General features: G+C 33.2%; 28 protein-coding genes, 1 non-coding gene and 1 pseudogene across 45 annotated transcripts; 14 read left to right on the top strand and 16 right to left on the bottom strand.

Annotated features, from left to right (window-relative positions):
- Positions 1–2,650: 2,650 nt before the first annotated feature.
- Positions 2,651–6,469, bottom strand: LOC25489706 (PLASTID TRANSCRIPTIONALLY ACTIVE protein 6, chloroplastic). 2 transcript variants are annotated; one of them, XM_024778220.2, is made up of 7 exons: positions 5,927–6,469; positions 5,768–5,836; positions 5,090–5,194; positions 4,409–4,528; positions 3,173–3,262; positions 2,978–3,101; positions 2,651–2,897 (listed from the first exon to the last, which is right to left on the bottom strand). In XM_024778220.2, exons 1-6 carry the CDS (start codon positions 6,386–6,388, stop codon positions 2,985–2,987), a joined length of 963 nt encoding a protein of 320 aa, XP_024633988.1. In that variant the 5' UTR covers positions 6,389–6,469; the 3' UTR covers positions 2,651–2,897; positions 2,978–2,984. The 2 variants fall into 2 exon arrangements, with proteins under 2 accessions (XP_024633988.1, XP_013461313.1); XM_013605859.3 differs by having other exon boundaries at positions 2,651–3,101.
- A 6,042-nt stretch (positions 6,470–12,511) lies between these two features.
- On the top strand, positions 12,512–19,801 carry LOC25489705 (ubinuclein-1). 2 transcript variants are annotated; one of them, XM_024779788.2, is made up of 13 exons: positions 12,512–12,936; positions 13,432–13,518; positions 13,672–13,764; positions 13,883–13,959; positions 14,727–15,312; positions 15,493–15,592; positions 15,703–15,812; positions 15,950–16,033; positions 16,675–16,800; positions 17,426–17,560; positions 17,645–17,692; positions 18,227–18,328; positions 19,002–19,801. In XM_024779788.2, exons 1-13 carry the CDS (start codon positions 12,757–12,759, stop codon positions 19,443–19,445), a joined length of 2,172 nt encoding a protein of 723 aa, XP_024635556.1. In that variant the 5' UTR covers positions 12,512–12,756; the 3' UTR covers positions 19,446–19,801. The 2 variants fall into 2 exon arrangements, with proteins under 2 accessions (XP_024635556.1, XP_013461311.1); XM_013605857.3 differs by having other exon boundaries at positions 12,514–12,936; positions 18,996–19,801.
- A 996-nt stretch (positions 19,802–20,797) lies between these two features.
- Positions 20,798–27,786, top strand: LOC25489704 (NAD kinase 2, chloroplastic). Of its 2 annotated transcripts, XM_013605855.3 has the most exons (8): positions 20,804–21,154; positions 21,372–23,288; positions 25,026–25,147; positions 25,253–25,394; positions 25,491–25,715; positions 25,870–25,944; positions 26,815–26,916; positions 27,225–27,786. In XM_013605855.3, exons 1-8 carry the CDS (start codon positions 20,999–21,001, stop codon positions 27,426–27,428), a joined length of 2,943 nt encoding a protein of 980 aa, XP_013461309.2. In that variant the 5' UTR covers positions 20,804–20,998; the 3' UTR covers positions 27,429–27,786. The 2 variants fall into 2 exon arrangements, with proteins under 2 accessions (XP_039687581.1, XP_013461309.2); XM_039831647.1 differs by lacking the exon at positions 26,815–26,916 and having other exon boundaries at positions 20,798–21,154.
- Positions 27,787–29,457: 1,671 nt separating this feature from the next.
- LOC25489703 (1-aminocyclopropane-1-carboxylate oxidase 5) lies at positions 29,458–31,379 on the bottom strand. Its single transcript, XM_013605854.3, has 3 exons — positions 31,148–31,379; positions 30,767–30,993; positions 29,458–30,347 (listed from the first exon to the last, which is right to left on the bottom strand). Exons 1-3 carry the CDS (start codon positions 31,247–31,249, stop codon positions 29,750–29,752), a joined length of 927 nt encoding a protein of 308 aa, XP_013461308.1. The 5' UTR covers positions 31,250–31,379; the 3' UTR covers positions 29,458–29,749.
- A 20,530-nt stretch (positions 31,380–51,909) lies between these two features.
- Positions 51,910–80,431, bottom strand: LOC25489702 (protein translocase subunit SECA2, chloroplastic). 4 transcript variants are annotated; one of them, XM_024779528.2, is made up of 37 exons: positions 80,409–80,431; positions 77,429–79,170; positions 75,262–75,317; positions 74,109–74,378; positions 73,772–74,008; positions 73,509–73,628; positions 72,402–72,530; positions 68,689–68,893; positions 68,543–68,607; positions 68,130–68,250; positions 67,923–68,014; positions 67,654–67,719; positions 67,484–67,548; positions 67,298–67,385; positions 67,045–67,110; positions 66,800–66,915; positions 66,166–66,256; positions 64,179–64,262; positions 63,989–64,081; positions 63,800–63,895; positions 63,599–63,684; positions 62,416–62,494; positions 62,179–62,292; positions 61,899–61,994; positions 61,745–61,808; positions 61,340–61,629; positions 60,249–60,304; positions 58,305–58,422; positions 57,637–57,717; positions 55,767–55,846; positions 54,829–54,883; positions 54,679–54,748; positions 54,360–54,549; positions 54,151–54,274; positions 53,034–53,108; positions 52,470–52,954; positions 51,957–52,387 (listed from the first exon to the last, which is right to left on the bottom strand). In XM_024779528.2, the coding sequence occupies exons 2-36, from the start codon at positions 79,059–79,061 to the stop codon at positions 52,793–52,795; spliced, it is 5,433 nt and encodes a 1,810-aa protein (XP_024635296.1). In that variant the 5' UTR covers positions 79,062–79,170; positions 80,409–80,431; the 3' UTR covers positions 51,957–52,387; positions 52,470–52,792. The 4 variants fall into 4 exon arrangements, with proteins under 4 accessions (XP_039687580.1, XP_013461307.2, XP_024635296.1 ...); XM_039831646.1 differs by lacking the exons at positions 72,402–72,530; positions 73,509–73,628; positions 73,772–74,008; ... (2 more) ...; positions 77,429–79,170; positions 80,409–80,431 and adding an exon at positions 68,978–69,249 and having other exon boundaries at positions 51,910–52,387; positions 52,470–52,531; positions 52,764–52,954; XM_013605853.3 differs by lacking the exons at positions 72,402–72,530; positions 73,509–73,628; positions 73,772–74,008; ... (2 more) ...; positions 77,429–79,170; positions 80,409–80,431 and adding an exon at positions 68,978–69,248 and having other exon boundaries at positions 51,910–52,387.
- Positions 80,432–85,180: 4,749 nt separating this feature from the next.
- On the top strand, positions 85,181–88,416 carry LOC25489699 (protein KRTCAP2 homolog). 2 transcript variants are annotated; one of them, XM_013605848.3, is made up of 5 exons: positions 85,181–85,332; positions 86,392–86,550; positions 87,210–87,261; positions 87,520–87,586; positions 88,113–88,416. In XM_013605848.3, the coding sequence occupies exons 2-5, from the start codon at positions 86,395–86,397 to the stop codon at positions 88,213–88,215; spliced, it is 378 nt and encodes a 125-aa protein (XP_013461302.1). In that variant the 5' UTR covers positions 85,181–85,332; positions 86,392–86,394; the 3' UTR covers positions 88,216–88,416. The 2 variants fall into 2 exon arrangements, with proteins under 2 accessions (XP_013461302.1, XP_039687579.1); XM_039831645.1 differs by lacking the exon at positions 85,181–85,332 and adding an exon at positions 85,335–85,467.
- Positions 88,417–89,003: 587 nt separating this feature from the next.
- LOC25489698 (uncharacterized) lies at positions 89,004–92,776 on the top strand. Of its 3 annotated transcripts, none has more exons than XR_005645255.1 (6): positions 89,004–90,190; positions 90,479–90,561; positions 90,728–91,256; positions 91,369–91,487; positions 91,733–91,810; positions 91,945–92,460. It is a non-coding gene; the product is annotated as an uncharacterized protein (transcript). The 3 variants fall into 3 exon arrangements; XR_005645254.1 differs by adding an exon at positions 92,689–92,776 and having other exon boundaries at positions 89,005–90,190; positions 91,369–91,810; positions 91,945–92,198; XR_005645253.1 differs by having other exon boundaries at positions 91,369–91,810.
- Positions 89,854–97,998, bottom strand: LOC25489697 (pentatricopeptide repeat-containing protein At1g77360, mitochondrial). 6 transcript variants are annotated; one of them, XM_013605846.3, is made up of 3 exons: positions 96,254–97,998; positions 95,556–95,815; positions 94,421–95,408 (listed from the first exon to the last, which is right to left on the bottom strand). In XM_013605846.3, exon 1 carries the CDS (start codon positions 97,793–97,795, stop codon positions 96,353–96,355), a length of 1,443 nt encoding a protein of 480 aa, XP_013461300.1. In that variant the 5' UTR covers positions 97,796–97,998; the 3' UTR covers positions 94,421–95,408; positions 95,556–95,815; positions 96,254–96,352. The 6 variants fall into 6 exon arrangements, 5 of the variants coding, with proteins under 5 accessions (XP_039687578.1, XP_024635039.1, XP_013461300.1 ...); XM_039831644.1 differs by lacking the exons at positions 94,421–95,408; positions 95,556–95,815 and adding an exon at positions 89,854–89,872; XM_024779271.2 differs by lacking the exons at positions 94,421–95,408; positions 95,556–95,815 and adding an exon at positions 92,939–93,072.
- A 2,444-nt stretch (positions 97,999–100,442) lies between these two features.
- Positions 100,443–105,675, top strand: LOC25489696 (auxilin-related protein 1). Its single transcript, XM_013605843.3, has 9 exons — positions 100,443–101,224; positions 102,282–102,502; positions 102,595–102,848; positions 103,122–103,257; positions 103,344–103,438; positions 103,764–103,829; positions 103,962–104,051; positions 104,789–104,965; positions 105,218–105,675. The coding sequence occupies exons 1-9, from the start codon at positions 100,737–100,739 to the stop codon at positions 105,254–105,256; spliced, it is 1,566 nt and encodes a 521-aa protein (XP_013461297.1). The 5' UTR covers positions 100,443–100,736; the 3' UTR covers positions 105,257–105,675.
- Positions 105,676–105,690: 15 nt separating this feature from the next.
- LOC25489695 (WUSCHEL-related homeobox 1) lies at positions 105,691–106,468 on the bottom strand. The gene is made up of 2 exons (XM_013605842.3): positions 106,223–106,468; positions 105,691–106,140 (listed from the first exon to the last, which is right to left on the bottom strand). The coding sequence occupies exons 1-2, from the start codon at positions 106,428–106,430 to the stop codon at positions 105,857–105,859; spliced, it is 492 nt and encodes a 163-aa protein (XP_013461296.1). The 5' UTR covers positions 106,431–106,468; the 3' UTR covers positions 105,691–105,856.
- Positions 106,469–107,336: 868 nt separating this feature from the next.
- On the bottom strand, positions 107,337–108,929 carry LOC11439529 (F-box/FBD/LRR-repeat protein At1g13570-like; annotated as a pseudogene).
- Positions 108,930–117,062: 8,133 nt separating this feature from the next.
- On the bottom strand, positions 117,063–119,458 carry LOC25489694 (amino acid permease 3). Its single transcript, XM_013605841.3, has 5 exons — positions 118,918–119,458; positions 118,612–118,845; positions 118,421–118,514; positions 117,973–118,321; positions 117,063–117,750 (listed from the first exon to the last, which is right to left on the bottom strand). The coding sequence occupies exons 1-5, from the start codon at positions 119,024–119,026 to the stop codon at positions 117,094–117,096; spliced, it is 1,443 nt and encodes a 480-aa protein (XP_013461295.2). The 5' UTR covers positions 119,027–119,458; the 3' UTR covers positions 117,063–117,093.
- Positions 119,459–120,918: 1,460 nt separating this feature from the next.
- Positions 120,919–123,619, bottom strand: LOC25489693 (amino acid permease 3). The gene is made up of 6 exons (XM_024780257.2): positions 123,100–123,619; positions 122,768–123,001; positions 122,555–122,648; positions 122,240–122,454; positions 122,019–122,152; positions 120,919–121,796 (listed from the first exon to the last, which is right to left on the bottom strand). The coding sequence occupies exons 1-6, from the start codon at positions 123,206–123,208 to the stop codon at positions 121,140–121,142; spliced, it is 1,443 nt and encodes a 480-aa protein (XP_024636025.2). The 5' UTR covers positions 123,209–123,619; the 3' UTR covers positions 120,919–121,139.
- An 856-nt stretch (positions 123,620–124,475) lies between these two features.
- LOC25489692 (amino acid permease 3) lies at positions 124,476–129,205 on the bottom strand. 2 transcript variants are annotated; one of them, XM_039831642.1, is made up of 6 exons: positions 129,115–129,205; positions 127,251–127,377; positions 126,931–127,164; positions 126,055–126,148; positions 125,607–125,955; positions 124,476–125,385 (listed from the first exon to the last, which is right to left on the bottom strand). In XM_039831642.1, the coding sequence occupies exons 2-6, from the start codon at positions 127,357–127,359 to the stop codon at positions 124,732–124,734; spliced, it is 1,440 nt and encodes a 479-aa protein (XP_039687576.1). In that variant the 5' UTR covers positions 127,360–127,377; positions 129,115–129,205; the 3' UTR covers positions 124,476–124,731. The 2 variants fall into 2 exon arrangements, with proteins under 2 accessions (XP_039687576.1, XP_013461293.1); XM_013605839.3 differs by lacking the exon at positions 129,115–129,205 and having other exon boundaries at positions 124,477–125,385; positions 127,251–127,500.
- Positions 129,206–135,866: 6,661 nt separating this feature from the next.
- On the bottom strand, positions 135,867–140,822 carry LOC25489691 (chloroplast processing peptidase). The gene is made up of 6 exons (XM_013605838.3): positions 140,291–140,822; positions 137,198–137,260; positions 137,048–137,116; positions 136,782–136,868; positions 136,616–136,683; positions 135,867–136,374 (listed from the first exon to the last, which is right to left on the bottom strand). Exons 1-6 carry the CDS (start codon positions 140,516–140,518, stop codon positions 136,308–136,310), a joined length of 582 nt encoding a protein of 193 aa, XP_013461292.1. The 5' UTR covers positions 140,519–140,822; the 3' UTR covers positions 135,867–136,307.
- Positions 140,823–141,076: 254 nt separating this feature from the next.
- Positions 141,077–143,505, top strand: LOC25489690 (uncharacterized). Its single transcript, XM_013605837.3, has one exon. It carries the CDS (start codon positions 141,269–141,271, stop codon positions 143,321–143,323), a length of 2,055 nt encoding a protein of 684 aa, XP_013461291.1. The 5' UTR covers positions 141,077–141,268; the 3' UTR covers positions 143,324–143,505.
- An 11-nt stretch (positions 143,506–143,516) lies between these two features.
- Positions 143,517–147,237, bottom strand: LOC25489689 (cyclin-A1-1). The gene is made up of 10 exons (XM_013605834.3): positions 146,856–147,237; positions 146,299–146,722; positions 146,047–146,183; positions 145,485–145,577; positions 145,178–145,311; positions 145,011–145,086; positions 144,816–144,926; positions 144,331–144,480; positions 144,095–144,229; positions 143,517–143,993 (listed from the first exon to the last, which is right to left on the bottom strand). Exons 1-10 carry the CDS (start codon positions 147,048–147,050, stop codon positions 143,931–143,933), a joined length of 1,518 nt encoding a protein of 505 aa, XP_013461288.1. The 5' UTR covers positions 147,051–147,237; the 3' UTR covers positions 143,517–143,930.
- Positions 147,238–150,819: 3,582 nt separating this feature from the next.
- On the bottom strand, positions 150,820–156,661 carry LOC25489688 (cyclin-A1-4). Its single transcript, XM_013605833.3, has 12 exons — positions 156,573–156,661; positions 156,212–156,445; positions 155,130–155,559; positions 154,871–155,004; positions 153,661–153,753; positions 153,135–153,268; positions 152,904–152,979; positions 152,719–152,795; positions 152,606–152,639; positions 152,369–152,518; positions 152,139–152,279; positions 150,820–151,281 (listed from the first exon to the last, which is right to left on the bottom strand). Exons 2-12 carry the CDS (start codon positions 156,410–156,412, stop codon positions 151,219–151,221), a joined length of 1,533 nt encoding a protein of 510 aa, XP_013461287.1. The 5' UTR covers positions 156,413–156,445; positions 156,573–156,661; the 3' UTR covers positions 150,820–151,218.
- A 3,737-nt stretch (positions 156,662–160,398) lies between these two features.
- On the top strand, positions 160,399–161,832 carry LOC112420403 (uncharacterized). The gene is made up of 2 exons (XM_024779503.2): positions 160,399–161,263; positions 161,356–161,832. The coding sequence occupies exons 1-2, from the start codon at positions 161,015–161,017 to the stop codon at positions 161,608–161,610; spliced, it is 504 nt and encodes a 167-aa protein (XP_024635271.1). The 5' UTR covers positions 160,399–161,014; the 3' UTR covers positions 161,611–161,832.
- A 2,723-nt stretch (positions 161,833–164,555) lies between these two features.
- Positions 164,556–169,284, top strand: LOC11414806 (replication factor C subunit 2). The gene is made up of 11 exons (XM_024777911.2): positions 164,556–164,715; positions 164,818–164,896; positions 164,976–165,178; positions 165,279–165,348; positions 165,436–165,509; positions 166,074–166,194; positions 166,311–166,373; positions 167,605–167,664; positions 168,139–168,264; positions 168,362–168,445; positions 168,989–169,284. Exons 1-11 carry the CDS (start codon positions 164,672–164,674, stop codon positions 169,082–169,084), a joined length of 1,020 nt encoding a protein of 339 aa, XP_024633679.1. The 5' UTR covers positions 164,556–164,671; the 3' UTR covers positions 169,085–169,284.
- A 2,888-nt stretch (positions 169,285–172,172) lies between these two features.
- On the top strand, positions 172,173–173,048 carry LOC11413311 (uncharacterized). Its single transcript, XM_003602001.4, has one exon. The coding sequence runs from the start codon at positions 172,320–172,322 to the stop codon at positions 172,827–172,829; it is 510 nt and encodes a 169-aa protein (XP_003602049.1). The 5' UTR covers positions 172,173–172,319; the 3' UTR covers positions 172,830–173,048.
- A 2,255-nt stretch (positions 173,049–175,303) lies between these two features.
- Positions 175,304–178,269, top strand: LOC11414031 (ankyrin repeat-containing protein P16F5.05c). 2 transcript variants are annotated; one of them, XM_003602002.3, is made up of 2 exons: positions 175,304–175,506; positions 177,516–178,269. In XM_003602002.3, the coding sequence occupies exon 2, from the start codon at positions 177,573–177,575 to the stop codon at positions 178,035–178,037; it is 465 nt and encodes a 154-aa protein (XP_003602050.1). In that variant the 5' UTR covers positions 175,304–175,506; positions 177,516–177,572; the 3' UTR covers positions 178,038–178,269. The 2 variants fall into 2 exon arrangements, with proteins under 2 accessions (XP_003602050.1, XP_024634974.1); XM_024779206.2 differs by having other exon boundaries at positions 177,510–178,269.
- Positions 178,270–178,729: 460 nt separating this feature from the next.
- Positions 178,730–180,343, bottom strand: LOC11419132 (protein ENHANCED PSEUDOMONAS SUSCEPTIBILITY 1). Its single transcript, XM_003602003.4, has one exon. The coding sequence runs from the start codon at positions 180,241–180,243 to the stop codon at positions 178,939–178,941; it is 1,305 nt and encodes a 434-aa protein (XP_003602051.1). The 5' UTR covers positions 180,244–180,343; the 3' UTR covers positions 178,730–178,938.
- A 4,647-nt stretch (positions 180,344–184,990) lies between these two features.
- On the top strand, positions 184,991–189,974 carry LOC11418113 (metal transporter Nramp5). The gene is made up of 13 exons (XM_003602005.4): positions 184,991–185,207; positions 185,367–185,451; positions 185,813–185,853; positions 185,996–186,074; positions 186,374–186,478; positions 186,878–186,987; positions 187,904–188,085; positions 188,241–188,310; positions 188,486–188,659; positions 188,801–188,905; positions 188,992–189,123; positions 189,220–189,315; positions 189,415–189,974. The coding sequence occupies exons 1-13, from the start codon at positions 185,124–185,126 to the stop codon at positions 189,745–189,747; spliced, it is 1,596 nt and encodes a 531-aa protein (XP_003602053.1). The 5' UTR covers positions 184,991–185,123; the 3' UTR covers positions 189,748–189,974.
- Positions 189,975–196,162: 6,188 nt separating this feature from the next.
- On the top strand, positions 196,163–202,271 carry LOC11427810 (metal transporter Nramp5). The gene is made up of 13 exons (XM_003602007.4): positions 196,163–196,354; positions 196,543–196,621; positions 196,816–196,856; positions 196,955–197,033; positions 197,402–197,506; positions 198,022–198,131; positions 200,035–200,216; positions 200,344–200,413; positions 200,545–200,718; positions 200,830–200,934; positions 201,072–201,203; positions 201,300–201,395; positions 201,516–202,271. The coding sequence occupies exons 1-13, from the start codon at positions 196,244–196,246 to the stop codon at positions 201,858–201,860; spliced, it is 1,629 nt and encodes a 542-aa protein (XP_003602055.1). The 5' UTR covers positions 196,163–196,243; the 3' UTR covers positions 201,861–202,271.
- A 141-nt stretch (positions 202,272–202,412) lies between these two features.
- On the bottom strand, positions 202,413–204,631 carry LOC11416126 (uncharacterized). The gene is made up of 7 exons (XM_003602008.4): positions 204,413–204,631; positions 204,249–204,296; positions 204,127–204,173; positions 203,256–203,322; positions 203,123–203,166; positions 202,851–202,908; positions 202,413–202,762 (listed from the first exon to the last, which is right to left on the bottom strand). The coding sequence occupies exons 1-7, from the start codon at positions 204,488–204,490 to the stop codon at positions 202,712–202,714; spliced, it is 393 nt and encodes a 130-aa protein (XP_003602056.1). The 5' UTR covers positions 204,491–204,631; the 3' UTR covers positions 202,413–202,711.
- A 1,341-nt stretch (positions 204,632–205,972) lies between these two features.
- LOC11422202 (SWI/SNF complex subunit SWI3C) lies at positions 205,973–212,893 on the bottom strand. Its single transcript, XM_003602009.4, has 9 exons — positions 212,594–212,893; positions 211,957–212,469; positions 211,149–211,684; positions 208,896–209,259; positions 208,566–208,639; positions 208,099–208,220; positions 207,317–207,390; positions 207,022–207,206; positions 205,973–206,795 (listed from the first exon to the last, which is right to left on the bottom strand). The coding sequence occupies exons 1-9, from the start codon at positions 212,610–212,612 to the stop codon at positions 206,334–206,336; spliced, it is 2,349 nt and encodes a 782-aa protein (XP_003602057.2). The 5' UTR covers positions 212,613–212,893; the 3' UTR covers positions 205,973–206,333.
- A 3,999-nt stretch (positions 212,894–216,892) lies between these two features.
- On the top strand, positions 216,893–217,957 carry LOC120579695 (putative protein FAR1-RELATED SEQUENCE 10). The gene is made up of 2 exons (XM_039832376.1): positions 216,893–216,966; positions 217,053–217,957. Exon 2 carries the CDS (start codon positions 217,101–217,103, stop codon positions 217,665–217,667), a length of 567 nt encoding a protein of 188 aa, XP_039688310.1. The 5' UTR covers positions 216,893–216,966; positions 217,053–217,100; the 3' UTR covers positions 217,668–217,957.
- A 745-nt stretch (positions 217,958–218,702) lies between these two features.
- Positions 218,703–221,398, top strand: LOC11411506 (N-glycosylase/DNA lyase OGG1). The gene is made up of 4 exons (XM_003602012.4): positions 218,703–219,399; positions 219,478–219,688; positions 220,164–220,392; positions 220,491–221,398. The coding sequence occupies exons 1-4, from the start codon at positions 218,717–218,719 to the stop codon at positions 220,493–220,495; spliced, it is 1,128 nt and encodes a 375-aa protein (XP_003602060.3). The 5' UTR covers positions 218,703–218,716; the 3' UTR covers positions 220,496–221,398.
- A 530-nt stretch (positions 221,399–221,928) lies between these two features.
- LOC11408949 (beta-galactosidase 16) lies at positions 221,929–229,244 on the bottom strand. The gene is made up of 18 exons (XM_003602013.4): positions 228,969–229,244; positions 227,100–227,195; positions 226,703–226,815; positions 226,502–226,568; positions 226,318–226,410; positions 226,083–226,226; positions 225,822–225,916; positions 225,589–225,694; positions 225,408–225,492; positions 225,206–225,324; positions 224,893–225,051; positions 224,536–224,717; positions 224,323–224,414; positions 224,007–224,116; positions 223,609–223,701; positions 223,238–223,342; positions 222,791–222,936; positions 221,929–222,408 (listed from the first exon to the last, which is right to left on the bottom strand). The coding sequence occupies exons 1-18, from the start codon at positions 229,131–229,133 to the stop codon at positions 222,294–222,296; spliced, it is 2,085 nt and encodes a 694-aa protein (XP_003602061.1). The 5' UTR covers positions 229,134–229,244; the 3' UTR covers positions 221,929–222,293.
- Positions 229,245–231,258: the final 2,014 nt, after the last annotated feature.

The following is a 231,258-nucleotide window of genomic DNA, read 5'->3' as shown; positions in this document are numbered from 1 at the left end:
TATCCTTTATCATTTTTTAATTGATGGTTATGTTTTTTAAGATGTTATCTTAGATAACTTCTTTAAGTTGCAGTTGCAACGATTTACTCCCTCCGTATCAAAATATAAGCAAAATTGACTTTTTAGGTTCATTCAATTAATGATGTATGTGGTTTATAATATGAACCACATACATCATTAATTGAATGAATCAAAAAAGTCAATTTTATTTATATTTAAAAATGGAGGGAGTAGTTTTTAAGTTTGCTTAAATCAAAATGGAGTAAATGAATGAATATGGCTTGTTGGTCATATGGAAAAAGATAAAATCTGAAGCAAATGATTTTATTTTTCTAGATGAATATTGACTCATCTAGTGATGACTTGTTCCTCCATACATAATTAGTTGTTGGGTTTTAGAGTCATTGTCGGACTTAGTGTAGGCTTGAGTGACCCTAACATTTATTTTAAGAAAAAAAAAATAGTTTTATGGTCTAGTTTTCTTAAAATGTGAAAAAATTTAGATTTTTGGATATTTTTAGTTTTTGAAATTGTTGATATTTTTTTTCTCCCAGTAAAAATATGAGGGGGCAAAAGTGTGGTTTAAGATAAATCTAGGGTATAGGAGTAGGGACTAAGTGAAGGGGTAACAAGCATATACTTTTATGTGTTTAATATTGTTTGGAAATTGATAGGAGACTCTTTGGGTTTAAAATGTTTTTCATCTCAAATAAATTAACAACTTTCTTTTTTGTTCACATACATAAAAGTGACACTTTGTCGTTCTTACAAACATTTCTTGAACATAAGTTTAGCCCCTATTTAAACAAAATTTGTTTAATTATCCTTAAACTTTTAAATTTTGATTGATCTTTTGTATTTTTTTTTAAACATTAAAAGTTCAAGATAAAAGTAGTAAAAATATGAAGAAAAAAAAACAAATGTTGAGATTTTTTTTATTTTTTTTTGCAGAATAACTTTTTTTATAATGTTGTAAGCATGTTTGGAATAAAATGTTAGGGACATTAAAGTGCCACTTTATATGTGTGAGAGATTTTCCATTTAAAGTGCCACTTGAATTTATTTTTTTTAATAGACGAAATGCACATGAGGTATTCCTAAGTATACTAACTATGATTTTTAGTACATTATTAGGCCCTTGTGAACATCATCCAGCTAGTCCTGGACTTGATTATTAAGTTCAATTTGTTTTTACAAAATCAGATAGGAAGTCTGACACATGTACACCAAACAATTGTTGCCTTTTTTTCCACGAAAAATAAAGTATTAAAACATGATAATTAAATTTTTATATCCGATTGGTAAACCTATACTTAAAGTTTTTTATATTCTTCTAAAAGTTTCATATAAACAAGTTGTGTTGTGTACAGGAGCCTTGCATGGTTTGAAGCAGTGACTAGTCAAACACAAAAAGAGATTTTCAATGAGATTGATATGTTAGGATAAAATTTGTATAAATGTCAATCTATTTTGACATAATATGTTTACATAGAACATAATTTCCATTTTTATTATAGTCTTTTTTGACTTCTTGAAGCTATAAGTAAACCTTTCAAAGGTCAAGTTTCAGAAATATGAGAAGCCCCCCTGGTTGTGTGTGTGTGTTTATGTACGGGAAGATTTTTTTTAATTTAATAGAGTCCAATCCTAAGATTTTCAATAGCCAAAAACCATATATGTATCTAATGCAGGCTAGCTAGGAGGTCAGACATTGTATGTACTCAAAGATAGTTGACTACTACCACGTATGTATATGTGAATAATGTTGGTGTAGCCTCACAGTATGACCTCAGGATAAAGGAAATGGTCCTTGCTTCTTTTTGCATGCCACAGTTTCAATGCATTTCATATGCATCTTATAGTTATATAGGTTACTGTTAGATTAGATTATTGGCCTCTCTCCATTTATGATTCTGTATGGTGTATGGGTAGGCCTAGATTGGTAAGAGCAGGAAACGTAGGCAGATCTTAAATTGGAATTGAACTGGGGAAATTCTAGTCATACCCTTGTAGTAAATTTATCTTATGACCAATTTTCCAGCCGGTACTGTTGATGTGATTTTTAATTATTCTCAAATAAACTTCTTTTTAAAAGTGATTTTTTTAAGAATAAAAATTGGCCAGAAATTTTTCAATTCAAAGTAAACTTTATTAGTACTGTAGTGAGAAATTTGATACCTTGTTTTTATTTCAACATATTTTTAATCTGATACCCTGTTCAATAAACAAACACTCGGAGTGAGATTTCCTTTCGAAGATGTGTTTGATGTTTTGAGAAATTGCTGAAAATGTAAAGCTGGGGATATGGATGGATATCATGTGAATCCACTACTGACACTGTATGCATATCATGTGAATCTACTTCTGAGATCGATCACTGGATCACTGTTATTAATATTAATTATATAAGAAAATGATTGGTTAGCAACTAAATACACTTAAGTCATCAAAGTCACTAAAACTCAGTCAACCAAGTGAACCCCCTCTTATTTTTCACTTTCTTCTCAAATCTCAATCAATGGTCTGAAGTTTGAACAGGTGAACTTTGATTACATGCCTTCATTAGCAGATATATATATATATATATATATATACACTTAACCAGTTTACGGTTTGGTTCATAAAACTATTTTCTTTCAAATTTATTCAGTGAAAATGAACCGGGTTATATTTGTTCTCATTGTAATTTTGCATTTCACTGATTACAGTTGAAAATGAAAAATTATTCAATTCTTTGCTCAAATAGATTTGATCATGCCTTGACTTAAAATACATTCAACTGTAGGTCACTGTCACTGGATTTCAATAAGCCGCATCTCTAACAAATTACAACAGAATATACAAAGATCCAGCAACTTGCACACAAATGTCAAAAATGGGAGGTTGAGTTTAATTGCCTGTATACACACATGTGACGTGTTAGATGGAACTACCTATCATGCTTGGCACAATCATGAGGCAATGTTTGAATGCATACTTATCAATCAAAACCAATTTGAAGTGCTGAAATCTCTTAGCTTTCTTAGATGTCTCTCCATTTCTTCTCTGGATTGGGCCCACTCTCGTCTTTCTATGACAGTTGTTGGATCATCTTTTTCACTCTGCATATAAAATGGCATATCAGAGGTGTGATAAAGGTTAATAACAAGTGATTCAGGAAAGAAATAATCACCATATGTATTATTTTGAATGAGTTCCCCTTATCAGCTATCACAAGCAAGTCGCTCTTTCTATCTCTAGTTCTCCCTCCTGGAGCTGTTACCTACAGAAGGTGTATTGATGATTAGTATAAATCATGTACCAATCAAAGACCCAACAAACAAAGTTGCACCTAAAAGAACAATATCAACTCCCATGCAGAGGTGTTGTGAAAGAGTTAAAGTCTTGTACTGGTGTAACCAGATCCCTCCCACAGATGGGAAGAGGGACGTCATGCATCTAAACATAAATATTTGTAGATGTTGTTAAACTCTACGCATGATTCCAAGAAAGTCAGCTAGAGTGATGTTGTTAAACTCGAGAGTCTATGTGAACTCGTGGAATATTTGCAGACTCGGCAAGTAAGCTTTTACTTGATACAAAAATAATGTTTAAAAATATATCATGGTATCTAAACATAGTTTGCATAGTAAATATTCAACATTCTAACAAATATTCTATAAGAAACTGATAAATTAAAACCCAAACCATCATGATTCGAAATAGATGGACGAATTCACAAATCACAAGATAGGGTTCCAACTAAGCACACAAAACTCACAACTCATTTGACATAGTTCAACATTGAGAGCTATGTGATTGAGACTCATTACAACATCATTTACCTCATTGATAGATGGATGGGTCATGTTGGGATATCAGATGCATCTATGGAGTGGAGTGCTAAAATTTTGAGGTTCGTGTCTTGTGCACTGCCTTTTCATTCAACTGTTGTATTTTGGGTTTAAAATAAGCATTCAACCGTTGTTATTTTAGACATGTACGTGGAAAATAACAATTATGTTAGACTTGTTCAATTGTCCTCGAACTTGCAAGTCTACCCTAGTTTAAACAAACTCTTTCCTAAGTGAGTTAACTCAAATTTGACACCAGAGTCGTACACTTGTAAAATTCTACAAGTTAACTTGAGAGTTTGACAACCATGCAGAGTGTTTTATTTCTTTAAAACACTATCAGTAGGTAATGGTATTTTCCAGGATTTCAACCAACATTCTAGAGCAATACAAGATTGTTAAACTTAAGCAACGGTGCATCTTCCATGAATTCATTGTCTAGCACTTACAAAGATATTGTATAAACATTAAAACAGAAGGCAAATTCAAGGCTGAAAGTATGACTATGAAAGGAAACAAAAAGCAGATAATTTTCTAAACGCAACCAGACTGAGAATTAACTAACAATTCCTTACCAGAACTTTGGCTCTGGTAATAGACTTAGTTTTGGAATCAATAACATAAATCTCCTCAAAATCCAGGACAAACTCAGGGTCTCCCAGCCTCCGATTTTTGTAGTGTTTTGTCAAGAATGCCTGTAATGTGACAGGAAACCAATAAAAGTTGGTTTTATTGTTTCACGTAAAACTTTCAAAACAGAAGCAAAGTGAAAACAATGGGGTATTGTATTTTTAATTAATGAAAGCATGAAATATTTATGAAACCAAAAAGACTCTAACTTTCTGGCAAATCAATGATACCCGGTAACTTTTTCTATGAAAAATTGAACTGAATATGGGCATGTTATATTATAAGCTCACTTTCCTTAGAGTATTTCTAAATCCTAAAACATCACATTCCTTATCCTAGAAGTGTGAAAAGTAAAACTCAAGAAAGCTCATTGCCTGGTAAGATTCCATAAGAAGATAGTTCAGTAACTGATATTTCACAATTCTTGAGAGTTGAGACAAACTCTAAATCGTGTGATCTGCAAAGCAGTTACATTACAATTACATGTATACTCATCCTTTGATAACTATCCATTTTATATCACAGATTTTCATTAAGACATTAATGTCTTTGACTGTATGCAGTTATGCGACAAAGCGGTAGAGAAACACAGGAATTCAAACTTAAAATGCAAAGGCAACCCATACCTTCTCGATTTCCCTCTCAGATTTGTACAGAGGATCTCGGCGTGCATCAACGGGTGGCTCTGTAACATTGTCGCATCCAAAATCACTTTGCGCGCATCTAATGTACTATAGATTCGGAGAAAAAAGAAAGCAGCCATTAAATTTGAAACTGGTATATGTATATAATGTCACAACATCTACCGCCCAACACAATCAATATATGCATGTCTGTGTGGATTCCCCCACCTCTTGAGCTACAGTACAAACATATTCAAAGCGACGAGATTTAATGAGGGAAAATGCTGTACAAGCATATAAGCAAAATCATCCGGCAACATACATGATAAGATACCGATGTTGTACGATTAAGACCTTGTTTGGATGAACAACATAACCAAGTGTTTATAGTATAAATGTTAATCATATAAGTGCTTGTGTCTAAGCTATTTCAATAACAAAAATATAATAAAGTCACACTATTTTCATGAGCTATTATGAAAATAAGCTGAAAACAACTTATGCACATGTAAGGTCCGCTTGGCAAGCACAATAAGCTAACTTATAGCTAATAAGCTCATATGACTAAAAGACTCATTTGATAATCATCATTTTGTCATAAATTTATAATTTTTACTAGCTTATAGTAACATATTATGGATTAAAAGGGAACGTGGTAAAAGAGGCATTATTAGAATTTACCTTTTGAGGCATTGGTGCAAGAACCTTGGGGATTGAGTAAACATCTGTATCAGGAGGAGTAACATACATCTACAACAAAAAAATTCAACAATTAAAATTGTAACAACAACAACAACAACAAATGGAAATTGAGTGTTTAATTCAAAGGGTAGCACAAACCTCTCTGAAATCATAAACATCGTTATCAGGATCAGGAGGTTTCCGAATAAAGAAATCACAATCTAACAAACTAATCTTATGAAACTCATCTTCATTAATTCTATAATCAACGAGAGTATCAGGGTCCCACCCCTGCGTAGAAACGAAATTCATACTCTGCGCTGTCGCAATGTCAACATCGCCGTTGGCTTCGTACTCGATGTCGAAGTCTTTTTCGTTATCAACCTCCTCCATTTCATCTTCGTCCATTTCATAATCGTCGGGACCAGCGGATTCGACGTCGCCGTCGTCGGCGCGGGTTAAGAATGGGTTGCGCCGAGTGGTAGGGGAGGTTTGGAGGATGAGAGGTTTGAGTTTGAAAGAAGAGGAGAATGAGGGTTGTGGAGTTCTGGAAAGAGGTGGTAGTGACGGTGGTGAGAGGAAGAGGAAGGAGGTGGTGGAAATGGACATAGCTGCTTTCATTCAGTGAAGAAAAGCAGTGAAGTTGAAGTTGAAGTGGGAGGGAGGGAACTCGAGAAGAGAAGATAACACAGTAATTGAAGTTGGATTAGAATATTTTTATTTTTAAAAATACAGTGTATTTACCGGGGCGTTCTCCGCTTTAAATATATTCAAGAAGATAAAAACATTATATGTATAATATCCGCAAATAAAATTTATCATGGATTGGAATATGATGAATATCTTAATAAATACACACAAATATAATAAAATATATCATATTATAAATGCTCATAAATTTATAGATGCACATACAAATAAAATTAATTGCATTTAGTAAAAATATTGACACATATATAATAAAATTAACATTTAGAAATTTGTGTTATTTCTGTTGAGCTATTTCTATTACATAAAATATTATGAATTCAATGAAAAATTTAACTAAAATATTTAATAGATAAGATCAAAAGTTTGTTGAAAGATTTAAGCCAAATCAAATATTGGTTTAAAAAAATATAAAAATAATAAAAATATTGCGAATATATGTGGAAGTGACATGTGGCATAAAAAACTTTACTTTATATATACACTATTGATCGATCGATCGATTGATTGATTGATAGATTGATGAGTTATAGTTGAAGGGTATCGTATGTAATTTGTTGAGATATTTCTGTTACATAAAATATTATGAATTCAATAAAAAAGTTAAGTAAAATATTTAATAGATAAGATCAAAAGTTTCTTGAGATATTTATGTCAAATCAAATATTGATTTTTAAAAAATAGAAAAATAATAAAAATATTGCAAATAAACGTGAAAGTGACACGTGACATAAAAAACCTTACTTTATAGATAAACTATTGATTGATTAATAATTTATAGTTGAAAGGTATCGTATGTAATTTGTTGAGATATTTCTGTTACATAAAATATTAGGAATTCAATAAAAAAAGTTAAGTAAAATATTTAATAAGATAAGATCAAAAGTTTGTTGAGATATTTATTCTAAATCAAATATGGGTTTTAAAAAATAGAAAAATAATAAAAATATTGCGAATAAACGTGGAAGTGACACTTGGCATAAAAAACTTTACTATATACTCCATCCGTTCCTTTTTAAGTGTCTCTTTTGGAGAATTTTTTTGTTCCTATTTAAGTGTCACTTTACATAGTTCAATGCAACATTAAATGTTACTTTACTAATATTACCCTTATTTATTATTGTGGAGAGAGAAATATATCTAATGAGATATTAAATAAATAAGGTTATTAAAGTAAAAATAGAAATTATTGTATCAAAAGTAGCAACATTTATTGATTATCTTGGTTTGTGTAAAATGTTAAAATGTGACAATTAAAAATGAACGGAGGTAGTATATTACTATTGATATCAGTTTTGAAAATCAACTTTTTTATCCAGTTTTTTTTATTGACAAATTATCCTAGTTTTTATTCTCGAGTAAATAGTCATTTTATTCTCTGATTCTGCAACTCGTGCCACAAAGGTGACTCAGAATTAAATACAAAGTAGTTTTTAAATGTGCATTTCCGTTATCAATTTAGTCCCTGATGTAAAAAACTTATGTTAATTGATGATGTGGCATGCATAGGTGTCACGAGGACTAAAATGACAGTAAAAAATAGTCACTTTAGTCCCTGAGTCGAAAATCAATATTATGAAATTAAATCTCAAATCCATAAATCCTAAATTTAATCCCCAAATCCTTAAATCCCTAAATCTCATCTAATTCCCTCTTTATTCAAAATCTTTTTTTTTTGTCGTTGTTATTTGTGTAAAAAGGAACATAGTACAATGTTCGAGGGATTAGTCTCCGCAGTTGCGCGCGGAGGATACCCGTTTTACACCGAAGAAAGGAACATAGTAAACTCCAAATCTTTTGTGATGTTAATCAAATGAGTTTGGTTTATATGGTGTGAACTATTATAATTAATAGTATGTCTCGTGTCAAATACCTTCAAACTTTTATTTGACTAAACATAATTGAAAATAGCTTCAATCGTAACTTACTTTCTACTAAAACGTATTTATCAAATATGCATGTAGAAACACACTAATCCGCTCCATTCCACTTACACTTTAGAATGAGGGAAATATTATATTTTTTTGAAATTGAGGCGTAGAATGTGGTGATTTTTTATTATAATTTAGTACAATCCAGAGAATTAACAAAAACAATAAAAAAAATGACTTTGAATAAAAGAGGAAATTATATGAGATTTAAGGATTTAGAGGTTTAGGGATTAAATTCAGGCTTTATGGATTTGAGATTTAATTTTGGAATATTGATTTTTGATTCAGGGACCAAAGTGACTATTTTCTACTTTCGTTTTAGTCTTTGTAACAACTCATGCATGTCATCTCATCAGTTAACAGAAGTTTATAATGTTAATGATTATACTGATAACAGAAGTGCACATTCAAGGACTACTTTGTGACAATTTACTCTTTTATTCTATCTTCTTCGTTGAGGGACTGTTTTGAATCAATTGTTTATTCGAAATCACTGTGCGTCGTCATTTTTAGTTTATTTTAATTTAAATAAGTGATTTTTGGATAGATTTGGATTTGTTTTTCTTTGTAATTTCGTAGTCCAGGTGCGATGTTGTGTTGTTCGTCATCTTGTACAATGTTATTTGATTTTCCGTCTTGTTGTAGTGTTAATTTGATTCTTGTTTAAAGATCAATCATTTAATCAATAAAATTTGGTTCATGATTAAAGATTGATCATTTAATCAATAATTTGGACGTCAATGTTGCAGATTTGGAGTCATGAATATTTAAATCACTTTAATTTTATCATATTATTTGTAGACAATTTGTTTGTATATGCTATTAATTTGTATGTTGTGGGTTTGCTCAAAAGTTCATCATTTATGTTTTTAGCGATGTTGATGATGTAATCTATCAATTTACTCATGCATATTTTGAGAACCCTGAGGTAAGTTATAGACTTCGTATTATCACATCAAAGAGATTGTTGATGAGAATTATTTAAAATCTCTTGTTGACTCCAATACAATACAATGACCCAAAAATAGAGATAAAAAAAAAATAAAAAAATACATCAACGACGGTAATTACCTCTTATGGTCCGTTTGGTTCGAGAGTTTTGGAGAGGAGGGGAGCAAAATTCCTTCAAGATCCGTTTTTTTTCTCCCCAAATCGGAATTTTTTTTTTTAGGGGAGGAAATCTCTTTAAAATTTTATTGCATTGCCAAAATTATCCTTAAATTATTTTAAAATTTCAATATTAACACTGTAATAACTTTTATTATTATTATTATAATTACTATTATTATTCTGAAGGATTAGTATTATTATTATTATTATTATTATTATTATTATTATTATTATTATTATTGTTGTTGTTGTTGTTGTTGTTGTTGTGTTATATTATCCTTGTAACAACTTTTATTATTATTAGATATATTATCCTTGTAACAAATTTTTTTCCTTTTGAAAGATTGTAACAACTATTATTTTTATGCTATCTATCACTCTTATTTGTTACATATAAAAACCAATCTTCCAACCCTACTACTACTTTGTTCCCGCCAACGCTGTTTCGTACCTCCTCCAACGTGAACTGTGAGTAATTCATTGTCTCGTCGTCTACATCACATTGTTGTTGATCACATTGTTATTGTTTTGTCGGTCTATGAATTCGTAAAAACAAGCATTTTTGTATATTTAATTAAGTTCAAGGATAAAACAGTGAGATAATTAAAAAAAAAAAATCTCTCTCTTCCCGTTATGAACCAAACACATTTTTAATTTTTTTTTTGACATTAACAAAGTTATATTATTTCATTGCTCAAAATATGAGAGATACAAGATGGAATATAATCAAAGATACGGTGACTAGCATATGATTTTGATGCTCGTGCTAAATGATGAGCAACATAATTAGCTTGTCTCATAACTAAACTTATGTTAAAGTTTGGATAGTTGGAAAGGAGCATTCTACAATCGCTTACAATTTGGCCGAACTCCAATTGGTTTGTGGATCTATCTAAAATGTCTTCAGTCACTAGTTTGCAATCTAGTTCAATTGACACATTTGGCGTCCCCATTTCACCAAGCCAAAGAATAGCCTCCTTGAGTCCCTATGCTTCCGCTTCCATTGGAGTAGGTACACCATCAAACCAAGCTATCAAAGCTTTTATAAAGTGGCCTCTATAATCACGAATACACATACCAACACCAAAACAATGATTTTCTTTAAAAAGAGCTGCATCAACATTACATTTTACCTCTCCGACACTTGGTGGCAGCCATGAATCATTTCTGTCATCTCCCATCTTTTGAACCAAACATATATTTATTAAAAATATTCCCTTCCCCTGCCCTCCCCTTCCTCCCCTCTATTAAATTCCTCCCCTCCTCTCCCTTCCATTGAACCAAACAGACCTTGAACGAAATTTTTCAAATTCATGCATGATTGTAAATTTAGGTTCAATTAGCTAAAGTAGATGTAAAATTAAAATACTAAAACGAATTTTTCACCACAAAAGTTGTTTAAGAGACTTATCAACTTTTATACCTAAGATAATATAATATAATACATTTAGGTTCAAGGAGTTAAAATAGATTAAAAAATTATAATATTGACGTTATTTTTTGGTCCAAAATTTGTTTAAGGAACTTAACAACTCTTATATATAAGGTAAGATATACAAAGATAGTAGACAAATAATAGAGAATTTACGTTCAATAAGATAAATTGAAAGTATAGGTTTATTTAGTTGAAATAGATATATAATTGCAATATTAATCCTATTTATGGGTCCATAAAATTGGTTAAGAGACCTAGGAACTTTCATACATAAGATAAGAGATCATTTACAAAATAGCAAAAAATTAAGAATGAAATTTGAAACGACTTTTTTGGCTCCAAAAAGTTATCAAAGAGACTTAAGATATATATATATATATATTTTATATAAGATGCTAAAGAGAACCATTGCACCAAATATATTGTGCAGTGTAAGAGCATTCCCAATTTATGAGAAGAACGTAAATAAAAGATAAACCAAATAAATCAACTATATTTGAAAACATATAATAAGTACAAAGCTTATGGTCATCAAGCCAATTTTTGTGTCCTAACATCCAACAAATCAATTGCTTCCTCTGTCGGTCTTGGATATAAGAGAGATGATACATCATAATTTTAACACTTAACTAGTTAAGACAAATTGTATTCACTGTAGACACAATTTGACTTTTAATGGTCGCACAAAAGTCCACCTTTAACCATTGATTGTAGTAGAGTAAACAAAAAAAAAGAAGAAGGATTCGGCTACAAGATTCTCTACACACACAATGGTTTATTGGCGTGTTGGTTTTGTGGGCATTTCCACGAACATCTCAAGAGCGTCTTTCACCAAACAAGAAAAACACCAACAAATACAATAGATCTCAAAACGAGGAAAGATGAAGTAATCAAAACACAACGTTTTCATTATTCTTTTCGATGAGGCGCTCGTATGTCATGTCGGTAATTGAGATGACAACAACCCTATCAACAAGATATAGAGGCGGTGGAGGACGACCAGTTAGAGAAATTTTTGAAACATTACAACTATGTGGGGTCGAAAGCTTGTTGGAGAAGAATCCAATTTTGGGGTGGAAGTCATTTGAGGTTAAAAGCAATTCATGGGAGAATCCGATCTTAGACCGAAAGTGATTTGAAGTTGAAGATTGGCATAGTAAAAATGTTTAAGAAATAGGATGAGCCGATTGTAACACGATGAAAAATGATATGAGAGGCGCTATACACCGTTTTCACCCAGAAGAAAAGGTAGAGTGGCACAAAGATCAATTTATCATATATTAGTAATAATAAATAAACATTATTTTATTTATCAATAGTTCATTTTGGCAAAAAAAAAACATATTTCTACCAAGTATGTTGATTTTTTTGGCCATACTGTCTCTTACATATATTCTTTATTAATTTATTTTTTGACCAAATTGATTCATTATTATTTCTCTTTTTGAATATTTTAAACCAAGCTAAAAAACCCGTTGAATTTGGTTTCAATCCAGGGCGGGTACTACCCGGTCCATAGACACAACCCGATCTGTTTCCTTTCTCCTCTGGTATTTTCTCGGGAAAGAAAAAGCAGGAAAATTTTACAAGCTAGCTCGAATTTCAGTTAAAACCACCATAGAACACACAGTGTCAATTTTTTTCAATTTAATTTCATTTTCGTTAATCAATTTTTAAATCCCGCGCAATTCTCTTCTCGTTCTTCATGTAGGTCTTATACTCAATTTTCTCCCAATTTTCATTTTCGCGTTTCTATGTAACACCCTAATTCTCTAGAATTATCGGTTTCAATAAATTCGGTGCCGATGAAGGAAGAGAAGAAGGCTTTTTCGTCATTCGTGAAGAAAGGGGGCCGGCAAATGTTCACGGTGGAGCTCCGGCCGGGTGAAACCACCATAGTATCATGGAAGAAGCTGCTGAAAGACGCTACCAAGCCTAACGGATCGGCTTCCACCTCTCAACAATCCCGGCCGGAGCCTTTTCCGGTAAGAAATTTTAATTTGTTTTCAGTCAATTTCACTCTACTTCGTTCTTGATTGAATTTCCGTGTGCATTGTAGTGGAGTGTGATTTTTAGATCGAATTTTGGGTTTTTAAGGGTTTTTGTCTTTGTTTTGGGGTAAAAAGTTTTTTTTTTTTGTTCTTTGAATTTTCTTATCTAACATCAATTTTATTGTTTTGAGTTTTAGTTTATCTGTTTAATTTAATGTCTGTTCTTTAATCTGGTGTTATTTCCATTGAATCAAAGTAAAATGATCTAATAAGAGTACTAATTATATTCCTCTTCAGTGCACATTTGCATATGTGAGCATTGTTGAAAATTGCTCAGTTTTATACTTAGATTAGTCGATACAACCTGATCATGATTTAGTATTATGATGTAAGGTTTAGTAGTTAGTGGATACTTGTAAATACGCACGTGATCTTTATGTGTGGTGTAACATTTCACTATTTTGACAAATCTATGCCGACGTTTCTTAGGGACAACCTGTCGAGGTTGAGGAAAATGATCCAGCTCAGCCACACCGTTTCAGTGCCGTAATAGAGAAGATCGAACGCCTTTACATGGTATGTTTATATTACTTGCTGAGATTGTTATTGTATGCACTGAGTAAGCCTGAGTTTGTTCTTTGAACCATTGGTTTGAATTGCAGACGCTCGAATAAGTATTAATTTGTAGCTTCGCAAATGTTAACTAATTGAGTGCTGAATCTTTTTCAGGGTAATGGTAGCAGTGATGATGAAGATCTGCCCGATGTTCCTGATGATGATCAGTATGACACTGAAGATTCTTTTATAGACGACGCTGAGCTGGTTGGTATTTTTGTTTGTATTCCTTCACTTTGATATATAGGAATATCACTCTTCCTTGTGACGTTTTTTTTTGGCTTATACAATACTTTTATAAATTATTTAACTGTTCATTCTGCAGGATGAATATTTCCAGGTTGATAATTCCAAAGTCAAACATGATGGGTTCTTTGTAAATAGGGGGAAATTGGAACGCACGTAAGTTTATAATTTTGAAAAAATCTTTTTTGAGCATTCCCTTTTTAATTCCTTGCTAACCTCTAACGGTTAAAGCAAATCTTAGAAAGGTTTCTTTCCAAATTACTTAATTGTTGATATTGTTTAATTGCTGAGGTTGGCTATTGTTATCATTTTATAACATTTTGTATTTTTGAGATTCCTATCGAAGTGACCGTCTTTGTTAGATAATTGAATAACGAGTTAGTTATACTCTTGGTCCTTATAAAGTTAACGAAATATGATTTCGGTCCCTATAATTTTTTTATATGTTTTCAATCCTAAAAATACATTATTTTTTTGCTTTTAGTCACCGATAAGAGGACAGGGGCTTAAAACACACTATTTTTGCTAAATGTTGGGACTGAAAATGAATAAAATTTTCATAGATACCAAAGTCAATTAGTTTTTTTTCTTCCAAATTTTTTAGAAATCAAATATATTTAACCCTTAAACAATATTGTATTGCAAGTGATTTCTTGACAACATTTGGACATTATCATCTTGGTTCACAGCTAAATGCTCTTCTTTCCTTGACACTTTTCTACAAATTTTGTACATATTTAATGAATTATTTTGTTGAAGATTGTAGTAAATAAGTTGAGTCCTAAATTTTTTGAATTATTATTGATTTTCTGTTGTTTTTTTTCAATATTACAAGTAATGAACCTGAAGATTGTAGTAAATAAGTTGAGTCCTAAAATTTTGAATTATTATTGATTTTCTGTTGTTTTTTTCAATTTTACAAGTGATGAACCTCCTGTATTACCCAACCAGCAACCAAAGAAAAGGCGCAAAAAAGATACAGTGAAGAATCCAGATGAAAATAATAATGTCCTTGGATCAAATAAACATGTAAAAGTGGGCAAGGTAGAATCTGGGAAAACAACTTCCATACAGGCGAAGAATGTGTGTAATTCCTCACAGAATTTGGCTGTACCTGGTGAACATTATGAAAACTTGAAACCTCAGAATCAATTGGATATCTATGGAAGTAGTTCCAAAAAGAAAACTGCTGATACTAAGCCAATATCGGTCTCTTCTGTCTCTTTGAAAACATCAAGTGATGATTTCCCTGCTGCCACGTCAGAAGCAAAAGATGCTGATAAGAAGATAGGAGCTTTTCAATCTAAGAACACAAGTGGATCATTTGATGCAACTCACCAGAAGTACCACGAAAAAGGTGCTCATGCACAATCCAAATCCCAACCTGTAAAACCCTCAAAGAGTATTGATGGTTTAGAAAATATCAGTCGGTCGAAAGAAAAAAATGGTAGGCGTCATCAACTGCCGGATCTTAACCTGTCTGTGGGAAAGCGTACTACCAAAGCAACGGTAAGTTTTTATTTCTTTGGCTCTTTTGCGCCTTTATTTTTTTAAAATTTGATTTGATGAATACTTGAAAAAAAAATACCGATAAAGGAGGTCCTCTGCACTGTGGTTATTTCATATTCCTTTTGGTATTAAACAAAAGGGTTCCTGTCTGAGTCATGGGTTTATTTGAATGCTATGCAGAAATCTGAATACATGCACAAGAAAGACGGGTCTAGCGTTAGGCCAAAATCTTCAATGCTTGAGAAGGCTCTTGGCGAGTTAGAGAAAATGGTCGCTGAGTGTAAGTCTCAAACTTGATATTTCACACATAGATAAGTTTGGGAAGTTTGTTGCTAACACTATTTTTTTGCCTTTCTTTTCTTCTGTTGTTCATTTTGAATAATATTACAGCAAGGCCCCCTGCAGCGGAAAACCCAGAGGCTGATAATACATCCCAGGCAGTCAAAAGGAGATTGCCCAGAGAAATAAAGCTAAAGCTTGCTAAAGTTGCTAGACTAGCGGTATTGACAAATTTTGCTTTCTAAATTTCATGCTTCTAAGAATACACACACACACACACACACACAAGATTTATATATATTTTTTGATCAAGGGATTTGAACTTTATAATATTAACTGTATGTTTTTGTTGCAACAGGCAAGCCATGGGAAAGTATCAAAAGAGTTAATTAACCGTCTTATGAGTATTCTTGGGCACTTGATGCAACTCAGAACATTAAAGGTATTGCATCTTAAATATACACAAATAACTCTTCAGTCTTGGTTGTGCCCGATTCCAACTTTAGTTTCATCCTGCCCCTCTTCCTGCCGACATATACTATTTCAGTCCAAAAGTTATTGGTGTTGAGCCGACATATACTATTTCACTCCAAAAGTTATTGCCGTTTGAGATTTGAGTATGCTTGTTTTTCTCTGAAATCTCCTGCTCAGTGTTGCTGCAATATGTATAATTTTTTTTAGTTTAATTATTATAATATGATTTTAGAATAATGGAGATATGATTTGAGTAGAACATTCTTGAGCTAGCCACTTGCATTCTTAGTTTATATTGTGTATTGAGTGACTTGCACTCAGTAATACATTCTTGACATAATCAAATGCATGCTTAAATTTTTCTTCTGTTTGAGCACTTCAATATGATGTGGCTATGAGGCTATGAGTATGACATTATTATAAAATGGTATTTTTTGAGGAATTAAAACCCTACCTGTAATTTACCATGGTTATCTTGGATGTTATAGTTATCTTGAGTAGTTTCTCTAACCGTTATTCATTGTTTCTATTGATTGTATGTTTGGTATATTTAGGTTCTCTTAATTCCTAAAACTACTTATCTTCTCATACAATGTTTTCCTATGGCAGAGAAACTTAAAAACAATGATCAGTATGGGTCTGTCAGCAAAGCAGGATGATGATGATAGGTTTCAACGGATAAAAAAGGAAGTTGTTGATATGATTAAGATACAGGCCCCAACTTTGGAGTCCAAGGTTTATTTTAGCTGCTCTTGTTATATCATTTCCTATTAAAGATTGGTAGACAGACTTCAACGTACTTTCTTTTAGTTCATGTTCAATTCTGATGAGCTCATAATGCCTCCAAAGTTACTGCATGAGATAGCACATATGAATTGGTAGTTGTATCATAGCAGTCAGCATCGTATGATACACTCACGTTTTCCATCTTTGTTCAGTTTTGTTGGTTCTTCATTATTGATTTTGTTCGTCCCGTCATAATGATAATTCATACCATGTCTGGCTAAGTGCTTTTTAGGGGAAATAGTAAACCTCGTTTAGGAAGCAGGGAAAAGAAAGTGATTATTTCCTCAAGATAAGCTAGTACAATCACGCTCTATGTTTTCTGTCATTCTTTCTATTGGGTGCTTTTTTTATGGGTCCAATGCAATTTTGTGTTTACAGTGCAAACACTAAATATGGAAAGCTTACTGATTAATCACTTTCATTGCTTCTTGTAATTATGATACTCGATCACATTTCCTTCCTACATTTTTTTATGTTTCTACTGTTTAATAACAGTTTTTCAGAAATATTTTTGCTTACGGGATGTGTTGGTTATTTAACCTGGGATGTATGGTGTTTTTTTTTGGAACACCAGCAACAGCAGAAAGCTGGAGCATCAGGTGATGTTCAAGAATTTGGTCCTGACGGAAAACCAATAACTAAAAGGAATTTTAGTATGGACGCTGCATTGGAAGACAAGATTTGTGATCTCTATGACATTTTTGTTGATGTACGTTTAGAGCTACAGATACTTATTGTGAAATTTCTGTTGTGTGCGATAAAAATTATTGAACCATGTTTGCAATGGCTGTAGGGCTTGGATGAAAATGCAGGTCCACAAATCAGAAAGTTGTATGCCGAGGTAATTAAAATTTTCTAAATCCTATTGATCTAGAAGTTCTATTTGGTTGCTCATCTTGTGTCTTCTGACTGAGGACAAAAAGTTAATCAACTTGGTTGTTTGAATTCTTCACTTGCTTTCAGTAAGTTTTTTTTTTTCTTTCTACTTTGGCAAAAAAAAGTTTATTTGTTTTCTTAATGCCTTCTCATATAAGCTAAACTTACGTATTGTTTCCATATAAAAGAATTTATTTGACTGTTATTACTTATAAAACCCCTCCTACCCCTACTGAAAGCAAAATGGTTCACAATTTGTTTTGAGAATTTATTGGTGTAAGAAGTACTCACCACTAGAATTTCCCCAGAGTGTCAATTCTATTCCTTCCAATGGACAATTCTCTTGTTCAATGAACATTCATGCTACTTATCACTTGATAGTATGCATGCGCATATCTGTACTGAATGTGTAGTTTGTGTTATGTATAAGTTAACCTGTTTGCATTGTATAAACATAAATTTATATTTTTTAGCCTTTCCAATTCCCTGTCTTTACCAGCTTGCAGAATTATGGCCAACTGGTTACATGGACAACCATGGGATCAAACGGGGAATTTGCAGGGCAAAAGAGAGGCGCAGAGCATCACACTCAAAAAATAAGGTACGCCTTTTGCAGTGAATAAGGATTTTTAATAGTATTAATGAACAATTGTGTGAAGCTTACCTTCTTTCTTCTGATGGAAAAAACCTTCCCCTGCTCTTAAATTTTTAAAAGAGTTTTACATGAAAATTGTCCTGGCTCTTGAGTACGCTTATCTATATGGCACTGGCTCGTTGGTAACTACACATGCTTGGAATGATATTCAAGGTAGTAGGTCTTACCCAAAATCAAATGACAGTCCAAGTATAGTTAGTCGATTGTAGGATTGATACTTGGATCATAAGATCATACCTATTGGGGAATGTTTGGATGGGAAAAGGATTTAGTTAGACCTTCCCCTCTGTTTGGGAAGTTATATAGACGCTTCCTCCATGGCGCCACATTGTTGATTTCATTTTTAGTCTTGCTTCACAAACTCTACTTTGTGCAGAGCAACATGTATTATTACAAAGGAGTTAAATTATCTTGATTTTAACGTAGAAATTTTATTTTAGTAATATGTTTTGTCGATAAGATAGTGAGAAAACATTGAAAAACCTAAATAACCTAATTAGTAATGGAAAAATACCATTTGATTCTCTTTATGCCCGGGTGATAACCAGAATCTGTTATTTGTCTGGACAAAATTGTTTTTTAGTTGATCTCATTGGTTTACTTGTGTTGCTAGGATCAGGAAAAAATTAAGAGGAAGAAGTTGTTGGCATCGAGGCAAGAGGATAGCGTTCAACTTGATTCTGGCTCAATTTCATCACAGCAGAACCAACAAGAGAAATTAGCTCCAGAATCTACCAGCCATGCTTCTACTTCAACGAACAAGTCCGTATCTACTACAAGCACAGCTGTCCGGGTCCCCAGTCCCACAAATGGTGTAAAACAAGAAAAAGCAAAGGGAAGTTCAAGCAGTTCCATGGACGATGTCCGTGTTGCTGACGGTGTCTTAACAAAGAAGGCGAAGAGAAAACCAGAACTTGAGTTGGAAGGAGCAAATTGTGGTCCCGAGAAGCTTGTTCCTTTGCAGGAAGAAGAAAGGCCCAGGTCCCAAAAACAGTCTTCTGGTCTTCCCACCAAATCAAATCTTCAGCCAACATCTCCTCCAGGTCTTGAACAGTCAAGCTAATTAACAAGAGTGGGATGTCTGTCATAGTTTTTTTAATAGTAATTTACCCATCCCCTCTATTTTGTCTGTCAAATTGTTTCCTGTTTATTGTTACTATTTTGTAATTAGATATCCTTTGAATGTTAGTCAAGATTTAGGTATAGATAAAGTAGATTTGTTAGTTGTTATTAGTGATAGTGGCATTGGCAGACGTTTAACAGTCTTAACGCTGCTTCTCTATGGACGGCGGCACCATCTATCACAACCATTAGATATAGTGTTACTTAATTGTACGAGTATGATTTTTCTTTTTACTGGAACATTCACCTGTAACATGGATTATAAGGTTCAAATTTGCCAAATTTCCCTTTTTTTTAGCCCAGCTGCCAAATTTCATGATAACCAATAAAAATTATGCCTTCGATCTCAAGGCCTCATTCAACCTATTGTCATTTAACACCAACAAACTCGTTGCTTCCTTTATGCGTATCCCGTCATCCTTTGTTTGTGCTTATGAGTTGAGACATTGGGTGACAGTGAAGTTTTTGTCATGATTTCTTAGCAGATAATCCAACTGACTCCCTAACCACCTATCGGCTATTGTTAGGTTGCAGTGTTGGTGGTTAGAGATTGATTCATGTCAATGTAGCACTTTGTCTTAATACTTTCTGTTAATGTAATAATTTTAAAAACGTCAACAAAGTCGCATGGGAAGTTGGTTGTGATCTATTCTTATTATAAAATGCTCTATTTGGTTATTTATAAAGAAAAATAGTCATTTGCTTAGGCTTTCACGCACCATCACACTGCCCTAGCCACATTGCAAACCATTATAGCAGCCATGACTCATTGCAAAACTCCATTGGTCATGTCATGGTCTACAAAAGTAGAACATATACATGATCAGAGCTTGAAGCCTAACACGAATGGACTGACATTGCTATTTATATTTGTGCGGTTTTACGACACGAAGCTGAAAAACATCCTGGTTGGTGTGGCCACACCATGTTGTCATGTATTGAGCATGTGAGATTTTAGGATAAGTTTACCAATATGATGTACATTCGACGTTAAAATTTGGTAAATGCTTGGATCCTAAGATGCATATTAAGAACATGAGTTGTTAGTGTTTACGTACATACTTTTTTTTTATTTCTTTCTTTTTTTAATTCTTAAATAGTCTAACCAGATTGATATCTTGTAGCACGGGTAACTGCTGTCAATATTCAAAGATTTTGTAAATAGTTGAATGCTAAGATAAGATGCATTTTGAAAGACAAGTGTTGACAAAAACATTTATTAACCATTTCAAAAAATCTAGCAACAAAACTCAAACATTTAGCAGAAAGAATAGCAAGATGTGTGTATTAGCATGCCCCAACATATATCAACTGTCTCGTGATCGATCTATATTCTATACTAATCATACTTAACCATTAGTTTTTTTTTGGTTTGAAAAAGTAAAAAATAAAATGTGACGTTACCAACAACAAATAATAGCATCAAACAAAATCTAAAATCAAAGAAACGAACAAGTAGAAGAAGATTTGATTTGGTTCAAGTCCCACCCACCGATGTTGGCATGTAATAGTCTCTGCGCCTGCCACGTGGCATTCTCCTACAATTCTACAGTTCTCCGGTTGAAGAAGAACCCTCAGCTCATTCTCCAAAGAACATCACACCTCGTTACCGCCGCTTCTTCTTCCTTACATTTCGCTTTGGATTCTCAGGTAATTAAGCTTTCCCCCTCAATTCAATCATTATTACTGTTTGATTAGATGTACCCAATTCATGTCAAAATCACCAAAATTATACATTTCACTCTGTTTGTTACAGTTTTTTCTTTATATTATTGAGTATCAAAATCACTCACTTTTTTTTTTTTTTTTTTTTTTATCAAATCCGCATCAAACAATCGAATACTTATTTTAATGCTTTTGTTTATAGAGCTTCAAGTCCATTGAATCCCATGATGCATCACGGTTACCTTGGATTGGTCCAGTTCCAGGTGATATTGCTGAAGTGGAAGCATATTGTAGGATTTTTAGAAATTCTGAGACCCTTCATTATGCATTAATGGATGCTTTATGTAACCCTTTTACTGGTGAATGTAGTGTTTCAGATGATGTTCCGTCGCATGAGAAACCTGTCCTTGAAGATAAAATTGTTTCTGTACTTGGATGTATGGTTGCTCTTGTTAAGAGTGGGAGGGAGGATGTTCTTTCTGGAAGATTTTCCTTTATGTCTCCCTCCTGTGCTTCCGGGGTTGGCATGATGGAGGAAAGCCTCCCTCCACTCGCTATTTTCAGAGGCGAGATGAAAAGGTGTTGTGAGAGCTTGCATGTTGCTCTTGAGAACTATTTAATTCCTGGTGATGATCGAAGTTTGGATGTGTGGAGGAAACTTCAGAGATTTAAGAATGTATGCTATGATTCCGGTTTTCTTCATAGAGAAGAGGATCCGTGTCCTACACTATTTGCAAACTGGAGTCCTGTATATTTGTCCAGTTCCAAAGAGGACTCAGAGTCCAATGAATCAGAAGTTGATTTTTGGACAGGTGGGCAGGTAACAGAAGAAGGCCTCAAGTGGCTTCTGGATAGAGGATATAAAACTATTGTGGATCTTAGAGAAGAGACTGTAATAGATAATTTTTACCAAGCTGCTCTGAGTGATGCTATTTCATCTGGAAGTATTGAATTGGTCAAAATTCCAGTTGAAGTTGGGTCTGCGCCTAAAATGGAACAGGTTGAGAGGTTTGCATCTCTTGTTTCAGATAACAGCAGAAGGCCAATCTATCTGCACAGCAAAGAAGGAGTTTGGAGAACGTCTGCCATGGTTTCCAGATGGAGGGAATACATGGCTCACTCTGCATCGCCTGCATTGCAGTATGTTTCTAATCAAGCAGTTATTTCCAATGACATATTATCAGATTATACAAATGGGTCTGGGAATCTGCAGGACTCAAAGCCTGCTGAGAGATCCTCCCTTGAAAAAGATACTGCATTGTTGAAAGAGGGTTTAGGTGCAATACATAGTTCTGTTGACTCATTTGACCAATGTACCTCTCCAAATAAGAACAATGAAAAAACACAACGTAATGGGGCCTTAAGTGGAATTGTTTCTAATGATAAGACTTCATCACAAGATACTGCTGATGACGGGGAAAGATATTTTCCCACTTTCTCCAGCAAAACTAACCCTTTAGATGCTCAAGTTCCACCTCAGGATGCCTTTTCCAAAAAAGAGATGTCCAGATTTTTGGGAAGTAAAAAGATTGCGAGACCCTCTTGTTCCAGTAATCAGGTCAAAAGGTTGGAATGCTTGCAAGATTCAAGGAGCATGCTTAATAGAAGACTGCAGGGGCAAGTGATTATCGACAGTGGTCATAATCCTGAACCTAAAATTGTGGGCCCAGCAGAAAGTTCCTATGGGTCTGCTCAGATTGCCGTTGGTAACAAATGGAAGTTAGCGAATATGAATACTTCCAGTTCTGTTAGGACAACAGTTAATGCTTTTAGTGAAAGAGAAATGTATCACATGACTGATGTCAATGATATTGATAATACAACTAACTCTCAAAGGATTTTAACCGATGATGATAAGGTGAGGGAAGACTTGGGATTCACTGCAGGAGACATGTGTGCATCTTCAACTGGAGTTGTAAGGCTGCAGTCAAGAAAAAAAGCAGAGATGTTCCTAGTACGAACCGATGGATTTTCTTGTGTGAGAGAGAAGGTGACCGAATCTTCTTTGGCCTTCACGCATCCTAGCACTCAGCAACAAATGCTAATGTGGAAATCTACCCCAAAGACTGTGTTATTGTTGAAAAAGCCCGGGGAGCACCTCATGGAAGAAGCTAAAGAGGTAATGTTTTTTAGACTCCTATCAGTACCCAAGTTATTAAAAGTTTTTAACATTAAGGTTTAGTAAAACAATTATATTTTGTTATACATGGATGGATATGTTCTGGTATGGTGGCGAAGGGGAGAGGCTCAAGGTGGGTGCTAGTTGCTCTATAAAGACGCTAAATAGAAAATTTCAAAAAGGATTAAACAACAAATTTTGAGCTTTGGCACTACTTTCCATGCAACTTATTTCTGCTTTGTTATTATATCTTTGATCAACATTATATATATATATATATATATATATATATATATATATATATATATATATATGGAGGGATATATTGACTCCAAATCGTAACCCTTAATTAATCTAACGGTTCTACTAATTCTTCATTAATTCAAATCATGAACACGGTGCGTATGCTTTCTGTCAACGACAAACAAAAACTATCACATTTCGATTCTATGAGTATTTTCCTTCAAAAAATTCGATGATTATTTCATCCTTTTTTTTAGAGGATTATTTCATCTTTTTTATTTTCCAGATCTTTCTCTAATATTATTCGCATGAATGACATAATATTTCAAATTATCGATTCCATTCCCTACAACTCCTATCCCAAGCACTAAACCCACTCGTATCTAGTCCATGTAGATCTTTGCTCTGGCTTTAAATGCTCCCCCCGCAATTGGACGGTGGGATTGGACCCCTCAAATTAGTCGGTCCTTGGGCTGGATACCGATTTTTCAAAAAAGAAAAATTGACCTGTTAAGTGAGGACTGGTCAAGCCTGGTAAGCCCTACAGAGACAGTTATATTACAGTGTTCTCCATTCCCTTTATCTAAAGTCATTCTTTGAGATATTTATGATTCAAGAAATTATTATTCTTTTATTTTAATCCCCAACATCAAATATTTTGATCTTCACGAAAGAACGTTAGAAAGCAATTTTAATTTATGATCTGTAGCATCTTGTTTGCCTATTTCATAACCTCTACGGATTTTTCCTAAAAAAGAAGATCTGAGAGCTTAATATCAATCAGTAAAGATTAGATTTTTATATTAGACCTAACTCATCCTTATAAAGCCGGCCTGTAAGGTGAGAGGTGCCACTCATTTCAAGCCTTATCTTCATCCTATGCGTGGACTTGGGTTTTTTCCAGTACACTCCCTCATGCCCAACACTATTGGGATTAATGTGTGGATATAAATGGTGGGGGCTGGGTGGCCTGAATCGGTGGATTCTGATACCATATAGGTTTTTATACTGGGCTTAACTCATCCTTACAAAACCGGCTTGTAAGGTGGGGGATTCCACTCTTTATAAGCTCATTTCAGATCTTATCATGATTCTATGTGGGGCTTGGGTTTTTTGCACAGTAAAAGAATCAAGTTCATGACATTTATAGGATTGTAGATAGAAACTATAAAAGATGGATTGAATGGGTTTTATGCAGAGCATTGTGTTGGAAATACTTGGATAAATATTGTTCATTACTGTCATTACTAAGAATGCTTTAGAGACAAAGACAATATAGTCTCTTCCTTCAGTAATAAATGAAATAAAATTGGAATCAAATATGTTAGGCAATGTAGGAACTGGCAAATTTAACTCTGAACTTTGACTGGTATTCTAACACCACTTTGTACTTTTGTGATTCTTATAGAAACTATATATGAGTATTTTATTCAGAATTTTGTAATTATTTTGACTAAATTCATTATCAGCCGAGTTTCTTTATCTAATCCTCAGGTTGCTTCTTTTCTATATAACCAAGAGAAAATGAACGTATTCGTGGAACCTGATGTGCATGATATATTTGCTAGAATTCCCGGATTTGGATTCATTCAGACCTTCTATACTCAAGATGCCTGGTACTGGAGTTTATGAATCATGTCAACTACTTCACTTTTCCCTATTTATTTAAAACCTTTGCTTCATTAAATGAATTTGTGACACATGTAATGCTTTTGATTCAGTGATCTACACGAGAAAGTAGATTTTGTGGCATGTTTGGGGGGAGATGGCGTTATATTGCATGCTTCAAATCTATTTATAGGCGCTGTTCCCCCTGTTGTGTCATTTAACCTTGGTTCCCTTGGTTTTCTGACTTCTCATAGTGTAAGTTTTTCAACCCCATCATTAATTTCACTGTAAAGAAATGCAAGTATCTTTTTGTCCATTTGTTTGACTTCCATTCTGATTTTCCATTTTCAGTTTGAAGACTACAAGCAGGACCTTCAACATGTCATCCATGGAAATAACAAACAAGATGGTGTATACATCACTCTCAGAATGCGTCTCAGATGTGAAATTTTCCGTAAGGGTAAAGCTATGCCAGGGAAAGTATTTGATATTCTCAATGAAGTTGTTGTTGATCGGGGTTCAAATCCGTACCTTTCCAAGATTGAATGCTATGAACATGATAGACTTATAACAAAGGTGAGTTTGACTATGTATTTGTTGTCTGCACTCCTAATTTATAAACATATATTATATTCTATAACCAGAGCGGCCGATATTCTAATTTAACACCTATTAACAGCTTTTTGAGGCAGTGTTGTACCTTATATATGATGATTGCTATATCTTTCAGGTACAAGGGGATGGAGTGATCATAGCCACTCCTACTGGAAGCACTGCCTATTCTACGGCTGCTGGAGGTTCTATGGTAAGCTTGTCCAATAGTTGTATTTGTCCAGGACCTATACCTATTACTGAATAAGAATAAGTTGGATGGAATGGCTAGTTCTTTTTGCCTTGGAATACTTTGATATGCAATGATTATAAATTTGAGCTATTATGGTTTATTCAAGCCTTCCTCACCTGCACTTTCTGCAGAGTTGTTGAACATTTTGTTGGTGTCTTCCTACTCTTACTGCATTGAACTACATGTGGTAGCTCAAGATAACTTGATGAGATTCTTTATTATGTTCTGAGGAGGCTTATACTAGTGATGTTGTAGTCACTAGTTAGCAATCATTTCTCTACTACTTCGCAAATGTCAGTGGTCAATAATGCTGACTGAGTTCCAGATAACTGCTCCTGAACATAGTTCTCCATCTTTGTCACCTTCTTTTATGTTTGCCCCATTTTGTGAAATAAAGAACTTGTTTAAATAGAGTAATCTATTACTTCTTTTCTTCCCCTAAAAGATATTTCATATAATCCATACTCACATTATGTTATCCCTTAAAGAAATATAAGTTTTTATGCTTCTTATTCTAACATCCCTTCTATCATGAGAAACGTGAAATAACAAACATCTGTAGAAATAGTTAAGTCACTCAGAATATGTCATACAATAAACTCCTATTCCACTCATGGATTACCAAACAAGCCAGCTTTTGAGGAATTGCCGTGCCAACGACAAAGTTGTAGAAACATTGCACAAGTCACCTTGTATAATTTCTTTATTATAACTTAAGTTCTATTATTATCTCCCAGTGTCATGATATCAGCACAGTAAGTGTGAAGTTGTCCCGAATTAATAACTGCTTTTTTTGACGTTTTCTTTCTTAATGACAAATGGAATTTGCAGGTCCATCCAAATGTTCCATGCATGCTGTTTACCCCAATCTGTCCACATTCACTCTCATTTAGACCAGTTATACTTCCAGATTCTGCTCAACTTGAATTAAAGGTGAAGTTATCATTCTCTATGCAGTAAACATATCACATTGGCTATTCTTGTTTCCACAATTACACGTTTGTTTATTATGCATCTTCTATGCCTGCAAATGTTTCCATTCCTTAGCTATACTTTGTTGTCTCTCAAACATGTATTGGAAAAAGCTACATGGTTAATACCACACAGTTACAAAAACAACTAAATTTAGGGAGTCATTTCTTTCATATGATTTGGAATTTAGAGGCTAAGTAATGGTTTAATGATTGCGGGTTTTATAATTAGGATATGGTACTGAGTAACATACAATTTATTGTTAGCAGATTCCACAGGATGCTAGAAGCAATGCCTGGGTTTCATTTGATGGGAAGAAAAGGCAGCAACTTTCAAGAGGAGATTCAGTACGAATATCTATGAGTCAGCATCCTCTTCCAACAGTTAACAAGTTTGACCAAACAGGTGATTGGTTTCATAGCTTGATTCGATGCTTAAATTGGAATGAAAGACTTGACCAAAAGGCCCTATAAAGCATATGAAAATGAAGATCAGATCTGCATTATTCTCTTGTATAGGTTTGATTGTGTAGTTTTGGTACATATTATAGATATACGGCTTCCCATAAAAATATAGGGTTCACTAATGGTTTCTCCACTTTATTGTGGCAAGATTCTGTTGTACACTGACATCGAAATCTATAATTACTTGATCTTAGAAGCAGCTCATTGGCTCATCTCAAAGTTTATTAGTCTGCCAGACTGCAGACTTCCTTATCTCATTAGAGGTAGCAGTTATAGTTTTTATAGTTTCTAAGATATTTGTACTACTATTACTATTTGGAATATGAATCTTCTCTCTCTCTCTATTTCATCGCATTCTTTGGTCAAAGGTATGTTCTGCTATCTACTGTATGAGTCTAGTAAATAATCACTGTTAACTGATTTTATTTTTTACATGTGCGTCCAATCATATTTGACCGTTGTGTTGTATCATATTGTTATTTTCTAAAATATGTTCACAAATATCTAAATGGTGAAATATGACTGGGATGTATGTAAAACTATTTTATGTTATTTCCTAAAATACGTGCATAAGTATTTAGTGAGATATGATCGGATGTCACGCTTTTATGCTGGCATTAGTAATTAAATCCACAGTATATTTAAATATCTCAACTATTAATGAGAAAATCAATGCTTAGATTTTAATAAATCTATCTTCTAATTTTTATATACTTGTAACATCAACATTTTTTTTTTTTTTTTTTTGTCAATAGTTGAAATCTCTTATCTTTCTCTCTTTATTTGGGTGAGTTCACTTTCAAGGAGTCAAATTTGAATTTTTACACAGCATTGCCCAGGGTAGAAGGAATTCCACCTTACAGGTTGTGTCAACTGACTTGAATCTTAAAATCCCTACCTAAGCATTTATTATCTTCTTGGAAGGATTTTATGATTTATTAGTGTTTGGCTGTTTGAAGACATCTGTATTCCTAGAACACACAAGAGGGTGCATCAAAATTCTTTAAATTGACTAAATCTACCATAATGGGCAGCCTAGTGCACGAGGCTCTCACTAAGTGGGGTCTAGGGTGTACATGTATGCAACTTGTGCCCATGCAAGGGGAGATGCAGTTTCAGGATTGAAACCCATGACCTTGGTCACATGGGAGCAGCATTACAATTGTGTCAACTGTCAAGGTTCGTCCTCTAGTAAATCTAATATAATATTCCTAGAAAAAAAATACTGGCATTAGTGTGCAGCATTACCAATGTGATATTAAAGACTATTTCCTCTGGTTTCTAATATAAGTAAAAAAAATCATGTTATGTGGTACAATATATGGGCAAATATATTAACTAAATCTATTATATTTAATGATAACATTCCTTAAATACCCCTCATTTAATTTGAATTTTTTAATAATCCTTTTATTCTCATGGAACAAGTTTCAATGAAGAGCAATTTGGTGAATGCATTACTTTAACAAAAAGAATTGATATTACTTATTTTTTTAATGGGAATAAGGTAGTTTTTTTTTATTTGTTTATATTCGAGGCCGGAGTTGGAAAATTTTAAAAAATAACTACTAGGGACTTGACAGACCCTGCATTCTCTGTTACCTCTACTTATTTTTCTGCTGCTGTTCCTCCTCATTGCCTTTCTAATACTGGTTAATTTTTCCTCCTCATTCAACTCTCCTTGATTATCTCTGTGTTCTTTACTAATACAAACCTTAGTACAGGGGGTTTCCTAATAGAGTGTAACCTTCAACTAAATATAATAGAAACTATGATGCCTCTCTAAAGAAAAAGAGAATGTTGCACTTTGATATTTCCCTGACATTTGCTGATAGTCAGTGGTAGTTTCTTGTCCTAAAACTTCTACAACTTGATCATGTTGAAAAGGAAGGTATTTGCTCCTGGGTAATGGACTTAAAGCGGGTACTTCTCTCAGAAAATATTCCATGATTAAGATCAAGAAGATAGATGTATTTATTCCACTTCATGTGAAATATAACTGCAGTTGAACAGGGAAACAAGATACGAGAGGAAGAGAGAAACTCATAAAGGATAACTTCAGAGTAGAATTTATGCAATATTACTATTATACAAAGCAAGCCCAGATGTATGCATACAATCTCCCATCATTACAGTTGAAGATAAAGCAGAGTATTCTAAAATAAAACGAAAATACTAATACCCATTATGGTTCCCATTATGAACAGAATGGCAACCATGTGGTATTCTTTGCTACTGTCAACCATGTCTTACAGAACAAAGACCTGCAAACAAAATAAAAAGACGATTTTTTGTTTTTCCAGATTTGTATATGAAAGTAAGTGCTTTTCTCAAATGGCTTTAACAGCTCTAAACCTTGGTTCCTTGGGGAGGAACTTCTGCTCAGCATAGACAGACATGTAGTCACCGAAAACAAACTTAGGATAAGTGTCATCAACTTGTTGGTTATCTTTTTCCGCCAATTGTGGTGCAGGACTTATAGTGGCCTTCAGGGGTGGGTTATAGAAGGATGCAATTGATCTCCTGGTACCCTCTGTAAAGGTCAGAACCCTGTGCCAACAACTCTTGTATCTGCCATTGCTCAGGACTTCAATCTGATCACCAGTGTTGATGACAATGGCATTTGGCAAAGGTTGGACATCAAGCCATTCCCCATCTTTGAGCATTTGAAGGCCACCTACCTTGTCATCTTGGAACAGTAGGATGACACCTCCTGCATCAGTGTGAGCTCGGAGACCATTCACAAGTTCCGGATGAGGGCAGGGTGGGTAGTGGCTGACCTTGGTGCCAAAGAAAGCATTGTCTCCTTCTCCATCATTCAGTGCCTTCTTGATGTATCCTTTTGGTAAGCCCAGATTCTCATCCATCACTTCTGTGAGACTCACTGCCAGTTTCTTTAACTCAGACCGATATTCTGACATGGTTTCCCTGTCATTCACATGAGAAGTCAGTTATACATTCATGTTGAAACTCTACCTATTATGCCATGTCATGTCATGTTCTCACTTAGCATGTTTTGAAGTGCTGTCCTTGAATCCTAAAAAAAGTATATTGGTTTCAACTCTTCAAAACTTTCCAATTTTAGATGTTATTTTGAAATCACCTATTTTAGTAAACAAGAGTAAGAGAACTTGATTATTATTATTTTTTGGGTTAAGAAAATGGTAGTATATTAGTTATGTTATTATATTTTTATACAAGAAATAAATTCTTCCTGGTGAGTAAGACCAGAGTAAGTATAATGTATAACAGAAGAGAGTATGCATGAGATGACAGGTGGTGTTCTTTCTGATATCAATATGCTTGACTAACTTTTACTTGGAAAGAACATTTGATTTGCTTTGTACCTGAAACTTGGTGTATTTTCTGGCCATTCGTTATCATCCAAGAGAGTGATAACATCCTCCCAGTCCACATTCTCCAATTTCTCACTGCTCTTCTTTTCAGCTATATCATTCAGAAGCTTCACTGTTTTGGAGTTTTTGAAATTCTCCTCTCTTTCCAGCTTATAGAACTCAGATGAAACCTTCTTCACCCTTTCAAGAAGTTCCTCCGAAATGCCGTGATTGATCAACTGTAAAGCAAAGTATGAGCATTCACATGCACATGCATATTAGTATATGTAATACCAAACCAAAAATAAATAAATAAGTGAAATGCATTCACGCTTTTAAATGATATTATACACATTAATTGCCATTATGTGTAAACATAAATGATTTAAGTACCTGAAAGAATCCCCATTCTTCACAGCCATTAGCAATCTGTGCCAAAGTTTTGGCCCTTTCTTCACCATTGAGCTTTGAGAAATCAATGACTGGGACTGCCATTGGATCAGAAAAGTTAAGATAAGAAAAGGAGTATGTAAATGTGAGTGAGAGAGAGAAAGATATGAAGAAGGTTGTTTGAGATTTGTTTTGGGATGGTTTGTAAGAGGTGTAGCTATGGCCTATTTATAAGAAAAACATATCCCACCATATTGGATGTCAACCAATTAATAGTACAAAGTTCCCTTTTAAAGAAAGCAGCCGTTAGAATTAGGTAACGGACGGTAACACATTTGATTAATTAAATTTTTCCAATGTCAATGCTTGCTTTTGAGATTAACTGCTTGTTTGTAGCATACATGTCCACAACACAAAACCTCACTTTTCAGGAGATTACATCTCATTAATTTTCCTATCATTAATTAAATCATTTGATTAATCACACAAGCTACTTTGCTTCTCTCGTACATTCTTTTTATTATTAGTAATTTACTAATTAGGAATGAATAGATCTTGAATCAGTCACTGTCAACCATTCCCTTGACTTCATCTTCTTTTCTAGTTTCAAAGCCAACCCTAGTCATATTTTAACCAACTAAACCACTATACTATATTTAGCATTATATATTGTGCCTATATAATGACATGTTTAGATTGATTTATTTGAGTTTATTTATTGACATAATTATTTTTGAGATTTTTTGGTGTAAATCGGGTATCCTTTGTGCGCAACTGCGGAGACTAATCCTTCGAGTATTGTGGGATTCAAATGAGCGGCAAGCTTTCCCTAAGAGTTTTAACATTGTTGCATATCCAAGGCTGGATTCGAACTCAGGACCTTGATTAAGGTAGAGGAGACTCGTGTCATCTCATCTAAACACTCTTGAGTATAATTATTTTTGAGATTGCTTGAGAGAGTTTATGAAAATAATTTATGGCATGTCTATAATATGTTTTAACTTGCTTCCATTAGATATTGATAATAACGTAAGAAAACACCTTATAATTCAATCTTTTGTTATAGAAATAACTTTTATGATAAGCGTACATGCTATAAATGTTTAATTAAGTTGTTTATCCTTACATATGATTTCCTAGCTATCACTAATTGTGTGTCGGATAATTTTACTCATTCTTTTGGTATTAATTCACATAATGTATCATTAGCTATCACTAATGACACTATTATTAGTTAATCCTTTTTGTAGACTTTGAAAATGACTATTTAGCGTATAGTTAAAATTTCTGCCGACTGTTTATCTAAATCATAGGTTGACTGCCCCACATTGCTTTGTAACCACTATAAAAAACTTTCACACATGATATATACTCCTTCTTTTTACACTCACAATTTCCAATAACATATACCGTTAATACACAGATTTCTACCCATAGTTTTCGGATTAAGGAAGACATGGTCAAGCCTTCAATATATAATAACACAATAATTTACCTCTAATTTAATAATAAAATTGTCAACTTCTCCTTTTGACATTCTAATATTTATAATATTTTTTATTTCTATGCCTAACATGGCAACATCACATTCATAACATTTTAATTTAGTTTCCCATTTGCGGTGGTAACTCATCTATTTGCTATTCTAAATCAAGTAGCATTATTTCTTAATGAGTAATACTAATTAAATGAATTATTGGTCTTTGATTTGATTCCAAATGTCTGAATGTTAGGATACATAACTGAGAAAACAGATGACATTAGCGTCTGATTAAGGACTTGAGTTTTACAATCTTAACTCATAAATTGCTGTACTTTTAGTACTTCAATTCAAAGCCATTTCTAAATGGTTGAGATTGAGATTGCATTACTGGCATGGCTTTTGTACACAAAACATATGGGGCCACTATTCAGGCCGTATGGCATGTATTATACCATAATCCAAACATAGCATTATTGTATCAAGACAAATAACTTTTTAGTGCCAGCACTCAAATTATGATCTCAAACTTCAATCATTCAACTTATTTTATGGGTGAAAGTCAGTAGGATTCTTTATTTCCACTTTATTTTAAAATATATGGAGATGATTTTAGTTGATCGAATTTTTTGAAAAAATTGCATAAAAAATAACCAAAAAGCACAACAAATATATCTTTTTAATATAATGAAAATCAAAACCTAATTTTTCTATTCATGTATCATCCATTTGTAGGAATGCTAATAGAAACAATAGTCAACACAAGATCGTCATGAGATTTTTAGTGCCTTGTAGAAAATAAAAAAATATGCTTTGTCAATCATTTGAATATCTTATTTCTTACAATTTTTTGGTTGTAAAATAATTACTAATTTGTTTATAAACAGGGAAAAAACCAATACAATATTATCTAGTATATATATATTTTTTGATAAAATTATTTGGTATATTTTATGACGTAGTTAGGGGTGGGCATGGTTCGGTTAACCATCAAAACCGAATCGAACTGAACCAAATTGATAAAATGGTTCGGGAAAACTGAACCGAACCGTTTAAAGTTTGGAAGTAACCAAACTGAACCTAAGTTATGGTTCGGTTAACCATTTGCTTACCTATTAACCGAACCAAACCGAACCAAAATAAATATTTATTATCCAATGAATAAAACCACTTTTATTAAAAAAAATAACAAATTAAAATTAAAATCTAGAATAGTTTATTTCTTCAAAACAACTTATCTTATGCAAAACAACTTATTAATATCTCTTTTAAAAAAAAACGGCTTATTTTATGCAAAAAAAAAACTTATTTTTAAAAACAGCTTATTTTTGCAAAACAACTTATTATAAAAAACATCTTATTCAAAAAAGTTTATTTTATGAAAAACAGCTTATTACGATCTCTTTTTAAAAAACAGCTTATTCAAAACAGCTTATTTTATGCAAAACAACTTATTTTGTGAAAACAGCTTATTTTAAAAAACAACTTATTTTAAAAACTACTTAGTTTGGAACAATATTTAGTTGAATCTAGCACAGTGGTGCAATTTAAACTCATAACAAATATTTTGACGGTTTTAACTAGCGATGTTTGCAGCGGCTTCTTATCTAAAAAGTGGAAACTACAGATGCAGATCATGACAAAGCTAATTAGCTTATACTCAAAGTTTAGCCTGTGAAGCAGCAAAATAAATTTAACGGGCGTGAGCAATGCTTTAATGCACGGAAAGAATTTTATAATTCGATGATCATTACAAAAAATTTGTATTTGTAACTTTACTAAGAATAATTTTTTTAGTTCAACGATATATTTTTACGGTTAAATGACCTATTTGCAACACTTATGGTACATAATCTTTAAATTCTACAATTACTGCAACTGCACATTATAATGCTAATCAAATTGACATACAAAATGACACATTTCATAATAATCATTAAGTTTTGAAACATTATATAATAAGCTGTTTTAAATATAAGCTGTTTTTTATAATAAGTTGTTTTGCTTAAAATAAGCTGTTTTTATAATAAGTTGTTTTGAATAAGTTTTTTTTAAAATAATCTGTTTTTTAAAATAAGTTGTTTTGCATAAAATAAGCTGTTTTAAAATAAGTTGTTTTGAATAAGTTGTTTTTAAAATAGATAAGGCTAATGGTTCGGTTTGGTTCGGTTCGGATAATTGTGGTTACTAACGGTTCAGTTCGGTTAATGAATTGTTATCAAAATAATGGTTCGGTTCAAGAATTGGTTAAATGGTTCAGTTAATTCTGATACGGTTCGGTTAACCGGTTCGAATTGGTTTTTGGTTATTTTTGCCCACCCCTAGATGTAGTAGATCATAACATGTTCGAATTATAACTTTTAACTTTATAAACTATTTACATGACTTTCTAAACGTGTATGTGACAAACCAAACAATTGAGCTTAGATGGTTAATGAGTTTTCACCAATGACGAATCTTTGAAAGAATCAAAGTTCAATTTTTAGGTGGAACAATTCTTAACAAGAGTATCCTTACCTCACGACCGCACTCCGGATTACTAGAGCCCCATTCCTCTGAGAACCGGAGGGTTAACGCCAGAAAAATAAATGTGTATGTGACAATGATTTAATAGCTAATATTCTCCCATATATTGTCTTAATTTTTTTTGAAAACTTTGTAAAAGAAGAAAATATACAATGTAAATATGTTGTACATTTTAGGAAAAAAAACTTTAGCTTTGTTACAAGAATATTTCGCAACATCACAAAGTATCAAATCAACTTAGCTGCCTTCACACATAATATTAGAATAGACACATGAAAATTTAGATTGCAAAGGTGACATAAGGTTTAATGTTTTTGAAGAATCGAGTTAGAGGGTCGGAGAAAAGTGAGAGAAGTTGATTAGAAAGAAAATTTAATTGTGTTGAATACTCTCAGTCCTAGGGTGAGAGATCAAAAGGAGTCCCACTTTTTTATATGTTGAGGTTTAAGGGCAATTGGGACCTATAATTTTTTGAACTTAATTCGGTCTAAAATTTTAAATATTTGTCCTCGTTGAACTTGAACATAGACATTTTTTAACCATATAAAATATCTTTAAATATCGTTCGATTTATTCCAAAAGAGTAGTTCAATCGATTAAACTAGTACACTATAACGAGGTTTGTGATTTAAGTTATGTCTTCTAACATAAGATACTAGCAACTAACACTTACATTTCCTCTAAAAAAACTAACATTTACATTTGGTTAGTTTTGTCAATTTTATATCGACGAACTGTTCTCAACACTATACATCTACACCTCCAAGAGGACGTACCCACCATTGATTTAAATCATAACAAAAACATTTGCCATTACTTTTTAGCCAAAATCAGGAGAGTAATTTTATGGATTCCAGCAACAAAGGTATTATATTGTGAAAAGAAAGAGAGAGTATATGAATTGAAGCCTGGTCTAAAGGTGTTCAAGAAGAGTTTGTCATTTGATGTATATAATCAACAAATTAAATATGTTTCTTAACTAGTGTGTGGAAAGGAGTATACCATTAATGGTTAAAGTGTATTATGTTGTGAAAAGAAAGAGAGAGTATGTGAATTGAAGCCTAGTCTAAAGGTGTTTAAGAAGAGTCTGTCATTTGATATATTCTTTTTTTAAATATAAAGTTTATGTGAGTTGGGTTTTTTGCTCAAAAAAAAAAAAGTGAGTTGGGTTTTGAGGATTCATCAGGATAGTCGTCAAGGTTTAGAGATGTTCTTACATCAGGATAGTATTTAAGGTTTAGAGATGTTCTTACATCAGTAACGAAAATTGAACTCACGTTTTTGTGGATTTGATTTCAACTTTTTATCAACTGAACCAATCTTCATTAACCATCATCGATGTTTTCAAGTGATCATTCATATTTGCTTTATATGATCCATCTTTTCAGTTGATTATTACTAGTATCATAGAAAAAATAACTCTTAATTGTCCAAAAAGAATAACTACTTAATTAGCCACTTGCAATAATTTATTTGTAGCTAAAAATATTGGAAATCCGGCGAAGTTAATTAATGAGAAAATCCAGGAGCTTTGTTATAACTAGTTATGTGAGTCGACACTTGAGAGACAAAGATTGGAAATCTTCAACCGTTAAGAGCCATAACTGAATTCTACTATATTTTTACTACATCACAAATTAAAGTAACAACACTCTTCCCTCCAAATGTCCCAAATGCATGCATGTGATCGTAACATATGGGTTTCATTATCGAAGGTCAACTCAACTCAAGGCAAAAACTGACGTGTAAGGAAAAGTTCAAGTATAATCAATAAAATAGTTCAATTCTTAAATATATTTCATTTTTTAAAAACAAAATCATGGTCATCAACTTGTCTTTCTATGAAAGTTATTTGTTATATTAAACACAATTGGGACCCAAAATTCAGTGACTGATTAGGGTTCATATTTTTTAGGGCCAAGTTTTCTTTTTAAGGAAAGTATCAATTTCATTTCATTCTCAATAAACATCAAAATACAAGTAGAAATATGATTGCAAACGCATGAGCATGACTATGATCAAGCTGCCCTAACATGGTTATGAGCTACTCAATTGGCTTGCCTATTATAAACCCAATATTACTATGTTGAAAAAGGAAGAAAGGTTATTTTTGCATTCCAAAATAAAAGCTCATATTCATTTCTTCCATTTGAGTATGGTTATTGCCAGCCACCAACATTTGTAAATTGTAAATCCTACTCAAAGATGACATTAAGTAGGTTTTTTTTTTTTAATCTTTTTAACAACAAAATCAAACTTTATTATAAGAGAATGAGATAAATACAACGAGTATCAAACCCACTAAATACAATAAAAGTATAAGGGGTACTCGACCCACACAAAACAAGATAAATGAGCTTATCTAATTAAACAATAAGAGAATTTGAAAACCACTCAGAAAATTCAAGATCATAGATCATCCTTTCTTCCTAGCAAGATACCATTTTCAAGATGTTGATTTAATAGTTCAAGTGTATCTTCAACCACCGCATCCTTTGAAGAAAAGATAACTCTTTTCTTAACCTCTCAAATTTCACTATTAAAAAAACAAAAAATAGCGAGGAAAAATCTGAGAGGGAAAACGTAAAATCACTTTCTACTTTCATCACTAAATTTTGGGATGAGGAAATTGTTGGAACAAAATGTGTTTCACAATGAACCTTATTAAGTTTTTGATGATAACAAGGTATTAAAAATTGTCAATTGGTTATTACTAATAATTGTTCAAGTGTACAGGACCAAAGGCTACTCAAGTTATTTCAATAGGTCTTGGAAGAACAATGGAAAGAAAAAGAAATTCTGAGCATCTGAAGAAAACTGCTCCTGAAGCTGAAGTGCTTCTGAAGTAATGACGTCATCAGAAGCAGAAGGTCATCAGAAGCAAAAGTTTTCATCGGAAGCAATATCTTCACCAGAAGCTACGTTTGATCCTTTAATCAAACTGAAGATTCAAAGTAGCTGATTCTCAATTCAGTCTTATCCAAGAAGAACGAAGAATTGAAAGGGAGGTATCAACGGATATATGGATAGCACTGAGCACTTGTCTCTCGTTAATAGAGTTGACAAAGTACAAGTGTACAACCACTACCTCCACTACTCTGTTTTCTGTCTACGCTACAAGACAAAACAACAGCCATGCCTGCAGAATTTGTACGTTCAAGATGGGAATGAATTTGAAGCTTATTCTTCAAAGGACTACACCCAAATCAGGCAAAGGATCACTGGTGGATGATCAAAGGATTTCAAACGACTCTTTAGACGTGCTGATTATCTCAACGTCTCTTTCACGCCTCTATATAAAGGAGTGAAGACTTGAAGATTGTAGATAGAGATACATAAGTTCAAAAGCGCCAAAACTCTGTCAATTTGATTCTACAAAGCACACTGAATTTCTGCACTGATTTGATATATCTTAGAAATTCAAAGTCTAGAGTCTTTATTGTATTGTATTGTGAACACCACTGATTGTATATCAAGTGTTCAAGTCAAACTCAATTCTCTGTATTTTTGTTTGATCAGAAGTCTCTTGCCTGCGTGCTTGAGCATTAGAAGTCTCTTGCTTAGTGCTTGAGCATTGGAAGACTCTTGCGTGTGTGCTTGAGCATTTTTGTGAAGTCTCATACTTAGAAAGTATTGAGCAGTTGTAATCTTTGTGATTATAGTGAAATCTCCTTGGAAGTGCAAGGGGAACTGGACTACTTCCGTGTTGTGGAAGGAACCAGGATAACTGCTTGTGTCTTTGTCTTTCTTTTCTCTGCTCTGTTCTTTTCCGCTGCAATCTGACTCTGATCATTTCATCAGAAGCAATCAAACTGCTTCTGAAGTTTTATCAGAAGAAGTATTTTTTAAGAGAAAAAGAAAACACAATTCAACCCCCCCTTCTTGTGTTTTTCACCTTCAGAAATTTGTGAGAGATTTCAATTTTCCGTCTATAATTTCCCTTGCTAATTTTGCTTTTTCTAGCTGTGTTTCTCAAACGGTTGTGTGCCAAAAAAGCATAAGACCCTCTTGATACTTCTTGCGCCAAGGAGAAGTCGTAAAATATTGAAGAAAGTTGCTTGGCCAAATAGTCATCGTTCCAATCCATTCAAAGATGTGGTACCATACTTCTCTTGCAAAATTTCATTTACAAAAAAGATGATCTTCCACCACTAAAGGTGCAAAACACAATATGAAGCCGACCCTTCACTTCTAGATATATATCCAACAAAGTAATTGCCAAGAGAAACTTATTACTTTTGACGGAGCAAAGCTAGTCCAAATATCTCTCAAGCCCCCTCGAGTAACTGCATTCAACTCACAAGGAGAGTGAAAATTTCCACATAACGTTAAATAAACAGATTTTATAGTAAACATGTCTGTTGGTTCGAGTTCCCATTTCCGTCTAACTCCACCAAGTCATAACTCAACCGGCAAGAATGCCAAAATCGCTAAATTGGATATAGTGATAGGGTTCGAACTTTGACCCATCCACTTATGTGTGAGTGAGCTTTATTGATTGGAGCAAATTGAAGTAACCCACTTGGGTTGGTCTGGTGGTGTTCGCTTGAGATCTTGGAGTGTGGTCCTCCTCAAGATCTTATGTTTCATTCTCTCCAATGTTAATTTGGATGGACTAATTTAGCTTCTTAAAAAAATGGTTGGAGCAAATTGAGACTTTGCTATGATGGGTAAATAGTATCATGAAACATTTGTGTCACTTTTTATAATTTGTGAAAATTTAAAATATTTCATGCCACAATGCGCGTTGCAACCACCGTATTGACCACAATTGCAACAACCGCATCCACGACCGCAGTTGAAATTTAAAACCATGACCTAAACTATATTAAAACAATAAATATTGGCTAAATTATACCAGGGGTCCTTTAAATTTGAGGTTTGTAACCGTTTGATCCTTTAAGTTATTTTTATCGCACATAAGTCCTTTAAGTTTGAGGTTTGTAACAGATTGGTCTTTTGAGTTATTTTAGTCACATAAGTTCTTTAAGTTTGTAAACATTTTCAATTTAGTTCTTCTATTAACCAAACATTACAAAAACGATGATGTGACAGAAGTACTAAATCGAAAATATTTACAAACTTAAAGGACTTCTGTGTGACCAAAATAACTTAAAGGAACAATATGTTATAAACCTCAAACTTAAAGGACTTATGTGTGATCAAAATAACTTGAAGGACTAATTTGTTACAAACATCAAACTTTAAAGACTTCCGGTGTAAATTAGCCATAAATATTCCATAAAACCAGCGACGAAGCTAGCAATATTTTCATGAGGTGGGCACATATAAAGATTTTTTTTTAAAACTAATCTAACCCAAGCAAAAAAAACATACAATAATTATTACTTATATAAAATGTTCTTCACAAAATATACACTTGATTCAACAAGAACGGATTATACTAAAAATGCAGCAATAACATATTGTATCAAAAAAGCCACGGTAGAATAGCGGATTGTACAAAAAAAAGCTACAACAAAAGAAATAAAAACTAATAGTAGCTATTTATGAAAATTGAACTCGATGGACTTTCAAAAACTCAAATTCATCGATGATTACATTTGTGTGGTGGGTTGTGGGTGTGAGCCTACTATTGTCTTATTTTATTTGTTAAATTAACCAAAGATTATTATTATTTATTATTTATCTTTTTTGGGTGTTAATCTTCCGGTTCCTATATGACATGATTAAATAATTTGAAGTTCGACCGAAAGCTAAATAATGATTGAAAAAAAATATTTCACTTAAAATCAAACTTGAGATAGCTAAATATATATTATTAGGGATAGCTAAATATAAAATATATCTACTCGTTCAATTTTTTTTTATCGGGTAGCAATGACTATCCCTCCCTTATACTAGCATCCACCCCAGCATATGCAATCTTTCAATTTAGTCTCTAAAAAATACAAAATTGTGTTAATTCAGTGGTACACAAGAGACATATGACTTGCACCATGCACAAAGTTGTTTATACAATTTGATCAATAAGTCTCACTATTAAATTGAATAAAATATAACGAGATTTAATGATCTAATTTTGGAAAATAAACTTGTATATGGTGCAGTACTATTTTGCTTGTGTACATATATGAAGTGAGTTGACAAATTTTATATACTTTAATTACTACTTGTTAGATTTATATATTTTAGGGACTAGGTGAAAAGTTATACTTTAGAGATTAGGGCCCGTTTGTTACGGTTTAAAATAAAAGTGATTTTGATATAAAATAATTTAGAGATTATATTCTAGAGATTTTGTGAAAAATCAGAATCTGTTTTACGTTTGTTTACCGTAATAAAAATCATTTTTTTTTATAAATAATCTAGTTTATTTGGATACAACTATATAAAAGGAATTTTTTGTTACAAAATTAATTCAATATTTTAAATCATATTTTCTCTCTCCTTTAAAAAAAATCTATTTTTTTTAGATTTTTTTTTAAATTCTGATATTTTAAAAAATCTTTAACAAACGAATGCAAAACTTTTTCTTAAAAAAAGTGATTTTGTTTCTTAAAAAAGCGATGGTTTTTTCTAGCATAAAATTGTTTCCGAGAGTGCCTAAAAAGGACTTAGTTTCACACCTAAGTACCAGAACACTTGTATGATAGAAGTTAAACAAAGCATGGGTAAAAGAACGATACTCCTTTATTCAAAAAATAAATAAGAAAGTAGAAAATTTCAAAACAAATATAAAACAGAAATGTAGAAATCTCAATACATCATTCTTTTTGTTTCTACAAATGTTCATGTTGTCTCAGTCCCACTCCCAAATCAAAGCTCACCCTTGTGCAGCCCTTAGTCTTAAACTCTCCATTGATTTTAACATACATATGTTACTTCTGACTATGACTACTTTAGGATAAAGGAACTATATCTCTCATTTTTCAAAGTTTAGTTAAGATATGGATAGAATGGGGTCAAAAATTCAGCTTCTTTTTAACCTGAAGAAAAGTATGAGTTTAATATGGTAAAGGGTTTAAATTTTAACTATGATCTTTTTTGCAAGGGTGAGGAAAAATCTGGGTAATTATAAGAGGGGTTTCGTTTGATTTTGGCGAAGTATTATTTACAAGTTATTTCTCCTTTATAAGCAAATTAGTTCTTATACACTTTACTATTTTCGGGAGTTTCTACGGTACACCCTTAAATTAAGGTGTACCGATACACTTATTTCATAAATAAATAAGTTAACGATTATTTTTATGTAATAAAGAAATATTTGTCGACTTTTATATTTTAGAAAACATTATTTTGTAAGAAAAACATCATATCTTTCTTTATAAGAATCATATTAATTTTTTAACATTTGATCGAAAAAATAATCAATATTCACTATTATGATTGTAAAAATTAAAAAAAGTTGAATTTTGATTTGCCGACACTTTTGAGAAATAAAATATAATTATTATAATTATAATCGATAGAAAATATATTTTTTCTAAAAAAATAACTCATTAAACTATTTATTTAATATATGGGTGTACCGGTGCACTCAATTTTTTTGAATGTACCGTATAAATTGTCAATTTAAATACCTACTTTGAATTTCATTATTTGAAAATGGGTCCTACATGGTGGAATTATATGATTTTACTGTAATAAGAAAGTGAACATTGAGTTTCAGGAAGTTTAATCCGGTTAGTTGGTATAATGCATAATATATATAGTGTGTGTTTGGTACAAAGTTTACAACCTCAAAAGCACGGCTTGCGTGATTATCAAAGCAAAACTATCGTGACTTTATGAAGCTAGCCTTTGGAGCTTTTGTGCCACCGTGATTTCCTACCATGGTTTTGAAAAAATTAAGCTATTCCAAACACACACATAGTGGTTGAAGTTAGAATCTCAAACACTCTACTTATTCACTTTAAAAGTGAATTTCTAATTATTAGACTATTCAAAATAAAAATGAATGAACATTTAATTAAAAAGGTGTGACCGGCTGTTCTTAACTGTTACTCTGTACATTTGTAAATTCTAATAATAATTAAATAAAACAACAGGGATGGGAAACTAATTAATATATAGTTAGCAAAAATATATTATATATAAATTCCAAAAGAAAATATACAAAAAAAAAAAATATAGTGTCAGGTACTATTCATGGAATGAAGTTGTCCAATACATTCCCCCGGGACAGTATGATAAGAGATTATTATTAGCAAGACGTGGGGGTGATGGTGTCTAGGGACATGTAATTATTTCAATTTTTCTTTTTCTTTTTCTTTTTCTTTTTTTGATAATTGATGATTATTTCAGTTTATATTCATGCATGATGCATCCATTTCATGTTAACTACTTTAAAAATACTGTTCTATTTGTGATAGCAGAGGAAGTGAATATAACACATGGTGCTGAGTAATGGTGTCTCTCACAAGGCACCAACGATGATTAGGAATGACAAACAATTGGTCTAGGGTGCCTGAATATACACATAGATTTGCTTTATGACTATCTTAATAATTAATTAATTTACTTTATAGTTTACTGTTCAGTTCTTCCATCAAATATATAGAAAATATTATCTTATCTTCATAATATGCATGTCTTTCAATTTGTTTATATAAACAATTCAACGTTAAGGTAGCAAAGTGGTTGCTTGGTCGGTGTCACCTACCTTTATTGCAGGGAGATGATGATTATATATACTAATGATTTGTTACTACTTGTCATTTGATTAGTTGATAAACTAGTAACTTCTTAACTGAACATATGTTTAGGTATATGCTCATTGGAAATCTAAGTTGAATTCATCTTCATATCTTCAAATTAATTAAATATTGTTCGAGGGTACTCAAGTCAATGGCTTTATTTATAGTGTTCGAAGAATAATATATATAGGTTGGAATTCATATATTTAATAGGTTATATTTGGGTTGATAAGATATTGATACGTCGATAATGATTTAAGAAGATGTCATTAATTCAATTTTGGGAGAACAATTTTATAAGTTTAAAGAGCAATTTTTTAGGACTTTTTGGATGGATGGCCCCAATCGTGTGAGTTTAGACTAAATCTTATGGACTTGCATAAATTGACAGTTATATTAATGTATATAGTTTTTTTATCCGAAAGCTATATTAATTGACCGAATTAAAATTTAGGATTAGGAACAAGTTACGGTCAAGTGTAAGAAGTTCCAATTCCTATCATCATACTCACATAAATGTTATTTGTTTGTTACGAGACTTTTACAAATAAAACATTCAAGATGAAAGTCATGTTTGTTTAGTTAGTGATCTTGTTATTATAACTAGAGTCATGTTTGAGCTTGGATGCATAATAAACTACTAAAAATAGAGTACGGATCCTCTCTCAATTTCTTTATTACTATAGTTGTGGTTTACACGCACAAAGTTTTAGTAATTAAATTTTTATTTTCTTTTGAAAAATTGAGAGATCATAACTCATAAAAGTATCCCGATTTCTAATTTTGACTTTTGGTCATAATAATTTTATTTTTGAGAGAACTTTTAGTCATAATTTAATAAAAAATATGACTCAAAGATGAAAATATGGAAAATGCCAATTGTTCAAAAATATGGAAAATGCCAAGTTTTCTAATCTTTCGTATTTCCACCGGTCAAAGATTAAAATAGTCGACATTAACACATAATAACGCATGTCGTGATGTTTACGGGAACAAACACTTCACTATATATAGCAGTGTTGTTATAATATTATTAAATTTGATACTGTATATGTAAGTCAATTTAATTATATAATTGTTTGATATAATATCAAATTTAAATGTCAAATTTGTTAAGGTCTAAAGAATTCATCTTACCGTTCTGGTAAGTTTAACTCAGTTGAATGATATATTATATTATATATTTTTTTTTAACAATAAAAAATGGTATATAATAACAATTATAGGAGGTCTCTAAAGCACAAGGTGTACCAAGGAAATCTCTAATAATTACAACCTATCAATGATACAAATAGCAATTAGCCAATGCCTAAACACAACAAGGGGCTTAACCACCACATGCTAAAGTCAAAAACAAAATTAGTGTTACTAGCCTTAAACCACCATTAAAAATAGTGTTTTACATTACATTATATATTGGGGACTGAAGTTTAAAATTTAAGCACTTCACTTGTTGATATTAAAAAAAAACAATTCTCACCGCTAGACTATTTAAAATGCTTGCTAACTTGCTAAGTACCATAGCAGATATTAACTATGTAGCAGGTTCAAAGAAACAACCTCATGTAGATAGTTCGTGGTCTGCCAAAGATTTTGATTAAATTAGATTTATATATATATATATATATTATATATGAGAAGGAAAAAAAAATCCCTCTATTGTACCCAAAAAAAAAAAAAATAGTAGGTGACTATATATACAGTTAATTTCATGTAAATCAGTTGGTTAAATAACATCGCATTTTCAGTTTGATCCGAACACCACTTATGTACCATTGGGATACCAATGTTATATAATGAAGGTATGCCACATTGCACTTCACATATATATTTTTTCTATTTTCTCTTTAAATCTTCCTATGTGGCACACCTTCATTGAACAATATTATATAACATTGATATCACAATGATACAGAAGTGTGGTGTCCGTTTGATCCATGCAAAATATATTTTTGAAAAGGGACGAAGAGTCTTAAACTACAACTTTAACATTCAAACAAGGGCAATTTTTTAATGAGTTCAAATAATCTTAGTTTACGAAGACACTACGTAGATCCATTAACATGCCAAATGCCCTAATTCTAAAATGATTAGAGGCTTACGGAAGAAATTTAAAATGAAGCTCTTTAAAAACTAACAGCAAAATTAGAGGCATTTTTAAGCTTAACTAATTTTATTTTATTTTTATTGAATTTTTTATGAAAATTATTTTAACCCTAACTAATTTTTAAAATATTAAAAAACACATAAATAAATATTAAATACATTCAAAAAATTGATTAACTATTGGTAAATTAATTAATAGCAAAATTAGTGAATAAAATTTATACTCAGTTATTTATAAAACTAATACTACTTATTAGATTAGAATAATAAATTAAAATTTGAGTACCGTTATTAACAAAAAAAAAAAAACTTTGAGTACCATTTTTGGATTAACATAAAAAATTCTTATTCAAATTTTATTTATCTCCCGATCGAACTCCGAATTACCAAGGGCTGTCTCCCTTGAAAATTGGAGGATCAACGTAAAAAAATTAAAAACTCTTTGGATCAACCCTGTATTAAATTTAGGACTAAAATACCGGAGAAATAAATTTGATGACTAAAATAATATGGGGCCCAAGACGGTTGTCCCATTTATCACCCCTTAGATCAACCCTACATTTAAGAGATAGAAAATTATTTAAAAATTTAATTTTTAGTCATAAAATAATTTATATCATAATACTATTAATTTTTAGCTAAAAAATTTAAGTAAAATAATCAAAGATATTTTAGAAAAAAAATATTGATACATGTAGAAATCTTGTAAGAGTTGACATAATATTTTATAGAATACGTCCTATTTAGTGACGGAAGCAGTAGTAGATGCTTAACGGCATATACCGGATAACAACAGTATTTGGCATCCGTGACTTATTTATTCGACCAATTTAATACCTTCTTTCATTTTTATTTTTTTTTAACAATCAAAAAGGAACTTATATTAACAAACCAAGGGCTCTTCCTAATACAAGGTGTATCAAAGGGACTCCAAAAAATTACAGATATACAAAGTCAATCAAGAGTTAGCCAAAATCCAAACAATCCAAGGGTCTTGACCACCACAAATCAGAACCAAAAACAAAAACGGCATGGCTAGCTTTTAGCCTCCACAGAGAATGCCACTTGACTTTATCCAACAACTGATCAATGGAACTACCTACATTATTAAACAGCCTTTGATTACGGTCATTCCATATAATCCACGCACAAAGCAACTAGACAAGCTGCATAAAAGAGCGTCTTGCTCGCAAACCACCTGCTGAATGAGTAAACTGAAGAAAATGATCGGAAACAAAAAAGGGATCGGGTCCAGAAACACCAAGCCATAGAAAAAATACCTTCTTTAATTTTGCATTTATGAATATCGATAAATACATAAATACACAGAAAAAATACTTTAGTAAAGGCTAAAATATGGTTTTGGTCTTTGCAAATATGTCTTGTTTTGTTTTTAGTTTATGTAATTTTTTTTGAGTAAATAGTCAATTTCCCCCTTGAAATTGTAAGTTTCGTCAATTACCCCCCCGAAATTAACAAAACTTCAATTACCCCCTGAAATTGCATAATGTTAATCAATTTACCCCTCGGTCAAATTTTTCTGTTAACTGTTTACGGTTATGATCAAATACCCCCTCCTGAAATTTTGCACTTATGTGCAAAATGCCCCCTAAACTTAAAAATTTAGATTTTTTTTCTTACCAAAAATCATACATTTAGTTCTTCAAGTAGTATATCGTACCTATTGTCATAAAAATTCTATTCACAAGAAAATGAATGAATATATGCCAAAGAAATCATGGTTTTGTCATGTGCAGCCTTTTCATTCATATTTCATATTTATCAACAAGGAGCAAGATAAATTTTTTACAAAGAAGGTAAAACTAAAAACCAAACATTAAAAAGATATCAAGCTGTTGAAATAAACCAAGACAACAATGCCATAACAGCAGAAAATTGATATCTATCACATAACTTTGTAGTACAATGTGATCTACCGGCTTCATGCAGAAGGTCTATGACATAATCTATTTAACATGTTGCAGCTAATAGATATGGCATACTCTAACATAATCTACCGGCTTCATAGAAAATTATATCATTAATTAAGTTGCAAATTCACAAACCTAAGCCTTGTTTCTTCTTCCTTCTGAAGATATTAACCTATGAATTTTCTTTATGGACACACAATTATCAAAGACTTCTGTACTTTATGACTGTATACTCTAACATAATTACCAACTTGTGTAAAAAAAGTCTTCTATATATGTATATATTTAAAACACATGAGAGTAACATACCTTCCATAAAGATTTATATTACCAATAGCTGCATAAACATACATTCCATACAGATTTATATGATCAATAATTGTTAATTTGTTTGCCTTTAATATCTTTTGAGTCAAGGATAAAAAAAAATATATATATAAATTTTCAAGTTTAGGGGGCATTTTGCACATAAGTGCAAAATTTTAGGGGGGTATTTGATCATAACCGTAAACAGTTAACAGAAAAATTTGACGGAGGGGGTAAATTGATTAATGTTATGCAATTTCAGAGGGGTAATTGAAGTTTTGTTAATTTCAGGGGGGTAATTGACGAAACCTACAATTTCAGGGGGGAAATTGACCATTTACTCAATTTATTTTTGTTGTTTTTGGTCCTTTCTGGAGGGACTATTTTCAAAAGTAAAATATTTTGCAGGGACCTTTTTAAAAATCAAAAGATTTTGTAGGGACTATTTATCTAATAAATGGGTTCAGTCATCATGTGCCACGTGTGCAAATCATCACAAAAGTGGGGTCAGGGACCAAAATCAAAACGAGACATATTTTCAGGGACCAAAAACAAAAACAAAAAATTACAGGGAGTAAAACCAAAACGAAGCATATTTGCAGGGACCAAAACCACATTTTAGCCTTTAGTAAATATATCACATCATTTCATATCTTTTTTTTTCCTCAATATATATGAAATCATCAAGTGTGTCGGTTAATTTAAGACGGAAGGAGTATCTTTTGTATTGGGATAACCGAACCTTGTGTCTTTTAAGGTTAATTAGGTTCTTAATTGCTATAAAATTACATGTTTTTAAGTTTAGTCTATCTAAATTTTTTAATTCTTTTTAATCTCTATTTCCATTTAATAGTGACTATTTTGAGAATTAAAAATATCTATTTTTTATATAATTTTATTTTATCATCTAACTAAATAAGTGATTTTATAAAACCCTATAAACTCAATTAGTTAGTTTATCTTACGACAACTATCAACTAAGTGATCATCCATCATCAACCGATCAATTCATTATCAACTATAAATTTTATCAAATAGCGTATGATGAAACCAAAACAGAAAATCATATAGACTTTCTTGCCATATAGTTAAAGATCTCAAGTTACCCCCTACTATACTAAAGACGCTCAAACCAAAATACAGGAACCAAACGCACACATATATATATATGAATTTTACTCCTCAGTGGTAGATAATGTAAGCTCAATGAGAAAAACAATACAACGTTACCAAGCCTAATATGGAGTAGAATTTGTGAAATGCTAAAGTGATTTTTAAAATCTAAATATATTGCTCCAAATTAATTAGATATAAGCATTCAAATAATGTTTCCATTATCTCTTGTATCAATTGAGAAATATTATGTAGCAAGCAACACTCAAACTAAAAGATGCAATAAAAATCTACACAATTAATATGATCTGACCACAACTATAAGGACATATTTCATTTTTTTGCTAATTGCCCTTGACCAAAATCAACTTCAAACCATATGATTTTCACTATTTCTTCTGAAGTTAGATGGGCGTAATTAAAAGAAACACGTTTCTCATTGTAGCCAAACCCCATATTTAAAACAGTGAGCAACAAAAGCTTCCAAATTTGCTTTGTGGCATACCTAACCTAAGTTTGACTAAAAGTGTGTTTTGCTGATAATACAAGGCACTTGAAGGCAGAACTTAACTTTCGCTTGTTCTATCTAAACTCCCAATTAAAGCAGTGTTTGTTCCACCACTTGAAGAAGTGTAGTTTGCATTCATTCGATTTTCATCCACATACTTTTTCTAAGTCTTTTTTTCATGCATGAACCAAGTATTTCAATCATTCTGATTAATCAATAGTATCGCAATACAGTGAAACAACAATAGCGTATCAACCAACAACATTAACACTAATAGAAACTATAATTCAAGTTGAGAATATTATTGTAGAGAACTAGAGATAGCTATCTATAGTTTAACGAAATCATGAATATATTAAATTTTATTTTACTAAATCAATTAAGCATGACGTGACATCCTTCAAAAAAAAAAAAAGCATGACGTGACATGTTAAGGACAAAAGAGGTTACGGCTTATGATTGCTTCTTCAACTAGTTAATAAGGACATTAACATTTTTAACTCATTCTCACCACAAAAGCCAAAACTTGAAAGTTTCTTTAAATATATATATCACTTCAATTCAGTTTCTTATGGCATGAATTTAATTCCAAAGTTGTTATATTTGGTGGGTTAGTACATCAGAGATTGAGTCTCAGTCCCACCCACACCATTCATTTTTTTAACAAAGGAAGCAACTAGAAAGTCAAGTAGCCAAGAGTGGACGTATCATGTTCCTCTACAAAAGACTTTGCAACCATAACCAAGCAAGCAAAAAGATACTAATATAACAAAACATGTATTGATGAGAAATGGATGTTTAAGAACATTTGCCGTTCCAATGGCTGTAGAAGGTATCATATAATATGACAGTCATGAGAGATAAAGCAACGAAGATTACAACAGAGACATTCGGTTTATCAAGAACTTTTTATTTTGTCTAAACGAAGTGATAAAGACTACTGAAACTTACACACACTGCAAGGTCTCGGATTCAAATACAGATGAATGCGTCTAACCTAACAATTTTGACATTGTCAGTTGAGCTAGGCTTTACGGATGGCTTATTAGGAATTTAGCTATATAGATGGATACCCTGCTAAACCCTATAAGTAGAAGCATGTGTATCATTTGATCATCCTTTCCTTAAATCCGTATGTTGACTTATACATATGACCAAGTATTAATTATACTAAAATTTAATTTGGCTTAATTACACTTTTGGTCCTCACATTTTGACCAACTCACGAAATGGTCCTACCTCTTTTAAATCGAACAAAATCGTCTCTAAACTATATGTTTTTTGCAGTTTTAGTCATATCCCCCTATTTCCAACTCCAGAAACGCACAAAAATGACAGTTTTAGTCCAACCACCTATGCTCAACCATGAAATAAACAAGGAATAAAGCATGTGGATACAAGGAATCTACTTTGTTCAGCACACAACTAAAAAAAATTCTAATTTCTAAGACATGTTTCAGGTATGTAACATGTCTCAGAAATTAGATTAGTGTGCTGAATAAAGTAGATTTCTTATACCCACATGCTTTATTCCTTGTTTATTTCATGGTTGAGCATATGTGGTTGGACTAAAACTGTCATTTCTGTGCGTTTCTGGAGTTAGAAATATGGAGATAGGACTAAAACTGCAAAAAAAACATAGAGTTTAGGGACAATTTTGTTCGATTTAAAAGAGGTAGGACCATTTTCGTGAGTTGGTCAAAATGTGAGGACCAAAAGTGTAATTAAGCCATTTAATTTTAATTATTGCACATTACCATGTATTTTTGAATCTATTATGATTTCAAAATCTGAAAATTTAGCTTGACCAATATTTAGGATAGACGAAATACTACATTTCTTTGAAATTATTTTTTATTTTTTTGAAAATTTGATATCCGATCCAAGAAGATGATAGTATAAAAGTATACATATCAATGTTATGTTGTGGATGAAGATAATACTTTCAACTTTCTTATCACTTCAAAACTTAATTCTCCACCCAAACCACCAAGTCAATCTTACATGCCGTGAAAGACTACATTACTTGATAATCGTCCACTTAAATTGAAAAACCAAATTAGCAAAATAAAACTTTAGATTGGATTAAAAAAAATGAAAATCTAAGCACTCTTTTGCAAATTGAAGCCAAATCATTTGAACGAAAATCATTCTTTGGATAGTTTGATCAAAGGCATAGGGATACAAATTACAATTATATATACAAAGGAGTTCAAAGGTACTCTATTCCGCTTAGAAGAGCAATAAAGTAAGATAGCATAGCAATCACATCTCATATTATTTAAACATATTTTCATATTTTACATGTGTTTGTTACAACAGACAAAGGGATAAAAACTACATCCAAGCATGACAAACGTGATGAATGTGACTTTCATTATAGCCCTTAGCTCTCTTGACAGACCCATGCACGTCTAAATTGGCTACTTATTCTTCCAATCGAACAAAGAGGACAGAAATGATATTTGCTTGGATGAGTTTGGCGTAGGTCTTACTAAAACTCTTCGAGGCACTAGGCTCCATCAATATGTGAACCCAAAAAAAAATTAATCAGCAAAAACATGTAATCTGAGCAAAACCCTGGAATAAATAGGGTCTGCTCCTTTGATTGCCCTGTTATAAGAAAAAACCACTAGTTAGAACCATTCTCCAGGCCTCAATCAAAAGAGACAGTGTAAATTTTGACATGCATTACCTGTAACAGGATACAAATATACAAATCATTTTTGCAAGCATCTTTTTGTATCTTCTATGTATCTTTGACAAACCAAGAAAAAGGATAAACATTACTGAGAGATGGAGTAACTCTGAGTCTTGAAACCATTCTAGTACACCCCCCCTTTTATGTTATCTAGACAAAGCAAACTGACTTGGAGAAACATCAATAATGCTGTACAAAAATTTGGCCTTGCCAAATTTACCTTCATATAAATCCTTGGGGGAAAATAGATTGCTGTCTAAGTTGAAAACTCTTGTGTAAATTATCTACCTTTAATGCACAAAGCACTCAAATGTTCATTATAAAAATAATTCTTGGGATTCCATTGGAGACGTCCAATGCCGTAAGAGTGCTTCTACAGTAAACCTTCGAGTTGCACTGAGCATTGAGATGAAAAACCGACAACCATCAATTTTGTATTCTTCCAGAGGATTTCTGTGGCCGAAGCTCCTAACATTCACCTGCCACAACTCAGATAAGCCTTTAGTGGTTAACAAAGCCAAAAAAAAAAAAGTTCATTAGAGCAAAAGGGAAAATTACCGCAGAGCTGAGTCGATTCATGTTTACAAGATGATCTCTCCAGAAACAATCAAGAGTTTTCAAAAGAACAGCTCTCTGTTGTTAGCAAAATATTAAAATAAGAAATGCTCAATTTCATGAAAGAAAGAAACCGAAAATCTGAAGAAATGAGTAAACAAGAAGCAATTAGAATACATTAAGCAAAAACAAATCATAAAAAACCAATGCACATGCTTGGTATCAATGCATATTGCATAATTTACCATTTGAACAATATACATCAAATGTTCTCCACAGTATGGTTTTTGATAGAACACTATGGCGTCATTTGATCCATGTAGCCGACCCCACTTAGTGGGAAAAGGTTTGGTTGTTGTTGTTGTTGTTGTTCTCCACAGTAAAACGGAGCACCGTGTTCATATCATAATCCCCTTAAATCAATAGAGAGGGAGAGGGAAATTATGCACAGCAACATGCTGTTTCTATCAGTAGTTATTGGGATAGCTATATTCAATGTGTAGGACGGTAGAAATACATCAATGCATCATTTTTCCACAGTAATTTTTTTGGATCATGACTTTATAGATTACTGAGGGGTAACCTTGGCGCAACTGGTAAAGTTGTTGTCATGTGACTGGAAGGTCATGGGTTCAAGTCCTGGAAACAACCTCTTGTGTAAAAAACAGGGTAAGGCTGCGTACAATACACCAAATGGTGGGACCCCTTCCCGGACCCTGCGTATGCGGGAGCTTTAGTGCACCGGGTTGCCCTTTTTTATGACTTTATAGATTACTAGTGATTGGCAACTAGCAAGATTTCACTGTACTGAGTGTGAATATTCTGTGGAACCAGAAAATCTCTACATCATATTGAAGCCACAAATGGTGCAACACCTTAAGCACGCTCACTTCATTTCCTCTTATATTCAGATAAAATATGGTCCTCTTAACTCCAGACATGGAAACACATTTTTACGTTTGTACATGATTTGAATTTCTTGGATGCAGTTATAATGTGAAATGAAATTATTCGCATCTGATGCTAGCACTATTTCTGTAGGTTCGAAGCTATTCTCGACCTCTGTAAATCTAAAAAATGGCAGCCATTAAGATAAAAGCAGTTGAATAGAATGTCTGACCTCAATCTCTTTTACATGTCTCTCGTCATAACCAGACTCTTCAACAACATCTAAATACGAAGCGATCAGAAAATCTCCAAGATACTTACGAAGGAGATTAGAAGTTGTCCGATACTTTCCATTCCTACATTAGACATACAGTCGATGAGTTTTAGAACACTATAAAGTTTCTAATATATATAACAAAACAATGAACTCAATCAACTAACTCAATTAAATCATCGGTGCAAATAGCAAGCCATCGTCTTAATGAAGAGCTCTTCCTGCGAATTCCCCTGAAAGCATTTGGAGGTGCTGGCAAATTTGGAAGGCAAAAGTTGACAACATCGACTGATTTCACTTCATTCAGTTGCCCAAGTGAATTTAGTAAAGTGTCATCATTAATCCCTCCAAATGATTCTGTTAGAATTCATTTCAGCAAATTATTAATGATAATATAACCTACGCGGCCAAAAAGAGAAAATGAAGAGAACAAAATATTTGTGCAGATGGAATCGAAGGAAATACAGTTGTTGCAAATGAACCTACCATGCAACAGCTTTCCACCAATTGTCTTGAACTCTTTCAAGAGATTACTCAAACCCCAACTTCGAGGATGCTACAAAACCCATTCAAAGCAATACATAAGAGGAATTGGTGGATAGAAATAAAAAAACATTGCTGGAGGAAATGAACCACCTTAACAGGATCAATGTTGCTGAAGACAATCTCATCCACCACTGCTTGCATGTACCTATGAGCAGTACAAGTAAATACAAGAGATAAATAAATAAAAAACAGTAAAAGAGGATATATAACTAAAATATACAGGAGCAAATATAACTATAACCAATTGGACAAAAACCAATTGCTCTAACCAAAATTGCATATAGATATGGGCAAATATTATGTTCGAAATCTGTATTACCATGTAAACATCTAGCTATAGGGTATCATGTAATATATGCTATAGGCAGCCTTGTCTTGCACACATTTTCAACAGTGGTTCCATAGTTTGAACCTATGAGCTCCTAATCTCATGACAAAAATTTCAAATGATGTCCTAAGGCTCCCCTTATAATTTTATTATGTAAGTATAATAATAGGAACATGTTTCTTTGTATTTATTATATTCATTATATAAATGTCAAGTCTCTGATGTGATTGAGACATAGGGTTTTCAGCATATACTATATACAGTTCTATAATAAAAAATTATATACTGGGTGTGCATTCTTTCATGTTAAATATCAACCACTAAAGGCTGCCCCGTGTAAAGAAAAATGACTGAGCATGAAAAGAAGCATTGACGTATTTACATGTTAGACACGTCAAATTTTATTGATTAAATTACACTCCTCCCCTGAGAGATGCTTGAATTACAGTGTCCTCCCCTTTTATGTTAAAACACTGTCTAATCAATCCGCACAATAAAATTATGAGGAAACGTCTCTTAAATTAGGGGAAATTGGTACTAATCACCTGTGAATCAGTAACTAACAGGTTTACTTTTTATTTTTTTTAAATGGCCAATGTTAGTAGTTATTTTTGTTAGAGGGGGTAGTTGAACCCATGAGCACCTTATTGCTCCAAATTTAACAATTAATTCTAACATGAAGGAGTTCAAAGGCACTCACTGTAATATGTGTTGGGAACAGCTTTCATCATCTCCTATTAAGATTAACTGCCTTAGATCATAAACATGTTTTCGTTGCACCTGATAAAATAAAAAAACACAAGCAATTAGTTGACAGAGATTATTTGCAGAATTGAAGATAAAGTCCAAAAGTTCAATTATTAAAAGCATCTCTATGATGTACAAAGGCAACTAGATTGATAAATAATGCCATTGTAACTTGTAAGTCATGGAAGAATTAAAACAAACAGAAAATTCTTTAGCATACTAGGCAAAATATGGTGAATTGTTTCACCGAATTGATATTTGATTTCTGAACAGAAATTCTAGAAGATATTGGACAACTTCAACCGAATTTCTGTTAAAAAATATCCAAGTACAGGTTGAGGAATCCTCAAAAAGGTGTTATAATACGTATACCCTAAGACAAGGAACAAGACTAGGTCTCCAAACATCAAAATGAACCAGTACAGTAGTAAATAGCTCAATTATTAATACCACTACAAAAAAAGATTCAAACATGCTTTCCAAGCCAACACGACTCACATTCTAAAGTTTCCAACTGTGAGATTCAAGGCACCGTTTTCTTCAACTTACGGAGACTCAGATTTTACAGAAAAACAATGAATAAGGCTGGAAAACTCAATAGCAACACATACTACCTCAAGTCTTGAATATAAGCAACAAAAATGTCATAGTTTATGGTCTCACATATAAGCAAAACTCAACTAACTTTAAATATTTAATGCTATCGTGACTAAATAACCCTTTAATTAATTTGAAGTTTATTTTTCAATAACTCTTTTAATGCAACTACTTTTTCAATAACCCTTTTAGAGAATACAACTACTTTTTCTATTACTTTGAGAAAATTAAATGAAGTTGACTACTTTTCTTAAAGGGTGTGAGGTACTTTTCTTTTTTGCTTATATATATGAGAGCAGAGGGAGTATAATGGAAGTAGATGGCCAAAGGTAGAAGAGAGTAGAGAGTAGAGACAATATGATAACGATCTGGCTGCAATCGTTTATCGTTCACTCCTATAATGTATCAAGGCATAGTCAGAAATCAAGGTTATGGCACGGTCCCTTGCATGAGTTCATTAGGGAGGCGTCTCAATTGCAGAGGCATGTAATTCCTGTTGTAGCTTGGGGATGCAAGGCAGATGGCACCGATGCTCCTCTATTTCTATTATGGGATAGAGTTGTTTACATGGTTCCTCTTTGAAGTTTAGCACAAGGCCTGTTTGAGGAAATCAGTATTTCAGACATGGAAAGCAACTAGATAGCTCTCTTAAACTGACTAATCTTTAGGATTTCTCTATCTTTAGCTGTTTTTCTCCTTTTGGTTTATCTTTGTTGAGGTTTTTGTATTCTGCAACCTTTTGTATTTATGTCTCTTTATTTATTTAATAACTAATAAAGAGGGATGAGAAGGGCTTTTATAAATTGTTGAAGGCATTGCATGAGTTGTTATAGATTCAAGTTCGATAAAAGAATCATACAAAGAACATCATGTGTCTAAGCTCACACTTCAGATTATGAAGGACCAAAACATAAGCAAAAACATCAAACAGATTTCTAGCTTAAAAGAAATTTTGACTAAATAGAGGAGAATTTCGGTTTAAATTCAATAATTAAATGTGAGACTTCTTATTAATAATAATCAATAATATTCATAAAAAATGGGTGACTGGCTTTGCATTGTTTTTGGTTATAGAGATTTGGATGTATGTTGTTGCAACTTGCAAGTTGAATCAATCTATAATATTATTATGAAATGGTGTGGTTTTCGTTTACAACATCTAACCAATTACATAATCACGATGGAGTTTATTTTGGAAATATTATCATCTCATTAAGGAAACATACCTCCAATACTTCATCAAACTCAACGAGGTTTTTTCTTATGCCGAAGAAGAACTTTTCTGCATTGATTTGCAATGCCAAGAGCTATAAATATGAGATAATCCCAGTTAGTAGTGGGAAGGTGACATTCCTCAAGCAATCATCCGAAATATTTATAAATGAATAAAAATAAGAAAAGTCATGGATCACATGGAAAAGATAAATATAAATAGAATAGAAGATACAAACCAAATAGTTTACTGTATTTGGTATAAAAGAAGAAATTTGTTACAGAAGAGAACGAGAATAGAAGAAAAGTAGATGAAAACACCAAACCAATTATTATATTCAGTAATTTCTGTGTCTTTTTGTTTTTGTTTTGAAGAAGCTAAACTAACCCACCGAAATTGGCATCGGGGAGAATCGAACCTGAGACCTTAAGAGGAGCCCACTCCAAGGTCCCAAGCCAACACCACCAGGCAAACCCAAGTGGGTTTTTGTGTCTATCTAAGATCACACAACTTGTATTTATAATAGCGTTACAATAAATAGATTGAATGGTTAATGAATAAGCACTAACCTATGAAGTTATATACTCTAGGAATATTAACAATCAATCTAGGAATTTAAAGAAATTACTACAGATTTACTTAATTCTAACACCAATCATATGTAAATAAGTAGAATATAACCTGTTTCACAATGGCACCACCTTCAATTGGCAGATCCTCGTCGTTTGTAATTTTTGATATAAGTCTGACAGCCCATTCAGTATCAAAATTGAACTTTTGAAACATCTCATCCTGCAAGCTATAATTCCGTGGGATAGTGTGAGAACCGATTGACAACCCTTATTAATATAAGACACACCCAGTCATCTTGCTAACCTCAGAAAACACAGAACTAAACAGAATAACAGTGAAGCAAATAGTATTAAAAACGTTCAACCGTTAAACTCATTCTTCGGTTTCTAAGGAAAAATACAGGAGAGCAATCCAAATTTAAACTTCAACGAAAAAGTAGATTAATCACAAATGTAACGACCAAAACCAAGCCTTTTTCCATTGGGTAGGTCGGCTACATGGATCAGTCAACGCTACAACATTCTCTCATGCATTAAATCCCAAGATATACCATTAAATGATCATCATTTACCTTTATATCTCTTAGTGACCTGGTTATAGTTTTCCTTAATCTACCTCTACTTCTAACTATAGGGCTATCATTACCAGTGTTTAGACAAGTCTTCTTCACACACACCCAAACCACTTAAACGAGATTCTATCACTTTGTATACTGCAGGCCTGTACAAACTCTCTAATGACGGTATTCTAATCTCAGTATTATTTAACCATTAATCCATCGTAATATATTCATCTCCGCGAAATTAAGTTCTATAGATTAGAAATTTTATAGTTGTGCGATAAAATGTTCAAGTATACTTAAGAGGTGTTTCTCTCATATATTACACTCTAAGCAATTCTCCATTTCATCCACTCTACTTGGATCCTATGGTTGACATCTCCATCTATATTCTCATCTCGTCCTTTTGTATGGTGGACCCCAAAGACTTAAAACAAGACCTATGCCATTGTATATCTTCCAACTTTCACTTGTATGTTACAAATTGTTTGTCATTTGCTAGACTTGTATTCCATATACTTTGTTTTACTTCTCCTTACTCCTTAGACAGATACCATGTGCTCCCAAGACTCGTCGCCTCGTCTCCATCTTTTCATTCATATCTTCTCTCAACTAAACAACCAAGACAATGTATGTTTGAACAAGTGCTTCCATGGTTGGGCTCGCGTCCCAAAGCCACACTGTGTGAGAAGCAAGTATCCGTTGTTTTTGTTTAGACACATGTTTACTTGCTTTTCGACATGCAAACAAACGTAGGCTATATCCTCTGCAAAAAAGCATAATCCGTGGGACCATTTCTAGGATATGTCTGGCAAGCTCGTCTAAAACCAAAATTAAAAGATATGGACTCAAAGTTGACTATTGATGTAGATCTATAGGCTACAGTTATTGGAACACTACTCACAGTACAATTACCGAATAGAAAAAATGCAGTGAAAGAGAATACAATCAAAGCTGATGCAAAAACTCGGTCTTCCATGGCCTAAACGATCAGATCATTCTTCAAAGGTATGCTATCCTCTCCACTATTTCCCACCCCTTACTCACATTCTCTTTCCTTGTTCATCACTCCACAAATCACTTCTGTAATACCTTGCTGCTACTTACATTCCTCCCAAAACCATTACATCTTTACTCCCATTCCTTTCCCCCCCCCCCCCCCCCCCCCCCCGTAACACATTATTTCCCTTGGTCTAGCACTATCCAGCCCACTATTTTTCTTCTCTTATACATGAGTTGAAGGTCTGTTAGCATGCAAGTGTAAAAGCATAAAAACTAAAACCTAGCATGGATTCACAAATACCAAGAAAATTATTGAATTGTGTCTTCTATTTTTAATATTAAGTAAACATCAGCCTAATACAAAGATGAAAGATAGCACCCGATAATAAATCAGTAGTCTGTCGATGAGTAAGACTGAGCATCACCCTTTCTGGTTTATGTATATAAAAAACATGCAAGTAGTAACAGCAGCAGCAATATACTATTTCTACCTGACCATAAATCGTGTTGACCCCGGATCCCCCTGCCTTCCTGCTCTGCCACGAAGCTAGATGAAAAGAATATCAAAAATGAATTAATGAAATACGAGCAAAACATTATTCTCAGATATTGATAATAATTGTTTAGATATAAAACCATTCATGTGCTTTAGCCTCACAATTTAAGCTTTTAGGATTAGTTGATTCATAACACCGTAGAGTCTATGAATAAGTGATCAAGAGTATGATCCTGGTTTCTACTATTCTTCTAAATAAAAATTAAATTTCAGCACATGTTTGGGAAGATTGGTGCATGGTCCGCTTCAAATCTAAAAGGATCTTGCATGAAGGGGATGTTAGATTAGATGCATAACATTTATATGCTTTTACCTGACAACTACATGGAGAAGAGTGTAAGCTTTATATGATTGTTGTAAAATTATAACAGGAAAGTAGAACTTCAGTATATTAATTTATTATTCCTCGAAGTCCAAATAAGCCAAAAGAAAACCTTATAAGAAACATGAAAAAGATTTAATAAATGTTGGAATTGATATGTGACTGCCCCATATGCTTGTATAAAAAAGTAAACAACATTTTGATATCAAATTCATATAATTTCTACTTTGAGCAGAACTGGACACAAAAATGAAAATATAACTTGCATATAGATGGCAAAACCAGTCAGAGTCACATCTTAAAGGTGGATACCAAATTAACATGTATACAAAATCTGTATATATGTAACTAAATCCAAAACCAGCTGCAACCCCATTGACATGTATGAAGTTAAATATTTTTGACTTCATGACTTGGAAGACTGAAACCGCTCCCCCACATTTAAGTGGAGGAGATCAAGGGAAAACAGCTTTTCCCTTATCTTTTAACAAATTTAAATTTTGTTCCCTAAATAATTGGAATGTTTGTAAACATCTTTCCATCCTTATTTTCATAAAAACGCAATATTTTTCTCCCTAACTAAATGAATGTTAGTTAACATCTTTCCCTAGCTATTGATCATCCAAGGGGGAATGGTACAACAAGAGATAATGGCTAGATCTGACATACTATCACTTCAACTGTAGCAATGCTTGATCACCCACCTGGTTGTCTATTCTCCTGGACTCATGTAAAGATGTACCAATCACATGAAGGCCCCCAACCCTTTTGACCTCAGATCCTTCAAGCAAACAGTGTTCTTCACAATCCTTTAAAACTGACAGATATGCAAGTGCTAATGTTGAACCAAGTGGGTACATCTCAGATTCTTCATTGGCAAGCTTCTCTAGCTCTTCCGAACCATATGAAAGACTCATCTCAATAGACTCCAAGATAAAAGATATAGCCTTCTGATATGTCCAACTTTTACTCTCACTTTTCGATACATATTTTGCTGAAAATTTTCATGTTGCAAAGAATATAATACCTTCAGGTTAGAGGCATGTAATTGTAACCAAGTAAGCGACTTTGATCTGGAATGAAAAAAATTCTCAACTAAAATCACATACCCATTAAGGCTGTCCTAGCCAATAAGGCTAATGATGATGATCCCACCTTTATCTTTGGAAGCATCTGTATCAAAAGATTCATCCAGAAATTTTTTCAAACAAATAAAATTAAAACAAAGAAGTTTCAAAATATTTACCAGTTCTAAAAAATTACCTTTTCTGAAATGGCCTCACTGGCATGTACACTATTTGGGTCCTCCCGTGTCAAAAAAGAAACTACACTGTCCTCTATAATTCCTCTGGCAAGCATCTATACCCAGAAAAAATGTATAAATTTGTATCTAAGATCCAACTCAAGCCGAAGGAGCGTGTCCAATAAAAAAGACACGGTATAATTATAGAAGAGGTTCAAAATATTACTTTTCCAGACATTCAATATATCATAAAAAAATAAAAAAAATAAAAAACACTAGGATCCATATTGGAAGACCTACTTTTGGATTTCCTCCAAGGATTATATCTGTGCCCCTGCCTGCCATATTTGTAGATATTGTAATGGCATGTTTCCGTCCTGCTTGTGCAACAATTTCAGCTTCTCTCGCAGCATACTGAGTTAAATGAGGGGCAGTAATGAGAATTGGTAAGGAAGGCAAAATATTGAGGTAAAAATGAGGGGCTATCTAAGTTATATGTAAGAAAAACAGAGTACACAGCGTTAAATTTTCACAAACCTTGGGTCGAGCATTCAGAACATTATGCGGAATATTCCATTCCCTAAGCAGACCAGCCAAAAGTTCAGAATTTTCTACACTGCATAGGAAAAGAGTGAAATCAATTATTCACCGAAGTCTAAACTATCGCCCAATCAAAAACTTATTATGACAATGATGACAAAAAGGAGTCTTTATGTAAACAAAGATGGTTAACAAATTGCATATCTACCCTAAACACAGTGATTTCAACACTGCAAAGCATTAATGCCAAGAAAGATAATCGTCAAAGACTAGAAAATTAAATTACATTCTTTCAATAAAAATGTAAGAAAATACATGATAATTGTCACAAACCAACCATCCCAGAAGTTTATCTATAGGGACACTAAAAATGCAAGAAAGCCTTTCAGGCTTGCTTCCTCAAAGTAAAAGTCCTTTTGTGTTGAAACATGAACAAAGTTCAACTTTTTACTAAAACTGTGTACCGTTTCAACAACTAAAATCCCTCAAACGTTTAACGCGTCTGCAGTAGACTGTGGACCTATAATGGTTTATAGTTCCTATAATGGTCTGCAGTAGACAATTCCCTCATTAATAATTTCAAAATTCAACTTTCTTTCAATTGATTATCGGTAACTTGAAACTCATAGACCATATATATATAAATTTTAACCAACTAAATATTATTAACAGATAATGAGATACAGCCACACGGCAACAACAACCAAGCTTTCTTCCAATTGATGGGATATCGGCCTCAATTAAAAAACAAATTTCCAGAAAAGACTTAAGAGAAGTTTTTTTTTTTTCTTTTTCTTACGGTTACAGTTTCTCCTATAAAATATGGAAACAAAAAACGTGAAGATAATGTATAACCTGAAATAGCTAACACTGACAGATTGTAGTGCTTAATTACTTGCTTTTAATAAACAGTTCTGTTGGAAAAAGATTAATTTAGAAGTACAACCCACAATGCATCCATTTTAAAAAGGCATAAAATAAAGTACATAAGAAGCAAGTTCAAAACACAATAAAACACTTCAATCCCTATGCACTTCTGTCCTCAAAAGAAATGGTGAGCAATATGTATAGGTTCTTCAGGCACAGAAATAAGCATCTGTGACCATTACTTGTTCCGAGAAAGGAATGCAAAACATAATGAAGTACTAGAAAACATTCATTACAACAGCCACGATGTTACCTAGTTGTCCCAACCAAGACAGGACGCCCTTGTCTAAACATATCTTCAACTTCTCGGCGAACTTGCTCCCATTTCCCTCGAGCAGTCTTGAATAATATATTAATGAAAAATCATATACATGGAAAAAATATCAATGTACTATCAAGGTTGAAAAACTTATGATACTTAAGAAGAATCAATAATAAATATTAGATGTCCTACAGCAAATGCTTGAATAGGCAAGTCTTTACGAATATTAGGAAGATTTGTCGGCACTTCAATGACTGGTGTCTGGAACATTTTTAAGAACTCTTTCTCCTACAATGATATAAATGATTATCAAGAACTCATAAATACACAACTTGTACTAATAATGACAACATAAATTTGTTAGATCTATTAAATCTTCACTTCTGTTTTTGCAGTTCCAGTCATTCCTGACAATTTTGGATACAGCTTGAATAATGATTGGTATGTGATTTGTGCCACAACAACAGAATCTGCCTGTGCATGTTTAAAACATTGAAACTTAGAATCAAATAATAAAGATCAAACTAGTATCCTCAACAAAATAAAAGCTTTTAAGAACCTCCATATATACCTGAATCTTCAAACATTCCTTTGCCTCCACAGCTTGGTGAATCCCCTCAGACCATCTCCTTTTCTCTTCAACTCTTCCTGTCAGCTGAGAAATTTTATTTATCATGAAATCATATTCTTAAAAAGGTATCAGCAAAAGGTATTTGTGTATTTATTAAATGAAAATGAAAGCCATGGAATGCTGCAGGAATTACTGGAAAACAGTAATTTGAGATATAACCTCATGCATTTCAACCTGATAGCTTCCTGGATAGTTAGTCCTTGACAATGTACCAAAGTCTCTTAAATTAATTTGTCAATAGTTCAATCCTTGCCATGCTCATTCTTCATAGTTAAATTAAATTAAATATAGTACAAGGTAGACTGGATTGTCCAGAATTCCAGATTTCAAGCCTAATTTTCTCTTGCATGAGAGTGTATTAGTGATAGAAAAACAACTCGGTGAATCAGCTACCAGCCAAGCTGTTGGGAATTTGGGATACACAGTGGTCATTAAAAAAAATCATAGTCAAGCATACTTAACTTTAAATGCATTGTGGACGTTTTTTTTAACAGGCAAAAATGAATTATATTAACACTGACAGAGTAATCTCCATTGTGGACGTTAAGTGTACTTGACGGTATATTTGTACTTGCAATCACATTGGGTACAGCTTTCCAACACCATTCATTCTTACATATACACAACAACTGGTTTGAGAAAACATACATGTTAAACACTAGGTATAGAGGCCCCACAAGATGGCTGGTTATTTTATCACTTACTAGTTACTAATTATATTAAACTTGAACCTTGACTCCTAGACAATTAGTTCCTATACTTTGATTAACCCAATCCAACGTAGATTCTGTATTGAGCTGTTAAAGTATAATGACTTATAAGCTCTACAGTACCAGCAAGAATATGTCACAAAGATTGCTTTTTCCTTCAAAGTATGATGCAATCAAACTTTGGGAGTGATATCAAGGTCAATAGATTACTCATCAAAATAAAATTTATTCCCCAACTCTTTCCTCTAATAGTTAATCTGCCTAGATCCAAAAACGGCAGATGGCGTGAGAAAAAATGGTGGAGAAAAAATTATCAATAATAAACCAGAGTACTTTAGTCACATATCAATTTCATTTACCCCAACTTTGTCATTTCATTTTTACCTTACCTAAACCAAAGTAGGAGTGTCCTCTTCATCGATGAAGGCGGTACAAAGATGGTGGAGAGAAAATTGTCAATAATAATTAGATACTTAATCCAGTTATCCTTTTTGGTTGTACATGCACTTGTACATGGTTAGTTCTACTAGGTAGGATATGTTTGTTAACATTTCTCTCTGGTTTTGGGAGGAACTTGCGGAGCCGATGGTTTATCAAAGGTGACCGACTTCTTTTATCGAAAATCTTCTTGACAATGTCGTGGTCAAGACTCAAGCAGCATGTCTTGTTGATGCTGTGCCAACTGTGGTGCAAGTGTATGTGGACGAAAAAGCTTCTGCTTGCAGGGGAGTATACCCAGATGAATAGATGGACTCACACTTGAGGGGAGATTGTTGGTGTGTCTCAAGTGTGAGTTTGAAGTCCCACATTAGATGGAAAAGTGAATGTTGAGCAACATATAAGTGAGAAGACTCATATCACAAATGCATTAAGGTATTGGGTGAATATGTGGTATCCAGGTCAATTACGTGGTTGGTCAAAGTCCAATTTGATGATCTCCACGGCTCACAGGCTCCCCTCATGACCCAACAGAGTAATCCCTGAAACTTATATAATATGATGCTATCAATTATGAATTATTTCATAGATCCACAGTGGATCTAACCCTTCTGTATACCCTTTTTATAATTTTATATATTTATGTCTGTGTGTGTGCACCCGAGGGCGCTGTATCCTGCAGTTTTTTTTTTTTTTTGGAGTGTCAGTGTCATATTGCATGTTCACGTCAATGATATGCTCAGATAAATAAGAACTGCAAGAAACCTTGATAATGTTACCTCATTTATAATTAAAGCCTTTCCATCTCTGACAATGTATTGCACATCTCGGCGATAGAATTCTTTAGCTTTTAAAGCATTCATCACAAATCTGCAGTAACTCAACTCTTACTACTCATGTTTAACTGGTTTAACATGAATATTCTAATATGTTGGCCCGAATTCCCCATAAAGTAGCTAGTATTCGGTAAGTATAAGCATAATGATTATGATTATGATAACTAATGCAAGTCTCCATCAAAGTGTGCACCAAAAAGAAAATAATAATCATGATTACAAATGAGGTGTCAAATAGAGAAAAATGAATCCCGCGTGGCCTTTTAAAGGAGAGCCCTTTACACGTGTCGAGTTGTATTATTTCCATTTTCTTTGCTCTTTGTAATGTTCTAATTGTATGTATCATATTTCATATTTTAATTGAATAACAAAAGAAAAATGTAATCCTGCATTGTGGTATTATTGTTATACCATTTGTCCAAAAAACATAGTGGAAAAAATCTATAAACATATGTTTATGTTAATTCCTAGCTACTTTTTCTCGAGCAACCATTGGATTTCAAAACATGTAAACAGCAACCAAAGTGAAAGGAAAGCTTTTTCATTCAATAAATATTTAAAGCAGAAGAAAATTCACCTAGCCCAGGGATCATTTTCATCCCAAAGGTCATTGGTTTCAAGAGCCATTTCAGCAAGAGTAATTCCTTCCTCGGTCAACTCCACCGAATTATTTTTGAGTTCCACTTTGTAATGCTGTTAACAAAATAAAATATGTATGTAGAACTAATTTCGTAAATTATCCAATAAAATAAAGTTCACAGAATGGCTGAAAAGAGAGAAAAGAAGCAAATGATATGATGAAGTGAAAGAAAATGTACTCACAATGTCATGTATAAGCAATTCAGCTACTTTTGCAGCAACAGGGTACCGTGCAGCATCTTGACTAGCCTGTGATTTATAAGAAGAAGCAAGAAACAGTATATCATCAAGTTCAATCAGTTAAAAAAGCACAGGCTAGGTAGACTTTAGACTTCAAAATGATGACAGACTGGACCACGAAAAGAAAAAAGATAATAATAAGATGATGACTAACTGGACCACAAGAAAAAGCAATAAAAATGACTCTTGAGCTTACCTCACCACTGATTAACAACGGATTTCTTCCCTCGTCTATCAGGACTGAATCTACCTCATCAACAATAGCAAAATGAAATGGCTTTGGCCTGTATTCATGCAGAAGAGTCACCAGTAACCCAATCATATTCCATACCAAAAAGAAAAAAACACAACATCTAAGTTTTCGTTAAGTAATACACACTACCATCTCATCACAAGCTGTTCACTATTTCCAGCAAGATTGTCTCTCAAGTAATCAAAGCCAAGCTCCTAATGTAAGAATGGAAAGAAAAGGAACACAAGGAAATATGCACCGTCAATAATAAATAAATGACAACTAAGAAGATAACCATAGTAACTGAAAATTGTATTTACCGAATTATTGGTATATGTTATATCACATCTATAGTTGAATCTCCGCTCTTCAGAATTCATCCCTTTCTGCGCATGCAAATGTTAAATAATAAGTTCAACAAAAATCTTAAATTGTATTATGCATTTACTGTTACAAAAATTATTGAAAACCAGACCCAGTCCATTAACTCCATTTGTACATGATGTCATGAAAACACATGTTCGTATCTATTCCACCACCAAACAATCATAGATAAAAACAAATTTTATCACTGGCAGAGAGAATTTACCTGAATAAGACCAACAGAAAGACCTAAGAAACGATGAACGCGCCCCATCCATTCAGCATCACGTTGAGCTAAATAATCGTTGACAGTTACAACTGCAAAGAAAACAAGGTCAGAGCAAGTCATTTTTGTAAAGCCAGATGCCTGCAGCACCTGAAGAAATTACTCAACAACCCATCAAACTTTTGAAGTGTTGGTAATAACACAAACCATGAACACCCTCAGAGGTCAGGGCATTAAGATATGCTGCTAGCGTGGAAACTAAGGTTTTTCCCTCTCCCGTTTTCATCTCAGCAATGGACCCATCATGCAGCACAGCTCCACCGATAATCTAACAACATTAAATTTTCATCAACAACTCGATTACCTACTTCTAGTCTTCTATAAACTAAATACGCATGGAATATAATGGATTTGGCTCTTCTATAACAAGGAGTGCACTCTAACAACCGAAATTGTAATAAAAACTAAGTAAAACTATAACAAACTATAAGATAGTCATAATCTCGATTACTGATGCTAACCAATTCCTCCTCCCTTAACAAATCAACTGCTAACATTTTAGCTATTAAAAAAACAAAACAAAACAGATACACATAGGCAAGAGAGCGATAGAGTGAGACCTGAACATCAAAATGGCGCATTCCAAGTTTTCTTCTGGCAGCCTCACGAACAACAGCAAATGCTTCTGAAACATTAATTCTAATTCATCAAAAGCCATGTCACGGTTCAAATAGTAATTGAATCAAGCAATGAAAGAATATCGAACCAGCTTGGATATCTGCGAGTGTCTCCCCTCGCTTGAGTCTTAGGCGAAACTCCTCGGTTTTGGCAGCCAACTGCTCATCGGATAACGCCTGAATCCGAGGCTCGAATGCATTAACTGAGTCCACCAGACGGAAGTAGTCACTAACGACCCAGTGGTTCAAGCTGGTGAAGTCAGTGAAAGTCTTATGAATGCGACCAAGATTTTCCTGCAAGGAATAGAATAAACAAGTCAAACAGAGTTAGTTATGGCATTTGATCGAACAGTTGGTGGGCAATGAGTAAGAATTAACCTTGATGGATGAGACGGAAGCGAATACGGGTGTGAAACGACGTCGTGGGAGGCGTATGAAGGAAGGATAAGGTCGAATGAAGAAGGCATTGGTGTGGGTTGAAGTGGTTCTCTGAACGGTGAAGAATGGATATGAGAGGGTGGCCATGAAAAAGAAGCGTGGTTATGTTGTGGTTCGAAGTTGAAATGAAGAGAAGTTTGCGGGACGAAGGAAAAAGAGAAATGATAACACCACTAACATCAAATTTTGACAATATTTTGGATTACTTGTTAATCCAAAAAAAAAATGAGGGAAATTCCAAAATTGTTTAGCTTCTAAACTTCTCAAAGTCAAAAATACTTTCTCAAAGAAAAGGATTTTATTAAAAAAAGGCTTAAATATGTTTTTCGTCCCTATAAATATAAGTTATTTGAATTTTCGTCCCTGAAATTACTAATCATTTCAATCTGCCCCTGCAAATATTAATCATTTGACTTTTGATCCTAATTAGGTATTTTTGTTGAGGTGGGCTGTCATTGCGACGTGGTGCCCATGTGGCAAGTGATGATTGGGCGAGGTGGTTTGTTTAAATAGGTCTTTCATCCCTGCAAATATAGGTCATTTGAATTTTCGTTCCTGAAGTTGCTAATCAGATGTAATTAGGACCAAAAGTCAAATGATTAATATTTGCAAGGGCATATTGGAAGGATTAGTAACTTCAGGGACGAAAATTCAAATAACCTATATTTGCATGGACGAAAGACCTATTTGAGTCTTAAAAAAATCGAGTTTTATGTCGATTAAAGCTAGAGTCTAATTAGAGTTTATAAAAAGTGACATACCTCACCTGACTAAATGATTTTGTACAGATGAATTAAACTCAATATAAAAAATATAATATATTTTTCGAAAGCATGGGTAATAATAATTCAAGTTTTTAAACCTTAAAAAAAATCAAGTTTTATATTTGGAGGAGTATTTGTACTTCAAGATGGATGGTAGGTTGACTAATGTGTGGCATGATGTATGGACTAACACACCTTACTCACGTAAGTTGAATCTATGTATGCTTGTGCTTAATATTCGTAGGTTGTGTGAGATTTATGGCAGCAACATAGTAAATATTGTGATGTTGATCTTGTTTGTGGTTGGTTTATTTAGGAGAATGTTGAAGAGGTTTTGAATACTCATCTTCTTTCGTTTATTACGGAGGATACACTAACACAATGACAAGATTCACAAGGAAAGTTTACAGTTAAATCTATTTATAAGCTAGTTGTAAATAATCTCATTGATACATCTTGTGGATAGTAGTGATTAGTTACTAATGTGAAGATTGAAAGTTCTTCCTATTGTTTGCCGTTAAAAAAATAAAAAGTTCTTCCTATTGTTATGAATTTTGTGTGGAGATTGTTGCATGACTGCATCCCTACATAGTCTAGGATTCAAACTAAAGGAATTATTTGTGATCAGACTTGTGTCCGGTGTAATGACAGTGTCAAAACTCAAAAGTTCTCATCATTTGCTGAAATTGAAATTGTTAATTTAAGCAAAATGCATCCCAAGTTGGTGGAGCTTGAGATGAAAAAATTGAAGACTTTTATTTATTTTTTTAATTTTTAAATTTAAACTATTGATCAATTTGGTTTCTAGGATTATTTTTTTGACATTATTGGCATAAATTTTAAATGAGTTATCTACAACTAAATACTTAAAATTAAATTGGTCCAAAATATTAATGTCAAACTGGTCCCCTTAGTTATGGCACATAGCTTTTGGAGCTACTCCACAAGCAGCAATACTCATCTCCATACTTAACAATTTGCCTCAATCTATTAAAAGTACACAAATGTCATTTATACAGTGATTATGAACCTTCTGTCAAACACTCACAGGTCACACATATTTCTCATATTTCCAAAGTCAAAATTGGGGTAGGGTTTAGGCAAAAAATTCTCGTATAGCTCAATCACTAGTAGTGAGATTCCATGAATCTTTGTACTTTCCAGGGTAAGGTTCGGAAGGCAAAAGCTCATCAAAGGGTTGTACTTTCCAGGGTAAGGTCATGAGTAACAATTTGGTGAGCCCAACCCCGTCGTCGATCTTGAATTCAGTGGAGGAGCCAATGTGTTGCAAAAATACACGTTTATTTTATCAGTACCTATTAAATACAAATATTCAACTCATTGCGAGTTTTATTAATGGATATCCGAGCGGTTTGAGTAACATTTACATTCTGACTGCCCATTGTTCAACCCGGAAAAAACAGGTTAACAAACCAAAAGTATCTGTTATGATGGATGATAACCTGGCAAGACAAGGCGAATATAAATTTGATTATATTAACTAAATACATTACAATATAATTATTTCCTGTGAAGTTATATACAAACCCCAAGAACCAATGCCCCAAAAAGAAAATATCAGTTGTTGAACATGTACAGAACACCCTGTAGAGGCATAATTAGGATTGGATTATCTACATCTGTGGGGAAATTGTGAATCAACCAGAACTCTGGAAGCCGAGCATCATATATATACAGCAAAATTTCGGAAATATTTAAAACATTCGACTGAAAGTTGAGCAATCAAACTGTTGATGAAAGTTGTAGCTGGTAAAACTCGTACTATTTAGCACGATAAACCTGCAGGAATCAAATTAATAATAGCTGTTGAGTCTTGAAGATTTCATAAGCATAAACAAAAGAAACAAAAAAAGGAGTGATAACATCATAATAAACTTTAAATCATTATAAATAATTATGCATTCTATCAACTATCCGTCGAGGTGTATAGATTTAAATTTGCTGGTGCATGTAAAGAATATAGCAACATGTTTCAGCAGAAGTATTTACTTTACACCGTTGGTAGAATATTTCTGTGGTATCCTCAAAAAGTTGAACATACACATTTCTTCTCAAAGTTTCAAATATTTCTTTTTTCAGTAAACATTTAGGGAGTGAGCAGAAACTTATCATTTGATACATTTTCATCAATTTTTCATTCAACAATACTGTAGGATTAATTACCAAATCATAATTCAACCATGCATCAGTAGCTAGCATCATGCACTCAATTGAAGTTTGTCACATGTTGGCTTTCTTTATAAAACACGAGAATAAGGCAGGTTGTCAAATAGGTCAGATGTTAATATTTCCTGGTCGATCATCCACATAGGAATTAGGATGCCTCCAATCTGTCTTGTTTTAAAAATGTATTTTCTTCTATTGAATGGGAAGAAAGAAAATAACATCTACACGGCTCTAGGTTGAGTTATCTTTCCATTGACCAAAACATGGGAAAGTTTGTGTAACCAAAGCATGCGATTTCAATCATGTTAATATTTCATTTGTGCAACACAAGCATGCTCTCTAATGTTGAGATACGAAAATACTTGTTGAGGCCACAGTTTAACAACCTAGTATAATTGAAAGAAGTAGGATACCTTGATAGACTTGTCACCATATCCAACATAAAGTTTTCCTTGGCTGCATAATATAGCTGTCACAACAGAACCGGAAGGAATGGATCCAAATGTGTTGACGGTCAGTTCTAACTCATCTCCTGATAACTCCTACAATTCAATACTCTTTTTAATGAATTTCTATGCTAACTGAACAAATAATATTAAAAATTCAAAGAAAACATTGCAGTTCAAAGATACAACAATATCTAATTATATCTATTATCTTGAGGTATCTAATCTTAGATTATCTCATAAGATTAGTTTCTCATTCAAGATTATATTATCTTATACAATCTCTTACGAATGGTTTCAATATTTCTTGGTTATTATCATGATCGGTTTCCCTATTTAATTATGGATTAGTGTAAGTTAGGGTTAGTATTTTTGTCTTATTGTATCAAATCAAATCAAATCATCAATCATATCAAACCACATTCATAATTTAAAAGTCTTCAATCTTTTTCTTTCCTATTTATGCAAATCCTGATAACTCCAACATGGAGTGGTACCATCTTCCTTGATAGATTGTGCCACTATTCTCCTACAAAATTCCCCAAAATCTGAAACTCTACTAAAATTTGAAACTTTATTCTTCTTGTCAGCTGTAAACATATTCATGTCTTATCTCTTCTCTCTCAAGTTTTCTCTATGTTTGTGTTTGAAGTTCTCATCTGTTGTGTCATTTTCCAATATGTCCAGAATCTTATCTCCATCGTCTCAATTTAGTATTGTCTCATACTCCATATGTGATTTGACCTTATCGATCTTAAGATCAAAATATATTATTTAGTTGTTTTTCAGTTTCAAAGTGGACATTTATTAGTTTACTTTAGCTTTAGGCGTAGTCTTCGAAAACATGAGTATCTCACAATATTTTGAAATCATCTTAGAGTACCTTAGTTTATCTCCTAGGATTAGTTTATCAACATGGTTGTGAACATGGTTAATGTAAAACCCTGTAACTTCAACAATCATAATCGAGTTTTAACAAATTTAAATGATTAACATAGCAAGAAGCAAGCTGACTTCACTAAGTTCATGTCAATGTAATTCCCAAAAACATAGCACAAGATTTTGCATTTCTACCTGTATATTAACATTTTTGTCCCAACCTCCAGTATAAAGCCATTTTCCCTGCAGACTCATAGCAAAAATGGCACCATTATGCAATGTTTTGGAACTCAGGAACACGTCATTTCTCCAGACCTAAATAGGCAAAAAAATAGAAGAGATGTTACCTAACAATGCCAGAAGATGATTATATCGAGTCAAGTGTATTTCATTTCAAATGGGCTACAACTTATTAATTTTTTAAAGGGAAGGAACACAGTTCTAAAAAAGAAAGAAACCTTTATGCAACCATTCTCATATGCTGCAACCAGCAAATCCCTACCGGCAGTAATAGCCAGGATAGACTTTATCTCTCCAGGAAGATCTTCCCCTAGCACCGCCAACGGGATATGATCATTAAGACTCCACAATCGGACGGTTCCATCCCAACTACCACTGTAAAGAACCTCATCACATACCGAAAGTGTGGAAACTACAGATTTGTGGCCATCCATTGTGCACATCAAAGTTCCATCCTGGAAAAATGTAGTAAGTATAGCATCCCAAAGAATGCACTTTGAAATGAAGCTTTTGTCTAAAGCAGCGCCATGTGCGTACAAAGAAAATGACACTCACCTTCAATGACCAAGCTTTGATTGTTCTATCTCCACTTCCAGTGTAGAGAAGATTTCCAAAAGCAGTCAAGGAATGGATACCACTAAAGCGCCAATCCTTCTGCTCATACCATTTCCTCAAGGGATCTTGACTAAGAGGTGCATCAATCCCCCAGACAAATATGCCCCCACCACTGTCACCGCTTATACACAATTGTTCTTCGTCGTCAACATAAACTAGAGCCATGACTTTATTCTCATGACCTCTAAACGTGTGTAAATGAGAAAAGTCCTACATAAAATTTCCATGGATGAAACTCGTCAATAGAATAGCTGAGGAAGAGCTCGTATCATAACAACCATATTACTCTGTAACAAAAGACTATAGCTCCAAAAAAAAAAATGTTAAGAATCATGTTTTGAGGTTGCATAACAATCTAGCATTCAAGATGCTAATTTCCAGTTTTATGTAAAGAAAAGAGTGTGCTAATCCTGCATAGCTGAAGGTGGGAAAAGTAAATGTGCATTTGAGGGAAATATACTGATCACAATTTGTCATTGAATTCAAATTTTGGGAATCATCTACAGTACAACCCACTCAAGAGCAAACACACTTGTTAACATTTATTTTTGAAGGAAATCTTAATTTTTAAAAGAAAAAAGGAAGCAAGTGTATTGTGTATCACAAATGGATATGTGAAATTATCCCATTCATCTATTTTCCTCTCACTTCTTATTTATTGTTTTAAAAAAATATTTATATTTGTATGTGAGAAGTGCTAGCAATACACTCTCCTATTTATTCAAATAAAATGGATCCCACTATTTTGGGGATGGGTCCCACCAAATTATGTGGAACTCAATTAAACTTTGTCGAATTCGTGTGAATATCAACCAATGTGAAAGCGTCCTGAAAGGAGAGTATCAGCGAGTGTGTTATTAGCATTTCTGTTTGTGTATCGGTGCTAAGCACTAATCAAAAGGTATCTGCTCATGTTGGGAAAAACAAACCTGAATAACTATTTACTGGAAAGTATCAAAAGAAATTTCTAACTTAATTACATTTACTGAAAAATTAATGATGACATCCTCGTGCAAAGATTATTAATGAGATTATGCTATTTGAAAAGCACCCAATAGAATGTTAGCAAGTAATTGTAATTTAGAAGTGTTACCTGCAAGGACCATACACGGACAGTTTTATCAAAAGAGGAGCTAAACAGATATCCCCCTGTGAAACTAAACAAATGATTGTTAGAATTAAATATACTAACAAATTGTCACATATACTAACAAATCACATGCAAATGGACCCAACAGCTCTCTCTGAATAACACTCAGGCTGAGTAATGACTATTCTATCAAATAGTTAGTTCCCCACCAGCACAAAGTTCCTTCACAAGGTGCACTCGTGATCCTCGTAAGCACCTTTGAATTCCAAATATTTGGTTGGCCTGATGTAAGTTGCAGAATCGGAATCTCTCTCTTAAAATCTTCTCTATCATCTTCAGACTTAAGTATAAGCATAATTTAGACCAGTGGAATTCTCGGTGCAAAAATAAGTTATCCCAAGTTTCCCTTTACCTAATATTTGACCTAAACTGTAAAACTTGCTTATATCTTGAAAGGATTTGCCTAATATTTGTCTAGCAGTGGATTTTGGATTTGATGGGGTCACTGTTGAAGCGTGTGTGTGTGACTGAGGTTTTGGTGGTGTTCTTGAACTCTGAAACTGATTAAAAGATGATGTAAAAGTAATGTGTCTGTAACTACTACCGCCATCTCCGCCATCACCACTATATGTGGCAGTTGATCCATGGCGGGCACTAACCTCTACAACCGGTGTATTTCCCTTGCTACATAGACATCTCATTTTATGAAGATTTAACAAGAATGTGATTACTAGAAAGTGTGTCCGGTATATATAGAAAAGAAAGCAGCTGAAAAACAATTGAGCAAAAATAATTTATTTCTTTTGCTGGTTGATTGTTTCATAAAGACCATTATGAAAAAATTATCGCAATTTATTATCACGGATTCAATCATGGCGCAAAGGAGGATTCAATTGCTTGGTTAGAACGTAAAGAAAAATATATTTTTTTGTTATATTACATGTCACTTTACAATATCAATGTACCATTAATGTCTCTTTTTTTCATAAAAACATAAAACTAATGTTTCTTTTTGTAAAATCACTCATAGTTTCTTTTTCAATACAAAATTAACTACATTTCTTAGTATGTGTAAAAATGTCATAATGACTAATAATAAAATGGCAGTGAAGGAGGTGGTAGTTGCCAATACATTACTTTTACACCATCTTCCAATCAGTTTTAGATTTCAATAACACCACCAGAACCACAGTCACACACACACACGCTTCAACAATGACTCCATCAAATCAAAAATCCACTGCCAGACACATGTTACTATATTAGGCAAACCCTTTCAAGATATAAGCAAGTTCGACAAATTAGGTCTAATGTTAGGTAAAGGGAAACTTGGGATAACTTATTTTTGCACCGAGAATTCCACTGGTCTAAATATGCTTGTGCGTCTATATTAAAGAGGAATCTTAAGTCTGAAGATGATAGAGAAGATTTTAGGAGAGAGATTCGGATTCTGTAGCTTTTCTTGGGACAACCAAATATTGTGGAATTCAAAGGTGCTTACGAGGATCACTTAAGTGTGCACCTTGTGATGGAACTTTGTGTTGGTGGAGATCTATTTGATAGAACATTCATTGCTCAGCCTGAGTGTTATTCAGAGAGAGTTGTTGCTTCCATTGCATGATCGTCACATATACTAACAAATCACAACACCACAAGTGATACACTGCCAATGAAATAGGTGTAGCAACCTCAACGCATATGCTAACTAAGAGCCTAGTATATAGGTTGCATTTAAATGCGCCACACTAAATTGCACATTAGTAACACCAAATTTTGATGTATTATGAGGCCTGTCCATCTCAACTGAGTCATTTGATGTTAGCTGGTAATATTGGGGATTACTACCCCTCGTGTGATTTCCGTGTAGTTCTTTTTTCGAGCTTAGGCCCTCTTTGTAGTTAAAAAAAAAATGTGACCAACCAACTCAAGAGCTGTATGGTGATCTGCCGTCCAAATCCATGGCAAATGTCAATTATCAGATAACCTATTTATCGCTCAATTGAAGACCTTAAGCCTATGTCGCTGCTTTGATAACAAATGGAAATATAATTTATTTTATACCTTGAAAACATCGTGTTAAGTATCTTGTTATCAAAACATGCGACAAGTTATATCATGAAATATGATTGATAGAGATAGCAGTGTTTGAATATGAACTCAGAATTCATACCTCCTACAGCTAATCCAGTGATACAACCAAGATGGCCTTGCAGATCTTTAAGCTCAATCATTCCTTGAGATAAGCTAGCAGTGAATTCTTCATCAGATATATTTTCCGCACCTTGAAGAATATTAGGTTGACCACCATCTTCTTTTGCCTGCAACTCGTGTTCTCTCGGGTCCTTAGAACTTTCCTCGAGCAACTGACACAGCTTGGCAAGAGTTACAGGGTGACCTGTGTTGTTCCTCTTTACTGTAAGCTCCGAATTACCCAAAAAAACAAATTGGTGTTTGACTAACAAATCCTGAATGGATTTCCTTAGATCCACAACATCTGGACGATTTTCCGGATTGATGTCCAAACACTTGCAAAGAGTCTGCTTAAGTGATAGGTATTCAAAGCCAATTTTTTCTTCCAAAACAGAACTAACTTTCTCCACCCAAGAAATATAACTAGCCGAAATATCAAAACCATTCCCTTCACTCATTTCAAAGGTAATCTGAGGGAGTTCGTTTCCAATAAGAAGCCGCAGCAACACACAAGCCAACGACCATACATCCGAGCCATACCCAATTGGATATCTCGAATCCCCACTCTCTGGATTAACAACCCTCTTGTTCAAAAACTTAGACAAAACCTCGGGGCTAACAAAAAGCTCATTCTCTAAATCCAAACATTCAGTACACATTGATTCGTGTGACGGTTCATCATCCGTGCCACCAGAAACCTGATCCATAATCTTTCTTCCCATCAGCAACACTTCATTCAAATCAATACAAACCCCACCAAGCTCATCAAAACAGAAACACGAAATTCCCAAACATCCAGCAACCAAACCTTCCAAATTCAAACCAATCACAGCTTCAATAACTCCCTTAGCAATCATTGCAAAACTATAAAAAACATCTTTATCCGAATCCAAACCACCCTCATTCATCAATCCACCAAATTTCTCCAAAACCCTACCACATTGCCTCTCACACACCAAATACAAACTACCACCAACAACCTCACTCCACAACCCATAAACCCTACACAACCTACTCTGCCTCACAGAAGCTTCTAGAATCAAACCTAACCCCTCTCCCACAACCTCATTCATCCCCTCCAAACACTTGATAACCCAAGCAACATAACTAAACTTAAACTTGGAATCAGTAACCGAAGACAAAGTAACAATCGGAGCTAAACTCACCGTACGGTTAACTCCAAAGCAAACCCTACCTTTAGAACTCGAATTAAACCTACCAACACCATCCTCGGTAACCGAAACAGCATCGTGAGGAAGAATCCAATCCTTCCAAGCAGCGTAAAACTCATCAGACCAGAATTTAGAGGAATAAGCATATTCATCGTTGATTGAGGACCGTTGATTCGATTTTTGTGATGATGAAGAGTGTTGTGGTTGTTGGAGGGAGATTCTGAGAAGATCGATGTTTTTGGGAAGAGAAGAAGGGCCTTGATTGGGAGAATATTTAACGAGTTGAGTACAAGCGGGGCAACGAATTGTGTTTGGAAAACGCGGTGGAAGATGTACAAGACAAGCTTCACAAATTGTATGGCCGCATGAGAGTACTCGAGGAATCGCGTTTTCGTCGTCGTAGTTTTGAAGACACACTGGGCACTCCGGTAACTCCTCCATCCAAACGCAGCTGGTAGATACCAAAGACGGTATGCAGTTTTTACACGCCGTCGTTTTTTATAAAAGCAATCCAACATTGGACTAAACGACAATTTTGAGTTCTCATATTCTAAGGGAGAGTGTATTGGATTTGGATTTTAAAGGATAATTTTTGTTTAAAAAAGTGTTGAGGATTTTAAAAGACTTTGGAGGATTTTGATGATTTTAAAAGACTATTAAGGATTTCAATGGATTTAATTCATAAGATTTTAAAGGATTTGAAATGATTTTAAAGGATTTGAAATGATTTTATGGATTTCAACAGATTTCAACAGATTTTATGAATTTTAAGAAACAATTGAAAAAAATACCATAACATACTCTCTTTCACAAAAACTCAATAAAGATTTCTTTATTTATTTTACTTTATTTTTTACGGAAGAGCTAGAGAGAGAGAGAGAGAGAGATAAGGGAGGAGAGAGAGGTAGAGATAGTAAAATCTTAAAAGAAAAAACAATCATAAGGAATCTCATGTTTTCATGAAAGACTTTTTCATGCCAAAATTTCACTAGAAAATCCCACAAAATCCATCAAAATCTGATTTATTAAACAATCCTTCCAAATTTGAATGATTTTGAATACCACTAGACTTTTTTTAACTGATTAATAGTCTTGATTGAATACCACAAAACTTTTTTTAAATGACAAAGAATCTTGATTGAATAACACAAGATTTTTTTTAAACCAGAAAGAGTCTTGATTGAATACCACAAGACTTTTTCACGATAAAAAAGTTTTTTAAAATCTCTTAGAATCATGATCCAATACACCCCCCTAAGGCTCTGTTTGATTCTAAGGAATGAAAGGTGAGTGGATGGGAAAGAGAGTGAAATGATGTTCTTTCCATAGTTTGGCACACCTTCATAAAAGCTAGGGAAATAAAGTTTTTGGTGAACCCCACATGAAAATACCCTCCTCTTTTGTGTATTTTTACACACATATTCCAACTTTTTTTTTTCTTTCTTTTAAACCATACTCTCATAAAATATTGTATTATTTTTAATACTTACAGACATTTCTTAGCATGCTTAAAATAGAACTCATGATAGTCTTTTTTTTTTTTGACCAATTTTAATAGTGCTTATATGAAAATTATTTAAATGTATATTTATTGAAAATTATTTAAATAACACAATAACATAGGGTTATTTATATCATTTAATAGATTCATTTCTTTCTTTCCTCCCTTACTTTCACTATAACCAAACAACCAACAAATCATCTCATTTTCTACTCACTTTCTTCTTACTTTCTTTCCTTTAACTTTCTTTCTTCTAACTTTCTTTCCTTCCACTATCCAAACATACCCTAAATGTTGGCAATCTCGAACTCCATTGATAGATAGATATATGTAAGGGCAGAAGTTCGGATTCCGACACTCCAGTTATTAAATGATGTGAGCTTTAGTCACTCTGTTGCTACTATTTGACAAAAAAAAATAAAAAATTGACCTGGCAAAAAAGGTTCCATTTAAAATTGATATTTTAACCGTTTATTTGGTTATGCGGTGTACGGAAATGATTTTGAAAAATTATTATGATTTATGTTTAGAAGCATTAATGCATTTTTTTTTTTTTTTTATGATTGAGGTTTGAATCTCGTATTATGTATATATGTATATATTATTGGCTTATTTGATTCATCGGTCTCGTATTATAATTTAAACCGTTTGATTTTTTTTAAAAAAAAGAGAATGATTCGATTAGACAGGTCTATTTTATCTTACTATATACTATCAACACCTAATTATTTTACCTTTCCTCATCTCCTATATTTTCATCTTCATCAAATATTCATACAAACAAACCCATAAAAAATTCAACTTCTTCATCATCTTCACCAATATCTATAAAAAAATTCCAGAAACATCATGCTTAAAAAAAATTCCAATAATGTGTGATCTATCATGAAAACAACATATAGTCAGGATAGGACCAATCATGCTTCGATAATACAAAAGTTCCAACCTTGCAAATCAAAATCCTAACCGTAGAAACTCATCACTTGAAAGACAACAACCATTTTTTCAATATACAATTCAAGGAAAAGTTCAAAAGTAAAACTAAACTAAATTCAAAATATGTTTTTTTTTGTTCTTCTCTTGAAATACGCCAATTACATGACAAAATTTCAAGATTTAACAGTGTTCATCAATGGAGGAAACAAAAAAAAAAATCAGTAAAATCAAACCAAGAATCCAAATGTAAACCCAATCTGGATTTACTTTTCCACTTTTTGTCACTTCTTCGTTTGAATGAATCAGGATCCCGAGCTTCAACAACGTTCTTCGGAAATCAATTATCTTCAACAAACACAAACCCATCAAACCCTTTTTGCTCAATTTTCACGTCAATTTCGTTTTCTTTTTCTCCCTCTCTGGATCTGAAATTGATTTTGAGGTGGAAAGAGTAAAATGGATCTGAAAATGGGTGAACGAAAATGAATGAAGATTGTTGTTAATTTTACTCTTCCATTCCTGAAATGAATGAAGGAACGAAAAAATGAAGATTGTTGCAGATCTAAGATTGTTGTTGCAGTGATTGTTCTAAAATGAAAGAGTAAAATGAAGGCTTATTCAATCACCCCGTCCCTTAACTTAATTGATTGTCTCAATTTGGTCCCCTAACTATAGTTTTAGTCCTTTCTGTTAGTTTCTCTAAAAAAAAACGTTAACTTATGCACCAATTTGATCCCTTGTGTTTTGATCCGTTGCTAGTTTTAGTCCTTTTTGTTAACGTTTTTTTTTTAGAGAAACTAACAGAAATGACTAAAACTAGTAACAAAGCAAAACATAGGGGAACCAAATTGGTACAAATTATAGTTAAGGGACCAAATTGAGACAATCAATTAAGTTAAGGGATCGGATGATTGAATAAGCCTGAAATGAACTAGTAAAATGAGTGATTTTTGGTTACATTTTTTGGAGAAGGCAAGGTTCTGGGGTTGAAAATCATTTGCTGCATCTCTTTTTGAAAATGGAAGATGAAGAAGACAAACCTCACGTGTCCCTTCCATAAGAGTAATGGAATCAATTATTATTTTTTGGATTTTTTTTGAGATCATGAACAAGAAGAAGATGAAGATCTAACGGTCCATTTTATGATAAATAGATCAAAGAGTTAAAATTAACAAAATTAATAAGGTCTACGATGGACCACTTTTAAGTTTGGTCCACCATAGACACTTGAAGTTAAAGTTAACTGTCAAAATTATTTGGCAAACGGAGGAAAATTTGAGGGACCAAAATGTACGTTTTATTAATTGTGAGACCAAAATGAAAACTTGAAATTATTTAAGGGACCAATGGATCAAATAAGCCTATATTGCTTCTATTAACTGAGTTAGGCTCGCGAGTAATAATTTATAATTGATTAAATATAATAAATATTGTTTGGATAGTTTTAATCAAAATTGTTTTTAAATGTATAATTACCAAAATGGACATGGTTAAATACATATAAATATAAATTAAAAGTGTGTTTTATCGAGTGAGTCTCTCTATTAATTTGTTTTTAAGAGAGAAAAAAAAAAGGGAATGTTGAATCGAAAAACACAAAAGAATATAATTTTGATGACGTGTCAAAAAATTAATAAGGGGTAAGATTTTATTTTTGGTAGAAATTAAGTTTCATAATTAGAGAATATATAAGTTAGTGTATTTTATCGAACGAGGTTAATTTAATTTGTTTTTAAGGGAGAAAAATAGGAGAAGTTGAAACAAAATACACAAAAGGATATAATTTTGATGATATGTTGAAAAAATTAGAGGTAAGATTTCATTTTTTTGTAGAGATTAAATTTCATAATTAGAGAAAGATTAGTTTGTTTGTTTTTAAAATAAGATTAAGTTAGTGTGTTTTATCGAATGAGTTTTTTTTTAATGACAAAATATATTATATATATAGGGGATACATTTGTTTTAGCTTTAAAAAAAATTAGATTAAATTTTATGTTAGAAAAATCTAAAGATTTAGAAAGAAAAAAAAAACAGAATCTATTTGTGTTTGTTTACTATAAAAAAATCACTTTTTTAAAAAAAAGATTTTTAACTAATTTATGTTTTACCTCCCTATGTTTGAAATAAAAAAAAAATTAAGAAAGGATAATCCTTACATTTTAGAGTCAAAATAACTTTTTTGATAAAATAATCTTTCTACAAATCTTAAACAAACGCTTAAAAATGACAAAAGAGATCATTTTACTAAAAAAATCTAAAACAAACGGGACCATAGGTTGAAACTAATTCAAAGTTCACTCTTAGAGCATCCACAATGGTAATCTACTAATAGAGACTCCTTAAATGGATCCCACGTGCACACATCATTTGTTTATGATTTTTTTAATGAAAGTATATTTTAATGATTCAATGACTCTAATGACAATACACTAATAAGGGCATCCCAACGCTAAGATGAAATTGGGTTGCTTGACCCAATTTTGGTAGGGCCATTTGTGCCAAATCATTTTTAAGAAATCTATTGAGATTTTACTCCAACGCTGGTCTCTTAATTTCAACCCAAAAAACAAACAATTTTTCTTTGACACTTTCTCTCTCTCCAATTCTTCTTCAAGCATAGACATGTTCATTTGTGTGCTCCTACCGAGGCATATAAGTATTTTTTTATTAACAAGCAATCCAGTCCTACCGTTGCTTATTTAGGCAACGTTGCTTAGTTTTAAGCAATGAGCAAGGCCATGCTGGCGTACTCCGGTGGAAACATGAAATAAGTTGCATCCCTTAGCTTTAAGCAATCAAATAAGCAACTTGCGTTAAAGATCCCTAAGAACTCTAATAAAAAGTACTTAAATATGTTTTATTAACTTTACATTATTATACAAAAAATAATTAATTACTTCTTTTGTAAGTGGGATTAATTAATACATATTTTATTACTTCATCCTTAATGAAGAGTTGTTCTTGTTAAGTAAGAAATCCTCATTAGAAATGCTCTTAATGATAACAAGAGTGACAAAACAATAACACTAACATGTTTTCCGAATAAAACCAACTGTATTTTCGATGACATGAATGCACAATAAAACAAGTGTTGATTAAATAAATAAATAAATCACGCTTGTTTAAATTGGTGCTAATTAGGAAATGGAAATTTTAAAGGAGATGGAGCTAGAGCATCCACAAGTCTCAAACATTTAAACAAGCATTCAATTTTTAAGCGGGACTCACAATATTTTTCATTAAATTAATCACTCTTGCACACACTTTTTAATACCAAGTGGAACTTATATTTTCCATTTATTAAATTTGAGTAAGATGTTGGTTTAGAAGAATTGAGTGCTTATTAGGTATTACTATTAAAAAATTATAAATAAGTGATATATACACGTGAGACACATTTGAGTACCCTAAAATGGATGTGTCCATTGCCGGTGAGTGTCCTAAGACTTTTGTTTAATACATCCACGAAAAGAAATTTCATCTTAAAAATACAAGTTAAGCACATGTAAAAGGCATAACTACACAATTTTCCATGTAAAAATTACTACTTTTGAATGTTTAAACAATGCTCTAAGGACATTTGTTAACATTTCTCTTAAAACAAAACCACAGGTTAAAAGGGACTACAAATAAAAGACTATATTATTTATCTTATTTTTAGGGGTCAAAATCGCAACATTAAAAAAGAAATGAGTAAAAAGTATGTTTTAACATTTTTTTAGGCTTAATTGATTTTTTATCCTCTGACTTATTTGTTGTTTTCATTTTGGTCCCATAACTCTTAAAAAATTATGTTCGGTCATTTAGATATGTTTCTGTCAGTCAGTTTGATCAATGTCAGTTGACTTTAACTCCAAATGTATTAGGTCGACCAAAGTTAATAAGACCTACAGTGAACCACTTACAATGTTGGTCTACCTAATATATTTAAGTTTGAGGTTAAAGTTAACTAACATAAATGAAACTAACTGACGGAATATTTAAAGGACTAAAATATTTTTTTTAGAGTTATGATACCAAAATTAAAACAACAAATAAGCTAGGGCACCAAACGATTAATTAAGTTTTTTTTTTACTATTCCTAAATTTTAGAGTGTCGCCTACAATTTCATGGGTAAATTGGTGATTTATTCTGTTGACAATTAAATACCGAGATTGCCCTTGGGTATTCACCGTAGAACATAGGTAAGAGCGTGTTTATTAAAACACAAGGATTGCGTGTGGCAGAGAGATCAGAACTGAAACTCGAACTGCATCTTGTGAATCTTGAGTTAGGTACGTAATCTTTTTGTTTTCTTCGTTTTTCTGAGAAAATGCGAGATTCCAAGCGAATCACAAAACCAATGAATCTTCATTTTATTTCTGCTTTTTCGATTTGATGAAAACTCTGATCTCGTAATCTGTGATTAGGTTTTTTCTTTCTTTCTGTTATTTTGCATTTGTGAACTTCAGATCGATGTATCCTTATAACATTATTAGATCCATTGGGTTTTATTTTGTAAGCGAAATTCGCTGGCTTCGCTATATTTTTTAAATTCATTGACCTTGACTTACGTGTCGTTCCTTTTTCTTGTTGCTGAAATGCTTGCCATATAGTCCCTGTTTGGATACACAGCTTAATAAGCGCTTATGTATAAGTCATTTCCACAACCAAAGATAAAATCAAGTTAAAAAACAATTTGTATAAGCTATAAGTTGTTTTCAGTAGCTAACTTGGACAGCTTAGGAAAATATGCTGAAAGGAGCTTATGAACATGTCCCAAGTGTTTATGCTAGTATATAAGCTCAAATAAGTTAATCCAAACAGGTCTATAGCAATGTGAAGAGTTTAGCTTCAAATGGATTTTTGAATACCATGGGCCCATCTGGATTGGCTGGTTTTTTAGCTTATGCAAATAAAGAAGCTTTTATGTATTATTCATAAGCGTGTCTAGGTAGTTTATGAAAAAACAACTTATGAAGATACAATTTTCGTTAGTGAGAGCTTATGAATTAAGATAAAAGCTTATTTATTTGCATAAGCTATTTTTCATAAGCTCAAAATAAGTCAATCCAAACGGGCCCCATGTCGTTAACTAGCTAGTTTTCAACTTGACTACACAATTTTACTAGATTCTTTCATAAAAAATTGTTTTTGTAGATTATAGTATATACATTTGACACTAGAGATTCCAGGCCGCTGGGTTCTATAGAAATTTACTTTGTAATAACTAACAAGGGGCTTTATATGCTTATGCTCTATTTCTGTTTACATAACTCATTCTTGAGTGATACTTTTGGTTTTCGGCTATTCTAACAATTGTTTCTTGTCATTGCTATTCTTGCTATGAGAAGGCCATGGCAGGGTCTGGGAGTTCCATGATGTATTCCTTTCTTCTATTCATTGTCATCCTCTCACTTCAAGAAATGTACCGTGGGAAACTTGCGTCGTCGGAATTATTCACAATACTTGGAGGGTTCACTAGCTCTCTCCTATTTCTTGTTCTCCTAACTGTGAGTTCTGAATCCTTCTCTTTTGCATGAATCACAATCACATCTTGCATGACCATTTTCTTATCTTTGAAGTTTAGCTTGTTGTTTGCCAATGATTCTTTTTGTTTCTCGGGTAATAAGATCATATACTAGAAGGAAAGAAAATATATATTTGTAACATCAGAAATGAAAAATATATATCAATTACTCCATTTCTATAACATCTATTTAATACTATCGTTAGTGTTTGGGTTTTTTCCGCTATATATTATAATTTATTTGTACTTTTATGAAGGTTTGCCTCTAATAAAATGCATCAAAATGTGCACTGCAAATTCTTTCCAGATCCATTTTGTAAATTGAAGTCAGAAGATTTTTAGAAGACCAATAAAGTTACTACTTTTATCACTTCATAGTTCATAGGTTGGTGTTCGTGTATGCAGGGGTTCCCTGGTCACTAATCGATACAGTCCTACTTTAACAAATACAGAGGATCTTTTATTCATATTAGTACAAAGTAGACTGTTGTACAATGTACTTGTATGTTAACAAGATATATGTGAATGCTACTTTTACCCAAATAGTCTGCTTTAAATTATCTTCTGTCTCATATATTTCTTCAAGTAATATACTTCAAAGCAATTTAAGTTACTCACATTTACATTACATTTTGGTTGCAGTTCATTGGAAATTTTCAGGAGACTGCCGGTGCAAAATCTGGCTGGGGTGCTGGTAAGCACATGTTGCTGATGCATGTTGATGACAAACTGTATAATTTTTTATTAATTGAATTCAAAATTCAAGTAAAACAGAATGAATATTAATTGGAACTTTTAAGAACATTGACATTTTTATACTTGAGAATCGCATGAAACATAGGACGCATTCGCTTCTTTTATTCTTTCTGGTCTCTCTAATTCTCGATAGCCTGAGCTTCTAGTATTGTGTTTTATATTTTTAAAAATTGAAAACCGTTTCTTCATTTTGCAGTCATAATAGCAGAAGTAGTTGCATTGATTGCTGCAAGCACTGTCCACCGAGTATGCATCACTACATGGTATGCTCCCTGCAATTCTCCTCTCTTTCCCTTATTATTGAACAATAGCAAGTAAATCACTAGGAAGTTTAGTCTCTGAACTATTTCTTAAGAAAAAGGAGAAAGTGTGACGTACAAGCAATACATATCAAATGCAACATATAAAGTAAATTATTGTAGATTTCATCTCTTTACCTTCATAAGCTCTTGTATTGTAACATTGACTTCTGGATATTCTGTTGGGTGATATAACCAATAACACATTACATTGTAAAAGAAAAACTGGCAACATCATATTTCATCGTTCACGATATAATGTGCTTTTACTTTAGGTAAATAAAGTAATAGACAACCTAAAGCTTTTGTAAAATAGACAAGTATAGAAACTAGCAGAGCATATTACCATTGTCATAGTCTGTTATTAAAAGCACAGCAACAGGAGGATGGCTAACTGCGGATATTTTATTGTTTAAACAACATAAAAATGTACGATTTTTTTTATGAAACCATTGTTGATGTTATTCTAATGATTGTTGCATGAATGCAGTTTCCTGTTCTCGGCTGTGTTGCTCTATGAGGTTAACAAGCTTTCTGGATCAGCTGTTTCAACAAGTGACTCCAGAACCAAAAAGCAAAGTGGGAGAGCTTAGTCATTTTGTATGCTTACTGTTAAAGCATCTATAGAGAATTTTCCCTAGTCGCAATAGTTTTACAACCCTGGTATCATAACTTATAAGATGAGCGTTTTATGATTTATGATTTATCTGACACTTAATTTTACACTTATATTGGTATGGTATGATTTGAAAGATGTGCATTAAACTAAAATCCAATCAGTCATTTTTTTATTACAGGCGAACTTGTTTCATCAAATATTGAATGCTAAAATGGGTTACAAGGGATCCGAACTAATGATTCAACTTACATATAAAATGGTTTTTCAAGGTTCTGGTCTCACTAAGTAAACCTTTGACATTTAGGTCTCAAGCCCCTATATCATGACTTCCACAGAAAATACTATCGATAAAAGTTATAACAAGCCGTTCAGCTTTGGATAAAATTGATTCTGACATCTGATAAAATTGATTTCATCATAATTGATTTTGAGAGAATTGATTTATGTTTGAATACAATAACGTAGAATTGATTAATTAGGATGAATGTTGTTTGAATAGTTTTTATCAAAATTGCTTTTGAATGTATAATTATTAAAATGGACATAGCTAAATAAAAATAAATGGACATAATAGTCGAATGTATGTGCAGATCAATACTAAAGGTAAATATATTATTTAATGTAAATAAATAAATTTTCCTATATATTAATTTAAAAAATAATAAATACGATTGTTAAACCAAATTATTTTGACAAAATATTTGTTCTATATATTTTATATTTTTTGATAAAATAATAATAGAGATGGTTGGGCAAAAATGAAAAAAAAGTAGCGTAAAAGAAAAAAAATACAGCAAATCTGAACGGAAATACCGTAAAAAAAACTCAAAATTTGGTAACTCATATTCATAAATATTTTATGGGGCTAATTTGGTTCGTTGGTCCTCAAATTAAATATAAAAAAAAAAAAAAAAAATTGATAAAGGAAAATAATGGATTGTAATAATCAAAATATAAAATTTGATGGAGAATTGATTCTAGTTAATTTAAAAGTTAGGAATTGTAACTTCATCCAAAATTGCTTTTGGAAGGTAGAAGCAATTCTGAAAATTCAATTTTCACTTTTGAGGTGTTGTAGAAGTGCTTCTTGTTGGAAAGAAGCCAAACCAAACACACACTTAGAAGAGGCCACTCTCTGTGGACGTGGGAACCGTATCTGCGGCATGGTTCTGCAAAAAGGGGTGGTGGTAAGACTATGTTACGTTATCAATTCTCATTCTCATATTGGGAGAATGGATCAATTCTAGAAATAGAGTATTTTCATTGGTGGGGGTGTTGGTGTTGTTGCAGAGTGAGAAAATAGAGGGGGAGGTCTCAAGGGACGTTAGAGTAATTTTTGCTAAGTTGTATTTAAAACAGAGGATGATTCCCTTTCTTAAAATATGTGAAGTATACATACAAGTAAAAGAAGAAGAAAAAAACATGGCAATGTTTATGTATGGAGCTTGGCTACTTGCAAGATGATTGATAATTGACGATAGACTGATAGATAGAGAACAGCCTTCAATCACATGAAAATTCTCCACACCCTTGTAGTTGCTTCTCCCCTAATTAATCATTAGTTGAGAGACACAGCTTATATACATTTAAATTTTTCTACACTCCAAGATAATCAGGCCTTTCCTTTCCAACTGAACCAAAGATGAGAAATTTTTCTTACCCACCCACTTCCAATAGAACTTAATTACTCATGGTCGCTAATTTCTTGCTTCTTTATTGGTACATAGCATGTAGTATTACTATTACCACTCATTGTAGCTTTACGTTCAAAATACTGACGTGGCATATTCTAAAATCTAAATGTGTAGGAGTGAGTTTGTGATCTCACTATGAAATGTGATATGTTGTTGACTATCAATGCTCATCAATATTTCTACTCTAACAGACCCCTTAGCATCAAAACTCCATTGTTTTCTTTGTTTCTCAAATGCCATCCATCCATTCCAAAGGTAAAACAACTCTCATCCTTCCTTTCTTTTTTTAAATGACCAATGTTAATATTTAATTGTTATAATAGTGTTTTTTCTCTCAAGTTTGAATCAGTTGAGTTATCTAACCCCAAGTTTTTATTGCCTTAATGGTTGTATATGATATATATGAGTTTATTTTTTTAATATTTGTTTTCTATGATTTCAATTCCTTGAGCAATTTATTTGGACACTTGTTGCCTGTGAATTATCAAGAAAAGATTTGAATTTTTAGGTTGTTCTATAATTTGAATGTTGGCATTTTTTCAGATAACCAAATTACGACTAACACTGCCAAGTTGTTCCCCGACTTCTTCAAAGTCTTCCTCATAGAGAAGCATTATGAGAGAATGGTATTTTCTTGTTGTTTATCATGCTTCCTCCGATTATTATTATTAAGTTTTATGCATAATATGTGATGTAAGTAGTCATTAACTACATGATATATATTTCATACCAAAAAAAAAACTGATATTAAGTAACATTGATCTTCATCTTTTTTTCTAAAATTTATTGCAGCTTATCCCAATTGCTTTTGTGAAGCTCATGCTTTCGAAACAAAGGGTATTGAAATATTTTATCCTAAGGGATCATAGAGGAACAGATTGGCATGTCAAAGCACGTTCTATTGGTCGCAAGCTTTATTTTGATGATGGTTGGAAACTATTCAGAGAAGAAAATTCTTTAGAGGACAATGACTTCCTTGTTTTCAGACATATTGAAAACAATGTATTCAAGTTCAAAATTTATGAACTATCATCAATGTGTAAAAAGATGAAGGTAATGGATGGGGAGGAAAATAATAATATGTTGGAGGATGAGGAAGATGATGATGATGGTGAAGATGATGATGATGACGAACGACGATTATACAATGGTAGAGGAAGAAGAAGAGGAAAAAGATGAAGGTGATGGTGATGGTGATGATGAAGACGATGGGGATGCTGATGATGATGTGCATATAATAATGAAAGAAAAAAGAATAAAGGAGTTGACAAGGGAATCAGTAGAAGCTGTGAACATCAACATTGTAGAACCTGCAAAGCATGTATGTTTTTGACATCATACTGAAGAATAATAAGAAGAAAATACTATTTTGTTTTTTCAGTTGTATATTTATTCGAGAGTCAACATTTACCTAATGATTGACTGTGGTTTAGGGAGCATTGGAAGCAGCTCTGCAGCTCCAAAACATGAAGATGATGAAATTGATGTTGAAATGTATATTCAGCCAGGAAATCCTTACTTCTATGCAAAACACTACAGACCCAACGAATTGGTTTAGTTCTTTATATACTCTACTTCGATTTTGTGCTTTGTCATTTCTTTGATGTGTATATGCATTGTTTTTTTGTAACATCGGAGCATTGTTAGATGAGTAATTAGCTCATTTTTCTTAAGCTTAGGGTGAGGAACTAGTCTTATTTCTTTTAACCTCTATTTTGTGACCCTAAACAAACTTTTACAACTATTACATGTTTTCCTTCCTTCATGTGCTTATGGTATCACTCTTGGCTTTTGTAGTATATTTTAAAGAATGTCGTTAAGGATTTCTGCCTTTGCTTTACAAAGCATATCAGCCTTGTATGTTGCCACTGCAAGGTATAATAGTTATTTACCTTGCGTTTTTTTTTTTTTTTTTTTTTTTTTTTTACAATTATGAAGTGAAGTCAACTTTTATTGATTGTGTTGAGAATTTGATATTCCAGTTGCATTCATATTTTTTGTTATGACAGGATGTTCGAGGTAATGAAATAGCAGCCTGTCATCACATATTGGCACAAATCAACACAACACATATCGAAAAGAGAGGAGAAATACGTAAATGGAAAGATGGTCGAGTCTTTGAGCTAGGGTGGGCAGATTTTTGTAGAAAGAGCAAGATTACAGAAAATGATAGATGCTTGTGTGAAGTTGTGTTGCATGGAGGCAAATCAATTGAAATGCTTAGGGTGCACGTTATTAGGAACGAATGAGTCAAGCAGCAAAAGTACTTCTATTAACTTGAAACTTGTTTATTTGTAAAATATTTTTATGAAGGGTGTTTTTATAACTTTCTTATGGAACAGTTTCTGCCATGACTATGATGACCACTTTTATCTATGCCTCATTGGATAATATTATTTAGTTTCAACTATTGCAGAATCATTTCTCTGATTTTACATTGGAAGATTGCAATGCACAATGGTTGAAATGTTATTGCTAATTGTTGATCAGAATTGAATTTGAAAACCTTCATTAGGTTAAAGTCACTTGTTTTCTTTGTAATAACTGTTTTATCTATAAAGTTTAGGTATTGAAAAAGTTTGGAAGTTTTATTTTCACCTTTTGAAAATGGAAAAAATCACTAATCCACTTATGCAAAAAAATATTCCACTGGGAAGTCTTCCCTCCAACCTTCTATGTATGTTTATTCTAGTGTATTCCATTTCCATTTCTTTTGAAAAAATTGCTGTATAATAATTGACTCAACTATACAGATCACACCCTCCACTATGCTGAGAAGGTAGAAAACAAAAAGCAAATCCGTGAACTTTGTTGACCGGTTTCTCATGATTCTGGGTTGAAATGTGCTGGTTCTTTACCTCCACTGTTGTGCTCATGCACTGAAGCCGATTGATTGTTCAGATCCGTCGTATGCCACGGCGCATGTGCTGATGGTGAAGGATCAATGCAGGGGACGGTGCTGCATCCAGCTCCCCTGCATCCGACTGCCATGGTCTTGTAGCGTCATCATCTAATGGCGACTCCACAGCTGACGCATGAACACGCTTAGCCGTTTGTTTCAACTTATTCGGAAAAATCATCCGCTTTTTCTTCGGTGGAATCTTGACATTCTTACTTGTTTGTTTAGGAGGCATGATCTGTCCAAAAAACACGAGAATTTAGTTGATACTAAGCAAGAAAAATCATCCGCTTTTTCCTAAGCTCAGGAGGAGCTTTTAGTGATGGTATGGTGCAAGGGTCAAGACACACTCGTTCGACCAGCTAAAACAAGAAAAAGATATGTCAATTTCTTTTGCAATTCAGTTTTTAACCCTGGTATTCTGAACAATCACTATTCACTACCACCGCAAGTTTTCCAGCATAGACCAACTATGCTTTCCATTCTTATCTACATACTTGCACTGTTTACAAGCAGTTGAGCTTTCAGTTAAAAAAAATACTGGGATTTATTGACAAAACATGAGGCTGCATAAATGATATGCTAGTCTTTCAGACAAGTTTACTTGACCAATATAAACTGTACATGTGTGTTACCACAATACCGTCATCTGCATATGTATTGTTCTCATACGTTGCGCTAGAATCGGGTTGTTTTGCAAAAAGAGTTTCAATATTTTTACTAACCATGTTTTGAGCAGTCAAAAGCTCTAATCTTTGTGTCTGGACATCTAGCTTCCTGGGACAACTCCTTGTTTATCTCATCTAGCTTTCCACATAAAGTACTATTTATAAAAGTCATAACAAGCCAATTTAGAAGAGTGGAGTCTATAACTGAATCACCAAATGGGCAATCCAAGACATGAGTATGTGATTTTTGAGATTTTTATATCCTTGTGGAGACCATCCGGTAACGGTCCACCGGAGTATCAGAGTGGTTATTTAATTTCTAGTATTTTAGCTAGCTTGTCTTTAAATCCCAACTTTCAGGTGACGATTGTTGAACTACAAGCGAATATGGTTGATCATACTCTTGTAAGAGCGGTCGTTTCTTGTGATAATCACCATGTTTGAGTTTGTTCCTCTTGGTATCGAACTCCTTTTGATTAATGATTTGAATTAAGTTTGTTTTGATAAAAAAAAATAAAAATGAATTACCTAATTAATAAATAGCATTGTCAAGGGTCCTACGACATCCACACAATAACAATAAAGAAATAAAAACAAGACTAGGGACCCCAAACAGAAGAGGTTTATGCAATAAAAAAGTTGATTTAGGAAGGTGAATGGAATTGAGATAAACAGGAGGCAAAGGGGGTGGCTCAATATTATGGCGGAGTCACAAGGGATCTAATAATGTGACACTGCAGCGGCAGGCAGAAGCACGCACGTGAAGCAAAGGAGGCCACTTTTTGTGGACATGAGCATTGCATCTGCAGTGTGGTTTTGCACAAAGGGGTGGGTGGTAAGACTGTTACGTTCTCAGTTCTCATATTTGATGGGAGCCTGGAAGAATGGATCAATTCTACAAATAGAGAACTGTAAATCTAAAAAGAGAAAGAAGCATTATTTTTATTGAATTGAATTTATTAAAACAGGATGATTCCCTTTCTTACCATATATAATGTATGCTTCTCCTTCTTACAATATGTAAAGTATAAAAGTAAAAGAAGAAGGAAAAATATGACAATGTTATGGATGGAGCTTGGCTACTTGCAAGAACCGTGAAAAGATGAAAATTGACTACAAACTGATAGAGAACAGCATCCCGATTCAGCCCTTAACCTTCAACCACATGGAAATTCTCCACACCCTGGTAATTGCTTCTCCCCTAATTAATCATCATCCCTTCCTTCCTACTTGTTTCTTGAATCTCCTCATCTAATCCCTTTGGACCATGTGTCCAATCTGGTGTGTGTGCTCTTCTTTCTTTTCTATGATTCGGGGGCCACTTGTCCCTCTTCTTCCTCTACTGTCGGCTTACGTATGCGAGCCTCAAGCACAATAGTTTCCTTCCTTATTCCCTTGTTCTCTTATGCCCATAGACCTATCAATGGCCATGTTACCCTCTACAAGTGCACAATTGCCTTCTATCTGGTTACAACTCACTAAATCCGCCCCATAGGAAAACAAACAGATGCTAGTTGATAAATAACAAAGGAATCTGAGCATGCATATTATGGAGTGCTATCCTGGCTTCCTTGTGGCTGTGCATCACAAAAAATTGACCGAAAATCAGGAACATGATCCTCTTATTATGCAACGAGGCTTTTTTTCTTTTGTTGCCTGGAAAAAGTTACACACACATCTTGCTGCAACTCCGACAGCCTCTATTGCACCTAGGGGTGTGCAATAAAACTGACCAGCTCCCATAAATTTGCACCAGCCCTCTGTGTGCATAGCCTCTGTATGTCTTTGACAGCGTCCGCTGTAAAAATCCAATATCCTTCCAAAGATGCAGTTCTTGGTTGAGAGACACAGCTAATGCTTGTAGATTTTTCTACACTCCAAGATAAATCAGGCTTTTCCTTTCCAACTGCACCAAAGATGAGAAATTTTTCTAACCCACTCACTTCCAAAATAACTTAATTACTCATGATGTAAATATAGAAAATACACCAAGTCATGGGAAATAAATCATTCAAAAGATCAAGGGCATGGGAAACAGAGCAAGGTTACTTACACTAGTGGTTGCCAATTTATTGCTTTTCCGTTAGTATATAGCACGTAGTATTACTATTAAACCACTATGAGCTTTTAGAATACTCATCGAAGCTTTACATTCTAAACACCAACGTAGCATATTGTAAAATCTAAATGTGTATGGGTTCGTGATCTCATTTGGAATCAGCAGTAATGTGAAATATGATATGTTGATTATCAATGCAGGTACCAGTGATGTGTGAGTAGCAGCATATGGCACACCAGAGGATTCCGATAAAACTGAATAAGTTTAAAGAAAAAGGAAAATATTAAACATTATTGAGAAAAACCCAAGTTCCACATCGGATAGATGAGACTCTTGATGAGAGTTTATAAAGAGGAGGCAATCCTCACCTTACAAGCCGGTTTTGTAAGGTTGAGTTAAGCCCCAAATTTCAACATGGTATCAAAGCTTGTCGAATTCAGGGGCCACCTACCTATTCACGCACCAAGCCCAAAGAGTGATGGGCGTTAGGGGGGTGTATTGGGAAAAACCCAAGTTCCACATCGGATAGATGAGACTCTTGATGAGAGTTTATAAAGAGGAGCAATCCTCACCTTACGAGCCGGTTTTGTAAGGTTGAGTTAGGCCCCAAATTTCAACAAACATTAACAAAGTAAGCAATACAAAAATAATAGGAGCAGCAGACATGGGTGTGAGATAAAAGAAAATCGTACCGGTTGAAACTGCAACTGTATTGACTGCAAAAATCAGTAGTCTAAGCTACATTGTATCATTCTTTAGATGTTTCTAATTGCTAGTTTCCTTCCATGCTTTTAATCATACAAAGGTTCCTTAACAAGCATATTTATTTTCTCATGCAGAAATTTGAGTACATCATCTCTCCCTTCCTTTATAAGTAACTGTCTTAACTTCCCAAAAGTAATACGTGATGGTCGAATTCCCTTCTCTATCATCTCTTCCAGTAAAATACAAGCTTTCATAGCATTGCCCTTTGCACACAGCCCATTGATAAGGACCGAAAAGGTGTGCAAGCTTGGGACAAACTGTTTTGACTTCATATACTTCCATATTTTCAGAGCCATATCCACTTCATTTCTCTCGCAAAACATCTTTATCAGCATTGTATAGGTGTCAGCATCAGGTTCACACAGCTTGATCATCCGACGAAAGACACTAAAAGCTTTATCAGTCTCTCCCTGGCTAATCAAACTACTCATGATAACGTTACATGTCCTTGAATTCGGAGCAATCCCATTGCTTTCCATCTCTTTTAACACCCGATGCACATTTTTCAATTTGTTTGCCTTACAAAAAGCACCAATCAAGGCATTATACACCACAACATCTGCCGCAATTCCATTCTTTTCCATCTCCATGAACATATCAATAGCATCCTCAATCCGACTCTCCACTCCATAAGTATGAACAAGAACACTGTAAATAAAAGACGTCGGCCTGCAATCATTATCATCCATCTCCTTAACAACCTCAACAGCTTCATCAACCCTACCAGCCTTACAAAGAATATCAACCATTATACCGTAAGTAACAATATCAGGATTACACCCCGCAGAAACCATCTCACCGAAAACCTCTCTCGCTTTAGGAAGATTCGGTTCCTTCCCCCACCCTTCAAGCAATATACTATAAGTCTTCGAATCCGGCTCAAACCGACCCTTCATACTATCAAAAATCTCTTGAGCCTTCCTAACATTCCTAGACTTACACAAAGCACTCAACAAACCATTGAAAGCAGCAAGATTCTGCGGCGTATCATATTTATCCATAACATTAAAAGTATAAACAGCTTCATCAACTTTATGAGCCCTAGCATATTTTCTCATAATAATACAAAAAGTTTCAACATTTACCATACCCTTTTTCCTCATTGAATTAACAAGCTCCCACATAATCTGATACTGTCTAATCTTTGCCAAAGACTCAATCATCAAGTGATAAGCTCTGATGGAATGTGAGTAATTTCTCTGCTTTTCAGCCCATTCGAAGAACCGAAACGCGGACATACCGGCATTTTCGAACCGTTTGAGAACGGTTTCGACTAATTCAGGAGAAACCCTAACGCCCGATTGATTAAGAGCAGTGTCGAGTGTGATTGCAGGAGAAGACATCATAACCTTGGATACTGTTTCGGTTAATTCTTCAATGTCTTGAATTGGTTCGTTTGTGGTTAACAATTTGGCGAATGAAACGCGTTTGAGGAGTGAAAAATTTCTATGGTTGGAAATGTTAATCATTTTGGTGGAAGGTTTTGATGTATGGATTGGAAATGGTGAGATTGGGATTGAAAGTTGCAAAACTTGGAGTTTGAGGAAATTGCAACTATGCAAATCCTAACGCCACTGATCGGGTCTGAAGAAATTGCTACCACGGCAATACACTACAGCCGATTCACGAAATTCGACAAGATGAGTTTTTTTCTCCTTTTTTTTTTTTTGAAATATTCTTAATTTCTTTTCTTGTTTTTTAATCATATTTCTCGTTCACCTGATACTTTCTCCATTTTTTTTCCATTTTTTTTTTTTTGTTAGTAAATGAGGTTTGAAATCCAGACCTCCATATATTAGTATGCATTGTCTTTATTAACTAAGGTAAACTTAATATTCTATATAAATTTTATTATTTTTGATGAAATTTTATGGATTCGAACCCCGATCCGTGTATAAATTATGCAATGTCCCTACCATTTATTATTTCGTTATATTATTTCTCTCTACAATAAATAAGTAAGAGTTTTATTAACAAGCCAATAATTAATGTTGCATTAAAAGTGACAAGTGATGTGAAATAAAATTGTTCTTCAAAAATGACAAATATTGTGAAACGGAAAAAATAACATTTGGACGAGAGGTCAAAGAGGACAAAAAAAGAATCATATTTCTCATTCTCACATATATATATATATATATTGGTAAATTTGTTAATGATTAGTTTTTATGCACTACAAAAAGAGTGTCATTTTTATAAACTAATTCTAAAAGTATTTCCACCGACTAACAAAATTTTATGAAAGTTCACTTTCAACTCAAAAATCCGTTAAAAAGGCTAAAGAATGATCTCAATTGTATGAATATTACACCAATTATTTCAATCAATAATCAAAGTATCATTTGTTAAAAGGTAATGGGTAACTCTTTAAGAATGATGGGTAGGCTAGTCTGATTTCTTTAAGAAAAAAGTACTCTTAAGAATGCATCATCATCAATTCTTTAAAAAAATGCATCATGATGAACATCCACTTAAAAACCACAATTTTTTTAATCATCTGGCATGGTACTGTCGTTGCAAATAAAAACAAAAATGGTGACAAGACATCTCTACCTTAACCCATGACCCATAATAAATTCATCAATGAGGCTACCATTAACAAGAATATAGATTGATGTCGTCCTTGGACATTATGGCATCTAAGACCTCCATTTTAAGGCAAAATTTGTTCTTTTCAAAATACAGTGAAGATAGGACCAATCCATCAAGTCATAACTATTCTCAAAGTCAACCTTGAACATGATTAAATCCCTTTGTTCTTTTTAGCTTCATCCACAATCTTGTTGGCAATCAAGACACCATCAACAATTTGTATATCCTTCAAAAAAGACGACCGAGACTCATAAACTACCTTTTCAATAACGCATTTTAGACGATACCTAGTCAGAGAAATTAGTTTATAATCTACCATAGTTTGATAATTCATCTTCTTAGAAATTACAATGGTAAAAATACTATTCAAGCCACACACCAACCTCCCATGGATTTGAAAATCAGTAAATAACTTCATAAGATCTTATTTAATGTCTTCCCAAAATTCTTTTAAAAACCCAAAATTAATCCTATTGAGACCAAAAATTTTGAAGCTTTCATAATTCCACAATGCTTCTTACATTTCCTCCAAAGAAAAATGTTGAGTTGAAGAAACTCCGTCTAACTCTAACATACCCTTGATAGACATTGTACACACAATTGACCTACATATATGTCTCTTTTCAAAATGATTTTTAAAGTGGTTGAAGACTTCACCTTTAATTTCATTCACCCCTTCCACACTTTATCTGTTAACACTAATGCTTAAAATTGCATCATCACTCCTTCTCTTAATCATATTATGGAAGAACTTAGTATTAACATCACATTCTTTTAACCATAACCACAAGATATTTACCATTGAAGACTACCATTCACCCTTGACAAAGAGGAAAAATTGCTAACCAATTCCTCATTGGGAACGATTATCTCATACATTACATCAACTGCCATATACAAAAAGTTTGTTAAGTCTGCTCGTTACCTGATCCTCGAAACGAAACTCAATAAACCATATACCGTTTAACGAAAAGTCTATCAAACCAGAATTTTCAATGAGCTCGTTGGAAATTCTCATATAACTATCTCTAGAATAATCAAAAGTTCCCTTACGTTGATACGACTTCTTTAAAACCTTCATAGATACAAAAAATCAGACAAGAATCGCCTACTACATTTTGATATAATTGTTGTCATAAAACTCATTTTTAAAAACAATACACATTACATTTTATCTGTAGCACACACATTAGAAATAGTCAAATACTCTGTATAATTAAATCACATACTCGATATAAACAACATGTTATTCAGATTACATGAATATTCTGCAGCAAAACACACTTAGTATCATGATGAATATATCAGAATCGTGATGAACCCTGTGATTATAACAAATGCATCATTATGATTCTGACGTATATATTAGAAATTAAAATAAAAAATGTTTTAAACACAAAACTTATATTTTAATTTATTTACAATCCTTTAACACGTGCCTTAATGTAGAAGTTTTTTTTTTTTGACAAAAAAGTGGAAATTATTGGGAAGCAATAATAATATAACCGCGTAGGATTGTGCGTGATTGGTCACTACCAGAAAGGCATCGGCAGCCCAGCCAGCGAAGTGAAGAAAGAGAGAAATAGAGAATAGGAAAAGAAGAAACCCTCATCTCTTCTCTTTCTCTTCCATTCTGAGACACAAATAGAAAATAGGATCCTTAATATTAACCTTACACCTATCTCTATCTATCTATCTATTTCCCTAACTAACTTTCTATTCCCGCCACAACACTTTTCATCTCACAATTTTCCCAATTCATTTTTCCTTTTCCTACCTTATACCCCAATTTTCCGTTCTATCCATTTTGTTTCAACCATGGACGAGTTTGGTGTTTTGACCGAACGATATGGATTGAAACCCCAAGGTAAATCAGCTCCAATGGCTTCCATAAAGCGATCCACACCCACACCTCCCACCAATTCTCACTTCCAATCCCAAAACGGATCCAGATCTCCTCAACATTCAACTTTCGATTTTGATTTCGGCGTTAAACCACAGCACTCAGGGGGTTTTGGCGATGCCATTGACGATATCTTCGGTGGAAACACCAAATCAAAGGTCGGCTATGGAGTTTCGTTTGACGATGATCCGATATTCGGATCGGTTTCAACATCTTCTTCGTCGTCTCAAGTTTATGTAGATGATATATTCGGTGGAGTCAATCAAAAAACTGTCGGTGTTGATGATTTATTAAATAACATTGGTGGATTGCATGCAACAAACTCTAAAAGTTCGATTAAAAAATCGCATGATTTTGGTGACTTCATGTCTGGCTTTGGTGGAAGCAGCGTTTCCAATAATGGGTATGGTTTTTTTGTCTTCAGTTCCTTTTTTTTTTATTTTTTTTTATTTTTATATATGAAGAATTGAATTGATGTTAAGGAGAATTTATTCTAAAGTTTATGGTAATTCACATGATATTAGTCTGTCTGGAATGTATCGTTTGTTTTACTGATAAAAGGACTATGACAGAAAAGCAACTGATTATGATGATAAATTTTTAGCTGTTAATTTATCGGCATATCCATATAGATGAAGACAAAGTACCATGTACATGCTCCATTGCTCCCAGTAACCTTTGGATGTTGTTTAGAGAGAAATAAAACCATTGTGTAAGTAGGATATTAGCATTACACTTATAGTAAAGCTTATCGATATAAGTATTGAAGATGCATCATGGATTGCCGTAAATATTTTGGCCTTGACTATATTCTCATATTTTGGAAGGAAATATTTGAGATTGATGACATGCAAGGTTGTCAAACCTGAGAGTTAAAGTAAACTCGTTTTGTCTAGGTGGAGTCAACTTGCAAACTTGATCTGTTACGAGTTTACATCATATTTAAGTAATAAGTTTATCTCGTGTTTTTAACAACTTTGATGAGGGGCACGATACTGTTCGTTTGCATGATCTTGTGTGGATAAATTTAGATTCATTTTGCGTGGTTCATATTTTTGGGACAGCTATACTTTGTTAGGTTAATTATGAATTTGGTTTTAGTGTTCTTTTTCTTCATGTTTCCAGCCATGCTTTGTTTGAACACACAACCTGTGTCCTCGTTCTGTGTATGTGTAGAAATTTTGATGCATGAACTACACTTTTTGGCATATGCATTGGTTGAAGCTACTTCAAATACATGCTTCTTGATGTCAATATTATTTGGGAGTATCTTTGACTATTCTTTCTGCTTAATTTTTAAGTGGACGTAAGACATTTTTTTTCTATTTACAAGTGTTTTGTTGTTTATCGCTTGAATTAAAAATAACAGCCTATGTTTTCTTTGACCTTTTTATTGATCGTCGTCATACTTTGGTATTGTCTCACTGTATCTTGATATGTTTTTTTTCTCTCTCTCTCAGGAAAGCTAGCATTGAGAAGAATAATCCTCGGAAACCAACTGCCACACCCCATGATGATCCATTTTTAGTATTTGAAACTTCTTCAAGCACAGCATCTTCAGAATCATTCCTGGACTCATTAGAGCAAATCACTAAGAATAGTTCGAAACATACAAGTGGCAGCTCAAGCACCTCCCCATTATTGAGGCCTCCTCCCAAGCCAGTGAATGCTTCAAACTCAAGTAAAGATTCATTCAAATACTTGAGCTAGAAGACGTGAATAGCCATTTTTTTTATCATTGGCTCTGGTTTCTGATATCATTTTTTGATGCAGTTAACAACTCAAGTTTATCATCATCAATAGACGAGCTTGAGAACTTTGCCAAGGGCCGAGTGCAGAGTAATCCTAGTAGAAAGGCAAATACCAACACCGGTGAGATTAAGCAAAACTCAGCAGCTAAGCCAGTCAAAGATAGAGGAGCTCCAGCTGCAAGAGTGAATCAATTAAATGGTGCAGATGATCTTGAATCCTTTTTCAGCATGGGCTCTCGATCAAGCAGTGCACCGAAGTCAAGGACTACACCTGTGGTAGAAATTATTAATATAATAAGGTCTTGCTAACGTGTGCCTTAAGAACATTGGTTAAGAAGTCAATAAAAGGAAGGTTTTAACTTGAAAATACAAATTGAACATTTATCAATGTAATAAAAAATACACCATTTTCCCATATAAACTGACCTCTTTTGATTCTTTAAACAATTTCATAAGGGCACTTGTTAGCATTCTCCATATGATGATATCAAACGCTATTGCTACACCGAAAGACTATATTCAGTATTTTTTTTCTGATGCATTTCATAGGATCCCATGTTTGATCGCCAAGTAAACAGTAAAGTAAAACATGAAGGGTCACAAAGAGGACCATCAGGATCCCCAGCCAATCCGAAGAAACCTTCTTTCACGTCATCTTTTGACGACTTGTCATTGATTTTTGGCGGTAAGTTGTTTAAATTTATTTATTTCTATCACGGTGAAGTTATTTTATTGTCAACCTATCATTTTGTTTTCTTTTTGTTGCAAAAGCTTCCCAGTCATCTGAATTCGAGGAAGTGGAAGGTGAAACTGAAGAAAGAAGAAAAGCGAGATTGGGACGTCATCAGAGAACACAAGAGAGAGCGGTGTGTATTATTTTTTCTTGCTCGTTTTTCTGAATGTTTATTAATGAGGGATGGGCTCATCATTGCAAATTGAATGTCATATTTTTATTACTCAACATTTTTTGTGATATTTAATTTTCTAAAAGATTTGATTGACAAATTTTAAGCTTAATTAATGATCTATACAAAGACTTGGCTTAAGATATTTTTGGAAATTCATCTTTAATCTTGAACCCAAAAGCACATATTATATTTAAATAGTTTATTCTCGACACTGGCATTACAGATTTATATTGACATGATTTCTCATGGGACAATTTTGTTCTTTTGACTGTCACGTTTTCAGTTGAAAGCAGTGGCTGATATGAACCAGCGGGACCTTCAATCTAAGCTGGAGCAAGAAGAGAGACGAGTAAGTTTTTGTTTGGATTGTGATTTATTTCTAAGGATAATCCTGCTATAATTCTCCCCAGTTTTTTTTTTCTTTCTCTCTCTTTATATTTGTCAAATTTTCTTAGTGTGGTGTTTGATTTTAATTTGGCAGCGAATAGCCGATACTGTGGATGTTCAGATAAAGAGGTGGGCTGCAGGGAAAGAGGGAAATATGCGGGCCTTGCTGTCATCATTGCAAAATGTAAGGTTTCTTGCCATTATTGTTGTTAATTGTTAATGCTTAATTTCAATTTAGGCTCTTGAATTGACCGATTTGAAACTGTCGTTTGATTAGGATTCTTACTATCATATTGTTATAAGGTTTCATTGAAAAGGAAATGGAAACATCAGGTTGTTTGGCTATCTATGTGCCAGATAGGCATTTGAAACCTAGGTTCGGAATAGCTCTAACTTTTAATGCTTGGGCACAAGGATTAAATTAAATTCAGTATAAAACATTAAAGAAATGGAAAAATGAAGGAATAATATACCATATATAAATGGAATTATTTAGAAGAAACTTTATTTTCAATAATGTGCTGGGTTAGTTGTTACTCGTATTTGTGTTTAATTTGTATGCAATTGTGTGAAAGAACTTGGTAGAATATAATGTTGATTGATTTGTTGACTGAAATCTACATAAAGTTTTATCCATGCCCGTCAATTCCAACCATACATTTCTTTTGTTGGGGGGGGGGGGGGGCTAGATTTATAAATAACTATTTGAAAACAAACGTAGCATTGATTGTGCGTCTGTGCAATTTATTTATGGTTAACTGGATGCTTTTTCCTTGATAAAACTTTCAGTCATTACTAATATCTCATTTAAGAGGAAGATGGTGTACCTTTTTACTGGTCCTTTATTTCCTTTGATAAATAATAATTTATCCTGAAACATTTGTTTTATACAATGCTTCTTATCTTTGAATTAATATGCAGGTTCTTTCGCCAGATTATGGGTGGCAACCAGTGTCTCTGACGGATATGATCACTTCAGCTTCGGTAAAAAAAGTGTATAGGAAAGCGACATTATGTATTCACCCAGATAAAGTCCAACAGAAAGGTGCTAGTCTTGAACAGAAATATACCGCAGAGAAGGTTTTTGACATCCTTAAGGTACCATGTCAAATAATTTTGTAGAGTTGCTTTGCTTATAACTAAAATCCATACCCTTTTTTATATCCGTTCTATTAAATGTCACAATTCTGCCACACGGCACCTATGTATTGTAATATACATAATTCTATTGTACTGCTTGCTAGATTACACTAATCACCACTGTTAACCTTAACATATAATCCTCTGGTATTGAAATATAATAACTGGGTGCTTCTCTTACATATGTTTATTCTTCTGATCTTGAAACAGGAAGCTTGGACCAAGTTCAATGCGGAAGAGCTTCGGTAGATCCATCTCTTGAGGTTTTCACGAGTCAATGGATCAACGACTTGCATGGTTACGGTTTGGGGCTTTTTACTTGCCTAGCTGATGTTTGATATATCGTTTTTGTGCAGTCGAAGGTTATCACTCTACATATATGTTACATGGTGTCATTTGGCTGCAGATTCTTTGTCCTACTGATATTGAATGCTCTAGTGTAAGTTATTATATATCATAAGTCCGTGCCTAAAATCCAGTCGGCTTGCTCAAATTGTGAAGGCAAAGACTTGTATATTTAGTTTTTTTTTTTTTTTACGGGGTATATTTACATTATTAGATCAGATATATGCAAAGTTGCATACGTAATTTGTTTGATTGTTGATATTTAATTTGAGAGATTATGTTATTTTGTAAATATAATTTGTGTCTTGGACTCTAATTTCTTAGACGAACACAATTTTCTTATAGAAATGTTCATTTCGAATTTATATCATATATAGAGTACCTAAATAAGGGAGTGGTTATGGTGCATAAGGATTTTCTTATGCACCGTGCATAATGCTTCCTACACCCCAATCCATTTTTTCATACACCCCCCCTCCCATCAAACCTAACGAAAGCCCATTTTCATTTCTCTCCAAAACCAACCGAAAACAACACTCTCCAAAAGCCCATTTTCACTAAGAACATTTGACGGCGTCGTTTTTGCCTTTCTCTGGCTTTGTGATTCTGAAACCAATAGAAAACATTTTTGCCTTCAATTTTTCCAAATTTTCTAAGCTGGGCAGTGATCTGTTGGATTTGCTCAGCATAAGGTGTTCTTGTTCCTCTTCTATACAATTCTTCCACTGTTGCAGATGAATTATTATTATTATTCAACTCTGATCTCTTGCTATGATCTCCTACTGATGCTATAAAACATCATCATGACACTTTTAGTTTACACATACATACATATAGTAAGTGTAAATAAGAAGAGAAAAGAGTATATACCTTGCTGCCGCAGATTGTGATGATATTGTGAAAATAAATCATTGCCACCATGAATGCGGTTTAAGGAAGGAGTTATAGTTGAAGTGTTGTTAGGAGAAGTAGTAGGGACTAGGACTGGTCTTGGCATGAGAGGCCTTAGTTTCCTTCCACAGAATGGATAATCAGCCATGTTGAACTCACCACCTTCATTGTAACCCACCATCCACATGTTGTCAACTAGGCCTTTTCTCACTAAAAGGCTAATTATAAATAGTAGAACGAATGAAGTTACTTAGCTATAAACACTGTGTTATAAGTTTGTAATAATGATTTTATCGGGAATATTTTGATATGATCTAGTGGAAATCATTCATTTCACATTCTTTATTGTTACAAAACCATTAGACCATTAGTTTGGTTTCACATAGAACACTATCAAAACCATTAGACCATACTTATGGTTTCAGTAATATTTTTTACTTAAAACCATTTAAAAATAATGATTTTCATGTTATAAGTTTGTAATAATGATTTTATCGGGAATATTTTGATATGATGTAATGGAAATCATTCATTTCACATTCTTTATTGTTACAAAACCATTAGACCATTAGTTTGGTTTCACATAGAACACTATCAAAACCATTAGACCATACTTATGGTTTCAGTAATATTTTTTACTTAAAACCATTTAAAAATAATGATTTTTATGTTATAAGTTTGTAATAATGATTTTATCGGGAATATATTGATATGATCTAGTGGAAATCATTCATTTCACATTCTTTATTGTTACAAAACCATTAGACCATTAGTTTGGTTTCACATAGAACACTCTCAAAACCATTAGACCATACTTATGGTTTCACATAGAACACTATCAAAACCATTACACCCTTATCTTGGTTTTACATACAAAACTATCAAAACCATCAAACCATACTTATGGTTTCACATAGAACACTATCAAAACCATTAGACCATACTTATGGTTTCACATAGAACACTATCAAAACCATTACACCCTTATCTTGGTTTTACATACAAAACTATCAAAACCATTCAACCATACTTATGGTTTCACATAGAACACTATCAAAACCATTACATCATACTTATGGTTTCACATAGAACACTATCAAAACCATTACACCCTTATCTTGGTTTTACATACAAAACTATCAAAACCATTAAACCATACTTATGGTTTCACATAGAACACTGTCAAAATCATTAGACCATACTTATTTATTACTATTAGAATTCAGAGCCATAAAAATCAAGCACAAGGCCACATTCCTTGGTAACATGTTTTGGATTATTTGATGAACTAATATGTTTCTTGTCATGCCAACAAACACTGATCCATTTCACATGAACATGATAAAGACCAGAGATGGTATGGGCAAGTGGGCAATGGTTGATGGGCTAATAAGAAAAATGTGAACCAAGACAAAAAGAGAGTGTGTGGCCAAACTGGATGGAGTAATGGCGGTTCTATAAGCAACCAGGTGCATTGCTTCAGGCCACCAAGCACCATTACACTCTATTGTTAATCTTCTCTTACATGGTGTCTCAATGAGTAATCTTTTCTTTTTTATTTCTAAATAAAAAAGAAAAGCAGAGAAGCATAGGGTATTCATGGTCACCTTTGAGTACACTAACAATATGCAAAAGTTCTTCTCTTCGATCCAAATTCACGGTATTTAATTTCAGATACTTTAAGCTTATCAGCTGTGATGGATGAATGATATCTGCATATAACATCTATGCATACAAACAACAAAGTTATGAGATATATTCATACAACACTTCAAATGGAAATAACACAACTTTCAATGTAAATATTGGATTGGATCATGAATCAAATTAACTGACCTTGGAGTCTAATCCCATAGTAAGTCTCTGAATTTTTGGCAAAATATTATTCAAACCAGATATCCCATCCCGATAAACTATCAGTGTAAGATCAATTAGATTCTTCGCTTTCTCCAAACAAATTGACTTGATGGCCTGATTACATTTACATTGTATGCGGAAGACCGTGAGAGTAGGAGCAGATAAATCAACACATTCATAACCAGAACATTGTACAGTGTAGAGCTCTTGAAGTAATGAGCAGCCAAAAATAAGACTCAAGTGGACCAAACTCAAATCTAATGCATTCTAAATGAAGGTACAACAAACATTTAAAGCCACAGAAATTAGGCGGAACTAAGAACTTAAATTTGCAAATTCAAACGTGAGTCAATTCTTGACAAGAGAAGAGATGAGATGGCATGCGATAGATATAATATCTATCGTTCACAAGCTGAATATTTTTAACACCTTTCCTTGACAAAAACAGAATCCACCTAATGAGATATCCAGATTTGAAACCCAAAAAGCTAGAAGTGGTGAAAAGTATAAACTTATATATCGGCCCATTGTGGAGGAAAAGAACTTCCGTGATAATTCTTGAAACATCAAGGGCTTCGAGATCCTTGTACTTGCAAAAAAAAATCTTGACAAAACTCAAGTCGTGGGACTGTAATCCACATATACCTCCACTTTCTAGACAGAACACTAGTCCTCACTAGGTCTCGGGCATTCAAGTGTTATAGGATGCCATCGATGACATTACTTGGTAAGTCACTGATTCGATCAATGTGATCACCGCAATTGGCCTTCTTCGTGAACAGAGTCATCAGTGAACTACAAATTCAAGCAAAAGAGTAAATTGATCCTTTACATATCAAATCGGAAATTGATCCTTATCCATAAGAGAAGCTAAATTGATCCTAATATCAACAATTGAATCAAAAATTTGAATCACTAAGAACAAAAACCATTAACAAAAATTCTTAATTTAAATAAAAAATTTAGCTTCTCATGGCACATTAACAAATCACTAAGAACAAAAACCATCATAAGAGAACAGAAGAGAAGCTAAATTAATCCTAATATCAACAATTGAATCAAAAATTTGAATCACTAAGAACAGAAACTATTAACAAAAATTCTTAATTTAAATCAAAAATTTAGCTTCTCATGGCACATTAACAAATCACTAAGAACAAAAACCATCATAAGAGAACAAAAGAGAAGCTAAATTGATCCTAATATCAACAATTGAATCAAAAATTTGAATCACTAAGAACATAAATCATTAACAAATCAGAAATTTGAATCAAAACCTAAATCATATACATAATTACCTCTTCAAAATGCAGTACGAAATCACGTCAGAGTGCGAGCAAGGAGTGAAATCCGTGCAAATTGCACAAGAAGATTGAGCACGTCGTCGTAAAATGGAAGAGGTGATCTCGTCGTCGCCGTGAATGGAAGAGATTGAGCACGTAATGGAAGAGGTAAAATGGAGTCAAATCACGTCGACGTGATCTCGCCGGTGAAACCACGTCGGAGCGGCGAGAAAGGGTGAGCACGTCGGAGCGGTGAGCACGTTGGAGCGGTGAGACCGTCGGAGCAGTGAAAGTGTGAGCTGAAAGTGTGTGCAATCAGATTGTGAAAGTGTGAGCTGAGAACCCTAAAATTATTACAAGATCCGATAGTTGTGCACCATAACTTTTACCCCTCACATGTGCTAAACAATCACCATGACCCTAACTAGAATTCTCACTATTGTTTTTCCAATTATGAATAGGATTATCCATATCACTATTGTTTACACTATTATTTTTCTTCCCAAAACAAAAATAATCCACCCAAACCCACTTCATAATTGCATGAATCTTTGGTTTTATTTCCTTTCATTTTCATCTAAACTCTAATTTATTTACTTCCATTTTCATCTAAACTCTAAATTCAAAAACACAATTAGAGCACAACAAAACACATACAAAACATAATCATGAATCTTTCGATTTTGTTTTTCGATATTCTTCATCTTTCAAAAAAACACACACAAAACACAACCAAAATAACACACACACTAACAACTTGCACACCTCAAGCTCCTACTCTTTGCTTTCAACAAAGTCCCTTTATCCTCTGATTAATCAATCTCTCTTTCAATATTTTGTAGCTCTTGTGTGTATTCCCATCAATATCCATCAAAACCCACCTAAAAATCAATTCCTTAAAATCTCAACCAACCCAATTATCAAAATGGTAAAACCCCACTTCTAGTTCTAACAAATTCAACAAAAAATTCTGATTTTGAAACCAAACCCGTTTAAGAATGCTAATTAAAAATACCTCATTTCTTTAATATGCCATAATGTATCTTATTTTAGGTGTTTTAGTAAAAAATTTATGATTACATGACCATATTCACCTATAATTCATGTTCGATATGTACCGATTCCACACCTACTTTCAACCAAAATATTTCTATAGTTTATGGAGAGTATGAGATGACGAAAAATTTGTACTTTTTTAGTAGACATTTTTTATTTATTTAAGAAAGAACATGATAAAAATGATGGCTGTTAAAAAATGACAATTTGATAATAGACACGTATATCTATGATAACTTTATTACTCCAAAAATTCTTCTTAATATCCGTTTAACATATTGAGCGGCGCACATATGCGTGGTTATGGCTGATTACGTGCACCAGCGGTTGTTCCAATGGTGAGGATTGAGGACCATTCTTGAAATGAATAAACATTGAATTCCATCAAGATCAAAATAAATATTTAAAAGCACCTACTCGATCCCCCAAAATTAACAACAAAAACAGCAATAATGTTATAACTTCTCTTTTCATTGTATAAGTACAACCACATGCTCTTATGCCAACCTTCAACTTAATTCCTTAGCCGACGAAAATTTATTTTAGTTGTGTTCAATAATTGTTTGCACGTAGGGACATTACTTCAAAGATACGGATTTTACGAGCCATGGGCCATTCATGAGATTTTGTATGTAACGTTTCAAATGAGAAAATAACTAGTAGTACTTAGTTAACATTATTTTATTTTAGCTACGAGTCACTTAGTTTAAATTAAAGTTTTAAATTTAACTTGACCAAAAAAAATGTTTTTAATTAAACATGTCATTTATCCTTTTTTTTCATGTCAAAATAGTCATTTAGCATATCGAGAGTATAAAATAATGAATCTTGCTAACAAGTGCTTTTATGACACTTGTTAAAGATTGAAGAAAAGAAATACTACCTCCGTTCCTAACTAATTATAAAACCCTTTTGAAAAAATAATTTGTCCCATTTTATAAGATTCTTTTGGTATTTTCAAGTACATTAATTGTTTCTTTACCAACATACCCTGATTTATTTTGCATATTTTTCTTCAATCAACAATAAATATTATATTGAAAACATAAGTTAATTCTCTCTCTTAAGGATAAAATTGTAAAAACAATAGTAATTATATACTCCCTCCGGTCCTATTTATAAGAGACAAGTTACTTTTTAGATACATTAAATAATTTATGTATTTGATTTAGATTCTTGACTAGATACATACATTATCCAATGTATCTAAAAAGTCAACTTTCTCTTGTAAATAGGACCGGAGGGAGTACAAATTTAATACTACAACCAACTTTCCTAATCTCCGTAATTTTGACAAAAGGCTCCTATATTTAAGGATGGAGGTAGTAATTGATAAGTTTTATTTAAAAAAAGTTACTTTTTAAAAGTTTCAATGCATTGAATTTAATATTTCCAATTCTCTAGACTTCTTAACAAGTGTCTTGAGAGCACTTGTTAACATTTCTTTAAAATAATTTTACATTGTAAATCAATGGTAACCGTGTATTGTAACACCTCGTTTTCCCAACTTAAAAATTTCATAAATATTTATCAGAGTAAACAACACATAACGGAATGCTACACTTCTAAAATCATAAAAACAGATAATTAACAAATTATCTTTCAACATAATTATTTCAAAACTTCGCAGCGGATTAAATTCATCTTTGTAAATAAGTCTTGGCACGCAGGCCTCATAAAAACCATCTCATAAGTTCAGTTAAACAACATAATCATAGCATATACGCAAAGGAAAGAGAAATAGCCACTAAAGATCCCCTCCCGTTACATATGAGAGCAACCTAAGACTCAGTGAGGAATAAATCACTCACGACAACAACACCAGCAACCTACTCTTGATCACCTCCAAGTTACTCATACGAAGAGCAACATTTCCAAGCAGAAGGGGTGAGATTTCACAAAACAATAATATTAAACATATAATTCAACAATTATATTTAACAACTTGAAAACATCATAATAACATCATGGATAATAATATATCACATATCACTTCATAAATAGTTCATAAATGAAACACAGCTCAACATCTTGGCAACTTATCATCTTCGACTCGACAATGTGACTATGCAACTTAGACCTCTTATATGCATGTGGTACCAATCCAGGGCATCAAGCCCACATCGCTATTTGAGTATTAATATACTTCCAGGGCATCAAGCCCCCATCGCTATTTGAGCTAAAGCTCCATCGTGTTGAGTACAAAGCTCCAGGACATCAAGCCATCCACAATGAAATGCTAATGCATGGACTCGACCTCTTAAACATCTTAAATCGACAACCTCTTATATAATCCAATAATTTGGAACTTCATCATCTTCATTAACTTAGACCGACTCATGCAGCTTAGTTAAATAACAACATCAACATAGGCAGTATACAAACAACATGACATAATAATATCAAATGCAAGTCAACAACATCTCAATTATACATTCATAATCCAAGTAATGCGTATAACATTATATCACATCATAATCAACATCAACACATCTTAAACAGCTTTACAGATTATAATTAACATCATCATTAAGTCTCAATACTACCCCAAGGTTAAACTCTCAACAACTCGTGCAACAAAGGTCGCAAAATCCTAACAAGGCACTCTGTTTCTGGGTCACTCGCGAGGCGAGAGCCTCTGCTCGCCGTGGCGAGTTCAGGTTAGATTCCCAAAAGTTCATTCTACAATCTTTCCAGGTTCAATCTCATCCTACATTCTTTCCTAATCATTATTAGACATGTTCAGGCACTCAAAAGCATCTAAAGATCAACTCAAAAGTCAAAATCACGAAATCTTGCAAGCTCTCTGGTCAAGCTCACTAGGCGAGTTCATCTGCTCGCTATGGCGAGCTACAAGGTGTAACTCGCGAGGCAGGTATGGTTTGCTCGCGAGGCGAGCGATGAAGTTCATCACTCGCCGTGGCGAGGATCATGGCTCGGGAGGCGAGCGATGAATATCGCTACGGGCAAAAGTGTAGTTTTTCATAAAAATCACTAATTCTCATGGTTTTAAGCCTAACTTTGATTCCAGAATTCATCCTACACATCATCTAAGGTCTAGGAACAGTTTCTACATCAATCTAACAACTTTTCATCGTTTAATCATCAAATTCTATCATTAACCCTAATTCTCCAACTTCTCTAATTCAATCCTACACTTGCTAAATATGATCATCAGAATTATATAGATTAATAGAATTGTAAGTTAGTCCCACCCTTACCTTATAGGTCAAAATCGCAGCCTCTAGGTCTCTCTTGCTCTTCTCTTGACTTTTTCTCCTTTTTCTCCAAAACTGATCGTACGTTATGTTTTTCTCAAAACTAGGTTTCACTATTTATATCACCTCCATCTATCTTATCTTATTTCTCTTTCTCCCCCAAAACTCTCTAAAATCTCAAAACAACCCCTAAACTCAATATTTATTTTATTTTCAAATCTTATTTTATTGAACAATAAAATAAGTCACAGCTCCTCATAAATCACATAAAATCACCTCAATCATATAAACCTCCTAAATCACACATATATCATATAAATATAATATAAACTCCTCTTAATAAATTCTAGACTCAATTAAATAATTAAATAATTCAAGGAGGGCGTTACATGTATCGCATCAAATAATCTCATTACACTTCTACTTTCTTTTTTTGGTCAAGTAGCTTAGTGACTAGAGATCACACAATTAAATATGGAGAAGTGAGATATACGGGGTTCGAACCCCAACCCCTGCATATAACATCAATATCCCTACCAACTCACATGAATCTCTACACTCCTACTTTAATAGTTCAACATGGAGAAATAGTTGATTCCTATTAGATATTTGTGTAAAATCAATTGAAACTGACATAACATATTGATTATATTCTATGTTTAAATTTGTTTATACATACAACCTCTCTTTTTTAGTCCACTTCTATTATAAACGTGTGTACAATCATTGAATGATATACAATACCAAAGTCAAATTTTAAGATTACGTTAAAGTTTATCTTATATCAATTGCTCCAACTAATATCATGCTACTCAAGTCATATTTCAAATATCTAACTGGGATTGTAAATCGTGTGTTGAGAGTCTAACAACAAATATAATATTAATTTTGTAAATACAGAGACTTGCTCCATAAACAAGTTAATTTTGTAAGGTTATTCAATATTTGTTGGTAACATGCTAGTCATGGGGCCACTAGCGTGCCGAATGCTAAATTATTAAGTACTCCCTCCGTCTCATAATAGTTGTATTATTTATTGTGGGACGGAGGGAGTATTATTAATTAATCACATGCACTCCAATTACACATTGAATTGGAAACTTGTATTGACATATATGGACTATGAGAAACAATTGATTGGTCACAACACCATCAAAAGGGAAAGGTCGTTAACACTTGATTGTGTATTCTTTATTGCTAAAGCTCAAATATTATCCATACATATTTCCCCCAAATATTACCAATCGTATCTACTAGTATAGTGACAATAGTTTGTACTGCAAATTTCAGCCATAACACATATGTATCTCCTAAATTATTAGGGATGGTAATTTCATTTGACCACCTGCATTGACCTTTTAACTACAAAGTATAGCAATTTTGTAGTAAAAGAAACAAATTTTTGACCTTAAAAGAATTGAATGTGACTTTTAAGATGAAATTTGTACTCATGCTATGAGATCTTTAAATGTGTCATACATTTGCCTTAAATATCAGGGGTTTCTCCAACCCACACTTTGTCTTTTTGTTTTAAATTTTGGTTCAGTGTGTTAAATTTGGTATTGAATTTGGCTCTGTAGCAGTTTGGTATGTTGAGATTATTTCACAACCCACAGTTTGGAACACCACCCTTTCCTCCATTGCTTTCATTGACACGACACCAAGGTACCGTCAACCCAACAACATTGTTTTTGACGCCATGCATTTGTTTTATTTTTTATTTTTTTTGAATTAAAGCTGAAACAGAATTACAACTGAACAGCTAGGACCACTCAAACAAGTTTTTAACCCTACAGACTTTGAAAGTATAGCTAGTTTTTGTTTTCTGTAGGGGCTGCTACAGACCCTTAACTGGTTCATCTCTATGGATTGTAAAAGGGTAGTAGATGACCTTGATAATTTAAAGTTGGATCGAACCATGGTTTAATTATCTCACAATGTAGCGGCTCTTTTATCCTTGAAAAACAAAGACAAAGTTGTGTTTACTAGACGACATATGAATGGTAGTGTTCAAACTCTAACACAAACATCTATTAATACGCTATTCGCAGTACTTTTACAAACATTCCTCATTGTATTTGGAACATTATCATGAATGAAATGCGTTGAATTTGTCTACTTAAAAAAAAGGGTAGATTCTCTTGAGTCAATCTTATTCAAAGCATTGTTGGATCTTAAATGTGTGCAATTTCTCAATCGAGCACGTTGTAGGAGATTAGCTCATTTCTTTTGAGCTAACTCTCATTGACTAGTATACATTTTTTTTTTGGTACAAGACTGGTATACATTTTAATAGATGTAGTAGGTTATACAAAATGTTTTTTTTGTTTGTCAAGTAAATTAGTAATTAGAATTTTATCTTTTTAAGATGAATAAATGGGGTGTTCAGGATCTAGCGATGGACTGTGTAATACAATGTCCCTGTCAACTGTGTAAAGCTTACAGGAATATGTTGTTTCTATTATTGGATCAATAAGTCTCGTTATTAAATTAAATGAAATATGATGAGATTTAATGATTAATAAGTAAGTAAAAAAAAAAAAACTTGCATGATACAATACTAATTTGTCCGTGTACATTAGACAATTGTCGTAACCAACATTTTTTTTTAATGAACTGCTCTGTTTTATTTTTACCAAAGGGGAGGAAATAAATAAAAGGGACAGATAATTTTAACCATTTCTATATTCCCAGTTTCTTTTCATGTTATTCATTTGCAAAATAATAACAAGCCTGTCTTTACCTTATGTTATCCATGTTGTATTTTTTCAGCGAAGATTAATTTTCAAAATTCTAATTACAATAGCCAACTCAAGAAGATAATAAGAGTCTATAAGCTGTTTTATTTCTTTCATATTTCTTTCAAGGTTGACTTACAATAAACTTTAAAAAGTATAATTATGATTAAATTACACCAAAGATCCTTTAAGTTTGAGATTTCTAACATATTGATCTTTAATTTATTTTGGTCACACATAATTCTTTAAGTTTGAGGTCTCGAACAGATTGGTTTTAAGATATTTTGGTCACACATAAGTCGTTTAAGTTTGCAAAAGTTTTCAATTTAGTCATTCTGCCACATAATCGTTTTGGTTAACAGAATAACTAAATTGAAAACGTTTACAAACTTAAAGACTTATGTGTGAACAAAACAACTTAAAAGATCAATCTATTAGAAACCTCAAATTTAAATACTTATGTGTGATCAAAATAACTTAAAAACCTCTGATGTAATTTAACCTATAATTATTCAAGTTGTGACCCATTTAACATAAATATTTTTCCTTCTAATAAAATAGTTTCACACAGTTGTGTACAATATTTCCCCCTTCCAATATTAATCCCTTCACACAAGCTGTAATATAAAGCATGTATCTCATGAAGTCTCAAATTATATACTGATCATACACAAATTTAATGTAGTCATAATATTGAATCAATAGACAGTCTTGAATGGCTTAAAAACTTTAAGATCAAGAACAATCCCAGCAATAGAACCAACAGCAGCAGCTATAGAGATTATAAGACACGCAACACTAAGCAATTGAAGACAGATCCATTTCGAGCTCCACTTCGGTATTCTCTTTTGAATTATATACATCTCCACAGGAAAATAAACCGTAAGTGGCCAAAATCCAAGTGCACCAAGAAGTCCAGCTATGTCATTGAAAAATGGAAGGAGCATTGATACCAAAGTTGTTAATATTACAAAAATTGTCCTCCAAACCAATCTAAATAGGTTGAGCTTGCACATTTGTCTGCCAGGGATTGGAATTTTTATGTTCTTATTCACAAGATCACTCTGAGGGAATCTTTTCGCTGTGTAATTTTCAACGAATGCATAAAGGGGTTGGCAGTAGACTTGGTATGCACCAATGAGGTGGATAACTATGGCAACATTGGCTATGTCAAGGAGCCAAAATGGGTTATAGAAACCAAAACCGGTTAAAAGGTTTCCAGGACTTGAATTTCCAAATGCCGCGTATCCAAAACAGCCACAAAGCATGTAGAAAAATGCTGTCGCTGCAACGCCGATGATTGTAGCCTTCTTCATTGTTTTTGCCTCAGACGGAGGTGGTGCTTTTACCGTGTCCTGATTCATAACAACATAATTTTTTAAATTTTGATTGAGCTTAACTCAACCCTATAAAACTAACTTATAAGAAGATAAATATCATTCATTATACTTATTTTTCAAGCCTTTTCTTTTTTACAATACAGGACTTGGATTTTATGCTTGTTGGAAATATTTTTATAATGTTGTGGAACAAAACAAGTCTTATAACAAAGAAAATATAGGAAAATGAACTAATACCTGAATTTCTATAAGGATCATGGAGTATGAGTATGCAAAGGCTATGTCACCAAGAGCTTGCAAACTCCCCCAAACATTCTGAGCTTTTGTCACATCAGTTACCCCAGCCATGGTTCCATCAATCTTTTTATTTCCTATAACTTTTCCAATACCAAGGCCAAGACCAATTGTGGAGTATGTAAAGGACATAACAGCAGCTAAACTGGAGAGCCACCACAATTGATCAAAATCTGGAATTTGAGAGAATATAATTTGCACTGCACCAAATGAAATCATGTAAATATTGCTATTCATGTGACATGGATCTTTTCCACCACTTCTATGGAAACAATTTGACCTTTCAATTGCCCTGTTTCATACAGAATTAACCAAAGTTAATTATACCATATTCTTTGGATATTTTCTTCAATGAAATTAACTAAATGATTAAGATCTCAATTAAACTTACATCATGCTTATGGCAGAAGCTATAGTGTATCCAATGGCAACTCCTACAAGGTTTAGATACTGAACTATCCCACATAACGTGACTTGAAAACCACCTAAACAAACATAAACACAAAAACAAAAGTAAACATTTCATACTGAATTTTTTTTGAATTTGCTTTTCTTTATATATATTCACAGAGAAGAATTTACCAAGATTGGAATGAACAACATCCATGTAAGTGTAGTTTCTCTTGCCATTGATAGGATCATCATTACGATAACATTCACAAAGAAGAATGGCAGTGTAGTAAGTAACCCAAGCAAAGAGAATCATGACAATAGGACCAGCAATCCATCCGAGTTGAGCAATAGCCCAAGCTAGAGACAGAACTCCAGACCCTACCACAGCTGTTATTACATGTGCACTTGCAGTCCAAACAGTTCCTGTGTTTTTCAAGAAACATATTAGAATTTGGGTCGAGTATGCAAACAAAATAAAAGTCAATACTTAATTACCGGTTCTTTTGACGCGACCATCATCGTCGAAGTACTTAGAATCTCTTTGTTGATCAATGGAGACATCAAATGTTTGGTGATGATTCGTGCTACCATTCTTGTCAACCATCTTTGTTATGATAAAAGACTAATCAACCAGAGTTAGGTTTATAAAAATTTCCAACTAATATTGTGATGAAAAAACAATCTTGATTCTTGAATTTGGTGAACAATGGGGAGTATGTACTAGAAGAAAGGTTCTAATATAAATATTTGGAAAAGTGGCAAAGAAGGGTACAGCTCAGAGATGTACTAGTTTAGAGTGGTTAATTAATAATGATTTACTACGAGGCAGAAACATGTAAGAACGTTTAATTCATGCAAAAGCTCAAAAAAAGTCAACAAAAACTAATTTAACTATAAGAGTTAGGAAGTACAGGCAAAAACAGTGATGTTGGAAGTCAAAGAGAGGAAAGGATGAGACACAAAGAAGGTGTTTGTTGTGTGTATGTGCTGCCCTTTTGGGCACTCTTGCTTATAACAATATTAGATGATTTGAATAAACGTGTGTCTAGTTTATGTAATGAAGGAAGATGGTGTCGAACGTGGGCTATATATAAGGGAGAATAAACACATACCATTTTAGTATCTGACTCTGCACATCGTTATCACAAAGTTCCTTGACTCATGATTAAGTATAAATTAGTCCTTGAATGTGCATTTCCGTTATCAGTTTAGTCCCTTAACGTTAAAAAATTATGTTAACTGATGAGGTGTCACATTGGACTAAAGTGAGAGTAGAAAATTATTACAGGGACTAAAATGACAATAAACACGTACATGCACAAAGTGGCAGCATCATAAACACGTATAAAAATAATCACTACTATATAAAAAGTACGTAGAGTTTGTATCATTGAATTGCATTCTTGATCATTGCATATAGCTCTATACTATTGTTTGTTATTTTTCAACCACTTTATATTTCTTCCATGGTATATTGTGTAGTTCCTCACAACTTCATTGAATATATCCAAAGTATCAAATTTCATTCCTATCTCTAAGTGAACTTGCAAACTTTGCATTTGAATTAAACAGAGGGAAAACCTGTTCTTCATTTCCATCACATTCATCATTGGTAATAGGGATCCTTAGTTCTTCAGAATGGTAAATGTCATTGTTGTTAGGAAAATCATTCTCAACAACATTCTCTTCAACATTAATACCTATGGTTTGTCAGGGACCTTAGTAACAGTAAGTGTTTACTGTTAGGGACCTAACTGATAGTAAGTATGCACACTCAGCGACCTTAATGACCATTTTAATGTTTTCTATTTGTTTCTTCTATATGCTCAGGACAACTTCATTGAGGAAGATGACTCAATTCTTGATGAATGAGCAACACTTTGTTAAGACAAGTTTGCACCAACATCCATCATGTGATTCAATTTTGGTGTTTAATGGAAGATTTAATTTTGAACTAAAGAGGAAATTAGATGAGATTTAGAGATTTGAGATTTAGGGATTTGGGGATTAAATTCGGAATTTAAGGATTTGAGATTTAATTTGGAGGATTTTCGGTTCAAGGACCAAAGTGACCATTTTATACTTTCACTTTAGCCCTTGTGACAACTCACGCACCTTGTCAGCACAAAACATTTGCCACCTCATTAGTTAACATAATTTTTTAACGCCAATGACTAAACTGATAACGGAAGTGCACATTCAGAGACTACTTTGTTTTTAATCGTGAGTCAAGAGACCTTTATGACAGCGAGCTACAGAGTCCGGGACTAAAATGACCATTTACTCTTAATTTTACTTTCATTCTCTCTCTACACACAAACCAAATAAATTGAAATTGGATATCAAATTCTTCTACTTTTTTCTTATGTTATCCATGTAATAATTTTTTAGTGAAGATTAGTTTTCAAAATTCTAATTACAATAGCCAACTCAAGAAGATAACAAGAGTCTATAAACTGTTTTATTTCTTTCATATTGCATTGGATCCGAAGGAAGGAAAAACAAAAAGAAAACATTTCAGTCCATGTTCATGTTCAAGGTTCAACTTACAATAAAATATTTTTCCATGTAATAAAATAGTCTCACACAGTTGTGTACAACATTTCCCCCTTCCAATATTAATCCCTTCACACAAGCTGCAATATAAAGTATGTATCTCATGAAATCTCAAATTATATACTGATCATACACAAATTTAATGTAGTCACAATATTTAATCAATACATAGTTTTGAATGGCTTAAAAACTTTAAGATCAAGTATAATCCCAGCAACAGAACCAACAGTAGCAGCTATAGAGATTATAAGACACGCAACACTAAGCAATTGAAGACAGATCCATTTCGAGCTCCACTTCCGTATTCTCTTTTGAATTATATACATCTCCACCGGAAAATAAACTGTAAGAGGCCAAAATCCGAGTGCACCAAGAAGTCCAACTATGTCATTGAAAAATGGAAGGAGCATAGATACCAAAGTTGTTAATATTACAAAAATTGTCCTCCAAACCAACCTAAATAGGTTGAGCTTGTACATTTGTATGCCAGGGATTGGAATTTTTATGTTCTTATTCACAAAATCACTGCGAGGGAATCTTTTTGCCGTGTAATTTTCGACGAATGCATAAAGGGGTTGGCAGTAGACTTGGTACGCACCAATGAGGTGGATAACTATGGCAGCATTGGCTATGTCAAGGAGCCAAAATGGGTTATAGAAACCAAAACCGGTTAAAAGGTTTCCAGGACTTGAATTTCCAAACGCAGCATATCCAAAACAGCCGCAAAGCATGTAGAAAAATGTTGTCGATGCAACGCTGATGATTGTAGCCTTCTTCATTGTCTTTGCCTCAGTCGGAGGTGGTGCTTTAACCGTGTCCTGATTCATAATAATAATATAATTTTTAAACTTTGATTGAGCTTAACTCAGCCCTAGAAAACTAACTTATAAGGTGATAAAGTCATTCGTTATATTTCTTTTTTCAAACCTTGTCTATTTTCAATATGGGACTTGAATTTTATGACTGTTGGAAATATTTTTATAAAGTTATGGAACAAAACAAGTCTTATAAAAAAGAAATACAAGAAAATGAATTAATACCTGAATTTCTATAAGGATCATGGAGTATGAATATGCAAAGGCTATGTCACCAAGAGCTTGAAAACTCCCCCAAACTTTCTGAGCTTTTGTTACATCAGTTACCCCGGTTACGGTTCCATCAATCTTTTTATTTTCTATTACATGACCAATTTGAATCAAACATTTTTTTTATTATAGACAATAAAAGAATATAAATTATATATGTGTAGAATTACATATACCTATAACTTTCCCAATACCAAGGCCAAGGCCAATTGTGGAGTATATAAAGGACATAACAGCAGCTAAACTGGAGAGCCACCATAGTTGATCAAAATCTGGAATTTGAGAGAATATAATTTGCACTGCACCAAATGAAATCATGTAAATATTGCTATTCATGTGACATGGATCTTTTCCACCACTTCTATGGAAACAATTTGACCTTTCAATTGCCCTGTTTCATACAAAATTAACCAAAGTCAATTCTACCATATTCCTTGGATATTTTCTTGAATAAAATTAACTTTAAAATATGAATAAGATCTCAAACTTACATCATGCTTATGGCTGAGGCTATAGTGTATCCAATGGCAACTCCAACAAGGTTGAGATACTGAACTATCCCACATAACGTGACTTGAAAACCACCTGAACAAACATAAAAAACAAGAAAAAAAGTAAATATTTCATACTGAAAAAAAAATTTGAAATTTGTTTTCTTATATATATAAATGTATGGTTAGCTAGGTGTGTGAATTTGAATTTACCAAGATTGGAATGAACAACATCCATGTAAGTATAGTTTCTCTTGCCACTGATAGGATCACCAGTACGATAACATTCACAGAGAAGAATGGAGGTATAATAAGTAACCCAAGCAAAGAGAATCATAACAATAGGACCAGCAATCCATCCAAGTTGAGCAATAGCCCAAGCTAGAGACAGCACTCCAGACCCTATCACAGCTGTTATTACATGTGCACTTGCAGTCCAAGCAGTTCCTGTGTTTTTCAAGAAACATATTAGAATTTGAGTTGAGTCTAAAATCAGTGCGAACAAAATAAAAAACAATGAAAGAGAAAAAAAGAGACTTAATTACCGGTTCGTTTGACACGACCATCGTCGTCGAAAAACTTAGAATCTCTTTGTTGATCAATGGAGACATCAAATGTTTGGTGATGATTCGTGCTACCATTCTTTTCAACCATCTTTGTTATGATAAAAGACTAATTAACCCAAGTTAGGTTTATAATCTTGACTAAATTTTTAGTGAACAATGGGGAGTATGTATTTGAAAGAAAGGTTCTAATTTAAATATTTGGACAAGTGACAAAGAAGGGTACAGCTCAGAGATGTAGGTAATAATGTATTTAGAAGGGTGGTTGATTAATAATTATTTATTAATTATGAGACAGAAACTTGCAAGAACGTTTAATTCTTGCAAAAAGTCAACAAAAACTGATTTAACTATAAGAGTTAGAAAGTACAGGCAAAAACAGTGATGTTGGATGTCAAAGAGAGGAAAGGAAGAGACACAAAGAGGGTGTTGTGTGTGTGTGTCTGTTGCCCTTTTGAGCACTCTTGCTTATAATATTAAATGAGTTGAATAAACGTGTTGTGTAACTAGTTTATGCAATGAAGGAAGATGGTGTTGAACGTGGGGTATATATAAGGGAGAATGAGATTCCATACACTCAATTTGGTAGGTGGATCCTCTTGTAGCATATTCTACAGCCATGTAATTTGTGGGTGCAATTAATGACAGAAGCAAGCAGTAAAGTGATGGTTAGAGGACATAGAGAGAATGGTGTAAGAAATAAGATTTGTGACTTTTGATAAAGAAAACAACTTAAGATAAATTCCCTTAAAAAAAAACTTAAGATAAATTCCTTATTCTATTAAAAAAAGTTGACAATGCAGTGAGGCAATCTCTATTAGCATAACAAATAAGAGCTTCATTATTTTAGGGAGGTGTATTCAAGGAGGGTATCTCACTACATTGCAAGGATAATTTAGTAAAAATATCACACTCTCTTATTTTGCAAGTTAAAAAATACATACACCCTGCTGTTACTAATATAAACAAAAATTAACATTTTAGATTCTTTCATTAAATGACATATATTAATTGAATGAATGCAAAATGTAAATTTTTGCTTATAATAGTTACCAGAGGGTGTATATTTTGACATTCAATATATTCTATTAAAAAAAATTATGGTAACAAGTGCCCTTATTACACTCTTTAAGAAGACAGAAATAGAAATAATTTATGAGTTTAATAAAACAAAAATCAATTTTTAAAGTCTCAATGAAATTAATGCACAATTTACAAGATAAAGTTTTTCTTATGTTATCCATGTAATAATTTTTCAATGAAGGTTAGTTTTCAAAATTCTAATTACAATAGCCAACTCAAGAAGATAACAAGAGTCTATAAACTGTTTTATTTCTTTCATATTATTGCATTGGATGGAAGGAAGGAAAAACAAAAAGAAAACATTTCAGTTCATGTTCATGTTCAAGGTTCAACTTGCAATAAACTTTAACAACTATAATTATTCAAGTAGTGAACCATTCAACATAAATATTTTTCCTTTTAATAAAATAGTCTCACACAGTTGTGTACAATATTTCCCCCTTCACACAAGCTGCAATGTAAAGTATGTATCCCATGAAGTCTCAAACTATACACTGATCATACACAAATTAATGTAGTCACAATATTGAATCAATAGACAGACTTGAATGGCTTAAAAACTTTAAGATCAAGAACAATCCCAGCAATAGAACCAACAGCAGCAGCTATAGAGATTATAAGACAAACAACACTAAGCAATTGAAGACAGATCCATTTTGAGCTCCACTTTGGTATTCTCTTTTGAACTATATACATCTCCACCGGAAAATAAACGGTAAGTGGCCAAAATCCGATTGCACCAAGAAGTCCAACAATATCATTGAAGAATGGAAGGAGCATTGCTACCAAAGTTGATAATATTACAAAAATTGTCCTCCAAACCAATCTAAATAGGTTGAGCTTGTACATTTGTATGCCAGGGATTGGAATTTTTATGTTCTTATTCACAAAATCACTCTGAGGGAATCTTTTCGCCGTGTAACTTTCAACGAATGCATAAAGGGGTTGGCAGTAAACTTGGTATGAACCTATAAGGTGGATAACTATGGCAGCATTGGCTATGTCAAGGAGCCAAAATGGGTTATAGAAACCAAAACCGGTTAAAAGGTTTCCAGGACTTGAATTTCCAAACGCGGCATATCCAAAACAGCCGCAAAGCATGTAGAAAATTGTTGTCGCTGCAACGCTGATAATTGTAGCCTTCTTCATTGTTTTTGCCTCAGATGGTGGTGCTTTTACCGTGTCCTAATTCATAATATAATGTAATTTTTAAATTTTGATTGAGCTTAGCTCAACGCGTATAAAACTAATTTATGAGGTGATAAATGTCATTCATTATAAATTTGTTCAAACCTTCTCTATTTTCAATACGGGACTTGGATTTTATGTTTGTTGGAAATATTTTTATTAAGTTATGGAACAAAACATGTCCTATAAAAAAGATAAACAAGAAAATGAATTAATACCTGAATTTCTATAAGGATCATGGAGTATGCGTATGCAAAAGCTATGTCACCAAGAGCTTGCAAACTCCCCCAAACTTTCTGAGCTTTTGTCACATCAGTTACCCCAGCCATGGTTCCATCAATCTTTTTATTTCCTATAACTTTTCCAATACCAAGGCCAAGACCAATTGTGGAGTATGTAAAGGACATAACAGCAGCTAAACTGGAGAGCCACCATAATTGATCAAAATCTGGAATTTGAGAGAATATAATTTGTACTGCACCAAATGAAATCATGTAAATATTGCTGTTCATGTGACATGGATCTTTTCCCCCACTTCTATGGAAACAATTTGACCTTTCAATTGCCCTGTTTCATACAAAATTAACCAAAGTCAATTCTACAATATTCCTTGGATATTTTCTTGGATGAAATTAACTATATGATTAAGATCTCAATTAAACTTACATCATGCTTATGGCAGAAGCTATAGTGTATCCAATGGCAGCCCCCGCAAGATTGAGATACTGAACTATCCCACATAACGTGACTTGAAAACCACCTGAACAAACATAAACACAAGAACAAAAGTAAATATTTTGTTGTTCTCGTGTACTACAAGTTATTGTGTGCTTCTAGAAGATTGTTTGTTGTCGGTTAATGTATATCGTGGGCTTCAAGTTATTTTTAGAAAGATTTGGTTCAAATATATTTTGTGGACAGCTAATGACTATGGAAGGAGGCTCAACCCTAATAACAAGATATGAAATCAATATCGAAGATCAGAGTTTTTAGGGTTTCGTCTTTTATTTGTATACCACTCTAGCACCGCCATTGATCTTCCAAAGGCTTAGAGTTGGTTTGTTTTAGTTGAGTTGTAATTCATCTTTTCATACTGTGATTGTATCGATCACTATGGTGAGTGATTGAGAGAAAGTGAGAGTGATTCACAAATTTAGGGGGAGACCTAAATAGAACGACACGGGTAGTATTAGGTGAGAAAGCTTTGAACAAGGTTTGTTCATATAAGACTAGACGAACTAATACTATTGAGAGTGAATTTCATTTCATGGGTGAAAGCCCCCAGAGTAGGTTACGTTGCACCGAACTAGGTTACCAATTATATGTGTCCTCCTTTACTGCTTTACATTTATTTATTGTTATATGTTGATTTTTTTACTTGTACATTATACACGTTGTCTTGGACATTGTATCTAACATCTATCCTGCGTGAACACGAGTATTTCATGTTACATTCTGAACAAAATTTAAAATTTGTTTTTCTTCTTATGTATGTATGCATGTATAGTTAGCATTTAGCAAGGTGTGTGAATTTGAATTTACCAAGATTGGAATGAACAGCATCCATGTAAGTGTAGTTTCTCTTGCCATTGATAGGATCATCATTACGATAACATTCGCATAGAAGAATGGAAGTGTAGTAAGTAACCCAAGCAAAGAGAATCATGACAATAGGACCAGCAATCCATCCAAGTTGAGCAATAGCCCAAGATAGAGACAGCACTCCAGACCCTACCACAGCTGTTATTACATGTGCACTTGCAGTCCAAGCAGTTCCTGTGTTTTTCATAAAACCTATTAAAATTTGGGTCGAGTCTAACTCGGGAGCAAGCAATTTAAAATAAAAGACAATACTTAATTACCTGTTCTTTTGATGCGACCATCATCGTCGAAGTACTTGGAATCTCTTTGTTGGTCAATGGAGACATCAAATGTTTGGTGATGATTCTTGCTTCCGTTCTTTTCAACCATCTTTGTTATGACAAAGGACTAATTAACCCAGGTTAGGCAACTTAAAATTAATGTGAAGAAAAATTAATTGATTTCTTGAATTTAGTGAACAATGGGGAGTGTGTTTAACTATAATAAGAGTTAGAAGTAGAGGCAAAAACAGTGATGTTGGTGAATAATGGGAAGCTTTTATATTTTAAATGTGGTAATTACAATTCAAATGATAGAACATTCCATGAATATTTGATATATTAGGGTTGGGTTCAAATAGCAAACTCTACACTATTCTAATGTGTAATTTTTAACATTAAATATTTTTTAGTGAAGAAAGTTATTGACAAGAAGCTACAGAAAACTTGATAAAAAAATTATAAAAATGTTTTCAGGGAAAATGTTATGAAAAGTTATTCACATGCTATTGCAACTCGAGTGTTAAAACGTAAATCCGTCTGAGTCTATCTTTTTAGATGCCAAAATCGTGTAGACTCGGAGATAAACTTGTTTTTTGGTAAAATCGAAAAGTTGAACGAGTTAACACGACTTAAAATCGGTAAAATTGGGCAAACTCGTCCAAGTTTGCGAGTTTACCTTTTAAAGAAAGTTTTTTTCGACCGGTTTTCAAAGTCTTTACTGGAGCTTGAACTCGAAGTTTCATATTTAAAACATGACTTTTCACTTTATTACTTTCTTTGTTCGATATTTAATGGTTCCTCCGGTCTTATTTATAGTAAACAATTGACTTTTTAGATTTATTGAACAATTGATGTATCTGGTCGATATTCTAGACCGAATACATAAATTATTCAATGAATAAAAAAATTCAATTGTTTCTTATAAATAAGACTGGATAGAGTATTAACTTATACTATTTGACTCATTCTAAGAAAAATATGATTCCATCCAAATTTAAATTTAGACTCTTTCAAATGATTTGACCTTAATTAAAGTTTATCGAGCATTTGAATTAAACCACTTATAAGTTTATGATACCCTTTTAGTTGACTTAATACTAATGCCATTTAATAAATTCAGATTATTGTATAAAAAAAATTCTTCAAAAAAAATATGGTATAAAATTTTGGTCAAAAAGAAAGTATGGTATGGAATTAACCATATCAGCTGTTAAATCATGTAATACATAAAGTACTAAATAATTTGTGATTTGTAAATATCACTTAATTATAAAATAAACATATAAGTTTATGTACTCCCAATTTTTTCTTTTTCTTTTTTCTTAACTAAATTCGTAGTTAAAAAAAAAAAAGTTATGTTATACCACTAATTTTAAAATAGCCTTACAAATGTGGATGATGAGTGAAGAAAAATCATCAAATCAGACATACAAAAACAAAATTTTAAAAACATAAAATGGGTGTTGTGAAATAACATCAAAAAGAGTCGAAATAAAATATATTAATGAAAGGAATTAAAAACAATAAAGCAAAAAAGAGATCATTATGATAATACATACATGTTCTGTCAATGTTCACACATAAAGAGTAAAAGTCATATGTTCTGTCATTTAAATACAATTCAGATGATAAAAGACACGAATATGAGTTTAAACTCGCAATTTTGTTGCTAAGCTTTTTAGACAGAAACAAAAACCACAATTTTATGTGCTTTAACTTTGATTGATTTATTCTCTAAAAACAAAAAAAAAACTTTGATTGATTTATGTGGTCAAGAAAAGTTTCTTCAAGATGCAAGCTTAAAATGACATTTGAAAGCCAAGATCTAACTCAAAATAAATAGATTAAAGCTTTCATCTGTTACCTTGGTCGATCTTCAAGGCTTTTCTTTCTCCCACTAATAGTGCAGCAGCTCTATACATTAATAAGTTAACCGAGAAAGATATGGATTTTTATATGACTCAAATTATACGTTGTATGATCATGATGTAACTCACTTGCACTATAATCTGGTCCAAATTCACTCAGATCTTATTTTATTTTTTATTAATAGAAAATTTTACAATTTTGGATTTTATTATTTGCTTTAACCTTTTCTCGTTAATTATATTTTGTTTCTCTTTTTATATATTAAATATAGAATAAAATTAAAATTAAAAAAAAAATGTTCTTTGCTCTCAAAAGTCCTATATGTGTAACATTGTTTTGTTAAGCAAATGGCAGATCTTATCCAAAAACTAGTTGGTTGTATTTACTAGAAAGGGAAGAGTCTTAAATTAAAAATGAAATTCTCTTTATATTTATTGGGTTGAAAGGTAAACAAAATCTCATTAAAGATCCTTTTATTTTAGACTTTTATCCTCTTTTGTACCAAAAAAAAAAAATCCTTTTATTTTGTTTAATAACATTTTAGTGTTTTACACAATATAATCTCTCTCTCCCTCCCTTTTATTTACGTGAAGAAGCAAAACATAAAAACATATCATAAAACATTCAAAAAGAAGAAAAAAAAAATCATTCAAATTTGTTTTCAAGAAAAAATACAAAACAAGATCAACAAAGTGAAACACATTGTTATATGCTTTCACTTTGATAGATTGCTCTTGTTGTAAGAAAGAAATGGTAAAATCCTCTATGTAAGAATAACATATTGTATCAGCATCAAAAACTCTATTTCACCATCATTGTATCTCCCCAAAAGGGGAAGTTGTAACCGGACTTTAGGAAGACAAGGAAATTCAATTGATCAGTCGGATTCTTGTATATTGAAAGAAATCGAAAGGTATTATCGGATAGACAAAGATATATCCTAGTACTTTAAATCGGTTTGGATTATAATGGATTAAGTCCTCAAAAGTTTGAGGCAAACTCTCTCTGTATGAGGAGGATTAGAGGTAGTTGTCATGGTTGGAGTGAATCAGTATAAAATCATGTTCCTTTGTTCTTATTCTCTGCCTTATATTAATGTTAATTGAATCTTTATGCACCGCATCTCCACCCAAAATCTTAAGGCATTAGGTATATGGATACCCTTTGTTATATATTCAATGTATACTCCATTTCTAGTCGATATGGGACATAATCACTCACTTTATTTTCCAACAATTAGGAAACTTTGGATATGTAAGAGAGGGGACCCATATACCTGACGCCTTAAGGTTTTGGGTGGAGATATGGAGTCTAAGTCTCTTATGGTCTTAGATGTTTGGCCCATTGCCGCTCTTGGGGCTCCCCGGTCTCCCCAACAACTGGTATCAGAGCTCTGGTTAGGCTTGGTGGGGTAGCGGGAGCGGGATCCTAGTGTGGATCAGGCTAGTGATGTGGGTGACTCACACTTGAGGGGGAGATTGTTGGGAAATCAAGTGTGAGTGATTATGTTTCACATCGACTAGGAATGGAGGAAACGTTGGATATATAAGAGAGGAGACCCATATACATGATGCCTAGAGGTTTTGGGTGGAGATGTGGTGTTTAATTTTCTTATGGTCTTGATACCATTGTTAGGATATAACAAGGTTGAAAAAGAAAAAATAACAATCACAATACAAGAATATAACGTGGAAATTCCAAAACCAGAGAAAAAACCACGATCGTTGTCTAAACCGACAACCAGAGAATTATTACTATGTAAAATTTTTTACAACGCATAGATTTCTCTCACTCTCACCCTAGTACAACAACACTCTCACAAAGCACTTTAAGGCTATGTTTGGTTTGGAGAAGAAAGTTAAAGGAAAGAAAGTGTAAGAATAGATAGTAGAAGGAAAGAAAGGTAGAAGAAAGTGAGATGATTTGTTTAGTTGTTTGGTATGAAAGACATTGAATAGATTGTGAGAGGAAAGAAAGATATGTATATTTGCAAAATTACATTTATAACCTTAAAAGGTTTTAGCTGAATGTGTTAATTTCAAATTAATTATGCTATCTACACATTTAAATATATTTTATTAATATTTTTTAATTTACATAACATTTGTTAAAAATTTTGTTAATGACCTTTTTGTTCAAAACATCATGCCAAGAGAAAAAAAATTGGAGCATGATCCTAAAGCATCGCTTATCAGACCATTGCCTTGGTTCAACATAGTAGTAATATTTATAATACAGCAAGGGTATTTTTGACATTTTTCCAAAAAGTGAATGCTTCTTCTATGTTTCCGTCCAAAATAGGGAGGAAAGATTTTGAGTGTGGGTCCCACCTCAAACTTTCTTTCCTCTACTTTTTGAAGTGCTTCCAAACTATAGAAAGTCAATCTTTTCACAAACTTTCTTTCCTTCTTCAATATTTCCTTTATATTTCTCTGGATCCAAACGCAGCCTAAAGGAACACCCCATAATCCAAGTTAAAATCTAACATTCAAGTGTTTCTCATCCATCCACGCTTAAAGGGAATGAGGTTCCTTACTCAGATTAATTACTTATATCAAAAGTGAACAATAATCAAAATGCCACATTCAAATCTACAAACAAGCAATTTATTTATCAATTATTATTCTAGTCATGGTTTGAGACGATTAGTTGTTCCTATTGGAAAATGAAGGTACTCTTAAAATTGTTGGACAAGATTGGATCTTAATATCATTCTTTGTATTCAGTTCAATATTTAAAGTTGACCAAAAAAAATCAATATTTAAAGAAAGAAAGTTCGGTTATTAGGCACAGTCTAGCTCTTGAAGAGCTCCAAAGGAAAATTACTTCCTCGGTCTCTAAATAATACTAGTCCTTTAAAGTTTGTATATGATTTATAAAAAAATGATTAATTGTATTAATTATTAAAATACTCTTATTAATTGTAGTTAGTGGCGTAGTTGAGTTGGAAGAAATTTAATAAATAAAGATATAATAGTGGAAAAAAAATAATGAATACTACATTGATATTCTAAATTGACAATTATTTTAAGACAGAGAAAAAATGATAAAGAAACAATTATTTTAAGACGAAGATCACATGATTTTTAAAGTCTTTTTGGTCTAAATCATCACATTTCAAGTCTTTTCAACCGCCAAACATAATGTAAGGTCGATGTTGTTTTTCATTAATTTGATTTTTTTCCTGGGTGTTTAACTTGTTCAAATTATATAATTGGAACCAAATTGTTTATCGTTTTAGATTATATAATATTCTCTGAACATGTTCAAGATGTGCTGAAAACAAACTTTTGTTGATTTTTATATTTTTATTGTTTCAAATATGGACCAACACATGTTAGAAGCGACTTACCTACAATAACAACATCTGCAAGGCGAGAGCGGTTGGAACAAGCCCAAGTGGATGACCGGGTGAGAAGGGGCGGCATGAGTGATGTCTTCGGACCATCTCAAGTGCATGAGCTTGAGCCCCATGTTGAGGAGGAGGGACCACATTATGAAGAGTATCATGAGCATGACGAAATTGAGGATGTTCATGATGATGTCCAGCCAGATGTTGAGGAGGAGGAAGAACCTGAGCTGGATTCATATTCTAGTGGGCCATCAGACGTCTGTGTCCTCACTCAGTATGCACATCATCTAGTCAGACGTATGTGGGAGATCGAAGATACTTCCACTTATATATTGTTGTTATTTTTGTGCTAATATTTGTATATGTATTATTTTTGTACCATGTTTTATTATTTATGTAAACCAATATTTTTAATTTGTTGCAATTTCGTTCCAATTTAAAGTGTGAACAACGAAAAAAAACAGAAGAATTTGCATAAGGATAATGAGGGGAGGTTGGAGGAGTCATGGTTCATACAAGACATCAGACACAATGATCTTTACTGGATGACGTGTGTCATATATGACACTATAACTTGTTGTATACATTTTTAAAAAAATGGAACGAGGAGACTTCGAGTTTTCATCTTTTGATTAGTGAGATAAAAATGATGTGTCATATGTGCTACATTTGTCATCGAAAATCGTCTTTTGAACTACAATGGTCCTCTCCATAGATCTATTAAGATATCATCTTATATCGGATTTTATCTGAACTTTTTTTTTTTTAAGGAGATTTTATCTGAACTTATCCGCTGGGACAAAATTTTTTGTCATTCCTAAATGAACGGCTATCAAGAAGTGAGCATATATATATTCTCAGTAGAAGTAGTATTGCTGGCTCCAATGAAAGAAAATACTTATCAGTTATCTCATAGGATTAGTTTATAATCTAATTGACAATCGATTTATCAAAAATTTGTCAAAAAAAAATCGATTTATCAAAAAAGTGCTAATATTCATTTAGCTTTTAGTAAGACTAAGGACGTGATATCCAGAAGTCCTAGCTTAACTGGTAAAATGTCGAAATTGTTAGGCCGGATGCCATGATCGGAGTTCGAACCCTTATACCTCCATTTGTGTGTGTGAGTTTATAATGGTTGTGCTATTCCGTCTATCTACCAAAAAAAAAAAAGACTAAGGACGTGATATTCTTCTCCAAGCAGGAACCGAATCCTCTACGCTCAAAATAAAATGCAGTAGAGTTATCGGTACATTTTTGTTTCTTTCTTCATCTCATGTTTATTATTACTGTATTATTAAGAATATGAATTATGAACAGAGCATAAGAAAAATATATTATGCTATTAGCATTTCCCATGCACTAGATGGCAAGTTGCATAGAATGGAGGGGTGGGCGAATTGTTACCCTCCTTTGTTAATGCCATATTTCTGTCATAAACCATTCCTCAAAATTAAGATACCTATGTTTTGATGACAGATACAATGTTTTATGTTGCTGATAAATGGCCAAGTATTGCTTTTGTTGTCCGTTTCCCTACTATGGAAAAGGAAAGGAAAGTGTTATTGATGATGATACACAAGAGATTTTTTATCCGAATTTGTTCCTTAATTCGGATTCCAAAACCATTATCAAGTGTTAGCTAAATACACTTTATAATATGCTATTTTTTATTTTTTTTAGGTCTACTATAATATGCTATTTTAAACACATTATTTAACTGTTGAAATTTATTTAAATGAGGGGGGGTCTCACTATTTAGGCCCTACACAAATTTGAGTAGGAATTTTAGTTATTGAAATTGTAAAGGTCACCAATTTAGTCCTTTTTTTTTTTTGTCAATTAGCATGGTGCCTAGAACTCACACAATTAAATGTGGAGAAGTGGAGTGTCCGGGATTCGAACACCGACCTCTGCATATAATATGCAATATCCCTACCAACTGAGCTAAGCTCACGGGGATACCAGTTTAATCCTTTAAATGTGTGAAATGCTAGTAATTCATTCAGTCCTTAAATTGAAAAATATCAATCAATTTAATCATTTTCTCAAACTTCGCACCATAAATTTTAAAGGTTCTATGTTGGTTTTGATGCATCAATGGACTATTTAAGTTATGAAACTACTAATAAGTGCCCATACTATATCTGCTAAGAAACTAAATATAGGAAAAATATCTTGAAAATTTAGTAGTTAACCTCTTTAACAAATGTTTGGGAGGACTAGTTAGCATCACTTTTAAGTAATATGTAAAATCTTTTATTGATTTTGACAAGTGTTTATTATAGAATTTTTTTAATGATGTGCTGATTATTATATTTTATTTTTCAATTTAAGGGACTAAATTGATAGGCTCTTACAAATGATTTTTTTTTTTTGCTAATATAAATTTAGGGTGCACTTAGAAATGTATTTATATTTATTTCACGTTAAAGACATTAACGAAGCTCGAACCCAAACTCTCTTAGATTGAAAATATGTCTTTTTACCACTAGATCAAGCTCTTAGAGTTTAGTATGACACATTTGAATTCAACCAAATGTATTAGAGAAGTCTTGCTGAAATAATTCATATTAAGCATATCATTCCATGAGAACACCAGTCCCCTAACTCCCATTTGCGTAAAAGAGAGGAGAGTTAACGATCTAGAGTTTTGATTTTGACCAAATTTTGGACCAGAAATTGTTGTCGTAGTTCTTGGTGAAGTTATTTTAATTATAGGGCAACATGCATCACTTGGAGACAACATCTTTATTCATTATTGTCTGCGTATACACTAATACAACAACTATTTACTATTTACAAAAAACACTTGCACAATACCAAGAAATAAGATTTTAGAACTCCACATTTTATTTATTCAGCACCAGCAGTGGCTATCAAGTAAAAATAGACTCAGATTCCATAAGAACATTATATACATACAATGTAAGAATATATCTTGTCAAAGTTAACCAAAAAAAAAACCTACATATTTTATTATAAAATTAAGTTTACTTCTCAATTAGAGAAGTTTAAAAACAATGGACGGTGGAGAACCAGTATATATTTCAAAATTTCCCTCCATCCTGTTAAGTAGGCACCACCCAAATAGCATATTTAATCTTCCAAAGATTTTGTAAAGAGCCAGTAGATGAAAACGACACCCCTTCTAGAAAAGTCATAAAATTAGATGCCCATATATACAAATCTGCTATTTGATAAAGTTTTGGTCAATTGAACCATCAACCATCCATCCAAATTCCCAGCTTGCCTGCCTCCCTATTTTAATTAATATATGAAAAAAAAACAACACCTTCCACCCCTACTTTTTTCAGTTAAAAGTTATCCTCTGGTTTTCTATAGTAAAGTCATACAAGCAAAATGGAGGGACATGCCAAAAGAATTAAAGCTTCTTGAACTTAAAATAAGGTAATGGCATATACTTATCTTATGTTTAAAGATTAGAAAGAATAGTTATTCTGCAAAGTAAATCTCACACGAATAGTTAAGAAATGTGAGGAACAAGACTTGGAATATCCACAAATTCAAAACAAGAACAACACATTTGTCTCTCTGACATTCCTATGATGATAATAATACTTATCATCTAGCATTTTTTTCATAAAAAATATCACTTGGAAAATCTTGTGCTTCATTTATCAAATTACAAGATGCCCTTTGGAAATGACATGTCATTTTTTCTTTCGGTTCGTTGCATACTCCGGGAGAAGGAGGCTTCTGTGATCACTATGAGCAAGCATATGAGAATCTAATTCCCATGAAGAGTTAACGGATGATAGAAAAAAAGAACTCTGGTTGGTTCCTCCACCACATCTCAACCATATATAATAGTCTCAATTTGTTGGTCTGTGACAGCACATTGCATATCTTCCAACTATGTTTTTCATAGGAAGTGGTCCCCTGTTCATCATTGGAGATATATAAGACAAATAAGATCAATAGGTATAAAAGATAATAATAGAGAAATTGTTTCAACATTGACCAAGAGAAAGAAAGATGAATAGATATATCCAAATAGAAGAGAAAACAGCCTAATTGCGTTATAAGTACATCAACACATTCAGAATCACATCTCAAAAAGTTTAAAATTAATGAAGAAGGAAAAATGAAAGTAGAGTAACTTGTAGAAATAGTTGATTACCATATATGGGAATCATAGCTATTGTTGCGATTATCCCCCAACACATAAACATGGCCTTTCGGCACATACTGCAAGGATCATAGAAGTAATGAGGAAAGGAAAAATCCAAAATATTGAATAAACAGATAAGGATAGAATTTATCAGAATTAATAACATTGGTCTCACAGTTAATTTCGTTGTGTATGTTGGTTTCTCTACCACGAAATCCTCCTCTTGAGCAACACCATTGACATAGAGCCCTCCATGATGAACCTGCAAAATGTTAAAAATAGAATAGAGAAAAAAGTGAATGGTCTAATTAGGAACTATATCTCCAAACCCATTGATAGACCATATTCACATATGTTCTTAGCAGTAATGGCTTATCAAATTACCAAGTAGATACTTAAGTTTTAGTATAATGCAAAATTCAATTGAGATTTATTCACTACCTCAACAGTGTCTCCTTCTTTAGCAACAACTCTCTTAATAAAAATTACATCTGTGTTATCTCCAGAGTGCTACATAAAAAAACCAATCATGTAACTGTAAGTATGCTTGCTACATATTCCATACCAGTACAGTATACAAGCGCAATATACCTGCGTTGGATCCCGAAATGTTATAATATCATGTATAGAAGGACTCCTGATATAATATGAAGCCTGAGGATGTAAACAAGTAAAGCATAAAAAGAGATGAAACAAGTAGAAAAAAATACATACAAGGCCCGAAAATATCCATTAACCTTATTTCTGAAAGTGTTTCTTACCAGAATGCAATTGGATATATGGTAAATTGAATAAGCATGTAAAATAATGTAACAAATATATGATTGTGTCACATCAGGTTTCAAAATTGTTTCATTGCAAAAAGTTGTTTCACCATAGCTACTTAGATAAATGAGCAAGAACAACAACAATAAGCCTTAACCAAACAATTTCTGTTAATTATGCAAATCCCTGACAAAGCAAGTTACAATATTCCATTTGGACCTCTTTTTAAACCTGTGGATGTTAGCGCACTGGTGACTGTCTTATTTTGTAACCTAAAGGAACAAAATTCAAATCCTCACTAGCGAATGCATGGCCTATGCCTCCCCATAAATAAATAATAATACTCCCCATCTCCTATTTTCTTTCTTTCTATTTTTTGATAAAAATCATCTGTTTCTTTACAGAAATATGTAAGTAACATTCAAAGAAATCGTTTTTTTATGTCATCAATCTACAACATTTTTAAGCTTTTGTCCCAATAGTCCTGGTTTCTATCTCTTAGAACTTGAGCTAGGTCTAACTCAATCCCAAAAGTTGACTCAAATTGTTCAACCTTTGAAAGGGGTAAGGACTACTTCGGCCATATCACCCGTCAATGCAACGTCTCAACATTTTTCTTAAGAATTGACACTTCAATGCCATAGGTATAAGTACAACTAATTTATTATAACACAATATCCTGTAGAATTTTAGTTAATTTTTATGGGATCACATTCTTGAGCAGATAATTGCAATGAATTGGATAGCTAAACATATTTTTCATTAGTTACCGTAATACTCTCAATCTTGTAACTCAGACAAGTTGGACTAACCAATGTAACAGAAAGTACAAATGTTATCATAACTAAAGTAAACCAAGTAGCTCATTCTCATAATTCATAAAGCTAGTTAGTTATAAGGCGTAGTATATTTTTGGGGTATATAATATAACCCCGTATAATGATTGCTGATATTATATATCAACATATACAGAAAACCTGATTCCCGGTAAAAATAATTAAAGGAAAAACTAAACTATCATACATCTAATTAGGATTATTAGTTAAACAATAAATGAAAGATATATTTAGCATGATTATCCTGCAATGAACTTAAGTCCATTCAAAAAATTGGTCAAGGGTTATACACAATGTCATAATTAAGACAATGCAAAATGCCAATTCTGCATATCATTCAAGAAAGAAAACTTTTTACCTGGTTTTCCTAGGAAAATGTACGAAGACCTGATCACTATTTTCTTATTTTAGGCAGTACAATCAAGCTAACAGAAGCAAATACATTAATTGTTTAACCCATCATTCAAATTTTCAAAACTTCTTCAGGAGTATGCAGCAGCAGCGACACAGAACAACAGTCAATGTTTTTTATTACGTGCAACCAACTACATGAATCAAATGATGTCATAAGACCCTATAATGAAATTTTTAAAATCCATTATGTTTGGAATTGGTAAACTAGGCAGAAAAGTGAAAATATATTTGAATATAAAAAGTCTAGACACAACCTATCAATATCATTATGCCAAGAAGGGAAATTGGAAACTATAAAATTGCATGTCATTGACCTGTAATTTATGATTATGGAATATTCTTTAAATGTAAGATCATGCATAAAGGTAGCTATAATAAAAATGGAAAGCAGAATGTTATGTGTAAACCATGTAACTTTTTGGCGATAATTCAATAGCCAACACGAAGGGTAGGGTACATAAAAGAAGGTATGTAACAGAATTGGGAGAAGGTAGACCAAAGAAGGAAAACCACAAGAAGTCTTGAGAATTCGTGAAGACCTGGCCATCGAAGGAACCCCCAACTCTGACATGGCATCCATCGTGACTAAGGATATGTAAATACAAAGTTGTACGTTGCAGACGGCCTCACAAAGCTCATTACTCAAAACTCAAACTTAACTCAATTCATTAAGGGAGAAAGAATAATTATATATCATGAGTCTATCTATATATCCATCACACACACTTGGTAGTTCTTAGATACCAGCAATTCAAAAGACTTGCAGATTGTGAAATGAGTTTTCCCTTTCTTACTTAAACAGAACCGTGGAATTAGTTGGCTAGACTTGGTGATTAAGAGAATGTATAACCCCGTTTCAGCATAGTGCCATAATTAAGAGAATGCATAGTGCCATTTCAGCATGCCACTCAAGAATCAAAATTTTAGCATAGTTTTTCTAGTAGATGTGTGAAGACCTGATCATTATTAAGCAGTACAATCAAGCTAACAGAAGCGAATACATTAATTGTTGAACCGAGCAACTAGAGCAGCAGACAATATTTTTCACTACATGAATCAAATGATGTCATAAAATCCTATAATGGGTCATGTTTATTAATAAACCAACTAAATACATCTATCTTAATGGTTTGATCTATAGTTTTTATTGATCTCCCTCTCACCATTGTATTTGTACTGACCTTCATCTTATCTACCCTGTTTTACATTGCTTCTATAAGTCATCTCCAAAGTCCAAACGATTATAAAGCAAAATTTCACCATTTTAAACAATGGAACCTACACTGAATTTCTCTCTAACGATTTCCTTCATAATCCTGTATGTCTTATATGATCATTTATCCATTGTAAATTATCATCTTCACAATGCTAATTTTTTAAAAAGTTGGTAATAAAATACTTAAAAAACCATATGTTTTGGAATTGGTAAAGTAGGTTGAAAAGTGAAAATGTATTTTAATATATAAAAAGTCTAGATACAACCTATCAATTAGAATCTGAGGAGATACACCTAAAAAGGGAATGAAATAACATTCCAACCAGCCCCTAATGGAATATATGATGGATGGCAGATATGAGTACAATTTTAGGCCAAAATGGGACATAAAAAACGATAAAATTGCAGAAGTAGAAATGGAATGTTAATTTAAGTGGAGACATCGCCATGTACCTTTTCGATAATGATTCGATCGCCAACATGAAGGGTAGGGTACATAGAAGAAGAAGGTATATAGCAGAGATGGGAGAAGGTAGACCAAAGAAGAAAAACGACGAGAAGTCTTAAGAAACCTTCAAGACCTGGCCATCGAAGGAACCCCCAACTCTGACATGGCATCCATCGTGATGAAGGATAAGTAATCAAAAAATTGTACATCGCAGATGGCCTCAAGAAGCTCATTACTCAAAACTCAAACTTAACTAATTATGGATGGGATAAAGAAGAAAGAAGAATTATATGTGATGAATCTGTAATTCAAAGTGTTGCAGAGTGTGAAATGAATTTCTACTTTGTGACTAGTTAAACAGAACTGTGTAGTTAGTTGGGTAGACTTGGTGGTTAAGTTTCCACAAAAACAAAAAGAAAAAGGAGATGTACCTTTTGTCTATGCCTACGCGGTTTGACTCTTGTACTTACATACAGTACAAACTTTTTTGTCTTTCGTTTAGGTCCCAACTCAAGCCAAGTAACGAATTAACCAACCAACAGGATAAATATGATTTCTTTTCCATAACACAAAAGGTAAATTAATGACAACATTACATTCATTTATTGTTGGAGGGAGGTGTTAGTATTATTGGGCTACTAAAAATTGTTAACATAACAGCCCAAGTTAGCCCAAACCAAGAGCAAGAAAAATGACAAAAATGTGGGTAAATGATACTAGAAAGAAATATCTGCAGCAAACGTCAGGGCACACGAAAACACAACATTATTTTGATAAGAAATCTACAAGAACTGTAGCTACCTGAATTAGTTAGGGAGTGCGATTTCTCAAGACAAAAATCTCAAAAAAAAAAAAGGACAAGGACAAGGACAATCAATGGCTTGGCTCCACGTCTCACTTTATCTTATCAATATTATTCTTAAAGCTACTCCATAAACTGTAATCTGCAGCTCTCCATCCACACACACTCAAAATTAGTAACAATGATTGCACGTCAATTATGCATAGTGTTGCTGCTGCTACACCTGCTGGTGTTTCCCTTGCTAAAGGCAGTTGAAGAGGATGCTTCCAGCAGCGATAGCATCATCTTCACCACACTTGGCAGACCTGACTACGCTTTTGATATCTATTCCCTCCCAATTCATCATCACTACCACCACCAAGAATTACAACTCACTGACGGACACTCCGTCAATTTTAACGGCCAATTCCTTCCCAATCTCACATCCATTAAACTCCTCACTCACCAAGATCCACCTCCTCTTCAACTCGTTTACGTTACTGAGAGAACCGGTTTTCCAACCATATACTACGACGCCGTTTACACAACCACCACCAAAATCAATGATAGGATTCAACTTCCACTGTTACCTAATCACCTCACTCAAACACAGTCTCAACTTTCAATCAAAGATAAACCAAGTTTATCCAGCGACGGTCAATATTTAATCTACGTGTCAACCCACGAGGATCCCGGTGTGCAACGTGTCAGCTGGACCGCCGTTTATTCCACCCATCTTAAATCGGGTAACACCCGAAGACTCACTCCATACGGCGTCGCTGATTTCAGCCCAGCCGTATCTCCTACCGGGAAATGGACAGCAGTTGCTTCTTACGGCGGTAATGGTTGGTCCGGTGAAGTAGAGGATCTCACTACAGACATCTACGTTTTCCTCACTCACGACGGAACTCACAGATACAAAGTAGTTGATCACGGTGGCTGGCCAAGTTGGGTTGATGATCGGACTATTTACTTTCACCGGAGAGGAAACGACGGTTGGTTGAGTATTTACAGAGCAATTCTCACCACTGATTCTTCTTACTCTGTTCTCATCGAACGAGTTACCCCACCGGGTTTACACGTATTCACACCGGCAACTTCACCGGGAAACAACAAATTCATCGCCGTCGCAACGAGAAGACCTGGCTCTAACTTCCGTCACATTGAATTATTCGACCTGGTTAACAACGAGTTCAAGGAGTTAACTCGTTTCGTCTCACCTAATACTCACCATCTCAACCCGTTTATCTCACCCGATTCAGCGCGGGTCGGGTATCACAAGTGCAGGGGAAAAGAAAGTAACACCAGTCCTCAGTTTATGCTAGAGAATGTTCGGAGCCCCGTTCCAAATCTAACTCTCTTCCGGTTCACTGGTTCGTTTCCGGTTTTCTCACCCTCTGGAGATAGAATTGCTTACGTTGAGATGCCTGGTGTTTATGTCGTGAACCGAGACGGTTCGAACCGAAAAAAGGTTTCTGATGCAATGGCTTTCTCAACCGCATGGGACCGGGTTCGACCCGGTGTAATCTACACAGCAGTTGGAGAAACCTTTGCTTCAGAAAGCACTGAGGTTGATATCATATCCATCGATGTTGACCGAAATTTCGTCAAGAAGTTGACTCTGGATGGAAAGAACAATGCCTTTCCGTCACCATCACCGGATGGAAAATGGATTGTTTTCCGTTCAGGTCGATCAGGTCATAAGAATCTTTACATAATGGATGCCGTTCACGGAGAGAAAAACGGGCTTAAGAGACTAACTGAGGGTCCATGGTCTGATACAATGTGCAACTGGTCCCCTGATGGAGAATGGATTGCTTTTGCATCGGATCGTCATGACCCAGGAAGTGGAAGCTTTGAAATTTATTTGATCCACCCGGATGGAACCGGGTTGAGGAAACTGATTCACAGTGGTTCAGGTGGGAGGACGAATCATCCTTATTTTAGCCCTGATGGAAAGAGTATGGTGTTTACATCAGATTATGCAGGAATATCAGCGGAGCCAATCTCTAACCCTCATCATTATCAACCTTACGGTGAAATATTTACCGTGAGGTTGGATGGTTCGGGTTTAACAAGATTGACTCATAATTCTTATGAAGATGGAACCCCTGCTTGGTCACCCAAATATATCAAGCCTGTGAATGTTGAGATGCCTAAGGGTGGACCTTATTGTTCATTTGAGGATTGCCATTGGCTCAACAACATGCCAAACTACATTGTTAGTACAGGGCTACATGCACAATGTGGTCTGTAAATGGTGATGGCATATTAAACATAAGAGTAATGTATAGTAAATAATTAAGGTGGGATGTAAAAATTGTAGGTTGAGCGTTTATTGTTAATGTGGATTTGGCCTTGTATTCTACCTCTGTATTGTGTAAACTTTTTCGGTGGATATGTTAATAAACAGAAGCAGCAATATAGAATATCAATCAAGTACATTATTATTATTATTAAACACATGATATTTAATTTGATTTAAATGTTGAGCTGTTTTTCAAACCTTGAGAAGGTTAGGAAGATTACATGAACTAGCACAATGGTGATTGGTGATACGCTAAATCTAGAACCCTGAGTCTGTCATGCTTACTCACTACTACTAAATTTGTCATCTTTTCCATTACATCTATCTACCTAGCAATTATTTGGGAAAAGATGTTTAGAAATTGGTTACATCTATCTGTCTAGCCATCCATTAATGGTTGCAGAAGAAGCAGTAGCTAATGATACAAGTTGCTTCTTGAAGCGTCGATTTTGTGGGCGTCATCAATCAAAGCAGATACAAGAAGAAGCCCTTTGTGTCAATCTAACGCTTTCCAACTGGGAATTGGACACATTCAATCAACACATCAACTCTCTGCTCAGTTCTGGAAAAATTCTTGAGGTATTGAAGGAGGGCAGTACTTATTGGCAACGTATTTATACTGAAAAAACAAATAAATTTATGAGAAGATTATTAACAAAACAGATTATATACCATCTTAGAAAGTGTGTGTGTGCTTAAAAGTTAAGATGAATATGTTACCTTGTGCTGATTGTATTTCTCCTTAATTGCAGGCAAATTAGAATTAGGGCTGTTGCAACAAAGACGGTGGAGATCCTTTACACAAGCACACAAATCAGAAGGCTGGTATTGAGTGTAATGCTGCAATGTCGGATTCTGTTGCAAAATACACAAACAAGCATGTTAAGCAAAGGAAAATTTATGATTCATTCTCTAATTATAGTGGGACACATGAATCTTCGTCATTAGCAGCATACCCATGGTTTCATGGCAGGGAAAAGCATATATTTGGCCAGGAAAATTGAAGAAGCTGCTATAAGTGATGGAGCATAACAAAGCATACTGTACTCCAACAGAGATAATTCGGCGATAAAATTTGTCAAGCACTCTAGTTGTAGTGAAGGGACCTGAGCAATGCATATGAAACCAAGAAAAAAGGGGTCAATAATTTAGAAATGGAATCCTAATAATTAGAGTCATGTGCCATAACATACAAATCAATGCTATCTCATCAAATGTGAGAAATGGAAATAGTCATAAGTTTGAGTTTCTCTGTAATTTATCATCAGAAGTGAGTGTGTAATGTGTTCTTACTTGCTTCTCCAATTACTTCTTATAGCTTATATCATGTGTTCTTACAGGTTGGTGCAAATAAAGTGTGAAAAATTAGGTGCTCGTGTTTGAACATCCTATGACACAAGTGCATGAGCCTTATAAATCACCAATGAAAAGTAGAAGATACCTCATCAATTCCTTGAGCTGCACGTACAAATCTTCTCAAGAAGCATTTAATTGTTGGGGCAGTCATTTCGAATTTTAGAAAATTCAAGACAGTAGATTCCATCTGCAAAACCTGCATGAAATGATTTGCTTTAGATTTGCAAGCTTCAAATGGTATAATCAAAACAAATTTTTAACCTAAGAATTCAACACAAACCTCATCCTTGAAGTATGTGTTATCAGTTATATAACAAAATTCCTCCACCTGAGGTGCACAAATCTCCTCATATTTACTGCCAACAATAATAAAAAAATGAATTCTTATTACTTCATGCCTAGAGATAAAACATTATAAAAAAAACACAAAGTTGTATGCTTCCTTACGAGGCAATCATCATAGAAGCAACTCCAAGTAATTGTAATTGTTGCCTGTTCATCGGATTCCCAGAAAGATATCGATCAATATAGTTTACTGTCAAATACAATGTATCGGGTACAAGTCTATACTCTTCAGCCACCTGCAGTTGGAAATAGATACAGATAATTAGCACACAGAGTTTTCACAATGAACTCTATATTCTAATTGGCAAATGGCAATGTAATACAAATCCAAATTGACCACATGACTAAATTAATCAAAATGTAGGAATTGGCAAAATCCACATGAGTAATTGACCACTAGAAACATTACCTCCACTAGCCAATCAATCAATATAGCACGCATGCTGGGATTTATGTCCTTTTGAATTTTCTCCATGAAGTCTGTTGAAGGCCTTTTCTTTGTCTGAGATTCCAGAAAATTTGGAAAAGATAAGAATATACTTAGGAATAAATAATTAATAATATGATAGACAAATGTGTTACATTACTGTCCTGGGCTCCTGGCAGTAAGAACAATAATAAATCAATCTTATCATGCTAACTAAATGGTGTAATCAACCATGCGTTCTTAAGTAATTAATGACCTTCAACGAAGGTCAAATCGATCCGGAGTACCAAGTTTGAGTCCTAGCTAGAACAATCAGACTTAACTTACCCAATTTGAGGGTTAAACTCTTTTTTTTTTTCACTGACTAGTGCAAAATTAGTGTAAGCTGCTTACACTTTGACAAAACGTGGTCCTATGTACATTTATCTTATGTATATACCATATATCAGAACACTTATTAAACTCAAAATCGATGCCTTTTGGCATAGGATAAAATGTACAAACACAATATAAATCTTTGTCAACAGTGAAAATGAAGCTATACCTCAGATGCACGTAGATGCTTGTAGATATCACAGGCAAAGGTAGCACAGAGCTGAGGATCCATGTAATCATTATCAATATTAACAATTTTCTCTCCCTTTTCCAACTCAACAAGAATGTCTCTACTGCAAATGTTACCTGAAAACAAATCAATCATTAGTATCATCTCAAAATGCACCAGTAAAATCAAAAGGGTAACCAAATAATCATAATTTACGAGACTATGAATATCTACACAGCATCAAAATGTAACCTGATGGGTAATTAGAATCAGAAATGTTGAGACTACAAAAAGTCTTCCTCTCAATAGAATCTACAGCTGGAACATCACTGTTATCGACATATTCAATATCAGGACTCTTGAAAGAATCACACGACGACATTGTCTCGTCCATAGAAACCGACATTCCATCGGATTTACCAGGAGACGATAAATCCATACTACTCGAAACCGGAACATTGAAGGTAGTAGGAGCAACCGATGAAGGAGGAGGAACAACTTCATTCTTTCCAGAAAATGAAGAAGTAGTACTAGTAGTAGTAGTAATGGCTTTAGGAAAAACAACAGTAGCGGATTTAACATTCGACAAAGTAGGTTTTTTGTTAACAGAAATCACTGAGCTTGAAGAAGAATTGCATGGTGAAGGTTCTTTCTTTGTCTTTGCAACTTTAGTTACCTACAAAATTAACAACAACCCAATTCCAAAATCGTTATAATCACGCATAAAATTCAAATGGGTCTTCATTTTTCGCGATGGAATTGAAAAAGAACGAATCTTTAAAGAAGATGGAAGGGTGAAAAAAAAATACCAAAGTAGATGAGTTGTTGCGGGAAGAATTTTGATTGGTGAGATTAGTGAGAGGAGGACGTTTCTTGGCAGAGGCTGCTAAAACTTTTCCGGCGTTGTTCTCTGATGTTAAAGCGGTAACAGGTGGGTGTCGTTTCGCCATTGACGAAGTTGTTGAAGAAGAAAACGATGAACGACGATTATTATGATTAGACATTTTCAAATTATGATTCAATGAAAGAAAGAAAGAAAGAAGCAAGAAGAGAGATTTTGAACTTCTTTAACTTTTGCTATGGTTTGAAACAGAGCGTTTTCTTTTGCTTTGGTTTGAAACTTTTTCAGTGAAAAGAAAGAAAGAAAGAAAAGAGAGTGTGTTTGTGTTTGTACGTGAGTGTAATAAATTTTGGTTATTTATGAAGGAATTGTGCTTTTGATGAGGGGGGAAAGTGATGGTTTAAAATGGGGGAAAGATCTGGACCGTTGATTAGGTTTCGGTATTCGTTAGCTTAGGAGCGGGGTGGGGCCCATTAAGGAGTAGTACCCTGAAGTTGAGGGATCTGAAGGGAGCTATGTGTATGTATTTTGAATTTGAATTCAAATATCAAACGGTCACTGAATTCTGTCTTTTATTGTGAGGAAGAGAGGGTATCCCAATTCCCAACCATATTTCTGCCTACTTGTCCATTTTCTATTTCTAATGTCACTTTTGAAAAAATTCTAATTTAAATTGTGTAGAATTCAAATTTATGCATGGAGATGCGAGAGAGTGACTTAAATTATAACCTAAGGTATTTCATGGAAGAAAATATTGAATGTAAATGTTTTATTTTGTCATTACGTAAACAGCTGGGGTGCAGTGGCCGTGGCCATGGCCAATTCAATAACTTAGATTTAAGTTACGGTCATATTCCAAAAATGGTGTTTTTTTTTTTGTCATTGCATAACAAGTCTTCGTGATTTAGGGGATTTTGTTTGAAATTTTGTTGTTCTTCTACATAATATATATTAAGAACATTTGACCCAATGAGCTTAGCTCAGTTGGTAGGAACAAATGCATTTTATATACCTCACTTCTTCACATTTAAAAATGTGTGAGCTCCAGCCATAGATTACCTGACAAAAAAAAAGAAAAAAATATTTATCTAAATTCTACAGCTGACTTGACTCACTCCTTCAGTAGTCAGTACTCAGTCTTCTTACCCTTCTTCATTGATATTTTAGTATTATCTGCCTGTACACTATATCAACATAATTAATAATAGGAAAATATTAATTGATATTTTTTGTGGTTGGATGAAGAAATGTTTTAAGGTAATGTAATTTTTGTGTAAAAATTTAAATCTTTCTTTGTAAATTTCAGTATTTGAATGATTAATTTAGAGAACTTTTAAAACGATGAATATTTATAAAGTATATATAATATTTTTTATTTTTGTTTTAACCCTCCGATTTTTAAGTAAAAAACTTCATGGTAAATAAAGTTGACTATGAAATAAATATAGTCAGGCAAAGAATTGTTCCAGATAAAATATTAATTTATAAAGTATTTAATTAGTCAAAGTTATAATTAAATGGGTTAGAAATTTGAAATTCTTTCCTAACTTTACACAATTTGAATGTCAAATTGATTCTTGATCCATACAAGATAAGAAGAGAAAGTTAGAGCGGGTGCTACAATGCAGCTACGAGTTTTTTTTTTACTATCCTTCACCAACTCGGGGTGGTGTGGAGAAATTTAGGAGTGTGAACATCAGCAATCACATCACCATCTTTGTTTTATGAAAGCGGGGAATCCTAACTCAAATAAACTTATTCTAAATCTGATATCAAATCCAACATATAATCGTTTATTTGATCAACAATTGAATTCTTTGGTGCTAATATAACCCTATCTTGGAAATAAGTTATATCAACGATGCTATCTAATATATTTGGTTCAAAAAACAAAAATAAGGGTCTTTGTGTCTAGGTGAAAAGGTGTTGGTTGTTTAAATCTTCGTAAAAATGAGTGGGTCTATTGTAACAAACTCCTATATATATATTTCAATAATTTTTTAACTAGAATTATTTCAATATATTCTTTTAGATTCAGAAATGTTAAAACATAAAAAGATAACTCTTATTAAACTAGACAACGTTATAATTGGAGCATTGAAGATTCGTATAAATATTAATGTCTCGATGAGGTATTTGGTACATGATTTTGCTGGACCTGAGATCCCCTGGATGATGATCCTAAATGGACCTTTGTCAACAACTTTTTAAAAGAAAAACAAATAGTTGCAAATTAAAAGAAGAGAAATGGATGGCTTTAATAGTTGCATACATGATTATTATACTTATAAATGTAAATGTTTTATTTTGTCATTACGTAAACAGCTGGGGTGCAGTGGCCGTTGCCATGGCCAATTCAATAACTTAGATTTAAGTTACGGTCATATTCCAAAAATGGTGTTTTTTTTTTTTGTCATTGCATAACAAGTCTTCGTGATTTAGGGGATTTTGTTTGAAATTTTGTTGTTCTTCTACATAATATATTAAGAACATTTGACCCAATGAGCTTAGCTCAGTTGGTAGAAACAAATGCATTTTATATACCTCACTTCTTCACATTTAAAAATGTGTGAGCTCCAGCCATAGATTACCTGATAAAAAAAAAAAAAAACATTTATCTATTTACTTAACATTCTCCAATCAAACTTTTTTACCTGCCAAACTTGTCATTATCTTTCTATTTACTCTATCTAAACTTAAACATAAACAAAAGTCAAATGTATTTATTCTAAATTTATATTTTGATTTTAACTTGTATATTTAAGATTTAGATAGTAGAGAAAATATTGTATAAAGATAGGATTAAAAATGGATTCAATACTTTCTTCGATTTAGTAAATTTTGTAGTAAGCAAAGTAGATTTAATTGAGGATAGTCAAATTTTTTTGGTATTTAAATGGTCTCACGTGTATACATAATTCATTTATAATTTTTTTATTTGATTTACATAATAAACATTCAATTTCTCCAACTCAAAATCTCAAACAAATTTCTTAAACGGCATTTATTAATCATTTATCAATAACTCCACATACATTTCAACATTCTAATAATAAAACCACGCCGATCCCGCAGAAAAAGAGAGTGTTTAATGTAGCATCTCTCCCAAGTAGGTATCCATTTTTTTGACTTCACAATGAAAGAACTTATTAGGTACTGACTTCAAAGGAAGACCCTTCCATTGTGGAGGGTCTAGAGCTATAAGAAAAACTATTAAAATAATCTAGATATTAATGAGTTTGATAGAAATATAATATAGGATAAAATATTATGTCGTGATTTAGTTTATGTAACCGATTTTACTCAATAGAATAAGATTTAATTATTGTTATAATTGTTGTATGTGGCGACCATTGTTATTAGATGATTATGTGAGACTGTATTAAGCTCTCTCTTTTCCCCTATAATTTAAGTATTTGATTGTAATCTTTTCATTATAAATTATAAATACACAAGCTGGGGATTTACCCTATAAATTATATAAATACACAAGCTGGGGATTTAGCTTCTAAAGAAATTCAAAGTAATTCCTTCTTTGATTGTCAAGTTGGAGTAGGGCAAATATGTCAACAGAATATAATGGATGGGTTGTTTAAATCAAAGAAAGAAACATAAAACACAAACATGGAGACCAACATTGGTCTTAATGAAAGAAACTAAGCTCGAGTCTCATAAACAAAGTCTCGCATTAAAGTCTTGTGGAAGAAAAATACATACTCCCTAGAGATAAGTAAGACTTCACTAATGATGGCCATGAATAGATACATTGTATAACATGACATAAAAAAGCATAAAACAATAAAGGGAGCTCTCTACACATGCCATAAGACAACGAATCGCATGAACATAAAGAGAAAATGAAGGATAAAGAGCAAGTTTAAAATAAAGAAAGAAAAAAATAAGAATGATTATGATTTTGTTTGGACGGAGAATTTTAACTTGTAAATTTATTTAATTCAACAAGGTCTGCAGGGAGGAACTGTACATGACAATGAAGAACGAATGTGTCTAAATGGACTTGGTACAGTAGCTTGAAAATCAAAATGGCTGGCACAAAATTAGCGGCATGTAAAATTCCACTAGGCAAGACAAGCAACATTACATCCCTTTGCTCACAATGATCCAAAATCTTCCAGAGCGGACACCGCAGGTATTTGAATAGTAGAAACACTTTTTGATACATTTTTAAAAACTTATGATATTTTCTCAAAAAGTCAATTTAGTCGTCTGGCGAATAGATCACTCTTTGAAAAATATGTCAATCCCAAATATTGTATTCAATAATGTCCAATTCAGTATTTTGCTAGCATTTCTTGTAATAGTATGTGAGTTCAGTTGTGAAATACTTCTACTGGTATTGATGGAGGACAACACTTCTTTGCAGCAAACTTGAACTGAATCCATATATTAACATGAAACGATATGAAATCAATTAGTAATTTGTAAGTGGTGATAAAGATGAACATCGGGACATAACAGGATAAAAGAACTTCATAATAAACAAGAACATTAACCCCAAATGCAGCAGTCCAGTTTGTCAAAAACTAAAAACAGAAAAATTAATCCATCCTTTTCAGAGCTGCAGAAATATGCAATAAGAGCCAGATATTCAAGCCATATGTAGCCATAAATAGATTGCGTGTGCAAATTAATAGCCTAATAGATGACTGCAATTCTAAATGGACAACCCCTTTACACCCTTCAATCTAGTCCCTGATACCCCACTAATTTGCATGCATTGCAACCTTAATTACATGAAGTTAGTTACCGGCATTACGAATCCTACAAAATCCAAATTAATAATGCAACAGTCAAAACCTTTTTTTTTTGTTAACTGAACAGTTTCCCACCCTCAACTCTCACATGTTTGAACTGTGATTTTTTTTATCATGAATCATATCTATACTCTATACATAGATATTCTTAGATAGGTTAAGTCCACTTTCTCTAATTACTAGACTATCCTCCATTTGATTTACCCTTTTAACCGGTGAGAAAATATTTTTAATATTAATCCAAATAATTAAGGCAATATAATACATTTCCGTCAATTCTCAATATGATTATCACTTAATCAACTATTTGTTTAAAACAAATTATTGGAATCCATATTGAGGGAACTCCAAAACTGATGAACGAGATGCACAAAAATGCTTAGAACTAAGGATTGTGATTGTAGAGTGTAGACTGCTTTTAGTCACCCAATTTTACTACACTCGTAAACAAGAGAGAAAGAGCCGGGTATTCTCACCTTATGCTGACTGTATTTCTCTCTGATAGCAGTAATGGAAGGTGAACTATGATAGCCATTTCGGTACAACAAATGCAATCCCTCAACACATTCCCGCAATTCTGATGCTTGGTAACCTGTGTAATGCCTTAGCATAGAGTTCTATACCAAAGCATATGCATAGTTGCACAACATCAGTATATATGCCTATCAAAAGATATTCAGCAAAATAGGTTTCCTGCAATACATACCCAGGGATTCTTTGTCGAAAGTAGTATATATTTAGCCAAGAAAGTGGCTGATGCAGCTATTAATGATGGGGTGTACTTAAGCATATCATACTCTAGAAGCGATAAATCCGCTACATAGTCGGCCAAATACTCCAACTGCATCAATGGAATCTGAAAACAGTGCAATGTAAACATCATAAATTGTCATGATTATCCTAACTTAGATAGACTAAAAAGAGTCTCAACTGAGATTCATACCTCACATGTTTGTTGGGCAACAGTAATGAAGCGTCTGCATTGGCATGTTCACAAGTTAATACAAAAGCAACTTACTTCCACTTGTCAATAATATGAAGAAAACCAGTCATTACCTCAAAAAACATCTAATTGTAGGAGCTGTCATTTCAAACTTCAAGAAATTCAGAACAGAGGACTCCATCTCCAGCACCTGCAATAATATCATATATCTATAGTTTTAGGATACTAAAACCAAATAAAAAGATATCCAAAGCTGCAGTTATGAATCAAATTAATAGATAAATAACAAAACCCAAACCTGCTCCTTAGAATATGTATTATCAGTTACATAACAGAACTCTTCCACCTTAGGTGCACAGATCTCCTCGTATTTACTGCCAAATTCAAACCAATTTATAGCCTTATGGAATACAAATACAAATAAAAATGCAGTACAAACACAAGAAAACAATTTAATCAAGCACTGTATAGTGAAAAAAATTAAGTAGATATTACTTAACAAACAATAACTAAGAGAGAAGAACCCTACGCAGCAATCATCATGCAGGTAACACCAAGTAGTTGTAACTGCTGCGTGTTCATTGCTTTGCCTGAAAGATAGCGATCAAGGTAGTTAACTGCCAAAAATAGTGTATCAGGTAGGAGTCTGTACTCGTCAGCAACCTACAATGGAGAGAGAAATTAAGTGAAAACCATTTGAAAAGAAACTTAATGAAGGATACAATTCTTCTGGTGTTCCCTCATGAGGAAAAAAGAGAAAAAAGCAAGTTCACTGAATCCTATACAAATAACAATGAATCCTACTTCCATTGCTATGGCATCTTTACCTCTCCTAACATGAGTATTTAAATCTCTCAATAACCGACACAACAAAATATTTAAAATAACATTGTCAAAACGAGTTTTTGAATGAAACATAAAGTCCCGCCAATCAGGATATAACAATACATTGATAAATTATATAAATAATTCTAAAAAAAAGTAGCACATTGAGAAGAACAAATCCCCTGGAATAAATCTATCACCCCGGCAGTCCGTCACCCACCATAATTTACCTCCACAAGCCAATCAATAAGCATTGCCCGCATGCTAGCATTGATCTTTTTCTGTATCTTCTCCATGTAGTCCATAGATGGCCTTTTAAATTTCTGAAACCATAAATTAGAAGAAAACAAAAGATGAAAAAGTAGAAAGAAGATAAAAAAATAAATGAGACAAATGATATATACATGTTTAATTTCTAAACCACAGGATTTTAGCTTCTTCAAAAAAAAAAAAAAAAACTAAACCACAGGCATAACTGCATAAATGATATGATAGAAAAACCTGAGTTTGGAAGTTTGAAAAGCTATATCTCATACCAATTTAGTAATTTATCTTTTCATATTGTGTAAAAATAGAAGACATTAGCCCTTTTAAGAGGGACCAAATCACATTAATAACAAGTTGCTTAAGAGAAATCAATTCTTAATTTCATCAACTATTTCGCACTCATCATGTGAAAGTCAAATTTCTAGAAATAAATTGAGAGGAAAATGCAAATGATGAATTCAACATCAACATCATCCTAATCTTTATTATATAATTAATATTCTTCTTGACGTTAATATGAATTTTAATTTTCTCAAAAAAAGAACATGACTTTTACATTTAGTCCAAATCTTTCTTGCAAACATTAAGACGAAGGTTGCCAATTAAATAATCCATAAAGTTGATATGTGAAATAGTCATAAATAAACTTAGTTGGAGAAGCAATTCAATCTGATATTCAAATATAGATTGAAATGATACATCGCATATTTTGTAAAATAAAAACATTCTATTTCTTAAATATAGATTGAACTGATACATCATGTCTTCAAGTCACCTACATTGACTCTATTCAATTACATTAAATGGGATATAACTTCTATTCAACATTTCAATATATCACAGGTCTCATTGCTTACGGTGTGTTGGGAATTGAAATTGGTGGTATAAAGTCTAATAGAGCGGAATGGGCTAAGATTCCTGAGTTTAGATTTTAAAAAACAAATGATATCTCATTCCATTCCATTTTATTCCACTCCGTTCCACCCTATACCACTTACCCAAACATACTCTTAGAGATGAATATTGCATTGGTTAATTTATGGTACCAAACACAAACAAGAAATTTGTAAACCTATAAAAGCATCAAAATAGATCAAAATGCTACTCTGCTAGCAATCACTTTGACAATTACAACAAGTGACTAAAACATTAAAATAAATGAAGACGACAAACCTCTGATACACGCAAATTTTCATAGATTTCATGGGCAAAGGATGCACAAAACTGTGGGTCTTTGGTATTGCGGTCAATGTCTACAAATTCATTTGCTCTTGACTTCAGTATGGTATCAATATCATGTATTCTCCCTAAAATCATGGGATGATGCATGAGTATTCCAGATTACAAATTGTAATTATTGAAAAAAGTATTGTCCAAATTAGCCAAAGCATAAGAAAGGGCGAGTATAAGATTAAGCCTTTAATAAACGAACCTCCCATTTTGGAAGAGTCTGAAATATTGAGAATGTTGCATGTTTTATTCTCAATTGATTTGATTGATACAACATCGTCATTCCGAATATATTCAAATTCTGGAGTCATCAGAGAATCGCTGGTTGACATGCTCTCATCCAGTGAAGCAGAACCGCTGAAGGAATTACTTGGGTAAATGTCCATCCATCTCGGACTACAGACCACACTCTTAAAATCTGGACAAACAGCACCATCATTGCTTGGAGCAATGAATGCTTTAACTCCAGTCTTAATTTGACTAGCTTTGGTCGAACATGCCTCTTTGGAGACCAGAAATCCACTCGATCTTATTCTCGATGAGGGTTGCAAAATGTTCTCGGACATAACATTTTTCTGCGAACTTGCAATGGAATCCTTCTTTGTCTTTGCAGTTTTGGACGCACATGGAACCTTCAAGTAACAAAAACAGTCCTATTAAAGTACATAAAATTTGCACATACATGCACGAATTAGGATTTAAGTTGTATATCCCAATGGTGTAAATAAAATTTACAAATGCATCTAATTATATTCAATCATTCTACTACTTTATTATGTGCATATTCCTAAAATATCTCCTCAAATATCTGAGCGCGATAAAATGTGACTGAATGCATGTGTAAAACTTTTATAGGCCGATAATGCATATCAATTAAAACTCATTATATACTTTCCCACTTAAAACCAAACACTTGTTCATTGTTTTGTATTGTTCAACTTTATTTGCAAAAGTTCCACATGCATAGAATATATGGTGGGTCCTAATGATTTTGATAAAATAATCCTCAAAAGGTGAACACACATATATGTTAAATTAAACCATGCATGTTATTATATCATTCTCGTGCTTCATCAACACAATTCCAAGATACACTTCCATTATTACGCAACACTATCCAATCATAATTCAAACAATCTTTAATTAGTCATAAGCAAATTCACTAAGATTGCTCAGTGTTAATAAAAAGAACCAAACTAATCAAATTCAGCGTTGCCATAACACTAATCACAACACAAACTCAAATTGAGTAATAGTAGTAAATGATTATAACAGTATCATTACCATGGGCTTATATGGAGCAGCAAGGGAGGTTTTGACGAGAGAGGCATTTCTGTTATTGGTAACGTCGGCGAGAGCGGGACGTTTCTTCGTCAAGCGAGTCTTCACGGCGGCAACATTCTTGTTTGAAGTTGAATTCTCTGAAACGGAAGGCTTCTTCTCCGATGATGAAGAAGAAGCAAAGCGTCGGCTTCGGGTAAACATTTTTCGTTGTGTGGAAAGGGAAATTAAGAAACCCTAATTGATGTGAAAACGGAAAATGGAATCAGTTATAGTTTTGTTCGTAATAAAAACGTAAATGAGTGCATAAAGAGAGTACGAAAATGAGTAATGTGGTTGAATTTGAGGGGAAAGATGAGCTTACTTGAGAGTGTGATTGATGATTGAAGAAAATGAAGCAAATGATTGGAAATGGATTTCAGAAGCAGATGATCATAGTTGTTAGTATTCCGCAGATACAATAAGACGCGTAGGAGAGAGAGAGAGAGAGGAACTAGAGCGCGAAAGGGCTAGTTTACCTGGGTAATTATCACCGTCGGATTGGAGTCAATCAGATATCTCACCGTCCATCCTTTGCTTGTGTAATTTGTAAATAAATTCAACAAATTTCTATAAATAAAAATAATACTCCATAAATTTTATGCAATAACAGTTTAAACAAATTTCCTCCTTTCAAAAAAATTTTAAACAGATTTCCATAAATAATACTAGTATAATTTTTTTTTGGCTAAAATATGGTTTTAGTCCCTGCAAATATGTCTCGTTTTGATTTTAGTCCCTGGTAAAAAAAAATTTTGTTTTTGGTCCCTACAAAATTTTTTGTTTTTGAAAATAGTCCCTGACCCCACTTTTGTGATGATTCGCATACGTGGCACATTATAACTGAATCAATTTTGTAGTTTTTGGTCCCTGCAAAATATTTTGTTTTTAAACAAGGTCCCTGCAAAATTGCAGGGACCAAAAACAAATTTTTTTTTTACCAGGGACTAAAATCAAAACGAGACATATTTGCAGGGATTAAAACCATATTTTAGCCTTTTTTTTTTTATATTGTAGGTCAATCTTAGTTGTTCAGTCATTAAATAGTGCTTGACTTTCCCTTTTTAAAAATAAGATAATGTTTGACTTTTGTCATATTTAATATAAAATTAAAAAAAAAAAAAAAAAAGTGGTAAAGATAACGACTAAGTATAATTTAAGACTTATATCTCTCAAAAAAAAAATCAAGACTTATATACACTCTCATCTTTATTATAAGCAAAAATTAATTTTTTAAGTTCATTCAATTAATAATGTATTTAGTCTGTATTATTAACTAAATACATTGTTTATTAAATTAACCTAAAAAATTCATTTTTGCTTGTAATAATAATCAGAGAGAGTATAATTTAAGGGTTTTGTTAATGCTAACTGTGTCTCAAGGGCAATGGTTAAAGAATTCACAAATATAAATTTTGTCTTGAAACTATGAGTTTTTATTTTTAACCAAACAATAATTACACCACTTTTTATAAAACTCCATTTCAAATTTTTTATTAAGGGACAATTTTTTTTGTCATTACTTGATATGGAGTCACCTTCTTCATCTTCTACCCTTCTTTTAATCCAAATAAGTTATTTTCAAATAAATTTTAATTTTGATTTCCCTGAAGAAGAATGAAGATGAGTTTGTGAATGCAAAAGTCGATTTTTGAAACTCATCTTCTTTTTATAAGGGTCGCATCAAAGCTCAAATCCAACGTTTTACTATTCAACCAGCACGTAAGTGAAAATTTTCTCTTCAAAAATTTTGGATTGCTCACAAGCATCTCAAACTTCCAAAAATAACCCATCAAAAGTTACGAATTGTTCACTTGTGAACGGAAGCTACAAACCATTTGCTACTGAATGGAAATTACGAACTCAACCCCGTTAAAATTCTTCAAACTCAAGCAACGTTTATATGCTAGGGTTTTGTAAATTGGTTATTCTATGTTTGGGTATTTGAAAATTGTTTATTACGATTGTGAATTAGAAGGTTTTTTGGATAATTGTTGACCAATTAGAATGTGTGCTTTTAATATGAATGTAGTTTAAGTTAAGTATGAGTACAATATGATAGTTTAAGAATTGAAACAATGCAGTAGAAATTGTATGTTTATTCTGTGCTCTAAATGTGCGATGAAATGCTTCGAAGAATGTTAGCTTGATATTTTCTTGCTTGTTGTTGTGTAGATATGGTTGACGACGTTGGTAGTCTCTGACTTAGACCGGTTCAATTTGTGCACAAAGAGCGTGTTACAACCAATCCTCCTCTCAAACAGGGTCGTACGTAAGTTTGGATTAGTAAAAGACACGCACCTTTAATATGTATTTTTTATTTAATAGGAGTTTGTGTTTGTAATATGTATTTATGTTTATGTTTATGTTTGTTTTTAAGATGTGGGCAGCAGAGCATTTCACATAGATACATCTATATGATATTAATCTTAATTATATCGACGACATGTCTTGTGCAGAGCAGTTCATTCCTGGCATGGGCCATAAGTTACCAGACAACTGCATGACCTTCTTTGATTGGCTTGAGGTCGACGACAGGATCTTCAGTCTCCATAACGAATATCGTTAGACGTATCAGTTAGACGACGTTTGTTGGTACCCTGGTTGGATAAAGCGTGGTTGTAGGATGGTTTCTCGCCACCTGTCAGAGCGGGTGATGAGACGATATGAATGTATTAAGATCATTCTGATGCATCCTTCATCCATGCCAGATATTAATGTATTCCAGACAGACAACACATTTCAAGATTTTTTTGTTGCATGTTATACACGAGGATGTGCGGGGTTTATTTTTGGAGATATGTTGGCATCACATACAAGTTTATGTTCCTTGGTCAAAGGGTATCTCATCCTAAACTAGTAGCTTTAGTCGAGGTAGAATCGTCTAGCCCCAACAAATGTGGAGGTTCTGATAGAGGAGGAGCATGTGATGGGCATCATGGATTTTAGAACAATTTGCCTGACGGAATGAAAAACGGCACCACATATGACAATCTATATGGTACTCTACAACGTATTGCCAATGAAACAAAGTTTGTCACTTGGTAATTTTGATGAATTTACGCGTGTATTTTTTTTTTGTTTCACGTGAATGGTGTGTGTTGGTATTTTAGTACCTAAACAAGTATGTCCTCTCTATGACATTTAAATATTTATTCAATATTCTCACCTTCGAATGGGTAATACTATTTTGAATTTTGATTGAATTTTTTTATGTTGAATGAATTAATATTATGACATTTTGAATGTTAAGTGTGTTTGAAAGTGTGTCTATAAATTTAGTGTGTTAAGTTTTATAACTAAGCATCCTTAATTCTAACATTTTAGTTTTTACTAGTGTATTTCTTCTTGCTACCGCATCTTAATTATAGGGGTGTTCAGATCCAAACCGATCTAAAATAAAACCGCAAATCGATCCAAAAAAATCGAAAACCGCAAAAAAACCGAATATATTTAGATGTGTTTGAATGTTGTTTTGTAAAAACCGCTAAGATTCGATCGGATATCGGATCATTTTTTGGTAGTGAAAAAGAAAAATCAAATTCTAGTGAAAAAGTAATATATGGGCCACCGTTCCAAACTGCAGCGCGTGCAAATATAATGTTTTCACGCGTCCGTGAAAATTCTTACGCAATAAGTTCGTATTACATATCATCCCTTACTCCTTAATGTTATTAAGTCTGCAAATAATCAACCCTAGAAATTTGGCTCCAAATCTGCTGCATTAATTGTTGTAATTGTAGCCCTAAAAATTTCCCTCTAAATACCAAGATTTGAATTTCAAAAAAGAATTTCAATAATTTCAATAATTGAATTTCAAAAAATGATGGTAGGAATCAGAGAAATTTTCTCCTATTTTTCCTCCATTTTTCAACGTGCTATACTGATACAATAGACTGCATTAATTTTCATCCTTTGCGATGCGGCCTTGAAAACTAAAAACTCTCCACTCACCATATATGTTGGCTTTCCCATACGTGTACACCGGATTTCCCATCCATTTTGTTTCCTATATATACATGTATATCATCCTGCTGCTCATATCATCCTGGTTGTTGGTTTCATCGTAAGAAACGTTTCTTCTCTATTTGCTCCTCTAACTTGATTGCTGTCATAGCCAATTTCCCCTATTACGACTTGCAAGAGGTCGATATGATTGTTTTAGCTTTATTGTGTTTCATATTAAGCAGTTATTTGTGTAACTAACGGTTTACGTTGTTAATTTGTTAGGTCCACTGGTTCCAAACCTTGTTTCCGATCTCGACAGAGTTGTTAACAAGCTTAGAATGAAGTAAAGGTCGTATGGTGTGGAGTAAGACGTGGAAAATGTGTGTATTCTTTTTTTGACAGTAAAAACGGTTTTCAGTATTATATAGTTTTTTTTTCTGATCTTATTTCCATTTTGGTTTTGCCAAACATGTTTGGTGCTGATTTTGGAGATCAGATAACCCGGTTTGCAACCTTGATAGATCCAAGAAACAATCACTTTGAACTTTTGGTCTAGAGGATTAATGGATGGTGACAACCAGGGTACCCATGGAAAAATGGTGGATAATTTACCCCAACCAATAAACATTCACCTTTTTAGGTGGTATCCATAAACTATCTTGACTCCACCAATAAATTACTCATTATGATTGCTTGGTGGGTAAATTACCATTATTTTTCAAAGATAATTTAGAAAAAAACCTTAATAGATACCTTTTTTTTCTTTCAAAAGGATGGAAGGAACTACATGATTTTTATGGGATTCAGTTGGGTGCATGGATGACGCTCGTGTTTGTGGGATTAGGACAATTTGATATTATTGTGAAATACAGGTTTGGAAAGGAGATAAAGGTTCCACCTTTTGATCCTCCAATGAAGTTCGTGATTGACAAGGCTTTTGTGCAACCTACTTTTGATAACACTCTACCTCCCTTTACTGCTAACTTATCCTATCGACATGACAACAACAATTTTCGTTTTGATTTTCCTAATGCTCTGACAGAGTGCGACGTGACCAAAGGCTACCTGGTAATGTTGATTTACCCATTCATACGTGTTTTTGCCAAGATTGTTTTAATCCATGTCATGTAGTATTTGCTAAAATTTGAATTTTGTTGTAGATGCTGTTGTATGAAGGATTTGTTGAGCACACTTTGGACAAGGCCTCTACATCACTTAAGCTGGTTGATGACTGTGGAAACATGTGGGAGTGCATATTAATCCTTGGTTCAGCTCCGTATGAGCACAATAGGATCGATGGTGAATGGAAACGCTTTGTGGACGCGCGTAATCTCTGTGATGGTGTGAAGATCAGACTTGGTGCACCTACAACTGGGAAGAACGATACCCTTTACATCGCTGTCAGTTGGAGTTAGGGTTTGGTTGCAATAATGAAGGTATAATTTGGTTCGTTAGTGGATATTTTTTTGTTATCGGGGAGTAAGCTTTTTTTGGGTTTGGTCTTAAGTTTTCATTTGATGGAGTTCTGTAGTTTTTTAAATTTTTGTGTTTTTTTCTTTTCCTTGCAATTTCTATTTTGTAATTTTGAATTCTGACGACTATTCAGTTTGAGGTCATGTTGCTTAATTAATATAATTGCAATTTATTTCTATGCCAATTTTTTTTTTATGCCAATCTATTGTAAAATTGGAGGTTAAGCCAAAATATAATTGCCCCTTACCAACGTCACCGGTGATACTGCACCTTAATTAATTTTTTCCTCATTCAAATAATATGCAAGTGCATAAACAATCAAAGGGGTTAGTTGCACGAAATTTTAGTGTGTTGTTGATTTAACTTGAAGATGTATATGCTTAAATATATAAAGAATAAAAAACTACACTTTATCTGGATACAATTTATCATGTGATGTTTTCAAAGTTTTTGATGTTAGATCATTGCTCTTTGCATTGGAAACAAACTGCATCAGAAACCTTGATTCTATTGTTTGTGATTATGACCAGAAGCAATGAATTCAACATTAAGTGTGTTCTATGTTTAATAAAAAAAATTAATATTAACAGGAGTATATAAATCTCATAATAATTACTCCCTCTGTTCCAAATTGTATGTCACTTTAGAAAAAATATTTGTCTCAAATTGTATGTCACTTTAGAATACCAATGAAACATTAATGTTACTTTTCCTATTACTTTTTCTTTATTCAATTCTTTCATTTATCTTTTCCATATCATTTATTAAGGATAATTTTGTAAAACAACTCATAATATCTCTTTTTCACACAATATTAATTACATTTCTTAATATGTGTGAAATGGCAAAAACATCATACAATTTGGACGAAGGGAGTAATATAGTAGGGATGGAAAGGTTAGTCACCATGTTTCAAATTCACGAAGCCATTATACTTTCAAAGTGCTAATTCATAACATAATTTAAAATTTAGGAAATGTTGGAAATATTGTGTTTAAAATTGTTAAAATTTATTGTCTATAATATAGTGTATATCTGCCGACACTGGTGCCTTTTTATGGACAACTCTACGCTGTTTCAAAAGTTACTTCTAGACCGAAGATTTCGATCACGGACGAAGATGGTGAACAAACTAACATGACATCTAACGTTGTTTATGAAAAAGAATAGTCAATTTCCCCCCTGAAATTGTAAGTTTCATCAATTACCCCCTGAAAAATTTATATTATTTTTTTCTTAAAAACAAACAATTAATAGTTAAATATTAAAACTAACTATTAATTTTGAAATTTGGGAAAACTACATGCATATATACATCAAAATAGACTCCAAAATGGGGAAAAATATGTATTTTTTAAAGTGACAATAATGGAATGATTTGTGGATTAATATTGGGGGTTGTGTAGTTTAAATGGTTTGAGCAAATTGTTGAAGGAGTTAAAAGACTAAGATGGTGAAGGAGAAAATATAAATTTAAATCTGATTATTAATTTGTTTATAAACCTCTAAAAATAATAATTTGTCTATTAGAAATAACCATTATTGTCACTTTAAAAATACACATTTTTCCCTATTTTGATGTATATATGTATGTAGTTTTTCCAAACTCCAAAATTAATAGTTAGCTTTAATATTTAACTATTAATTGTTTGTTTTTAAGAAAAAAATAATATAAATTTTTAAGTTTGGGGGGCATTTTGCACATAAGTGCAAAACTTCAGGGGGGTATTTACAAAACGTCATGTTCACTAACAGAAAAATTTGACGGAGGGGGTAAATTAACTAAAATTGTGAAATTTCAGGGGGTAATTGAAGTTTTGTTAATTTCAAGGAGTAATTGATGAAACTTACAATTTCAGGGGGGAAATTGACTATTTACTCGAAAAAGTTTTTTGTAATTTGTAATTTAAAAAGGTTTACTATATGTCGTTACCAAACTTTAGCTATATTTGTTGTTCTATTTTTATTTATCTTATATTGCTTAATTGACCATTAGTTATTTATGAAATTCAGACTTTTTTTTTTTTTTTGGTAGATGAAATTCAGACTTTTATTATTATGTTGTAGTGCTCATTTTGTGAACACATTTGATCTTTAAAATTTGAAATATTATTTTATTATTTGAAGATATGTTTAAGCTAAACAGACATGTGCGGTGCACGGGTTATCTATCTAGTTTTCCTTATTATTAACATAAAAAAAAATAAACAAACTCGTCTCCAGTGGTATGAAACGCTGCGTTGCAGGGCAAAGAGAGCGGGAAAATGGTGGTGCCCTATACAAATACGGATTAGGATTTACTGCAGTTGACTCTTTCACGCAGTCGCAGCTGCAGTCAGAAAATAATAAACCGTTAGATTAATCAACCGTATATCATTTCGCCACGTGTATTACCAAGACAACAAAACATCTTCTCTCGGAAGAAACGAACCGTCCACCACATCCCTTCCGCCGGCGCTGCTTCACCAAGACCACCCCACCGCTTTCAACTCTGAATATTCTTTGTGAAATTAAATTGTGCGTTGTGTTTCGATTGAAAGAAAATTGTACTCAATGGGATTTGGGGTTCCAAATTCAAGACCAAGGTTTCAGTGGGATAAGTTTGCCATTTAAAGCTTATCAATCCAATTTCCGACGAGTTAAAGTAACTGTCGTAGTCTATAAGAATGTTTGTGCCTTAAATTGTATCAGATCTATTTCAAACTTGTTTCCATAAAATTGTATCTTTGTTCTTGTTCAAGAGGAACATGATGCGCTTTTCGTTTGTTTAAGAGAGATAAGGTATAAAATGTTTTGTGAATTTATCAAAGAGAGGAATATTGTAACATGTTGTATTTGAACCATTAGATGAATCACACGGCTCACATTTGCCTGACTGTGTAAATTCAGGATTTCTTTGACCGCAGAGAATCTGTATCACACAACACAAATACCCCCCACCACCGGCTGCAACTAGTACTAGTATAGTAGCAGAGAATCGTGTGTGAAGAGAAAATTACTAATATGGCGCCAATCATTCAGAGCACTCAACCATGGGTCGAGAAATAGTAACCACTTTACATCTTCATTTCAATTTCAATTCCAATTTTCTGTTTCTCTAATTTATGTTCTTCGCATATCTAATCTAATTTCTCCCCAATATGTTTCAGCCGTCCAAAGCAAGTGAAAGACGTAGCTCACCAAGAAGAAGTGGTTCGAGTACTCACCAACACTCTCGAAACTGGAAGCGTAAGTAATTTAATTCACCATTTCTAAACCCTAAACCCTCTTTTCTTCTTAACCTATTCGCTTCAATTTTCTCTCACAGTGCCCACACATGCTCTTCTATGGTCCTCCCGGCACTGGAAAAACCACTACTGCCCTCGCTATCGCTCATCAGCTTTTCGGACCTGAACTCTATAAATCTAGGGTTTTGGAACTTAATGCTAGTGATGATCGTGGTATTAATGTTGTTCGGACTAAGATCAAAGATTTCGCTGCTGTCGCTGTGGGTACCAATAAGCCTAAGAAGTATGTGAAAGTGGAATACAATATATTTTTGAGCTTTTGTTTTTTCTCCATTTTATTATAGGATTTTTGTAACTTATGTTTTGGGTTTCTGATATTTCAGTGGTTATCCGTGTCCACCGTATAAGATCATTGTTCTCGACGAGGCTGATTCAATGACAGAAGATGCTCAGGTATGTTTTCACTGTTTTTCATTCCAACCTTTGCTTGTTCAATTAATAAAGTGAAATGATTTCATACCACCTGCAATTTGGTTACAGAATGCACTGAGGCGAACGATGGAAACTTATTCTAAAGTTACTAGGTTCTTTTTTATATGCAACTACATTAGCAGGTACATAGTTTTCTATGAAACCATTTACTGATTTTTTATTTCCTTTGGCATTTTCAATTTCACATCTTTAAGGACTCAATGGCATTTTCTATGAAACCATAATCACCTTGATGTACATGGTTTTGGCCCAATGCTTTGATATGTTTAAGATCAAATTTTAATTGATATACATCTTTATCATTGTTTAAATAAATTAAGTTTTTATTCTAGTTTTTTTTCTTTCTTCAAGTAGCCTAGTGGCTAGAATTCACCTTTTTAAAGGTGAATAAGTGGGGTGTCCGGGGTTCAAACCCCAGCCCCGGCATATAACAATGCATGTCCCTGCCAATTGAGCTATGCTCACGAGGACAGTTTTTATTCTAGTTTGATTATTACATACTTTGTTTTTCTCATATCAGCAAGAAAATTAAAATGTATGCACAAATATGAAATATCATGATCAATACAAAGGAAAATTATAAAGCTAAAGCAATACATTGTATAGTTTTTTTTCCTACTGTTCTTGTCTGTGCTTTTGACGATAGGGGACACACGTGTTTTATACAAGATTGTTGTTTTTTGTAGGATTATAGAACCACTTGCTTCAAGGTGTGCAAAATTCAGGTTCAAGCCACTGACAGAAGAAATCATGAGCAGCCGAATAGTATACATCTGCAAAGAAGAAGGAATCTACCTTGATGCTGAGGTAGGAGCCTTAGAGCTTATATGGCCACTGTGCAATTTTTTAATGGTTTTGATCCTGTCTGTAGAGGTATTGTTGACATCATAGCGGCTTATGTTATAGTATCTTTGCATCTGCAGGGTCTTTCAACTTTAAGTAATATTTCTCAAGGAGATCTCCGTCGGGCTATAACATACTTGCAGGTGAGCACATTTCCTTATCAACAAAGTATATCTTCAGACATGTAACTTATGTTACTTCCTATTAAAAAAGTGTGTTACTTCTATTTTAATGATATTATTACACGGTGTTTATTTTCCTTCTATTCTATTTTTTTTTTTGTTTGTATAAATGAGCCATTTCACTTTGAATAATGTACGTCTGCATGTCTTAAATGGCTATGCTTATTCTGCTCGACTCTGCCAAACTAACTACCAACTAGGCAACTAGGAATTTTGTTGATAATGCTACATATTAGGAAATAGAAAAACTATTATTTATTGCAAAGAGAAATGATATTTGTACAACTATTTTCTAACAACTTTTTGACAACTTTCTCTCTCAGACTCACATTATCTTCTTATTCCCTCTCTTCCTTTTTCTCTCTCTCTCTCTCTCTCTATTATTTTTGACCAATCAAAAGAGAGAAAACCAAAGTTGTCATGAAAGTTGTACCAAAGAGTTGTACATATATCACTACTCTATTGCAAAACTACTAAAAAATATTTTTCCGGTGTTGACAATTGTTTAATTGTAGCCAGTATGCTCTCATTCTTTTTTTGTTTTCGTATCCTGGTTCAATAATTAAAGCCAATGGAAAGTTGATGCAGTGGAGAGTTCACATATGTTATAAATGGGAGAGTTCAATTGCAGGAATGCAAGCTTTCAAATTTTGAGCTTTCTGCTTTCTTGAAAATAAGTTCAATTGAAAGATGGTGAATTGGAGAGTTCATATTGGGTTAATAAGAGGGTTGCCTATGCTTAAAATGGGACTTGGTTCACACGCAGCCGATATGGGACTCTTACTGTTTCTGCCTTAATAATCATCTTTTTCTGTTACACTTGGTAGAATAGATTTGTAATACGGGCACTTATTTGCAACCTGCTCCTTCCTTTCGAAAATATTATAAAAGAAATATCCAATTGATTCCATGTAGATTTGGCTTTTACCTTGCATTAATAACTAATTTGTTTGCATAAGTGAACTCTCTTATGCACTATAGTTGAAAAAATATTGCCACTATAGAATCAAATCAAGGCAGTCTTAGTGATAATAAAGGGATTGTTTATATATTTTTTATTTGACTTACCTTCACGAAGTTTGTACTGATTAATTTATTCTTGAACAATAATAATGACCAAGCTTTTGAGCATTGCATCTATGTATCGAATTTGTATTTATTATTCTCACTAACTCAGTATTAACAATTTCAGTCTGCTGCTCGCTTATTTGGATCTTCCATTTCTTCCAAGGATCTGATTTCTGTGTCTGGGGTAGGTTGTCAGACTAGTTCCTGTAGCTTGTTCTGTTTTTATATCAAAGAAAACAATGATATGCATTTTGAAGTTGTTTATTTTATGTCCATTTTCCTGTATGGTGTTTGCATGTCCGATGATGCACATTGCACTCAGACTTACTGATTGTCATAATTATTATTAGTGTTTGGCTTATCGTTATTGTAAATGATTTCTTTCCTGATTATTTTAGATACTAAATACATGGATTAAAAGTTATTTTGCCTTTCATTATAGCGTTCTGCTTTGATATACAAGTTCACAAAATTGCAGCCTGCCATTTCATGAAACGTTGGATGTTGTCTATTACCCTATGCTTCCTATGTGTTTTCTATTCTTGCTCAGTACCATATTCTTGCACATTTAGCTGATTTTTAGTGCATTTGGTTGTGTTTCAAAACCACACTTTTCTCCCTTCCTGCTTGTCCTGACTTTCTAAAATCTTGAAACCAGATTGTTCCAGCGGAGGTTGTTGAGGCACTTCTTAAAGCATGCAGAAGTGGTAATTTTGATTTAGCAAACAAGGAAGTCAACAATTTCATTGCAGAGGGGTATCCTGTCTCTCAGATGCTAACTCAGGTCTTGTTTTGCCAGTTTCATCTGGAACTTCTTTTGTTGATAATCGTGCTTACCAAATTAAGGCTTTTGCAATGTAACTGATGTCTTTTTATTTCAGTTGTTTGAGGCTATTGTTGAAGAAAACGACATATCAGATGAGCAGAAGGCAAGGATATCCAAGAAGTTGGGTGAAGCAGATAAGGTTACTTATGATTCTTTAGGAATTAATATACTCACTAACCTCGACACCTTTTCCTTCACTTGTCTGTGCATATGGTTTTGCATAACTAGCAAGATTCTCGAGCATTGTTCAATTATTCTAAGTTGCACATAAAATCTAAAATATATAAAAGGAAATTGTTACAGATAGTTATATAGATGTATTCATAATTAATTCATGTTAAATATTAAATTATTGATTGGAAAAAAAAGTTATAATTTGAATTTGAAACCTATTTAGAGAAATTACAAATGACAGAGATAATGTACTTCAGTTTAATATATAGGTGTGAATAGTTCAGATTTGAGATTATAAGAGACTAATGTTTGGAAAGAAAATAAATTTCAACATAAATAGCCCTATATATGGTTGAAATCACTTGTCACTTTCAAGAATTAGGATTAGTTTTTATTATATTGGGTTTCCTTCTTTTGTTTATCTCTGAAGGAGCGTCGAAAGTTTGTCTGCAAGCATATGCTTAATTAAGTTGGTTACAATTCTTACTTGTTGCTTGTGGAATTGCAGTGCCTAGTTGATGGTGCTGATGAATACTTGCAGCTTCTTGATGTGGTCAGCAATACAATACAAGCTTTATGTAACATGCCAGAAGGATTTGCTTAAGAGGGTTAACTAATAGATAGTCAGCACGTTGGAGCCCGTTTTTTTTTTGGAAAGATGTTGGAGTCCGTTGTTAATTCACTATTTGTGTAGAATTCACTTTTGAAGAATTTACCCATGGAAGTTTTTAACACTCCGTTATTGCTCCTGTACCAAGCAAGTATTCTACTACTAGCATAGAGTCCATAGTTCAGGAGTAAAAATGAGCGGGTTAATTGAATATACAATGAAACAAGTTTTTTGCACCCAAGCATGTGTAGCAGTTAGTCCATGTTTGGTGTCACATCGGGGAAAATTGTTTTGTAGGGTCAGTACTGAGGAACTAATAAGCACGCTGAATATTATTATGCCCAGGAAACTACAATTAGTCAAAATGATAAGTACCAGCACTTTTACTACATGAACATAACAATTTGTTTGATTAACGCTGTTCTTGCTTGACTGTTGTGAGTCATTGACCCTCAAATAGTAAACTAGCACTAGCATTACTCATAACAAGCAATTAAGATCTTCTTTTTTCCCTTTCAAAAGAGTAGCGCCTTCCTTCTATCCTAAACACCATTAGGTTCCCATTTTAATGATTACACGTGCTTCATCTTGTTGTTGATGTGAGAATGCACTATTACATACATAGCTATTTTTCCCCCTTCAAAAGGTTCACCACCAAAGATAATCATAGTCCGACTGTGCGTCAGACATTAAATATAGGCACCTCTATCAATCAAAATTCAAATATTGATTCTCCATGTTGTGGAGTTTAACCCCTCCCGTTAGATTCAATCCCTATTAGTGGATGGATAGATAGTCTCTTCTTACAATTTACAAACCTATTTGTATGGTATTTTATCCATTTTAAAAATAAAAAGAAATATGAGATAATTAATATTAACAATTAACTATCAACCGTTGATCTGAGGGTGCTAGAGCGAAAATTATGCATAACTTGAACGTTGAATTGTTGTTGTATTGAATGGGGACTTTTGGGATCATTTGAGACAAAAAAAAAAAAATGAAATAATCGAAATTACGTCCACTGATGTAGGAGAGGTCTTGACTCTTGTGTTAATTATTTCATTCAAAGCTTCACAAGAAAAATGTTAGCTCAAAGAGTAGGTCCGTCCATGTACTGAATTCTCAAAAGAAGTTTGAATATTATAATTTGAAGGCAAACAAACAAGTGTCCATTGATGTATTTAATTTTTTAAGTATACCTTAGAGTATCTCCATTCTCTAATGAGGTATCCCGCAGAATTTTGTAGTAAAATGAGTTTGTTCTTTATTTTTCAATCCATTGGAAAAAACCCGTGATGACAAATTGAGCGAGATATAAATTTTGATGAAGTAATTTTTTTTTTTTTTTTGAGAATGAAGTAACTTTGTTGAGATACCATAGAATTGAAATAAAAAAATCTTTCATGAAATTACAAAAATATTTAAACGTGGCTGGCGGCTGCATTAGAGTTTGCATAATTTTTATCATTGAAACAAGAAAAATGTTGGATTTTTTTTCTCACACTCGTTCTTTTATTCGTTAAAATGTTATTTAATAAAAGAATGAATGTCAGAATGAATATTGAAAAGATAGTGTTTTTAACACTCTTCTTATCTTGAAGGATGATACTAATGACGTGTGGCCGAAGAATTTGCATTCTTCGAAGAATTGCACTATCAATGCTTATAGTTTTCTTCACCAATTAGCACATCATTGCAGATGACAACTGTGTATTTTGATATAAAGATGTTCTTCTAAAAGTCCATTTTTTTATGGTGTGTTCTTCTCAACCGCTTTCCAACGAAAGACAATTTACTTAAGAGAGGGGTAATTTCGGCTATTTATCAGTCTTGTGTGGGAGAGTGTGGTAATCTATATGACGCGACTCATCTCTTTCTTCACTGCAACTTTTTTCGTCAAATCTGGATCAATGTTTCTGATTGGTTAAGCTTCGTCATGGTTACTCTACTTCGTATTTCAGATCGCTTAGCTCAGTTCGGTTCCTTTGGAGGCTTCTCTAATTGCAAATGGGACACTATTCAGTTAATTTATTTTTCTACAGTTTGGGTGCTATGGAAAGAAAGATATGCAAGAATCTTCAAGAATAAAAATGATAATATCCACCACTTGCTCGACAACATAAAAGCGCAATCTTTTGATTGGTTGAAAGTGAAATACAATAATCTTGCGTCTGACAATCACATATGGTGGCTAAATCATTTTAATTTCTCGTAATGGTTTACGTTCTCATGTAACACTACTTTTCTTTTTGTTCTTCCCTAGCAGCCCTTGTAAGAGGTAAGTATAGAAGGTTTATCAATATAATTTCATTTTAGTTTCTTAAAAAAAAAAAAAAAACCTCTTAAATTGAAATATGTATGCATTTCACAAATATAATGCGATGTGCAAGGGTGGATCTACCGTATGGTTGAGTGTGGTTATAACCACACTAGATTATTACTTTTTTTCTCTCTCTCCATATACTAGACTTAAATAATGAATTATATACAATATATGTTATAGGTTTTTCATTTATTTTTACCCGACGCAACGGTAAAAAATACTTTAACTATCAGCTCATCTTGCGTTCAACTCCCCGTGCTCCTGGTTGCAGGGAATTGATCCTGTGACAGGTTGGTAAAAAAGACACACCTTAGCCACATACCGTTGTGCTTAATGTGTCTCAAGTTCGTTTTGTTAATATATATAGTTTCTTTGATATTTTAGCCACACTAATATCAAAAGTCTAGGTCCGCCCCTAACAGTTTGAGAACAACTTAATAGTAATAATATTGTTTGAAACTCAAAGCTAACTCCTTAAAAAACGACCATTAGAGCATTTAAACGAAAAAAAAATTACTTGTTAGTTAAATCCAATTTTTTTTATCAAATAGTCTAATTTTATTTTTTTTTAAAAGATGAATATTTGGAGAATTTGACAGTGGAATATACTTAACAAGTGTGTTATACTTGAGACCTAAATTAGATTGATATAAAATAGAAAGTTTAGTCACATGGTGTGTGGCTTGCGTGGCCGAGTAAGCAAGCATATAGCATTGGTGAAGACAAGAAAACAAAAAGAGAAACAAAGTCATCCACTCAACTCATATCAAGTTCCACGAGTGTGGGCCAATAAAACTGAAGAGTCCCCACTAATCCATGCCTTTGATTTCGCAAGCACTGTAACTCATATACAACGTTAATAAATGCATCCACTCACATATTGCAACAATCAAATTCAAAACAATGGTAGTGGCGGAAGATTATTCTTTCAAAAAACCAGGATCAGTTCCATTCAAATGGGAAATCAAACCAGGACTCCCCATTCCTCACCATCATCATCAAAACCCGGAATCTCCCTCATTCAAGCTCAAACCTCCGCCACAACTCGGATCCTACAAGTTATCTCCGGTGGAGCCCCGTACACGCTCCTTCCGGTCAAGTCCTAAGGTCGGGTCTGAACGATGGCGGTTTGAACGGCCTCTTCTTGCACAACCAGAGTGCGTGACTTCGTCAGGTTGTTTCTTCTCGCCTTTTCTGAAGCGTTTACGGAGCAGGAAGAAGGTTGTGAAGAAAGTGGTCGAACCTGATTATACATTGGAACTGGAGACAATTGGCAGGTGGTCGTTTTCTTCGTCTACTACTAAGTCCTTATCACCGTTCCGGCGGCCTTCAACGGTGTCGTCTTCTGTTGCGTCGTCGCCACAACCGCAGCCCGTTGGTGATGCTGAATGGGCTGGGTTCGGTCTTTTCTGAACCAATAGTTTGGTTTTCAAGTTATCTTGTTTTTGGGTTAGAGTTTGTGGGGAAAGGATGAAGAAAACATATATAGTTTTAAAATAGGGTTTTTGTAGGTTTCCCTTCGAAGGGAATTGTCGGTAATTTATCGATCATCTTTATGCAAATTATCCACGTAATTCAATTTGTAAGTGAATTATTAATTACCTTGCGAGTAATAGTAAATATTTTAGTCCACAAGTCCTAACACAATTGACAAATACGTTAGTTAGATAGACGTAGTAATCATAATTTGAATTTCAGCTTCTTCATTTATGTGAGTTTCCAAAAGCTTTACAAGTTCATTTATCTAAAAAAATGAATAACAAATATCTTATATGCTCTCAAAAACAAATATCTTACAAGTGTTTGTGAACTACGTAGGTAGTTTTCTTGCGCACTCTCCGAACTTCTTATTTCGCTCATATATTCAAATTATATAATTCAAATCCTTTTTAGTAGAATTTTATATTATAAATCTGAACGAGAAAAACTCAGAAAACAAATGTCTATGTTGTTCATCATACTATCATCACAAAAACTGCACAACAATTTTAAAGATTGTCAGAATGTTTAGTAGTGACCATGACATCATATTTACTCTCAAATGAAAACAATAAAAAAAAAAAGTGAATAAAGAATGAAGAAGGGATTTTTAATGAAAATAGAGAAGAATACAAAACTATTTAATGCAAAACTATTTATAGCCAAAACTACTCTTAAAAGGAACGTTTAAAATAACACAAACATGTCAAAAATACATTAAACACACCACAAACCATTCAAATATTGTTATTAACGTCACATTTTAAATTTTGGATTATTTCTGATTATATAATCTGAAATATGGACGTGTCAAAAAATTGTGATTTGACGTGTTAAATTAATAGAAATGGATTATTAAATTGATTGGTAGAAGCATATTCAAAAAATCAAAACCAACAATCTTTTTCGATGGTGTCTAGGATTCGAAATCTAAAAACTATATGACGAATCCTTTTAAAAAAAAATTTATAGGGACCGTTTGGTTTGGCCAAAAAACGAGTTTATAGTGAATAGATTATAAGCTCGTTTGATAAATGTCATTCCATCATAAACTTATAACTGATTTCATGTAGTGTTTGAGCTTATAACTTCTCACTTTTAATTTCATTTTTACCCTTAATAATAATTTATTTACGTATATAATTTTAAACAAAATGAGGGTACTGCCAACAATACCAAGTGGGGTAAGGCACTTCAAAATTAATTTACGAAATATTTTATAGCAATTTTTTCCCTTAAATTATAGCATTTTCTTTTTCTAAAAAATTGTTCTCGGTGTATATACATACCAGACACGACCTTGGGGTGCGCAAGTAGCTCAACCAAATCGGGCTCCAAACCCATGGATCTCAAAAAAATAAATTAAGTCTAATACAACACTCCATTTAAACAAAAAAAATATATGTTACTTCTTTTTTTTTCTTCGGTACACGTTTGAGTTTTTTTTAGACTCTAATTCTTCTTTTTAGACATAGATCTGATGCTACCAAATCATCCCCAATTTGTATAATCACTTAATCGGTCAATTTGAAAAACTATTTCATTAAAACGAATCACAACAATCATTTCTTTTGCGCATAAACCATTTGTTTCCCCTTTCCCACAACGGAGGAATGATACATCCAAACAACACCTTTAGGTAAATTTCACCTCTCTTTCATTTAATTTTTTTTATTTCGTTTCATATTTAAAAGTTTTTATGATTCTGATTTTTTAATGAAGCTTAACTACACAAAACAATTATATTTTTATTTTAGGGAGTCTATTTTAAAAAGAGAGTCGAGCCTCCTATTTCATAGGAACGACCCTCATATATACAACTGGTCTCTTTCAATATGTATATGTATGTATGCATCTTCTTTTAAAAAAACAATTGTCCCTTTCGATATATATATATATATATATATGCATCTTGTTTTTGTTTTTCCTCTTTTAGCACTTTTTTTTTATCTTATGGGTGGTTTATTTTGTATTTTGATTTAAAATAAAATTTAACAATTAATTTTTATAAAGTTTAAAAACTGAAATGAAATAATTTTAAAATAATATTTTAGCCAAAAAAAACTAATTTAATAATATATAAATACTTAAATTATCAATTTTTTAAAAACAAGAAATTACAAAATATCCAAAATGCTATTAGTTAATATAAATTTTATTATGAATCAAGAATATCATTTTATATTTATTAATTAATAGCACCACTAATTTTACCAAACACTTTAATTATCTTATCACTATAAACTATAAACTATCAATCATCATCAGATATGTTATTCGCTATTTTTATCGAGTCAAAAAATCAAAATGAAACATATGAATTTAGAGATGAACGGTTCAATTTAACCAAAAAAAAAAAATTGAACCAACCCAGCCCAAAAAAAAAAAGAGCCAAGACGTTTCACAAAACAAATTTGGTTTACGCTGTTTAATTTATCTTTCCTCTTTTTCAAAACAAAAATGAAACTGTGACATCTGAACCCTAACCCTCTTTCACATTGCAACTCTGTCGCCGCCGTCTTCCCTGCCTTCGCCCGCCGCTGTTGTCTTCCTTGCCGTCGCCCGCAGCTGTCCACTTGCCTTCCTCTGTGTTGGTCGAATTGCCTGGCAGGTTTTCCATGCTCCTTCATTCTTCTTCTTCTTCGAATTTTTCAATGTTTCTTTTCCTTCTCGTTTATAATTTTTCGATGTGCCTATCCTTACATGCATTTTTATGAAACGATTGAAATCATAGTTAGTCTCTGTTTTTTTTTTTTTTTTTTTTCTTTCTTACTAACTTTTCTTGTTACACTTGATTATATTGAAGAGTAATTATTTACTGTCTGTCTACAATATTGAAGAGTAATCTATAATTGTTCCATTCGCTTCAAAATTTGATACCTGCCAACTCTTTCTTTTGAAGATGATGAAAATTCAAGTTTCATTTCGGATATGAACTGTGCCTTTCAAGCACTTTCATCTACTTTGACTTTTACATCGCCTAATTATAATTACAGTTCACTTTTGTGCGTAAATATATCAACCTGTGAAGCACGGACACTACACGGACTCCGATATGCTAAAAGCGATAATAATTTGAGAAAATGATATAATTCAATGTAATCATATGTGTCGGTGTCTGACATGCGTCGACACACCTAATCCGAGGAGTGTCCGTGCTTCATTGATATAGAATTTTTGTAGTTTATAATCCGTATATTTTGAGCAGTTTTTGGTTTACCTTCGATATTTCAGTGTCTTGTAAAGGCCGAAACTGTAGATTGGCACAGTTCTAAGACTTGTGAAAATTATTTATCGAAAGATAATGTATTGAATCTGTAGGATAGTTATGATTTTTTTTAACAGCAAAACGATATAGGTTTACATACCATTCATAAAATAAACAACGATATCTTAATTATCTAATTATTTTCCCAAAAACCATTGCCACGACAAGTATTTTATCCCTTCTACTACCTCGCCACTTTTGAGCAGAAAATGCCGTCATTCCTAGCCTTCCATAAGGACTGCAAGACTGTATGCCAAATTAACAACAACCCTTTTGGCACCTTCCCTTTTTAATAGAAGAAGCAAAAACTTCCTAATAGCATAAAAGGTCTCCCAGGATCACTGAAATCACTCCAAGCCACTTGAAAATCCCATTCCAAGTTTCCCCAACAAATTGACACTTAACAAATAGATGTTCTACCGATTCCCTTTGTCTCGGAGACCACACACATGATGGCTCTTCACCTCTCCCAAAAACTCCTCTCTTATAGAGATTTGCTCTTGTAGGTTGGTGGCCTAATAACATTTGACCAGAGAGTACTACCACTTCGGGTGGTGCATAACTCTCCCATAACTTAGCCAACAATTAACCCTTTCTGGCAAAGAAGGATTCATAGAAGTGAAGTTATTATCAGAAAATTATAAGTAGCGTTAGCTGTGAAAGTACCTTGGGCATTAACCTAACAACACCATTCATCTTGTTCCTGTGTCAAGTTCACAGGAAAATTTAAGTCCTTAAGCAACTTATATCTCTCTTTCCCGAACAAACATTTTTCCCAAACAACATACCCCCTCAACCCATTCTCCCATATCCACTACCAAGTCTTCTCTTTGTTCCAATAATGAGTATAATCTTGGGAACATTTCTCGGAGAGGAGTTACACCTATCCAAGCATCATGCCAAAATCGTGTATTCCCACTGCTTCCTACTTTTCTCCTTACTATTTGGTGGAACCAATCTATACGCTTGTCTCCTCCTAACTTATCTTGCACAAATCCCTCCACCATAATGAAGTTTTATTTTCCATTCCCAAGTTGGTTGGCCTTGGATGAGTTGTTGCTTGATTATCATACCTCGCTCCCAACATCTTACTGTTAATAGTTTGGCAAAGTTCGTCATTTGATCTTTTCACTTATTCACTTATTTTGTGATGGTCTCAACTATTTTTTGTTCCGTTTTGGTCCTTAATTTCATTTCTGTTTGCCATATTAGTCCTTTCTATTAGTTTTATATTAGTAGGATTCATATTTAGTTTAAAAGAGTTGTATTAATGTAATTTATAGTGGTTATTGTTTTTATTTAATTTTGTCGAACCATCTTCCTTAATGAATTGTCTTGACTTTTAGTTGCAGGTTCTTTGGTTTCTCTCTGCAACCTGAGCAGCGAGTGAGGTCAGGTACCATCTTAATATGGGAGCAGTCGAAGATAACATTAATCTGCAGGACCCAACTGAGACGATGACAGAGAATATTGAAGCCTTGCTTGAGGCAGCAAGATATGATGACATGGATGATGTTGTGAGCTTAACATCCAATGGTGTTCCTCTTAATTCCAAGGATGATCAAGGAAGAACCGCTCTTCATATGGCTGCAGCAAATGGACATGTTAATATTGTGGAGTATTTAATCAGCAAAGGAGCGGATCTTAATTCAGAAAATGTGGAAAAGAATACTCCTCTTCATTGGGCGTGCCTCAATGGGCATGTTGAGGTTGTGAAGAAATTAATCATTGCTGGAGCTAATGTTAGTGTTTTAAACAGTTATGAGAGGACTCCAATGGATGAAGCTGTGACTAGGGGAAAACTTGAAGTGATGGATGCAATTAATGAAGCAGAGGCACTAGTTGAACTTCGTGGTGCTCTGGTTTCTTCATAGGAAACTTAAATTTATGGTTCTAATTTGCATGTAATATGAAACTTTGGTGAGTTATACCAGCCTTCTGATCACATGATGTGGCGTCTACATGGATAAGTGTTGATGTAGATTTCTGTTTATCTAGTCAATGAAAAACCAAAGAGGGTGACCAAACTTGAAAATAAAAAACTTGAATGTGAGTTCCTCAACAAAAAAAAAAACCTTGAATGTGAGATCTTCTATGTGATTAAAAGTAACTTTAACCCATAATTTTATAGAGTAAGTTTTACATATCGACCAGTATGCTTAAAGTTTTGGGGTTTTAAATATGTTTATGATTCTTACGAGTTTCTTAAAATAAAAATACTTAATTTTCTCATTCTAGTCATTTTTAGAGGATACAAATTCTTGTGATGCCTATGAGGCTTTTTAAATGGTACGTATCCTTTACTTTTCAGTTAAAAACAACATTTTTTAAGCCTTAATGCTTTTTTTTTTTGTTGTTGAAGAAAATCCTTAATGTTCTCTATTAAGAAAAGGCAGTTTTTTCTCTCTTCGAACGAGACAAGATTTCAATAAAAAAAAGCAGTATAACCAATAAAAACGGTTAAACCAGCTCATTTTGTCTTCAGAATTGATTCTACTTCAAGCTAGAATTTGGAGCTTTTGATTCTAGAATTGATTTCAACACTTGAATTTATCATTCAACTCACTTTTACATTAATGTATCCAAACATAGATCCTTTATTTTTTGTACTCAAAATCAATTTTTGACAACATAGAACAAAACACACACTTAAACTTTCAAATGAAAGAAATATCCGGATCAAGAAGATAAACACACATAAGTATTCATAAATATACATCAACATAGCATGAAATAGCGTGGTACCAAACTGATTTTGCAAACCTTAAACTCACACTAATTAGACACAACATCCATGAAGTCATGGTCATTTCCCATTGCCTCCAAAATCTTGTGAGGAAGACACACTTGAAAGTCCATGCTACCTTCTTCTTTTCCAGCAAATACAGTAATCATTCCACTTATTTTATTTCCACTGCGAACTGCCACAGGTTCTCCCCATCCAAAATCATTACCATAAACATCAAACCACGGGGAATTGCTACTGGCTAATGTATTTTTACCGGCCGCGGTAAAAAATCTAACGATGTTTGGATTTTCCAACCAAGACACGTAGTGATTCTTCAACTCTTCATTTGACTGCAAAGAAATCATTTTGTGTATCGCCCAAGCACCTTTACCAAGCCCACCATCTTCCAACAACTCTCCCGCTTTCATTGTAACCCTACAAACTTCAACAGCATTTCCAAAATAATCTTCAGGCAATGGTGGAACAAACCTTGATCTAGCTCCTATCGCGACCATATAATAAACTTCTTCGTGTGGGTCAAATTGTTTGGAACGGATCACAGAGCGCCAAAGATGTGTAAAAAGTGATTGGAGGGATGATATTTTGTTGGTACCAATCTCCATGTTGGCTTTCAATTTCAGTTGAGCGATTTTCTCCTTTGTGAAATGGAATAACCTCTCTGATGGATTGAACTTTTCGTTATCATCAGAGTCATTCTTTTGTGGCTCTATAGTAAAAGGAAATCGTATGGGATGTTGAATACCACTTGGAAACCAACGTTCTAGCGTTATGAGTTTGGATACTTGATTGCAACAACCACGCGAGATTTTCGCCCATGAATTAATGAAAAGCCATGTGGACTCTCCGTCAACAACCGCATGGTTAAATGTAAAACCAATGAAGAAGCCGTCAACTAACTCTGTCACTTGCACAGCTAACAATGGTTGTGATGTGCCTTCGTAATTTTTAACTCTGGTTAATGGAAAAAATGAATCGACGATGGGAGGAACGTAGGTGCATCCAAGTATGTCACCTACACAAGTGTTCTCTGCCGCAGCATGGACAAAGAGCGCGCCTGCATTGTTGCATGTGACGGAACATGAAACGGTGTTGTCCTTGTGATCTGTTATTTCTAGACGGCCTGCAAGTGGTGGGAAAAAGGCAAGGGTAGAAGATAGAGAGTGTTTCAGATGTTGAATTTGGTTTGGCACTAGAGGATGGTGATAAAGAAGACCCTTTTTGGTGGGTGCAATTAGTAGGTACCGGAGATCCCATGGAGTTAAATCAATTTTTTGATCACTTGAATTTGGTGACTTGATTGTATGGGTAGAGAGGACTTGGAATGCAGCCATGTATTTAGATCTGGTTATATATATTACCTCGTCGATGCTCTGTACATATGGGGCGTAACTGAACTTATAGACCGACTATATGCTTTGCTTGATTAAACAAATTAAACTCATACTTGCTCTCAAAAAAAAAAATTAAACTCATACTTACCAAAAAAAAGAAATTAAACTCATAATTTTTTTTTTTTTTTTTGAGGCAGTTATTTAAACCGATCATTATTTAAATATATATCGAGAATCTTGCGGAATGCGTGAGTTACTGAATTTATATTTTAATATTGCTGTTATCTTCTTTCAAAAAATAAATAAATAATATTGCTGTCATCTCAACAGTAGATTGCAATTATTAACACACATAATATAAGTATTAGGTAACATTGTTGTTAGCTCCTTAGTAGATTGCGATTATTGAGTAATATAATATAGTACTGTGCACCCATCTTAACAAATATATATAGAAGGAATAATATTGGACACTATTAAAAAAAACTTATTTTTATTTTGAGGATGGATCAGGGCTGTTCCTAGAGTTTTACAGGTCTTAGGCATAATATGAGAAAATGGCCCTACATAATACATCATAATTTTTTTTAGATCATTGTTGTGATTATATCAAGTCTTCTTTTCGTTTTTTCCCCGCTTTTTACTACCAAAAAAGAACAAAAAAAAATAAAAAAAGATGAGTGGGCCACATGATCCTAAATTTGTCTCACATGATTTAGTATAATGATATAATTTAATTCTTTGGAACATTTAAAAAACAACATTAAGATTAATTTTTCTATTAGACTTATTTTGAACTAAAATATAATTTGTTTTGTTATAAAATTTCCAAATTCTTGGATAATAAATATGAACAATGTATTTAATGTTAGTGAGGCACATTATTAGAAACAAAGGGCCCAAAAAATATCACAAATTTATTCGATAATAGTTTTTTTTGCACATTATTAAGAAAAACTAAAAAATTTATAGGGAGGGTGTATGTAGAAATCTCTGTATATAAGGAGGTATATATAGTAAATTTAGACAAAAGGGCCATAATGATTAACAGGCTTCAGCATTGCCTTTCAACATGTTTGGGCCTTTCAGTAACCTTTACTATACACCCCCAAAAATCAAATATTTCTATATACACCCCTATTGTAATTTTTTTTTTTAGGGCCCCCGGTGCAAGGGCCCTAGGCCGTTGCACCCCGGCCTTTGCCTAGGGCTGGCCCTGGGATGGATATATGGACTCCAAAAATAAGTCTAAAGAGTTACTCCACATCTCCACCCTTTAATTTATCTAATTTTAATAGACTAAATTTAATTCTTATTAATAATCATGTGATCTCATTTACGTTAACATCTTATTATATTAATTACGGGATTCTTTTTTTACTCGATCAATATTTACCTTTTATAACACAAATAATTTTTGGCAAGTTACTAAAGAATAATTAGGAATACATTGACTTCAAGAGTAAGTCTAAAGAGTTACTCCAAATCCTAACCCTCTATTTTATCTAAAATTAATGGACTAAATTTATGTTTTATTAAATAAGTCACTACCTTTCTCTCCCATTGCAATCATTGTCATAAACTTTGCATAAATTTCCTGTACCGAAGGGATTAAGTTGAAAGATATCACGTTCTTTTCGGTAATCACTGCCTTCAATTTAATAGTACGCATACAACTTTGCATAAAACTAGTTCTCCAAACCTTCAGTTTTATCTTGTGAACATCAATTGCATGTAGACACGAATACTATTAGCAGGTGTGTGGATCTATTGTTGAAAAGAAAATCAGTTGAACCATAAAGCTTCACGACAAGAGAAATAACATGAATCAAGTACCGACGAGATCTGATATGGATGAATCTAGTGAATTAATGAGAGTCATTAGATGAAATAAAATAGACACTTAAAATTTGGTGACAAAGAATGTCAACAGATCCTAACTCTATATAAGATAAGACCCGTTGACACGAGATATCAAACTTTAGTTTGACATCAAGTCTTAACCGTTTATTTTGGTTAATCCTGTAGTCGTGATTGTTTGTCAAGTTAAGTTGCGTGGTCTCTTTTCCCTTGTTTCACCTAATCCCACGCCCGTTGGTCTGCTCCATCGCCTGCTTTCAACAGATCAAAGTTAATGGCCAACAATCAAAATAAACTCATCCAATATCCCACTGATCAATGCAAACAAATCCAAAACTTAGAAACTCAATGTCAATTTCGCCAATCAAAATTAATAATAATTATATACAGTTATCGCAGATTAAAATTTGTATTCTTGAGTTAAAAAAATTAAATAGGAGAACCAAATGTACATTTAAGTCTACAATTTATTATGCATGGTATGTAAATGCTTATTAATATAAATGCAGAGCTCTGCGAGCAGTTTTGTTTTTGTTCAAAGCAATGTCTGAATTAAAAGTTAACTTTCATAAGAGTATGTTGGTTGGGGTGAATGCCGGTGCTTCTTGGTTAAATGAGGTGGCTTTGGTGTTGAAGTGTAAAGTTCAGAAGCTTTCTTTTGTGTAGTTGGGTATGTCGATTGGTGGAAATGCGCGTCAATGTAGTTTTTAGAAGCCAATGGTCAATTGAATCAAATCTATTGATTATATTTTATGTCGTTTTTTTTTTGGATGGGGGTGAAGACAATTGAAAAATATCTTGGGTTGACTGAGATATTATATATCGGAGGGAGGTTTATGGGTTAGGCGGTTAAGGGAGTTTAAATGGTGTTGAAGGATGTTGGTGGGTCGAAGTGGATTGTGGTTTTAGGTGTTGGGTGCGCGCTATGGTGTGGAGGGTGGTAGGGGGAGGTCGAGTTGGTGGAAGGATATAATGAGGATTTGAGATGGTAATGGTTTTCGGGGGGAGTCTGGTATGATGGTAGAGACTTTCTTTTGGACGAATAGGTGAATTGGGAGATACCTTTGCGTGAGAGGTTTAGGTAGTTATTTGACTTGTCAGAAAGAGGAGGCATCGGTGGCTGACATGTTTGTTTTGGGGTGGGGTGAGGGAGGAGAGGCTTGGAAGTGACGGTGTCGGTTATTCGCATGGGAGGAGGAGATTGCAGGGGAGTGTTCATATTTACTTTCATCTGTACATTTGCAGGTTGGTTCTAAAGATCAATGGAGGTGGCAGTTAGATCGGGACAGTGCTTATTCGGTCCGAGGCGTGTATCATTTTCTCACTGGTCTGCATGCACATCAGCATAACACAGTTTCAGACTTGATTGGACATAAATATGTTCCTCTGAATGTTTCAGTTTTTACTTGACGTCTTATACACAATAGGTTACCTACCAGAGATTACTTGTTTCGACGCGGTATGATATATCATGATGCTCAACTTTGTGTGAGTGGGTGTAGGGAGGTGGAAACGACAAACCATTTGTTTTTCTATTGTTCTATTTCTAGTTCTTTGTGGTATATGCTTTGTGATTGGCTGATGTTTTCTTATGTTGATCCTCTCGGGATCACAAATCATTTTGTTCAGTTTTCTTACTTGACAGGTAGTTCGAAAGTGCAACGCTCCTTTATGCACTTATTTTGGTTCCCGCGTGTTTGAGTTATTTGGAATGAAAGGAATGGTATAATTTCTCTTTTAATAATAAGGAAAATTCAATCCCTCAACTTCTCGACAAAGTAAAGAGGCTTTCTTATTGATTGCGGAAGGCAAAAGTTGTTAACATTTATGCTTGTGTTCATAGATAGTGGTTGTGCCCTTTTGTTTGTTTGGGCATTGGATAATTTTGTTCTTCGCTCATGCATTGCACGGATTAACACACTAGTAGATAGATATATTATACAATTATGGCATATTAAAATTTGTATTCTTCATTTAAGTTTACAAAGTCAAACACTTATTGTATAATCGCATGTGACAACCATTTTCCTTTTCAAACATTAATGACCAAATTGCATAAAATTTTGTAACTTAATTAGACTAAAATGAAACAAAAAATGACTTAAAAGATCAAAGCAAAACATAAAGATAACATAAAAGACAAAAAGTATAACTTAGCCAAAAAAAATATATAATGACTAAAAAGAAAGTTATAACTTTTTTGTTTTATTCGTACTAAATCCATTTTTTTACGAGAACAATTTAAGGTGGAAATGTTGTTCGGTCCAAAGTAGGGAAGATTTTAGGACTTAAAAGATCATTTTTAAATGTATTTACATTTACATCATTTTAAAGATATGCATGCGGAGTTCGAGCTCGATACCTCCAAACATAAGACATGTCTTTTCACCATTAGACTAAACCCTTGAATAATTTATAAGTACTAAAAACATTTAATTCAAAATATTTTAACTATAAATACTTCCTTCAGTCCTATTTACAAGAAACAATTTACTTTTTAGATACATTAAATAATTTATGTATTTGGTTTAAATTCTTGACTAAATACATACTCAATGTATCTAAAAGTGATATTTCTCTTGTAAACAGGACCCGAGGGAGTAGAATATATTTTATTTTTTCCTCAAAACAAAGAAGAATTATTTGCATGGCTGCTCTATACCGTCCACAAGTAACTACTGTGTAACACGAAGAAGAAGAAGAAGAAGAAGAAGAAAAAAGTGGGATTTCAACGAATTATAATTCGTACACCTTAGCATTTTCCTGTGATTTTATTCCTCAACTGCTCAACAAACTTCACTAATAAATACGATTTAGTCATATACTCATTTATGACCTGTTCATCTTTGACCCGTCTTAATTGCCAATACAAAACAAGTTGCAATTATGTGAATAAACAAACACAGACATTTGCTTTATTCCATTGTTTATTACTGAATGAATCCAATTGAGTCTCTCTTGGACTAAAAAAACAAAAGTCACAAAGCGAAAAATGTGACAAGTAGATCACAGAAAGAGTAATGGCAAACTTGATACAGCAGCAGCAGCAGCAGCAGCAACAACAACAACATCAAGTTATGGAAACATCCTCAAATCATGAAGAGGTACTTCTTTTCTCTCTCTGTGAATTCCTTTTAATTTATTCAAGTTTTCAATTCTTGTATATATACATGTTTTGGTGCACATAGAATTTTCAAGCCTAGTTTCTTTTAACAATAGTACATTACGTTGATTAATTCTTTGTGTGCTTGATGCATTGATAGACACAAAAATCTGGATGGAGAAAGTTTTTGCCATATATAGGCCCTGGTTTTCTTGTTTCGTTGGCTTACCTTGATCCTGGAAACAGTAAGTAACTCTCCCTTTTGGATTCTCACCTTTTCTTTGATAGATCATCAATTTAGTCCACCAAGTATCACTCTCTCTCCAATTTAACCCCTAAACTATATAAATATATTAAGTAGTTCTTAAAGTATATGAAATCCTTCAAATTTGTCCCTAAAGTATATCACATTCCGTCACTTTAGTCCCCAATGTTTTAATAGCGGGGACTAAATTGATGAATGCTATATGCTTTAGGGACTACTTGTTATATTTACATAGTTTAGGGACTATACTTATGTTTTTTTTTTCCATCTCTTTTTGATTCACTTCTATGTGTTTGTGTTTGTGCTTATTGATCGTTTGTTTGTTATTTCACAATTCATAGTGGAAACTGATTTGCAAGCTGGAGCTAATCACGGATACGAGGTAAAACAATCTCACTTCTGTGGATTTGAAACTGATTTGCAAGCTGTTAAAAAGTTTCTCCTTCTCCTAACAAACTAACCACTGACATTTTCTTATAAACTTGAGATTAGCTTTGAAATTGATATCTTGCTGTTGTATTCAGTTGCTGTGGCTGGTACTTATTGGACTCATATTCGCGCTTATAATTCAGTCACTGGCTGCAAATCTTGGTGTAACCACTGGTGAGTATTTAGAAAAATTCATGCCTCATTGTTGTCCGAGATACAACCTAAATAGAATTCATAAGGCCCAAGTCAATCATCAACTCACTAGCCCTATGCATTATGCCTGTGTAATCAGTTTGATCTAATAGTTGCTATGGATATTAGTAAATTCATATGTACCAGTGCTTAAATGAAAAAGTTGCTTAGAAAATAAAACCTTATAATAAGAAATTTAATTTATAAATGCAAGGACAAGAAATGAGACAGTAAGATACTTTTCTCTGAGAATACTAACTTTTATTATTTACATTTGGCAGGCAAACACCTTTCAGAAGTATGTGAAGTTGAATATCCATTATTTGTGAAGTATTGCTTATGGTTATTAGCAGAGGTTGCTGTCATAGCAGCTGACATACCTGAAGGTAGCAATTTATACTCCCTCCTATCCTTTTTAAGTGTCTCTTTTGGAGAATTTTTTTGTTTCTATTTAACTGTCACTTTTTCAATGCAACATTAAATGATATTTTATCAATATTACCCTTAATTATTTATTGCGGAGAGAGAAATATATGAAATAAGATATTAAATGAATAAGGTCATTATAGTAAAAGTATAACTTATTGCATCAAAAGTAGTAACAATTATTGATTGTCTTGGTTTGTGTAAAATGTGACAATTAAAAAGGAACGGAGGTAGTATTTCTTTTATTCGACCGTCTTGTTTTTTTGTCCTTTTCAATCAGACTTATTCAATTTAACAATCAACAAAGTGAGGAACTTTGTAGTATAGTTATTAATTTTGTCTGAACTTGATTGTGACAGTGATTGGGACAGCCTTTGCTCTCAACATACTATTCAACATCCCATTATGGGCAGGAGTTCTGTTGACTGGCTTCAGCACTCTCTTGCTTTTGAGTCTGCAGAGGTTTGGGGTAATGTAGCTTTTTGCAGTAATTATGAAATATGAACAATTATAAAATATCTTTGAATAAGATGTTAAAATCAAATGATGATGTTTGAATTTTCTCTCATTTATCTCTTTTAGATTTTATTTGTCATGGTTTGCAAGTTTTAAACCGAAGAATTTGAACTTATCCTCAAATTAGATTTGACTCTCGATCAACCTTTAATTACCTCTCAGTGGAACCGCAGATCTCAACTTACCGGGACCCTTTTCCCCTAAGAACCGGAGGGTTAAGATTAAAAAAAGAAATTGACTCCTCTAGTTCACTGCTACCACTCCCACTATTACTATCTTTATGTAACTAGTATATTTATTAATGTGGACATGCATGCTGAGTTTTGAATAGTGGTCACGATGACAGTTGCAGTCACGATCCTTGATTTTTATTTGAATGGCAAATATTCGTATTTTCTCCTTTGTCAGGATTCGATCCCTAGACTATTTACTTCTTTAATCCCTTAGCTCAACCAAGTGAGCTACCCTCCCAACATCCTTGATATTGAGGTTAAATGCCGGAGATGTGACCTAAAACGCAGTCACGTTGCAGTTCCACAACCATAACGTGACTTAAAACGCAGTCACGGGAGATGTGATCCTTATTTAAAACCCTGCTTGTATGCCCCTCAATGAGATATCATGGCCTCCTACCAAATTATATTTTTAATTTCAATATATCTATGATAAATATTACAGTAAGTCCATGAACTACTAAAATTGGATGATGTTCTCTGATTATCCCCTACGATTTGTGTAATTTTGAACAACGAGAAGAAAATGTGGATTTCATGGTTTTTGAAATTATCTAGTTCCTATATTTTCTCAACAGCATTTTAGTTGAACTCTAGAAACTGTAAATTCTCTTAATATGTACCTATTTTGTACAGGTGAGGAAGTTGGAACTACTGATAACAATCCTAGTATTTGTAATGGCTGGATGTTTCTTTGCTGAAATGAGCTATGTAAATCCCCCAGCTTCTGGTGTACTTAAGGGAATGTTTGTGCCCAAACTGGCTGGTGAAGGAGCCGTAGCCGATGCTATTGCTCTTTTGGGGGCCCTTATCATGCCGTATTCTTTCTTCTCCTATACAACTTTTCCATCATTAATTTTATAAAATAATAAATATTGTTAAGTAATTTAATAACATGTTGAACCAAAAGTTTATATTATACAGTAATCTCTTAGATGTTTGTGTCTAAGATTCTTCTTTGGACAAAATGCAGGCACAATCTTTTCCTCCACTCTGCTCTTGTGCTATCTAGAAAAGTACCTAAATCTGTGAGAGGCATCAATGTAAGCCACTCAGGAAATTAATAAATTTAGCTATGGCTATAAAATGAGACAGCTTAAACTATATTCAAAACTGTGCCTAATTGCACATTTAACTTCTATGCAGGCATTGATAGATCTTGGGGTTTGCTTTGCTTATTTATACATCACATAGAAACCTATCTGCTATATTGTGCAGGAAGCATGTAGATATTTCCTCTATGAGAGCGGATTCGCTTTGTTTGTGGCGTTTTTAATCAATGTTGCAATGATTTCTGTGTCGGGCACTGTCTGCTCTGCCAATGACCTATCTGGAGACAATGTTGAACGCTGCAATGATCTCACCCTTAACTCCGCTTCTTTCCTTCTAAAGGTTCCTAATTTAATTCACTACTAGTATATAATAAGTTGCTATGGTCAAAGCATGATATTTAAGTTTACTCCTAACTAAGCAGTAACCACCAAATTATATCTCACATGCACTAATTGTGATGTTCATTAAACTTGTATGTAGAATGTGTTGGGACGATCGAGCTCAACCATTTATGCCATAGCACTGCTTGCCTCAGGACAAAGTTCTACCATCACAGGAACTTATGCAGGACAGTACATCATGCAGGTAAATTAGAAGTATCATAAAACTATTTAATGACTCTGTAGAAGGATTTTTACTGAATTTAGATTGTTGTTTGGATGGCAATATAGGGTTTCTTAGACATAAGGATGAAAAGATGGAAAAGGAATTTGATGACTAGATGCATTGCCATAGCACCCAGTCTTGCTGTTGCCATCATTGGTGGTTCTTCTGGCTCTAGTCGCCTTATCATCATCGCATCGGTTTGTATACTCTAGATGTTGTCATTTTTTGCTTCTTTAGTACAAACACATATGCATTACATTTTATATGCACACTAAGTAAAATTGTTTTTGCAGATGATACTTTCTTTTGAGCTTCCATTTGCTTTAATTCCACTCCTTAAGTTTAGCAGCAGCAGTACCAAAATGGGACCTCACAAGAATTCTATGATTGTGAGTTGTCCTTTTCCCTCCTCGATATGTATTGCTAAGATAGGATTAGAAATATTCTTAGTTAAATATCGAAAAAAATGTGACACGATTTATTTGCAGATCATTACAATCTCATGGATACTAGGTTTTGGAATCATTAGTATCAATGTGTACTACCTCAGTACTGCCTTTGTGAAGTGGATAATACATAGTAGTCTACCAAAGGTGGCAAATGTGTTCATTGGGATTATAGTGTTTCCTCTAATGGCAATTTATATTGCCTCAGTTATCTACCTTACCTTCAGAAAAGACACTGTTGAGATGTTCATCGAGACGAAAAATGATACAGTAATGCAAAACCAAGTGGAAAAAGGAATTGTGGATAATGGTCAACTAGAGTTGAGCCATGTTCCTTATAGAGAAGATTTAGCTGATATACCACTACCAGAATAAAGGATCCAAGGCTATGAATCAAGTGCGTTTCACACAAAGAAGGGATTCTGTATTGAAGCTGGAAAATTCATATGTTTCAAATCATTCTAATGATAGAAAGCAATTGTAGTTTCGGTTGTAGAAAACATTTATAGCTCCTCTACTAGTTGAAGTTAGAATCTAAAATCTTTGTTTTTTTAAAATCTTTTCTCATCTAATCTCTTAATGACTACCAATCACTTATATCAGTTGAAAAGCTCTCATAAACTAGAAGTTAACATAAATTGGGCCTTAGAAATGTTGGAAAGCTCTCACTAGCCTTGGAAATTGATAACTTGATAGTTAACATATAATGCCCAACATATAATGCCTAAACAAAGAAATTGATAACTTGATACAAAAGTATGCCTCTTTTTTAAGCCTTGATAAACCCCTTATTTGCTTGACAGGCGTGGGCCATAGCCAGTATGTATCCATCCATAGCCACTCCATCACCTAAAGAATACGTGTATTGTTTGATTTCACTTTTAGTGGGGTCAAAATTGCTTTTATAGGTGTATACATTGATTATGATATGTTTAATTATTTTTAAGTAAAACTGATTTTGTCTCAAGAGTTCATTATACTTGAAATTAGAATTTTATAATTGATTTTAACAATCAAATTCATTGTTGAACTCATTTTTACAAAAATGTATTAAAACAAAAAATATTTTACATTCAAGTCACTTTAGCCAGAATTAATTCATTCAAAATCAATTTTTTTTTTCAATGCATAACCAAAACATATACTATATGACCCTAATATTGATGCCAAATGAGACGATAGACGAGTATGGCATAAATAAACTTTATATACCTTATTGAAATTTTTTTCACCTTTTTATAATACCTTGTTTAAATTTTCAATTGTATTAATTTTTTTTCTAACAAAGATCATTTACCAACTTATATTAAAAATCAACTTTTACCTTCTAATTAATCTAAGGCATTTTTATCGGTTAGATTGTGTTAAAACTCGTATTTTGTAGGATGAGGAACACTTTAGATTTCATTTTGTAATCCGAACAAGTCAAATACATAATTTTTTGGTGGTCTATATTGCAATGGCAATTTCTGTGATCCACAACTTACACAAAATTGTATAAATTTATGTTTTTGCTTATTTGTTGTAAACGACGCCAAATAATCCTGGACACATCGGTCATTGATCTTAACATGAAACTAGATGTACTTGATGAATCACATAAAATTTGACGTGATCCCCTCAAAATAAAATTGAAATTTGACGAGATTACGTCTATAAATAACTATTATGAAAACATGAAATTTTATACTTAAATTATAAATTGGGTAAAAATTGATTATCTCTTTCATTTACATAATTTACTTAACATGTGTGAAATGATCAAATACATCAATTATTTTGGGATTGAACGAACAACTTATTCGCATCAACTCATTGTTTTTGTTTTTGTTGTGATAGCACCAGCACCTTTATTAAAATGATAAATAACAAATGCCAAACTGCACCGTAGAAGCCATAGAAACATGCACTTTGCAGGCCGCTACCTCAATTATATAATTCAACAATATATTTATGGCTTAAGCCCTCCGAATCATCAACCTAAATAAATTACTACTTTATATTGTTTTGTTTTCATATTTACTTATCAATAGATCCAATACACCTTTCCAAAACAATTGGATTTGATATATACTATCAAACATGATTATATCCTAAAAAACAACATTATTATGGCAAAAAAAAACATGATTATGAAAATGACAACAACTTTGCAATGAATGGAATCTAAGAGGCGATTAATCGATTTGTTTTTGTTCATGAAAACGACTCTTAGTCAAACGTTGTGATCATAATCAAATGCCTTTTTTTAAAAGATAATTAATCACATATTGATATTGTCTGATTCTACTACTTATTAATAATTTGATAGTTCCTTCAAAATAAAAAATTGATAATGAACTTGAGAGTTCACTACAAATGGAGGGATCGTATCTCCTAAAAGAAAATAAAACTTTTTTTAGAATGTGCGTTGTTAATTAAAACTGAGACTCTTTAAAGTGGACTATCATGATAAAGAGAAAGATAAAATGCTTGCTAAAGATGATGCGAGTTTAAAAATAATAAAAAATTCTTTTGATATTTTCGTTGTTTTTATAAAATATATACATTTGTTCATTTTAAAAATATATTATTTCTTTCCTTTCAAAAAAAATATTATTTCTTTGGTTAACAAGTAATTTAACATAAATTTTAGAAAATTAAAATACCAAATATTTTCTTAAGGTTGGGCCTAAATTTGGCTCATTTCATTTGCAAACCTAAATCCAATCTTCATGTTATCATTGACACCGTTGTTACATATAAGTGACTCTTGTCATGCACAAGTCAAATATTCACTACAATGTAGACTGATTTAAACTACGATATGAAATTCTATTTAGTTTATATAAAAATTAGAAGGTTAAATATGTTTTTGATTTTTAAATATTTCAACTTTTCATTTTAATCTCTATCATTTTTTTTCAACTTTTAGTTTCCCTAAAAAAAATTTATCACCACTTTTCATCTTTACTTTTAAGTCAAGTCATGTGTATCATTCAAAATTGTCAATTTGTTTCGCAATCGTGTTTAGTACATTATATAATTCTCTCTTTCAATTTTTTGTTTTTTAACAATGGATGAATTAAATATGATTTTTTTTTTTATGTTTTTGACGCTTAAAAATTCATATTTAATTTATATTTTGTTAAAAAAATATATTTTTTCAGATATTCTTATAATATTCTAAGCATTCCTGAAGAAAGAAAAAAAACATCAAAATTTATAAACGATGCACATGTTTGACTTAGAAGCAGAGACCTAAAGTGGTGCTTCAAAACTTTTAAAGAACTAAAAGTCGAAGAAAACTTTTAGGTGGCTAAAACGAGAAGATGAAATATTTATAGAGACCGCATATATATTTAACCCAAAATTAAAAAAATTAATAAAAAAAACCAACAATGATTTGATCTAACAAGAGAAGGGTCACTCACGTCAACACGAGAAATCGTTTAAATTTTAATTTGAGAGGTACCTAATTTAATGTTTTAGGAAGCATCAAATAAGATTAAATTATTGTTTTCCTAACTCTATTATTGCCAATATATACTATATACAATAATAAAATAGTTTTCATTGAACCCATTTGGGGTTGGCCTAGTGGTTGGCTTGGGATTTTGGAGTTTGCTCCTCCAAAGGTCTCAGGTTCGATTCCCTCTGGTGTCAATTTCGGTGGGCTAAGTCCATACAGAGCTTGCTCTGGCTTTAAACGGGGCCCCCGCAAGTGGGCGGTGGGATTGGTCCCCTCGAATTAGTCGATTCTTGGATCGGATACCGAGTTTTCAAAAAAAAAATAGTTTTCATTGATATTACTCCTTTTCCCCTTTATTTTCAAAAACGCGTATCCTTTTTGAAAACCAAAATCTTATCCATTTATAGATGGAGCCTCGACCGCAGCTAGGTCTAGAGGGAAGTTATGAGCATTACGTTCATGCATAACTTTCATACCAAGGTTAGCACGATTAATAATATCAGCCCAGGTGTTAATTACACGACCTTGACTATCAACTACGGATTGGTTAAAGTTGAAACCATTTAAGTTGAAAGCCATAGTGCTGATACCTAACGCGGTAAACCAGATACCTACTACAGGCCAAGCAGCTAGGAAGAAATGTAAAGAACGAAAATTGTTGAAACTAGCATATTGGAAGATCAATCGGCCAAAATAGCTAAAAAAATTGAATTAATTGCACTTTTGGTCTCCCTCTTTTGTCTTTCTTATGAAAATGGCCCCATATTTCTAAATTAAGCATTTTTTACCCCCAATTTTTACTTTTGTTGCGGTTTAACCCCAACCCCATTTTGGCCCCCAAAAATGATAATGTGGCAATTTTAATGACAATGCATATAAATTGATGACGTGGTAATATTTTTTTAAACTCCATTTTCCACATCATTAAAATAGCGTTGGAGGTTGAAGGTTAATCAAGTGATTATGTGTGGTGGAAGGACATTTAAATGATTCTTGATGGTGAGGTGTTTGGTTAGGAAAATTAATTAAGTAATAATTTTACTGGGGTGATGCTGTGTTAGTACTTTAGTAGGTTATTTAGTTGGCTTTTGACTATTGATATAGTTATGAGTGGTACGAGAATTGGTGGTGCAGGTTGTAGGTGGACAATGTGCATTTTTGAATGGGAGGAGGTGTGGTTCTTGGATTGTATCTGTTTTGTTAGTTTATTTTTATCTTTTTAACGATGTTGGATAATTCTTCTATGCATAAAAATATGACTAATAGATGTTACGCGGTTAAAGGTGCTTATCAGTTTTTGGTTAATGATTATAGTGTTGGAGATTTTCGTTTTTGAGAAATTGATATCCATCTAAGGCATCAATTTTTAGTTTGACGACTTTTGTATAATTGACTTCCTACGGATGATAATATAGCTTGTCGTAAAATTTGAAGTTGTGTCTTTGTGTTGAGGCATGTTGACTTAATGAAACATCTCAACATTTCTTCTCTGATTTATCATTTTTTTTTAAATATTTGGACGCTTTGGGTTGGTTTGGCATTAGTTATTATATTTTGTTGCTATATCTTGCCTCATGCTCAACAATTTTTTGGGTTATATTTGAATGGTAAAGCATTACATGATAGTTTTTTTTCCTTGTTTGGATTGCTGGTGTATGGTCTATTGGGAAATCTCTAAACTATGTGTTATGAAATATGGCATCTATGGAAGGAATGAGAGAAATAGATCAAAGTTTTTTGTATTGATAAAAATTGAATATTACAAATGAGTGAAAGTATCCCACTAATAGGGTGATTACAACTATATATACTACTATAGGATTAATGCTGCTTGTAACTAAACTATATTTCTAATACTATATCCCTCTTCAATGTTTAGAAATTGTTAGATGGTGGTTTCTATTTATTAGGTAATTTAGTCTTTGGTGTTTTTTCTGGTGCGTGTTTTGGATCATTAGATGCGTGTTTTTTTTAAATTTTTTTACAAGAGTTAGATGCGTGTTGTTTTTCGTAAGATGAATGCTTAATTTTTGGAATCTGGATCATATCCTGCATTTTCTTTGTTGTTGTCATATCCTGCATGCGTGTTTATATATCATTCTTTTAATTTCATTCCTATGTAATTTCGTATATATATTATACGGCTAATGAACTAGTCCTTAAAAATCCAGTTAATAATTCCTAATTTTATAAGCAATTTATTTTTTTAATCAATTTCTTAATTATTAAAAGGATATCAAATTAAATAAAAATAAGTATGCTTATTTGTACTTTTTAGTGTCTCAATTATGCAAGTCCTTAGGTTCCAATTGTATGAATTCGGTCCTCCAAGTATCAAATAATTACAATCAAAAATTTAATTTTTAGCCACAAATAAAGCATATGTTGCCAACATTGATCTTAGTCTCCTTTTAATTTTTTTTTATTGAACTTAGAATTAAACCACCTTAGCAAAATGATGCAAGGAAGGTCGTTAAATGAACCTATTCATCAAAGTCACCATTTCAGATATCTGCATGTCAAAATGACTTATACCAAAACCAACTCACATCCATGCATGTTGACATGCTGAAATTAAAAATTATACGGTTAATAGCAAAATATACGATTGTAACAAGGTTTTTTCTAGATTACCTTTGAAGAATGGTGGGTAATTTACCCACCAACCAATGAAAATGAGCAATTTGTCTGTGGGGTCAAGATAGTTCATGGATACCACTTAAAAATGTGCTTATGTGGCTAATGTGTATTGGTTGGGGTAAATTACCCACCATTCTTCCATAGGTACCCTAGTTGTCACCTTGTAACAATTGAAACAACTCAAGACTTAACTAACAACACAATCAAAAGACGGTAGCCAAAATTGCACAAGTGTAATACCCGAGGACCAAATTGCAATTAACTCAAATAAAATAACATTGAGTTTTTTTTTTAGGGGACATTGAGATCTTTATTAAAAAAACAGAAATATAGTGATATATCTTTTTCTTTTTGCTAATAGTGATATATGTTAAATGACTAATGGAATTGCCGTGGAGATTTATTAATATATAACGGGAATGGTTCTATGTAGTGTAGGTATTATTTATTTTCCGAAGAAGACTGTTATAGTAATTAAAATAAATAAATGTCTACATACATACGATATATAATTTGCTTTTATTGAAGATAGTGACATGCGACGTGCCCCATCCCTTAATAGGCATGAAAATGGAACTCTTTTGTGTCCAAATGCCAAATTAATTTAACTAACAAGTTATACAATTAAGTGGTCTTCAATATTTAAAAAATTAAATAAAACTTGCGTGTGTGCACTATAGCTATATATACTATATAGCTAACTCATTCATTCATCATTCACATAGTGATCATCAAGTGGAAGAGGTAGAGAGAAATTAAGAGTGAATAGTAATAGTAAACATGGCACATCAAGAAGTGAATAATGGTAGCAACAACCGTATAGTAGCCGTCAATGTGACCCCTTCTAGCACACCATCTTATAACCATGATGACTCCTCAAAGCAAGATCAGGTACTATAGAATGCATTTTTCACTAATATTCTCTATTAAAAAATTAAGTTAAAATCCATTTGAGTTTATCTGGTGGTATTGACTTGGGATCTGGTAGTGTGCTCCTTCTCAAAAATAGAAATTAATATTGTACACTGACTCTTTGCTAACTTGATGTATTTGATAAACTTGATCCATTGATGAAACAGAAACCAGGATGGAAGAAGTTTTTGGCATATGTAGGTCCTGGTTTTCTTGTCTCCTTGGCCTACCTTGATCCCGGAAATAGTAATTTTCTCTATCTCTATGTGTGTCATATTATATACATTTTTCCCTTCAAAAAATTAAATAATTCTTTAATTATTTTATCCCTATGTTTAGTGCAGAATTAGAGACAGATTTTGTGTTTAATTTTTGTAGTTACTTTATTACTTTTTACTTACATATGTGTGAGTGAGCTAAATATATTTCCATTTTTGAAGTGGAAACTGATTTGCAAGCTGGAGCTAACCACGGATATGAGGTAAAACAATTAGATAACAAACTACGTCAAAAATAATTATAATGATATATTTAAGTGAAATAATATTAATTGAAATACAATGTTCCTGATGTATTCAGCTGTTGTGGATCATACTTATTGGACTCATATTTGCCTGCATAATTCAATCATTGGCTGCAAATCTTGGAGTATGCACCGGTAAGACCTCATTTGCATAAACATATAAAATTTTGAGGTCACAATCTAGATTACATTCACAAACTTCTTTAGTGATATATTTTATTAAATATTTGAAAATTAAATTTATTCTATTAGAATCATGCAATAAATAAACAAATAAATATAAAACCTTACAAAGTTGGGGGGTATCATGCCATATCATAGTATATTCATATATCCAAGTCCCTTATCCTAATTAGTTAATCAAATAATAATTTTGGATTATGTCTAAAAAAACACTTTTCCTATCTAAAGAAGTTTTCACAAGAACAAAAGCTCAAATATCTATGGAAGACATTCTCTATGATATTACCATTATTTGATATTTGTTGTTCAAATTTTGACAGGTAAACACCTTTCAGAAATTTGTAAAGCTGAGTACCCATGGTTTGTGAAATACTGTTTATGGATATTAGCAGAACTTGCTGTCATAGCTGCAGACATACCTGAAGGTGCTAATTCCTTTTTCTGTTGTTCATCACCTTGTTTTTTCCTTTACAATCAAAACCATTAAATTTAATTCAACATTAAAATACAATACATTTTTATACACATGCACTCAAAAATAAAATAAAAACTCATTTTTTATGTATACAATACATTTTTCATCACCTTGCGATTTATTTACATGAATACTCAATAAATATTTATGTGAATTTAATTTAAATATACTAAAAGAAAAATACATATTTAGTTATTTACATGGTCAATTCTAAAAATATTTACACCATCAAACACGCATGCACCCTCATCACGTACATTGAAATTTAAGTTTGAGCGGTTAGTGTTATATCAGTTGGTATTATAAATAGAGCTATGTCATTTCGTCTATCTACCAAAAAAAAAAAATAGAGCTATGCTATTTATCCCGACTATGAATGATTGTGTATCATTTTTTTCTTTTTTTGATATTCCTATTTATCTTCTATATATATACACTAATGTTATCTAAAATTGATCGTGGCAGTGATTGGGACGGCCTTTGCACTAAACATACTATTCCACGTCCCTGTATGGGGAGGGGTTCTGTTGACTGGGTGCAGCACTCTCTTGTTTTTGGGTCTACAAAGATTTGGGGTAATTAATTTATATTTTTGTAATAACTATATGAAATGTGAATTAGATAAAATAACATATCTCTTCTTTCGATTTTTCCTTTTCATGGTTTCTAGCTTTCGTTCCCACTTCCACTATTTTGAGTAATGTATCTTTCGTGTCTTTAATGTCCACTTGCATGCACCCTTGATGAGAGGTCATATAGGTCATGGCCAAACTATAGCTTATACATTTTGGACTCCAATTTTCAATACAATGAATACACATATTTTCATGAAAATAAATCACGTGACCAGTTATATTAGCATTACTACTCCCTCTGTCCCTTTTTATATGAGTAGTTTACAAAAATTACGGAAATTAAAAAAAGTTGTTGGTGTTCATTAACCTCTTAAGTTCAATTGCATAATTAAACCTAGATATTTATTAGATATGGATTGAACCAGTATGGCTTATACATTGTATATACTTTAAATATAATATTTAAAAGTTGCGTTAATTAAGTTTTTAGTCCCTATAAATATTTACAGTTTTGTTTTTAGTCCCTGTGGCATTTTCCTTAAGCATTTTAGGGACAAAAAATGTTGATGGAAATTTGTTATAGGAACTAAAAATGCTGACGGAAAATTTTATAGGGACTAAAAACACAAACGAAAATTTTTGTAGGGACTAAAATATGATTTATTTTTATAGGGATTAAAAACAAAACTGCATATATTCATAAGGAGCAAAAACTTAATTAACCCTTAAAAGTTTTACATTTTTATCTTGAATTTAATTCATATGCTATGCTAGCTTATAAAATAATACACCACCAAACAATTGAAATCGTCAATTAATTAAAAATATTTGATTTTAATCGTAACTATTTATAAAGTCACGTGTTTGATTGAATGTCATTTGTTGTTTTTATATGCACATATTTTAAAAGAAAGGGTTAATTAAGTTTTTGGTCCCTATAAATATCTGCAGTTTTATTTTTAGTCCTTATAAAAATAAATCATACTTTTTAGTCCCTACAAAATTTTCTGTTAGTGTTTTTAGTCCATGTTAAATTAAAATTTGTTTAATTATGCTTAAACTTCTAAATTTTTGAAAGATTTTTTACATACATGTTCATAACATCGTAAGACACTTTTTTGTAAATTTTTTTAGTTTTTTAACATGTAATGAATTAAATATGAATTTTTCTAAAAGCCAAATTTTCAAGATTATATTAATGAAAATTTGGACCTAATAATAAAATTTTAAGTTACTTTTTTGCAGAGGAACTTTGTATAATAATATTCTAAGTAAGTATGTGAAAAATATGTTACAAATTTAAAAGTTTAAGCACAATTAAGCAAATTTTAATTTTACAAGGACTAAAAGTATGTGTTGGTCCCTGTTAAATTGAAATTTGTTTAATTATACTTAAACTTTTATATTTTTAAATGATTTTTAACAGACATGTTAAGAACATTATAATAATCTCTTTTATAAAAAATTAGAATTTTTTAACATGTAATGAATTAAATATAATTTTTTTAAAATGCCAAAAATTCAAGATAAAACTAACGAAAATTTGGACCTAAAAATAAAATTTTGAGCTAATTTATTGTGGCAGAACATTTTATAATGTTTTAAACAAGTATGTAAAAAATTTAAAATTTTAAGCATAATTAAAAAAAAATTAATTTAACAGGTACTAAAAACACTAACAAAAAATTTTGTTGGGACTAAAAAATGTGATTTATTTTTATAGAGACTAAAAACAAAGCTATCTACCCTCTCATCCATATTTACTTTGAAAATATATCAAAATTAAATTATTTTTAATCTTTTTCAATTACAAAATAGTTGAACTCTAGAGAATACAAATGCACTTAATTGCAATTGTTAGTGATCTCTTAACTTCTACTTTTTGGGATGTTTGGGCATACAGGTGAGGAAGTTGGAACTGCTGATTTCAATTCTAGTATTTGTAATGGCTGCATGTTTCTTTGGTGAATTGAGCTATGTAAAACCCCCTGCTAAAGGAGTAATTGAGGGAATGTTTGTTCCCAAACTCAACGGAAATGGAGCTGTAGGCGATGCTATTGCCCTTTTGGGTGCCCTTATCATGCCGTACATATATTCTTCCTCCTCTTTTCTTTTGCTTCAATAAATTTACCATACAATTAACCTAATTTTACATTAAATTCGATTCAAATGTTATCTTTGATGAATTTTTTTTTCTGACAAAATTTTGCAGGCACAATCTTTTCCTCCACTCTGCTCTAGTGCTATCTCGAAAAATACCTGGTACCAAGCGCGGCATCAATGTAAGCCCCAAGTGAAATAAACTCATATATGAAATCCATAAGCGCTAAACTTAAAATATATCAAATGGAATATCTGATTAATTGAGTACATCCTAATATTATATGACATATATTTTTAATTGATTATGCAGGATGCATGCAGATACTTTCTCATTGAGAGTGGTTTCGCGTTGTTTGTTGCATTTCTAATCAATGTTGCAATGATTTCTGTGACTGGCACTGTTTGCAAGGCTGATGATATTTCTGGAGAGAATGTTGATCGTTGCAATGATATTACCCTTAACTCCGCTTCTTTCCTTCTCCAGGTTCCTAATTTAGTTCGCATTTGCAACTATTATGGTCAAAGCATGATATTAAGTTTAATCCTAATTAAGCAAGTATTTACATCTCACTTGTGTAATTTTGATGTCGATTAGAATGTGTTGGGACGTTCAAGCTCAACTATTTATGCCATAGCATTGCTAGCTTCAGGACAAAGTTCTGCCATCACTGGAACCTATGCAGGCCAGTTTATCATGCAGGTTATTTCATAATATCACTAAACACTGTTTTAAAATTAATATAACAAACAACATAAGCCACAACAATAACAAAAAGCTTAAAAGGTTTTGTATAAGGTGTTACTAAACTTGGGGTTATGTTTGGTTGATGCCAATAGGGTTTCTTGGACTTGAAGATGAAAAAATGGATAAGGAACTTGGTGACTAGGATTGTTGCCATAGCACCAAGTCTAGTTGTCTCTATCATTGGTGGTTCTTCTGGAGCTGGAAGACTCATTATCATTGCATCGGTTTGTATATTCCAGAATTTGCCATTCTCTCTTCCTTCTGCGTATGTGTACATATTGAACATTATACAGATAACCTGATTAAAATTGTTTTTGCAGATGATACTTTCTTTTGAGCTTCCATTCGCTTTAATTCCACTCCTTAAGTTTAGCAGCAGCAGGACCAAGATGGGACCTCACAAGAATTCTATCATTGTAAGTTATCCTATTTCCTTGTACTATAAAGTGGTCACTGCCCATTAAGCTAGAGCATTTGAAATATTGTCAATTGTTGATTAAAACTGAAACAAAAAATGTGACATAATTTTGGTGCAGATCATTATCATCTCATGGATACTGGGTTTGGGAATCATTGGAATCAATGTGTACTACCTCATTACTGCTTTTGTGGGTTGGATTATTCACAACAGTCTACCAAAGGTGGCAAATGTGTTCATTGGGCTCATAGTGTTCCCTCTAATGGCACTGTATATCGTCTCAGTTATCTATCTAACATTCAGAAAAGACACTGTTGTAACGTTTGTGGAGGTTAAGGATGACCCGTCAATGCAAACCCATGTGGAAAAGGGGTTTGTAAACGATGGTCAGTTAGAGTTGAGTTATACTCCTTATAGAGAAGATTTAGCTGATATCACCCGACCAGAGGGACCTAGGTTGTGAGTCAAATGCAGCACCAACTTCACATTGCTTTCAAGTCATTTTAGAGAGCAATGAGAATCTAAGGATGGCTAACTCTCAAAATGAATGTGTACCACTGTAAAATTTTGTTAAGTTTCATTGTTTCTATGTTACTGCATAAGTTTAAAAGAAAACTAGATTGGCATAAGCCCCAAAATGGTCTTCAAATTTCTACAATAATCCACTCCCCAAATAATAGATAGCTGTCAGTGTTTCCATTAAAGTCAAAGGCACCAGTGAAGAGAAGATCTTATATCCTGTACTCGGTGTATATCCGACATTATTTCTGAAAATGTTACTCTTGTTCCTTTTCTTCTGTTTTTTCTACCTTGTACTCAGGATGATAAAATACAGGACACTGCATTAATAAAATCCTCACTATTTCTATGTTAATTAGCAAAGAATTCAGTTAATTTTTTTCTGCATATATGTTTTTGACAAGCTACACTTAATATTAAGAAATTGTTATAAATATGACCAAGTGACATCAAAGTCCAATCACTGCTTTGAGTCATCGAATGCAATCATAATGAGTAGTTAAAAATAAGATATTAACTTAAGTTTGCATAACATGATAACAATAATTAAATACTTCAATTTGTCACAGCTAAAGTAGAAAATGAGATTAAGTTGCAGTAATAAAAGTAAATTGGTTACTATAATCTGAAAGTACCACAGGTCAATGCAATTAGATTTACTGCCGAAAAAACAATATTAAGTAAAAAAATAATCAGCATATGGTAATCAAATATTACTTTCCAACTCCACCAGGTTGAGCTATGCGCATTCCGGCATACTAAAAATCTGAATTTTGAACTTTCATCATCGATTCATTACCACAGCCTCTTGTCAATCACAGCAGAAACAATGCCTTTCAATGTCTCCTGCATAACATTGGTATATGGGTAAGACTTCTTAACTATTTTTTCCTTTTCATTACCAGTAAAGAAGAACAAATCAGTTAAAATGTACCACAGAATGGTCTTTAAGGCCAAGTGAGAGCACCAATGGCTTAGAGACACCAGACAAACTGCAAATCAGAAATTGGATATGGTCAACATGGTTTCCAAAAACGATTTAATAAATTATACAACCACAAGGTTCATAGCTGATTCAAAGTATTGCTTTGAAGTGATCCTTGAAATATATATTATTAATTCAGACCAAAAGATACCATAACGAAATTGAAAACTCCAGAAATATTTATAATTGGATAGTTTTTCTTAACAAGAAAGAATACCTACGTCATATGCTCAATCAGCTGGCGTGCACATGCTACTAACATTGGCTGCAACAATGCATTTCGTAAACAAAAACCCAACACTTCCAAGGAAATGATCAAAGAAAACATATGAATGCAAGCATAGACAAGTTTACCTCATCTCGTTTGCCAAATAAAACAGAAACGTTGAATGTTGGGCTAATTGACATCCCTTCCTCCTTCCTGGCATTGAAAAGACACACATGTGACAATATGTGCAATCATTCCTCCATGAAGCATCATTAGTTTCAAAGTAAATTGTGATGTGGAATTTCAAACCCTCTAAATTCCTAGTTCTCACAAGTCATAACTCACAACAGATTTTCCATGCCTAGGTCTCAGAATCAAACATGCTATATGGGGAAGTCCCCAGTACTCATCATGATTGATAGTGAAACGAGCTATTATTTCATAGCTTGGGTTGAAGGTTGGTGAAACCATTAGGATTGAATTTATACCCAATAACTCCCGTCAGTATTTGAGCATGATATTATAGAATATTTTTACTTAAGACATGTTTGGAAAAAGAGCTTAATATAATCGTTTATCGTATCAGTACTTATGTATAAGCTATTTCAATAACAAAAGATAAAATAAAGTCAAACTGTTTTCATAAAGCTATAAGTTGTTTTTATAAGCTATCCTAAAAAGTTAATGGAAATAAGCTAAAAACAACTTATAGAGATGTCATAAACTATTTTCATAAGCTATTCCAAATAGTCGCACAAATACTTATGCGAGTAGATACAACGACAACCAAGTTTTATCCAACTAAGTGGGGTCGGCTACATGGATCAAGTTAAGTCATAATGTTCAATCATAAACTATAATAAGCTAAAATAAGTTAATCCAGACAGACCCTTATTCAAGTTAAGTGGGGTGGGTGTAATATTTGGTGTGATATTATAGTTGGAAACCTTAGGCAATGTGAAATTTTAGAATTTCTGAAAGTATAGAAAAGAAATTGCAGAGAATTGAGATGCAAACCTGGCATGGAGTATTGTCCCCATAGCTCCTATTTGAGTAGCAACGACCTGAAAGTAGTGAGAAAGTTAAGAATTGTTGCAAATTAAAAACACAGATGCATGTACATATCCAATAACACTCACCATAAAATGATCTTCGTAACTTGAAATGATGATTTCAGTTTTGTTTCCCTGAGAAGTAAAGCAAATTAACCAAGATGAATGATAATAGTTTTGAATATCAATATTAACCTAATCCTAATCCAAATCCAAACTATGAAGAAGAAAAGAGTGAGAGGCGCACATACCTTGATTTCAATAGAGAAATTGAGTTGGGAAACTGGGAATTTTGGGGTTAAAGAAGCCACGTTATCGTCTATGTTCATTGCTTCTTTTCAAATTTCAATGGAAATCGCTACAGTATTGCTTTCACAGCCTCGCGTTGCTTTGCACTTGCAGTGCAGTACACAACTACTCCTCTATAGTCTTGTTCTTTTCTATTTGCTTTTTTTTGTACGTAAATACTTCCAAAATTGATTCATAGCAAGATTTTTCTTTAGTATTTTAAAAAATTCAGGTTAAAAAAAATAGCAATTAATTCTAATTGATAATGAATTTTTATTTTGTGATGGTCACGTCAGACCTTAAACATATATTACCAATTGATCTAAACTCATGAGAACATAATAAAATATATTTAAATAGACAATATTAAACAAACTAAACAAATAAATCATTCTAGGAGTTTTCCCAAATCAACCAAACTAATTCAACAAATGAAAATGCTAATAAGTATTGTTGGGAATCATTGTTTTTTTTAACTGGGAATCATTGTTAAAGAATAGAAAGAATATAGTAAAACCATCTTAAAATTAATATAATCAACCTAAAAGTGTAAAAATGTTATTATTTTTTCTTTAAAAAAAAATACAAAATACAAAATTTATTTATTATATTTTTTAACAAGTGTCCCATAAACATTAGTTAACATGACTCTTTTTACAAATACCATAATAACTTTTTTGAATTACTGTAATTTTGAACGTATAATATCGGACGAAGGTGTTTTGGTATCATTATACAAAGTTCACTTACCTATTAAGCAAACATACATCATTCAATTATGTTAGATTGCACCATGATTTCCACCTAACTAAAACAAACAAATTCGATGATAGAGATCACAATCTCACAATTTAAGTACCTTGAATCTATGCTAGGTGATGAAGAGATACAAACATGAACCAATCCAAACGAAGGGGTTGGAACAGAATTTATTATTTTTTTATGTACTATGTAGTATTATGTAACGTAATGGAAAGGTTCAACTCAAAAAAAGTTATTGCATACGCGCACAACATTATAATAGTAACAAGCAATTACACAAGATAATCATTAAAGATAAAGTTGACATCTTGACAAAAAAAATAAAAAAGATAGAGTTGAGATTACCTCCATTGAGGAGATGATAACATATACTCTGGAATATAAACACATATATATATTTATCTTAAACCACTAGTTCTCAGAAAGATGAAACTCTGCTCATCCAAAATTCAATTAAAAAGTAAGTAAAATCTAGTTAAAGATTGATACGGTCAAAATTTAAACTAAGATTTTTCCAAACAGTTATCCTGAACCAAATCACTTGTTATATTTTGTTTTATTAAAACATATATGCCCACTAATAATGAGTTGTCCAGGCGAAGAATAATGAAAAAATTTCGAAGTAAAGAAAGAAAAACTATAAATCAAAGTGGAAAAAATTAATTTGAATTGTATCAGAGGACATTAGGGTCTAAATTTTCTTGAACTTATTTGGTGACAAATGACACACCCTCACTAGAATCAGAAAACTGTCCACGAGAGAAACCGCAACATAAAAGCATAATAACCAAGCATTGACAATACTATACAACAGCACAGGTAGCGGAGATGTCCCCATAGCCTTTTCATTTTTCATCCAAGTAGTTGGATTTGTATGCAATCTAACTAAACAAGATTTGTGACACTTGAAACAATAAATTTTCATCGTGCCTATAGTCAACATGAAAGTAACTAAAACTATAGAATATCAAATGCTACTTATTTCCTTTTAAACAACAGTTTCACAATCAACTGCAAACAATTACAGGCTCAATAAGCTAAATAACTTTCTCGGCACATCCACTCAATGACCAAATAAAACTGCACCATTGAAGTTCCAAAACTTACATCTACTCCCCCTAATTATCCTAAACCAGAATTAGTTCCTGACACAGGCCTCAACAATGGATGATTGGTACCAGGCTGCACATTACTAGGGGCATTGAACATGGGAGCTGAAGAAGCTGATTGTGATTGTTGTATCATAGATAGGGGCAACCTTTGCCCCAACCCAAACATTGAAGGTCTTTGGGCAAAGGACATGTGTGGATGAATTGGCTGGTTGTTACCATACCCTGAGATGCTGGGCTGTGAGGGAGAAGCAGAGATCATTTGTTGCCTATTATTGCCATTACTAGCCATTGAAGGACCAACACCTGATGCATTCATTGCAGGTGTAGTTCCTGCAGTTCCAAAACGTGCTGATATAACGCGGGTGCGTTCTGCGGCAAACCTTTGTTTTGCTCTTTCCACTTGCTCGCATTCCTTCATCAACAATGTTTCAATTTCTGCAAACTGTTTCAGCTTCAATTCCAATCTTTTCAACTGTCAACAACAGCAAGCCACAAAAAACAAGTTAAACGTCAAAGTCAAAATACTAGCTCTGCACCTGATTTTGAGTTTTCTCCAATTGTTTTAATTTACCGAATTCTGCAAAAAATGTTTAACTGCTGCCTATACGTACATGCATACATCAGATAGAAGTAGAAAGAAAAAAGATGAAGTATATGTCAACTGAAACTGAAGAAGTCAAGAAATAACAGTTGTGTACCTGATGGTTAATTATATTAGCACATAATCTCTGGATTTCTCGTTCTTCGTGATCGGCAAACAATTTAGCTTTCATTGCTGCAGCAGAGAGGCCTGCTTTAGCTGCATCTTTAACTTTTTCAGCAGAGAGTGGGGTTGTCCTACCCTCACTTTGCTCCCGCGAACAAGGTGCTTTTGCCTTATCCTCTGAAATCAAAAGCAGCACTTGTCAGGAAGAAAATAACATTCTGTGTCACATTGGATGTTGGTGCATGATAGTATATCAGCTATATTAAAAAGCAGCAACCATAACTGACCATTATGATTATTTGAAATTGCAGTTTCTCCTCGAGAGCCACCATCTCTAGAATGTGTGTTTTCTGGATTTGTCCTTCATGGGTAAAAGTCATTAATGTTTAGTACAAAATTCATAAACTAGCAACCACAAATACAACAGTTCAACTAGTGTTTGATTTTTGCACTCTACCAAGGCTTTGTTTGCGAGTTTGGAGGGGAGGGGAGGGTTTTGGAAAAAAAAGGAAGGAGTGAGTGGAAGAAATAGAGTAGTACATTGGGAGGGGAGGGCTTTGGGGGGTTAATTTTTCTTCATTAAACAAAACCCTCCTCATTTGGGGGAACTAAAAAATTGTATTGGAGGGTTTTGGAGGGTTTGTATGAATTCTTCAAATTTATTCTATGTTGCTATATATCAAAAATATATGAATCATAAGCATTAGTTTACCATTCTCTAAAAAAAAACACTCTTTCAAAAAAAAAAATGTGAAAGATTTCTCCATTTCCCTCGATATTTCTCACCCCCAAAGCCCTTCCTTCCCCTACCCTCCAAACTCTCAAACAAAGCCTAAAGGAATAGGGCAGACACAACCTAATATATGTTTCCTTCCTTTTATCTCTTTAGGGGGTCTTCCAGGTATGGTTTAATCATATTGTATGAAATTTCTTTTAATAGAAAACAAATCTAATAAAAAAGAGAAAGAGAGGAGTAATAAAGTAGAAGATAGGATATGTACAAAAAAGGAGGAACAGCCCAGGAAAAATTCTTCGCCCAATAAAACTGCATGTGATTTGGCAATCTTACCTATTATCATGTCCTGATGATTCAGTCTGGGAGCCAGTATTATCCTCCGACATTACTGATAATGCCGCGTGAGCACAAGAAGCTGCTACTCTTGGTCCAACCGCAGAGGCTAAAAAGGCAACCTTTAGAAAACATCAACCAAAGCCACATGTGTAAGAATCTCATCAAAACAACTGTAAAATATACAAGACATTTTAATTTGTTCTAAATACATTTTCTTGTCAGCATATCACCCTTTTAAAGCTTATGATAAGCAAGCATAGTGATCATTTGCTCCCTCACAGAAAAGCAATACTTTAAGAAATAAGTTTTAGTTTTAAAAGTTACATAAAAACTCGTAAATAAGTTAAGAACAAGATGCTAAGTGCAGTACTGATAACCACATGCTAGTCTTGTTTATAAATTTGTTTTAAAATAATATTTCTTAATAAAATAATAACTTAGGAATATCGTTTGTAGTCACCCACCAGAGCCATAACAGGATTTCCAGAATTGGCAAAAGGCAGGCGGCTGTCGGAATCTCTGATATGATGTACAGGTCCTGTGAGAGCATGGATATTAAATCAAAACCATATCACAACAATTTGGTTTAAAAATAATGCTAAAAACACAATTTTTGTTACACACTTTTCAACACACTCTTATTCATTGGTTAAAATTCAAATGGGTCCTGCCAAATTTAAGTGGGACCCACATGATTTGGTGGGACACGTGAATTTTAACCAATAAAAGAAAAGATGTTGGAAAGTGTGTGTTCCTGGCACTCCTTTGGTTTTATTTAAAAATACAGGACAGACCTGCCGAATCTCCGTTTGAGTAATGGTGTGATCTTCCATTATCATCTCTATTCATCACATTGGATGACACAGACATGCTTGGAACATTGATATTTTCCAATTTTCCATCTTCCATGGGTAGACGAAGAAAATGAAGAATGCATTGTGCTTTTGATTTGGTACCAACGTGCTCAGCAATTTCATTCCAATTCTCATGGTAAATCTCCATTGCTTCGAGCAGCAACAAAGTTTCTTGATCAGTCCAACTTTCAACATCTAGTTCACCATAATCCCTTGATGAATCCACCCTTAAAAAATCTATACTTGAATGACCAACGACAAATTTTCCATCATGAAAGCAATCAGTGCAGAGTAAAATATCAACCTGTAACATGAGAATGAGATACTGATTACATATGATGGAAAAGGATTAGAACACAGCAGAGTATCTAGATAAGAGGGTGAGGGAGTAGTATTTGTATTAATATGGGAAATAGAGGATGAATTCCTCAGTACAAGCAATGCAGCAGTAGTAAGCTATGGATGGAGTAATCTCCTTGGATGAAATGGAAAAATAACAGAAAAGATATTATGGCACTCCTAGAGTAGAAATGCCCCTTCTTCTACAGATGTGAGAATAATCCCACTTCTCAGTCCCTATTTTATTACTTCAGGCATAGCACACCTTCCCATTCTGTTGTTCCCCTCTTTTATGCATCATTACACCTGATTCTCTATTTCCCTCTCCCAATCCCACGCTGCCACCTGCCCCGTTAATTATTTCTGCTTCATGCATTTTCTTTCCTACCTCCTTAGCTGACATCTGTCCTTCATGCACCTCCACTCCCTCTCATTCCATTCATATTTTACCCCTTCTATATAAATGCTTAATGGGCCTATCATGTTCAAAGTTAATCTGCAGTAAAGTCATCATAATGAACCTATGATTTACATATTATAGTACTATGCATCAGGTATAGATGTAGAGGAACACTTGATGTATAATAAAGATGGTGGACTATAAGCTTAGGTGGTTTGGCCATGTAGAGAGAAGATCATATGAAGGATAGTCAGATCACTAGAGCCAAAGGAAGACCTAGAAAAACTATAAGAGAAACTATTAGGATAGATTTAGAGATTAATGAGTTGGACCGAAATATGGTTTATGATAGAACATTGTGGCGTAATTCGATCTACGTAGCCAACCTCGCTTAGTGGGGCGTAATTTGATCCACCTAGAAAAACTATTATTAGGATAGATTTAGAGATTAATGAGTTGGACCGAAATATGGTTTATGATAGAACATTATGGCGTAATTTGATCCACGTAGCCGACCTCGCTTAGTGGGATAAGGCTTGGACGCTTGGTTGTTGTTGTTGTTGGTGTGTTTCCTAAGACTTTTGACTTTTGCACGAACCTGACAGGTAGAGATATTGGTAAATTAAAATCTCTTCTACTTTTAACTGCACATATCTTCCCCGTTTCAGATATAAGAATATGACTCCTACTGTCCTACAACTGCACATATCTGATATAAGAATGGTACAAAAAGAACCCTACTAAATACGACTCCAACAACAATAAGAACCCAATATGATGCCTTGGCTTTATCAAAAAAAGCACTTTCATTCCAGTGCTTTTCCCGTAAACTGGCTACTAAACTATTAGATACCGCAAACACAATAATTAAAGCAATTCAGTAACAGCTAACTGACTACTTGGGGATTGTTGTTGAAATAATACGTGAATATAATACACACACCCGGATTAAAGATGAGCAACAATACAGTACTGGATCTAGATCCACCCTCGGATGACAAGCCAAACCCTATTTATTTTATCTTTTATTTTGTTTGTGTATTGACCCAGAGCATAGGGAGAAATTATTCAGAATTCCAGGAAGAATACAACATTTACACAACAAGCACTGGCATGCAATAGTAAGTAGTAACCCTTTTTTTGGATTTTTTATTTTAGTAACTGGTTTTAAAAGTAAGGGACTCGGTTGCTATTAATAGAAATCATGAACTGCTAGTGCAGCTTTCAACAACATGAGGCTTATTCTCAGCAGTAATAATATGCATTGATCATTTAATGCAATGTTAACTGTCCATTGACCATAATCATGCAAGGTTATTGGGGGACATTCAATAACGAAGCAATTCATAAATCTTGTTCGTCTTTTCCTCCACCAAGTTACATAAATGACAAAAGCAATGGAAAGCCATATGGCCATGATATATTACTAAATTTAAAATAAAAACGCAGTGTACCTCTTTTTGAGACTGATAGTATACAGCAGGAAGAGGACAAGAACAATAATTGCAATGATTTTCAGACAGGTGCTCTCTTATTCTGCTGTCCAGATCAGGGACATCACCACTATGCATTGTCAACGGTGAATAAATTTCTTCTGCTTTGAGCTTGCAGTTTGTCTTATCAAATTTAATCAAACTATCTATAGACTTCAAGGCCTCTGACGGCACACGGATCTCTCCACTAGTATCCTCCTTCAAACAAGACACGGCATTTGGAGGCTCATGACTTGGCGTCCGAGCACAGTAATTTATAATTCCCCAATGATCAAGAAACCTAACAATTCGAGTCAAATCTTCATGACCAACTCCAACCTGCAATCCCTGGCAATCAGACGCGGTAATCCTCTTCCCCGGTTCCTCCATATATAGTGCAACAATATAATTCCTACATTCCATATACTTCTCAGGAGTAAGATCCTGAGATTTCCCTGAAAAGAAATGCGGCACTGCTTGTCTCTCTAGCCGGTGTACTGTTCCAGGTGAAAACCAATCTGCTCATAGAAACTCCAAAAATAACATTAAATTAGGTCCAACTTGGATAAGATACCTACCTATTCATGAGAGCTTCTCAATTAAATGTAAGTCCTTATCTTTATAAGTTACATTTATGGAATAATTGATAAGCTACTGTTCAAAAAACCATAGTTGACACAAATTTCTATTGATATATTTTTCTTTCCATAAATATTTATAGAATTATCCAAACTAAAATTATATATAAAACCAAACCATGCAACAGAGTGAAAGCAGAAATAGAGAGAACCTGAATGCATTGGAAGCACAAGAACCCTGCTTCCAAACCGTTTAACAACACCACGTCCTTCCAAAATCGGAGGCGGAGTAATAACATAAGAAGACTCAGCACGATCCTGATCCAAAGCAAGACTATCAGAAGGAACAGCCGAAAGCGCTTGAAGCTGTCCATGTGAAACATTCTCCAGAAACGGAGTGTTCTGAAGCTGAGCTTTACTATCTCCCAACTCCATAGCTCGTTCAAGAGCAACAATTGCGGTTACAGAAGAGTGTGGACGATTGACAGCACGCTTAATTACCATTGGAAACTGCGAAATCTGAACAGCGTGATCAGAGAGAACTTCAATTTCTTGTTGAGGTTGAGAATTAGGGTGGTGTTGGTCGTCGGAATCGTAGTCGCGGTCGTGGTCTTCGTCGGCATTGGGATTTTCTTCGTCGTCGTCTTCTTCTTCCTCTTGAAGCTTCTGTTGACGCTGGTTGATTCGTGATTCTCTCTTCCGTTTCCTCCATTTGGCTCGGTTATCTGTGAAAATCAATAATAATTAAAAGAGAGATTGAAAATGAAAATGAAACCCTAGGGTTAGCATTGCAGAGAGAGAGAGAGGGGGGGGGGGAAAGAGTGAGGGTTTATGAGAGGGAGAGAGTACCTGAAGGAGAAGCTGGCATGGCAAGAAATGAGGGAGAGAGAAAGAAGGGGGTTTAAGAGAGAGAGAGAGAGAGAGAAATAGTGTGTGGGGTCGTTGATTGGCGCAAAGAGGGGATGATAATTGGGATTTGGAAATTGAAGGATCAGATCGAAGGGTGTTGTTGTCTCAGCCGTTTGTGTGATGTGTGATGGATGTAAAGCATATCTGGCTGGTTTGAAGCAAAACTTGTGTTGTGAGTTTGTTTGTTGATGTGCTTTGTTTGGTGGTGCGGTGCTGGTGGGGTGGGGGTGATACCAGAATCATAACGGGGGTGTACCGTGAAATTTATGGTAACCATTCTTTTTCAGTGCGTGAAGGAAACGCGGCATTCCTATTAGGCAGTGCAAAGTACGCGAATTTTCAATTTTTTTTTTTTGACTTTATCATTCTTTTTTCTTTTTTTTACAATCTCTTTATTTTTATTTATTTCAAAAATATACTTCTTTTTCCTTTATAACTGTCACTTTTACAGAATTTGTTTGTTTTCAATTAACTGTCACTTTCAAAGTTCAATGTAACATTAAATGTTGTTTTTTCTATAAAGCCCTTAATAATTTATTGGAGAGAGAAAAGTATATGAAATACATGTATTTATTTGGTAGTTTCTCCTCCTTTGTCTTTTTCCTTGTTTGAATCAATATTTAAAAAATCACCAAAAAAATTAGTAAGAAAATAAAAAATTTGATAAAATTAGTTGGTTGAACCTAGAACCGATCAATTTGCCAAATGATTTGATATTAGTTGTAATTTAGTTCGGTTGCGCAATAAACGTTGTTTAAATGAGTTAAATCGTAGTTTGTTAAAGCATATGGTTGGTAACTCGATTGATTTAAACTAAAGTTAAAGGAGTTGGAGGTCGGGTTTAACTCGGATGAAGGAGAGAAAAAGATATTAATCTAACAGTTAATTACTAAGGCAATCTCTCTCTTGTCCTTCTAATAAAGGGGATACATAACTTTATTGTGTATCTTTTAAAAAAAAATTGTGAAGTTTATTTTCAATATATTAAAATTATCATAAAATCTATTAATTATGATTTGGTTTGTTAACTCCTCTTTCTTAGTCCCCAAATTTAAATAGTAGTTGTTATCGAATGAATCGAATTGATAAAAGCCAAAGTGTTCATCTTGATCCTATTACCTTTTTTTTTTAACAATCGTTAATAATTAGTTGTTAGATCAAGGTTTTTCGCCTTTATCCATGTTTGGACCCATAACCTCCAACGTCTTTAACGCTTAGCTCAGACTAGTTGATCCACCCAACACCAGTGGTATGTATTATTAAAATACTAAAATCTAGCAAATAATAATTTGATAGAATATATCATGATAGATTTAGATACTCTTTGAATTGATCCAGAAAAACGTCTAGATACTCTTTTTGAGCATGTGAAGGAAACACAATTTTCATATGTTTATTTTTTACTTTATCTTTCTTTTTTCTAGAATCATTTTATTTTTTAATTTTTATCAAAAATATTTTTTTTAATGGAATCAAAAATAAAATATATAACAGTAAACAAAAATTATTATGTATTTATTTGGTAATTTCTCCCGCTTTGTCTTTTTCCTTGTCTAAATTAGTGTTTAAATAATCACTAAGAAAATTATTAAAAAAATTAAAATTGGTCGGATCAATTTGCCAAATGATTTGATATTAGTTGTACTTTAGTTCGATTGTGCAGTAAACGTTGGTTGAATGAGTTTTTTTTTAAGAAGAACGTTGGTTGAATGACTTAAATCATAGTTGGTTAAATCATATGGTTTGTGACTAAATTGATTTGAACAAAAGTTAAAGAAGTTAGAGGTCTGGTTTAACTCATGCTAAGGAGAATAAAATATTTATCTAAAAATGAATTACTAACATAGTCTCTCTATATTTTTAATAAAGGGAATACGTAACTTTACACTACCAAAAAAAGAAGGGATACATAACTTTTTTTTGCGTATCTTTAAAAATAAAATAAAAAATTTTGTGTGTGTTTATTTTCAATATACCTAAATTATCATAAACAAAAAATAATTATGATTTGGTTGCTATAATTATATCTTTGTTAACTCTTTTTTGTTGGTCCCCAAATTTGAATAGTAGTTGTTATCAAATGGATAAAAGCGAAAGTGCTCATCTGACCCACTTGTATTATTTTTTAATAACAAATGTTAGTAATTAGTTGTTAGATTAAAGTTTTCTCCTTTGTCCATGTTTGGATCCATAACCTCCAATGCCTTTAATGTTTAGCTTAGACGAGTTGATCTACCCAACCCTGTAGTATGTATTATTAAAATACTAAAATCTAGCAAATAATAATTTGATATAATATATCATAATAGATTCAAATGCTCTTCGAGTCGATCCAGGAAAACGTCTACAGCCTAAAATCGTATTAGCCACGAATGCGTGTACAAAGGTTCTAACCTAATTGTCGTTATTCGGCTAAACTCACGTGAATGTGTGCAAAAAAGTGATCGTAGCCTTGTATACAAGATGCTCCATATCATGCATTACTCCTCCAACTTATAACGTTTTGTACTCCATCCACACACCTTCTCCATGTGATCATGCATCCTAAATTCTATTTGTCTCTGTTATTTCTTAGCACGAACAATAAGCGTTGATTTCTCACATTCACGTCATGCATTATTCTCGAGGTTGAGTTATCAATTTTAATTGGCTCTGACAAATGTTGACATTTGTAATACTTCACAGGGAATTGGGACTTTTTGAAACCGGGGAAGGTCGGGCTAAACTAATTTTGATTCTTCTTGCTTCGACTCATTCTTAATTTGGTTGTAGGATGTTATATTGTTATTGAATAACAACTTAGAATATTTTTAAGTTTAAACAAAAATAAATAAGCATTAAAATGTGTAGATCCACAAAAGTCTCCACTTTCACAAACACACGCTTATTCTCCCTCGTAATCTCCTATCTCTCTATCTCCCCCTCTCTCCCTCCCTCTTTCTTTTTATTTGTTAAGCCATAATCAAGTGCAACGGTATTGACACTCCATGATTCCTCTTCCAAATCCAACACAACCACCAGTTACAAAATTTCCTTCTATCTTTAACATCTTATCACGACGTTTAACTTCCTTACCTTCGTATCTTATTTGTTCCTCCCCCTTTGCTAAGTCTTCTCACAATCCCACTCTTATTACGAGCTTGTTGATCGTTCCTCCATGTCACAGTCAGAAACTCATGGATCCATAAAGATTTATTATACTTATGTGTCAATTACCTAGTCTTAATCATGTTTGCGTTTGAGGTTTCTCTCATCGTGCACCCATTTTCGTTGCTTGTTCTCCTTGAAATTATTGTGATGTGGCCATTTTTTCTATCCTTCTGATGAGCCACTCGTTATGATAGATGAGAGAGAATGCAATGCAAAAATGGGAAGGCGAGGATGGAGGTGGTAACATCATTGCATATGGATGAAGAGAAAATTTGATTGAATAGTTTTTGGGCAGCTATAACAAGATTTTCTTATCCAACTATGGACAAAAATATTAGTGTTAGCGACAAGTTTTTTTTTTCAACACTCTCTACAACACTCGCTCTCTTATTGGGTGGAATCACATAGATCTTACCCTTTGAAAATGGGTTCAACATAAAGTGGTGGAACTTACGTAAATTTTACCAAATAAAATAAGGGTTTTTCTAACCTGTGCAAGATTATCTTGCACAGGATAAGGGGTATTTAATGCTCCACTTTTATTGGGTTCTCCACATCTTATTAATGACCTCACTTTCTTGAAAATTGATTTTTTTTCCTTCTCTCCTCTGAAATTATTTTTCACGTTTTATTCTTCCTCCTCCTCACCTTTTCAGGTTTTATTCTTGTTTCTTCTCTCCAGTGCCACTAAAACACACCAAAACTAAAACTTATTATGCTCTCACGTCACTTACTTCTTATGCTTTGAAGGACTTCATGCAAGGATATGACAAGTGAAAAAGAACAACCCATTTATACTCATATGGTTGATGTACCTGAGTGAGTTAATTCCTTAATCATTTTTTTTATTTCACGTTTTTTCTTCTTCTTCATTGTTCTTGTTCTTTGTTTCAATTGTTCTTCATTTATACCCATTACTGTTTCGGTTTTGTTTATGCTATTCCCTTTTTCTGTTTTTGTTCTTTTCCCATTGTTGTAGTTTCTTTTATCAGCATGTTCCCTTATAATATGTTGTTTCAAAAAAAGTTAATACAATTATTATGGCAAGTGAAAAAGAACCCATAAGTAAATTCTTACATGTTTAACTCAACTTTTCATACATAAATGAATTCCTAAAACGCTTTACTTCATCTCGTTCATGTTTAACTCAACTTTTCAAACAAGTAAGAATATGTATGATAATTTAGTTTAGCCATCTTGTTAATGTTTTGTGATGTAGATTTGACTATAAATTTATTCTAAATTTTAGGTTGATCTTGCCATTGAGGACATTGGACAAAAACAATTACATCATACCATGTTGGATACATACAAGGGATCATCACTTCGATCTTTATCCCCTTTAGAGGAGCAAGTTTACAATATTTTCACAAAATATGCTTTCAAGAAGTTTCAGGAGGAGTTTGAGAGGGCAACTCAATACAAGATTTGTGAAGAAAATCATGTAGAATTTACTGTGAAATATTACAAGGAGCAACATTCACAAAAGCATAAAGTCTTATGGGATGGTGATGTGGTTGGTTGTAGCTGCAAGCACTTTGAGTTTTGGGGTATTCTTTGTCGTCATGTATTGACAATATTCTTTCATAAAGATTGTTTTGAGATTCCAACAAGTTACTTGCCATTACGTTGGTGTCGTGATGAATTTCAAAGACCGGTTGAAGTAAATATGATGCTTAGTGAAGGAGAACCTATTGAGAATGTGGAGAATACAGTAGACTTAATTAAAAATCCGCCAAGGTCTAATACAAAAGGTCGTCCCAAAACAAAACGATCAAAAGGAGGAATGGAATTGTCAAAGAGAGCAAGAAGCTGTACTTTTTGCAAGAGAAGGGGGCACAATGTTACAACTTGTCCGGACTAAGAAAGTTATGTTCAGCCAACAATCACCAAGAAGAGGAAGAATGAAGATCAAGCACAACAAAATTTGAATCCTGTTTTTTTATCTAAAGTCTTCTTAGTATCAGGCTGAGTATGTTTTAGTAGTCTTGAAATTATTATTTTTCCTGTTATATTGGCTACTGCAGGCTGAGTATATTTTAGCAGTCTTGGATGATTTTTTTTGCTGTTATTTTGAACACCGTCATTTTGAGTTTTGGTTCTATTGTCAATTTGAACACCGTTATTTTAAATTTGGTTATATTGTTATCAATTTGAACACCGTAGTTTTGAACACCGTCGTTTTAAACGCCGTCAATTTGAACACCGTCATTTTAAACGCAATCATTGGAACACTGTAGTTTTGAACACTGTAGCATAAGCCAAACCTTAATCAATTTTTACATGGAATATTGATGATTTTGCATGGAGCATGTGTTATGGGAGTGAGTTTGATGTGAAAAAAAATTGTTTCAAAGAAGAAGACTCGTAAGTGTGTAAATAGAGAAGATGGAAAAAATAAAACGTGAAAAAAAAAGGAACAAGAATAAAAAAAAATGTTAACAGAGGAGAAATGAGAGAAGGAAAAAATAACACCTGAAAAAAGAAAGAAGAATAAAGCGTGAAAGGAGAGAAAGAAATCATTTTTCAAGAAAGTGAAGTCATTAATAGGATGTGTAAAAACCTATAAAAGTGGAGCATTAAATACCCCTTATTCTATGCAATCCTGCACAGGTTAGAAAAATCCATAAAATAATGATATTAGATAGAGTGCTGCTAACATTCATTTGAACAAAAATTATGTTTCGTCATTCGTGTACAACTTAACCAACTTGTAGGTGATGTTAATATAAAAGTTCGTCTCTCGCCTAAAAGAGTTATCTACATTAGTAGTATTTGACTAATCTAGAATAAAATTATTTTTAAACTAATAATAAATAAATAAAACTGCAACAAACCCGACCCGACCCGTGATTATTTGACCCTCTTTCTCTGGCATTTTTATCATAAACCAGTTAACGGCTCTTTTCGCACATGAATTCATTGATTTTGTTTTCCATCCAGATAAGAGCAATGTCGAAGAGAAAAAGATCCCCCATAAAATCACTACCTCCTCCTCTTCCACCTTCAACACCACCAACACCCCATACCCAAACCCGCCACTCCACCAACCTCTCAAAATCCCGGGCATGGATCCCTCTCAACATAACCCGACAAGAACTCTCCTTACCTCTCACCTTCCCCACCGGTCAAACCTTCCGCTGGAAAAACACCGCACCTTCTCAATACACCGGTGTCGTTGGGTCCCACCTTATTTCCCTCAAACATCTCCACAACGGCGACGTTTGCTACACCCTTCACTCCCAATCTCCCTCCAACGATGATTGCAAAACGGCATTGCTTGATTTCTTAAACGCGGATGTTTCTCTTGCTGACACGTGGAAGGTGTTTTCGGATTCCGATGAAAGATTTGCGGAACTAGCACAACATTTGAGTGGTGCTAGGGTTTTGAGACAAGATCCCTTTGAATGCTTGATTCAGTTTATGTGTTCTTCTAATAATCATATTAGTAGAATTACTAAAATGGTTGATTATGTTTCGTCTCTCGGAACTTACTTGGGTTGCGTCGAAGGCTTCGATTTCCACGCTTTTCCTACTCTGAACCAGCTTTCATTAGTTTCTGAACAGCAACTAAGAGACGCTGGTTTTGGTTACAGGTTAGTTTAGGTTTAGTTCCTTCAATAACTGTTATTAGTTTCGTGTGAATGTTAACGTGGTTACTATTTTCTTGATAGGGCTAAGTATATAACTGGCACTGTGAATGTTTTGCAATCAAAACCTGAAGGTGGGGAAGAATGGCTTTATTCTCTTCGCAAATTGGAGCTTGAAGATGTAATATCCGAACTCATCAAGTTACCTGGAGTGGGTCCTAAAGTGGCTGCTTGTATAGCTCTTTACTCACTTGATCAACACCATGCAATTCCTGTTGATGTTCATATTTGGCGGGTAATCTACTTTCTATTTATCACCCACTGCTTAAAGTACTTCAAATTTGTTACCTATCAATAAGCTGGACAATTTCTAATGTTGTAATAGAATGCGATGTGAAAATGTGCAATCTTAGAGAATATATTTGAATGTATAGCAAGACAAATTTGATAGCAAACGGTTTATATGTTAATGAGTTGGATCCAAATATGGTTTATGATAGAACATTATGACATAATTTGATCAATGTAGTGGACCCCACTTAGTGGGATAAGGCTTGGTTGTTGTTGTATTATTTTTTTCGCGGGGTGGAGGGTTTCATTACAGATTTAGAAGGGTGAATCTCCGCTGTTAATTATATTATTTTATTTATACATTTTTTTTTTTGCTATCTTTTATGCATAACTGGTTATCACATCTTGTAGAATTTTATGATTGGATTGTTGTTTTCTTGAGAGTTAATTTGCTTTTATCATTTTCAAACTTGGGTAAGATTGCCCAAAAGTATATCTTACCCGAGCTTGCAGGTTCCAAGTTGACACAGAAACTTCACAGTCGTGTTGCAGAGGCTTTTGTCACAAAATTTGGTAAATATGCTGGCTGGGCTCAAGCTGTTCTATTTATTGCTGAGTTGCCTTCACAAAAGGCCATTCTACCTTCACATTTGAGGGCTACCAAACAGCAGAGTCCAGCAAATATAGAAAACAGTGAAGAAGAAATTGGTAAGTAATTATTGTAGTTGTGTGAACTTTGATGTTATAACTTAGGTGTTCGACTATGCGGCTAATATTTACTTTTTACTTTTTCTTTTCTTGATTAGAGTGACATCTACGGGTTGAGTCTAAGGCTATACATGCTGGAGACTCAGGCGTGACACACCACAGTCAAGATTTTGAGATAAAACATGGTGATATCACACTGCTGAGTGATGAATGAGGAGTGATGAATGAGGGGTGCAGGTTCTTCTACTATGCATATTGTTAACAGCTCTTTCCCTAACCTTCAATTTCAGTCGACGCAGGTGGATAATGAACTATCGGTAGAAAACATGATTGAAGCAGAGGTGGACAGTGAACTACTGGCGGATGACTTAGTCGTTGCGAACATGGAAGATGAACTTTGTTGGCAGAGTAAATAGTGGAGATGGACGTGTAGGTCATAGTCAATAATAACTTGAATCAGCTGTGGATAGAGCATGAGCAACACCGTGTCTGTTCTGCGTTTCTCTTCTCCCCTTACTATGATTCTCTGTTTTCATTTCTTTTATATTTGACATTAATAGTGGATTCTGGGATGATAGAGTGAAGATGCAAACAGACCAGGGGAGAATTCATGGCTATTGACGTTGACCTGCATGTCCATGTCCATTGTTTTATCTTCCAACAATTTCATCGTTTACTTCAACCATGTCTTCCGCTAATAGTTCATTGTCTACCTCTGTGTCAACCACACATTCCTTGCATTTGATTAGTTTCAGATTCATTTGTTGTAATTGATATTCTGCATCGTTCTTCTTCATTGGGAGAAAGATTTATTTTCCCATTTCTTGCCATATGACAAGTTTTTTTTTCTTCCTTCCATTTAAACAAACATAACACAATTGATTATGAACTCTGATATAGTGATATTAGCTCCCTCAGATTAAAGAGGCTTTGCCTTTGCTCTTTTTGTTCTGTGTAAACATGTTACTTCCCTGTACATGTTCTTTAATAACAAAGTCTATATATATATACTCATTCTCAAGCTTATATGTACGTGTTTATGTTTAAATCTGCATATACATATTGCATGATTCTCCAAACACTTTTGAAGACAAAGTATATGCAAACAACTCCTTCGAGGAACAGTAGTTTGAAAGTCAAATTTCCAAGAAGAAAGCTAGCATGATAATTGCTTATTTTTGGGTAATACTTATTTTTGAGGCTTTAACTGTTTTAACATTTTGGGTAATACTGATTTTAGAGGCTTTAACAAAGAAAGGGCATCATTAACTCAACCATGACCTGATTCACCACTATATTTACTCATCCTCGACACGATTCAACATCCATTACAACATGCCAATTTGTATCCTTATGAGTTGTGACACGGATTCTAAAATAAGCAATTTTGCGTCGATACGAACATCATTGACTTTAATAACAATTGAGTGCACGACTTTTAAGGCAGTATTACTGCATTAAGTTGCTTAACATGTTAGTGGAGTATTCTCCTATTATAATTTAATTTGACTGTTCTTGTACAAAAAAAAAATTGACTGTTCTCTTTAGTATGTTGCATAATTAATTTCTTTTAGCAGTTTAAGGATGACAAGTACCAATTCACATAAGCAGCTAATAAGGATATTGAAGATTCCTTTTGGGAAAAAAAAGGACATTGAAGATTCCTCACAACTAAGAACAAAGACTATGCAAACATCCTTTAAAAAAAAAAAAAAAAAAGACTATGCAAACATATATCTTTCCTTTAGCTATACCGGTGGCTCTTTGCTTGTAAGATAAATCCTTTTGCTACAAATAATGATATATCAATTCTATGATACATTTTTATTCGTATGACTGAACACAGGGCACTCTTGTTTAATGTTTACTCATGATATACGATCTTTTAAATGGAGAGTATGTCAATTCTTGATGTATACTGTGTCTAGAGTGATTCCTAAGGGGTTTCCAGTTTCTTCTTCAAGTATAACAAGTAGGTTCCCTGTAGATTTTAGGAAGGAACGTGGTATGTGATACCTGAATAAAAATATCAATTGTAAGTAAATAAATGATTGGCATAATTATGTATGCACTAGTGTAAAATCTGAATTTCAAACCGTGAAGAAAAATAGAAAATTAGTCAAATTCAATATACTTTATAAATATCTGTTATCTGTTTGAAAAGCTATGTACTTTTAAGAAAATGACTATTTGGAAGACCTAAATGGAAAAGAAAATGTTGAGCAAAGAGTTATTATAAAGTAACTCTACTTATCTTCTGTGTTTAGAAACATTCTACATTCTACAGATTTCATGGTCATATTTTACCTTTTAAATTTAAATAAAATGAATGCATCATATCTTAGTGTTTTTTTGTCATAAATACTTTACTCTGTGGCATAGAATGATAGAAACATACCATTGTTGTGAAGGAGTTCCATCTGGTTTGTGGAAAGATACCCAATATCGACCAATACCTTGGCCATTAACCCAAGCAAGTCCCTTTCCCATAGAACCAAGGTTAACCACTACAGGATCGTTGCCAGCTGGTGCATGGAATGTGGTCTGTTGCCCAACAGGTAAATAAATATCAGTGCACCATAAATATGTTTTTTAACGAAAAATGTTAGTAATTAATTGTTAAATAATATTGTATATAAATGCTTGGCAGTTATGATGGTGAAATAGTTTACACCTTCATCCCCTGCCCAATCCTTAGAAAGATTGAGATAGAATGAAGCACAAAGTAGTAGGAGAAACAAAAAACCAAGGTCTTTAAGATATTGGGTTGGACTCCCTCCAAGATTATCCATGTATAGTTGAGGAAAAATAACGGAACAACAAAATTTTAATGACAATAAATTACCTGATACCATGTGAGTGGTTTAGTGGAGCTTTGAAAACTTTTCCACTGAACTTTACTTGATCCACTGACTGTAAAGATTTGTAATTTTTCTCCCAACAACCCAACCTTCATTTAAAAATTCTACATCAGCATGCAGTGGACAACATTTTGTTTAAATGATTAGTAGCAATCAGAGCTGATGATTCAAACACACTTCTAATTCTTGTACATTTTAAGCATTGGATAATGATAGTTTAAAGGGATTGAATATGAAGAATTGTGTTCAGAGTAAAGTTGTAGAAAAAGCAATGCTAAAGAAACATGATTGATAATTGTGATATGATATCATTTAAGTCTACTGAATCAATATCTCATTATGCAGAGATAATCACCTGATATCCCCATGAGTAACTACTGAAATCTCTTCCTTGGACTTCCACTTTACGCAAACCAGCAACTCTGCTCTCTAGAAATGCTCCCGAGTTCTTCATGTAAAAAGAAATCCACATTTCATGTAATCCATAATCTTACTTTGGCTATCATATTTTCTAATGTCTATTTGTATGATTCTGCAAGAGCATGCTCAAACTATGCTTCACTAATAGTCCATAGTCTTGTGATCTCAAATCTAGGTAGAAGGAACTTCTCAAATGGAATAAGCATGCATGCATCTTTAGAATTGACAAATACTATGAAGACGGTTCAATTTGTAATTTTTGCAACTTATTAGTGGTTTTCTTCGCTTGCTGATGATGAGTAAAAAGGAAAGCTTAACAATTAAGACAATTACCGGCAATCCCACTGTTGCACTAAGTATGGAGATGTTGTTCATCCCGTTTATTAGATTGACATTTTTCTTCATTGTAACTTGCGTATTGTTGCGACTTCCATGTGCAGAACCTACAGTTAAAAACATGTATAGATCCCAGATATCAACATATCAAATTGTACAAAGAAATATAAAGTAAACAATTGATGTACATTAGAAAGGAAAAATATGTGTTAATTCTGAAACAATGTTTGTGTCATAGCCAAGTCTTTTGCCCAAAGATGTTTTCCTCCTATCCTAAGAAACATGATCCTGAGAAATGAGATTTAGTGCTTGCCTGTTAAAACTCCATTGATGAAAGAATGCAAAACATCTCCTTGACTGTATATACTAAGAACAGATTTTGCATTAGGAGATTTGTTATTAAACCTGCACCATCAACAATTCAACATGTCAACAAGCATCTTAGTAAGGAATAAAGTATTTATGCTTACACTTACAGCAAACATTCTTTAGTGCAGCTGGCATTAAGAAATTGTGTTGTTATTACCTGAAAGTGTACCACATATAGTCAGATGTATCTTTTGCTGTACTGATTTGATCTAATAATGTATCTGCTCTTTTCGAAGTATGAGCAAAATTAGGGATGGCTTCTGTATACACTTTCCAATTTTCAGCTGAATTGAACTGTAATCGTGGTTTCATTGCTCTGACATTATTCTGTATACTCACCTACACGAACATAAAATATATGAAATACCTTTCAGTTTCACTAACTAAATTTTATTTGTGTAACTCGTCAATTTTAAAAGTAATGGTCAAATCAAGTAAAGCAGGCAAGAAACAAGAGAAACTCGATGTTTCTTTAAAATCAATGATAAAGTATGCATTGAACATTCGATTTTACCTTGCCGGTGTTGAAGACTACATTCTTGCAGCCTGGTAGGATACTGATTGATTTCCCAGGCAATTCATACGAAATATTTTGAAATTGGATTGTCACATCCCTAGGTCCACTATTTTCCAAGAAAGCAGCACATTCTGTGGAACTTCTGAAAACATAAGCCTGAAGAAAAAAGGTGCGAACAATTACTATCTGATCAGAACCATAATACTCATATTATAGATTTTTTTATTTTTTTTTCTGTTTCCTTTTATTTAAGTAGTACTAGTTAAAAAAATTGCGGAAAATATGTCCAGGAAGATTCATTCTTAATTACTTGTTGCTCTGAGCCTAAGCTGAAGGTGGTTTGAGTTCCATCAAGTAGAGGTTGTGAACATGACTTGATTGAAGCATGTAGCTCCTTAAGATGTCCCCATTTTGGTTGTCTAACTAAACCTGGTTACATTAGCATAGTCAGTCACATAACAATGGTTCAATATTTGCAATTTTATCAGATAGAGAAAATAAAAAAACCATACCATATTCATCCAGTGGAGCCTCATCATAATAAGCTGTTATTATGAAAGCAGAGGCCAATCTATCAAAATTGGTTCCTCCATGGTACTGCATCAAATCCGTCAAGTGAGTTAACAAGAAAAATAAGCAGAAATTCAGCTAAGTTGAAAAAGAAGGAGGAGCAATTATAGACAGTGATGGTACCATGTAATAATTGACATAACTTCCTTTCTTTGCTATGAACAAGGCAACATTATAGGCAATGTCTGAAGCTGATCTCATGTATGGTGCTCCACCAAAAGCTTGTAAACTATTAATGCAAACATTGAGTAAATGACATTAGTCTGGCAAGATAAGATAATTTGCTAACTGAAACTCTCACTTAAAGAAAAACTGTGGTTTTGGAAATTGTAATGTAAAATTGCACAATAACATACAAACTAGTCCAATTCTCTGTCCATAGTGAAGGCTTGTTAGGTGAGTTTGGCCCCTTAAAGTTTCTCCCACATTGCATGCCATTGCATGCGTTGATCTGCATATTATATACGCAAGTTATTCATGAGTTCTTCTAAACGATTCGACATTAAGTAAAACTCATGAACTACTTTAAGTCAAACCACTTGATTAAACGACCGACAATATAAAATAGAGGGAGTGTGTTAAAGCCATCCATGATAAATAATACTTGAGAGACTAACCACTGGATCAGGAGCATCATCTTGTTTACACATCATCCAAGGCACACCGGTTTGAAGTCCCACGGCCATTTGGGCAGCCCAATGAATATAAGGCAACCCATTCGCTCGAAACTTACTTTGAATGCTGCCATATTCATTCTCAATCTACATGGACCACAAGCAATTCGTTAGTACCAACAAAAACAATTCCAAATATATGTACTGGTAACTCTTGATGTTGCATTGAAGTTTAAACCTGGGATAGTATGATAGGTCCTCCTTGTGAAGCAAAAAGATTGGCTGATTTCATCATGTTGACTATTTTGGTAGTGAATCTTTGCATGTGAAACTGTCATTAAGAAAAGGTTAGTTTATGAATAATCTATTACGTAGTGTCAAAAATTGAATGGATGGAAGGAAAATAAAAGTTATATTGGTACCTTAAATTGATCATTATCAGTTCTAAATACAATTCCAGGAACATCATGTAACCATAATGGTAGACCCCTACATAAAAAAAATTGAGAGTTAATTTCTTCTAAATTGTAGCAATGGAAAAAATTTGGTATGAATATTGAATAGATAATGTGTTATTTAAAACTATTTCTTGTGTTGAAAATTAAATTTGTTGGAGGTCTTACCCATAAGTGCATTCACTCTCAATATATGGTCCAATTCGAAGGGTCACATATAAACCTTGTGCTTGAATTTCTTTAATGAATCCCACTAAATCAAACCTTCCATTAAACTCATACTGCATAAGCCAGTCAAAAATCACAACCATGCATTTTGTTTGCAAGTATAAAAAAATGTTGACATTACACCCTCTAAGATATATTCTTCAACATATTTTTATCCATCAGTTGAAATTTATGTGTTCCGCCAAATTTATGTGGGACACACATGATTTAGTGGGTGCCATTAATTTCAACCACTAAGGAGTGTATTGCTAATATTTCTATTGTAAGTAATAAGCTCAAAAATAAAATAGATGATAAAACTTAAGGAAGAATTATATTCATGCACAATTAAGGTTACCTGGCCTTGTTGAGGTTCGTGAAGATTCCAAAACACGTAAGTTTGTATGACATCTAATCCTCCTTCTTTGGCTTTGGAAATTAAGTCAGGCCACATCTGTTAAAATAATGCTCTTATTATGCATAATGACATAAATATTGGAACCCATAGGGCATGGACCAAGACAATTTGAGAATGAAACCAAATTCATACAAATTATGTAAGACGTCATTTTGAAGAATTATTTCGGTACGTACATAGAACAAGATAATTTGAGAATGAAAACAAATTTTCACAAATTATGTACACGTCATCTTTGAAGCCTTTTTAGGTAACTTACACTTTTTAAGCAATACTCGATCGGTGCATGTAGTTTAAAGATGATTTAACTTTTCCTATTTTTATAGAAAATGATGATTTAACCTTTGAACTTACTTAGATGATTAAATTTGATGCATGCCACCCACACTATCGTCAAACATTCTAATCGAATAACACGGTTGTAAGGTCTATGATAAAACTAAAAATATGCTACACCTTATTTCTAAAAACATTAAGTTGACCCTTAATTATAATTTTCTTTTCCTTGTTAAACCATTAGTTTTGCCAAGACGGCAAGGCCAGTAAACAAAATAATTAAATAATATTGGAGGACAACCTAGATTCACTGAGAAATTAAAACTTATCATCAATCCTAAATTCCTAATCTTCAAAAAAAATAATAGCTCAACTCCAAACAAGATCGATCAAGTCCAAGTCAAATCTCATGATATATATAACTGACAATTGGATACCGATAATATAGTTTACCTAATATCATACTAATCACATTCACATAATTTCAGAATAAGCAATATCATACTAACATAATGGTCAAACAAAATATAATTAAAAACTCTTTCTCAAGGGCCTCACCATGTGAAACATATATACACATATGACATAGGCATAGCATAACAATTGAGTACACACAAGTGATGCTACTGTGGCAGTTGCCATCAATGATAAAACATAAGAACGAAGTGTCTATTAAATTAATTAGTATAAGTATAAGTAGTATACTTCATAAATAAAATTAGAACCCCATGTTACACACATTATTGTAAAGAAACACAGCTTGTCATGTCAGTTTGTGTCTTAAGTGCTTTAAATTTCAGCTTGCAATTAGAATTAATAATTGTGCCAAGCTTGATTTTATTCAGTAATACTCCCTCTCGAATGAAATACAAGTAAAATTAAGTCATAGTTTTTGGAGGAATATAAGTAAATTTTAACAAAAAAAAAAGTTTTCCTTAAAAAAAAAAATTCTTTTTTCTTTATTTTAACTTTTTTAATTTTCTAATGACCAAATTTATTAATCAAATATGATAATTTACACAGTTGACTGACTTTAAGCAAATTTTAACAATTTTTCCTTTCTTTATTTTAAATTCTTAAATTTTTTAATGACCAAATTTATTAATCATATATGATAATTTAGACAATAGACTGATTTTTGATTTTATTGAGAATTTAAATGATCAATTACTTCTCTAATATGCATAATTTGATGAATTTTTGTTTTACAATCCATTCAAGATGGAGTGCAAGTTATATTTCCTACCTAATAAAGACAATGAGAATAAGATGATTCCCTCTCTCTTTTTCTTACATATGTTTAATTATAACATTTATGCCAGCTTTGTTCTTAACCCCTAGCTAAAAACATGCTTATCATATGGATCTTTTAGAAATAGAGTAAAGTGGTTCTTTGAAGTTAACATTACCTAAAAAAAAAAAAAAAAAAAACTTAATATTACAAAACTAATAACACGGATGAAACATGCAGCATTGAACAAAAGTACAAACTTTAGTACCAAAAAACACAAGATATATATAACTTGAACGTACCTGAGGAGTGCTACGAGGATAATGAATTGAACCAGAGAAGAGGATTTTATGATGGCCGTTAATGACTAACGAGGTTCTGTCGTAGGTAACATTGGCACCATGGACCGTGCAAAGAGACACGGTTAAGATTAGTGCATGTAATAAAAAACGCCACCACTCTCCCATGGTTTTGATTTCACCAACAAAAGTAAAGAATGTTTCTGAAACTCGTTTTCTTTTTCAAGTTTTTGCTAGAGAGAGATAACTCACTCTGGCTCAGTTTTGTGTCTGTGAATTGTGATTGTAAACAACCTTTTTATATTGAGTTGGCGGTATAGGGATTTGGTTTTGCTGATGTAGCAAAATACCACAGTTTCAAGCAGTTTTCAATCTTGGCCGTTCATCTGAGATCAAACGGTTAAAAATCAAAACTGTGTCTTTTTAATTAAAACAATCTCAACCATGGATCTGACGGCTAATATTGGTTATGGCACCCTGATGCTATAGAATGACAGATTTGTAAGCACTCTTGGAGTGAGTGTATACTCCTAAGAGGAGAAAAGAGTTTTCTGATCATTCATCATATCCTTGATTCATTCACAAGTACAGCATATAATAAGAGTTTGTACAGCGTGACAAATTGCAGAATTTCAGGAAAGGAAATAACAGAAGTAAATAAGCAATCAAGCATTTAATTCTTTCTACAAATCACTCCACATTTGGTCTGTCGTTTCTCAATTATTGGGCTCACTTGTATTCTGCATTCAGCCTTCATCAAACGGTGGTGTATCACACCCTGCTGTAATAGCACAAATTATATTCCGACGTTATAGTACTCATGATACATGTAGGTAAATTAATTTAAAATTGACTCATATATCTTGGTTAATATCGATATTGTAGTGTGTAAGGGGTAGAGTTTGAATTTCGGATTCTTCGTTTATTCTTTTTAAATGTTGAATTTCTATTCATTAAAAACTATTTGACAAAAAAAGAATTTAGAGGACAAAAAATACAATTAAAATCAAAATTTTATTTTTAAATAATTATATATACATAAAAATTATTAGTATTAAATGATTGAATGATAGATACATGCCTAACAAAATTTTAAGGTACTGTTGCGTTCGATAATAAAACTCGGAACTATATTTTTAATTTACTTCGTCAAAAAAAAATAGGTTATAAATTAAAATAAGAAACATATTTAAGAGATTTTGTCAAAAAAAAAAAACATATCTAAGAGATACTAGGATTATTTTATGGCAAAGAAAATCAATGATTGACTACATTTAAGAAATATTTTTAAAACTTTAAAAATAATATAAAATATTTCAATATTTTACGTGAAAATATGTTGCATATTAAAATCATAACTTTTCCTAAAATAAATACTTAAATATAATATATAAATTGCAAGAAATCGAAAGAAATCCTATGCATAGTTATACCAAACAAGCAGGGCTATTCCTAGGAAGATGCAAACTACTCTATAGAGCTGGGGTTCCCCAATTTTGAGGTCCGAAATATTTATTTTTTAATATATAATGCACTAAAAATGTCAATATAGAGGCACAACATTGCAAAATTAACAATATTGATTGCCCCGTGGTTAAACTTGGTAGTGTTATGCTTTGTGGTTGCGACTCTTCAAAAAAAAAAAACGCTTTGTGGTTGCGGTTTAACTCGCAGTGATGACAAATGTCATATTTTTATAATTGTATTTATTTATTTTTTCAGCATGAAAGGGTCTCTTTTAGGCCTAATTTTAATGGATTCGATGTCATCAATACATTTTCTTCTCCTTCTAATTATGTATTTACAAATAAAAGTACACTATTACTTTATAATTATTCTCTAAAAAAATAAAATAAAATAAAATATTATAGTTTTATTTTTCTTTTAAAAAATTTGTGTTTTTTAGGAGCCTATTTTTATCAAGAGAGTCGGACCTCTAATTTCACAAGGACGACCCTGCAAACAAGGAAGAGCTTTTGTCAAAAAAAAAAAAAAAGGCAGCGCTTAACGAGAAACTAAAATTGATCGGAGATATTTATGGTAATGAAATAATTAAATTTTCTTTGAGGGAAAAATAATTAATAAATATATGATATGTTTTTAAATTGATAGGATCTTCCTTCAAAAAAATTGATTGAATCTGTATTTGATAATGAAATAATTAATAATTAATAATTACAATTAATGCTATACAACTTGTCAAAAAAAAAAATGCTATACAATTATGAACATCTGGCTGTAATTACTAGTACATGGTAGTTAATAATCTTAATTATTGGTAATATTTGTAAAA

The sequence above is a fragment of the Medicago truncatula genome, chromosome 3 (assembly GCF_003473485.1).
Source record: "Medicago truncatula cultivar Jemalong A17 chromosome 3, MtrunA17r5.0-ANR, whole genome shotgun sequence".
Lineage (NCBI taxonomy): Eukaryota > Viridiplantae > Streptophyta > Magnoliopsida > Fabales > Fabaceae > Medicago > Medicago truncatula.
Note: the sequence above shows the minus strand (reverse complement) of the source record. Positions and strands in the feature narration are given on the sequence as shown.

Bases quoted from the DNA above. Each gene is read 5' to 3' on its own strand.
- LOC25489705 (XM_013605857.3), top strand. From the start codon at position 12,757: ATGAAGGAAGAGAAGAAGGCTTTTTCGTCATTCGTGAAGAAAGGGGGC. The intron at 13,960-14,726 runs GTAAGTTTATAA...CAATTTTACAAG, and splicing joins AGGGGGAAATTGGAACGCAC to TGATGAACCTCCTGTATTAC. The intron at 15,593-15,702 runs GTAAGTCTCAAA...ATAATATTACAG, and splicing joins AGAGAAAATGGTCGCTGAGT to CAAGGCCCCCTGCAGCGGAA.
- LOC25489697 (XM_039831644.1), bottom strand. From the start codon at position 97,795: ATGATTAACATTTCCAACCATAGAAATTTTTCACTCCTCAAACGCGTT.
- LOC25489702 (XM_024779528.2), bottom strand. From the start codon at position 79,061: ATGGAGGAGTTACCGGAGTGCCCAGTGTGTCTTCAAAACTACGACGAC. The intron at 68,015-68,129 runs GTTTGTGTTATT...TTTTCTTTGCAG, and splicing joins GACCTCTGAGGGTGTTCATG to TTGTAACTGTCAACGATTAT. The intron at 67,720-67,922 runs GTAAATTCTCTC...TTGCATGCGCAG, and splicing joins TTTCTGTTGGTCTTATTCAG to AAAGGGATGAATTCTGAAGA.
- LOC25489689 (XM_013605834.3), bottom strand. From the start codon at position 147,050: ATGTCTAATCATAATAATCGTCGTTCATCGTTTTCTTCTTCAACAACT. The intron at 146,184-146,298 runs GTTACATTTTGA...ATTTGTTTTCAG, and splicing joins TGATTCTAATTACCCATCAG to GTAACATTTGCAGTAGAGAC. The intron at 145,087-145,177 runs GTAAGGAAGCAT...TATTGTTGGCAG, and splicing joins GCTTCTATGATGATTGCCTC to TAAATATGAGGAGATTTGTG.
- LOC11414806 (XM_024777911.2), top strand. From the start codon at position 164,672: ATGGCGCCAATCATTCAGAGCACTCAACCATGGGTCGAGAAATA. The intron at 165,349-165,435 runs GTATGTTTTCAC...ATTTGGTTACAG, and splicing joins CAATGACAGAAGATGCTCAG to AATGCACTGAGGCGAACGAT. The intron at 168,446-168,988 runs GTTACTTATGAT...GTGGAATTGCAG, and splicing joins AGTTGGGTGAAGCAGATAAG to TGCCTAGTTGATGGTGCTGA.
- LOC112420403 (XM_024779503.2), top strand. From the start codon at position 161,015: ATGACGCTCGTGTTTGTGGGATTAGGACAATTTGATATTATTGTGAAA. The intron at 161,264-161,355 runs GTAATGTTGATT...ATTTTGTTGTAG, and splicing joins ACGTGACCAAAGGCTACCTG to ATGCTGTTGTATGAAGGATT.
- LOC11413311 (XM_003602001.4), top strand. From the start codon at position 172,320: ATGGTAGTGGCGGAAGATTATTCTTTCAAAAAACCAGGATCAGTTCCA.
- LOC25489693 (XM_024780257.2), bottom strand. From the start codon at position 123,208: ATGGTTGAAAAGAATGGTAGCACGAATCATCACCAAACATTTGATGTC. The intron at 122,153-122,239 runs GTATATGTAATT...GTCATGTAATAG, and splicing joins TGGTATTGGGAAAGTTATAG to AAAATAAAAAGATTGATGGA. The intron at 121,797-122,018 runs GTATTAATTCAT...ATTATGAATCAG, and splicing joins TGATCCTTATAGAAATTCAG to GACACGGTTAAAGCACCACC.
- LOC25489699 (XM_013605848.3), top strand. From the start codon at position 86,395: ATGGCAGGGTCTGGGAGTTCCATGATGTATTCCTTTCTTCTATTCATT. The intron at 86,551-87,209 runs GTGAGTTCTGAA...TTTTGGTTGCAG, and splicing joins TATTTCTTGTTCTCCTAACT to TTCATTGGAAATTTTCAGGA. The intron at 87,262-87,519 runs GTAAGCACATGT...TTCATTTTGCAG, and splicing joins AAAATCTGGCTGGGGTGCTG to TCATAATAGCAGAAGTAGTT.
- LOC11411506 (XM_003602012.4), top strand. From the start codon at position 218,717: ATGAATTCATTGATTTTGTTTTCCATCCAGATAAGAGCAATGTCGAAG. The intron at 219,400-219,477 runs GTTAGTTTAGGT...TTTTCTTGATAG, and splicing joins GACGCTGGTTTTGGTTACAG to GGCTAAGTATATAACTGGCA. The intron at 219,689-220,163 runs GTAATCTACTTT...AACTTGGGTAAG, and splicing joins TTGATGTTCATATTTGGCGG to ATTGCCCAAAAGTATATCTT.
- LOC11414031 (XM_003602002.3), top strand. From the start codon at position 177,573: ATGGGAGCAGTCGAAGATAACATTAATCTGCAGGACCCAACTGAGACG.
- LOC11418113 (XM_003602005.4), top strand. From the start codon at position 185,124: ATGGCAAACTTGATACAGCAGCAGCAGCAGCAGCAGCAACAACAACAA. The intron at 185,452-185,812 runs GTAAGTAACTCT...CACAATTCATAG, and splicing joins TTACCTTGATCCTGGAAACA to TGGAAACTGATTTGCAAGCT. The intron at 189,124-189,219 runs GTTTGTATACTC...TTGTTTTTGCAG, and splicing joins GCCTTATCATCATCGCATCG to ATGATACTTTCTTTTGAGCT.
- LOC25489695 (XM_013605842.3), bottom strand. From the start codon at position 106,430: ATGTGGATGGTGGGTTACAATGAAGGTGGTGAGTTCAACATGGCTGAT. The intron at 106,141-106,222 runs GTATATACTCTT...GATGTTTTATAG, and splicing joins TCACAATCTGCGGCAGCAAG to CATCAGTAGGAGATCATAGC.
- LOC25489696 (XM_013605843.3), top strand. From the start codon at position 100,737: ATGGACGAGTTTGGTGTTTTGACCGAACGATATGGATTGAAACCCCAA. The intron at 102,849-103,121 runs GTAGAAATTATT...TGCATTTCATAG, and splicing joins AGTCAAGGACTACACCTGTG to GATCCCATGTTTGATCGCCA. The intron at 103,258-103,343 runs GTAAGTTGTTTA...TTGTTGCAAAAG, and splicing joins CTTGTCATTGATTTTTGGCG to CTTCCCAGTCATCTGAATTC.
- LOC11419132 (XM_003602003.4), bottom strand. From the start codon at position 180,243: ATGGCTGCATTCCAAGTCCTCTCTACCCATACAATCAAGTCACCAAAT.
- LOC25489691 (XM_013605838.3), bottom strand. From the start codon at position 140,518: ATGAGCTTCTTGAGGCCATCTGCGATGTACAATTTTTTGATTACTTAT. The intron at 137,261-140,290 runs GTACATGGCGAT...TTACATCCTCAG, and splicing joins ATCGAATCATTATCGAAAAG to GCTTCATATTATATCAGGAG. The intron at 137,117-137,197 runs GTATATTGCGCT...TTTTTTATGTAG, and splicing joins CATTTCGGGATCCAACGCAG to CACTCTGGAGATAACACAGA.
- LOC11427810 (XM_003602007.4), top strand. From the start codon at position 196,244: ATGGCACATCAAGAAGTGAATAATGGTAGCAACAACCGTATAGTAGCC. The intron at 200,217-200,343 runs GTACATATATTC...AAAATTTTGCAG, and splicing joins TTGGGTGCCCTTATCATGCC to GCACAATCTTTTCCTCCACT. The intron at 201,396-201,515 runs GTAAGTTATCCT...ATTTTGGTGCAG, and splicing joins CTCACAAGAATTCTATCATT to ATCATTATCATCTCATGGAT.
- LOC25489692 (XM_039831642.1), bottom strand. From the start codon at position 127,359: ATGGTTGAAAAGAACGGAAGCAAGAATCATCACCAAACATTTGATGTC. The intron at 127,165-127,250 runs GTAATTAAGTAT...TGAAAAACACAG, and splicing joins TGGTCGCATCAAAAGAACAG to GAACTGCTTGGACTGCAAGT. The intron at 126,149-126,930 runs GTAAATTCAAAT...ATGTTTGTTCAG, and splicing joins TGCTGTTCATTCCAATCTTG to GTGGTTTTCAAGTCACGTTA.
- LOC25489704 (XM_013605855.3), top strand. From the start codon at position 20,999: ATGTTGGCATGTAATAGTCTCTGCGCCTGCCACGTGGCATTCTCCTAC. The intron at 25,395-25,490 runs GTAAGTTTTTCA...TTCCATTTTCAG, and splicing joins GTTTTCTGACTTCTCATAGT to TTTGAAGACTACAAGCAGGA. The intron at 25,716-25,869 runs GTGAGTTTGACT...TATATCTTTCAG, and splicing joins ATGATAGACTTATAACAAAG to GTACAAGGGGATGGAGTGAT.
- LOC120579695 (XM_039832376.1), top strand. From the start codon at position 217,101: ATGTTGGATACATACAAGGGATCATCACTTCGATCTTTATCCCCTTTA.
- LOC25489703 (XM_013605854.3), bottom strand. From the start codon at position 31,249: ATGGCAGTCCCAGTCATTGATTTCTCAAAGCTCAATGGTGAAGAAAGG. The intron at 30,994-31,147 runs GTACTTAAATCA...TTTGCTTTACAG, and splicing joins AAGAATGGGGATTCTTTCAG to TTGATCAATCACGGCATTTC. The intron at 30,348-30,766 runs GTACAAAGCAAA...TGTGAATGACAG, and splicing joins GAAAATACACCAAGTTTCAG to GGAAACCATGTCAGAATATC.
- LOC25489694 (XM_013605841.3), bottom strand. From the start codon at position 119,026: ATGGTTGACAAGAATGGTAGCACGAATCATCACCAAACATTTGATGTC. The intron at 118,846-118,917 runs GTAATTAAGTAT...TGAAAAACACAG, and splicing joins TGGTCGCGTCAAAAGAACCG to GAACTGTTTGGACTGCAAGT. The intron at 117,751-117,972 runs GTATTAGTTCAT...GTTATGAATCAG, and splicing joins TGATCCTTATAGAAATTCAG to GACACGGTAAAAGCACCACC.
- LOC25489688 (XM_013605833.3), bottom strand. From the start codon at position 156,412: ATGTTTACCCGAAGCCGACGCTTTGCTTCTTCTTCATCATCGGAGAAG. The intron at 155,005-155,129 runs GTTCGTTTATTA...CCATGATTTTAG, and splicing joins AGACTCTTCCAAAATGGGAG to GGAGAATACATGATATTGAT. The intron at 152,280-152,368 runs GTATGTATTGCA...GCTTTGGTATAG, and splicing joins TTTCGACAAAGAATCCCTGG to AACTCTATGCTAAGGCATTA.
- LOC11408949 (XM_003602013.4), bottom strand. From the start codon at position 229,133: ATGGGAGAGTGGTGGCGTTTTTTATTACATGCACTAATCTTAACCGTG. The intron at 226,411-226,501 runs GTACCAATATAA...TCTTAATGACAG, and splicing joins CTGATAATGATCAATTTAAG to TTTCACATGCAAAGATTCAC. The intron at 225,052-225,205 runs GTAATTAAGAAT...TTTTTTCTTCAG, and splicing joins GCTTAGGCTCAGAGCAACAA to GCTTATGTTTTCAGAAGTTC.
- LOC11422202 (XM_003602009.4), bottom strand. The intron at 211,685-211,956 runs GTTCTCTCTATT...TTCTATGAGCAG, and splicing joins TGTGCTTCCAATGCATTCAG to ATTGGTTTTCACCTGGAACA. The intron at 209,260-211,148 runs GTACACTGCGTT...CTCATGTTACAG, and splicing joins ACTATCAGTCTCAAAAAGAG to GTTGATATTTTACTCTGCAC.
- LOC11416126 (XM_003602008.4), bottom strand. From the start codon at position 204,490: ATGAACATAGACGATAACGTGGCTTCTTTAACCCCAAAATTCCCAGTT. The intron at 203,167-203,255 runs GTAAACTTGTCT...GCATTGTTGCAG, and splicing joins TATTTGGCAAACGAGATGAG to CCAATGTTAGTAGCATGTGC. The intron at 202,763-202,850 runs GTACATTTTAAC...AATGTTATGCAG, and splicing joins GCCTTAAAGACCATTCTGTG to GAGACATTGAAAGGCATTGT.
- LOC25489706 (XM_013605859.3), bottom strand. From the start codon at position 6,388: ATGAAAGCAGCTATGTCCATTTCCACCACCTCCTTCCTCTTCCTCTCA. The intron at 5,837-5,926 runs GTTTGTGCTACC...TTTTTGTTGTAG, and splicing joins ATGTTTATGATTTCAGAGAG to ATGTATGTTACTCCTCCTGA. The intron at 3,263-4,408 runs GTAAGGAATTGT...CACCTTCTGTAG, and splicing joins TTACCAGAGCCAAAGTTCTG to GTAACAGCTCCAGGAGGGAG.
- LOC25489690 (XM_013605837.3), top strand. From the start codon at position 141,269: ATGATTGCACGTCAATTATGCATAGTGTTGCTGCTGCTACACCTGCTG.